Consider the following 281,429-nt stretch of genomic DNA (forward strand, 5'->3'; position numbering starts at 1 on the left):
TGCAGTCCATGGGTTAGCAAAGAGTCAGACACAACTGAGCGACTGAACAACAGCCTTCTATTCAGTGACAGGTCCTGGGCTAAGTACTTTTCTTTTTTGCTGCCCTGGGTCTTAACTTCGGCCCATGGGATCTTCATTGCCATGTGTGGGATTTTAATCATTGTGTGTGGAATCTAGTTCCCTGACCAGGGGTTGAACCTGGGCCCCCTGCTTTGTGAGTGCAGAGCCTTAACCACCTGGGAAGTCCCTGGGCTAAGTACTTTACACAATTGTTTTATGTAATCCTTGTGCTAGCTCTGTGAGCAGAGAATTATGCCCATTTTAAAGACATGGAAACAAAGGCCCAGAGAAGCTGATCATCTGGCCCACAGCCACACAGCTAGTAAGATGGGAATCCAGGATTCAAACCCCATCTAATCATACCAAAACCTGGGCTCTGAACCACTGCCATCATCTGTCACATTTAATTGCCATCATGTCCATTTTTAAGTTAAACTCAAATCAGCCATTGTATTAGCTATCTTTTGCTGGCAACAAACTAACCTAAGATGAGGTGGCTTGAAGCAGTGAGCATTTGCTGTCTCACGGTTTCTGTGAACCAGGAGTCAGAGCACGGCTTGGATGGGTCCTCTGCTCAGTGTCCCTCACAGGCTGCAGTCCATGTGCCAGTGGGCTGGGGACCGCATCTCAAGCTCCCCTGGGTAGGATCTCCCTTCATGTTCAAGAGCTTGTTGGCAGCATTCAGTTCCTGCTGGCTCTTGAACTTGAGGGTCTCAGCTCCTCACTAACTGTGGACCCGAAGCCCCCATAAAGGCCCCTCCTCTGTGGCAGCTTGTCTCCAGGGTGGGTAACAGAGTCCAAGAAGACAGAAGTCGTAGGCTTTGTAGCCTACTCACACACAAGTAACATCCCTTCACTCTCACAATATTCTATTCACTGGGAGGAAGTCATCAGGTACAGCCCATGTTCAGAGGTAGGGGGGTCACACAGAGGCATGAATCCTAAGATAATGGAATTGCTGAGGGCAGGCTTTGAAAGCTGTCTATGACAGCCCTCTGATTACTATGAAATTATGGTTTCAGTTTTTCCTCTGAAAGCTAAATAGACTTGGTCTTTTATCCATCCATCCACTAAGCCATCCACCCACCCACCCATCCATCTAATCACTCATCCATCCATCCATTAACCCACCTATAGACCCACTTATCAATTCACCCACCCACCTACCCACCCATCCATCCATCCACACACCCTTTCATTCATTCAACAAACATTTGAGCAGGACACTATAAACCAAATCCCATATTAGGCTCGGCAGATATCAGAATGAATGAAATTATTCCTTCTGCCCCTCACTGTCCTCAATGACCAAAGGTTCCCAGTGGAGCTTTCACATGTGTGGGGTCTGGGGGATTGTCTGTTGTTCAGGAGGATCCGTTTTCTTTCCTTCATCCGCCACCCTCCTGAGAGTCCTCATCCTCCAGCTCTCTCTCCATCACTGTCTCATGCATTCAGAAAACCTATTTTAAGCTCCTCCTAAGTACACAGTGTTATGATGGCAGGCGCACGCATGTTCGTGAGTGAGAGTGTACCTGGAGACCTGATTTTCTTGGCTGTCTTCTTCCCCTCTTTCTCATTGTTCTGTTTTCCTGTCTCCCCTAGGTCCTAAGGGAGGCCAGGCCCTCCGTGTTTTGGAGACACTTCTTCCTTGCCACACAAACACAGAACCCAGCTCAGAGGTGCCTGCAGTCCTGCTGGTGGGGGGCCTGGTGGGGCAAGGGCGGTGGGGCAGGAATTAGCGCCACACTCCCAGGAGGGCAGGGCCAGAGGGCACAAGAGAAATGTGGGCCCTGGCTTCACCTGCCCATGGACCCTGTCTCCTGCCCCTGCCTCCCAGGGTCCAGGGTTGGGTGAGCAAACTCCGAGAAGAGGGCCTATGGGATGCTGTCTGGAGTTGCCAAGCAGATGCCTAGAGGGGGATGGAGTTCTGAGTCTTCTATACAGGAGAGCATTCATTTCACACATTGATGAGCACCTAGGGGGTGCAGGTACTTGCCCTAGGCACTGGGGCTATTGCTGGAAGCCCCTCAAAAATGGATCCAGGTTCTTTTTTCCTCCTCCACCGCATCTCCCTGCTTCAGAATAGACCCCATCAACTCTCACCTGTACCACTGCCACATCCTTTAAACAGATCTCCTGGCTTCAGTCTCTCCCAGTTCCTCCCAGTCCTCTCCACCGCATCTGCTCAGCATGCCATGTGAGTCTGCAGATACAGTCCTGAACCTGTCACTTCCCTGCTCCAAAACATTTTATATAACCTCACAGTCTCCTGCAGAATCCTTCTAGAAATGTTCTCTTGACATGCCATTTCCGTCTCTTTCATACACACACGCACACACGCCTATATCCTTTGTTTTACTTAGGCGGGACCACAGGATGTACATATTGCTCTGTATCTATTTCTTGGTAGTTTTCCAAGTCAACACACTTTAAATTCTTCATTCTTTTTTTAATTGTCCACTGCTCTACTGTGGAAGTATTTGGGATAAAACTGAAGTGTCATAGATTGAATGTGTCCCCGCTCCCAGCTTGAATTTGTATGTTGAAAACAATTCCTCGATGTGATGATATAGAAGATGGGGTCTGTGGGAGGTGCTGAGGTTCTGAGGGTTCTACCAATGAGGAACACAAGTGTCCTTAAAAAGGGATCCCAGACAGCTTACTTGCCACTTCCTCTATGTGAGATCCAGAGAGACGTGCATCTATGAACCAGGAGGAGGGCTCTAGTGCATGTAAGTCACTTCAATCATGTCTGACTCTTTGCAACCTTATGGACTGTAGCCCGCCAGGCTCTTCTGTCCATTGGGATTCTCCAGGCAAGAATACTGGAATGGGCTGCCATGCCCTCCTCCAGGAGATCTTCCTGACCCAGAGTAAAAACCTGCATCTCTTCGTCTCCTGCAACAGCAGGCGGGCTCTTTACCACTAGTGCCACTTGGGAAGCCCAAGAGAGTTCTCACTAGACATCAAACCTACCAGTATCTTGATCTTGAACATCCCAGCCTCCAGAACAGCGAGAAATAAATTTCTGTTTCTTATAAGCACCTCAGTCTATGCTGTACAGAAAGCCTGAATGGACTAAGACATTGAGAAATCCCTTTCAAACTGGGATGCCCTTGACTAGAGCTTTTGTGGTATTTTCTGGGCAATCAGTGCAGTTCAGTCGTTCAGTCGTGTCCGACTCTTTGGGACCCCATGGACTGCAGCATGCCAGGCCTCCCTGTCCATCACCAACACCTGGAGCTTGGTCAAACTCCATGTCCATCGAGTTGGTGATGCCATCCAACCATCTCATCCTCTGTCATCACTTTCTCTTCCTGCCTTCAATCTTTCCCAGCATCAGGGTCTTTTCCCATAAGTCAGTTCTTTGAATCAGGTGGCCAAAGTTTTGGAGTCTCAGCTTCAGCATCAGTCCTTCCAATGAATATTCAGGACTGATTTCCTTTAGGATGGACTGGTTGGATTTTCTCACAGTTCAAGGGACTCTCAAGAGTCCTCTCCAACACCACAGTTCAAAAGCATCAATTCTTCGGCACTCAGCTTTCTTTATAGTTCAACTCTTACATCTATACATGACTACTGGAAACACCATAGATTTTACTAGATGGACTTTTGTTGGTAAAGGAATGTCTCTGCTTTTTAATATGCTGTCTAGGTTGGTCATAGCTTTTCTTCCAAGGAGCAAGCGTCTTTTAATTTCATGGCTGCAGTCAGCATCTGCACTGATTTTGAAGCGCCCCCAAAATAAAGTCTCCCACTATTTCCATTGTTTCCCCATCTATTTGCCATGAAGTGATGGGACTGGATGTCATTTTAGTTTTCTGAATGTTGAGTTTTAAGTCAACTTTTCCACTCTCCTCTTTCATTTTCATCAAGCAGCTCTTTAGTTCTTCTTCATTTTCTGCCATAAAGGTGGGGTCTTCTGCATATTTGAGGTTATTGATATTTCTCCAGACAATCTTGATTCCAGCTTGTGCTTCATCCAGCCCGGCATTTCACATGATGTACTCTGCATATAAGTTAAATTATCAGGGTGACAATATACAGCCTTGAAGTACTCCTTTCCTAATTTGGAACCAGTCTGTTGTTCTATGTCCGGTTCTAACTGTTGCTTCTTGACCTGCATATAGATTTCTTAGGAGGCAGGTCAGGTGGTCTGGTATTCCCATCTCTTGAAGAATTTCCCACAGATTGTTGTGATTCACACACTCAAAGGCTTTGGCATAGTCAATAAAGCAGAAGTAGATGTTTTTCTGGAACTCTCTTGTTTTTTCGATGATCCACTGGGTGCTGGCAATTTGATCTCTGGTTCCTCTGCCTTCTCTAAATCCAGCTTCAACATCTGGAAGTTCTTGGTTCATGTACCTTTGAAGCCTGGGTTGGAGAATTTTGAGCAATACTTTCCTAGCAGATGAGATTAGTGCAATTGTGCAGTAGCATGAACATTCTTTGGCATTGCCTTTCTTTCAGATTGGAATGAAAACTGACCTTTTCCAGTCCTGTGGCCACTGCTGAGTTTTCCGAATTTGCTGGCATATTGAGTGCAACACTTTCATAGCATCATCTTTTAGGATTTGAAATAGCTCACCTGGAATTCCATCACCTCCACTAGCTTTGTTCATAGTGATGCTTCCTAAGGCCCATTTGACTTTGCATTCCAGGATGTCTGGCTCCAGGTGGGCGATCACACCATTGTGGTTATCTGGGTCATGAAGATTTTTTTGTATAGTTCTTCTGTGTATTCTTGCCACCTCTCGTTGATATCTTCTGCTTCTGTTCAGATCAGATCAGATCAGTCGCTCTTTGCCACCCCATGAATCGCAGCACGCCAGGCCTCCCTGTCCATCACCAAATCCCGGAGTTCACTGAGACTCACGTCCATCGAGTCAGTGATCTATCCAGCCATCTCATCCTCTGTCGTCCCCTTCTCCTCCTGCCCCCAGTCCCTCCCAGCATCAGAGTCTTTTCCAATGAGTCAACTCTTCTCATGAGGTGGCCAAAGTACTGGAGCTTCAGCTTCGAATTTCTGCTCATCTTTGCATGATTTCTGGGCAACAATTTTTGGTAAATCATTCATGGATTTAATAATCATAAACCAATTATTTTAAAGTAGTTGTTATAATTGTTCACTAGCAGAAGTTGAATATTCAAGTGTAGTAAGTTTAATTCATTGTAAGAGGATTTCTTTTAAGATTAATAAGTTACTGTATTGAGTTTGCTGTTGGAGGTGGGTAAGGAGAGGCAGTTAAAAGGTTGAGGTTAAAAAAAAATGTTGTGGTTATTTTAAAAAATATTTGAAGTATATAGAGGTGAGCAGCCAGTTCTGGTCAAGAAAAAGAAATTAGCTGAAGCAGGAATTATTATTATAATATTTATTGACTGCATCCAGGCCAGGTTTTGTTCTAAGCACCTTACATGAATTATCTTGTTTGGTCATCATTAAAATCCTATGATGAGAAGGCCAGACATGTAGACATTAAATATTAGTAGCTTTTCCGAGGAGAAGGCAATGGCACCCACTCCAGTACTCTTGCCTGGAAAATCCCATGGATGGAGGAGTCTGGTAGGCTGTGGTCCATGGGGTCATAAGAGTTGGACATGACTGAGCGACTTCACTTTCACTTTTCACTTTCATGCATTAGAGAAGGAAATGGCAACCCATTCCAGTGTTCTTGCCTGGAGAATCCAAGGGGTGGGGGAGCCTGGTGGGCTGACGTCTGTGGGGTCTCACAGAGTCAAACACGACTGAATTGACTTAGCAGCAGCAGCTTGTCCAAGATCCCATGAAATTTCCTAGACACACAGAAATGCTGAAAAAAATATAAAATCATATATATGTGATATAAATATATATTTGGTCCCAAGAGCAAGAAACATAAATAATCTTTCATCTCCAGTGCCTTAAATAAATTATTCTTAAGTCATTCTATATCTACCTCAGATATATAATTTTTTAGTGACTATTACTTCCATGGCCAGAGATATGTTTGTCTTTTAATTTAACAGCTATGAGGGGATAAGAGTCAAAGCCTTTGGACCTGAACACAGCAAGAAGTTTAGAGAGAAATTATGGCTCAGAAATTTTTTAAAAATGTACAGGCCATGAATAGAAATAAAATCCTCTAGAAACTGAGGATAATTTGGTTTTGCACAGGTAGCCCAAACTTTCAGCACTCACAGAGAACAGAAAGTGTAAGATAGAAACTGAGAAAGACCGTTGAGAAACAGTGAGCCCTTGAGACTTACACAGGGACACCTAGGGAAGGCACTCACAATCTGGGGCACTAGTGGGAACAGCTCCACCACCACACCCAAAAGACCATTCCCACTGAGGGTGAGCTCACACGCAAAAACTATAAAATATTTGGGGAAGTCCAATATGAAGGAAAGTATCCCACAACAATAAGGGAGTTGACCCACGAGGAAATGGAAGTACTAGAATAGAAAACACTTAAAAAATAAGTATCCTTAGGTGCTTAAAGAGATAATGGAATAAAATCTATAAAACAAGAACAAGAAATCATGTTTTTAAAGTTAAGATGTTACTTTTCAGATCAGTTTTAGGTTCACAGCAAGATCCAGGGGAAAGTACAGAAAGTTCCCATATGCCTTTTGGCCCCCACACATGCACAGCCTCCCCATTATCAACATTCCCACCCCTGCCCCCAGAGCACGACCTCTGTTATCATTGATGAACCTGCACTCACATGTCATAATCACACCCAAGTGCATAGTTTACATTATAGTTCACCTTTGGTTTGGTATAGGCTTAGACAAATGGATAATGACATATGTCCATCATATGATATCATGCAGAGTATTTTCACTGCCCTAAAAATCATCCATGCCTCTCCCATTCATTACCTACCCCTGTTCCCGTGAGATCTGGCAACCACTGGACTTTTTACTGTCTCCCTAATCTGCCTTTTCCCAAATGTCACATAGTTGGAATTATACAGTACATAGCCTTTTCAGACTGGCTGCTTTCACTTAGTAATATATATTTAAGGTCCCTCCATGTCTTTTCAAAGGCTTGTTGGTTCATTTCTTTTTAGTGCTGAGGAAATTAATTTTTTTTAAAAGTGAATTCAAAGAACTAAGTAGAAATCACAGAAATAAAAAACATTGCATTTAAAAAAATCTTAGCTAGACACGATTTTAGATTTAGTAATTTGGAAGGTATATCTGAGAAAATCACACAGAATAAAGCACCAGGAGGCAAAGAGATGAAAAATGTGAAAAATAAGTCAAAAGACATTTGGTGACTAAATCAAGAAAACTCAATTTGCATTTAATAGGCTGTTCTGAAGGAGAGAAGAGAGGGTGGGGAAAAAGGCAACACTCAAAGCATGAATGACTGAGAGATTTTTCAGAACTGAAGAAAGACACACGTTCGGAGTTTGAAAAAGTGTGCTGAGTCCTAGACGAGGTAAATAAATTCACAGCTGGACAAGCCATACTGGGACCGCAGAACATTATATATAGAGGAGAATCATGAAAGCCAGCAGAGAGAAAACAGACTACATTCAAAGCCCTGATGGCCCTGCCAAGCCAGGTGCCACCCCCACTCCCTGTCTCCATACAAGCCCATCTCCGGGCACCCTCTCCCACCTTCTCCAAGGGAGGAACCCCCTGGGTGCTCTGTGCTCGCCTGCTGAGATGTTCCAGCTCCACCTTGTACATTTCACTCCTCCTGGCCCAGGCCAGGCCCAGGAAGTCTCCAAGCCTCCTCCTGTCCTCGCCTCTCCCCTCCCCTTCATCACTGCCACCATCGCAGTCTGCCTGACACCACCACTGGCCTCTGTTCCCTGTGGGCTCAGCTTGTTTCCCCACATAAATAATAAGCCCTCGGAGCTCTGGGAGCATCTCTGTGGTCTTCCTCTCCATCTCCTGTCCAAGTAAGCGTGGTGTTGGCCACACAAGATGTGTTGAACAAATACTTTTGAACACGTCATCAGTTGGTCCTTTGGAGCCAAATGTAAGCTGAATTTGCATGCTGAGTCAAGTCCATTTTTACAGGTTCTTTAGGCCCTTTTGAAAGCTTATTTCCCTACTTGATGATCTGGCCAGAATGAAGTTAATAAGCATTATCCAGCAACATTTAAAGCCTTTCACTTTATTATTTACCATTATTTTTAACCTAATAATAAAATTCATGTGTGCCTGAAAGAGTACAAAGAAGTAAATAAACATCATTTGTCATCCTCCTGGTCAACATTAAATACTGAAAATATTTATTTATTCATTCTACATTCAACAGACATTTACTAAATATCTATTTTATTCCAAGTACCATGCTAAGCTTTGGCAGTGTAGCAATACATATTTTTCATAGGGTTTTTGTTTATTTTTAATGTTAATTTGAGTAGACGATATACACATTTACAAAAGTGGGATCCTACCTTATCTACTGTCATGTATCCTATTTTCTATACTTTACACCATCCCAGCATTTTCTCACACATTGTCTAGTCTTCAAAGCATGATTTTAATTAATTGGTGCCTTGGGCTTCCCTGGTGGCTCAGTGGTAAAGAATCTACCTGCCCGTGCAAGAGACGAAGGTTTAATCCCTGGGTCGACAAGATCTCCTGGAGAAGGAAATGGCAACTCCGGAATTCTTGCCTGGAGAATCCCATGGACAGAAGGGCCTGGTGGGCTACAGTCATGAGGTAGCAAGAGTCATATGTGACCGAGTGACTAAACGGCAATGTCCCATTTTATTGATACGTCCCAGTTTCTGCAGTGAATCATTACTCCTGCACTTAACCCACTTTAAAAGCACCCTTTCTGCAGCCCAGTGAATTAGCAGGAGGAAAACAAGACGGTAAAGGCATCCAGTTAAAGGGGATTCATGGACGTCTGGTGGAGAGTGAGTCAGAGCTGCAGGTGGGAGTTCACTGGGCCTTCACGTGGGCTGGATTTTAGGTGGGGCTTTCAAAGATAAACTTTGAAGCCAGGTGACTGTGTCTTTGAGAACTAATGAGAGGCTAGACCAGAGCAGGGACAAGAGGGCCCAGAACCATCATCCAGGGGGAGCTGACCTCCCGGGAGAGAGGTGACAAGGCATGTCTGCACTTGACTCTGAGCTACAGATGCTGAGAAAGGACTGTGTCCAGAGGAGGAAGGGGGAACACGTTATGGAGACTGCCCTCACCCTGGGTCTAGACTGAGGCAAGAAATGCACTTTGAACCGAATGGGGCTGCCTTTTGACATTTCTAATTGCTGCAGCCTCCCCCACATGGTTATGAACTGGGGTGATAAGGGTTATATCTTTTGGCTGTGGGCCAGCAAATGACTCATCGTCGCGGCCCATGGAGCCTTAGGCTTGGTTGTGGTGGGCACACAAGGAAAGGGCTCCTTGTCTGGCACTGGCGTCTAGTGGGTCCCTGCCATATGCAGATGCTGGGCTGAGAGATGTGGATGACTCTTCACATGTAATCTTCACATCGTTGGCTCTGCCTGGGAAGGTGGCACCAGCCATTCACTCGACTGATGGAAAGCACTGATGGCTCATCAGTGATGCATCAGAAATGCTCTTTGTCTAAAGATTCTTTTTCACTGGAGTCTGGTTTGTTTACAGTGTTGTGTCAGTTTCAGGTGTGGAGCGAAGTGACTCGGTTACATATTTACATATATCCATCATTTTCAGATACTTTTCCCATATAGGTTATTACAGAGGACTCAGTAGGGTTCCCTGTGCTATGCAGGAGGTCCTTATTACTTATCTATTTTCTAAATTATATGCAGAGATGATGCTGTGAAAGTGCTGCACTCAATATGCCAGCAAATTTGGAAAACTCAGCAGTGGCTACAGGACTGGAAAAGGTCAGTTTTCATTCCATCCCAAGGAAAGACAGTGCCAAAGAATGTTCAGACTACCACACAATTGCACTCATCTCACACGCTAACAAAGTAATGCTTAAAATTCTCCAAGCCAGGCTTCAAAAGTACATGAACCAAGAACTTCCAGATGTTGAAGCTGGATTTAGAGAAGGCAGAGGAACCAGAGATCAAATTGCCAACATCCATTGGATCATGGAAAAAGCAAGAGAGTTCCAGAAAAACATCTACTTCTGCTTTATTGACTATGCCAAAGCCTTTGAGTGTGTGGATCACAATAAACTGTGGAAAATTCTGAAAGAGATGGGAATACCAGACCACCTGACCTGCCTCTTGAGAAGTTTGTATGCAGGTCAGAAAGCAACAGTTAGAACTGGACATGGAACAACAAACTGGTTCCAAATAGGAAAAGGAGTACGTCAAGGCTGTATATTGTCACCCTGCTTATTTAACTTATATGCAGAGTACATCATGAGAAATGCTGGGCTGAAGGAAGCACAGCTGGAATCAAGATTGCCGGGAGAAATATCAATAACCTCAGATATGCAGATGACACCACCCTTATGGCAGAAAGCGAAGAAGAACTAAAGAGCCTCTTGATGAAAGTGAAAGAGGAGAGTGAAAAAGTTGGCTTAAAACTCAACATTCAGAAAACTGAGATCATGGCATCCGGTCCCATCACTTCATGGGAAATTCATGGGGAAACAATGGAAACAATGACAGACTTTACTGTGTTGGGCTCCAAAATCATGGCAGATGGTGACTGCATCCATGAAATAAAAAGACGCTTGCTCCTTGGAAGAAAAGCTATGACCAACCTAGACAGCACATTAAAAAGCAGAGACATTACTTTGTCAGCAAAGGTGCATCCAGTAAAAGCTATGGTTTTTCCAGTGGTTGTGTATGGATGTGAGAGTTGGACTGTGAAGAAGGCTGAGGACCAAAGAACTGATGCTTTTGAGCTGTGGTGTTGGAGAAGACTCTTGAGAGTCCCTTGGACTGCAAGGAGATCCAACCAGTCCATCCTAAAGGAAATCAGTCCTGAATATTCATTGGGAGGACTGATGCTGAAGCTGAAACTCCAATACTTTGGTCACCTGATGCGAAGAACTGACTCACTGGAAAAGACCCTGATGCTGGGAAAGATTGAAGGCAGGAGGAGAAGGGGATGACAGAGGATGACATAGTTGGATGGCATCCCTGACTCTATGGACATGAGTTTGAGTAAGCTCTGAGAGTTGGTGAACGACAGGGAAACCTGGTGTGCTGCAGTCCACGGGGTCAAAAAGAGTTGGACATGACTGAACAACTGAACTGAACTGATTAATATATATTTGTATTTTTATATATTTTATATGAAGTTTATATATTATATCTATATATATCTATTTTTAAGTGGCCTCCTAGGCGCTAATGGTAAAGAACCCACCTGCCAATTCAGGAGGCAGGAGCTGTGAAAGTTGCTCAGTCGTGTCTGACTCTTTGCCACCCCATGGGCTGTTCAGTCCTTGGAATTCTCCAGGCCAGAATACTGGAGTGGGTAGCCATTATCTTCTCCAGGGAATCTTCCCAACCCAGGGATCGAACCCAGGTCTCCCACATTGTAGGCAGATTCTTTACTGTCTGAGTCAGCCAGGAAGCCCAAGAATACTGGAGTGGGTAGCCTATCCCTTCTCCAGCAGATCTTCCCAACCCAGGAATCAAATGGGTCTCCTGCATTCTTTACCAATTGTAGATTCTTTATCAACTGAGCTACCAAGGGACAAGAGACATGGGTTCAATTGCTGGGTCTGGAAGTTCCCCATGGACAGAGGAGCCTGGCAGGCTACAGTCCATGGAGTCAGACACAAGTGAAGTGACTTAATACATACATAGTTTATATACTTTATATTTTATATATAGTAGCATGTATATCGGAGAAGGCAATGGCACCCCACTCCAGTACTCTCGCCTGGAAAATCCCATGGATGGAGGAGCCTGGTGGGCTGCAGTCCATGGGGTCGCTAAGTCAGACACGGCTAAGCGACTTCACTTTCACTTTTCATTTTCATGCATTGGAGAAGGAAATGGCAACCCACTCCAGTGTTCTTGCCTGGAGAATCCCAGGGATGGGGGAGCCTGGTGGGCTGCTGTCTATGGGGTCGCACAGAGTTGGACACGACTGAAGCGACTTAGCAGCAGCAGCAGCAGCAGCATGTATATGTCAATCCCAATCTCCCAATTTATCCCTCTCTGCTCCCTCACACCCTGGAAACCATAAGCTTGTGCTCTACGTTTGTAACTCTATTTTGTATTTGTTTTGTGGATAAGATCATTTGTACCCTTTTTAAAAATATTTTACTTATAAGCGATATCATAGGATACTTGTCTTTCTCTGTCTGACTTCACGTGGTCTGATAATCTCTAGGTACATCCAGAAACACTTTGGATTCTGGGTGGTAGTAGCCCACGAGGTGTCTGGTCTGCACTCATGCGGCTTGGAGCCCCCTGTGTTATTTTTGCTTTAATTTTTCAGAGGAGGAAACTGAGGTCCCAAGAGGTCAAGAAGTCCCACTCACCCACCTGCAGAGCCCGCAGGGGAGCTGTGTCCTCCCAAGCTCCAGCCCCTCCGTTTCCCTGTTGCTGCCCTTCCAGACCCTCCCAGGCCCTGGTTTCATTCAAGGGGCGAGCTTGGCTCAGGCTTCCTGTGGCTCATTCTGATTCAGCAAGACTGTGGAGCGAACTAGGCAGATTGCTTCCTGATGCATGAGAGGCAGCATCCTAATTAGGTCAAGGCTGGGCCTGCACACCAGGAGCAGGTGAGTGGGCGGAGAGGTCCCGGCCTCCTGTAGGTGTTTATAGGCATGAGCTCGATAGAGGCAGCCTTGAGGCTCCAGGTGAGGCTGGAGGATACGAGAGCTGCCCTGTTCTAGAAGCTGGGTCCCCACGGCCTCTGCTCACACCCCTGACCTCCCACCCAGATCCTTGGGATCCAAATTGGAACACGCTCCTCAAGGCACGACTTTCTCAACGAGTTGATCCACCTGTTTCTTTGTTGGCATAAGTCAGAGCTCTTCTGTACCAGGTAATCATGGAGTGAGGGTGGGATTCTTGGGGATGCTGAAGGCCATGGTGATTTTAAAGATCTGGCCAGCTCATGGCCCCTCAACCCCTAGATAACGGCATCCGCTCTGTTCTCAGCATGTCCAGAGGACATATCAGACGGGAAACGTGGGGAGAAGGCTCATCTCAGGAGAGCCCCTAATTCTGCCCATGATTTATCGATGGTCTGAACTTGCAGATCGATGCTCAGTGGCAGGGGTGTGGAGAGATGTCCTCTCATTTGGGGATGGGAATCCTGGCAAGCTGGACCTGAGCAGAGGTGTTGGGTCCTCTGGAAGTGGGGTCTTTTTAGGGAGAGGCTGCCCAAGCTTCAGGCTCCTGCCCCACTGCCTGGCTCTGCCACTGTTGTTGGCAGACAAGGCGCCCACAGCTGCCTGCTTTGGAGAGAGGCATTATTTCAATGTGGTAGCCAGGGGCAAATGTTCCACCCCAACCTGCCCCAAGGTCAAGGCTCTTCCTCCGGGAAGGCTGCAGGGTCCTCTCTCCTGCTCCCCAGATTTACTGGCTCTCATTGTTCTGGGCTCCTGGAGGGCAGGGACTAGGACCTATCCGTTCACCTGTTTCTTGGCACACAGAAGGGGCACAGTGTGGATTTATAAACTGTGAAAGCATCTTCTGAAAGTGGGCAGGTGAATGCTGGGGACGGGGCCCCTGGATCTGGATGGTGCCTGTGAGGTTGTGTTCCCAGCGGGAGAGGAAGAGAGGCAGGCAGGGATCCTCCACTGCTGGCCTTTTTCTGAGCAAGGCTTTCAGGCCTCAGAATCCTGACTGTATGTCTTTTGCTGGGCAGTCCCAGTGGTTAGGGCTGCAGGTTCTGGAATCCAGCAGACCCAAATCCACCCGCTGCCTCCCTGATCTACTTCTCAGCATCCCCGCTTCTGAGATGCCATGTGGAGACAAGTGAGTGTCAGTTATAAGATGTTTTTCTCTGGGCTCAACGCCCACAAGGCCACAAACTGCAGCAGCTGCTGTAGCCTCAGGTGGGACTTTCTGAATCGCTGCTCTGCCTCTATTTTTGACCTCTGAAATGGCAGCTTCTTGAAGTTCAACCGTCGAACACTGTCATCTCTCTGATTGTCTGATGCCACGGGTCAGACTGGCTTGTACTGAGGACCTTCCCCTCCCCCAGGAGTCAGGTCCTTGTTCAGCCCCCTCCCTGGAGACGGCAGGACCATGAGATACCCCTACAGCTCCCTTCTTGCCAGGTGGGGAGACTACCCAGGGAGGTGGATTTTTACCCAAAGATGCACATAGCTCAGTTGGTAAAGAATCTACCTGAAATGCAGGAGACCCTGGTTCGATTCTTGGGTTGCGGAGATCTGCTGGAGAAGGGTTAGGCTGCCCATCCCAGTATTGCTGGTAAAGAATTCGCCTGCAATGAGGGAGACCTGGGTTCGAACCCTGGTTTGGGAAGATCCCTTGGGAAGGGAAAGGCTACCCACTTCAGTACTCTGGCCTGGAACATTCCATGGACAGTATAGTCCACGGGGTCTCAGAGTAAGATATGACTGAGCAACTTTCATTTTCACTTTTTTTCACACACCTCTTAGGAGTGGACCTACCACCAGATTCTGAATTTTTGACTGCTGATTCAGTTCTTTTCCCACTAGGCCAACTGGTGTTCGCTGCTAGTTTGGAGCCAGAAGGGGGTCCAGTGGGCCAGCTAACTACATGAGGCATCACTGGAAATGTCATGAAATGCAGGGAGATGGCGTTTTCCAGAATTCCTCTTGGAGGCAGTATTGCACGGGGTTAGAAGTGTTTTTAGCTCCAGCTCAGACACTGGAGGGTTGAGTGAACTTGGTTTCCCCATCTGTACAATGGGATGATAATAGTGTCTATGTCATGGGGATGTCGTGGGGATTAAATGAATGGATAGCTGTAATTTGTATTGTAAGCAACAGAGTCTGTAGATACAATTTACAAAACATTTAAAAATTATTGTAGGGTACTTAAAGAGTGTCTAGCACTTTGGAAGAGCCACTGAAGTATCTGCTGTTATTATTATGAAGACGTTTGGGAACTGGTGTTGCTGGTGGGTGTGAGTGTTTGGGCCCACACTGAGTGCCTGAGGATAGAGGAGAATTCTTAAGCAGACACTGGGGTCCCCTTTTTCCTCCCCACTCCCCTGTCCTGTGCCAGGGCACATACATGCTCAGTCTGACTCTTTGCAAGACTGTAGCAGACTGTAGCCCTCCAGGTTCCTCTGTTCATGGAGTTTTCCAGGCAAGAATACTGGAGTGAGTTGCCACTGCCTACTCCAGGGAATCTTCCTAGCCCAGGGATCAAACCCATCTCTTGCATTGACAGGTGGATTCTTTACCACTAGTGCCACCTGGGAAGCCCCGTCCTGTGCCAGCTTTTGTTCTGAGTACACACATGACAAATACTTACACCGGCAGCCCATAGGGGCTGGAGTTAGCATGTATCCACAGGCTTTCCACTGCACGTCAACATCTCTCACACAGGGGCGTCATTGTCAGCCGCACAAGTCCTACAGTACAAGGCATTTGGGGGCATTTGTGAGGTCACACAAGGCTGTCCTTGTCAGGCCCTTGGACAGGTTTCAGCCCTAGTGATGACTATTTGGTTTGGGGCAATAATAATAACCCACTCATCCCTGCTAGAACACAAACGTCATAAGGCTGGGATCTCTGTTTCATCCACGAAGCATCCCAAGTTTCTGGAACAATGCAGGCACAAGGTAGAAACACAATACAGTTTTGCAATATGGATGAATCGATTTGTCCCCGCCCTACAGGAGATTGGGGTCTGAAAGAGGAACCTGGCAAACAGTCACAGAGGCTATGGAAATCAGTTCAGACCACTTTAAACGGGGACACGCTCAACTCCTCCCCAGTTTGCTCTCCCAATCCTATTCATTCTACTGCTTGCCCTCTCTTACCTGGAAAATAACAGACTCACTTTCTGTCCCTTTCCCCCTGAAGCTCAGAGGGATTTCCTAAAAAGTAAATCAGGTAAGATCCTCCTTCATCTAAAGCAGTTTGAAATCTTACCATTGCCTCCAGCCTGAAGTCCAGCTCCAATGACCAATAAGCACATGCAGAAGTGCTCAACATCATTAGCCATCATTGTATCAAATGCCAATCAAAACCACAGTTGGGAACCACTTCACACCCTCTGGCATGGCTGTTATTTAAAAAAACACAATAGCCAGTGTTGATGAGGACGTGGAGGCATTAGAATCTTAATGCATTGCTTGTAGGAATGTAAAGTGGTGCAGCTGATGTGGGAACAGTCTGGCAGCTCCTCAAAAAGTTAAACACAGAATTACCATCCAACCCAGCAATTCCTCTCCTAGGTAAACACCTAAGAGCTTAAACAAACCCTTGATCGATTTTCTAGAGGACACTGTTGAACTGCATCTTTCTACCCTATTTTCATTTCTATTTTTAATTCTATTTCTTTCCCATCTAGGTTTCTTAATAAAATTTCAACTTAGCAACACCATTATGTATTACAAGCCCCGTTCTCTTGGACTGCCCTTTGCAGGTCTAGATTTTATGATGAAGACTGTTCTTCCACCCGTGTTTAGGCAATCACATATTCTTAGGCAATCACATATCCAAGCAATAATATTCATAATGGATTGAGTAAAATAATGATAGATTATATTTCTTTCTCAAAAACGTTGAATTAAGTTTTAAATAGATGATACATGTACATGGTAGAGAAAATGCAAGCAATCGTAAAGCACAGACAGAATGAAAACTGCAATCCAGAAAACTAACCAACCTGATCACATGGACCACAGCTTTGTCTAACTCAGTGAAACTAAGCCATGCCATGTAGGGCCACCCAAGATGGACGGGTCATGGTGGGGAGTTCTGACAAAACATGGTCCACTGGAGAAGGGCATGGCAAACCACTTCTGTCTTTTTACCTTGAGAACCCCATGAATAGTATGAAAAGGCAAAAGGATATGACACTGAAAGATGAACTCCCCAGGTCGGCAGGCACCCAATATGCTACTGGAGAAGAGTGGAGAAATAACTACAGAAAAATGAAGAGACGGAACCAAAGCAAAAACAACACCCAGTTGTGGATGTGACTTGTGATGGATCTGAAGTCCAAGGCTGTAAAGAACGATATTGCATAAAAACCTGGAATGTTAAGTCCATGAATCAAGGTAAATTGGAAGTGATCAAACAGGAGATGGCAAGAGTGAACGTCAACATTCTAGGAATCAGCGAACTGAAATGGACTGGAACGGGTGGATTTAACTCAGATGATCGTTGCATCTACTACTGTGGGCAAGAATCCCTTAGAAGAAATGGAGTGTCCGTCATAGTCAACAAAAGAGTCCGAAATGCAATACATGGGTACAATCTCAAAAGCAACAGCATTATCTCTGTTCATTTCCAAGGCAAACCATTTAATACCACAGTAATCCAAGTCTATGCCCACCAACCGCTAACGCCAAAGAAGCTGAACGGTTCTATGATGACTGACAAGACCTTCTAGAATTAACACCAAAAAACAGATGTCCTTTTTATCATAGAAGACTGGAATGCAAAAGTAGGAAGTCAGGAAATACCTGGAGTAACAGGCAAATTTGGCCTTAGAGAAACAAAATGAAGCAGGGAAAAGGCTAACAGAGTTTTGCCAACAGAACACACTGGTCATAGCAAACACCCTCTTCCAACAACACAAAAGATGACACTACATGGACATCACCAGATGGTCAACACTGAAATCAGATTCATTATATTCTTTGCAACAGAAGCTCTATACAGTCAGCAAAAACAAGACTGGGAGCTGACTGTGGCTCAGATCATGAACTCCTTATTGCAAAATTCAGACTAAAATTGAAGAAAGTAGGGAAAACCACTAGACCATTCAGATATGACCTAAATCAAATCTCTCACAATTTATACAGTGGAAATGACAAATAGATTCAAGGGATTAGATCTGATAGACAGATCTACGCCTGAAGAACTGCGGATGGAGGTTTCTAGCATTGTGCAGGAGGTGTGATCAAAACCATTCCCAAGAAAAAGAAATGCAAAAAGGCAAAATGGTTGTCTGAAGAGGCCTTACAAATAGCTGAGAAAAGAATAGAAGCAAAAGGCAAAGGAGAAAAGGAAAGATACATCCATCTGAATGCAGAGTTCCAAAGAATAGCAAGGAGAGATAACGAAAACCTTCCTAATTGATCAATGAGAAGAAACAGAGGAAAACAGTAGAATGGGAAAGACTAGAGGTCTCTTCAAGAAAAGTAGAGATACCAAGGGAACATTTCATGTAAAGATGGGCTCAATAAAGGACAGAAATTGTAGGGACCTAAGAGAAGAAGAAGATGTTAAGAAGAGGTGACAAGAATACACAGAAGAACTATACAAAAAAGATCTGAATGACCCAGATAACCACAATGGTGTGTTCACCCATCTAGAGCCAGACATCCTGGAGTGTGAAGTCAAGCAGGCCTTAGGAAACATCACTAATAACAAAACTAGTGGAGGTGATGTAATTCCAGCTGAGCTATTTCAGATCCTAAAAGATGACGCTGTGAAGGTGCTGCACTCATTATACCAGCAAATTTGGAAAACTCACCAGTGGCCACAGGACTGGAAAAGGTCTGTTTTCATTTCAATCCCAAAGAAAGGCAATGCCAACGAATGCTCATACTACCGCAAAATGTACTCATCTCACACGCTAGTAAAGTAAGGCTCAAAATTTTCCAAGCCAGGCTTCAACTGTACATGTACCAAGAACTTCCAGATGTTCAAGCTAGACTTAGAGAAGGCAGAGGAACCAAAGATCAAATTGCCAACATCCGTTGGATCACAGAAAAGCAAGCAAGAGAATTCCATAAAAACTTCTGCTTCATTGACTAGGCTAAAGCCTTTGACTGTGTAGATCACAACAGACTGCAGAAAATTCTTAAAGAGATGGGAATACCAGACCGCTTTTACTTGCCTCCTGAGAAATCTGTATGCAGGTCAAGAAGTAACAGTTAGAACTGGACATGGAATGACATACTGGTTCAAAATTGGAAAAGGAGTACATCAAGGCTGTATATCGTTCAGTTCAGTTAGTTCAGGTGCTCAGCCGTGTCCGACTCTTTGCGACCCCATGAATCACAGCATGCCAGGCCTCCCTGTCCATCATGAACCCCCAGAGTTCACTCAGACTCACGTCCATCGAGTCAGTGATGCCATCCAGCCATCTCATTCTCTGTCGTTCCCTTCTCCTCCTGCCCCCAATTCCTCCCAGCATCAGAGCCTTTTCCAATGAGTCAACTCTTCTCATGAGATGGCCAAAGTACTGGAGTTTCAGCTTTAGCATCATTCCTTCCAAAGAAATCCCAGGGCTGATTTCCTTCAGAATGGACTGGTTGGATCTCCTTGCAGTCCAAGGGACTCTCAAGAGTCTTCTCCAACACCACAGTTCAAAAGCATCCATTCTTCAGTGCTCAGCTTTCTTCACAGTCCAACTCTCACATCCATACATGACCACTGGAAAAACCACAGCCTTGACTAGACGGACCTTTGTTGGCAAAGTAATCTCTCTGGTTTTCAATATGCTATCTAGGTTGGTCATACCTTTCCTTCCAAGGAGTAAGCGTCTTTTAATTTCATGGCTGCAGTCACCATCTGCAGTGATTTTGGAGCCCCCCAAAATAAAGTCTGACAGTGTTTCCACTGTTTCCCCATCTATTTCCCATGAAGTGATGGGACCAGATGCCATGAACCTCATTTTCTGAATGTTGAGCTTTAAGCCAACTTTTTCACTCTCCTCTTTCACTTTCATCAAGAGGCTTTTGAGTTCCTCTTCACTTTCTGCCATAAGGGTGGTGTCATCTGCATATCTGAGGTTACTGATATTTCTCCCAGCGATCTGGATTCCAGCTTGTGCTTCTTCCAGCCCAGCGTTTCTCATGATGTACTCTGCATAGAAGTTAAATAAACAGGGTGACAATATACGTACTCCTTTTCCTATTTGGAACCAGTCTGTTGTTCCATGTCCAATTCTAGCTGTTGCTTCCTGACTTGCATATAGGTTTCTCAAGAGGCAGGTCAGGTGGTCTGGTATTCCCATCTCTTTCAGAATTTCCCACAGTTTATTGTGATCCACACAGTCAAAGGCTTTGGCATAGTCAATAAAGCAGAAATAGATGTTTTTCTGGAACTTTCTTGCTTTTTCCATTACCCTGCTTATTTAACTTATATGCAGAACACATCATGTAAAATGCTGGGCTGGATGAAGCACTAGCTGGAATCAAGATTTCTGGGAGAAATATCAATAACCTCACATATGCAGATGATATCAGCCTTATGGCAGAAAGCAAAGAGGAACTAAAGAGCTTCTTGATGAAAGAAGGCATGTGGGGTCTCAGCTCCCTGACCAGAAATTGAAACTGCACTGTCTGTATTGGAAGGCAAAGTAGCAACCACGGGACCACCAGGAAACTTCCTAATATGTTTATTTGTTGACTTTTTATTTCTGCCTTCATGGCATGTGGGATCTTAGTTCCCTGACCAGGGATCGAACCTGTGCCCCGCATAGTGGAATCATGGAATCTTAGCCACTAGACCACCAGGGAAGACCCCTGAAATGCTTGTTTTTAAGTTTCATTTTCTTGTCACTGTGGAGGATCCCTTGAGCCTGAATGAGCTGTCAGGGGCCTCTCTGTTCCATTCCCAATGCCCTGCCCCATCCCCAGGGTCGGAGTCCACATGGAGGGGCAACTGGGCCTCAGCCTCAGCAACCTGGAGAGGAGAACCTTAAGAATCAAGGCTTCCCCCCACCCCCTTGGGCTTCCCTGGTGGCTCAGATGGTCAAGAATCTGCTTGCAATGCAGGAGAACTGGATTCTATCCCTGGGTCAGGGAGATCCCCTGAAGAAGGGACTGGCTACCCACCCCAGTATTCTTGCCTGGAGAATTCCATGCACAGAGGAGCCTGCTGGGCTACAGTCCACAGTGTTGCAAAGAGCTGGACACGACTAAGCCACTAACACTTTCACTTTCCACACCCTCTCCCGCCCCTCCTTTTTTTCAAAGACAACTTTCTGGGGCTCTGGATTTATCTAAAGCTCACATATGTCAGTTTTTGGCGGCTGGACAGTTGCAGAATGCCACTCAGCCCTCCTCCCATCCCACCAGAGGTTCAGCGTTTGATTAAGAATATGCTGGATCTGGCAAAAGTAGTTGCAGGTTATCACAAATCTGTCATAAGGAGGTAAAAATACAGCACAAAATACACTTTTCCAAACAGTCGTTCCTAACATCTCATGGACAGAGGTGCTGCCATACTCCATGGGAGGAGATGAGAGTGAGGGAACGGGTACTTGGTGAGTAATAATGGGGGATAAACCCTGTATGGGAGGGGGACAGGCCCCCAGCATGGTTGGCTGGCCCGAGGGGTAAGCTGCACCTGCCTGGGAGGGCAGCTCTGGCGCATCTCAGGACCGGACTGCCAGGGACTCATCTTCACTTCCTGTGTGCCCTTCCAGCGCCATGGCATCCTGCCCCGTCCTGCAGAAGGAGAGGGTATTCCAGTCGGGAGCCCACGTCTACAGGATCCCGGCTCTGCTCTACCTGCCTCAGCAGAAGACCCTGCTGGCCTTTGCGGAAGAGCGGACGAGCAAGAAGGACGAGCACGCCAAGCTCATAGTCCTGCGCAGGGGAAGCTACAGCGTGTCCACCCGCCAGGTCCAGGTAAGGCCGGACAGGGGTACCGCCGCTCTACTGGGCATACAGGGACCAGCCCACCCTTAGATGGCTGAGGTCTGGGGGCCAGAGGGCTCGAGGACCCATCAGGGATGGACAGAGAAAGTATCCCCCAGTGATCGCCCGGATCTCACACAGGTTCATTCAGAACAAGTTCGGCTGGCCTGGCAGCATCTGCTTTGGTACAAGTCAGTCAGGGAAACTGGTTTTGGAAAGATTCCCCTACATCCTTGAGCTGCTGAGGGAAGACCAGCTCAGCATCACCTGCCTGGGGGACAGTTCATCCTCTGAGTAAAATTAACCTGGGGTGGGTGGTTGGGGCGATTGCTTGGGTCCTGAAGTTCCAGCATGTAGATAAGTAATTCTGATGAAGATCCCCAAGGCTGGCTTATCACATATGAAGGATTTAATATTGTTAGTATCTTAACTGTGTGGTCATTGTTCCCTTGTAGTTGCTTAGAGCATGGGTTTGAAGCAGAGGGACCTGGGTTCATGTCCCAGTTCCATGGCTAACCAGAAGTACGGCCTTGGGAGGCTCATCTACCTTACCTTAAACTTCTCAGTCTGCAGATGGAGGGTGGAGGTAGTACTACCTGTGCCCCAGGAGTGAGAGGTTAGGGTTAGATAAGACCATGGGTGTTAGAGCCTTGGCACATGTCTGCCCTTAGACTCACTCACTGGGGGATGGTTATTAAGTAATAGGAGCTTCCATGCTAGTGGTAAAGAACCTGCCTGCCAGTGCAGGAGACATAAGGGATGCCAGTTTGATCCCTGGGTTAGGAAGATCCCCTGGAGGAGGGCATGGCTACCCACTCCAGTGTTCTTGCTTTAATGAACAGGGATAGACAGCAAAGCAGCAGCATCTATGACAGAGACTCGGGGACTATGGAAGCTCACTGAGTCCTAGGGTCATGGTGCTACCCCCAGCAGACTGCATTAATAGAGTATGATGTATAAAAGATGGGAGGTGATTGTCACGCTCAGTCTCACCCTGGCAGACCGTTGGTTATTCCTAAGGCTTTGATTTTCAAGAAGGGGAAGCTGGATGGAGCTGTTAAGTTGAAGGATCCAGGATGGAGCTGGGCAGGGCTGGTGCCCGAAGCATCTTTGTCTTGAGGTCTAGCACGTCATGGGTGCCCTGGATGGGTGCTGGAGGGATTGGGTGGGGTTGGGCCATCTTGCAGGGAGTGAGGCGGAGCCCTGGCTCCCACTCTGGGAAGTGTTGTGAGGGTGAGTGAACGCTAGACCAAGAGTTCTCCTCCATTACCCCTCATGCTAACTTGCCCGCCCCCAGAGTGCCCCCCTTGCCACGGTCACTGGCCCTCTCCGGGCTGTGCTTCTCCTCTCCTCTCCCGCAGTGGCACTCACAGGAGGCAGTTTCCCAAGCCCAGCTGGAGGGCCACCGGTCCATGAACCCAAGCCCCCTGTATGACGAGGCCACGGGCACCGTTTTCCTCTTCTTCATCGCCATCCCTGGGCAGGTGTCAGAGCATCACCAGCTTCAGACCAGGGTCAACGTGACCCGGCTGTGCCAGGTCACCAGCCCAGACCACGGCAAGTCCTGGAGCCCTCCCACCGACCTCACCGACTCCGTCATTGCCTCAGCCCACAAGGACTGGGCCACGTTCGCGGTGGGCCCCGGGCACTGCCTGCAGCTGAGCAATCTGACGCGGACCCTGGTGGTGCCAGCTTACGCTTACTGTAGCCACTGCTCCCTGAAGGCACCTTCCCCCTCTGCCTTCTGCTTGGTCAGCCACGACCATGGGCGCTCGTGGGCGAGAGGGAGCTTCGTGGCCCAGGGCACGCTGGAGTGCCAGGTGGCCGAAGTCAGGGATGGGCAACAGAGGGTGGTGTATCTGAATTCGAGGAGCCCCCTCCGAGCCAGGGTCCAGGCCCAGAGCGCCAACAACGGCCTGGATTTCAAGGAGACTCAGCAGGTGAAGAAGCTGGTGGAGCCCCCCCACGGCTGCCAAGGGAGCATCGTCAGCTTCCCCAGCCCCCACGCAGGCTCCGAACCCCTGGACTGGTGGCTGCTCTACACCCACCCGACTGACCCGCAGCAGAGATCCAACCTGGGCGTGTACCTCAACCGGTGGCCCCCCGTGCCCACAACCTGGTCAGAGCCCACCCTACTGGCCCCTGGCAGCTGCGCTTACTCAGACCTGCAGAGCATGGGCACCGGCCCTGACGGGTCACCCCAGTTTGGGTGTCTGTATGAATCGGATGATTACAAGGAGATTGTCTTTGTCATGTTCACCCTGCAGCAAGCCTTCCCAGCTGCGTTTTTGCTGCAGTGAGCAGCGAGCCCGCTGGGTGCTGCCCACGAGGGCTTTGCCCACCAAGGGGCTTGTGGTTCTCTTCTGCCCAGGCCCTTCTGGCCTGGGGAGGCCGCCTCTTGCTTCCCTCTGTTGGACGTGTGATCAAAAGGGTGCCTAGTGTGTGTCTGCCGCTGGGCTCCTTTCCTCCTCTGTTGTCTCAGCCTCCCCAGAGGATTCTATTTTCAGCCCAGCAACTGAAGGAACCTGACTTCTTGGGGGCCCTGGGGACAGCCTGCAGGTTTGCTGCAGGTCTTCATGAATTATCTAGTCCAGCCCATTTCTCCTTAGCTCCTCACGTTCCTGGGCACAGGCTGGGACAGAGATGCAAATTAGCAGAGACGTGTGTGCACATTTGCGTGTCTGCGTGTGTCTCTCTGTGTGTTCTCAATGCTTTAGAGCAGGGACCGTGAGCACAGCTTTGCAAGGAGGTTAGGCAGGGTCTAGGAAAAGTAAGCTGGCTTATATTTTTGTGTAAGTTTCCCAGGGCTGCTATAAAAAAGTACCACCAACTTAGTGGCTTAAAACAACAGAAAATCACTCTCTCACAGTTTCCGAGGCTAAAAGCCACAAATCAAGGTGTCCACAGGGCTGTGCTTCCCCCAAGGGAGGATGGGGCACATCCTTCCCTGTCTCATCCAGAAGCCCAGGCCTCCCTTGGCTCGTGGGTGCATCACTTTCGGGTCTGCCTCCATCTTCCCATAGCCCTCTCCTCCTTCCTCTCTGCTTTCTCTTCTGTATCTTTTAAGGACACTTAGGGCCCACCTGGACAATCCAGGATGACCCTTCACTTAACTATATCTGCAAAGACTCTTTTCCAAATAATGTCACATTTACAGCTATGTTTTTCCAGTAGTCATGTACGGATGTGAGAGCTGGACCATAAAGAAGGCTGAGCACTGAAAAACTGATGCTTTCAAATTGTGGTGTTGGAGAAGACTCTTGAGAGTCCCTGGGACTGCAAGGAGATCAAACCAGTCAGTCCTAAAGGAAATCAACCCTGAATATTCATTGGAAGGACTTATGCTGAAGCTTTAATACTTTGGCCACCTGATGGGAAGAGCCAACTCATTGGAAAAGACCCTGATACTGCAAAAGATTTAGGGCAGGAGGAGAAGGGGGTGGCAGAGGATGAGATGGTTGGATGGCATCATCGACTCAATGTACATGAGTTTGAGCAACTCTGGGAGATAGTGGAGGACAGAGAAGCCTGGCATGCTGCAGTCCATGAGATCACAAAGAGTCGGATACAACTTAGCGACTAAAACCCCAACAACAAAAACCCCAATACAAAAAGTTTAAGAAAAAATCGCTCTCTTAAACGCTCTCCTTTCACAGAGGTCATGCAGTTGCATGCTAAGTGCTTTACTCGGGTCTGACACGAGTCTGAGCAAACTCCAGGAGATGGTGAAGGACAGGGGAGGCCTGGCGTGCTGCAGTTCATGGGGCTGCAAAGAGACATGACTCTGCGACTGATTGACAGCACAACAGTTAAGAATGAACAGCTACACACAATAGCGTGGGTGATTTTCAGACACTGTGTTGAGTGAAAGAAGACCTGGCTCAAAAGAGTACACACTTTGTGATTTTATTTATATGAAATTCAAGAACAGACTAAACCAATCTTCCAAATAAATCAGGAGTGGCCAGCTCTGTGAAGGAGAGCTGTTCACTAAAAATGGGCTAGAAGGAGACTTCTGGGTGCTGGAGGCCTTTTCTTGCTTGATCTAGTGCTGGTGAGGTGAGTGGTTCCATGTGTTAAAAAGAATTAGCTGTGAGCACAAGGCAAGGTTTGTGTACCTCACTCCATATATGTTATACCTCAATAATAAAATAAACACTGAACTGAATAGTAGATTTTTTAGTTAAACCTCTGCATCGATATATTGCGTTGGGTTGTAAAACTTTGGAAGTGAATATTTTTAATTAAAAATTTGGGGGGGGACTGAATATTATTAATGAACTTTTGGGGGAAATAATTTTAGATTTACAGAAAAGTTACAAAGATAGTACAGAGTGTTCCAGAACACCCCACACCCAGTCTCCCCTAATATTATCATCTTATGTAACTGTGGTACATTTGTCAAAACGAAGAGGCTTCGCTGGTACATTACTATTAACTAAACTCTGGACTTCATTCAGATTTCTCTAGTTTTTCCACCAATGTCCTTTTTCTGTTCTGGGATCCAATCCAGGATACATTCAGTGAAACTGAATTTTTCCTGTAATTTGTGTCCTTAGACACACACACACACGTGAATGTGTGCCTGCTAAGTCACTTCAGTCGTGTCCAACTCTTTGCGACTTTATGGACCGTAGCCAGCCAGGCTCCTTTGTCCATGGGATTCTCCAGGCAAGAATACTGGAGTGAATTGCCATGCCTTCCTCCAGGGGATCTTCCTGACCCAGGGATCAAACCCACATCTCTTATGTCTCCTGCATTGGCCGGCAAGTTCTTTTCCACTAGCACTTCCTGAGAAGCCCACACACACACACACACTCCTTCCAGCAGGCCCCTCCCCTCCTCCTGACTTCCTCTAAAAAATGAAAGTCGCTTAGACTCTTTGCGACCCCATGGATGGCATAGTCCATGGAATTCTCCAGGCCAGAATACTGGAGTGGGTAGCCTTCCCCTTCTCCAGCAGATCTTCTCAACCCAGGAATTGAACTGGGGTCTCCTGTATCACAGGCAGATGCTTTACCAAGTGAGCTATCAGGGAAGCCCACTTGACAAACAAATGAACAAACTAATCAACTGGGGTGGATATGTTAGAAGCAGTTCAGACTCTGAAGCCTGGGGAAGGGGGCCCTTAATTCAATTACACAGCACCCCACCTCAGGCTGTGCCACATGGGGGGCGGGGACCTTGGCCAGTTGTGAGCCCACTGCCGCTGCCTGGGAGACCTGGGGGCTGGTGCAGCATGTGTGTGTGTTTGCACTCTTGTGCATGTCCATTGTACACCCGCTGCCTGGCCTGAGCTGCTGGGGCAGCCCTGTTCAGTGTTCCACTGGGTGACCCCATAAGCATGGCCCAGACACAGCAGGGAACAGGGGAGCCTGGCCTCTCCCATACCCACCTCAGCACGGGCAGGGAGACCTGGGGCTCCAGGCTCAGAAGCCCCCTTGGCCCTGGGTCAACTCAGAGCTGCTACCATGCACCTCAGCTCCATCTGTCCACATGCCCCTTTTAGCTGTCTGGTCGGACGGACTTCCCTGGTGGCTCAGCTGGTAAAGAATCCACCTGCAATGTGGGAGACCTGGGTTCCATCCCTGGGTTGGCAAGATCCCCTAGAGAAGGGAAAGGCTACCCACTCCAGTATTCTGGCCTGGAGAATTCCATGGACTATATAGTCCATGGGGTCGCAAAGAGTCAGACATGACTGAGCGACTTACACTTTCACTTTCACTTTCTGGTGTGGCCTTTCCACCTGTGATGGTCATGGGAGCCTTTCCACATCTATGTCCTGGCTTCCAGCAACAGCAACTGAGGCCTGGGCTCCTGGGGCCTGGGGACCAGCTCTGGGACTACTGAGAAAGGGATTCTGGGGCTGGGGAGTGGATGTGGCTGCTGGCATACCTGCCCTTGTGACAAGGCTAGTATCATAGGCTGAATAATGACCTCTAAAAATGTCTGCCACCTGGTCGCTAGAACCTGTGACTGTGGCTTTACGTGGCTACAGGGACTTTGCAGATGGGGTTAAGTTGGGGATCTTGAGACAGGAAGGTCATCCTAGGTGAGCCGGGGGTTGGAGAATGTAGACGTGATGACATGGGTCTATAGCACAGGGAGGCAGGGGGAGGGCTGACTACAGACAGAGAGGATGTGATGCTGAAAGTCCACGTTGTACTGCTGGCTTTGAAGCTGCGAGAAGCCGCAAGCCACGGGGGGCAAGCAGTGTAGCTCTGGGGGCTGTAGAAGCAAGGAAGGACCCTGGAGGGGGCCTGGCCATGCCCCTACCTTGACGTTAGCCAGCAAAACTGTTCTAGGCTTGTGCCCTTCAGAACTAGAGGAGAACAGCTTGTGTGCATGCTCAGTCGTGTCCGACTCTTTGTGACCCCATGGACTATAGCCCACCAGGCTCCTCTGTCCATGGGATTCTCCAGGCAAGAATACTGGAGTGGGCTGCCATTTCCTTTCCTGGGGGATCTTCCTGACCCAGGGATCGAACCCACATCACCCAAATCTCCTGCACTGGCAGGCAGATTCTTTACCACTGAGCCACCTGGGAATCCCAGAGGGGAATAAGCGTGTATAGTTTTAAGCCACCAAGTGGGTGGGGGTTTGTTACAGTGACAATAAGAAGCCAACACGACCCTGCTCTTCTTGCCTCAGCAGCTGAGAAGGGGGACCAGGAGTGGTGAGGGGACGGGTTGCTTCTGCACTCAGCTCTGAGCGTGACAAGTGCATCCCGGGACACCTCAAGGTCACAGCGCCCCCCAAACATACAGAAAGTGAGAAGCTAGGAAAGGGACAATTTCTGTTGTGTTTGCTGTTGTTGTTCAGTCCCTAAGTCACTCCTTGCAACCCCGTGGACTGCAGCACGCCAGGCTTCCCTGTCCTTCATCATCTCCCGCAGTTTGCTCAAACTCATGTCCATTGAGTCGGTGAAGCCATCCGACCATCTTGTCCTCTGCCACATTTCTGTCTTGTCCTCATGTAATTCCTCTCTTTGGCCCATCCTGACATGTGACGACTCAAGAGAGGAGAAAGGGGAGTGTTGACGTCTAGCTTCCCTGTTGTCACAACCTTTCCTGCGACAAGAGAATCCCCCCATCTATCCCAGGGAACCCAGGCCTTCCTGATCTGAAAGGACTCCATCTTCCAAACCCTCAGGAGAGGGCAGATAGACTATGCTACCATGGCAAACTTCTAGTCCCACCAGTCGGCCTAAGGGACCTGGGCCATGTCCTAAGAGTTAGTGTCTGTGGGCAAGGAGTTACTGCCCAGGACCCTTCCTGACCTATTAAATGTGGAATTGGCTGTAGCCTTCCAGGCTCCTTTTCCCCTGGGATTCTCCAGGCAAGAATACTGGAGTGAGTTGCCATTTCCTTCTCCAGGGGAATCTTCCCGACCCAGGGATCGAACGCGCATCTCTTACGTCTCCTGCACTGGCAGGCAGGTTCTTTACCACTGGCACCATGTGGGAAGCCTATGTTGAATGTACCCGTATCCTGAGAATCCTTAGCCCCACCCGGGTCCTTCTATTCTTGGTCAAATAGGATCGATGGAGCCCCTCTACACCCTGCACCATCTCTACAGCCCCGCCTCTCTGATGGGAGTAGCCTCCCTGAGGGGGCAGAGCCCACCAGATACCTATTGTCCAGAGACCAGAGCTCAGAAAGACAATCAGAGCCTAGGAGTCAGCACTCTTGTCCCTATTAGAACCCCTGGGACAGGGTCATCGTTTCCAAAATGTCCCCGTTTATTCCCCCTCTTTGTTCTGGAAGTTCTGGGGTTTCTTTGGTGGCTTAGTCAATAAAGAATCTGCCTGCAATGCAGGAGACCTGGGTTCAATTCCTGGGTTGGGAAAATCTCCTGGAGAAGGGAATGGCTACCCACTCCGGTATTCTTACCTGGAGAATTCCACGGACAGAGGAGCCTGGTGGGCTACAGTCCATGAGGTCTGCAAGAGTCGGACATGACTGAATGATTGAACTGTCTTTGTTCTGCCCAAACAGCTGCTAGCTCACGGGAACTGATTGAAGAGCTGAGAACTACAAGCCGTGGTCTCTCCTGTGACCACACGCAGTGCGGACACTTTGCAGAATGGGTCCCCTAAGGACCCAGGAGTGGATCATGGTCAGTGACATGGCCACGGCCCCCTTTCCCACACCACCCACTCCAGGTGCCAAGAGTTGGTTTGCTTCCCTGGGATGGCTAAGGCCGCTGTTACACAGCGGAGTGTTTTTTAGTGTCAGCCATGGAGTAGATGGTGTTCTGGGAGCTGGGGATTCCCTGTGACAAGACAGAGCCCCTGTCCTCAAGAAACCTGAACCTTGTGGGAGGAAGTGGATGATAAACACGTAAGCAACTTAGAGCGAATTGCAACTCTGTCCAGGTTCGCGATAAAGAGAATGTAAATGTGGTCAGAGCTTCCCTGATGGCTCAGTGGTAAAGAGCTCACCAGCCAATGCAGGAGACATGGGTTCAATCCCTGGGTCAGGAAGAGCAGCTGGAGATGGAAATGGCAACCCACTCCAGTGTTCTTGCCTGAGACATCCCATGAACAGAGGAGCTTGGTGGGCTACTATCCATGGGGTCATCAAAAAGTCAGACATGACTTAGCAACTAAATAACAAGAAGATAAGAGGAGGTGACAGTTGAATGGAGGCCCTGGAGAAACAACAACACGCTTTGTTCCCCTCAAGGAGGTATAGCCGTGGACCCAGCACCTCACCAGCGTCCAACTGGCAGCTGGCCCCCAGGACCTCAGTCTCTCTGGCCTTTCCCTGGTGTTGCCTTTGGGGTCCACATCATGGGTTTCCATCTGCCATGTATATAGAGCAGAGGTTCCCATGATGTGGTCCCCAGAGAAAAAGCATCACCTGTAAAGCCGAGAGAAATGCAAACCCTTAGGTCCTGCTGAATCTGATAGACCTTCTGAATCTGAAACTCTGGGGGCGGCCGGGAGGGCTGAGCAAGCTGGCTTTTAACAAGCCCTCCAGATGATTCAGACATGTGCGGAAGTTTGACAACTTGAAGAAACCCTGGAATAAAACCCAACCTGCTCAGTACTTTGTTCAAGATGCAGGAAGATCCTCTCGGTTCTGCAACCTCCCTTGCCACCCTGGTGGTCTTCCTGATACAAACAGCCCTGGTGGGATTTAAGTCCTGGCCCCCAGATGAGGGTGGTTGATGATGGGAAAGAAAGGTTGGCAAAGCTCCTCCTTACTCTGGCTTCCACTCTGCCTTCAGAGGAGTAGGTATGGCCGGGCACACCTGTCTAACTTGGTCACAATGATCAGAAAAGGATATTCTCTGGGCCTGGAAGGAAGGTCCATGGGGTCTCCATGAACCTTCCTCAGGGTCAGCAGGTGTGCAGCCCACTCATGTGCTGCTGGCCTCTTAAACTGTGCCCTCCCCTGTCAGCTGTGGCCCACCCCACCCTGGCTCAACCAACGCCCTTCCTCTGTCGCAAATCCTGAGCTACACCTCTGGGCACTTGGCAGGTAAGTCTGGTCCCTCCTTGGCCATTCTATAGCTTAAGAATACATTCCTAGTTAGCATAACCTAACAGAAAGGTTGACAGTGAATTTTTGCTAGATTCTAAAGCTATGAAGCTACTTATAAAGCTTCTGGAGCCTCTGTGTGCATAGGCTGTCCATCTGGGCAGCCCTCCTGCCCTTGACCAGTCTACCACCGGCCTCTGTTCCTTTAACACACATGCGTGCCAGGTGTACAAGATCATGGCACACGAGTGCAGCGAAGTCGGCCACTGGACAGCCTGTCCATGACAGTGGACGCTGTCTAAAATTTGTGAAGACCAAAAACGAAATTGCTGTGAGAGTCATCTTTTAGTGCAGTCCACCATGGCCACGGCAGAATCTGCCTCCTCCCTAAAAGTTTTAATCATGCCAAAGCCACACACACAGGCACACACAGCTGTGCACACACACATACACCCATGCACACACAATGCACCCATACACACATACCCATGCACCCATGTATGCACACCCATGTGTGCACACACACAATCCGTGCACACACAATGCACCCAGGCACACATGCACACACATGCACCTGTGCACACACACTTGTACACACACACATGCACCTGTGCACAGACACACCCATGCATGCACACATCCACGCACACCTGTGCACACACACATGCACTCATGCACAGTCACACACATGCACCCATGCACAGATGCACAAGCACACACGCACGCACCCATGCATGGTCACACACATGCACCCGTGTGTGCGTGCACACATACACACACACGAACATATACCTGTACACACACATGCACCTGTGCACACACATCCGTGCACACACATGTACCCATGCACATGCACCCATACACGCACACCCCTACACACATGTACACACACACACATGCACCTGTGCACAGACACACCCATGCATGCACACATCCACGCACACCCGTGCACACATACATGCACCCATGCACGGTCACACACATGCACCCGTGTGCGTGCACACACATACACACACACATGAACATATACCTGTACACACACATGCACCTGTGCACACATATCCATGCACACACATGTACCCGTGCACATGCACCCATACACGCACACCCCTACACACATGTACACGCACATGTACCCATGCACACACACACACGTGTACATACTCATGCACCCATATGCAGACACTCATACAGTTTCCTCTCCTCTCCTCCCCCAGGGACCATGGTGACTTCCTCAAGACCACACAGCCAGCCACTTGGAGACAGGGTCAGTGCAGCAACTGGGTTTTCTGAGCCCAAACCAACATTCGCACATCTGTTCTGAGTTGTCTCCTTCATCTCTTCCTGAACATCCAAGAAGTTCAAAGAGATTCATGCATGTGGGTTCTGGGATGTGGAGTTCTGCTTGGTCCATCTCCAGAGTCTGTATCCTTAACTCTGGGCACCGTGATGCCTTCCCGGGCATTCCCTCCTAACCTCACCAGAGTGGGTGGAGAGGGAGCTGGATGTCAGCCCCGGTGTTCGGACTTGCCAGCCTGGTGTGCCTGAGAAGGTGGCGATTCATGAAGAGCCAGGAGGAGCCAGAGAGCTCACGGCTCAAGGCTCCTGTGCTGCGTCATGAGAGTTCAGGCCACACTGCCACCCACATCTCATCCCCACCCGCATCTCATCCCCACCATGTGCAGACAAAAGGAAAGACTCCAACACTGAAATGTGATGCTTAAATCATGCTGCTCCAAGTAGAAGTGAGAAAGCTGACTGTACTTTTGGCAAGGTGTTGCTTTTTCAAATTCCATTTCTGTACTCTTTCTAGGGGAGGGTTTCAGAGTAATAGGTGCCAAATATTTCGAAGTACAAAGAAGCAAAAAAAAGAAAGAAAACACCCATAATCCCACTAACCAGAGGCACATTTTCTTCTGGATTTTCATCTGTGAACTTTTCTTTCTTCCTCAAAATTGAGAATATGCTGCACAATGAATCATGCTTTTTACCCCCACTTGAGGTTATATCATAAGCATTTCCTCCACACCATTTTCTTGCAAAAGATAAGACATCAAGAGATGCACCTCAAATTATTTAACTATCCCTTGAATATAAGAAATTGAAGTTACTTACATTTTTTTTCTGTTATAAATACACTGAGATGAAAACCTTTGTGAGTACCTTTTAGTCCTTATCTGTGGTTATTTCTGTAAATTGAATCCCCTGAAAAGAATTACTGAGTCAAAGATGAGCAGTTGAATTTTCTTGAAATGTGTAGTTCGTAAATGGAAGGCCCACTTCCCCATTATGGTTTAAAATGCCCTGAAATAGCTTTCTGCTTTTATACTTTAACACAGCTAAACTCCAAGAAAAGATGATTGTCATACATTTGTCCTTTAATTCATAAATCATTGTCCCTGCTTTCTCTCTGATGTGGTTTATAACCTGGTTAAAGACCAGAGGTAGACACTGGTGGCACAGCGGTTAAAAAAAAAAAAAAAGGTCTGTGTGCAATACAGAAGACGCAGGAGACCTGGGTTTGATCCCTGGATGGGGAAGATCCCCTGGAGTAGGAAATGGCAACCCAGTCAGTATTCTTGCCTGGAAAATTCCATGGACAGAGGAGCACGGCAGGCTACAGTCCATGGGGTCACAAAGAGTCGGACATCAAGGCTATGGTTTTTCCAGTGGTCATGTATGAATGTGAGAGTTGGACTGTGAAGAAAGCTGAGCACTGAAGAATTGATGCTTTTGAACTGTGGTGTTGGAGAAGACTCTTGAGAGTCCCTTGGCTTCAAGGAGATCCAACCAGTCCATCCTAAAGGAGATCAGTCCTGGGTGTTCATTGGAAGGACTGATGTTGAAGCTGAAACTCCAATACTTTGGCCACCTGATGTGAAGAGCTGACTCATTTGAAAAGACCCTGATGCTGGGAAAGATTGAAGGTGGGAGGAGAAGGGGACAACAGAGGATGAGATGGTAGGATGGCATCACGGACTCAATGGACAGGGGTTTGGGTAGACTCCGGGAGTTGGTGATGGACAGGGAGGCCTGGCGTGCTGCGATTCATGGGGTCTCAAAGAGTTGGACATGACAGAGCGACTGAACTGAACTGGAGTGACTGAGCACATAATACATCTGGAATCGTTGTGGCTCAGCTGGTAAAGAATCCACCTGCAATACGGGAGACCTGGGTTTGATCCCTGGGTTGGGAAGATCCCCTGGAGAAAGGAAAGGCTACCCATTCCAGTATTCCAGCCTGAAAAATTCCATGGACTGTATAGTCCATGGGGTTGCAAAGAGTTATACACAACTGAGTGACTTTCATTTTTCTAGAATCAAAAAGGTCAAAAGGGCCCTGAATATTACCTGTTCGAACTTTGTTCACAATTAGAACAGAGATGGGGAGATGAGTGACTGCTCAGAGTCGCACAGTCCAGGCCTGGACTATATCAGGCCCCTGCAGGTACCCTACCCTCACTCCTGCCCTGGACCAGAAGTTCAAGCATCCCAGCAAAAAAAACGTGGCCTCCTGACCACAGTCACCTCCTTTCCTTTTCCTCCATTCCATCAGACCCTCTCTTCCACCCAAGGAGGCTCTGGGTCAGAGGGCGTTCAGCTAAGCCTTGTCATCCGACTCACATTCCATCCATGTGTGGAGCATTTTCCCTCTTTCTAGACCTTTCAGGGTGACATTCTGAGTGTGGTTTTATAACTTCAGGGCCACCGATGTTCAGTGAGAACCTAACTTTCAGTGTGCTAAATGCTTTGCTTTTTTCTTTAATCCATCAAGATACTCATTGTGCATGCTCATTGTGTGTTAGGCACTGAGCTGAGGGTATAAGAAAAAAGTGAACATCTATGGGGGATTTCCCTGGTGGCCCAGTCATTAAGACTTTGTCTTCCAATGCAGGGGATGTGGCTTCAAATCCTGGTCAGGGAGCTCAGAGCCCACATGACTTGAGGCCGAAAAACCAAAACACAAAACAGAAGTGATTCTGTAACAAATTCAATAAAAGGCTTTAAATCGGTACACATCAAAAAATCTTTACAAAAATGAATGCCTATTGAGGCCTGACTATGCAGCAGGCATCATCCCAGACCCTTTGCAGGCATTTACTAGTTCAGTCCTTCCAACCACACTATGGGGCAGGTCACTATTATCACCCCCATTTTACAGAGGAAGAAACTGAGGCAGAGCAGAACTAAGCGTCTTAACTATGATTTTATTACAAGGTGGGAAGTGGCTGAGCCAGGAGGTGAGATCTCTTAGTCTGCCCTTTTCCTCCCTGACTGGGGAGGAGTGAGGTGGTGGGCATGTCACAGCACAGTATAGGGTGGGAACTTCAGGGCGGCAGAGGCCTTGTACCCTAGGATCTGGGGCAGCATCTAGGCACAGGGTGGGCTCTCAGTCAATGTCTGTTAAGTGAAGGATGAAGGGATGAATGGACATATGTGAGGATCTGATGTGGTCACAGCAGAGCTGGAGTGAGCATGGGAGAGGGTCAAAAAGACCAGTAAAGGTAGGTGAGGTGTGGACCTTGAAGGGCTTGGTATAAGCTGCCAGGGAGCTTGAGTTCCATCCAGCGTTAGAGGATCAGTGTAGGTCATGTTCGTAGTAAAGAACTCGCCTGCCAATGCAGGAGACATAAGAGATGTGGGTTTGATCTCTGGGTCTGAAAGATCCCCTGGAGGAGGGCATGGCAGCCCACTCCAGTAAGATCCTCCACTCTTGCCTGGAGGATCCCATGGACAGAGAAGCCTGGCGGACTGCAGTCCCTAGGGTCGCACAGAGTTGAACACGACTAAAGCGACTTAGCACGCACGATTGGGGAATTTCACCTGGAGGAAGCGCAGGCTCAGATTTGCATTTTAGAGAGCCCTGGTAGAAATGTGGAGGACAGAGCGAGAGGTGTGGATGGGCTGGTCAGGAGCCTGAAGGAAGATGGGCTGGAGAAGGTCCTCCTGAAAATTCAGGGGGCAAACCACACAAGAGTGGAGTGAAACCAGCTGCATCGAAGGGAGTGGATCCCAGAGGGCTCCATCAGTGATCTAGCAGATGTGGGTGGGGATGAAGATGCCATTCAGACTCTGGCTTGGGAGACTGGGTAATCCAGATAGGCGATGCATGTGGAAGAGCAGGTTTATGATGTACAGATGGAAAACTCAGATGAGGTGGGGCTCACGTGTCCATTGGATATGCACAAAGGCAGCCGGAAGCGTGGGTGGGAGCCCAGGAAGGAGGTCAGGGTGGGAAGTGCAGTTTTGGAAGCTGTTAAGTGGGGTAACACCCTGAGCACATGGGACAGACAGAGAGAAGTTCAAAAACACAAGCTGGAGAAATGCCAGGGTTTTAGAGGGTAGAGACGAGATGGGATGGTCAGAGAGGAAGATGGGAAACTGGACAAGAAGCCCAAAGCACTGCAAGGAGGCAGGAGAGGCCTCCAGGGTCACATGCTGTGACAAGGACTCAAGAACAGAAAGTCCATAGAGATCCGGATGAGAAGCTTTCAACAGGAAGTGATGAAATGTGACAATGAGTGAGGACAAATCATTCCCCAAAGTCATCAGTCAGTCAGTCAGTTCAGTCACTCAGTCACTGGGACCCCACAGACTGCAGCACGCCAGGCTTCCCTCTCCATCGCCCACTCCCGGAGCCTATTCAAACGTGTCCATCGCATCGGTGATGCCATCCAACCATCTCATCCTCTGTCGTCCCCTTCTCTTCCTGCCCTCAATCTTTTCCAGCATGAGGGTTTTTTCAAATGAGTCGGTTCTTTGCATCAGGCCGGTGGCCAAAGATATCAGGTAATGGGAAAAAGATAAAGCAGGCAAGGAGGAGGCAAGTGGGTGCCTGGTTCTCGGTCGTGGCTGCCCATGGGCCAAGCCAGAGGATGTGTGTACCCCAGCAGAGACATGTCTATTTAATTGGCCTGGGGTGGAGCCTTTCAAATGTGGTTTTTTAAAGATGGAAAAACACTGAACTAGCTTATGGGGGAGGGGGAGGAGTAAGATTCGGAGAGAGGAGAATATCCAGGAGGGTCAGGGTGGTTTGGGAGCTGTCCCAGAAGGTGACAAGGGAACCCTGAAGAAATACGAGAGGACCATGGGCTAGAGGGTAACATGGATGCATTCATGAGTGGTCTGGGAGACCCAGACAGAAAAATGAGGGTTGTTTTTTTGTTTTTTTTTTTTTTGTAATGAGCTGCTCTGAAGAGTGTGGAGAGGTGAAATAGGTAAGCAAGAAGAACCATAAAAATACAGGTTTTGGTAGGCCAACCAATAAGGAAAACAGAACTGATGTCTGGAAAACCCTGGCCACCATGCTGGTTGGAGCTGTGGGTTTGTTCGGTGCTAAGCTGCCTGGAATGGGTGAATTTAACTCAGATGACCATTATATCTACTACTGCAGGCAGGAATCCCTTAGAAGAAATGGAGTAGCCATCATGGTCAACAAAAGAGTCCAAAATGCAGTACTTGGATGCAATCTCAAAAATGACAGAATGATCTCTGTTCATTTCCAAGGCAAACCATTCAATATCACAGTAATCCAAGTCTATGCCCCAACCAGCAATGCTGAAGAAGCTGAAGTTGAATGGTTCTATGAAGACCTACAAGACCTTTTAGAACTAACACCCAAAAAAGATGTCCTTTTCATCATAGGGGACTGGAATGCAAAAGTAGGAAGTCAAGAAACACCTGGGGTAACAGGCAAATTTGGCCTTGGAATACAGAATGAAGCAGGGCAAAAACTAACAGAGTTTTGCCAAGAAAATGCACTGGTCATAACAAACACCCTCTTCCAACAACACAAGAGAAGACTCTACACATGGACATCACCAGATGGTCAACACCGAAATCAGATTGATTATATTCTTTGCAGCCAAAGATGGAGAAGCGCTATAGTCAGCAAAAACAAGACCAGGAGCTGACTGTGGCTCAGATCATGAACTCCTTATTGCCAAATTCAGACTGAAATTGAAGAAAGTAGGGAAAACCACTAGACCATTCAGGTATGACCTAAATCAAATCCCTTATGATTATACAGTGGAAGTGAGAAATAGATTTAAGGGCCTAGATCTGATAGATAGAGTGCCTGATGAACTATGGACTGAAGTCCGTGACATTGTACAGGAGACAGGGATCAAGACCATCCCCATGGAAAAGAAATGCAAAAAAGCAAAATGGCTGTCTGGGGAGGCCTTACAAATAGCTGTGAAAAGAAGAGAAGCAAAAAGCAAAGGAGAAAAGGAAAGATATAAACATCTGAATGCAGAGTTCCAAAGAATAGCAAGAAGAGATAAGAAAGCCTTCTTCAGCGATCAATGCAAAGAAATAGAGGAAAACAACAGAATGGGAAAGACTAGGGATCTCTTCAAGAAAATCAGAGATACCAAAGGAACATTTCATGCAAAGATGGGCTCGATAAAGGACAGAAATGGTATGGACCTAACAGAAGCAGAAGATATTAAGAAGAGATGGCAAGAATACACACAAGAACTGTACAAAAAAGATCTTCACGACCCAGATAATCACAATGGTGTGATCACTGACCTAGAGCCAGACATCCTGGAATGTGAAGTCAAATGGGCCTTAGAAAGCATCACTATGAACAAAGCTAGTGGAGGTGATGGAATTCCAGTTGAGCTATTTCAAATCCTGAAAGAGGATGCTGTGAAAGTGCTGCACTCAATATGCCAGCAAATTTGGAAAACTCAGCGGTGGCCACAGGACTGGAAAAGGTCAGTTTCATTCCAATCCCTAAGAAAGGCAATGCCAAAGAATGCTCAAACTACTGCACAATTGCACTCATCTCACACGCTAGTAAAGTAATGCTCAAAATTCTCCAAGCCAGGCTTCAGCAATACGTGAACCGTGAACTTCCAGATGTTCAGGCTGGTTTTAGAAAAGGCAGAGGAACCAGAGATCAAATTGCCAACATCTGCTGGATCATCAAAAAAGCAAGAGAGTTCCAGAAAAACATCTATTTCTGCTTTATTGACTATGCCAAAGCCTTTGACTATGTGGATCACAATAAACTGTGGAAAATTCTGAAGGAGATAGGAATACCAGACCACCTGACCTGCCTCTTGAGAAGTTTGTATGCAGGTCAGAAAGCAACAGTTAGAAATGGACATAGAACAACAGACTGGTTCCAAATAGGAAAAGGAGTACGTCAAAGCTGTATATTGTCACCCTGCTTATTTAACTTATATGCAGAGTACATCATGAGAAACACTGGGCTGGAGGAAGCACAAGCTGGAATCAAGATTGCTGGGAGAAATATCAATAACCTCAGATATGCAGATGACACAACCCTTATGGCAGAAAGTGAAGAGGAACTAAAAAGCCTCTTGATGAAAGTGAAAGATGAGAGTGAAAAAGTTGGCTTAAAGCTCAACATTCAGAAAATGAAGATCATGGCATCTGGTCCCATCACTTCATGGGAAATAGATGGGTAAACAGTGGAAACAGTGGCTGACTTTATTTTGGGGGGCTCCAAAATACTGCAGATGGTGACTGCAGCCATGAAATTAAAAGACGCTTACTCCTTGGAAAAAAGTTATGTCCAATCTAGATAGCATATTGAAAAGCAGAGACATTACTTTGCCAACAAAGGTTCGTCTAGTCAAGGCTATGGTTTTTCCAGTGGTCATGTATGGATGTGAGAGTTGGACTATAAAGAAAGCTGAGTGCCGAAGAATTGATGCTTTTGAACTGTGGTGTTGGAGAAGACTCTTGAGAGTCCCTTGGACTGCAAGGAGATCCAACCAATCCATTCTGAAGGAGATCAGCCCTGGGATTTCTTTGGAAGGAATGATGCTAAAGCTGAAACTCCAATACTTTGGCCACCTCATGCGAAGAGTTGACTCATTGGAAAAGACTCTGATGCTGGGAGGGATTGAGGGCTGGAGGAGAAGGGGATGACAGAGGACGAGATGGCTGGATGGTATCACTGACTCGATGGACGTGAGTCTCAGTGAACTCCAGGAGTTGGTGATGGACAGGGAGGCCCGGCATACTGTGATTCATGGGGTCGCAAAGAGTCAGACACGACTGAGCGACTGAACTGAACTGCACTGAAGCTGCCTGGTAGGGGGACTTCTCTGATGAGGGTCAGTAACCCCAATAGGAGGTAGTCTGGCTGGAGGTTTTCAGGGAGGTATGGAAGGAGGAGAGGGGTGATGAGGTGACTGAAAGCCCCAAGGAGAGGAGTCTAGTGTGTGGATGCTGTGTGTGATAGGGCATGAGTGTGTGGACGTGGGGATGGGAAAAGGCAGGGTTGGGGCAAAGATTGGGGCTTATGAGAGATGGAAGGGAAGGAGAACTGGGTCTGAGAGGTGGAGCTAGGTTTAGAGGTCAAGTTTTGGGTTGCAAACATTTCAGAGGTGGCAGCTACAATGGGCAGTTCAGTCAGTTCAGTTCCTCAGTCGTGTCCAACTCTGCGACCCCATGAATCGCAGCACGCCAGGGCTCCCTGTCCATCACCAACTCCCAGAGTCTACCCAAACCCATGTCCATTGAGTCAGTGATGCCATCCCACCATCTCATCCTCTGTCGTCCCCTTCTCCTCCTGCCCTCAATCTTTCCCAGCATCAGGGTCTTTTCAAATGAGTCAGCTCTTCGCATCAGGTGGCCAAAGTACTGGAGTTTCAGCTTCAATATCAGTCCTTCCAATGAACACCCTGGACCAATTTCCCTTAGGATGGACTGGTTAGATCTCCTTGCAGTCCAAGGGACTCTTAAGAGTCTTCTCCAGCACCACAGTTCAAAAGCATCAGTTCTTCGGTGCTCAGCTTTATAGTCCAACTCTCATATCCATACATGACTACTGGAAAAACCATAGCCTTGACTAGACGGACCTTTGTTGACAAAATAATGTCTCTGCTTTTCAATATGCTATCTAGGTTGGACATAACTTTCCTTCCAAGGAGTAAGTGTCTTTTTTTAATTTCATGGCTGCAATCACCTTCTGCAGTGATCTTGGAGCCCAGAAAAATAAAGTCAGCCACTGTTTCCACTGTTTACCCATTTATTTGCCATGAGACCAGATGCCATGATCTTCATTTTCTGAATGTTGAGCTTTAAGCCAACTTTTTCACTCTCCTCTTTCACTTTCATCAAGAGGCTCTTTAGTTCTTCTTCACTTTCTGCCATAAGGATGATGTCATCTGCATATCTGAGGTTATTGATATTTCTCCTGGCAATCTCGATTCCAGCTTGTGCTTCCTCCAGCCCAGCGTTTCTCATGATGTACTCTGCTGTGGCTGCTGCTGCTAAGTCGCTTCAGTTGCGTCTGACTTTGTGTGACCCCACAGATGGCTGCCCACCAGGCTCCTCTGTCCCTGGGATTCTCCAGGCCAGAATATTGGAGTGGGTTGCCATTTCCTTCTCCAATGCATTCATGCATGCTAAGTCGCTTCAGTCGATGTACTCTGCATATAAGTTAAATAAGCAGGGTGACAATATACAGCCTTGACGTACTCCTTTCCTGATTTGGAACCAGTCTGTTGTTCCATGTCCAGTTCTAACTGTTGCTTCCTGACCTGCATATAGGTTTCTCAAGAGGCAGGTCAGGTGGTCTGCTATTCCCATCTCCTTCAGAATTTTCCACAGTTTATTGTGATCCACATAGTCAAAGGCTTTGGCATAGTCAATAAGGCAGAAATAGATGTTTTTCTGGAACTCTCTTGCTTTTTCGATGATTCAGCAGATGTTGGCAATTTGATCTCTGGTTTCTCTGCCTTTTCTAAAACCAGCCTGAACATCTGGAAGTTCACGGTTCACGTATTGCTGAAGCCTGGCTTGGAGAATTTTGAGCATTACTTTACTAGCGTGTGAGATGAGTGCAATTGTGCAGTAGTTTGAGCATTCTTTGGCATTGCCTTTCTTAGGGATTGGAATGAAACCGACCTTTTCCAGTCCTGTGGCCACCGCTGAGTTTTCCAAATTTGCTGGCATATTGAGTGCAGCACTTTCACAGCATCCTCTTTCAGGATTTGAAATAGCTCAACTGGAATTCCATCACCTCCACTAGCTTTGTTCATAGTGATGCTTCCTAAGGCCCACTTGACTTCACATTCCATGATGTCTGGTTATACATCAGCTATACCTCAATTTAAATTTTTTTTTAAATTAAAAAAAAGATTGAATGAGTCCATAACAATGGGGTCCTAATCCTATTGGGTTGGTGACCCTATAAGAGGAAGACAGATACCTCTGTGTGTGTGTGTCTGTCTATCTGTCTGTCTGTCTCTGTCTCTCTATATATATGCAGGTACTGAAGGGAAGCCAAGTGAGGACGCAGTGAGAAGCAGCCATCTGTATCATGATCTCAGGCTTCCAGCCTCCAGAACTGTGAGAAAATATTGACAAATGTCTGGTGTTGAAGGCCTCTGGTCTGTGATGTTTTGTTATGGCAGCTTGTGCTACGACACCTTCTACCTGGCACTCTGGGCTGGATGCTACAGCCCTGAGGGATGAATAAGACAAACGTGGACTCTTGAGGAGGTGATAATTAAGGAGGGGATTCCCTGGGTCAGGAAGATTCCCCTGGAGAAGGAAATGGAGGCCCACTCTAGTATCCTCGCCTGGAGAACTCCATGGACAGAGGAGCCTGGCGGGCTATGGCCCATAGCATCGCAGAGAGTTGGACACAACTGAAGCGACTCAGCACAGCACACAAGAGAGGTGCACACGAAACGATGCAAGTGTGAGTCGTGATAAGAAACGCTCTGGGGAAGAGCAAGCAAAGTTGTGAAGGCTTTGTTCTCGGGCTCCAAGAGAAGCGATGGTACTTAGCACAAGTGTCAGAAAAAAGCCCGTGCTTCCGGCAGCCCGGGAGTCTGGAGCATCAGGGAAAAAAAGATGCCATGGGGGGGATGGTGGAAGAGGGGGCAGAGGGGCAATCCAGAGAGGACTTCCAGGCAGTTCTGGGAGCCAATTGATGGGCAAGGATGTAGTCAGGACACTCAGGGTTTCCTGAGACCCTGGGCAACCACACAGGAGGAGGAAGTGCATCTGAGGACACTGGGCAGAAGATTCTGATGGGAATAAAGCTGGAACCCACTGGGTGTTTGGGTTTTGGCGCATCAGCTAAGAGAACTGTTGGCTGCCAGGGCCGAGAGGCAGAGGAACAGAACAGGAAGCTGGAAAGGGGCTGGCACGTAATCCCCACAGCCGTGGGCAGAAGACGCATTTAAGGGACACGGCAACAGGCTCTGCCAAGGGATAGTGATCACGACTCTGGCTTGGGAAGTGCCCGGTGCCAGGACAGAGGGTGCGGTGGCAAAGGGACCCGGGGCGGCACGGCTGCCCCAGGACAGGTCAGTGGCAGTCGGATGGCCAGGTGGGCCAGGCAGGTGTACCCAAGTCTGAGGGTTAGAGTTACTGTCTCCAGAGTTTGGCAAATCTGACCCTAGGAGTCAGGGAGCCTGTGGAGGGCAGCGGTCGTTCTGGCAATTCAGTTACCTTGGGCACTGACCGCCTGGCTTCCCACACTTGGTGTGGGCTTCGTACAAGGAAGGTGCCTGTAAAGCAAAGTAAAGATGGAGTCGGTATCGCTAAGAGAGCTGTCTAAAACGGAGCCAGGACGATCTCCTGGTGGCCTAGTGCTGAGGATGGCTTTCACTGCTGTGGCTGGGGAACTTTGTAATCATTTGATCTTGTTCCTCTCTTACCTTTTTCTTCACTTGACTCAAGTAATTCTGAGCTACTGAAACAGAAACTTGATTGGTCTCTCCTTCCAGTATTTTCCCTGTCAACTATTCTATACATATTATATCCTGGACATCTAGAAAACTGATAGCAGAAAGGATTTTTAAAAAAATAAGAGGGTAAAAGTCACATAAAAATCCTACTGCAGGGAACTCCCTGGCAGTCCAGCGGTTAGGGCTCAGCGCTGTCACAGCTGTGGTCCAGATTCAACTCCTGGTCAGGGAATTGAGATCCTGCAAGCTGCACGGCACAGTTAATAAAATAAAATGGAATGAAAGAGGTGCCAGGGGGCCAACAGTCCAGTCGCTCAGTTGTGACCCCATGGACTGCAGCATGACAGGCTTCCCTGTCCATCACCAACTCCCGGAGTTCACTCAAACTCATGTCCATCAAGTTGGTGATGCCATCCAACCATCTCATCCTCTGTTGTCCCCTTCTCCTCCTGCCCTCAATCTTTCCCAGCATCAGGGTCTTTTCCAATGAGTTGGCTCTTCGCATCAGGTGGCCAAAGTATTGGCGCTTCAGCTTCAGCATCCATCCTTCCAATGAATATTCAGGGTTTATTTCCTTTAGGATGACTGGTTGGATCTCCTTGCGGTCCAAGGGAGTCTCAAGAGCCTTCTCCAACACCACCATTCAAAAGCATCAATTCTTTGGTGCTCAGCCTTCTTTATAGTCCAACTCTCACATCCATACATGACTACTGGAAAAACCATAGCTTTGACTAGATGGACCTTTGTTGGCAACGTAATGCCTCTGCTTTTTAATATGCTGTCTAGGTTGGTCATAGCTTTGCAAGTGTCTTTTAATTTCATGGCTGCAGTCACCATCTGCTGTGATTTTGAACCCCTCCGCCAAAAAGTCTCTCACTGTTTCCATTGTTTCCCCATCTATTTGTCATGAAGTGATAGGACTGGATGCCATGATCTTAGTTTTCTGAATACTGAGTTTTAAGTCAACTTTTTCACTCTCTTCTTTCACTTTTATCAAGACGCTCTTTAGTTCTTTGCTTTCTGCCATAAGGGTGGTGTCATCTACATATCTGAGGTTATTGATATTTCTCCTGGCAATCTTGATTCCAGCTTGTGCTTCATCCAGCCAAGCATTTCACATGATGTACTCTACATATAAGTTAAATAAGAAGGGTAACAATATACAGACTTGATGTAGTCCTTTCTCTATTTGGAACCAGTCCATTGTTCCATGTCCAGTTCTAACTATTGCTTCTTGACTTGCAAAGTCAGGTCAGGTGGTCTGGTATTCCATCTCTTTAAGAATTTCCCATACTTTGTTGTGATCCACACTGTCAAAGACTTTGGCATAGTCAATAAAGCAGAAGTAGATGTTTTTCTGGAGCTCTCTTGCTTCTTTTGTGATCCAGCGGATGTTGGCAATTTGATCTCTGGTTCCTCTGCCTTTTCTAAATCCAGCTTCAACATCTGGCAGTTTACGGTTCATGTACTGTTGGATCCTGGCTTGGAGAATTTTGAGCATTACTTTGCTAGCGTGTGAGATGAGTGCAATTACATCTCAGTCTGGATGGAATCTGATCTTTTGACCTGATGAAATCATTCAGAACACCTGCAGAAACTCAAGCTACTTACTGGTGTGTGTGTGTGTGTGAATCCATGGACTATAGCCCACCAGGCTCTTCTGTCCATGGGATTCTCTAGGCAAGAATACTGGAGTGGGTTGCCAATTCCTCCTGCAAGGGATCTTCCCAACCCAGGAATCAGACCCGCAGCTCCTACATCGACAGGCAGCTTCTTTACCACTGAGCCACTGGGTAATACTTACTGGCCCCTTACCCTAAGGTTAGTCCTAAGATTAGGGTATGTATCTTGTGGATATCTGACTGCACAGAGCCCAGAGATGAATGGCCAGTGTACAGGTTGTCATGTCGTTTATGACAGCAAATGTTGTTAACAGTCTAAGTACCTGTCAACAGGCGACTGGTCCAATGCACTGTGCTAGGCTATAGGAATAGTATTCTGGCTTTAAAAAGAACAGCATGGTAGATACAAAGAAAAGGCTCCATGAAATGTTCCGCAACATCGCTACGTGAAAAAAGCAAGGTGTACAATAGGGTAAAAAGAAAAGACCTACAAAAATATGCTTGCATATGCACAGAAAGTTTTGCGAGAATACATAATATGCTGGCCCTGGGCCAATGGGGGGACTTCCCTGGTGACTTAGATACTAAAGAATCCGCCTGCAATGCAGGAGACCACTTGCAGTGCAGGTAGACGCAGGTTCGATCCCTGGGTCAGCAAGATCCCCTGGAGAAGGGAACGGCAACCCACTCCAGTACTCTTGCCTGGAGAATGGACAGAGGAGACTAGTGGACTACAGTTCATGGGGTCACAAAGAGTCGGACACGACTGAGCGACTTATACTATACGCACTGTGACAGTGGGTGGGGTATGTGGGCGGGTCTGCCACGGCAGGAAAACTTATTTTGCATTGTGCTGGCTGACTTTTTACTCTATGAATGTGTTGCTTTTCAGTTAAAGAAGAAAGTCCGTCTCTTCCTCACGAATCCCAAGGGAGGAGAGCTGGGCGAGGTGTCACCTGGAATGCCACCAGCCATCTACATAAAGCCAAGCTGCCCTGCGGGACTTCACACACACCCTCAGAACCAGCGCTGTCTTTTTAATTTACTTAATCTTTATTCTCATAAAAGTAGTATGTGGTCATAAAGGATAAAGTAGAAGGAAGATTTGCCGCCCTACTCTGCGGTCTTCGTATTTGGTGATTTCTCAAGCTAAAGCTTTTTCCATAGCTGGAATCAGCATCTTCAGTTTCCTGAGTTTTGTTTGTTTTTCTCTTGCTCTCTTTTTACTTAACACTGTATTATGAATATTTTCCGGTGTCCTTAACAATCTTACCGAAGGACCCTCATTGTTTTCGTGGCTGTGAGTGTCCGTCACCCAATTCTCCCCAAAGCTGAGCTTCATTCTTCCCGATGGCAGTTCAAGTCCATTTGATTTTATGGTCCGTTTCATCTCCAGCAGAAGGGGAGAGCGGCTCACTGCCAGGCCTGTGGAACTCCCAGGACGTCCTGCAGCAGAGTTCATGGACTCTGTGAGGCCTTGGACCCCTGGGGAAATTGCGTCCCTCCCTGCTGACCTCGTTAGTACAGGAATCTGTGAACAGAGACTCTTGGAAAGTGACAAGCTGGGCAGCAGGTCACACACGACTCCCGGGCGGAGGGTGGAGTTCGAGGCTCCCCCTGGTGGCGGGGAATGACAAGGCTCGGAATCTGACCCCTTCAGGTTATTTCCAGAAATGACCAGAGTCCTGCCCTCTTTCAAACCAAGGTTGATAAACCAACAGCGAGTGTCGCTGACGCTATCTGCCGACTGGAGCCCCCACTGCTCTGGCTCTCCCGGCAAGACGGTCCCCTCTGAGACCCTGGCCAGGTTGACAGCACCCACCTCGTCAGGCAGCTTACCTAACTCCACAGACCCCAGACGTTTATGCCCGAGTGAGGTTTGTGCCCTGGCCTCCTCCTCTGTGTGTAGCTCAGGGCCTGGTTTGTGAGGGGATGGGGGGTGGGGGGGTGAAGGTGGGGGGCTGGGCGGAGCTGTGAGCCAGGTGTCATCTTCCTGCCCTTCAGGAGGCCTGAGGCTTAGGGGCCTGGGAGAGGCCCAGCCAAGCGTTCTGAGGACAGCTGGACCCAAAGGGAAGCCAGTCAGTGTCTTCAGGGGCCTGGGGAGAGGATGTGGAAAGGTCCCTTCAAAGATGCCAACCGCAGAAGTGGAGGAGTCAGCAGACGGGGGAGCCGGGGGTCCGACAGACCCCCAGAGCAAGCGGGGAGGGGAGCTGGGAGAGAGAGGGCTGAGCGGAGAGGAAGACTTCCTTCCCAGCAGAGGGTCGAGGGTATGATCCCTCCTAACAGTCATCTCTGGCCTTCGATTTGAGAGGGGCCCATGGCGGGAGGCTGGAGAAGGAAATGGAAACCCGCTCCGGTATTTTTGCCTGAAAAATATCCCCTGAACAGAAGAGCCTGGAATGCTGCAGTCCCCGGGGTCGCCAAGAGTTGGACACGACTGAGTGACGAAAACAGCAAACAAGCATGAGGGGAAGTGAGTTAATCAGGACAGAGGAGGGCGTCACTCCTTCCCAGGGGGCGCTGACCCCCTTGACCTGGACCCTTGGCACCGAGAGGGATGGTGCCTGATCACCGAAGGCTCGGGCCTCCTGGTCCTACCTGGTTCTCTGGGAGTGGCCACTCCACCCCCTCCTACAACCCCAAGATGCCTTTGTATCATGTCTGCTGCTACTGCTGCTGCTGCTAAGTCGCTTCAGTCGTGTCCGACTCTGTGTGACCCCATGGACGGCAGGTCTGGGGTGAGGGAAATTCACTCCTGATTACACCGGCTGAGTGAGCAGCTTTCAAACTTCAAAGTCAATACTTCAAAGTATTTCCTTCTGTGTTTCCAGAGAAACAATGCCAGTGCGATGCAGGTACACAGAGAGATTTATTTTCAGGAATTGGCTCACATGATTGCAGAGGCTGGCAAGCCCCAGATCTGCAGAGTGGGGCTGCAGGCTGGGGACTCAGGGAGGAGCTGAGGCTGTGGTTTGAGTCTGAAGGCGGTTTACTCACTGAATTCCCTCTTCTTTGGGGAACCTCCGTCTTTTTCTATTAGGGTCTTCCACTGATTGAATGAGGCCCACCCGTGCTATGGAGAGCAATCGACTCAGAGTCTACTGATTCAAAGGCTAATCACTTCTATGAATATCTTCATAGGGATATCTAGAATGTTTGACCAAATATCTGGGTACTCTGGCCCAGACACATTGACACATAAAACCATCTCAGCTCCCTTTGTTCTTGGTGACTCAGTAACCACTTTCACTCCCCCACTTCCTTCCCATAAGACTGTATGGTTGACACCAATTCTGCCAAGGCTGGTGGGGACTGAGGAGCCCTGGGGTACCGTAAAGAGCTTCAGTGAACAGAGGAGGGAAAGGGAAACACGGTGATTAATACTTAGAAATATTGTCCACCATGTGTGAAGTGACCTACATCTCTACCTCCTCCTCCCCACCCCTCATCCTGACACTTGGGACTCCGTAATCCCTCTCCTCGTCTAACCCCTTCTCAGGCCTCGAAACCCACTCTGCTTCCTGTCCATGGTGGAAAGACCCCTGGACAAGTAGCTTCACGGTCCCACGGGATCATCGCACCTCTCTCTTGGCTCCTGTCTCTGTCACTTGCCACCTCTGGAAATTTCAGAAGCAGAGTCCCTCCGATGCCTTGGCACCTGCCATGGAAGTTCGTTTCTTCAACACTGAAGTTTTGTCTGTTTTTTCCAGAACTTCTAGAGATGCTCTATTCAGACGCTCTGTCCACCTTTAATTGAGTCGTTTGGCTTTTGGACATTGAGTTGTATGAGTGCTTTGCGTATTTTGGACGTTAACTCCTTGTAGGATTTATCATTTGCAAATATCTTCTCTCATTCAGTAGGTGGCCTCTTCGTGTTGTTGACAGCTTCCTTCACTGTGCAAACGCTTCTTAGTTTGATGTAGTCTCATTAGTTTATTTTTGGTTTTGTTTCCCTTGCCTGAGGATATAGTGCCAAGAAATAGTCCTGGTACTGATGTTAGATGGCATCGTGCCTACATGTTCTTCCAGAAGTTTCATGGTTTCAGGTCTTACATTTAAGTCTGTAACCCAGCAAACGATTTTTGTTGTTGTGCATGATGTGAGAGAATAGTCCAGTTTGATTCTTTTGCACGTAGCTATCCAGCTTTCCCCAAACCATTCACTGAAGAGGCTGTCTTCCATCACTTTGAATACTTCTTGCCGCTTGCTTCTGGCCTACACAGTTTCTGCTGAAAAGTCTGCTGATTGTCTAACGGGAGTTCCCTTGTATCTAAATAGTTGCTTTTTTCTTGCTGCTTTTAAGATCATCTCCTTACCTTTCATCTTTTCCATTTAATTATGATGCACCTTAGCATGGATTTCTTCAGGTCCATCTTATTAGGGACTCTGTGTGCTTCCTGAACCTGTTTCCTTTCCCAGGTTAGGGCTGTTTTCAGCTGTTATTTTTTCAAATATGTCCTCTGACCCTTTCTCTCTTCTTCTTCTGAGGCTCTTATAGTGTAGCTGTTATTATGCTTGATATTGTCCCAGAGGTCTCTTAAACTATCCTCATTTTTTTTAATTCTTTTTTTTAAATTTATTTGATGAATGTATTTGGCTGTACCGCTCTTAGTTGTGGCATATGGGATCTTAGTTCCATGACCAGGGATCAAATCCAATGCCCCCTTCATTGGGAGTGTGGGGCCTTAACCGCTGGACCACCAGGGAAGTCCCAAACTATCTTCATTTTAAAAATCTATTTTCTGTCTTCTGTTCAGCTTGGGTGATTTCCACTACTTTTTCTTTCAGATCACTGATCTGTTCCTCTGTATCATTTAATATACTGCTGATTCTTCTTAGTGTGTTTTTGTTTCAGTTATGTGTTCTTTAGTTCTTTTTGATTATTTTTTATGTCTTCTAACTCTATTGAAATTATGTGTTCATCCACTCCTCTCACATCTTTATGACTGTTACCTTCTATGATCTTTACCTTGAACCTGTTATGGGATAGACTGCTTATATCCCCCTCGTTTAGTTCTTTTTCTAAGGTTATATCCTGTTCCTTCATTTGGCACTTATTCCTCTGTCTCCTTATTTTCCCCAATTTTCTGTGTTTATTTCTGTGTGTTGGGTAGGTTGGTTACCTTTCCCAAACTTGGAGAAGTGGCCTTACACAGGAGATGTCCTGTGGGGCCCAACAGAGAACTCCCTTCTGGTCACCAGAGCTTTATGCTCTAGGAGTGGCCCCGAATGGCTGCGTGTGCCCTTCTGTGGTAAGGCCAGGTACTGAGGCCACGCTGGTAGATGAGGCTGGACCCCAGCCCAGGAGACTGAAAGTGCCTGGGCGACACCATGCCTTATGCAGTGATGTGGGCCCACTGGAGGACAGGGTAGGCTCATTCCATGGCTGGCTGTGCAGCCCGGAGGGGACTGGGGCTGCTGCTGGCCCTCTCACGAGTGGGGGTTGGGTCCCTGCATGGTGTCTGTGTGGCCCAGGGTAGGGTTAGCTGGGCCTGGTGCCAGCTCACTGGTGGGTGGGCGTGAGTCCCCAACACTGATGCGCTAGAGGGAAGACTCCAAACAGCTCCTGCCAGCGCCAGTGTTATTGGGGTAGAACAAGCTCCCTAAAATGGACTCTGCCTGTGTCCCTGTCCCCAGGGGGAGCCCCAGTTGCCTGCACCCTCTCTGGGAGCCTCTCCAAGGTCAGCAAATATGTCTGATCTAGCAGGGTCCTTTCAAACTACCGCCTCTGCACTGTGTCTCAGAATATGTAAGATGTTGTTACATCATCTTGTGTGTGTCTCTTAAGAGCAGAGTCTAGAGCCCTCTGGCTGTCCTGAACATAAGCCATGCTTGGCTTTCAAAACTGGACATGCTGGGGGCTTGTCATCCCAGTGCAGGACCCTTGTGCTGGGGAGACTGATGTAAGGGTCAGACCCCTCGCTCCCTGGGGAGGGTCCCTGTGGTTGTGACAGTCATCCCATTTGAGGGTTGCCGACCCGGGGGGTGTGGATCTCAACTCTGCTGCATCTCTACCCTTCCTGCTCATCTCATCGTGGTCCCTTCTTTACATCTTCAGCTGTGGGAAATCTGTCCTGCTACTCTTTAGATAGTTGCTCTGTAAGAAGGTGTAATTTTGGTGTGACCACGGGTGGAGGTGGGCTCAGGGTTCATGGGTGGAGGTGGGGAGGGATGGGGTGGGATGAAGGAAGGGAAGGGGAGAGACATGATGAGGAAGGGAAGGAGAAAGAGAGACAGGGACACACAGAGAGTGAGAGAGAGACAGAGGCAGAGGCTTCCTACTCTGCCATCTTGCCTCCTTTCTTGTTAGCATTTTTTGGCATGCTCTAGGTAAGATCTGTGGGTACCAAGCAAGCAAAGGAACAACCTCAGAGGGGATCCCTGGAAGCCACTATTCACAGGCGGCACAATGGATGAAGCAGTGCCACGGGTAATGACATAAAGGAACAAGGTTAGAAAATGCAGAGGCAGGAGACTGACGTCTCAAAATGAACAGGTTCTGAATGCCACCGGACTCTGAATAATAGCAGCCCCGCTCCCCTCCTCTTGCTGGATGGGATATAAAATCACCCAGATGCACTTGACAATAAAAAACAGCACCTGAGCAGGAAGAGAAAGACATCACAAAGACTCTTCTAGGATGCCTATTGGACACAGAGCATACATAATTATCTCCTCTCTGTCCATTATTCTAAACTGTCATTGAGAAATCCCTACCTTACATGGCTCCCTGAATTTTAAAAGACAAGTTCTAATGAAATTGCTTCCATGTAGACAGAGGCCCTGCAGAAGGAAATATTTACTGAGGCCCCATTCACCATAAGAGCATTTCTGATCTAGAAGCTGGGGTTTTCTGAACATTAGGGGCAGAAGGGCAGGGGGACAAGGAAGCTGACAGTGTCAGATGGTTTAGGTAATTGGGTTGGGAAGGAAGTGAAGACGGGATGCGTGGAGTCCTGCCCCAAGGCCACAGAAGCGGAACCCAGAACCAAGATCCCCTCCAAAAATTGACTGAGTCCCTTTGTAAACCTTCCCAAAAGTCCCCCACCACCCCCGATCATCACCAGCAGGCTTCCTGACTCCAAATTAGGCAAAAACACCCACCTCAGTGATCACCATATAATGCCCTAACCAATCACCTAATGCCAACCTTCCAGCAGGAATTTTCTTTGTCTCGAGGCTATAAAAATGGGCTACTAACCCACAAAAATTGTCAGCTCTCCCTGGTCTGTCAGGAGGTTGGCCTGCTGTGCTTGCAGCGCCCACATTGTCTCTGCTCTCTGTTCATAATAAACTCACTCCCTTCTGAAATGCTCTGTGTCTGGAAATTCTTTTCCAACCTGCCTTCAGACTATCATGACAGGATCAGTTCAGTTCAGTTCAGTCACTCAGTCATATTCAACTCTTTGTGACCCCATGGACTGCAGCATGACAGGCTTCCCTGTCCATTACCAACTCCTGGAGCTTACTCAAACTCATGTCCATCAAGTCGGTGATGCCATTCAACCATCTCATCCTCTGTCTTCCCCTTCTCCCGCCTTCCATCTTTCCCAGCATTAGGGTTTTTTCCAATGGGTTGGTTCTTTGCATTGGGTGGCCAAAGACTGGAGCTTCAGCTTCAGCATCAGTCCTTCCAGTGAATATTCAAGACTGATTTCCTTTAGGATGGACTGGTTGGATCTCCTTGCAGTCCAAGGGACTCTCAAGAGTCTTCTCCAACACCACCGTTCAAAAGCATCAATTCTTTGGTGCTCAGCCTTCTTTATAGTCCAACTCTCACATCCATACATGACCACTGGAAAAACCACAGCTTTGCTAGACACACTTTTGTTGGCAAAGTAATGTCTCCGCTTTGTAATATGCTGTCTAGGTTGGTCAGAGCTTTTCTTCCAAGGAGCAAGCGTCTTTTAATTTCATGGCTACAATTACCATCTGCAGTGATTTTGAACCCCTCTGCCAAAAAGTCTCTCACTGTTTCCATTGTTTCCCCATCTATTTGCCATGAAGTGATGGGACCAGATGCCATGATTTTAGTTTTCTGAATGTTGAGCTTTAAGCCAACTTTTTCACTCTCCTCTTTACTTTCATCAAGAGGCTCTTTAGTTCTTCTTCACTTTCTGCCATAAGGGTGGTGTCATCTGCATATCTGAGGTTATTGATATTTCTCCCAGCAATCTTTATTCCAGCTTGTGCTTCTTCCAGCCCAGTGTTTCTCATGATGTACTCTGCATATAAGTTAAATAAGCAGGGTCATAATATTCAGCCTTGACGTACTCCTTTTCCTATTTGGAACCAGTCTGTTGTTCCATGTCCAGTTCTAACTGTTGCTTCTTGACCTGCATACAGGTTTCTCAGGAGGACATGACAGGATGGACCTTAAAAATTCGGGGAACATGGATGACATGTGTGTGTCTTGTATGTTTTGTGTGTGTCAAAGGGAAACCACACTGGACCAAATGGCAGGGACAGTCCCGTGGCCACCCCGACCCTGCTGAACTATGGGACTCAGTGGGAACAGGGGTGAGGAAGGGCCGGTGGGAAGGAGTGTTGGGGGAGATCGATGTAAGTGGAAGGGTCTTGGATGTGCTAGAGGGTCTCTGTGGATAAGCTGGTCGATGTGCTATAGGGCCAGCACTGTGGGCAGGTCCTCCTGAAGGACCCTGGAGGAACCTGGGGGCTTCGAGGGAGGAAGCTGGCGGAGCTCAGCAGGGGAATGGGGAGAAGGCTGGGAAGTGTATGGTGGGAGCATCCCAGGAGCAGGTCTCTTAGCCCCACCTCGGTGGCCCCACATCTAGCTCAGCCTTGATACAGGCTTTCTGAAGGCTTGGGAGTTTCTTCCTTGGGTTCAGACAGAGGAGCAAGGGAGGGGGCATTGGTGGGGGGAAGAAGCGGGCAGTGGTAGGGAAGGGGAAGCTCAGAGCAGCTGGGGGAGGAACTGGCTTTGAGGTGAATGTGGGGACCAGGGAGTTCGCTGGGCTAGGTTTCCAAAAGGAACTGCCCTTAGAAGCCAAGAAGGCCTGCCGGAGGACGGCCACGCCTTGACCATGCCCATGCAGGACAGGACCCCAGAGATGACCCCACAGGGGTAGCAGCCCACCTTCTGGGGCCCCTTTAATGGGTCCAATTTCCCCCGCCTCAGGCCTGAGTTGACCATCTCCTCCCCACTCCCCGCCCTCCTCCCCTCTTCCCTCAGGCAGAGGTGAGCCGAGTCCAGGATTTAGGAATCAGAGTGCTTAGCTTTGCTTTTCAGAATCAACTGTTGTGGGTGGCAGGCACTGGGGGCTCCTGGCACACGTGAGTTCCTCTGGGGCTGCTCTCCTTCAGGTGGAGAACAGGAAACCGAGACCGAGAGGGAGAAGGAACGAACCAGCTCCTGCAGCTTGGATGCAGAGGACCCAATTAGAGTGGAGGCTTGCCTGGCCCTGGTGCCTGGATGCGGCTTCTTCTGTCATGTCGCAGGGTGGCTGAGGGCTGAGACAGGATCGGGGGTCTTGTGCAATAGGTCTGCACCTGCCCCTTCACCCTGGGGCACTGACACGAGCACTGAGGGCTCCCCGTCTGGGGTCCAAGCAGGGTGCCCACTTCAGAGCCCTCAGACCTGCTGATCCTGGATGGTGGTCCCCACCTCCCCAAAGGCAGCCCCCGCTTTGAGCTGTGGACCAAGGCAACCATGCCCGGCCACCTCTACCTCCAACTCCAACTCTACGTAAGATGTGGGACTCGGGAAGGAATGCCATCCTTGCCAGGTGGCCAACTTGCCCAGGGATAGGGGGACATGCATGAATGTCCCAAGTGTCCCAGAAAGATCCAGAGGTGTCACCCTGCAAAAGGTCCATGTCCCGAGAGCCCTCCCAGCTCCCTCTGGATGTCCCTAAGCTGGGCCACAGGGGTCAGGATGTGCTGCCCTAGAGAAGGGTTGCCACGGGCTCCCGTATACCTGCCAGCCCCCGCGATGGGTATAAAGTGTCGCAGAGCTGTCCCAGGGGAGCCCATGGGTGGTGTCGCTCAAGGTCTTCCCAGCTTCTGGGGCTGAAAGGTGCCCAGGTGGCTGTGTGTGTCTCATTATGAGTAGGGGGGCTCGGCTGGTACCCCCTCAGTGGGGGTTGGGGAGCAGGCCTCAGCCCCAGTTGAGAAGCCCGGCCCTGTGAGCCTCTGACCTGTGGGCATGTCGGAGGGAGTGGACGGGGAGGTGGAAAGCTTGGGGGTAGGGCAGAGGGCTGGGGTGGACGTCCTTGGCGTGGCCACCCCACGTGGGGCATCGGGTCATGGGCCCCGGAATGGCTAACGCTTGGGCCTCACTCCTTCAGAGGCTGGCCCTGAGCCTCCTGATGCCAGAGGAGCTGATAGATTCCCGCAGGAGGGCTTAAGCTGATATTTGCTATGCCAGGGACTGAGACGCATTAAAGGAGGGAGCCGGGGATGGGGGGCACGGCGGGGTGGGCGGGGGGGGGGTGGTGAGAGGGAGTGGCAGCAGGCCGTGAGGGGGGAGGTGGAGGACTGTCTTGCTTGGGCTCTGCAATGAGGAAGTTCTCTGCAGCTCAGCTTCCTTTCCCTTGCCGAGTGCCTGAAACAGGAAGTCGGTCAGCGAGCGGGTGGCAGGAGCAGCAGCAGCTGGGGCGACTGAGAGGGAACCCACGGAGGGTCGCAGCACAGGAGGGCCCAGCTCCCCCGTCGGCGCAGCGTCCGGTCCAGGGGGGAGGCCACCCGGCCCGGCCCCAGGGAGCCCCGCGCCCGCCATGGTCCCCTGCTGGAACCATGGCAACATCACCCGCTCCAAGGCAGAGGAGCTGCTGTCCAGAACGGGCAAGGATGGGAGCTTCCTCGTGCGCGCCAGCGAGTCCATCTCCCGGGCCTACGCGCTCTGTGTGCTGTGAGTACCCAACCTGCCCACGCCGGCCTGGCCTGCAATGGTGTTGGAGGTGCCGCTTGCGCACAGGGCAAGCTGGGTCGGGGCACGCTGGGCCCCTGCCCTGGGATGGGGTTGTTTCTGTGTCCAGCGACCTTGCGCTTCCCAGGTTTGTTGGTGGGTCCAGCTGAGGCCTGTCGGGGGACCTGCTCGGCCTCGGAGTTGGGGTTTTGGGAGCAGGAGCCCTCCAGGGCTAGCCTGGGGTCTGGGCCGCACACCCCAGCAACCATCAAGCAGCAGGACCAGGGGCTTCCTTGAGGTTCCAGGGACCAAGGCAGGAGGGGGGTGTCCACGGCCTGTGAGCCGGGCGGAAACTCAGGGCTCCGTGGTGGTGGGAGTGTTAGAAAGCAGCTGGGTCAGTTCAGGTGTTGGTCAAAGATGCACAGCTGGGAAACAGTCCTGGAAGAACGGAAGTGGCAAGAGAGAACCCTTCCTGTGCCAGAGTGTGGGACTTTGGAGGAAGCTGTTGTCTGGGGAGCCGTGAACACGGGGAGTCGCTCAAGAAAGGATCAGAGGCTGTATCTGGGGCCCTGGGAGCAGAGGAAGTCATGTTACCAACAGCAGGAGCCACTTCTCACCCGTCCAAGGCCCTCAGCCGTGTCCCCACCTTTTGAGGCCTCTCGGCCACCATCGACTGCCCCCCCACCCCCAGTTCTGGGATGTTGCTGAATGCGCCAGTTGTCCTAAAACTGGGGAACCGGCCACTTGCTGACAGTTCCTTTTTGTAACACCCTTCTCCACCAATGTCTGAGGGAGGCCCTTGGCCCTGCCACTCTGCCACCCTGTGGTCTAACCATGCCCTCTGGGGCCTTGGGCGTGATGGGGGAAGGGCACGTTCACCTGCACCTCTCAGGTAGCACCCCTGGGCTTGCAGAAGGGTCCCTCCGAGCAGGCAGACGCTACCGCCATCCATGCAGGAGGGGAAATGGGTCACGGGTCACAGACCTTATTTGGAGCTTGTTGAGTTTGAGTATTTGTCTATGCGTCAACCTATTTCAACTTCGCGACAATCTGAAGTGCAGGTCCTTTTCTTGGCTGCTCTTGCAGATGAGGAAATTGAGGCTCAGATGGGTTAACCAAGGGATGACAAAGTCAACACTGTCCGTCCCCAGAGGCTGCACCCAGACAGACAGACGGCTGCTGCCACCCCAGTCCTGTACCTGTCAAGTCGGTGTGAGCCTGGGTTCCAGTGGCAGCGAGAGAAGACAGGGTGTTTACCAGGGTGAACTGGGACTGTTTAGAAATTAACCCAAGCTTTTAGCTGGCCACCTGGCCCGAGGTCTGACTGCATCAGAGCCTCGCCCTCCCAAGGCCAGTTTCCTGAGTCCCCAGTTCTCACACCCGGGGTAGGGGGAAAGGGAAGCAGACCTAGTCTTCCCCACAGGCACAGCCCCTGTGGGGACCCATCGACCCGGGCGTAGAGACAGTGGGGACATCCTGATCTGTCTCCCCTCAGCCCACGTGCAGCTCTCCCCTCCCCTCAGAGACCTCGGGAGCTTCCAGGCTCCAGCTCACTAACCTTCACAGCAGCCCTTTGACCAGGGAGCTGTGGTCAGGCTCAGGCTACAGATTGCAACAAGGGTCTCTGACTCTAAACTGGGAGCCTTGTGACAGCCAGAGCCAGAGCTAGGAGAAGCCATGAAACCTCTAGTCCCACCGCCCCTGACTTTGCAGGTGGGCAGACCTCAGAGAGCTTGAGGCTTTAGTCCACACCGCCCTGCTGTGTGTGTGTGTGTGTGTGTATTAGTTGCTCAGTGGTGTCCGACTCTGCGACCTCGTGGACTGTATAGCCTGTCGGGTTCCTCTGGGATTTCCCGGGCAAGAATACTGGAGTGGGTTGCCATTCCCTTCCCCAGGGGATCTTTCTGACCCAGAGATCGAACCTGGGTCTCCTGCTTTGCAGGCGTATTCTTAACCGTCGGAGCTACCGGGGCAGCCCCTATGCTGCTGGGCCGGCTGGTGGCAAACTGGGATCCCAGAGGGTGTGCGGTATTCGTTCCTCTCTTGCGTCTCCTTCCCTCCCCTCCCTGGTGCTGAGTTACTCTTGGAGCCTTGGCAACTGTGCAGGGTCTGCCTCTTCGGGAGGGTACCCGTGGCCCACACCCCACCCCATACCCACCATCCTCCGAGTCCAGGGCTGGGCTTCTTGTTAGTCTCCCAGCCCCAAGGCCCCTTTAGCTCCAGACAGCAGGGCTTGGAGCCCTCCCCAGGGAGCCAAGCCGTGAGGCCAGGCGCTAACTCCAGGCCCGGGGCTCCCCTATCCCCTTGGCTCTGTGGGGGAAGTCATGATTCCCACAGGGGCAGGAGCCCCTGTAGGATGTGGGATACCACGAACCACCGAACTCTCCAAAACCCTGGGAGACCTCCTTTTGCCACCACCTTTAATGTTGCCAATTAAGGAGATTTAAAAACGAAAACCTAGCTCTAAGTGATATCTAACTGCCACCTCTTAGCCGTTCATTTCATGAAAGTATCCTTTAACGGCACCGAAAAGGCAAGAAGAACGTGCTCTTGAAAAACAAACAGAAAAAGTCAAAAGGCCAGTCCTTTAAATCATGGAGGTTTGACTTCCTGAAAAACAGCCCCCCACCCTCCCATCCCATCCTTAGCTTTCTCTGTTCCTGGGACTGGTGAAAACCTTGTCCTCCTGGTCCTCCGCCAGCAAGGGGCACCCCAGTGGGGTTCCACAAGCATGAGTCTCCCAGGCATCAGGCTCTACGCTCTGCTTCTCTCCGGGAGATGCTGAGACAGCAGGGCCCCAGGTAAGCCAGCTATGGTGTCAAGGCCTTTTAATGACCCTGCTCCAAAGTGAGCAAGAAAGCCTCTAAGACTGGCCCTCCTACGCTGGAAAAATCTATATGGGAAAAGACCTCAGGCACCCTGCTCGGACCCCAGTGGCTTGAGCATATTCCCGGCTCCTCCAGTTGAGAGAGGAGGGCAGCAGGAGGCTTCCAACGCCTGGTTTAGACTGCGATGCTTGGAGCTCCAGGAACCGAGGGCAGCTTCCTCGGGAGTGGCCTGCATGCTGGAGAAAGAGGACAGGATTTGCCTATTTAAATGGAACTAAGGAGGGGGTGAGGGAAACGCCAAAAGACAAGGCTGCGATTGATAGCGGCCCACGTGACTGATGTGTGCACGTCGCCCCCGGGCCTAGCAAAGCTGCACTTCCTCTCGGGAGGTCAGCCCTACACCTGCCTCGGAGCAAGAAGACACAGGTCCCTCCTCCACAACTCAGAAAACCTCAGAAAAACCGAGGCCCATCTCAGGGTGCAGAGAGCTGGAGGGGAGGACCCCAGGCAGCTGACTCCATAGACGGAGTCCCGCTCTGCCTTCTTGCAGCAAGGGGCTTGAGATCGCGAGGGGCAATGGGTCTTCTGGGTGGGGCCTATGTCACGCTCCCCTGGCTCCACGCGAACCCGCCAGCAGACTAGGGAGGTCAGGGGGGCTCCTTGATGGGGCTGTCTGGCCCCTTTTGTACAGAGGATACTAAGAGACTGTCAAGCTTGTGTCTTCCTCTCCTGCCAGGACTGCGCTTCCACGTGAGGCCAGCATACCTGCCATGTGCTTTCTGCTGCAGGGAAGAGGTACACCTTTGGGGATTCAGGTCCATCAGCATGCGGGGTCATGGGTCAGTTGGGGCCAGGCTTTCCTTGCCCTGGCTGGACAGGTTGAACCAGAGCAATGGCCCAGAGGAGTCAGCGATATACTGCCGTCTCTGTAAGAGCAGCCCAGCCCCCAAGAGTGAGCCTATATATTCTGGGTCCATCAGCCACCATGCAGGATGGAGTTGCCTGGTCCAGTGGTGTTTCCACTAAACCACACAGGAGAGAGTTGGCTTCCCTCCCAGGGGCAGAGGCAGGCAAGTGCTAGAAACCCATGCCTGGCCTGACCAGCTGTGACGAGGACATGATCTTGGTTTCCCTCAGCACCTGGCTGACCACAAGCTTTGCCCAGGCAAAGCTACAGCCACCTTCCCAGGGACAGTACACGGCAGCCTGGACTTGGCAGCCTTGTGAGCACGGCCAGAAAGACAAAGAGGCCCCAGAAGGACATTTTGTCACCAAAAGTGCCCTTTGAGAAGGCATTCTATTTGTTAGTAAGAAAGTTATGGCCCCTTGAGGTAGGGCAGGCCATACCATTGCAGCCTTGCTCTGCAAACCGAAGGTGGATACTGATGCATTCTGCCTAAAAATAACAGCAGAAGACAACCTGCATGTCAGATTCTGTTCTAAGCTCTTCGCACACACTGACTCACTCACTGTCCACACTGGCCTTCGGAGGAAGTGTGGTTATTATCCGCACTTTACAGGTGCGGAAAACTGAGACCCAGAGAGGTTAGGTAACATGCTGTATGTTCACAGTACTAATGACGGCAGGACCAGGACTTGAATTTACTGTTTCTGGGAGAGAGGAAGAGAGAGACGCCAGCAAGTCTGGGTGTGTGTAGAGTCAGAGGAGGCCTGGAGGGGAGACCCCTCGTGATGGAGCACAGAGAAGGGACTTGTCAGGGGAGTGGGCAGAAATGTCCTGGAGAGGTGTAAAGCCATTTACTAAGGTGTGAATGGGTCTGATGTAATCCTCCTTCCTCCAACCCCCTTTCAAACTTTAGGAAAGTTTATACTGATCCCAGATGCTGGGAAAGATTGAGGGCAGGAGGAGAAGTGGGCAGCAGTGGGTGAGATGGTTGGATGGCATCACCAACTCCATGGACATGAGTTTGAGCAGACTCCGGGAGATGGTGAAGGACAGGGAAGTCTGGTATACTGCAGTTCACGGGGTCACAAAGAGTTGGACGCAACTTAGCAACTAAACAACAAGAACGACAAATATTGCTCATGAATTACTTTTGTGCAAGTGCAAAGGAAAAGACTGTTTTTCCCATCTGGTATTGACAAAGGGTGAGAGATGCTGGCACAGACAGTAGTCAGAGCCAGAGGACCACAGCTCCTAAAAGCTGGTTTGTGTAAGAGATTGTTCGGTTCGCTCTCTAGTTGTCCAGGGACCACTATTCTGAGCAGTCCTTCTGCGTTCAGGACCAAGAAGGGAGTGATGTGCCTGGGGAGGCCTCTCCGTCTAACAGGTTCCTGGTACTTTCTTTGTGCAGCGACTCGTAAAACCCATAGTTGAGCGTCCCCAGGTTCTCTGTGCCCTAGCCTAGCGTCCTGGAGAAATTTTTCCAGAACCAGGGAAGCTTGGCTTTGGTTTGTCTTTCCCTAGTGGGTCAGCAGTAAAGAATCAGCCTGTAGTGCAGGCGACCCAAGTTCAGTCCCTGGGTCTGGAAGATCCCCTGCGGGAGGGCATGGCAACCCACTCCAGTATACTTGCATGGAGAATCCCATAGACAGAGCCTGGTAGGCTACATTTTGTAGGGTCTCAAACAGTCGGACACAACCAAAGAGACTGAGCACCTGTCTACCTGACAGGTGAGAGTCACCTGTGCACAGACTTCGGAGCTTCTCCGATGAGTGGTCCCATCTCCTGGACCGTGAACCCCAGCATGACCATGAGAGGTGGTGCTCTAGGCCTTCCTCCCTGCCCCAGCGATGGAGGGGCTTCCCTCGCTAATTCAGGTCATGTGATGAAGTACTTAGGGGCAAGCCCTCTGCGGTTGGCTGGGCCTCACGTGAGTTCTAGCCTCTGTGAGATGCTAACCGCCCTGTACCCACCCAGGGTCCTCAGTGGGGAAATGCCCGCTCATTGGGTTAATTTTTCATTGCAGTAAAACTCACATCCTGTAGAATCAGTGTACCATTCAGTGGTATGTAGTGCATTCATAACGTAAAACCATCAGTTCAGTTCAGTTCAGTTGCTCAGTCCTGTCCAACTCTTTGCGACCCCATGGACTGCAGCACGCCAGGCTTCCCTGTCCCTCATCAACTCCTGGAGCTTGCTCAAACTCACGTCCATCGAGTTGGTGATGCCATCCAACCATCTAACACCAGAACATTTCATCACCCCTCCCCTTCCTAAAAAACCTGAACCTCTTAGGAGTCACTTCCCATTTCCCAAAAAGCCTGAACCTCTTAGGAGTCACTTCCCATTTCTGTCCCTCCCAAGCTGTGGCAACTACTGACTGACTTACTTTCTGTCTCTGACAATTTGCCTGTTCTGGGTAATTTCATAGGAATAGAATCATATAATATGTGGCCTTTCGTATCTGACTTCTTACCTGGCATAATGCTTCCAAGGTTTATCCATGTTGTAGTATGAGTCATCCCTTTTCATGGATGAATAGTAGCCCATTTTATCAAGAGGTCACGTTTTATTTAGCTGTTCATCAGTTGACAGGCATTTGGGTTGCTCCTCCTTTTGTGCTATTATGAATGGTGTTGCTGCTGCTAAGTCGCTTCAGTCGTGTCCAACTCTGTGCGACCCCATAGATGGCAGCCCACCAGGCTCCCCGTCCCTGGGATTCTCCAGGCAAGAACACTGGAGTGGGTTGCCATTTCCTTCTCCAATGCGTGAAGGTGAAAAGTGAAAGGGAAGTCGCTCAGTCGTGTCCGACCCTCAGCGACCCCGTGGACTGCGGCCTTCCAGCCTCCTCCATCCATGGGATTTTCCCAGGCAGGGGTACTGGAGTGGGGTGCCATTGCCTTCTCCGATGAATGATGCTGCTGTGGTCATTTAAGTTCAAGTTTTTTTATGCACATGTGTTTTCAACTGTCGTGAGTGGAACTGCTGGGTCATGTGGTAATTCTGTGTTTTACATTTTGTGGAACTGTCCATCTTTTCTACAGCAGTGGTGCTGTTTCATTCCCATCAGCAGGGTCTGAGGGTTCTAATGTTTCCACACCCTCACCCACACTTGTTACTATCGTTTTGGTAATGGCCATCCTAGTGGGTGTGAAGTAGCCTCTTACTGTGACTTGGGCTGGCATCGCTCTAATGATGGATGTCGTTGAGCCTCTTCTCCTCTGCTCCTTGGCCATTTGTATACCTTCTTTGAAGAAATGTCTGTTCGTATCTTTGGCCTGTGTAAAAAATGGAGTGATTTGTCTTTCCGTTGATGTCATTGGATTATTGAGAGGATAAAACGGGACAATGTGGAGATAAGCATACATAGTCAGCACCCGCTGAACCCTGGCTGTTCCTTTTTTTTTTTAATTGGAGGATAATTGCTGTGCAACACGGTTGTGGTCTCTGCCTTAGGGCAACGCGAATGAGTCATAATTCGACACATATATCCCCTTCCTCTGGACCGCCTCCCCTCCCCACCCCTCTAGGTCATCACGGAGTGCCAGGTGGGCCTCCCTGTGCTGTGCAGCAGCGTCCTGCCGGTTATCTGTTTCACACACGATGGTGTATGGGTGTCAATGCTCCTTTCTCAGTCTGTCCTTCCCTCTCCTCCCCACGCCCTGGCCTCCAGCCCGGTCTCCACACCTGCGTCTCCATTTCCTCTCTGTCAATAAGTTCATCCGTCCTGGTTTTCTAGATGCCAGCCATACGCCATTAACATACTGTATCTGACCTAGCTTCGCGCTGTATGACAGGCTCTTGGCCATGACTTTTTACGAGCTGCCAAGTGAGGAGCGACATCTCAGAGGCAGAGGAGGGAAGGCCGGTGTGCGAGGAGCGCTCCGCAGGAGGGGAGAGGAGGGCGGTGGCTGAGCGTCACTCCTGGGGCTTCCTGGAGCCGCGGGAGCCTCCGGGAGACACTGAGCTGTCATGTGGGGCCCCTCAGAGGAAGTGCTCGGAGAGACGAGGCAGGAAGAGGACGCGGATGACGCACGCGTGGCCGCGGCTGTGGGCGGGGGGCCCGGTGAGCGCCCGGAGGTCAGAGAGAGAGAGGGGCCTGGGGCTCAGGGGCCAGGAAGAAGCGCTGAATGAAGCTGGGAGAAGGAAGAGAAAGGCGAGACGCGGAGGCCATCTTAACAGTGATTAACCACCAACACAGGAGGGAGAGACTGAGGGATCTGGAGTCAGAAGGCTCCAAGGAAGCCCAGCGGCAGATGAGGTGGCCTCAGTGTCCACAGCCCTGCAGGCCAGGCCCCGGGCAGCTCTGTGAACCGGCTCCCTCCTCTCTCTCCTGCTGACTTCACAGTCCCTGTGTCCCATTATTGAGAAAAGTGTTTCCAAGTACCAGGACCCAGACTTTTTGGGTTCGATTACTTACTGTAAATGACACCAAAGGGTCAGCTGGCCCAGCCCCTCCCTTGCCAACCAGAAACCTGCCCTGCAGAGGGGACAGTCTTGCTAGGCATCCCGTGTGTCAGGGGCAGTGTAGACATAGACCCTCTGATAAACAGGGCGGTGTTTTGTTCAGTTCAGTTCAGTTCAGTCGCTCAGTCGTGTTCGCCTCTTTGAGACCCCCGTGGACCCCTGGCAGCACGCCAGGCCTCCCTGTCCCTCACCATCTCCCAGAGCTTGCTCAAACTCATATCCATTGAGTTGGTGATGCCATCCAACCATCTCATCCTCCATCGTCCCCTTCTCGCACGTTTTTTCAAGTAACCTTAAAAAATACAGTATTAAGTAAAACATATAGAGTTGAAGGTGTTAAGGAGGAAAATAATTACCCAACCACTGAGGTGAGAGACTAACACAAATAATATTAATTTGTTGCTGTATTTTCTCATTTATATTCTCTCTATGTATTTATATAGATAGATACATGTCTATACATAGGTAGATACATACATACCTCTATAAGTTTCATAAGCTCCATATTATATTAATATATGCCTAATACCATGTAATTTTAGTCTGCATTTTCTAGCAACATTAGCATTTTCTCATTTAGTTAACATTTCTTCCTAAATATCATATTTAATAGATGCACAAATTCTATTACACGATGCACCATAATTTATGGACTACTCTTCTACTGTCAGACATTCAACTTACTAACAGTGTTTCGTTATTTTAAATATGACAGTGATGAAGGTCTTTGTGCAAATATGTGACATTTCTGATGATAGATTTCTAGGGGAGGAATTACTGGATCAAAGGATAATGTTTTTAAGGCTCTTGATGGAAAACGACAGATTGCTTTCCAAAAATCTTGTTATAATTTATGTTCTGGTAAGCAGTGCCAAAGAGCACCCACCTCATTCCAGCCTCCATTTACTGAATATTTTCATTTTTAAAATATATTGAATTACAAGGTGAAAGGTAGCTTATTTCCGTTCATTTTGATTTGCATTGCTTGATTGCAGTCGTGGTAAACTTGTTTGGATTATTGACTTTCATCATTTCTCTCTTGTGAATGGTCTGCTTCATTCTCTCTTTGCCTTTTTTCATTTGAAACTGTAGTTTTTCTGTTATCACCTCTTTGCATGAATTCCTTATATCACATTTGTTGCAAATATTTTCGCTGTGGTTGCCTTTAAACTTTATGACTTTCCCCGCCCCCCACATTCAGAGATTGTAAATTTTTGTAAAGTCTATCAATCATGCTCTTTTGTGACGTTTTCCCCTTTACTTTCCAATGTAGAGTCCTTCTGCACCCAGGAATTTTGTTTCTTTTGCTTCCTGTCGGGAGCAGGGCCTTTAGAGCTAATGGGCTCAGGCTAAGAGGCCACTCTGCCTTTCCAAGCGCTGGTAGATTGTCTAACGCTATGGGGCCTCGGTTTCCTCATCTGAAAACCAGGGATAAGAATACCCATGTACTGTTGTTGGATGGACTGAATGAAAAGTGTATATCACATGCTTAGCAGAGTATTTGGCAAAAGCAGATGGAGAAAATGTTGGTTTTTCTGTTTTGCTGTTACTGTTCTACACTGAACATTTTAATCTCTCTGGAATTAATGGATGGTGTAAGACAAAGATTTATGGGCATTTTTCTCAAGTACCCATCTTTCTTGAAACCCCCCACTGAATAGCTTATTCCTTGCTCTTTGTGGCCTCTTTCTTACCATGTATTAAGTCTCCCGTATCTCTTTCTCGCCTGTTTAGCCCAGTCCACTTCTGTCTGCTTCTCTCACACCAAGTTCACACTGAATGCCTTACCACCATTTTATAAACTATTTTACTTTAGGATTTGCATATCTATTCTTTTAAAGTATTCTTCCAGATAAGCCAGATGATAATTTTGACAAGTTGGAAAAAATACTAGTGGGACTTTAAGAAAATTTATTTTTGGCTGCTCAGAGGGCTTTAGTTGCTGCACGCGGGCTGCCGCGCGTGGGGTACTCTCTGGTTGCGGTGTGCAGACTTCTCACTGCTCCCTCTTGTTGAGGACCGTGGGTTCTAGGGCATGTGAGCTCGGTAGTTGGGGCTTAGTTGCCCCACGGCATGCGGAATCTTCCCAACCCAGGGATCGAACTCATGTGCCCTGCATTGGCAGACGGATTCTTAACCACTTCCCTGGTCCACCACGGAAGTCCACTATTCGCACTTTGATTGTAAGTGCATGAAATCCATAATACAACTTGTACAAATGGACATTTCAGTATTTTTCAGTCTTAATAATAAATACAGCTATCGCTATTATTTTTAACTTGGTAATTTTCTTCACAGGTCCTACATATTTGTTCAATTGCTCAGTCGTGTCCGACTCTTTGTGACCCCATGAATTGCAGCACACCAGGCCTCCCTGTCCATCACCAACTCCCGGAGTTCACTCAGACTCATGTCCATCAAGTCGGTGATGCCATCCAGCCATCTCATCCTTTGTCATCCCCTTCTCCTCCTGCCCCCAATCCCTCCCAGGATCAGGGTCTTTTCCAATGAGTCAACTTTTCGAATGAGGTGGCCAAAGTACTGGAGTTTCAGCTTCAGCATCACTCCTTCCAATGAACACCCAGGATTGATCTCCCTTAGAATGGACTGGTTGCATCTCCTTGCAGTCCAAGGGACTCGCAAGAGTCTTCTCCAACACCACAATTCAAAAGCATCAATTCTTCAGCACTCAGCTTTCTTCACAGTCCAACTCTCACATCCATACATGACCCCTGGAAAAACCATAGCCTTGACTAGATGGACCTTTGTTGGCAAAGTAATGTCTCTGCTTTTGAATATGCTATCTAGGTTGGTCATAACTTTCCTTCCAAGGAGTAAGCGTCTTTTAATTTCATGGCTGCAGTCACCATCTGCAGTAATTTTGGAGCCCAAAAAGATAAAGTCTGACACTGTTTCCAGTGTTTCCCCATCTATTTCCCATGAAGTGATGGGGCCAGATGCCATGATCTTAGTTTTCTGAATGTTGAGCTTTAAGCCAACTTTTTCACTCCCCTCTTTCACTTTCATCAAGAGGCTTTTTAGTTCCTCTTCACTTTCTGCCATAAGGGTGGTGTCATCTGCATATCTGAGGTTATTGATATTTCTCCCGGCAATCTTGATTCCAGCTTGTGCTTCTTCCAGCCCAGTGTTTCTCATGATGTACCCTGCTGCTGCTGCTAAGCTAAGTCACTGCAGTCATGTCCGACTCTGTGCGACCCCATAGACAGCAGCCCACCAGGCTCCCCCGTCCCTGGGATTCTCCAGGCAAGAACACTGGAGTGGGTTGCCATTTCCTTCTCCAATGCATGAAAGTGAAAAGCAAAAGTGAAGTTGCTGAGTCTTGTCCGACTCTTAGCAGCCCCATGGACTGTGGCCCACCAGGCTCCTCCATCCATGGGATTTTCCAGGCAAGAATTGCTGGAGTGGGGTGCCATTGCCTTCCCCAGATGTACTCTGCATATAAGTTAAATAAGCAGGGTGACAATATACAGCCTTGACCTACTCCTTTTCCTATTTGGAACCAGTCTGTTGTTCCATGTCCAGTTCTAACTGTTGCTTCCTGACCTGCATACAGGTTTCTCAAGAGGCAGGTCAGGTGGTCTGGTATTCCCATCTCTTTCAGAATTTTCCACAGTTTATTGTGATCCACACAATCAAAGGCTTTGGCATAGTCAATAAAGCAGAAAGAGATGTTTTTCTGGAAGTCTCTTGCTTTTTTGATGATCCAGCTAGAAAGCTAAAAAAAAAATTAAAAAAAGAAAGCTAGCTGTGAGTTCAGGAACTCCTACTGTATTTATGTTGCAGGACAGAGCTGTGTCCTGTGTATTTCTCATCTTCCCTTTCCTCCTGTACTGACTGACTTTCTCAGATTTATCTTCTTCCTTGTTAAAGTTCTCCAGAACACAAAGCTGCTGTTCACTGCCTCTCTCATAGTGTTTAATGCTGACTGTAGAACTCTAGGTTTTTCACTTCTGACCAGTTTTTTGTTTTATCTCCTGTTCCTCAGTTTTTACAATGCATTTCTCCAGTTTCAGAGAAGCAGTTGTCTCTTAAATCTTACTGAGCTCACAAGTCAGACTTCTCCAGAGTGTATTTTCTTTTTCACTTTTTCTTTTTGCAGTGCTTCTATGTAACATGGAGACATCATCTTTGAGCTCTCAGAAAAATGGTACCCCCCTTCTTTTGAGTGGCGCTGTTTTTAATAGATCTGGTGATTTTTCTTTTCCAGCAAAGAACTGTCAGGAAAAAACTGGATCTGATTATTTTTTTAGACACTGGGTTGGGTTTCTGCCCAACTCTTCTTCCCAATGGTAAAGCATCAGCAGGGATGGGAGAGGGAGCCCCCTGATCTGAGATCCACCTGATTGGGTTGAGTAACGCAGGGGTGGTGTGGTACGCGGATAGGTGGGCTTCCTCCCTTGGGTCTCAGGCAAGGCCCCTCCCCAGGATGCTGGGGCAGGACGCACTGCAGGCCCGCAACTACGCTCACCCCACCTCTCACTTGGCCACCTGGGCCGCCTCCTCCTGCTTCCTCTCTTCTGAACCCATGGCCTCTTTTCCTCATTCTCTTTGACTGGGATTCTCTGAGGTTTGGGCGGGGACAGTGAGCACCCTTGGTTCGTAGGGTGCACATACATTGTCTCTAATTTCTACCTTGCACTCAAGTGGCTCTTTTGAATGTAGAGCTTCCAATCCTTGTTCTCCCATCCTCTCTTCATCCAGATGTCTGCAACACTCAAGCAAAGAAAAAAAGAGAAAACACATACAATTAGAAATTAGAACTGAAGGATCAGATCAGATCAGTCACTCAGTCATGTTTGACTCTTTGCGACCCCATGAATCACAGCACGCCAGGCCTCCCTGTCCATCACCAACTCCCGGAGTTCACTCAGACTCACATCCATCGAGTCAATGATGCCATCCAGCCATCTCATCCTCTGTCATCCCTTTCTCCTCCTGCCCCCAATCCCTCCCAGCATCAGAGTCTTTTCCAATGAGTCAACTCTTTGCATGAGGTGGCCAAAGTACTGGAGTTTCAACTTCAGCATCACTCCTTCCAATGAACACCCAGGATTGATCTCCCTTAGAATGGACTGGTTGCATCTCCTTGCAGTCCAAGGGACTCGAAAGAGTCTTCTCCAACACCACAGTTCAAAAGCATCAATTCTTCAGCGCTCAGCTTTCTTCACAGTCCAACTCTCACATCCATACATGACCCCTGGAAAAATCATAGCCTTGACTAGATGGACCTTTGTTGGCAAAGTAATGTCTCTGCTTTTGAATGTGCTATCTAGGTTGGTCATAACTTTCCTTCCAAGGAGTAAGCATCTTTTAATTTAATGGCTGCAGTCACCATCTGCTGTGATTGACACTGTTTCCAGTGTTTCCCCATCTATTTCCCATGAAGTGATGGGACCAGATGCCATGATCTTCGTTTTCTGAAGGTTGAGCTTTAAGCCAACTTTTTCACTCTCCTCTTTCACTTTTATCAAGAGGCTTTTTAGTTCCTCTTCACTTTCTGCCATAAGGGTGGTGTCATCTGCATATCTGAGGTTATTGATATTTCTCCTAGCAATCTTGATTCCAGCTTGTGTTTCTTCCAGCCCAGCATTTTTCATGATGTACTCTGCATATAAGTTAAATAAACAGGGTGACAATATACAGCCTTGATGTACTCCTTTTCCTATTTGGAACCAGTCTGTTGTTCCATGTCCAGTTCTAACTGTTGCTTCCTGACCTGCGTACAAATTTCTCAAGAGGCAGATCAGGTGGTCTGGTATTCCCATCTCTTTCAGAATTTTCCACAGTTTATTGTGATCCACACGGTCAAAGGCTTTGGCATAGTCAATAAAGCAGAAAGAGATGTTTTTCTGGAACTCTCTTGCTTTTTCCATGATCCAGCGGATGTTGGCAATTTGATCTCTGGTTCCTCTGCCTTTTCTAAAACCAGCTTGAACAGCTGGAAGTTCACGGTTCACATATTGCTGAACTGAAGGATAATGAGTTACAAAGGAGTTTTTTAAACAACTGGGGAACATGCTAAGCTGATCGGCTGAGTGAGACGGGCACTCATGAGGTTCTCGAATTTCAGAATTTGATTTCTCTCTCTCTCACCATAAGAAAAGATGCTTCTGGGCATGTTCTCAGTGGTTATTTGGCTAGGAATAGTCACACAGAAATAGTAACATTAATCTGAAAGAATAAATAAAATGCCACGAAGTAGTTTCTCCCTATTTCCATTTGCTTATCCTCTTACATTCGAGTTAAACTTCCCAAACCCGGGATCTGAAAGTGCCTTCGCTGGGGAAGCATCTCCTGCTGAGAACAGTGTAGGCACCTATAGTCACCCAACGGCTGGCTGTCGGGAGTCGGGAGTCGCATGGAAGATTCGTTGTGAGAGCCACTGCCTCTGAGAATAGAGTGATCCCATATGCGGGAGGCTGGGCCAGCCCAGCGTCATCCCAGCCTGGGTCTCCAATGGGAATATTCCTAACACACTTGCTCTGAAATGTGGCCCAGACCCTGTAAGGAGTAGCAACTGAAGAGCAGGGTTAGTGCCCTAAATTGTAACTACATCAATCCCGGTACCCCTCATGTGCAAAGTGAGTGCTCTACCATTTGAGCTAACTCCCCCTTCCCTCAAATTGTTACTAAATCATTATCAAGAGGTGAGAAAGGGCTAAATAGGATCCATGATCCCCAGTGAGCACACTGTCTGGGCTATGTTCCAGGGCAGTGGTTGTCTAAGGTGATTTACTTGTGGAGTCTTCACTGTAAACACTCTATATGTAAGATTCTGCGGATGTATATATGTTTGTGTGGGCTTTCCTGGTGACTCAGCAGTAAAGAATCCGCCTGCTACAGGAGACTTGGGTTCAGTCCCTGGGTCGGGAAGATCCCCTGGAGGAGGGCATGGCAACCCACTCCAGTATTCTTGCCTGGAGAATCCCGTGGACAGAGGAGCCTGACAGGATCAGTCCATAGGATCGCAAAGAGTCGGACACGACTGAAGCAACTTAGCACACACACACGCATGTGTGTGTGTACCCACCTGAAAGAAGAGCTGACTCATTGGCAAAGACCTTGGTGCTGGAAAAGATTGAAGGCAAAAGGAGAAAGAGGCAGCAGAGGATAAGATGGTTAGAATAGCATTAATGGACATAAATTTGAGCAAACTCCCAGAGATAGTGAAGGACAGGAAAGCGTGGCGTGCTACAGTCCATAGGGTCATGAAGAGTCAGAGACAACTTAGCCACTGAACAACAACATCCATTTATTAATATGTTATGCATCTGTCTATGCGTGTGCACATGTATGTATATGTACATGTCAAGTGTATGGGACCAGGGCGAAGTGCAGCTGCTGGTGAGTGTGGGAAGCTGAGGAGTGGCCCCCTCCACCTCTCTGCAGAGCCCCCAGTGGCAGCCAGTTTGAACCAACCGCTCTCCAGGGGGTGTGCTTGGCAGGGGGTGGCGGTGGTGATGCTCACACTTTTCCTTGAAGACCACTGATTCGGCCCAGGGATGACATGTGCTCCACCCCCCACCCCCATGCATAGGAGATGCTGAATGTTAACGATCTAAGGGGAAAGTATCTTCTGCTGTACTAGCTTTTGATTCTGATCCATCTGAGTAACACAGAGCCATATCAGTGTTTCTAGAACACCTTTGAAAAAGCCACCGAGGCTTGTCTGCCACACTTAATTCACTGAGGGGCCTTCCTGTTCTGCGCGCTTTATGTGTACCCCTCCTGGTGACTCTGTGTTCTTTCTTTCTGTTTACAAGCTGATGTTTGGGGGCCTGTTCCACCTCTTCCATAAATTAGCTGCCCTCAGCCAAATAAGAGACAGTTCTCCGCCCTGGCTTTATTTGCATATCTACAGGAGGAAGTGTCATGAGAACACGCTGTGAAAGATAAGAGCAGAACAGGCTTCCAACTGTCTGGGGCGTGTGCCTGGCTGGCTCTACAAATGGAGTTGAGGCTGCAATGGGTGGGCATGGTGGGGAGTGAGGTGGGGGTCTGGGACGGTTCCCCGTTTACCCAGGGACATCTCTGGGAGGTGAGGTGATGCTGAATTAGAGCTTCATCCTGGCCATCTCTGAAATAAGCCAATTGGGGTGTCAGTTCAGGCTTTGGAGACAGGATAGGAATGGGAAAGATGGGAATTAAAGGGGTCAGAGGAAGAGAGGAAATTTTCCTGTGAAATGAAGAGACACATGGAACTGAAATCACCCAAAACATTCTCCAAAACTTTGTTTTAACATTCATTGTTTTAAAAGGCATTAAAAATTGTAAGATGGACCACATAAAATTATAAAACCTCTATACAGCTAAGAAGAAAATCATCAATATACAGTGTTAAAAAATAAATAACTCCAAAATATATTGTAGCATATATCAAAATCTTATGAATAAATAACCAAAAGATGATTTTTTTAAAAAAAAAAGTGAGCCAAAGACATGAAAAGGAATTCACAGAAAAAGAAATACAAATAGCTAAACTTATAAGAACACATTCAACCTTGCTCATAAAGAAAGGCAAATTAAAGCCAGCCATCATCTCTCAAATTTGCAAAAGATTAAAATGTCTGATAACAGCCAGTTGGCAGGGTATGGGGAAATATACACCTTCATATCCAGTTAGTAAGAGACAGGTTAGTAGGAGACACAGTGTGACGACTTCACTGGAAGGCAATGTTCAGTTCAGTTCAGTTCAGTCGCTCAGTCGTGTCCAACTCTTTGAGACCCCATGAATCGAAGCACGCCAGGCCTCCCTGTCCATCACCAACTCCCGGAGTTCACTCAGACTCACGTCGATAGAGTCAATGATGCCATCCAGCCATCTCATCCTCTGTCATCCCCTTCTCCTCCTGCCCCCAATCCCTCCCAGCATCAGAGTCTTTTCCAGTGAGTCAACTCTTTGCATGAAGTGGCCAAAGTACTGGAGTTTCAGCTTTAGCATCATTCCTTCCAAAGAAATCCCAGGGCTGATCTCCTTCAGAATGGACTGGTTGGATCTCCTTGCAGTCCAAGGGACTCGAAAGAGTCTTCTCCAACACCACAGTTCAAAAACATCAATTCTTCGGTGCTCAGCCTTCTTCACAGTCCAACTCTCACATCCATACATGACCCCTGGAAAAACCATAGCCTTGACTAGACGAACCTTTGTTGGCAAAGTAATGTCTCTGCTTTTGAATACGCTATCTAGGTTGGTCATAACTTTCCTTCCAAGGAGTAAGCGTCTTTTAATTTCATGGCTGCAGTCACCATCTGCAGTGATTTTGGAGCCCAAAAAGATTAAGTCTGACACTGTTTCCACTGTTTCCCCATCTATTTCCCATGAAGTGGTGGGACCAGATGCCATGATCTTCGTTTTCTGAATGTTGAGCTTTAAGCCAACTTTTTCACTCTCCTCTTTCATTTTCATCAAGAGGCTTTTTAGTTCCTCTTCACTTTCTGCCATAAGGGTGGTGTCATCTGCATATCTGAGGTTATTGATATTTCTCCCGGCAATCTTGATTCCAGCTTGTGTTTCTTCCAGTCCAGCGTTTTTCATGATGTACTCTGCATATAAGTTAAATAAGCAGTGTGACAATATACAGCCTTGATGTACTCCTTTTCCTATTTGGAACCAGTCTGTTGTTCCATGTCCAGTTCTAACTGTTGCTTCCTGACCTGCATACAGATTTCTCAAGAGGCAGGTCAGGTTAGTCTCTATCAAAACATGAAGTGCCTGCGACCTTTCACCCAGCCATTCTCCTTCAGGAGACGTATCCACAACCATGCACAAGTGGCAGCACTTGCAGTGTTTGGTGTGTTTTGAGCACTAGTCTAAATGCTCAATTTACACAAAAAGTTGATGCTGTGTTATTATTCTCCCCTTTTCACTGAGGGGAAACTAAAGGATTTTACTGAGGATTCACCAATGTACACAAGAGGTCAGAACAGAGGTGTTCACTGCAGCATTTAAATACTAATACTATAAATTAGTAGTGGAAAGCCCCCAGTAACTACCTGTCCAGGCTTCCTTGGTGGCTTAGATGGTGAAGAATCTGCCTGCAATGTGGGAGCCCCAGTTTTGATCTCTGGGAAGGGGAAAATCCCCTAGAGAAGGGGATGGCTCTCCACTCCAATATTCTTGCCTGGAGAATTCCATGGACAGAGGAGCCTGGTGGGCTACAGTCCATAGGGTCACAAGAATTGGACACAAGTGAGTGACTCACACTATACACACACACCCAACTAGCTGTTCATCATCTTGGTCTAGTCAAATAAATGATGAGCTGGTCATGTGTTGGAACATGACTTGGACAGATTGCTAATAATTTTTTTTTCGGTGAAAAGCAGAAAATTCTAGAACAATACATGTAATATGATGTTATTTGCATTTAAAAGATATGCATCAATTTATGTGTATGTTTAAACGTTCTGGAATGATTTACAAAAAGGAGTAGGAACTCCAAAGAATTCACAGGACTGGGGAAGGATACTTTTTTTTTTTTCATTTTGTATCTCTCTGAGTGATCTTAAATTTTGTTAACTAGTGTATAACTTCAAAATCTAGTTAAACGGTAACACATGTGTTGAGTGCTGGGCATGTAGGAGGGGTTAAATGAATGACCGCTTTGTACTGAAGCATCACTTTGATCGTCGAAACAACATGAGCCTCTGTGAGCCGGAGTGTCTAGAGGGGTGGGCAAGTTCTCAGGGTCTGTGAGAATCCCATGTGGGCGAAGTGGGGATGGGAGATTATGGGTAAGAAGGTAAAACAGCCATTTCAACTGATAGTGTAAGGCCCAAGTGGTGTCCCCCAAATTCCTTACGCCTGTGGCCTCCGCAGCCAAGCCAGGGGAACTCCACGGCTGCCCACTGCCACCAGGCTGTCCTGGATCACCCATCCATGGGCCCCTCCCCCACATGCTCAGCCCTGACAGCCCCCCTTCCTCTCAAGGCTTTTAGGAAAGGAAAAAGTGGCTCTCGTTCCTTCCCACGTCAGAGTCCTCTGGACCAGAGGAAGGCTGAGCCTCTAGAAAGAGAATCCGGGATTCCTTGCCCTTCTGTGTTAGAAGCTACCCTGAGGCTCACCCTAAGGCTTCTGGGAAAATCCAGGTTTCTGAAGGAATCGTGGCCAGCCTTCAGAAGAACGAACCCATGGGGCAAAGTCTCCCGGGGAGGCAGCCACAGAGGGTGGGGGACTTCCACCCAAAGCTACGTGAGCCTCCCCCTGGCCAGCGCGGCCCCCCTGTGGCTGTGCCCACCTCCCACTTGGCATGCTCCCACTGTGCTCAACTCCTCTAGGGTCTCGTTCCTTCTTCAAACACCCACTCTGGCTCCATTTTGTTTGGCCAACAGGACAGCCCAGAGGTTGAGGAAGCCCTTCCAGGTGAAGGACCCCTTTAGATCAACCCACACAACTGTCAAGCACCAAAGTAAACCATGTCCCAGGGACTCCACCACCTTCCCCTGAGGCTCCTTGAGTGCTGGGGGCCAGGGGTGGGGGGTGAGGTGGGAGGGGGCAAGCAGTGCCTCTGTCCCAGGCCCCTCGATGTCCAGAAAAAGTATAGGTTCTAACTCAGCCCTTGGTCTGTTCCAGGTACCGGAATTGTGTTTACACTTACAGGATTCTGCCCAATGAAGACGATAAATTCACTGTTCAGGTGAGTCTTTTAGAAACCTCGAAACGTGACCTTGACTGCAACCTATACTGGCAGCAAAAGAGGAAGGAGGGAAGAAACCGGGTGTCCCGGGCAGCCTAGACGTGGGGCTTGTCTGAGCCTGTCTTTCTCCTAGAGGACCCTGGCTGGGGTTGCTCAGCGGGCAGACCATGGTCCTGCAAAGGGACCTGCTCCAGGGCATGATGGAGCAGGCGCCACAGACACTGTCTGTGTTCATGGGTGTGAAGGGGAAATAAAGGGAAGAAGGATGCTCAGATGCAAAGGAAAAGTGACTATGGTCGTTGATTCTTTTCTTCGATGTGTTCAAATGCATGAGAGTAAGTGGACCGTGAAGGAGAGAAGAGAGGGAGCTTGCAGGACAGCAGACCGTAGGTTTTGAGGGGCTAGAAGATCACCCTAAGGATGAGCAGGAAATAATACCTTTGAATTCATAGAGACCTGTTCTGTCAAAGGCATCATGACATCTGATTTCCCCATGGAAAGTCCGAACACGTAAAACCCTGATTATAAAGGTTAAAGAGGGAGTTCCCTGGCGGTCCAGTGGTTGGGACTTGGCCCTTTCATTGCTGCGAACCCGGGTTCCATACTTGGTCAAGGAACTAAAGATCCTGAAAGCACAAGCTGTGCAACTTGGCCAAAAAAAAAAAAAACAGAGAGAGAGAGAAGGAAGAAAAAGGTTACAGAAGGACATACCAAGTGTGCCAAGCCCAGGAAAACCACCCTCCATGTGGTTTGTGTGCCAAGCCCCACGGGTGTTGCGTCATCACAATGCATGACAACAGAGATGCAGAGGCCGGGGGAGCTCTTTTTACCTGGCTGCCCCGAGACAGCAGTGGGCTGAATAAAGAAGACCGTGCTCTCGCCGGTGGGGGCAGAGGAGAGACACTCAGCTCTCCAGCCCCTGGGGAGGGGCACCACCAGGTGGGGTGCCCCACCCGTATGCCGAGCAGAGTGGCCAGGATACACGAGGGTCGGGACACTACATCATGAAGGAGCCATGACAGGACCAGGGGGGTTAGTTGAAAAGAAAGTAAAAGTGGAAGGGGTGAGGTGGCGTGCAATCATTGATTCCGGAGATAAATGGAATGATGCATTTTGTACAGAACTAGGATGCAACAGGCTTCCCTGGTGGCTCAGACGGTAAAGAATCTGCCTGCAATGCAGGAAATCTGAGTTCAATCCCTGGGTCGGGAAGATCCCCTGGAGAAGGGCATGGCAACCCGCTCCAGTATTCTTGTCTGGAGAATCCCCATGGACAGAAGAGCCTGGTGGGCTACAGTCCATGGGATTGCACAGAGTTGGACACGGCTGAAGCAACTCAACACACACTCAGGAGGCAGTGGGACAGACAACTGGACAATAGGCAGGTCCCTGGGGTACATGGGGCTGCAAAGAATCGGACACAACTGAGTGCACTCTCATGGACACACACGCAGGTCAGGCTGAGTGTAGCTTCTGGCTTCTTGGTCCTTTCCCACAAGTGCATCTGCAGTGGTATCTAAAGAACGCCCATTTGAATGTTTTTGGATGGTCTGGGACACCCCCATGTCTCAGCCTTGCCACTAGGAATACATGTTGGTACCCCAATACTAGACGATCTTTTCAAGACTTGGCAGCCACCCACCACTGGGATGGTGGTCTTCTTGTGGGCTCCTCACCTGTCAGGGACAAGACTGCCCAAGGGGAGGCCTGCCTGGGGAGCCAGTGGGGCTCAATGGCCTTGAATTTTCCCCAAGTCTAGGACTGTGTGAACTTTCCCACAGAGGTTGGTGTCCTTGATTGGTGGTTTGCTGAAAGGAGTTTAAACTCTCAAGTTAAAAGTTAGTCGGGGCTTTTGATCTTTTTTCCCCTTGTGGTTTCTTTTATTCCTTCAAAGGGAAGAAGACTTTAAGTATGACTAGGTCGTAAGCTGGAAAAGGCCAGACTGCGGCTTCTTGTACAGAGTTTGCACTCACGGCTTGTAACCGTCTTAAGCTGCACCCAGGTCTGGACCCTCTCGCCGTCACTCCTTGCTGCCGTGACATCACGTTTTCCAGGGAACGGCTGCCAGTCCTGCAGCAGCTTCCGAACCTGGGGCCTCACCAGGCTTTGGGGGTCGAAAAGAACAGAGAATCAGTTTGGCTAACGTGTGCAAGGAGTGTGGGCAGCCCTGGGGGAGATGCACAGCGCAAGGAGGGAGAAGGCTGGGCCTGGACCAGAAGGGCTTGGGGCCCTGCAGTCCAGGCGCTACCTGCCACAACTCAGCCCCTCTTGGGGGGTCTGCCCTGCTCCCACCAACAGGCTCACTACTGAGTTGCCAGTCCTAAGAGGGAAACTGATTGGCTTGGCCATCAACGGCTTTCTCTGCAAGGGGCCCCTTTCTTAGCCCCTCTTGGTGAGTCTGCCCTGCTCCCACCAACAGTCTCATTACTGAGTTGCCAGTTCTGAGAGGGAACCTGGTTGGCTCGGCCATCAACAGCTTTCTCTGCAATCCTCTGTCTTAGAGCAGGGGCTCACCCATGGCTCGGACAACGGGTAGAGTTGTGGGGATGAGGCATCATTACCTGAGGCCTACACTCAGCCAGGCAGATCTCAGAAAAACCAGGCCCTCTGGACGCATCTTTCCCCAACCCGGGCACTGGGCCTGGGACCTCCTTGGTGACCAGTAACCAGGGTACGGGGAGCTGGGGGTGCCGAGGCAGCCTGGGCCATTTGCACTCCTAAGGATAGGCCTTCCTGCAAAAACAGAACAGCGTTCAAGACGATCCGAGCAGCTGTGCACGAGGAGCTGGTTAAACCACGCGCACCGTCAGGCCGAGTCCTGGGGTTGTCGGAGCTTCAGTACTTACTGATCAGGGCTTATTTTAACTCCAGTTCCTCTTTTCATGTTGAGGCAAAAACCTCATATTCTTTTCTGAGCTTAGCCACAGTTTCTAAATAACTCATTCCTTACACCTGAGTCTGTTGGGTGCCCCCAGAATAGAAGCCTCCCCAAATAAGATCTGGCCTGAAACATTGCCAAGTGAAGCAGCAAAGACTTTCATCTTATTCTAATCGCCTTAGCTCTTCTCACCCGGGGCTTCCCGCTTCTTGTCAAAACCAAAGGAGCCACTCTGTCTCTGTTGCTTGCCAACCTCGTGAAGTCAGTTGAGTGATGGTCCCCAGATGGCTCAGGTGGAGGAGCGAGCCTGACCCTTGGGGACTCTACTCTCACTCCACCGTCCCCAGATTTACGAAACATCAGAGATGGGTGGGAAGCGTGTAAGCCGTAACTTCATTCAACCCCCGTGCTTTAAAGCATGGATGTCGCTGAGCCCCGCAGAAGTGGGGCATCATGCCCAGGCTCCAGACCTGCCTGGCTAAGCCTTCTATTTTTCGATCCCAGAAAGTGTGTCCAAACCCAGCTGGGCGTTGAACGCCTTAGAGAAGGACGGATTCTGTCCCAGGAAGGAGGACAGGGAGGCAGGGAGATGGAACCTCTCAGAGGGAGATGCTACTTTTCCTTCCATGGTTGTAGATAATAAATGATCAGAGATGACATTTGGCCTTTGCAGTAAGTCAGTTGAGGCACCTGGAAGGCAAGCCAACCACCCAGTTCTCAGCTGGGTCAAGTCAAGCTTGTGCCAGCTGTGTGGTCTCGGGCGTGGGTGTGACTCTGTTGTAAAGTGGGGCTCAAAATCAGGCCTCCCAGACTGCAGGTAAAATATGCAACCAGGGGCAGTGGTCAGTGGCAGGGTTAGCAGGGAGGTGTGCAGGAGGGGGAGCCGCCGGCCTGGCTTTATTTATTTGTCTCTTTATTTATTTATTTGGTTATTGATTCTCTCTTTTTTTTTTTGGCGGATTCATGTCACTGTATGGCAGAACCAATACAATATCATAAAGTGGAAAAAAAAAAAAAACAAAACCCGTCATGCCTTTAAAGTCTTGATTTGCTTTGAGAGAAACAGACCTCGAACAAGATGAGGACACCTGTGAACCAGGCTAAGTCAGTTCTACCTCGAGCTAGGATGAAGGAGGAGGGAAGAAGGGCAGGAAATGGGATGGAGAGAGAAGGAGAAAGGAAGAGAGACAAAGAAGGAACAGTGAAGGAGGAGAGAGGGAAACAGAGAAAGAAAGAGAAGAGGGAGGAAGGTATGTCCCTGCTGGTGCAGTGGTTAGGACTCTGCTTCCAGTGGAGGGGTCGTGGGTTCGATCCCTGGCTAGGGACAAGGGTCCCAGATGCTTGCCCAAAAAGGAAAAGAAAACAAAAAATAAATAAGGAGGAAGAAAAAGTGAAAGAAGAAAGAGGGAGGGGTTGAAATGAGTGGTGGGGGCAGTTCTGATAGAAAAAAAAAAGAGGGAAACAGGGAGGCACAGAGACACCGTAGAGGGGGAGGGGAAGGGAGAGGAAGGGAGTTCTAGAAGGTTCTAGGCGGTGCTCAGGGGTGGTGGGAAGGAGGCCAGTTTGTGCCGATCAGGCACCCTCAGCTCGGCTCCTCGGGCTGAGGGTTTCCACAGTGTCCCCAGCAGCTCAGATATTTAAGCTGTCATTCAACAGCTGCCCTTGAGGCTGAGAACCTTCCAGACTGGAGGTGGAGCTGCTGGTGCTGGGGGTGGGCAGGACTCTGAGGGCCGGCCCCTCAGCCCCGTTTCCCACACTGATAGTGGATTTCTCGTAAGGCCCTGACTCCCGCCCCGACATGGAAAGGGAAGTGGCCCTCGGAGGAGGAGCGCTGACTCCAGAGTGAGGCCTGGGGTTCCTGAGGCCTTTTGCAATGACCCTCCTCCCGGGGACGTCAAGGCAGGGCGAGCAGTCCTGATGGGTCCGCTGGAACGGCCCTGAGGGGAGGCCCCAGGGCTGGCATGTAAACAGCCCACTGCCACAGTCCAAGTGCTTGGGGCCTACAGCTCCATCCTGCGACCCTCCCACCCTCGCTGCTTTTCTGACATCCTTCCTACCCAGAAGAATAAAGGAGAAAATAAAAGCCTCCGCTGGTCCACCGTCAAGGTGACGTTTGCTGCAAACTTCCTGTCTTTTCTTGTGGTTGAGATTCTGCCCTGGCTGGTGAGTGTCGAAGTCAAGACAGGAACATAGACTCAGATTTTAAGGCAACTTTGGGTGAAGAGGGAATTTGAAACCATCTGCCTCATAGTCTCCAGGTCTTCTTTCCCCATTTAGAAGAAAACCCCGGTGGTTTGAGCCGTTCGGGCGACAGACTCATGACTCAGTTCCTGGTCCCTGACAGTGGCCGTCACGTTGCTCTGGTCAATGTGGCTTTTGAAGAGAGAGAAAAAAACAAAAACAACTTTCTAAAAGCTGTTCCGTCACAAGTGTCCGGGAGGGTTGACGGTTGAGCCATTGTTGTTTAGCTCAGGAAGAGGGTGGCAGCTGTTATTGTTCTGAGTGGTCACCAAGTGAAGTAAAAGATTCCGTCTGAGCCGCTGGGCGAAGGATGTGGCTCGAACACAGACTTCCTGACGTTGCACAAGAGGAGCAGAAGATGCATGGGCGACAGAAGCCACGCCTGCGGGGCCGCCTTGCAGGACTCGGCGGCCGTGTGGTCCACAGCGGGGCCCCCGGTAGGCTCCACGGCAACCAGGCAGTCCCTCTAGGCTGTGACAGCCACATTCTAGAAGCCTGCATTTTCATGTAATTTTATTTCATTTTAGTGTAATCTGCTGTAGAACAAGGACAGGTCTGTTTCCCAAGCTTCTGGGTATCTCAAAACATTTTCCAGTTGCCATCAGATCCAAAAGGAAATCTGATGAAGATGAAATTCTTGGGGACCAAATTTCCCCTCAAAATTCTACAGAGGCGGTGTTCTACTGTCTTCAGAAACTTAGTATACCTGACTTCCCTGGTAGTGGTTAAGACTCCATATTTCCAAGGCAGGGTGCGCAGTTTTGATCCCCAGTCAGGGAACTAAGATCCCACATGCAGCATGGTGTGGCCAAAAATTAAAAGAAAAAAAAGTTTTAAAGACACTTAGTATACACAGTGAATTAAAATACAATAATCCAAGGCCAAGCTGGTACCAGTCCCACTACAGGGAACCAGTATTTTTCGTTTTCTGCTTTGAAGCTGGTGGGAATTCTTTACCACCCTTGTCATTTTCCTCGCATCAATAGTTCCTGGAAGGTATTCAGCCTGTTCACTTTGCAAAGCCTGGGTCTTTCTTTGTCTCAGAAGACTTTTCTTCTGTTTGATCTTTAGTAAGTGTTGACTCCAGCTCTTCTGGTTTCTGTCTGCCCTCTCTACCTCCAAATGACTGTCTCTACCCTTTCCCCCTCCCCGCTCTGGCCATCTTGTCACTGCTTCTCATGCTTTAAGCCTCCAGGTCCACCTTGCCTCGGGTGGACCATTTCTTCTTTGTTGCCCAAAGCAGAGCCCACACGGGGGCCGACACCAGCTGTGGTTGGTGGGTCTAAGCGCAGGAATATTGTTGTTGTTGTTCAGTCGCTCATCATGTCCAACTCTTTGCGACCCCATGGACTGCGGCACTCCAGGCTTCCCTGTCCTCCACCATCTCCTGGAGCTTGCTCAAACTCATGTCCATTGAGTAGTTGATGTCATTCAACCATCTCGTCCTCTGTCATCCGCGTCTGCTTCTGCCTTCAACCTTTCTTTTCCTAGGGTCTTTTCTAATGAGTCAGTTCTTTGCATCAGGTGGCCAAAGTATTGGAGCTTCAGCTTCTGCATCAGTGCTTCCAATGAGTATTCAGGACTATTGTAATGTAATGTAATTGCTAGGAATATGATGCAATAGTAATCAATGAGATGTGATGGGAAATGTTCCACAAGGCCTCTGGTAAAGGTTCATTTGTCTTAGAAGAAGACACAGGATGAAAAGATCTGTTTTCTAAGTTTGGATGCTGTTGTAGGATGTGATTGCTGGAGTTGCTGCTGCCATCTTGAAACCAAGAGGGGCAGTCACTGGAAAGTGAGGCCAGGATGCAGAGGACAGACAGAAAGATGAAATGAACCTGGGTCCTCAGTGATGCCATTGAATTAACTGAGCAGGATTAAGCAGCCTGGTTATTGCCTGGCCTCTGGACTTCCTGTTTGTGAGATAGTTAATTCCTTTTCGTTCAACTACAGCAGTTAAATTGGGTTTTCTGTTATGTGCAGCTAAAAGTACCTCAATATGCAAACATTTGGACTATTCTGGGGGAATTTCAAAGGAGAAAAAGAGACCTTTCAGTTCAGCATCAGGTTCCACTGCACCAGAAGCTCACAAACCATGGTCTGACATGTGTATCCCCGCTGACGTGTGTCTCCTGTTTTCAGTGAGGCCTGTGCCATGTTGCTAGGACCACTCCCGCCCACCCAGATACTCATGCTGCTTGTCTCCATGCCCCACATCCTGGGGGGGGGGTTGACATCCCTTTCTCCAACTCTAACCAGAAGAAGCACAGAAACCAATCCAATCAGTACTTCAGCAATTACTTGCTTCTTGCAGAGTGGTTTAGTGTCTTCTGTAACTTCACTGTCAAGATCAGATTCTGGGTCTAACCTTAGTACATGTAAGAGGCTCCTTAGAGCTATCCAACAGAAAAGAGTCTTTCCTCTAATAAAATAGCTGCTGATTACTCCATTGAAAGATCCACCTGCCTTCTGCCCCCCACCTATGGCTCTCAAACCCCTTACCCTGCTTTATCTTCTTCATGGCACTTGTGAATACCTAACTTTATATACTTATTGCTTGATTTATTCATTATTTCTCTTAGAGCTGTTCCTGGCATATAGTGGGCATTCAATAGATATTTGTAGTTGCTAAGTCATGTCTGACTCTTTTGCAACCCCATGGACCAGGCTCGTCTGTCCATGGGATTTCCCAGGCAAGAATACCATTTGACATTTTCTCCAGGTAACCTTCTTGACCCAGGGATTGAACCCGCATCTTCTGCATTGCTGGCAGATTCTTCATCACTGAGCCACTGGGGGAGACCCCAGTAGATATTTACTGAATGAATTAATTCTGCTGCCACCCTTAAACATATAGAAAGCCTATGTGTGCCTATGTGTTTCATTTAAAATTAGGGCTTGCTTTGCCCTCGCTGCTCTTGTCATTCTTAACTGGGTCCACACTGTCCACTTTATCTACTGACTTTGCACTGATTTTTCATGCCTTGGTCGATTGCCTCTGCATCCTGGACAGGTTCTCTGTTCCAGTGGGGCCCCCTGGCTGGAAGGTGAGCGCCAGATTAAATCTCAAGCTGCCGCCATGTCTACTGGCTTTTGCTTTCCCAACCACAGAAAGTTGGCCCCAGCTATGGAACCAGCTGTGAGTTGTGTAGCATTTGAGCCATTAACCTTCTTGAATGAGGTTCAAGATGACCCTGTTCTTAAGCTCAGTGGTCATGTTCCAGAATGACTTAGCTGAGACTCCACACAGCCATTCATTCATCCACTCATTCATTCAACACATATTAGTTGAGCACAAGAAGGCCAACAGTCAGCCTCACAGAGTCAGTCTCTGCCTGCACAGAACATTCAGTCTAGAGACCCAGGACTTAGCAAGATGACACCCTGAACCCCAGGTGTGTAGAGCTTAAAGTAGAGGTGTTTTGGGAACCTTCTACAGCAAAAGGAGCTCCCCTTAAATTGGAGGAAGCAAATGGCCCAGCCAATCCTTCCCACAAATCACCTCCCTCTGTTCTATGTTCCCCTGGCACTTGCCGTCTTCCCACTACCATGCCCTTGCCATGTGGGGTGGTACTCAGCCCTGTGGCAGTCTCCCACAGGGGACAATGGGTGCCTCGGGAACAGAGAGGGTCTCGTTCATCTCTGTGTCTGTCGTGGAGCCCGGCCCAGGGCAGTCTTCCTGACCACTGGCCAAACGAAAGGCCCAGCTGCACCTGGCTTGAAAGACAGTGCCCCAATTTCCCTCTCGGTGCTCAAGAAAACTTTTGAGGTTAACCTTAACTCCCTCGCCTGGTTCTTAGCAGAGATGTGCCGCATTTTGAGCAACCCCAAGAAATCAAAATTTCTCACTCCCCTCAATATTAATTAGTAGGTTATCACGTAGTCATTTTCTACAAAGGGATTTACCAGAAGAGGTTAAGTAGGAAGTTTCCAAAGTCCCTTCATTTCTTCTGCTCCTGACTGTCCAAGTAAAGAAATTCCAGGAGGCTGATGGTGATCAGAGTGTCCCCCTGCCTTTCGATAATATTTGTGTTGCCTCATGATTTGGGGGGAAAGTTCTAAAGTCTTGGAGACATGAGTTTCCCCAAATCCAATGACTGGCAAATGAGGCCTTAGCACCTCATATTGGGATAAGGAAAAGACACAATACCAGTCCTTAAAGAGGGAGCCCAGGCATTTAAACGAACAGATCTAAAGGTTACTCAGAAGTCTGCAAGAAAGGCCAGTGGCTGCTCTGGAAAGCAGACAATAAAATGACTGTCTCTCCTGGAAAGGCATTGAGAGGATAGCCAATCCTATCAAAGCTCTTCCCTGCCCCAGGATCTTCGTACTTATCCTGGCTTCTGCCTCAGACTCTGTCCCCTGACGTCACCACATAGCCAACTGCCCCCATGTCACTCCCAGGTCTCCTCATCTAAAGGCATGCCCTCATTATTTTGTTCTTCTTTATAACCCCTATCATTGTCTGCAACGAGATTAGTTCCTATTGTCGCTGTAACAAATTACCATAAATGTAGTGGTTTAAAAACATTACAGATGATGATCTTACAGTTCTGAGGGTTGGAAGTCTGAAATGAGTCTCACTGGGCTACAGTCAAGGAGTAGGCAGGGCTGTGATCCTTGGCTCATGGCCCATTTCTCCATTGTCAAAGCCAGGGATGGCCAATCACGCTTTGTCTGGGTCTGACTCTCCAACCTCCCTGTTTACCTTATGAAGACCCTTGGGATTGGATTGGGCCACCTAAATAATTCAAGATAACCTTGCATCTTAATTCCCCAACACCATGTAATAAAACACTATCAGCGGTTCCAGGCAGCACTGAGACGTGGGCATCTTTGAGGCGCTGTGGCTCTAGCTCCCTCAGTGACAGTCTTTGTGATTTATTGACCCACTCGCCTCTCATCTGTCTCCACTGTAAGGATGGAAGACTCAGGGGAGATAAGACCTTGTCTGTCTGGCTCACACCGGTATCTATAACCTCTAGGAGAGTGCCTGGCACAGATTAGGGCTCAGTAGTGTTAGTCACTCAGTGGTGTCTGGCTCTTTACGACCTCATGGGCTGCAGCCCGCCAGGCTCCTCTGTCCATGGAATTCTCCAGGCCATAATACTGGAGTGGGTAGCCATTCCCTTCTCCAGAGGATCTGCCCAGCCCAGGGATGGAACCTGGGTCTCCTGCATTGCAGGCAGATTCTTTACCATCTGAGCCTCCTAAGTATTTGCTAAAAGCTTGAACAAGGCATAAATATATAAGTGAGAGAGGAATGTCTTCCATTTCTTCACCTGTAAAAGGAAGGGCGTGGACTAGAGACCTCCAAATGCCTGCAAGCTCAGAGTTCTACAATTTCTCCTATAACAAGAACATCCACAGAGAGGAGCGGGGAGTGACGGGGGCCGCTGTTTCATAATCTGCTCTGCCTACATGCAGAGGTGCAGTGGGCACACCAGGACGGGTCTGGAAAGAACTAAAGGCAGCGGGGGAGTTTGGGGGCGGGCTGCAGAGTTAATCAGGAGCTGCCCCAGGCTTCATCTGCCCCGAGGCAGCTCCTCTGCAAGCTGACTCCCAGGCTAAGGACGCAGAGCTTGTCTGCCAGCTGTCATTTCTGTCTCCCTCAGAGTACCTCGAGAGTTTCACACAAAGAAAAGCAAGCTGGAAAGGAGAGCAACTCGGGGATATGTAATTAAGGTTAAAAATATCCCTCTGAAGCTCCTGGCAATGGGGAAACGGGTGATGCGCCTGTACCCAGGACCACTGGGACCATGACGGCTTTTGAAAGATAATGATTAGTCCATGTTCTTCGTGTATCGATGAGCTTGTACAGCTATAATTACAGCTGTATCCAAGCAGTGCCAAGAGATGAATGGCTCAGTTCTTGGAGGAGGGGAGTTTAAACCGGGCAGTCTCTTAAATACAAGACCTTTGCTGAGGGTGAGAGAAAAGGGGAAATGGAAACAGTGAAGAAGATGAGTTTCCTGCACTGTGTGTGTCAGAGGGAAATGGCTATTTTGAAGGTGAACTTTGCATACTGGAGGAGGGCTCAGACACCCATGGTGCCCCTTCTTTCCCCATCGCCCACCCCCTCCCCCATCTTGAGATGGACTGAGCCAATCACAGAGCCCCAGGCCTGGGACAGTCTCTGGCCCCCAGATGGCCCAGGACACATCCCCACTGCAGACCCAGCTCTCTGCACCCTTGAGCCCCACCCCATGCTTTGCACCTCAAAGTGTTTATTCCTGCTGGTATGGGTGAACAGATATGGACCCCATGATGAAAATGTTTACACAGCAAGAAGCAGAAAAATAAATAAAGTGGCATGTCCTGAAAGAAATGGAGATACACGTAGATTTCCAATGTGAATGCAGCTTGAAGTCTGGGTGGTTTTCGCCCAGCCAGGCAGGAACCACAAAATTACTCTCTGGACTAAGTCTTCTTTTTTCTGTATTAAGGATTCCTGCAGATCAACATTTGTTGCCTCTGCTTTTTCTTAGGAAAGTCACAAGAAGGGTAAGGAAGTTCAAACTGAAATATGAAACAGAAATAAAATCCCCTGACGTTGAAACATGGCCTTGCTTCTTCTGGGAAACTGTCACTGTAAATGAATTTCTCTGAAATTTAACTTTAGAAACTGTAATATATTTGGTATCTCAAAAATAGTCGTAAGGACCTTATGTGAAGTGCTTTGAGCACTCACTGAGGCAAGCTTTAAATGTCAACGGTCCTATGATATTTGGGGGAGAAAAAATTTGCAAAAATTTGGCAATAAGAGTATCATGGTCAGCTAGAGTGAATGGTACACAATTTTAAGTGTGCTGTGAGTCTTAAAATGAAGGTAATCAAAAGATACAAACCTCCAGTTATAAGACAAATAAGGGGACTTCCCTAGTGGCCCAGTGGTTAAGAATCTGCCTTCCAGTGCAGGGGATGACAGTTCAGTCCCTGGTTGGGGTCTAAGATCCCACATGCTGTGGGGAAGCAAAGACCTGAGCCACAACACAGGGCCAGTGCAGTCAAAAAAAAGATACGTAAGTCCTGTGGATGCAGTGTACACCATGGCGACTACAGTTAATAACTGTGTATTTGAAAGTCACTGAGAGAGTGTATCTTAAAATAATGAATTGTATGTTTGAAAGTCACTAAGAGAGTGTATCTTAAAAGTTTATACGGTAAGAAAAGAAAATGTAACTTATGTGCAGCAATAGACGTTACCCTGACATATCGTGACAATCATTTTCCAATATATACAATTGTGTACACCTGAAGGCGATGGCACCCCACTCCAGTACTCTAGCCTGGAAAACCCCATGGACAGAGGAGCCTGGCGGGCTACAGTCCATGGGGTTGCGAAGAGTCGGACACCACTGAGCAACTTCACTTTCACTTTCCACTTTCATGCATTGGAGAAGGAAATGGCAACCCACTCCAGTATTCTTGCCTAGAGAATCCCAGGGACGGGGAGCCTGGTGGGCTGCCGTCTATGGGGTCGCACAGAGTCAGACACGACTGAAGCGACTTAGCAGTAGCAGCAGCAGAAGCTAATATAATATTATGTGGCAATCATGTCTCAATTTTTTTTAGGTAAAGAAAGTTATTGGGAGTGTTGCCTAGGAAGAGAGAGTAATAATAACAGTAATAATAGCCACATTGCTTAGAGTCCTCATGCCATCCAGAGCTGCCTCCTACTGCGCCCTCCTCTCAGGGCGATTTCGGGCCACACATCCTTTGGCTGCTGAATCTGTTTTCACTCGTGCCTCCTGATGCCCTTCTTTTGCCTCCCACCCTATTAGCTCTGAGCCGCTCCCTGTGGTCTGAGAACCAGACATTGTTCCTCAGCCCCGTAGAGCCCAGGAGATTCTCTAGAACTGGGTAATATGGCAGCCACTTGCCTCATGTGGCCAATGAGCACGTGAAATGTGGCTGGTCCAAATTCAGACGGACAAAATGTAAAGTATACACCAGATTTCAAAGACTTAAAAAAAAATATGTAATACATCTCATAGTAATTTTGCCCATCAACATCCTAATATTTGGGATGTAGTGGATTAAATAAAATCTAATCATCAAATTAGTTTCACCTGATCTTTTAAAATTATTTTTAATAAGGCCACAAGAAAATTTGAAATCACATATAAGGCTCACTTTTTTTTTTTTAATTAGCTAGCAATTGCTCTAGAACCTTTCTACTCAAAGTGTGGTCCTCAGACTAGCAACAACTGTTGATCATCCTAGAGCATGTCAGAAATGCAGAGAATCAGGCCCAGACACACTGGTTCAGAATCAGCATTTAAGCAAGATCCTCAAGTGATTTGTGAAGATCAGTGTTAAAGTCTGAACACCATGTTCAGGTGGGGGAGATGGCAGTAAGTGTCTCATGGGAAGAGAAAGAACCCACACCAGGGCTAATGCCTTGGAGGGCAAGTTGTCAACATCCATGAACATCTGTGGCACCTGGTCCACATAAGGAATGACCCTTTCCCCATAGGAATGTGTCCAACAGGTCACCTGGGCAAAGATACACGTACAAGGACATTCACTGCAGCATCACATCAAAACGGGGACCAAGAGGAACCAGCAAACCGCATAACTGTGATGGGCAGGGAACCGTTACAAGAAGTGAAGTCTGACCAATTGCTCAAAAAGTTAAGGCAGACCTGCGTGTAATAGGTTGGAAAAATCCCCAAAATTTAAAAGAAGAAGGTGCAAGATTATCGTTTGAGAATTTGGGGTTTTGTTTGCTAAGGGGTAGAATATACACACAGAACTGCACAAACATCAGAGCTGGCAGAAGAGGTATCTGAAAAATGTTAACGAGAATAGGGGTTACCATTTGGGGTTACCAATGAGAAGAGGGCTTCTACTTTGCAATTCATAACTTTCATACTATTTTGATTCTTTTTAACCATGGCCAAGACGTAACTTTTATAGTAATACTTTTTAAAACTTTTCACTTCTTGTCTTTATTTTTTTTTTAATTTATTACGGGAAACAAGATTGTCCCAGAAATCTTGGGGTATAGGGTTGCTGTCATGTTGGGTCCCAAATCGGACTCCCAATAGAGAAAACTGGGGGTGAAAAGGTTGAGATCAGGTTGATATGAAGGGTTTGAGCACTCGGCTGGGAGTTTAGAGTCAGTTCTGTAGATAACAGGGTGCCACGGGGGTAGGGAGGTGGTGGTTGCTTGTTTTTGTGGGTTTTTGTACAGATTGAGATGAAATTCACATAACACAAAATTAATCATTTTAACATGAACAATTCCGCAGCACTTAGTACTTTCACAATGTTTTGATTAAAAAAAAAAAAAAAACCTTTAAAAAAATTACCTTTTATTCCTCCAACCCCTCTAGGAAAAACATGTGTTGAATTTAAACCACTCAACGCATAAACTGGGTGGTGGGTTAATTTCTTGAAAAATGTGTCGCCATTGTTTTGTAAAACTCTACTAGAGATGACCAGGGACTGAGCCCCCAAGGCAGAGCCCCCAAAGCCCCCCGCTTGTTCTCAGGTAGAGCTCTTCCAGGTCAGGGGCAGGTGGAGAGACCCCGGCATCAAGACCCTTGTCTGAGGATGGCAGGTCTATTCACAACAGTTGCTGCTGTTTTCTTTCTCTCTTTCTTTCTATATATATACTTTTTTTGCTTTCTTTTTCAACTTAAGAGAAACATGAATATATTCTTTTACAAGCGTTCAAACAAAACAGAAGCACAGAGTAGAAAGTGAAAGTCTGCCCCTCCCCTCCCCTCCCCTGCCTCCCCCCCCCCCCCCCCCGCCCCGCCTCTGCAAAGGGAACCACTGCCAGCAATTCAGCATTTGCCACTTTGGGTGCATTTACATAGAAACTTGAGCCTGTACAAATGTATACGGTTTGTTTTTTTTTTTTTTCTAAATGGGATCATGATGTTCATATTATACTGCAATTTGCTTTCTTCCCATAGCAATCTGTCTTTGAGATCCAGCCTAGTTTGTTCATATACCTTTGTGCTTTTCAATTGTCATACAATATACTTCGTCCTCCTCCTCTTAGACAATTTCCTTTTTTTTTTTTTTTTTTTTTGGTTATTACTACAAAAAAAACCCCAATACTGCAATAAGCAGTAGGTTTTTCTGTGCTGTGCACGTGTGGAGGTTCCCTTTGGGATGAACTATTCCGAGGCTGAAGGAATGCAATCTACAATCTGTGTATTGTAGAGACAGCCAAAACAACCTGCCCAAACCTCTTCCGAGGAGTCATCTCACACCTGATACCACTCTGCACCCACCATGTCCCCTGTCTTCTCAGTATTGGACATTATCTCAATACTGGACACTATCAGCGTCTGTTACTTTCATCAAACAGTGGGGAAAAATGCAATCTCAATATTTTATTTTGCATTTTCCTCATTAGAAATGGGGATCAGCAGGGACTTCCCTGATGGTCCAGTGGCTAAGACTGCACTCCCAGTGCCGGGAGCCTGGGGTTCAATCCCTTGTCAGGGAACTAGATTCCACAGGCTTCAGCTAAGGCTTCGAATCTGCAAAGATCCTGCATGCTACAACGTGGATCCAGTGCAGCCAAATAAATAAGTATAAATATAAAGAAATGAGGATAAGTGTATCTTCACATATGCACTGGCTATGTGTATTTTCTTTCCTGTGAATTGGCTATTTATATTCTTTGTCAGTTTTTTTCCTTTTAAAAAATCTTTCCGACCATAAAAAGCTCTTCATATGTTTTGCATATTAATTTTTTGTTAGTTCCAATGTAAATATTTTCTCCCAGCCTGTCATTTTTTTAAAAACTTTTTTTATGGTTCGTTTGTCATGTGGAAGTTTATAACTTTTTTGTAATCAAATGTTTTCATTTGTGGATTCTGGGTTTGTGAATCACTCATCTCAATATTATTTATCCAGGGAAAATATTGTTTTCTCCTACACTTTTATAATAATCTTTTATGTTCAGCTCTTTATTTTTGCCTTTGGTAAAAAAGTAGAGTCTATCGCCATCTTCTAGGGAAAGCCACACCATAGATTAAATAACACATCCTTTTCCCATTGATTCACTACATCACTTATCACGTGCTAAATTCACATGGTCCTAATCTAGGGAATCTTACTTCTCTTTCACTGACTGATGAATCTAGTCTTGCTTCAGTTCCGTAATGTTTCTGTGGCTGTGACTTTATTGTGTGTATCCCAGAGACCGAGCTGTATTTATTGTTTTCTTTATTCTTTGGTGGTTTCCATGCATTTTCATTTCCAGATGAATTTTACAATCAGCTTTAAAGGGCCCTAAAAAAAAACACCCAGTTTGAATTTTTATATAATTGCATTGAATTTATAGATTAATTAGAAGATAGCTCATATCCTTATACTGTCAAGTCCTGTCAGAGAATGGAGCATCTCTTCCATTTATTCAGATTTTCTTTTCTGTCTCTCTTGTACTGTCTTTTTTATTTTCTTACATCTTCACAGTTACTGGATGTGATGCTGTTTTAGCTACCTTGGCAAACAGAATCTGTCTTTTCCATGGCATTTTCTGATTAGGTTTTGTTGGCGTCTGTGTTATGACCTTTGTAGGATGGGCTTGCATAATCTTTCCGAGTTACTGAATTCAGTAATTCAGCAATTCTGAATTAATGATTATGAGTTTTACTCATTTTTTGGATGTTTTCTTTTGACATCCCTGGGTACCTGATTTTGCTGTCTGCAAATACTGATAGATTTGTCTCTTCTTCTCAATATGAGCCATTTGCAGGGAGGGAGGTTGTTCTGGCTTGTTTCATGCTGCCTGGGACCTGCGGTGAAGTGATGGACACTGGTGGCAATGCCATCCCCTGTTTGTCTTGCTCCTGATTTTGGAGGATGCTTCTGCTCTGGAAGGAGGATGCATAACAAAGACAAGGAAATAAAACATTCATTAAAGGGAAAAAAGGCCAAAAATGGTAGTGCCAAGAAGGGACCTACCAAACAATGCCCAAACTGGAATGGCAGAGTGGATGGGATACTGGCAAGCACTGCCACGGGGTCGGTGCCCAGGAGGGTCTTCTCTGTGACCCAGCCCCTTGCTCTAGATCACTGAGCTCTGCTTTGACCTGGTTCTGTCTGTCATCCAGCATATTTGAGATGCCTCCTAGCTTGGTGGTAGCCTCACAGTTATAAGTCCACTTCCTGGATCCTAATTGGAATCGCTGATGTAAATGAGAGGAAGACCCCAGTAGCAGCAGAAACCTACGTCCAGACTGACACTGGTGTCTTGTCTGCCTAGCCAATATTCCTCCACGTGGTTCTTAACAAAAGACCACCAATGAAGATCACAAAATGCTTTATTGAAATCTATATAGATTATACCAGAGAGCACAGCCTGGCAGCCCCTGCACTGGAGTTGGTACTCTCTGTGCCTGACATTTTTTTTTTAATTATGAACCAATTAAAGGTTTTTTTTTTTTAATTCAGAGATTTTGGAAATTCCCTGGTGGTCCGGAGGTTAGGATTTAGCGCTTTCACTGCCAAGGCCTGGGTTCAATCCCTGGTTGGGGAACTAAGATCCCGAGAGTCACACAGCATGGGTAAAAAAATTAAAAACAATGAAAATCATTTTAAAATATGGAAATTCAGAGATGTTACATAATACTGAATTTTTAGCTTCCCTAGAAAATTTGGAAGCTGACAACCTGAGACCCATAGGACCCTGTGTGATGTCCCTGGAGCCGAGTGGAAGCTCCCACGTTTCACGGAGGCATTTCACTCTGATGTGTCTCAGTCCCCACCTCTCCCTAATGTCTCACTCCCAGCCAACTCCTCTTGTTTATATCACCTGCCCTGCCTCTGTAGGCAATTGAGCCATGATCTCTGTCAGATGCAAGAAATGATGTAGTTCATCAGGCTAGCAAACATAAATTGACCTTCTACTGTGTTAACAGTAGCCAGCTTGGTCTCTTCTCAGGGACCTCCTGCTGGCTCCAAGGGTCGCCACTCGCTTTAGCATCTTACAAACCATGCTGTCAGTAAGCTGATCTAGCATCTCACCTGGGGTGGACACAAAGCTCGCTCAACTGCAAACCGCAAAAGAATCCATCCTGCCCATTGTGAGCATCACAGTTTCTGGTCCTTGCCTCTTTGTCCTTCTCCACTGCCGAGCTCTCTCAGTGGACTTCTCTTCCTTCCCCGGGATGAGGCTTGGATTCTGTAGAAGCAGGTATCGTTGCATTCCCCCTTTCTGCCTGGGGCTTCAGTCTCACGGTGGAAGGGTGCCTTTGTCACTTCCTCAGAGCAGCAGGAGCCTGCAAACGGTGACTTTCGGTTCCTCTGCAGGGCAGATGTTTACCCCAAGCTGCCCATCCACTCCTGTCTGCCTGCCCTGAGCCTCTGTCCCCCAGAGGTTGAGGGTGAGCCCCGCTGGGGGCCTGGACGGCCCACACGTGTCACCGTGCCCTGCCAACCACAATGCTTTGCTCTTCTTCCTTTTCAGCGTCTCGTAGCTTCAGGCGATCCCACCTCCCCAGCAAGGCAGGCTGAAAGCTTCCTGTTTTGATCTGTGCCTTTGCCATCTTCATTACAAAGTGTTTTTTTCCTCACTGAACAGTAATCCCCTCTGCTTTCCCACCATGAGACGTTAACCATCTGGTGTCGATGGTATTTCTTCCTGATCCAGCGTCGCTTCCAGAGATCAGGGCAACGCAGAGGGTGAGGCACACACGTGTGCACAGGAAGCCAGGCCTCTAAGAACTGAGAGAATGATTTTGCTAGTGATAAATGGCGCGGGGGCCCCCTGCATCGGCAGATGTTTGACAGCCGGCTCTCCAGGGAAGAAAGCAAAGCCCTGGTCTGCAGTGTTGGCCAGTTTCCGTGGCGTGAATGCTCTCACCAGCGCCTCCACCATAGTGGAATCATTTAACAACAAGCTCTTGGGATTCTGGAAAAAAATTGGCTTTTGAGCCAGAACAAATAGGCACAGGTGGGCCTCAGCACATCCCTGGTCCGTGATAAACTCATGCTGGCTATTGCCCAGTCATGTCTGCTGCCTCTGGGACCACAGAAGTCTTTTTTTTTTTTTCCTTCCTTTCTTCTTCTTCTTCTTCTTTTTTTTTTTAACTACACCAAGTCTTAGTTGCAACATGCAGGATCTTTAGTTGGGGCATCAGGATTTTCAGCTGTGGCGTGCAGGATCTAGTTCCCTGACCAAGGCTAGAACTCGGGCCCCCTGCATGGGGAGAACAGTCTTAACCACTGGACCACAAGGGAAGTCCCTGCGACCAAGCGGCATGCTCAGTCTCTTAATTGTGTCTGACTCTTTGTGACCATTTGGACTGTAGCCCATCAGGCTCCTCTGTCCATGGGATTCTCCAGGCAAGAATATTGGAGTGGGTTGCCATTTCCTCCTCCAGGGGATCTTCCCGACCCAGGGATCAAACCCACCTTTCCTGTGTCTTCTGCCTTGCAGGCGAATTCTTCACCCACAGAGCCATTGGGGAAGTTCCCCTGGAACCATAGATGTCTTAATTAGAGACTCCTATAACTTGTTAGGGCTCAGACAGATTAATAATCACTTCCACTTTACGTAGAGCCCTTGAATCCCCAGACCCTCATTTATACATTATTTCAATTCAGTTTTACCCATTCCTTTTCATCACATTTGGAGAAGATATTTTTTTCTACCTGACTCTTGTTAATTTTTCATTCCTCTGAGATTCAGCTTACTCATCCAAAAAGCAGGATTTGATACTGTATTAATTAGCATATTCAACACAGAGCAGATACTCCCTTGATGATAGTGGAGCCATGTTCTGGACTTATTATACAAGCCCATTTTAATACCTGGCTGAGTAGATCTGAGAATCCTCATTCATGAACCAGAAAACTGGCTCAGCCCTAGATAGCTGAATGCCATTCTCCAGGCCTTACAGCTACTGAATGTTGGAGCTAAGGTCTGAATTTGCGACTATTGTGGTCTGTTTTTAAAAGATTAGCTGCAAGAATTAAAAATACGAGATTTCTAAGAATCTCTATTTTTATCTTTCCTTGAATGTTTTGAAATTTTGGCAACTCTTGGGAACATAACTGGAGCTCAGCAGAAGCTGGTCCCTTTCAGCGGACATTTCCTCAGTGTGCCGTGGTCCCCGCCTCACCCTAGTGCCTCACACCCTGCCTGCTTCACGCACACGTTGGGCTTCAGATTTTGTGCCTTTTCTTTGGGGCCACACTGCTTTCTAACTGAATATTACTTCCCCTTGCCCACTTTTCCCTTCCCATTTGGCCAAGGAGGAAACTGAGACCCAGAAGATTTGGGTAATTAGTTCAGGTCAAATCAGAAAGGCCACAACAAAGCACCCAACTTTTGCAATCAGATTACGTGATCAAAGCCGCAGCGCCGTCTCACTATAAAGCCGAATCTTCACAGACTGTTTTAATCCCTGCTAGCCCCACCGTGCGCTTGCATAACCCTCCCTTTAACAGGCAACCGCTGAGTGGGTGTCTTTGTATCTGAATAGGTTCTTACAAAACACTGCTGTTTGGCATGCGTGCATTTTCAACGTGCTGAGTGATGCCCACAGCCTCATTCTCTTTTCTACTTTCTCCACCAAAGGACCCTTGCATGTTGCTGCATACACATCCAGTCTGCTTCTAGGTGCTGCATAACACCCACCTTGTACACCTTGGCCACACTCTACCCATCCTCTCTCCCCATGATGGGCACTCAGTTCCCCCAAGGTCTCTCCACCACAAAGAAACCTGTGATGACCATCCATATAGGTGGCCCGAGGTAAGCCCTGGAGAATAGGCCCAAGGGTCATGGGATATTCACGTATTTAATTTGTTGAAGTTGTATCTGATTGCTGTCCAGAATGGCTGCACTGGTCTACGCTCCTGGAATTCTTTATACAACGCAAGATGTTGAGGGAGGAAGGAAGGGAGAGAGGCTTTTAATTATGTAATATCCATTAGTAAATAAGGTCCTTTGGGTGGAGTTCAAAGTAGGCTTCCTCATACCAAAGGTTTCAGAACACTGCAGGCTGAGACACTGGAGGACAACAGCCTTTCAGAGTCCAGGGGCACCGAGCTGAGAGTAAGGGCCCTGAGACCTGCGTTGGGGTCCTGGTGATGCTACTTACAAGTCATCTGGCCTTTCTGAGCCTCAGTTTCTTCATCTGTAAAATGGTAAGACTGACAGAAACTTAAGGAAGTTTGATTGGCTTCTCAAAACAATATTTATCTCTTTGTTCATTTATTCTCAATGTGGAAATAAATACATGATTCGTTTTGTCACCTCAGTGCCGAGTTTCTGAGCATATCCAGTCTCACTTGACACCCTATATTCCCTCTTGGCAACTTAGGGACTCACAGGATCAGAGGCCCCATCACAGAGTTAGGTTTTCAACTGGTCTGTGCAGAGTGAAGTAGGATATGAGCTGAGAGTCTGCTGAGCCCAGCAGGAAGAGAAGTAGTGAGCAGAGGGTGGTGGTCTTCATGGGCAGTCACATTTGGGGGAGGAAGAGGAAGCTAAGGACTTTAAGTCTGATCAAGTCTTCCATCAAGTGAGGGCCCAAATTCTTTGCTGTTGGTGAGGGGCTTGGGTTGAGGGTAAATCCTTGGATCAAGCTGTTGATGGAGGTTTTAAGACAGACAAGTCAAAGGACTGATTTGGGGAGTTGACCGTCAAAAGTCAAGTTCTTTCAGAATCAGACCCCTATCAGTGAAGATTAAAGAGAGGGTCCCAGGAGGATCCAGTGAGGGAATGGGGGACACAGGATGGGTGAAGAAGAGAAGCCAAGCAAAGGTACAATTTCAGGTGAAGTCTCAGAGCCAGCCTGACCCTACAGGGAGCTCTGGAGTCAGAATTACACCTCCGGGTTTGTTCTGCATCAAGGTGAAGAGCTGGGCTGCATCCAGGCATGAGTTAGCTGGTTCGGGCACAGAGAATCAGACTGTCCAGCTTCTCCAGGATCTCCCATGAATGAGGTGGCTTCAGTGTGCAAGCAGAATCATCTAAGGTTGCAGGTTCAAGCCTTGAGCAGCAAAGCACAGAGCGCCCAGGAGAGATGGGGCTGGGGGCATAGATGGTAAAGGGATCTGGGGATTGGGTAAGACACCTACCACATTCCATATAAGGACCTGAGTGTGACGAGAAACCACACATTTATATCGACCCCAGCACTGTGCACGTGCTGCTCAGGAACTCTACCTGCCGTGATGCCTCCTTCCTCCTTCCCTTCAGACTTGCACTTGTCAGCATTCCCTCTCCTGGTCTCGTGACCTGGGCAATCACTGTGCAGCCTCTGCGCTTCAGCGTGAGTGTTGTCTCTCTAAAGACACCAGGCTTAGTCCACTTGCAGTACCTTCCCAAGGCGCGACTTCTTTCAGCCTCTGCAGCTTGTCATTGTTCACTGTTTATTGTCTCACATCTTGCTTCTCTGCCAGGCTGTGGGCAGGGCCTGGGTCTGTGTCGATCCCTGTCGAATGCCCCTGGCCTAGCCCTGGGTGGGGCATATGGTAAGAGGTTAGCACAGGTGGGTGGTCTGCCTGCTGGCCTGACGAGCCACCAGCTCTGGTCTACTCCAGCCCTGCCCAGGTGCAGAAGGTGGGCTGACAAGCTGATCCCAGAGAGTGGCTTTGAGAGGCAGGGCCTACAGATGTGTAGGGAGTGGGGACAGGATCTCTGGTGCCACAGTGGGGCTCAGACTCATCAGAAAGGTGACAGGGCCCCGAGAGGCCTGGAGGTCTACAGGAAGGATGAGATAGCAGGACAGTGGCCTCTGGAGAGCAGGTGTGCAGAGAATGTGGGTGTGTTCCTTGTGGCAGGTCCTGGGGATCATACAAGCTGTGTGACATTGAACATGTTACCTAACCTCTTAGAGCTTCAGCTTTCTCATGGGTAAATGGAGAAATTATGTCATGAATGTTCAATCAGAGGAGGTAGCATTTCAGGAAAAATTCATTCTCCTCTTCGAACTTGTATTTGTCAGCATTTGCTGTGTAACAAACACTCAAAAAAAATCTCAGTAGTTTACAGCAACAAACATTTACTTTCCTCTCTTGGGGTTGTTGGTTGAGCTAGGCTGGGTTCTCCTGAACTCAGCTGGACTCCAGGTTTCCAGTTAGATCTGGGCCTGCTCCTGCTCTTCACATCTTTATTCTCGGCCCATGCTGCGGGGCTGGAGGCTTACTGGGGTACCTCATCCCATCAGATCACAGAGGCCCAGGAGTGGCAAGCAGAGACCCACGATGTCCATTAAGCTCTGAGCTGGGAACAGACACTTTGGCCTACAATGCATTGATCAAAGCAAGCGGCACGGCCAAGCCCGACATCGATGGGGCAAGGATGTAAGTTCTTCGTGCTCTAGTGCAGTGACAGCACCCTAGGTACCATGGTGGAGGCTGTGGCTGAAAAATTCTACAGCAGGGCACTCCTTCTTCATCCTCCCGGCACCTGTTCATATGAATGCTTAGAGAAAGCAGAGAGACCTTTTCCATGGTTAGCTGACAACCTCTCTGTGATGCTGGGTGTGATTCGATTTCTAAGCTGTCAGCTGTGCCTCTCCTGACAAAGGATCCATCCTCTCCCAGGGTCTTCACTGAGGGCCCCCAGGTAAGGGTTCCACTGCTGAAGTACACAGACTGCGTGGTAGCAGGTAGCGCTGTCGTCCTCTGCCCTCTTACTCCGACTATGATGACACCAACCTCAGACGAAGCATCTGAGAGCTGTCATTTCAGTACCCGCCAGAGATGTAAGCGTCCCAGTCCCCCTGCCTGCAGCTCCTTTGATGTGAGCAGTTCAAAGCACTTTATCAGCCACTCAGTCTACAAGGAGAGTGCACGACTTACTCCCAGGGCTCAAATATCAGAAAGTGAAAGGCAGAGATTTAGGGCTTTATTATGATCACAACATTCCAGTGGGATCTCACTCACGGACAAAAAACTGAACGAGCCTACAGGACACCCACGACTAGGAGCTGACCTGGCACCTGGGGCTCCCGCCAGTGGGAGGCTGCAGGAGGCAGGCCTGCCAGTCACTGGCTCTGTTGGGTATGTGGCTGGTCAGGAGCAGCCTGGGGAGGAATGGCTGCAGGAAGGAAGTGGTGGGGGGCTGCAGGCCCAAGGAGGGGGTGTGGGTTGAGAAATGTGGGTGTCAGCCCTGAACTCAGGCAAGGATGTAGATGTAGAAGTGAGCGTGGAGACTGGCAGGCGAGAGGAGCCCATGCCAAGCGTTTCTGGGAAGTCTGCCCAAAAACGAGGCAATAGCAAAGCTGAAGAATCCAGCCTCAGGCAACGGGGGCTGGCTGGAACAAGGTAGATGGGAGACCCCAGCCTGCTGGCTGGGCACGAGACGCAGCCCACCCCCACCAGTGCCAGGACCTCTGGATCTGGGCAGAAAGGGGCCCTGGGGGCTCCCCGTGTGAACTTGGAGCTGTGATGTCCCTCTGGTTGCCGCTGGTGGGTGGGGCTGGACTGACCTGACACCCAGTTTCTCCGTTTCTTCCTTTAAGCTTCATGCCTCCTCCCAGAGTTGCCACATCCCTCCCTTCTGACCGGAGAAGGCTCAGAACAAGACTGGTGTTGGTTCTTACCCTCTTCAAACCCCCAGACAAGTGGCTTTAGGACCCTACCCAAGGGGCAGGTAGTGGAGATGGGACTGTGCCCACAGATAGCGAGTGTCAGCCACTGCCCTCCTGATACCACCTGCCACCGTGTGGAAGGGGCCTGCTGCCATCCTGGATAAGAGCTTCGCCCACATGCCAGCTTTCTCACCACCAGCCGCCCGCTGAGCTGCTGGAGGCTGGAGCCTGCGGGAGGATCTCCAGCCACCTGGTTGCACCCCGAGCTGGCGAGGCCCCATGTCTGGCCCCCGCCCTCATGTCTAGCTAGAAGGTCCCCCCACCCACCACCTCCCATCCCCTTCCTCATCTCGAAATGTCCCCTCAGCACTGACTGCTCTTCTGACCATGTCTCTGACCACCAGGCAAGCGGCTCCACCTCTCCAAGACTCAGTTTTCTCATCTGTAGGATGGGGCAGTGGCTTCCACATGCGATACTAGAGAGGCTGGGGATTAGATAACACAGCTAATGTGCCTTGGCCTGTTACAGCTTCTTCCTTTTGGGAAGTGGGACCCTCACCTGCGAAGGGCCAGAGAGGCTCCAGGAGACCCCTGAGAGGGCTCCCTCCCCTGCCCCTGACGCAGGACATACAGCAGGGAACTGTGTCCTTGTCACTGCAACCATCTTTTTCCTGAGGGATTGATACCCAGGATTGTCCAGTTTCAAAACAAGACCCACGGAAAGGAGGATCCCCCTCCCTGGGACCCGGACCCAGACCTGGAGAACTCCCCTTCTCCGCTCACCTCCTCCATCCTCCAGGTACCACTCACAGCGTTCAGGCACAAGAACCCACACCACCGGGCCTTTTCTGAGACAAGCTGCCAGAAGGTGGCCTCTTCAAGTTGTCCCATGACTAGTGCTGCCACGTTCTGACTGTCCAGTGGCGGCTCCACACAGAGCATCCTTCCTGTCGCCTGCTCGTGCGGGGCTGTGGCAGGCTAGACATGCGAAGAAGTTTCATGCTGCCCTGTGCAACTGAAGAACACCAGTGTCCTTGTCCCTCCCTGCGTGGGGCTCTGTGCTAAGTGCCAAGGTCCATCTTCCAGTCTGTCAGGTTCTGCTCCCCTAAAACCTGACTTCAGTCTCCACCTTGCTCTTATTTTTCCTAGAAGCTAAACCAAGCCCGTGGGGACTAGGAGAGAAAGAAGCTATGTCAATACCTACCCCAGCCCCCTGCCTGCCTGTCCCACCAGGCTCCCTGCACCCCACCCCCCATCCCCGACTCCTGGTCACAAATCAAAACCTGTCCTGCTCATCAATGGATTTCAGCTCCAGCCTGAAGAGTGTATGTGACTGAGTGCCGCACCCCTTCCCGGGTCAATTGAAAGTGTGCACACCTATTGCGCATGCGTGCTGAGTCACTTCAGTCACGTCTGACTCTTTGCAACCCCATGGACTGCGCGCCAGGTTCCTCTGTCCATGGGATTCTTCAGGCAAGAATCCTGGAGCGGATTGCCATTTCCTACTCCAGGGGGTCTTCCCCGACCCAGGGATCAACCCCCCACATCTCTTCGTCTACCTGCATTAGCAGGCGGGTTACCATTACCACTAGGGCCAGCTGCTATCTCACCTCCATCCACTTATGCTAAGCGGTTCAGTGACTGTCTTTCATTCTTCACATACCAGGATTATTACGATGATCTGAGCATCCAAGACATTTCCAGGATATAGTTTTTGTACAGAGACTTCCAGAATTATATAGACAGGAAAAGCTTTCTTGCAATTAAAATAAATAGACATTTTTAGACAAGATACATTTTTAACAAAATGAAGTATAGTTGATTTACCATACTGTGCTAATTTCAGGACTCGAGCAGAGTGATTCAGTGTTTTTGCACAGTATGTATCATTATAGGGTATAATTCCCTGTGCTATATAGTACATCCTTGTTGCTTATCTATTTTATATGTAGTAGTTCGTATCTCTCAATCTCATGCTACTGATTTGTCCTTCACCTCTTGCTTCTCCCGTTTGATACCAAGTATGATAACTGTGAGTCTGTTTTGTGTATTCGTTCATTTGTATTATTTTTTAGGTTTCACTGAAAAGTGATATCATATAGTATTCATCTTTCTCTGACTTATTTCACTAAGCATAATATTCTCGAGGTCTATCCATGTGCTTGAGATGGCATCATTTCATTCTTTTTTATGACTGATACTCCATTCTATGGGGATAGATCTTTTTAATCCAGTCATCTGTTGATGGGCATTTGGGTGGCTTCCATGTCTCGGCTATTGTAAATCGTGCTGATATGAACATAGGGGGTGCAGGTATCATTTCCAATTAGTGTTTTCATTTTTTCTAGGTATAAACCCAGGAGTGAAATTGCTGGATCATAGTCTGGTTATATTTTTAGCTTTTAAACGAACCTCCATATTGCTTTCCATAAGTGGCCACATCAATTTATATTCCCACCAACAATGTACAAGGATTCTTTGCTCTTGCAAAGCAAGATTCTTTGCTCTTGCTCTTGCACAACCTCATCAACACTTGTTATTTGTAGACTTTTTGAGGATAGGCATTCTGAGAGCTGTGAGGTGATTCCTCACTGTGATTTTCATTTATATTTCTCTAATAGTGATGTTGAGCATCTTTTCATGTGCTTGTTAGCCATCTGTATGTCTTCTTTGGAAAAATGTCTATTCAAATCTTCTGCCTATTTTTTATTGTATTTTTTGTTGAACTGTATGGGCTATTTGTACATTAAATATTAACCTGTTTTTGGTCGCATAATTTGCAAATATTTTCTTCCATTCTATAGGTTTTATTGATCCACATTGCTGATGGATTCCTTTTTTGTGTGCAAAGATTTTAAGTTTAATTAGGTTCCATTTGTTTATTTTTGTTTATATTTCTTTTGCCTTAGGAGACTGATCCAAGAACATATTGATACAATTTATGTCAAAGACCTATGCTCTGTTTAGTTTTATGGTTTTATGTCTTACATTTAGGTCTTGAAACCCTTTTGAGTTTATCTTTGTATAAAGCGTGAGGGAGTGTTCTAGTCCAAGACTGTCTGTCCAGGTTTCCCACCGCTACTTGTCGAAGGGTTTCCCCGGTGGCGCCAGTGGCAAAGAAACCACCTGCCAGAGGAGGTGATGTAAGACACTGTGGGCTTGAGCCTTCAGTCGGGACGATTCCCTGGAGAAGGGAATGGCAACCCACTCCAGGATTCTTGCCTGGAGAGTCCTGTGGACAGAGGAGCCTGAGTTGCAGAGTTGGACGTGACTGCAGTGGCTTACCATGCACACACTTATTGAAGAGACTCTTTCCTCTATGTATATTCTTGCCCTTTTGTAACAGACCAATTGACAATACACACGTGGGTTTACTCCTGGGTCCCTGTGTGTGGGCTACTGTTCTGCTCTGTTGATCTGTGTCTGTTTTGTGCCAGTACCACTCTGTTTTGATCACTGTAGCTTTGCAGTATAGTCTGAAGTCTGGGATGGTTACACCTCTAGTTTTGTTCTTTTTCCTCAGGATTGCTTCAGCAATTCTGGCTCTTCTGCAGTTCTGTATACAGTTTGGAATTATCTATTCTAATTTTGTGAAAAATCTCCTGGTTATTCTGACAGGAGTTGGACAAAATCTTTTAAACCCCTCCCCCTCTGGGTGTGTGTCTGTTCTTGTGTGAACGTTAATTAAATGAGTTAGGTTCACACTCTAATTTTTTAAAAACGTTTTATTATAATGTATAGTTCAAAAGAGTGTTTCTATAGAACCACTATCCTGATTAGGATATGGATCTTTTCCACCCTGATTACCTTCTTCACTTTTTATTTTGAAAATAACATCAGATTTATAGAAATTTCAAGAATAGTGCAAAAATTTCTTGTATGCCCTTCATTCACTTTCCCCAGTCAACATTTTAGCATAATAATTTCTCATTCTCTTGCTCTCATGCTATTATTATCTTTTTAATTATTGGAGAGTCAGTTGCTGACAATGACCCATCACTCTTAAATATTTCAATGTGTTTTTCCTAAATATGTACTCTCTCTTACATAACCATTGTTCAACCATCAGAATCAGGAAATTGACATAGACTCTTCAGATCCCATTCAAATTTCTCCAGTTGTCTTAATAATGTCCTTTACAGCAATATATAGATATTACTTAATATTTATATTAAAAATAAATATTTGTTTATATGTTTTACATATACATATTTAAGGGCTTCCCTAGTAGCTCAGCTGGGAAAGAATTCACCTGCAACAGAGGAGACCCTGGTTTGATTCCTGGATCGGGAAGATCCATGGGAAAAGGGATAGGCTATCCACTCCAGTATTCTTGGCTTCTCTAGTGGCTCAGCTGGTAAAGAATCTGCCTGCAATACAGGCGACCACAGTTTGATTCCTGAGTTGGGAAGACCCTCTGGAGAAGGGAACAGCTACCCACTCTAGTATTCTGGTCTAAAGAATTCTATGGACTGTATACCTATACAGTCCATGTATAGGTATACAGACCATGGAATCACAAAGAGTCTGACACAACAAAGTGACTTTCACTTTACATATTTATAAAATATAAGATATATATACTCACATATAAACAAATATTTATATATGTAAACAAATATGTGTTTATTTATTTATACCTGCCCCTCTGGCCCAAAGTTTAATCCAGGATCCTTTGTTGCTTGTAAATATAGCATCCCTTGTCGTTAGGGGCTTCCCTGGTGACTCAGACGGTCAAGAATCTGCCTGCAATGCAGGAGACCCTGATTCCATCCCTGGGTTGGGAAGATCCCCTGGAGAACGGAATGGCAACCCACTCCAGTACCCTTGCCCAGAGAATTCTATGGACGGAGGAGCCTGGCAGGCAAGCTACAGTCCATGGAGTCACAAAGAGTTGGACATGACTGAGTGACTAACACTTTCACTTTCTTATTTAGTTGCTCAGTCATGTCTGACTCTTTGTGACCCCATGAACTGCAGCATGCCAGGCTTCCCTGTCCTTCACCATCTCCCAGAGTTTCCTCAAACTCATGTCCATTGAGTCGATGATGCCATCCAACCATCTCATCTTCTGCCGCCCCGTTCTCCTTTTGCCCTCAATCTTTCCCAGCATCAGGGTCTTTGCCAGTGAATTGGCTCTTCGCATCAGGTGCCAAAGTATTGGAGCTTCAGCTTCATCATCAGTTCAGGGTCGATTTCCTTTAGGATTGACTAGTTTGATGAAACTTGGCATTTTTGTACAGAATGGGCTGGTAATTCTGTAGCCTACCCCTCAGTGTGGGGTTTTTAGGTGTCTCCATGCAACTGGGTCCAGGGGCTGCATTTTGGTAGGTACCACAGAAGCACTGCTGTGTCCTTCGTGTACTGGCCCAGGAGAGCACCGTGTCACTTTGTCCCATGACTGGGGAAGTTAACTGCCGCTTGGTTAACGTGGGGTTAGCCAAGTTTCCTCTTTGAAAAGGTGCTATCTTCCCCTTTTAAAGGATGCACTCTTTTGTGAGAAGACACGTTGGGACAATCTAGAGAGCCCACTCCTCCTCAAAGTCTCACCCACTAGGCTTGGCATCTCTGGCATCTGTTGATTCTTTCCCGAATCCATTATTACTATGATGGTTGCCAAACGGTGACTGTTCCCATCATCCCCGTGACAGTTACTAGTTGGCATTCTACTGTGAAAAGAGCTTTCCTGGCTCATTTGTTTACATCTGTATAGACTCATGAACTCCTATTTTATTCAATAAATGATCACTATTTTTAGTATGCATTTTGATGCTCAGATTGTGCCAGATGGTCCTTTCAACCATCCTATCTGTCGTCTCCTGACTCCTGAATCCTTTTGACAAATCTGCATCATTTTTTGAACATTTACTTTCTGGGATAAAAGATGTTCCAGGCTCACCTTATACCTTTCCTGTTCCGACCCTAAGTCCAGCCATCCAAGGAGCTGGTTTCTCTTAGTGGAGGGTAGTACAGTAAGTCCCCTACATACAGACCTTCAAGTTGTGAGCTTTCAAGGAGGCGAACGTGCATTCCATCAGCCTCAGGCATGAGCGACATTGCAGCTTGCCCTCCATCTCCTATCGCCGGTAATCCTTCAGCTGTACCTGCTCTCCCTCCTCCAGTGAGTGACTCTTCTTGCCTGTTTGCTTGATGCCAGCCCCTGTACACCAGCTGCTGTACTGTACTACTGTGCTTTTCAAGGTGTCGTACTGTAAGATTAAAACTATTTTCTTGTTTGTTTGTTATATATTATTTGTGTGGAAAGAAGTATAAACTTATTACAGTACAGTACTATATGGCCAATTGTGTCAGTCGGGTACCTAGGCTAACTTTATTGGACTTACAGACAAATTGGATTTATGAACCTGTTCTCAGAATGCAACTCATTCATATGCAGGGGACTTACAGTGCTTACACCTGGGCTTCCCAGGCGGCGCTAGTGGTAAAGAACCTGCAGGTTCCATCGCTGGGTTGGGAACATCCTCTGGAGAAGGAGATGGCAACCCGCTCCAGTATTCTTGCCCTGAAAATCCCATGGACGAGGAGCCTGGTGGACTATAATCCATGGGGTCCCAAAGAGTCGGACACGACTGAAGCGACTTAGCACTAGACTTAGCACTGCAGTATTTAGGTAGGCTTGTTGCAACTGGGAAGTTATTGTTTTGGATCCTCGTGGAAGACAGAGCTAGGAAATGTGTGTGGACGAGCATACACACTCACACACCTGCATCAGTATTTACTTGCATTCATAAAAATTATTAACCTGCGCTCACACTGATGCTTCCCCTTCCAGCCCGATACTGCAGAGTTCAGCCTATCCCCACTCCCTTCTCCAGCAGCAAGGAGCCCAGCTCCCATCTCTCCTTATCTTTCATCGTTTGCCAGTCTCCTGCTCGGCTGCCCCAGGCCCCAGCCAGGCCCTGACCTTCCCTGCTCCACCTACATCCCCTGCCGCTGACCACCTCCTTGGCCCTAGCCCCAAAGCCCCAGGGGCTCTGGCCACTTCAAAGGAAGAGCAAGGAAAGGAAGCAGACAGATCACACATGTCTTCAAAAAAGGAGGGGACATGCAGAGAAAGAGGAAGGGCTTCTAAGGAGACACCTCGGGGGTCCATTCCGGGTCAGATACCATCCCCTCCCAGGTGTGTTAACAAGGCTGCTCCAGGTCCATCTCCACCCTGGCGCCCTCCCCCTCCACGGCCCCTCCCCAGTTCAGAGTGGGGATGTTGGGGTGGGGAGGGGCAGGAGTAGGGCAGTGCCTACTTACTCTGCTCTTACAACAAAACCCAAACTCTGCAGGCCCCAACAGAACCACGAGATCCGTGACCTGGTCCCTCTGCCTCTCCCTCCTTTCCCCAAGTTGGAGATTTGGGGGAAGAGGAGGCGATTAAAGATTCAGACCAGTCCTGAGGGCAGAAGGAAGACCAAGGAAAGCCTTTGAGGGGCTGGCAGAGGGCAGGGCAGAGACAGGGCTGGGGGAGATGGCTTCCAGACTGTGAGAGGTGGGCAGGACAGGGCGGGGCGGGAGTCCAGCCCCAGCAGGGCTGATTGTTGAGTGGAGGGAGAGATGCTGGGGATGGAAGTGGGAGGGGGGTGCTGGGCCCAGACAGCCAGATTCCACACTTTCCCTCATTCCACTCCATCAGGGCAGTTGCCTCTCTGGACAGGTGGGAGCCCCAAGTCTGGCAGCCCCGAGGTCTGGGCTGAATCCAGCTCTCCCCTGCTACCGCCTCTGAGGCCTCCATCACCCTTCCAGCCTCCTCGGGCCGAGGGTATCCTCACCAGGAAAACAAATGGTCATGACACCGGCCACCCACACCCCTCCCTCCCATTCTCCTCACAGCAGACAAATGGGGCTGTTTCCCCACTTAAGATCTTTCTAGAGACTCTCCTGGGCTTCCCAGGTGGCACTAGTGGTAAAGAACCTGCCTGCCTAATGCCAGAGACTTAGGAGACACAAGTTCGATCGCTGGCTCAGGAAGATCGCCTGCAGGAAGGCACGGCAACCCACTCCAGGATTCTTGCCCGGAGATTCCCATGGACAGGGCAGCCTGGTGGGATACAGTCCGTAGAGTTGCAAAGAGCTGGACATGACAGTACAGCAGAGCACAGAGACTTTCCTTTGGACTTTAAAGAAACACTTTGCTGCAGTGAGGTAATGAGCAAATCCCCTCCCCCACCCCACTTCTTAACACTTTCCCATTATTTGTAAAATTTCCACAATGCTTGTATAGCCTTTTCATTTTAAAATGAAGGTGCCAGCCTCTTCCAGACCCCCTGGTTGGCTTCCTCCTGAGGTGGGGCAGGGGTTGGTGGGGCTCGCCTCCTTTCAGTTCCCCACTTAGAGGCAGCAGACAGTGTGAGGTTAAAATTATCTTCTGGGAAAGTTCAGCCTGCCCAGCGCTCCAGCCTCCCTGCCCTGCTCCCCCTCCATCTGGACCACGCCTGAAAGTCAGCGCAAGAATTGTTTCCGGGGACAAAGCCTTTCTCAGAGGCCGAAGCCACGAGCCACCCACAGTCTGGACATCCGCTGTCCTTTGTTTTAAAGACCCTGGTGGCCTGGGTGGTGGAGGGGATACCCCATGCTCTGCACCTCCCCAGAAGTATTGTACGTGGGTACGCACATGTGCCAAGCCGTAGGGTGAAGGGACCTCTCCTGGCCAGGCCCAGCTCAGTAAGCCACATTTCTGTGTCTCCAGCTAGAGCTTTTCAACTGTGAGGCTGGTTTTAGGCAAGGCACACATCTCCCCGAACAGGGCTAGGGCCTGTCATTACCCTTGCAAGGCACTTGGGCGACCACGTAAGACTGAACCAAGCAGAGTCCCTCTCTTCCAAAAACTCATCAGCTTGTAGAGGGAGCAGGCCAGGCTGGGCTTGGTGAGTCACTCTCCACTGATCCTGAAACGATCTTGCTGGAAATCACCTGGAAATTTCCATAGACCTGGAAAGGGGAGGTGAGAAATCACTCAGGTGCTTTGTCCCAGGATCTGAACTAACCGTGTGTGTGTTTTTTTTCCCTTCTGTATCACTTCTGGTGATGAACATAAAGTCATGTCCATTCAGTCGATCCCTGAGGGCTGCCTGTTCTTTGCCCCACACGTCGTGAATGAAAAGCCAACTTACCGTAGGAATTGCTGCTCTGGGCTTTTTCAGATCATGCTGTCTGCTCTGTGTGCTAGGAGTCTGCTCCAGAGAGAAGGCATTTGTATTTGTTTGTGGAGCAAGGGCTGTCATAGAGCAGAAATCCCCCATCTCTAACTGCACAGGGCAGCATCTGCAGTGCTCTGCTAGCTAGAGCTTCAGGGTTTCCTTCTCTGTTTCAAAATGACTTGGGGGATCTCTACAGGAAGGCAGCGGCTGCGGAATGAGGAAGGCAGTCTGGCGGCTGTTAGGGACCCAGGGAGGCCCCTGCCCCAGAAGCCTGGCTGGTCCCCCTTCCCGCTGTGGGGTTTGCCATTGCCCGCAGGACTCGGGAGCCCTGCCTTCCCGCCGCTTCCCGGGCGTCTTGTCACCCGGGCTCTGCGTGCGGCTGCTGGCTGCTTTCGAGCCCAGACGCCCTCCGAGTCTCCTGGTTTCCTGTTGGGTTGGGCAAATGCCATGCACAGCTGGGTGGTGGAGGGTGGGGGACCTTCCGCCCCCGTTCCCTCCCTGTAGGGCCTGGGGGTTGGCTTCACAGAGGCTTCAGCTCCTGTGCCGGCAGCGTCTGTGGGTCCCGAGTCCACCCTCCCCCGTGGTCGGTCCAGGGTGAACACTGATGCCCCACTTCACTGGTGGTGGAGGGCCGCACCCCCTCTTACTGGTATTCTACACCCCGTCCACTAAATTCTTCCCAAGCCCCCCAGCTGAATGTGGCATCCGTTTCCTGCCTGGCTCTGACGATATACTCAACAACCTCGCAGACAGACGTTTTGCATTAAATTGTTGAAAAGGCATCACTTTGGGGGGATCAGTTTGGGGGAGCAGTGTAAAGGGAGGAAGTGCTCTCCTGCTACCTCCACTCCCCCAGCCATTTCTCCATACCTCCTCCCAGGCCCACTGAGGGCTGTCTATGCCCCTTTCTCCCCCCAAGTGTCCATCCTGACCCCGGTACTGCAAGTCCGTCCAAGCAGTAATCGCCAAGCATCCCTGCCCTGACAGTCCGGCCCTGCAGCTCCATCTGGGGACATGACAGCAAGCAGACCCTGTCCCCAACAATGGGCTGCACCACAGGCAGGCACATATGGACTTGACCAGGCGCCAATTCCCCACGGTCAAGGCACTGTCCACTTGGAAGCCCCAACTCCCAATGTCGGCTTTGATTGGCCGTCATCCTGCCTCGATGGAGGGCCTTTCTCAGCCCAGCGCAGGCGTGAGAAGGCCGTGGCTGGGCTGCTCCTTCCTGGGCACACGGAGCCTCCGACCCCCATGTCTGGACCCCCCTGAATGAGCCTGGTCAGCTCAGGAGCCGCCACAACCCTGGGCACCCTGACCTTTCTCTCCTCCGGCTCCTCTTGAATGTGCTTGGAACCTCAGCTCTCAAGGAGTGTCTGCAAAGCGCTTCAAGTCTCAGTGCCAATGACGGAGACTTATGAGGACATTTTCTCAGGGACATCTCCCCCAGGGAGCCCTGTGGCCCCGCTGGCGTCCTGCCTTCACCATTTCTTCTGCGTCCCTGTGTCTGTGTCCACCTGCTCAGACAGCCTGCTCCCTCCCCACTGACCCACGCGTGCACAGCAAGTCTGTGCTTTGGGGTCGTCTGCTGCCTGCAGACCCGTCCCTTAGGTGCCTGAGGCTTGCCCTTGCTGCTCTCCTCCCGGGAGCTGCAATACAACACATGCAGGAAGGAGACCCTCCACAAGCTCCGCCTTCCTGGAGATTGGACTCTTTCTCTACCTTCCTGGGAACCTGGACCACCTGGGCGGCCAGCAGCCCACGTTCACCAGGCCCTGACTCCCTGGCCTCTGTGTTCAGTCCTAGCACAAGCAGGGCCCCAGTGTCTCTCTCTCACCAACAGCACTCCCCACTCACTGGATCCATAGTGTTCAGGTGAATTTTAGAGTCTTCTGTTCTTCTGCAGGCTCCCCTGGTGGCCGAAGCAGTAAAGAATCTGTTTGCAATGTGGGACACTGGGGTTCGATCTCTGGTTGGGAAGATCCCCTGGAGAAGGAAATGGCTACCCACTACAGTATACTTGCCTGGAAAATCGCATGGACAGAGGAGCCTAGCAGGGTATAGTCCATGGGGTCGCAAAGAGTCAGACAAAACTGAGCAACTAACACACACACACACACACACACACAACTGTTCTTCTGCACGCTTAGTATCCAGCGTATTTCATCATTTCTAAAGTGCTTGTCACGTAAACATCTCTGAAGTCAGCTGTGCCCACAGAATGATGGTGTATCTTGTTTTGCGCTTTAGCTGTTAGCAGTACATAAAATAATATGTGTCTTAGCATCGGGGCATCTAATTCCCACAGTTCATGTGCTGTCTCAGACACACATTCCCCAGACATCCTCCCGCTAAGAACCCTTTTCCAGACTCACACATGAGTCATTTCACCTTGACTTTCTTTGATATTTCACATCCTCTTTCCATATGCCTAATGGCTTGTCATCCATTAGCTGTAAAGTCTTTAACAGGATGACACCTGTCAGGACTGCTCTAACTGAATCGAGTTCATTGACCCTGTGTCGTGTCAAATTATTTTTGTTATGCCTCTCATTTTGGGTTTTGAACCTATTTAGGTTACTTTTTAGGTAGCCTGGCTGCTGCTGCTGAGATCTCTCTGGTTCGATGATGCTCAAAAGAAATTGCTTTATTGTGGGGCTTTCTGAAAGCAAGGGAATTTATTGAAAATAATCAAAACACCCTTTTGTTAAACTCTTTACTAATTTACTCAATAGCTTAAGCCACATACTCAAACACACAGATGTGCCCTCACATATAGATTTATACATGTATGCATTGTACTACACACACAAATACATGTGGAGAGAGACAGAGAGGCCAATGTGGAGCCTGAGGAAAGGGGAGAGACAGAAGTGGAATCTGTTCTGTCTCTCCCCTTTCCTCAGGGGAGACAGAGTGCAAATTCCTTGGGATGGAACACCAAGGGGAAGTGGATCAGGGAACTGGACAGGGAGGATGGGCAGGACGCTGGGGCATGCTGGGTTAGGAGCCGTAGGGTACAGAATCCAGGAGACCCTAAATATCCTGCTTGCAGTTCTTCATTCTGCCCTGCTACCTGATCACCTGGGGAGGGTGGTCACCGAGTTGGCACCTTCGTGTGGGCGGGGCCTCGGCAGGGGCGGGGCTCCGCGGGGGCGGGGCTCCGCAGAGGCGGGGCCTAGGTGGGAGACCCCGGCTGCAGTCGAACTTGAGTTTCCAGCTGGAGCCATTGAGCAAGAGATAAGGAGACCTGGCTGCAGGGCATTTGAACAACCCAGAATTACCCTCCCTTGGCCCTGTCATTAGCAACAGAGATACAAATCAGGGAAGATTTTTGTGCTGCCTTGACCATTTTCTGAGTTTTGGTAAAACAGAATCATGTCAAAAATGAAAAACATAAAAATAAAACAATTGCTAGAATAGACTTTCCCCGTATTTAAAAATTAATGCTCTTGGGGAAGGAGGGTTAATAACTCCCCCTACCAAACACACACACACACACACAAATACACAATAGTTTAGAAAAACTATTCTAAACTATTGAAAATGTGTCTCTTGGGGTTGTGGGACTACAGATGATTTATTTAATTATATATTTAAGATTTTTTCCATAAACAAAATGCATTATTTCTGCAACGTAATACTTTCTAGAAGAAAAGTGTTTTTTTAAACCGAAAGAAAAAAAAAATTTTTTTAACCATTCTATTTGTGCCTTTTGCAGACTGGCTGTTAGGGGCTGCTGGTTACAGCTGTGAGGGTGTGGGCATGGTGGCCAGGCCCTGTGCGGGAGCCCAGGACTTTTTCTGGATTGTGGTCACTCCCTCGGTCTTGTCGGTCTCCGCTGCAGGCGGCCTTTGTGGTTGGCTGGTGTTCCAGTCAGTTCAACGTGCTTGTTTGGGATTTGTCCTCAGGCGTCCGAAGGCGTCCCCATGAGATTCTTCACCAAGTTGGACCAGCTCATCGAGTTTTACAAGAAGGAAAACATGGGTTTGGTGACCCACCTGCAGTATCCTGTGCCCCTGGAGGAGGAGGACACGGGAGATGAGCCAGAAGAGGAGACAGGTAGGAAAGGACGGAGGGAAAGTGCCTTGGGTCCCTGCCATCTGAGTCCCGTGTTTAAGTTCTGGGGTATTTCTCCCACTTCAAGTGCCTGTAGATTAGGTGGGTCTGGTTATCAGAGGGAGTGACACAGTGGTTAAAGACCTGTTAGGAACAAAGGCTCTGGGGTCAGACAGACCTAGGTCAAACTTCCTGCTCCCCATCTTCTTAGCTGTGTGACCTCGATGAATTACTTAACCTCTCCAAACCACAGACCTCTCTTAAAGAGACACTAAAAATCTTGTCTACCTCTCGGTGTCATCGAATGAGTCAATGTAGATCCCAGAGCCTAGTACACAGTAAACAGTCAATGTTGTTAAAATCATTGTCAAAATAATTAGCTGAATTTTGCTGGAAAGAGGAGGGAGGAAGAGATCATTGCACCAAACTGGAAGGATGAGAAAGATGTTTCATGAGAGTGTCATTAAAACAAAACAAAACAAAGGTACAGCCCCTGAAAGGTATATGAGAGTCAGTCCTGCTGCTTTAGCAGTGGAAGGACAGACACACAGGCAAGAGTCGGACAGAGAGAGGCAGTGCAGCCAGGGAGCTACCCTTCTCTTCCCTCAAATGTTCAGGTCCTAAAAGAAACCCCTGAGATACATAACTGAGACTCTTAACCGGCCAGGGCTCCCCCTAAGTCCCAGGTCCCAGGGCCTGGAACCAACAAGACCCCTAGGGGTCTCCCCACAAGGACAGACGAGACCAGAGGTGCCGAGGTCCCCGGCCTGGCTCCTCCTATGTCTGGCTGCTCCCAGCCGTCCATGGGGCGTCCTTTCCCCCACCTCTGCGGGCCTGCTTTCCATTACCTCCCTGGAGACCCACCTCGAGCAATTGCACAACGCCTCGGCGGCCTCACCATAGGGCCAACTCTGAATAGCCCCTGCTCCTGGAGGTGAGGCCCAGCCAGAGTGTGTTCAAAGGTGCTCAGGTCTGCAGGAGCTGAGGGGGACAGCTCACAGGCTGAGGCAGCTGTGTCCCTTCTCACCTCCCCCGGCCCAGAAAGAGGTGCCCTCGGCTGTGACATAGCCAGAGATGACACATCCACCGTGAGTCTGGGGCCAGGGCTATGCCCGGGACTGCGTGGTGTCACCCAGCGGTACCCAGGAGTCCAGGCTGGGCCTTGACACTGAGATGCCATCCTGCTGAAATGCCCTCTGCATTTCCTCTCACACACCACCCCATTTCTTCCCCTCTGGGCATGGTGGTCTAGAAAAAGACCCCAACACTAGAAAAAGGCCTCCCCGAAAGAACTGGAAAGAGAAGCACAATCTCACTATGGCCGGCTTCCCTTCCCCAAGCAAGGCCCTGTTGGCTTGAAGTGGAGCCTCCCCACCCCCACCCCACTTTCCCTCCCCCACCCCAGCCCTCCCCCACCCCCGCCAGTCCAGTCCAAGGTGTCAGTCCCCGGGGGAGGTCTGTGGCCAGGCCCGTGGGGGTAGCCATTCTGTGTGGGGAGAGCCTGGGACAAGGTGTCACGGGCCCCAGGAGCTCAGGACTCACCCCTGCCCCCAATCTCTGCTACGTGCAGGAAGGAAGTTTTCCCCAGTGAGTGGGCAGGAGCCCCATCTCCCAAGCCAAGTCTGGTCACTTGGGTGGAGGGAGCCCCTCCCTGTCTTCCATTGTCTCTGAGCGTCTGGAGGGATAGAGAAGGAAGGATGGAGACTGGAAAGTCCAGAGCAAAGGGGGCCTGGGTGGGAGTGTGGCTGGGGCCTGCCTGCTCCCCGCCCCACTCCTCCTGTGATGGGCACCCAGCGTCAGCTGGTCCAGGGCCCCTGCTCTGCCCCACAGCCGGCTGTCCTGCTGAGCCGCTGAGGTGGCTGATTCCACCCATCCCAGGCCTGCAGCCCATCCCGGCACGGCCACCTTATCCCAGCGGGTGTTTGCAGAGCATCTCAATGGGACTCACTCTGTGCTGGGCCCCGGGTCAGAGACCACCAAGACCTGTCCTTGGTCGGCTCCCCCAGAGTCAGCTGGCAAGAGAGCAAGGACGGAAAGGGACAGAGTAGGCATAGGCAGGTCTGTGGCTGGGCGCCTGGCCTGGACCCCACGTGACGGGAGGGCGGGGAGATCACCAACAGAGGGCGTGCGGGGGTGGAGATGCTGAGGGAGGGTGCACTCGGCCCAGACGGCTCTCCTGTTCTTGTCTTGGGTAGAAGGGGCCGTGTCTCCACCCGAGTTGCCACCCAGAAACATCATCCCTTTACCTGCGGGGACATGCGAGGCTAAGGAGGCCCCTGCTTCCACGGAGAACCCTCGAGCCGCCGAGGTTGGCCGGCCGAGCCTCTCGGAGACGTTGTTCCAGAGACTACAGACCATGGACACCAGTGGGTGAGTCTCCACCTGGTGGGCCCCACGACACCCAGGCAGCTCACCCTGTGCTTCCCTCCTGGGGGTGCCCCTTCCACCCCAGGACAGGGTGTCATGGAGCCCACTGGCCTCCCAATGGTGGGTCTCTAGTTCTCAGGGTGGCTCTGACCGAATGGGCACTGAATGGCTTTGCCCAGATGCTCCATGTCCGCCAGGCCCCAGGGCAGGAGCTGATTCTGGAATGATGGACGATTCTCTGCCGCAAATGGCATGGGCCTGCTCCAGACTCAGGGGCCTAGGCTGTGATTCCCTGGCCGGGGCCTCCCATGAACTCACATGACATCTATTCCCATCCCAAACACCTCTCCCTGATTCAGATGGTTCCAGCAGAGGAGATGCCTGCACTGCAGCCTGGACCTGCTCTGGGCCTCGTGCAAAGGTGGCCACCATCCTTGTCACCAGGAAACAGGCCAGAGCAACTGTCCATTGGTGGTGTGAACTGTGAGGTCTGCACAGCGTACTGCTCCTGTCTTTGCGGTGGAAAGTGTTATGGAAAGTGGAAAGTGTTCAGTCATGTCAGACTCTTTGTGACCCCATGGACTGTAGCCCGCCAGGCTCCTCTGTCCATGGGATTCTCCAGGCAAGGGTACTGGAGTGGGTTGCCATGCCCTCCTCCAGGGGATCTTCCTGACCCAGGGATCAAATCCAGGCCTCCTGCATTGCAGGCAGATTCTTTACCATCTGAGCCACCAGGGAAGCCTGTGTGGTGGAAGGTGTGAGATGCAGTCCTTTTACCAGCTTGTTTCACTTGCCCTGATCCAGGGTTCTCAGGATCTGGCCCCATGGGTGGCACCAGACTGGTCCATGTCAGTGAGGTCCCGCAGCTCCTTTGCCCCCTTGGCAGGCTCAGGCTGGATGATGCAAGGTGGCTGTATTGCCTGGGAAGGGTGTTGGTTATTTTGCCAATCAGAGGCCCTGACTTTAGCACAGGCCAAAGGATGGCTTCCACAGGGCACTCTCTCTGAGGGGAACTGTGTCCCCAACACCCAGTACATCACCTGCTTCGAGTCAGAGCTCCTAGATCTGTGTTCAGTGAGTGAATTAGCACACAGTCATTTCCACGTGTTAATCATTTCAAAACATTTATTTTGTTTCCTTATGAGAAAAAGTCCCCCCAAATAATATCCTATTGGCAGGGCTCATGCAACATCTCCAACTTGAAAGCTTCATTTATGACACCCAGGGCTGCTCCCCTGCCATCTGATTTGGCAAAATACAAAGGGAAGGCCTGAAGGAACGCACAAGCCGCTGGTTGCTAAGATACCTGGTTGCTATTTCCACCTTGACACATCCTCTAGTTCTTCTCCAGGCCTACCAGGCTATAGTCTCTGCACCCTCCTGGAATTCCTCGCTCTATTTACCAAGAAGCTAAATATGCTCTAAATATGTTGATTCATTATCACGATCATCCTGATATATGTGTCTGCTTAACAAATACTTATTAAAAGAGTCCATGCAGAGCCCATTGTTTTAGTTTCCTTGAGGCTCTATTTCCTGGAGGTTTTAGGTGCCAAATGCAGTGCAGTCCCTGAGGAAATAGGCAAAGATGCTCAATGGTGTCCCTGCTGCCCATCTCCTCCTGACTCTTCGTGTGTTCTCCTAGCTGTATCTCCTTATCGGTCCCTCCTCTCTAGGGACATGTCTTCTTAAGGGACTCAGGGCCCTGTAGGGCAGGACGAAGTGTTCAGCCAAGCCTCCACGCGGCTCCTGAGATGGGGCGGAGGGGCCAGCTGAGGGCCAGTGAGCCTAGGAGGTGGCCCTCTTCGATGTGTTGTTGTTAGTTGCTAAGTCCTGTTCGACTCTTTTGTGACCCTTTTGTGACGGTCCACGTGGGCTGTAGACCGTCAGGCTCCTCTGTCCTTGGGATTTCCCAGGCCAAAATACTGAAGTGGGTTGCCATTTCCTTCTCCAGGGGATCCTCCCAGCCCAGGAATCAATCTAATGTCTCCTGCATTGCAGGCAGATTCTTTACCACTGAACCAGCTAGGAAGCCCTCTTTGGTGTAACTTCTCAGTTAACAGACAGCCTTGGAACTTCCCTAAAACTTCTGCTTAGAGATGGGTGTGTGCAGGTGGAACACACAGGAGGGACCATGGGGCCTGCCCTCAGTTCTCTTCTGGGCACGAAAAACTAAGATTCTGCCTTGTGGTTGCAAGTTAATCTATGTTGCTTGTGAAATAAATACTTTTGTACACAGAGGACTGCCTTTAGATTATTCTTAATTATAAGACAAACTACACAGTCTTTTGTGCAAGCTAATTCGATCTAATCAGTTAGATCATAGTTAATACAAGGTTTGGTTTGTGGTTTAGTCACTAAGTCGTGTCCGACTCTTGTGACCCCATGGACTGTAGCCTGCCAGGCTCCTCTGTCCATGGGATTCTCCAGGCAAGAATACTGGAGTGGGTTGCCATTTCCTTCTCCAGGGGATCTTCCTGACCCAGGAATCTAACTCAGGTCTCCTGCACTGCAGGCAGATTCTTTACCAACTGGGCTATGAGGGAAGCCCGACTACTGAGTAAAATCAACTTTCTCTGATAAACAGAGTCTACATCTTTATGTCAACACTTTTTGACAAGAGTTTTAACAGACATAACTTCCTAAAGCAAATTCTGAGGATCTCAAAGTTACAAGTCAACAGGCATGAAAACTGTTAAAGTCTTAATGCTGTAGGAGAGATTTGTCCTTTTTAGTAAACCAGACTGAGGCAGAAACTGGATCAAGACTCAGAATGAGTATAGGTTAAACTTAAATATTATGAAGACTGGTATGTGAATAGTTACTAACTTAAATAAGTCAAAATGGCTAATCCACATCTTTTCAATCTTAAGAGCAACAACCTTTCATTCTTTTCAGGATCCTACAGAAAAAAAAAAAAAACCTATAACCTCTAGTCTCACCTTGATTGCATGTCAAGGCTGGAGCACAGCTATTTAAGGCTTGTATGAATTTTTTCATACATGTAAATCGACGTCCTTAAGCCCCTCCCCCACCCCACTCCATTTCCTTGGTTGTGGAATAGGAATAATAGTAATATCTGCCTCATAACATTGATTTGAGGATTAAAGGAGAAAATGAGGGCCTTCCCTGGTGCTCCAGTGGCTAAGACTATGTGCTACCAATGCAGAGGGCCCGGGTTCGATCCCTGGTCAGGGAACTAGATCCCACATACTGCACCTAAGAACCCACATGCCAAAAGTAAAGATCCCGAGTGCTGCAACTAAGACCTGGCATAGTCAGATAAATATATAAATTTTTTTTTAAAAAGGAAAATGAACATAACATGGTAAACAGAGTGACTAGTATGGTATGTTCAGGGCATACTTGCTGTGATTACAATGTTCATTATTATAGGAACAAAAATTCAATTTTTAAAAATTATCCAGAAAAAAAACCAGTACTGGGAGATGGAATGTAGAGGTGTGATGAGCCTCGGGGGTGGCCCTGGTGCAATGAGGCCTGGGCTCTGCCTCTGCTGGGCTGTCCTGTGCAAGGATGGGTCCTGACTCAGGCCCATGTGCTTCATCCAGAAGCTGAAAGGGACTGGAGCAGACTGGGAGCAGGGGTTGGAGCTGTGAAGGCCCAGCACCTAGGCTGTCACACTACCATACCCCCAGCCCCATCACTCATCACAGAGACTCCCCTCAGAGCCTCAGATGACCGGGAACCTCCTTGACACAGAGCTCCAAGTGGCCTTTGGCCATGAACTTGGGAGTTGGTCTGTGAGCTGGAGCTATTTGCCTTCTCTAGACTAGAGCATCCCTCAGCCCTTAGATTCTGTCTTTAGGAATAGGTGAAGCAGGAAAGCAAGTCCTCTGTACATTTTCAGAGCTCTTCTGTCTCCTTGTCAAAGGATAAAGATTCCTATCCCCAGCCAGTAGAGTATGGCTCCCTTCCACGTACCAGAAAAGCCTTTATGGGTGGGTTAAGAGGGAGCCTGCATATGGGCCCTTTATGCTTGTCTGACCTGTTCTCCATCCCTTCACTGAGACCCAGGGAGCCTGTCCAGGTGCAGGAAACGGTTCTCCTGTTGGTGTGTCTCAGCTGCAGGCTCTGAGAATACAGAGTTCTTCTTCTACCTGTTACTGTTGGTGTCTATGGCTAAAGGAACAGAAAAAACATGTTGTCATTTCTACTTTTTTCCCCTCAGGATTCCAGAAGAGCATCTGAAAGCCATCCAAGATTATTTAAGCACTCAGCTCTCCCTGGACTCTGATTTTGTCAAGTCGGGCTCCAGCAGTCTCCCTCACTTGAAGAAACTGACCGCGCTCCTCTGCAAAGAGCTCTATGGGTAATGGCTGTCCAGTGGGGGTGGGAGGGGGGCGGACAGCAGACCAGGAACCAGCTCATTAGGGTGATCCCCGAACTTGGCTCAGCTGTCACTTGGGATAATTGAGCAGTCGGTAGGACTTAGAAATCTGTGGTTGCTGGAGGTTTTGTTTTCATGGTATTTGAACTTGGTGGTGGCTGCGTTTAAAAAAAAAGAAAGAAAGTTAATTTGAGGCCAGTTGCCATGGGAAGGGTGGGCGGAAGTACACTGCCAGCCCTTCCACACTTGCTCAGGATGCGGGGGTTAAGGCTTTTGCTGCTTCTTGTCCTTCTTGCTGCAGCCAGCACATTTGATAAGCACATAAGGTCACCAAGGGGAGATAAATTAAAGTCAGCCCTTTAGTGTGTGGGTGGCGATGGCCCAAGATTGCAGTGGTGGCAGGTTTTTAAAGTGAGCCGATTGGCCAAAATGCCAGTGTTCTGCAAGTGAATTCACTGAAGGATCGATTGGTAAAAATTCCAATTCCTTTCCGTGTTTTAATTTCATTACCATTAAAATTAACAGGGGAGGACAGGGAAGCCTGGCATGCTGCCATCCATGGGGGTCAAAGAGTCAGACACAAATTAGCAACTGAAAAAACAAAAATTTCTTAATTATTGGGAACAAAATTAAGGCTGATATGCTATCTGAAGAACTGACCAAAAAATTACTTTAAATACTTGAAAAAATGGACAATAACATTTTAAAGCATCTGAAAGAAATTACAAAGACCCAAAACAATCCCATGGCAAATGAAAGGTCAGCATTTTGGTTGGAAAAATAGCATTTCATGGGGGTGAGGTTTTATCAGCCTCTACTTTGTGTTTTATTACATAAACATCAGTTTCAAAATTCTTTTGTCAATTTCTCTGGTGCCCTATCTATCTTCACTTAGTTAATATGCAAAAAAGAATCTTTCATCATCAGTAATCAAATTGGACCTTCCTTTTAAAAGGCTTTTAAAAGCACAGTCAGTACATTTGGTAAATTCAGCAAATAATTTCTTTGACAAATTGAGCACTCATCAAATTGCCCAGTCAGGTTTCAGTTCAATGAATTGGCTTTCAACTAATGCAGTTTCAGCCTTTGGACCCAGAGCCATCATTTTTGTAGATTTCCACGGAAAGCTATTTCTCCATATGATGCTGTTGTTATAAATTGTTTATTACTAGGAAACACACACACACACATGGCACTTCCTTTTTAAGAAGCACGATTTCATGATGGCTGGTAGCAAGCTTGTATTTCTGCTCCAGTGGAGATCCTGTCCTTTGCTGCTTCCTTGTCCAGGAGGAGCTGTACCTTTCAGTGTCTCCATAAGCTTCATGTAGCCATTCAGCACCTTTGCCCAACACTGCTGTGCTCCCTGGGCTTTCCTAGAATCTAGGTCACCTCACCTTTGTGGTGCCAGCAGCTTCCTGAACTCGGCTAGCTCTCTAGGTTTCCACTCCTTTATTTACTGGAGAGTTAACTTTGAGTTAGAAGCAGAGACACTGTGATGTTCTAAATCCTGTACCTCCATTTGTTTGTCTTCGCTTCATGAGCAAAGTGATAGTCAGGCTTGGAGATGCAATTAGGGATGGAATTTTAGAAAATCTGAGGAACCAGGTGGCACTATGGTGAGAATCCATCTGCCAATGCAGGAGACACAAGAGATGCAGGTTCAATCCCTGATTGGAGAATATCCCCTGGAGGAAGAAATAGCAACCCATTCCAGTATTCTTGCCTGGGAAATCCCATGGACAGAGGAGTCTGGAGGGCTTCCGTCCATGCGGTCGCAAAGAGTCAGACACGACTGAGCGACTAAACAACAACCCGTGTGCTATCTGGCAACACTGGCAGGAACCACATCACCAGGCCTCCCAAGGCCAGGTGGAGATTTTCAGCATGGTGCTGTAATCTGAGTCAGGGCTTTGGAGACTGGATCTTAGTAGGCAGACCGAAAGCAGCAGACAGCTGGGAGCTGCTGTGATGTAAGGCTGGCCCACAAGAAAGGAAGTCAGAGGAGGCAGGGATTTGCTTTGCATTCTGCCGAGTCCTGGGTTTGGACAGTGCCTGGCATACAGGAACAGCTGATAGATATTAGTTAAATGACCTAATGGTTGGGAAAATGTGGGCGCTGAGAGCTGGTGTGCTCTGGGCGGGAGTGGATTGGTGGAGCTGGCAGATGGATGTAGGGTCAGGGGAAGGCCAATCAAGGGTCATCCCTAGATTTTTGGTGCAAGAAGCTGAGTGGTGGGTGATGCGGTTACTCAGATGGGGAAAGTCAAGGAGGAAAGGGTTGAGGAGGATCATCTTTGTCTGAACTGCCATTGGCTTGAGGCGCTGTTAGACATCAATCAATCAAGGACTTAGTTCTAGAAGTTAGATCCCAGGAGACCTCAGGGGTAAGGGTATATACATCTGGGAGTCATCGGCATGCAGTGGGCACTTGAAGCTGGGAAACACCTGGGGTAGGTCCTCACAGCGGGGAGTGCACGCGGAGGGGAAGAGGGCAGGGGCAGATACTGAGGTGGGTGGAGGAGAAGGACCTGGAACCAGGGGTTGAGGATGGAGCCTCAGGTAGCAGGTCTGTCTGCTCAGACCACCCGGCCCAACACAGACACCGGGGTGAGGATGGGAAGGTCACAGAGAACTAAGGAGCGAGAAACAGTGCAAGAGCCTCCCCCACAAAAATGTCATTGCGATGCCATTGCCTGCAACTGAAAGAGCCTCCGCAACACAAAGGCCCTAGGGAGATTCGTAACTCTAAGTTAGATCATCTGGAACCAGACAGAAACTTCTGCAGAGAAAGAGAGCAAAAAGTTAAGTCTCCAGAGTCTGGAAATGCTTGATAACTCCTGAAATGGAGAAACAAGAAGAATCATAAGTAGGATTTTAAAATAACAGGTCAAAGTGTGGGAGAGGGTGTTTTATCAGTTAAGTAAGGATTTTAATAAAGAAACCAACCAACCAGACAAAAATACCTCATCATCATTATAACTGCTTCTTTGGAGGCCATAAAATAAATCCACAGTTCTCAAAGCAAATTTATAAAACAAATCACAAAACAGAGCAGTGTCAGGGAAGCATATACAGACACACACACACACACACACACACACACACACACACACATATATAACAAGGGAGGACTAGATAAGCCCCTGCAAAGAATGTGTGGTTAAAAAAACAATAGTCTTTGGAAAGAGGGCATAGGGATTCAACTTATAGCTGGTAGGGCAGGCTCTCTAAGAAGCAGGGAAAAAATGATGCTTATCTGATAACTAAATATATTTTTAAAAAAAAGTTTTCAGGCTTATAAAGGAGCTAAATCCAGGTATTGAGAAGCCTTATAATGATCCAGTCACAGAACAACCAAACAGGAGTACTGTAACCTCTTTTTACAATCTTCTAAGCCACTAGCAATGGCACCCCACTCCAGTACTCTTGCCTGGAAAATCCCATGGACGGAGGAGCCTGGTGGGCTGCAGTCCATGGGGTCTCGAAGAGTCGGACATGGCTGAGTGACTTCACTTTCACTTTTCACTTTCATGCACTGGAGGAGGAAATGGCAACCCACTCCAGTGTTCTTGCCTGGAGAATCCCAGGGACCGGGGAGCCTGGTGGGCTGCCGTCTATGGGATCGAACAGAGTCGGACACGACTGAAGCGACTTAGCAGCAGCAGCAGCAGCAAGCCACTAGCAAAGATGAATTCAGAAAGTAATTACGAATAGCACCATTACTTTTCAAAATTACGATACTTAATATTTTTCAAACTCTTTGATGACATGATAAAAATGCTGAAGCAGCATCTCCAAGAAGACTACTGATTTCTCCTTGGGATTAACTCAACATAGATATCCTTCAAAAGCCTAAGGAGTCTTCGCCGATTTAAAAAAATTGGTAAAAATGTACTAATCACATGCCTTCCCTTCAAAAAGTTTCCAAGAATTTTTTTTCCAGAAATGTTAGTGTGCTGGTGATCCTAAAAATAAGAACCCAGCAGCCTACTGAGCAGCTGGATATGAATACACCCAAAACAGAAGTGTCCATTCTGTGTTCCCAGAACACAGAATGATGATGAAAATAGAGATAACAAAACTAGCCACAACCATCTGGGTGCTTTTAGACCATCTCCTAAATCACAGTTGAATTAAGGAAGGCACTTCATGCAATGATAGCCTGCCTGGCAGAGGTTTGGGAACCCAGAGGAATCAAGCCTCTGTATATCAGAAAGTTCTGATATACAGAGAAGCTCTGTATATCAGAAAGTTCTGATATACAGAGAAGCTCTGTATATCAGAAAGTTCTGATGTACAGAGTGTTTGCAGCCAAAACACTACTTGGAGGAAAAGCCAAAGATTTAAATGCTCTGTTACAGAAACGGGGTGGGGGTAGAATGATAAGTGAAACACACAAACTTAATCCAGGCTCTAGTCTCCTGAAGGCATCATGGGCCACATCCTGATTGCATAGATACTGCCACAGTCAAGCAAAGTACTGGAAACAGTAATCTGTTCAATATTTGTCAGTAAAGATTGAATGTGTGCCAACTATGAGCCAGGGCTTCCCAGGCGGCGCTAGTGGTAAAGAACTCACCTGCCAATGCAGGAGACATAGAGACTTGGATTCGATTCCTGGGTTGGTAAGATCCCCTGGAGGAGAGCATGGCAACCTACTCCAGTGTTCATGCTTGGAGAATCCCATGGACAGAGGAGCCTGGCGGGCTACGGTCGATAGGGTCGCAAAGAGTCAGATCCCACCGAATTGACACACGCTACCAAGAGCCAGATACTGTTCCAAGGGCTAGAGATACAGTAGTGAACCAAACGAGGTCTTTAAGAAATCTCTGTTAAGTGAATGAATAGTAACAACAAGTGGAAAGTAAAAGAACAAGGAGGAAATAATTTAAAAAAATAATAAATTAAGAAAAAAGTCAAGGACATTTTTAAAATTAGAAATGTAGGAGATTTAATAATTTGCATTAAAGATTTACAAGTCATAAAGAATACAATAACATAGCTGCAAATCTTCAAATTATAATTAAATGTAATAAATATTTAATGTGAAATATGAAACATAAAAATTACTGTGCATGCTCTACTTTGAACTTTAAACAAGGAATAATAACCATAATTTATAAATTATTCGGGAATGACAAAAATCACCTAATTCAATATTCAAGAAAAGTAGAATTCCAAACCAGAAACCTAATCAAGATAATAGCCTAAAATAATAAACTATATCCAGTTTCACTTATTAATGTAAGTATATAACATGTCAGTAATATTCTAGCAAATATAATTTAGTGGTATGAAAAATGTAGGCTTTATCTAAGAAATCATTCCAAAAGCGAATCAAAATAAAACATTGTAATTTAGCAGTAGGTTCAGTTCAGTTCAGTCGCTCAGTCGTGTCCAACTCTTTGCGACCCCATGAATCGCAGCACCCCAGGCCTCCCTGTCCATCACCAACTTCCGGAGTTCACCCAAACTCATGTGCATCGAGTCAGTGATGCCATCCAGCCATCTCATCCTCTGTCGTCCCCTTCTCCTCCTGCCCCCAATCCCTCCCAGCATCAGGGTCTTTTCCAATGAGTCAACTCTTCGCATGAGGTGGCCAAAGTATTGGAGTTTCAGCCTCAGCATCAGTCCTTCCAATGCAGTAGGTTAAAAATAAAGAAATCATTTGCATAGGTGTCCTAATAGACCTGATAAAAGTAATTTCTAATTTTTAAAAATCACTTTTTAAAAAGGAATAGAGGGATACTTCCTTAACAATGCAATATGTGTCAAATATAAAACCAATTACACTTGACAGGCAAACATTAAAAAGGTTCCATTAAACATTTTAACAAAAGAAAAAGAAACTGCATGAGAAATTTTTGCTAAAGCAAAAAGAAGCAAAAAATTGGAGAAGAAAAAATTAAGAAAACAACGAAGGATCAGAACACTCTTTCTGAGTCTGCAGATCTGGACTGAGAGAACGTTGGATGTTCTAGCTGGAAACTGAATGGGAATCTTGGGGAAACTGACCATCTCTCTGAGACCAAGGGGGCTTCCCTGGTAGCTCAGCTGGTAAAGAATCCGCCTGCAATGCAGGAGACCTGGGTTTGATCCCTGGGTTGGGAAGATCCCCTGGAGAAGGGAAAGGCTGCCCACTCCAGTATTCTGGCCTGGAGGATTCCATGGACTGTATAGTCCTTGGGGTCGCAAAGAATCAGACACGACTGAGTGACTTTCACTTTCAGAGACCAAGGTGGGCCCAATCTTTACTCCTCATCTTCCCTTGAGCTGGTGACCTGAAACTGAGTCTCAGAGACCCTGCTGATGGTAACTTCCTTGGACAAATCCTTTCTGTATTGTAATGTCAGTGCTCAAGTCTTTCAACTCAAGTCCTTCTGTGTCATTGGTCATTCTGACCCTAACCAACATCTCCAGACACATCTGAAAGCCAGATTTCTCAAAATTTTACCCAATACAGAGAAATACAGAGAGTATTTGGAAATACAGAGAATAACAGCATTATTCTCAGAAAATTCTAAAGATTCAGTTTGTGTATATGTACTTGCGTGTTTTTAAAATGCCATTTTTAAAAAGGAGAACAGTGAGGGAGATCTGTTTGATGTTAAAACACGTTCCGAATTAGTGCTTTAGAATTTTTTTTTGGCCTAGAATTCTTTAATGAAGTGATAGTTTAAAGGGAATACCATCATGTGAACTGAGCAGCTCTGGTGGAGGTGGGATAGAAACCAAGAACCCTGTCTGCCCAGCTCTTCCCCCTTTTTCCCTGGGCCAGTTACCTGCCCCCACCCCGTCCTTGGCTCCCAGAGGAGTCCCCAGGATGACCGATCAAAGTCAGTAGACTGCAACACCATCCTTGCAACAGAGAGATGTGTCAGCGTGTGAACATGGCATTGTCTAGTACATGAGGAGCTCCAGAGTTTTTGTTGAATGAGTGGTACAGATTCTGGCAAGAAATTCTATCATATTTGAGATGAGCTTGTGCAAGGAACTAGTTCAAAAGAACTGTGGAAAAAAAAGAGCAAGTGCAGTTGAGTGACAATGAATAGCAATACGGAAAAAGGTGAACTTATTTCCACCACGTATTTTTTTAAAAATTTCATATGAAGTAAGGAATTAAAGAGATATGACAACAACCCTCCAAAACCTTGTTTATAACATAGCTTTTAAAAGAGTGAGAAACTGATTTAAATGAGCAACTAATTACTCACAAGTAAATACCAATGACAAATTTTTAACTAAGGTAAGCCAAAAAATTTCCAAAGAAAAGATGAAAAATAGAGCAATAAAAAGCTATAAAGCATTTTATAATAAAATCTAGCCTACCTAGGATGAAAACAACAGAATGGGGGGGGGGAAACCCACAACACATAGATTAAATAAAAATCAAGGCAATAAGTAGTTTATGCCAATGTATAAAAATAGCAACAAAATTCCAAAAATAGCAACAAAATTCCCACCAGAAGACCGACAATGGACATGAAATTTCTAGGGAGAGAAATACAGTAAAAACCAACCACACAGAAAAACACTTAGACATTAGAAGTTGAAGATATGCAAATCAATCCATCAGTATTGAAATGCACTGTTATGTCCACTGAAAGAGAGAGAGTAGAGAACTACAGAATTCAGATAGCACAGATGATGAGCAGGCTGGAATAGTGCCCAAAGCCACCATCACTCAAGGGCTTAGCAATATTGATCAAGAGCCATCATCTCTGGTTGCCTTGAAACTGTAATTGAAAATAAGTAAAGAAGAAAGAGCTAGGACATGGAAGCACCCTGGGTGTTCATCGACAGATGAAGGGATAAAGAAGTTTTGGTACATATACACAGTGGACTATTACTCAGCCACAAAAAGGAACCCCTTTGACTCAGGTCTAATAAGGTGGATAAACCCAGAGCCTATTGTACAGAGTGAAGTAAGTCAGAAAGAGAAAGACAAACATGAACACATGTGTATGGAATCTGGAAAGCTGGTACTGACGAACCTATCTGCGGGGCAGCAGTGGAGATGCAGACATGAGGAAGAGACTTGTGGGCACAGTGAGGGAAGGAGGCGGGGGGCGGAAGGAGAGAGCAGCAGGGAAACATACGTCACTGCATGTAAAATTAGATAGCCCGTGGAAATTCGCTGTGTGACACAGGGAGCTCAAATCCAGGGCTCTGTGACAACCTAGAGGGGTGGGATGGGGTGGGAGGTGGGAGGGAGGTTCAGGAGGGAGGGGACACACACATACTGATGCCTAGTCCATGTTGATATGTAGCAGAAACCAACACAATATTGTAAAGCAATTATCCTCCAATTAAAAAGAATTTTTTAAGTTGAAAAATAAAGCGATATGAACAAAGCTGTTCACAGCAGCCTTTACTTATAGTTACCAAAATCTCAAAATAACCCAAATATCTAGCAATTGATTTTGGCACATTTACTTGATAGAATATTTGGAAGCCACTAAGAATGTTAAATGTATAAAAAACATGAACAGTTTTTGATGAAATAACAGATGAAAAATAGAACTCAAAATTGTCTGCTCACCCCGTCCAAAGCAATGGGAAAATAGAAGATGAGATGGGAACAGAGAATCAATCAAGTCTTGGTATTGTCAGCGAGTCAGACAATGACAGACCTCCCTGGGGCGTCCACCTCAGCTGCTAGGAGGGGATTTGAACCAGAAAGCACAGACTGCCCCCACCAGAAGCCCCTGGGGCACAAAATTAAAATGCAGATTCCAGACCAAATCAGGTTGGGGCCCAGACATTTGTATTTTTAACACTCAGAGAGGGTGTGATTCTTATAAACACTCAAGTTGGGGACCATGGATTACTGAATTATTTCTAAGTCGTTTTGGGTTGCTCGATTCAGAGTTTCTACAGGCTTACGCAGCTGAGTGTGTCTAAACAGAGGTGAATCAGATTTCTGCATCACGGCTCCAGTGCGGGACTGGTGGGGGACAGGCAGGAGTGGGGGGGCTCTGGCAGGCCTGGATCTTTGCCTGGGCTTGCCCTTCTGCGAAGGATCTCTGCCTCTGCCAGAGTGGGTGTGGGCACCCCGCGTGTCCAGCTGGAGCCCGTGCGCGATGCTGGGCTGGTCCTCACTAACGCTTGCCCTTCACCCTGTCCCCCGCCCCCAGCGAAGTCATCCGGGCCCTCCCTACCCTGGAATCTCTGCAGAGGCTGTTTGACCAGCAGCTCTCCCCCGGCCTGCGTCCACGGCCTCAGGTAAAGACGTTGGGAGCTGATGAAACAGGTGTGGGAGGGGCCTGGGGGGGTAGTTGGGGGGAGGTGGGGAGAATAGGAAATCCATGTCCCAGGGACTTTGCTGGAACCCCACCTCTAGGGCGAAGGAACTTCAGGATCCTGCCCCTCAGTCAGGTTTATGCCTCCCGCCCCCGCTGAATTTTGATTTGAGGAACTGCCAGCAAAACTCCTTATTAGTGTTGAATAAAGGAGACAAGGCAGCTCCTTTTCTCATCAGAAACTGACAAAAACTGGAGGTGCCTAATGGTTTGGTCCCGCCTCTTACCCCAGGAAGAGCAGGTGAAGGTGGGCCCCCTGAGACACACAGACATACACACACACACACACACTGGGAGCCAAGACCTGCCAAGTTGCCTGTGTCACAGAAAGTGTCCCCAGCAAAGCTAAAAACAGAATTAACATGTTTAAAAGGCAAACCCTACCACCCATGATTAAGTAAAAGCAACCAAAATTTTTAAATGGGGAGAGGATTTTAAAAGGCTGTTTTACTGAAGAGGGACTGGGAATTGCCAGGATACCCTTGAAGAGATGTTAGTAACACCTCATTAGTAGCCAAAAATGAGCTGCAAAGCTCTGCTTGCCTCTCCGATGGGCAAATTTGATTGGTGAAGTCAGGACTTGGCTCCAACACAGAGGTCAGGACTCATGGGTTCATCGCTCACAGTTGTGAGTGCAGATGGGTTTTTGAAATGCAGTTTAGCCATTTGCATGAAAATGTTAAATGCTCAGCATCTTGCAAGCAAGCCAGTTACCTGTAGGCAGCTGCCTTAGGGTCTACACATTTGCACAGTTGGCAAAGGTGTTTATTGTAGCTTTGTCTCTAAAAGCAAGAAGTAGGATGCAGAATTCTGAACTAAGGTGGATGCATGGATGTAGAAAGATCTTCAAGGTATACTGTCGGGTGGAAAAAGCAAACTAGGGTGTAAGTCTACACATGGAAACTGTACCAGGCGTGTTTATCCCCAAAAAGCTCCTCTGGTCACCACAAGGAGGGAATGGAATGGAGTCGAAGCGACCTGGGTCACGTTTGCCCAGATGGTTTTTTGGAGTTTTTTTTTTTACTGAGAAAATGTTTTTGTATTCTGTTTGTACAACTTAAAAATTCATCAGGGGAAAAAAAAGGCAAGCAAAATGTACCTCAAGTGAAGGATGTGCTCGTTTCCGGGAAAGTAAAAGCGAATCTTGACAAAACAGGAGCCCTACCAGACACTAAAATTTAAATAGTTTGACTATAACAACACACACCCAAACCTTTGAAGTCAATTAGAAGAGGGAGAAGCTTCCAGATAATCTGAGAGCAGTCATGCCCCAGCGTGCTGCCCTGCGTGTCACGGCCACCGCGTTTGCATTCGGTGGCAGGTTGGAGTGGCGACAGGATGGGGGTGACGTCAGGATGTAGAGAAAGGGTTCTGGTTGCCACCCTCCTGTCTGAGACCCTGACTTGAAAAACCAGAGACTGTGTTGATGCCTTCAGAAATTTCACAAATGGAAAAGGGAGTTCGGAGGCCGCCCGGGGTATAGGAAAGAACCCTGAGCTGTACATCAGAAACATCCAAGTTCAATAGATGACTATGCCCCCACCTTCGCTTTCCTCATCTGTGAAATGGGCATAGTTCTATCTGCCACTGCAGGGTTATGTGAGGGAGTAAGTGAAACTGCCTGGGTGGCACATCTGGAGGTGGCAGCCTCTTACCAGCACAAGGCCCTTTCCCTTAGGTCGGCGAGACAGGATGGGGACCCCTGCATGGAGGGTATCTGAGAAACTGCTGGGAGGTGCAAAGTGCAGCATTAGCAAAATGTGAGGTTTGGGGAGAGCCCTGGGTCTGCCCTACGTGAGAATGGAGAGTTGCTAACCTTGGAGCCCACATCTTCTGAAGTTCAGCTGAAAAGCACAGTGAAATAATGGGTCAGCTTCTGTAAAGCCACAGGTGGCACTCAGATCAGTTTGCCCACATTGAGGCTGAGTTGTGAATTTTGACCTCAGCCTCAACGCTAGTGACATTTGGAGCTGGAGCATTTTCTGTCATGGGGGACTGTTCTGTACAGTGTAGCATGTTAACACTTCCTGGCCTCTGCCCACTAGATATCCTTAGCATCCCCCAGTTTTGACAACCCCAAAATGTTCCAGGCCTTATCAGATGTCCCCAGAGGTCAAGAGCTCCACCAGTTGAGACCCAGTGACCCAAATCTCAGGTCAACACCAACAGTGTGACTTTGGACAACTGACTCACCACTCTGACTCAGTGTCCCCATCTGAAAACCAAGGACTGGAAGAGTCAATAGATGAGAAGTGTAGATGAGCGCATATATCTTAAACATGCCAGGCAGAGCATGCCCACCATCTCACGGTCATGTGCATTCAGTTCAGTTCAGTCACTCAGTTGTGTCCAGCTCTTTGCGACCTCATGAACCGCAGCACACCAAGCTTCCCTGTCCATCACCAACTCCTGGAGCTTGCTCAAACTCATGTCCATCGAGTCAGTGATGCTATTCAACCATCTCATCCTGTCGTCCCCTTCTCCTCCTGCCTTCAATCTTTCCCAGCATCAGGGTCTTTTCCAATGAGTCGGCTCTTTGCATCAGGTGTCCAAAGTATTGGAGTTTCAGCTTCAATATCAGTCCCTCCAATGAATATTCAGGACTGATTTCCTTTAGGATGGGCTGGTTGGATCTCCTTGCAGATCAAGGGACTCTCAAGAGTTTCCTCCAACACCACAGTTCAAAAGCATCAATTCTGTGGCGCTCAGCTTTCTTTATAGTCCAACTCTCACATCCATACATGACTACTGGAAAAACCATAGCTTTGACTAGACAGACCTTTGTTGGCAAAGTAATGTCTCTGCTTGTTAATATGTTGTCTAGGATGGTCATAGCTTTTCTTCCAAGGAGCAAGCGTCTTTTAATTTCATGGCTGCAGTCACCATCTGCAGTGATTTTGGAGCCCCCCAAAATAGGGTCTATCACTGTTTCCATTGTTTCCCCATCTATTTGCCATGAAGTGATGGGACCGGATGTCATGATCTTAGTTTTCTGAATGTAGAGCCTTAAGCCAACTTTTTCACTGTCCTCTTTTACTTTCATCAAGAGGCTCTTTAGTTCTATTTCTGCCATAAGGGTGGTGTCATCTGCATATCTGAGATTATTGATATTTCTCCCGGCAATCTTGATTCCAGCTTGTGCTTCATCTAGCCCAGCACTTCACATGATGCACTCTGCATGTAAGTTAAATAAGCAGGGTGACAATATACACCCTTGATGTACTCCTTTCCCGATTTGGAACCAGTCAGTTGTTCCATGTCAAGTTCTAACTGTTGCTTCTTGACCTGCATACAGATTTCTCAAGAGGCAGGTCAGGTGGTCAGGTATTCCCATCTCTTGAAGAATTTTTCAGTTTGTTGTGATCCACACAGTCAAAGGCTTTGGCATAGTCAATAAAGCAGAAGTAGATGTTTTTCTGGAATGCTCTTGCTTTTTCAATGATCCAGTGGATGTTGGCAATTTGATCTCTGGTTCCCCTGCCTTTTCTAAATCCAGCTTGAACATCTGGAAGTTCACAGTTCACATACTGTTGTGCATTCTTCTACCTAACAAGGTTGTACAGGCAAAACTCCAGCTTTCTTTAATACCTTTTGTTCCAAGAACTGACTCCACTTTATTGGTAGCTTTATTTTCACTTTGTACATCTTTGCCCCAAAAGACACAGATTGCAAGAGATAATGGGAAAGATACCATCTTACCACCAGGTGACGACAAGGGTGAAGATCCAGAGTGTCTGGCGGAGGAGGAGGGGGCTTGAATCTGCTTATCTTCTTGATTCTTTTTGAGAAAAACAAGAGATCTCCCTAAAACAAGGGATCCTGTACTGTCCCACCTACTCTCCTGCTCCATCCTTACCTGCATCTCAGCTCCACTCCAGCAAGCCCTTCCCTTGATCAATAATCACTGTAGACTGATGGGGAGCTTTATCAAGGAGCAAGGGCCAAACCAAAAAGAATTACAGAAAGTTTTGACAAATATTGACTGCCGTGATGATGGTGGTGATGGTTGTGGTGGGGGGTGGCTATAGTGGCCGCGCTGCTGATGGTTAGAAATGATGGCGATCAGTGATGGCAGAAGGAATGCACTGAAGTCGCTGGTGGGGGACTTCCCTGGTAGTCAGTGGCTAAGACTCTGCAGTGCTATTCCCAATGTCAATCCCTGGTCAGGGAACTAGGTCCCGCCTGCCGCAACTAAGCGTTCTCATGCTGCCACTAAAATATCCCGCGGGCTGCAACTAAAGATCCCACGTACCGCAAATAATACCTGGTGCAGCCAAATAAATAAATAACAATAGTTTTTAAAGATACAGTGGTCAATGGAAAAAAGTGAAAGTGTTAGTTGCTCAGTCGTGTCTGATTCTTTGTGACCCTAGGGACTATAACCCTCCAGGCTCCTCTGTCCATGGGATTCTCTGGGCAAGAATATGGGAGTGGGTAGCCATTCCCCTCTCCAGGGGAAATTGAGGTCAGAGTCTGTGTGACCTGGCTGACTTGTTGGGGGGTGGGTGGTGGTAGTGGGGCAGCACCTAGTTGGTGATCACCCTCATTCTACCCTGCTTAGTGTTTGGAATAGTCCAGTCTGGTTTTCTCATCCTTCTGGAGGGTGGGGATGGTGTCCTTTCAGCTCTATACCTCCAGCACCTTGGCACCCTGTCTGGCACAGAATCGAGGCTTTGTAAAGATTTCTTCTGTGAATAAATGCTCGAGACTGTGGACTTGGTGCCAGGAAGACATGGTTTCACGTCCTGCTGTGCCTTTACTAGCTGTGTGACTTCGGACATGTAACGTCAGCTCTCTGAGCCTCACACACGCATTGAACAACTTCACTGAGCATCTTCTCTGGCCAAGCCCCCAGGTCGCAGCGCTGGACACACTTCTCCTGGCCCCAGTCCTCACGGAGGTTACGTGCTAGCAGGAGAAACAGACCACAGACAGATAATCAATATGATGGAGATCTAGCAGAGACGTCTGGCGCGGGTGGTCAGGGAAGACCTCTTTGTGACTCTGAGACCTGAATGGCAAGGAAGTGGCCTCCCCTGGTGACATTTATGTTTCTAGGATTCCTCAGGAAGTGTGGTTCCGGGCCATGGGCAGATCAGAAGGTTGGAGGGGTGTGGCTGGGGCTCAGGAGGTGGTCACACCAAGTCCTGAAGTGTTTAGACCATTGTTTTCTCCTGGTGGCGGGTGAGGGGGTTTGGAGCAGGGCCTGGCTGTGTTTTGGAAGCCCAGCAGAGGTGCCAGTAGATGCAGTACACGTAGGAGGGTGGAAATGCTGTGATCCAGGACAGACCTTGAGTTTTGTTTCTGTAACCGAGTAGAGGCGGTGAGAAGCCCTGGGAGAGCAGCAGATTTCGAGGGAACAGAAAAGGAAGGCATGCTTTTAGGTCATGATAATTCTGAGATGACTGTACATATCATATCCCTGATTTCCTTACCTGCAAAGAGGGACGGTAATCCTGCTTGTGGGGTTGTTGGTGGGGAAATCAGGATGAAGCCTAAAATTGGAACCTAAAAATAATTTCAGGGTAATCCTGTTTTTGTTTCCTGGTTCAACTCATTTTGGTGAAAGGTACCAAATGATTGCTGCCTCTTTAACAAAAACACGCAGGCTCATCTGACAGTACCTGCTTCAGCAAGGATGTACAATCCAGCCATTTGGGAACACGTTTGGCATGACCTCGTAACCTCTGACCCCAGAATTTCCTCCCCTAGCCTGTCCCTCAGCCCAGAGATGCTCTGGAAGTGTGTTTTTAGGCTCAGCCTGACGCCTCTCACAGCTGGCCCTGAGCAGCCCATCCTTACCTGCTCTTTTTCTCGCATCCCAGGTACCTGGTGAGGCCAGTCCCATCAACATGGTGGCCAAGCTCAGCCAACTGACAAGTCTCCTGTCCTCTATTGAAGATAAGGTGTGTGTTGGGGGGAGTCCTGCCGCTTCCCTGGGCTTCTCTGTGGTCCCCTCTTCCCTCGGAGAATGCCCAGGTGTCCCTGTGACCCTGTCCCAGCCCGAGCTGACTTCTCATCGCCTCCCAACCTGAAGCCTCGTGCGTTTCCGCCCACAGGTCAAGGCCTTGCTGCATGAGGGTCCGGAGTCTCCCCACCGGCGATCACTCATCCCACCAGTCACCTTTGAGGTTCGTGTCCATGGACTTGTGCTCCACGGGGTTTGTCCGGCCTTCTGGTCCCAGTGGAAGGAGGGCTCTGGGCTCAGCAGGAAGCCCGATGGCTGACTGAGATTGGAAGTCAGGAGAACCGACTCCCTGGAAAGATGAAGAAATGTTAGGATGGGTGTCTCGGTGACTCTGTGGAGCGTTCTTCATGGGGAGGATCCCATGGGAAGAGCTTCTCATTGACCCAAGACACCAAAACTTCATCCTTCTCCAAGTGGGGGCAGTGAGTGTCATCAAACAGGCGGCCCCCTGAATAGGCTGCAAAATAGTGCCTCGAGGTGGGGGTTAGCGGGAGAGAGGGGATTCCTATGATTTCTTTGGAAGGGACCGAGTTAGAATCTCCAGGCTCAAAAATGTGCTTTTCTTGTATTCCCCTGACACTGTGGAGCGTCTTGGCCTGCACTGGTTCCACATTCCAAACAGGATGGGGTGCCCACCCCCATGTCCTTCTGAGCCCTGATGAAAATTTTGTATTAAGATGTATTGCTGGGACTTCCCCGGTGGTCCAGTGGTTAAGATTCTGTGCTTATACTACAGGGGTGAGGCTTCCACCTCTGGTTGGGGAGCTAAGATTCCACATGTGTGTGTACGCATGTCTGCTTAGTGCTGTCAGACTCTTTGGGACCCCATGGACTGGAAGCCCTCCAGGGTCCTCCATCCATGGGATTCTCCAGGCAAGAATACTGAAGTGGGTTGCCATTCCCTTCTCCAGAGGATCTTCCTGACCCAAGGATTGAACCCAGGTCTCCTGCATTGCAGGCAGATTCTTTACTGTCTGAGCTACTAGGGAAGCCCAGATCCACATACCTCATGGCAAAAATAATAATAATAAAATAAAAACAAAATGTACAGAGCCAAGAGATACTGCTTATAGTTGAAAGGGAAAAAAGAAGATACATGTCCATATTCTGAGTGCCTAGACAATTGTCTTCTTCCTAATTGTTATCAGTAAATTTCATATATTGGTTGTAAGAGGGCCTGGGAGCTTCAGTCTATTACTAAAATCCTCTGGAAGGAGGTGACTCATCAGATTTCTGAGTGTTGTCAGATTAATCAGCGAATAAAGCATCTTCTAGTAGCTCATCCGTCTCCTCCACCAAACCCTTTGGCAGAACAGCTGATGTGCACACAGCAGAGAAGCTGGGCTCCTTCCACATTTTAGCGATTCTCAGGAGCTGCCAGCAAAAACTCCCCCTGGGGCAAAGGAGGCTCAGAAATAGAAGCCAGAGATCCCACACGGGAGGGACACATGGCCAAGGGCCGCCCAGTCACATGGACAAGGGGCTCGTGGGTGGTGCTGAGAAAGCACCGAGAAGGGATGACCAGCACCTCTTCTTCCCCTTCCCTCCTCTTCCTTCTTTCCACAGGTGAAGGCAGAATCTCTGGGGATTCCTCAGAAACTGCAGCTCAAGGTCGATGTCGAGTCTGGGAAACTGATCATTAAGAAGTCCAAGGACAGTTCTGAGGACAAGTTCTACACCCACAAGAAAAGTAAGGCCCTTGCGTCCATAAAATCCTCGTTCTGCAGATATCCTTCCTGTGGCCGCCGGCTATGCGGAGCAGGCTGTCGGGAAAGCCAGTCTTACCAGGAGCCTTCCACCCTCTACTGGGGTACCTCCCAGCCTCCGCCCTGCCTGTGGTGCCTCTCCAGTTCTCAGGCTCCCCTCCTGTGCCCCCTACACCTTGAGGCCTGGCCAAGATGCTCCACCTGCTTCCTCCCACTCTGGGGAAACAAGCTTACGCTTGGCCCTGGGTGGTGGTTCCGTATACGTACGTGCTCTTCCTACTAGGAGGCGGGCTGATGTGCGTGGTCATGCTTGTGCTTGGTTCAGGCCTTGCTGATCAAATCAGGGTAGCACATCCCTAGGGTAGCACAGACACGATTCAGCCTGGCGTTAATGTCACGGGCTCTAAATTCAGACTGGACATTCCCAGCTCCGCCGCTTAGCACCTGTGTAACCTTGCACATGACCCTTAACCTTCCTGGGCCTCAGTTTCCTCATCTGTAAAATGGGGATGATAAGGTCCCCGTGAATTAATCCACATGGAAGGCTCCTTAGGAAAGCCTAGCACATAGGAGTCAACTCTGGGCAACTGAGGCTTTGCATTTCAAATAGTCTCATCAGTAAAATGGAAAATATTCCACACCAAAGGCTAATGGAGAAGCTGCTATGGGCCAAGCACTGGGGATCCTGGGCAAGCAGAACAATCAAAGACTCTGCCCATGTGGAATTTACATCCCATTGCACTGAGTGGCCAGTAAGTATGTCAGTAGGATGATTTCAGCTATTACTGAGTGCTGGAAGCCACAGGTGATGGATGGAGAATAACTGGGGCTAGGAGGCAATTTGGGGGGCAGAGTCTGGAGTTGGCAGCCTTGTCAGTGCGGATGGAAAGTGAGAGCCAGCAGTGTGGCAAGCTCAGGGAAAGAGAAAGGCTAGAGAGAGGCTCTTGGGGGCGGGACCCCTGAAGGGAAACTGAATTTTGGGGGGCAACAGAGCAGAGTGGTGGAAAATGCTGATATGGCCCTGACATCATTGCCTGGGCTCAGAGCCCCGCCTGCCAGGGAGAGGGCAGCTCCAAGCCTCAGTTTCTCCATCTGTACAGTGGGGGGGAGCCCATGTATCATCACAGCATGATACTTTCTGAGCCCCATTTCCTCACTTGATATTGGTTTATCCTCACAAGGCTGACAGATTCCCCGAGACAGTACTAAGCACCACAGACTCATCCCTTAAATAAATTTCCACCCTAACACAACATTTTGTGTTCCAGTTCAGGTTTTCAAACCCCTGAAGACAAAGTCCCTCTGGTCCATAAGCAGTGTTTTTTTTATCCTTCAGGGATTCAAACTCTGTTTAGTAGCATATAACTAGGGATGCCAGATTTAGCAAATAAAAATACAGGATACCCAGTTAAACTTGAATTTCAGATAAACAATGAAAAATTTTAGTATAAATATGTCCCATGCAATACTTGGAACATATTTATAAAGGTATGTTTTTTTTCTGAAAAGGAATCCCAGGCAATCCCAGGCATGATCAGAATCTTTTGTTGTTAATAAAGTGGTATGAGAAGAGAAAGAACAGAGAAGAAAGCAGAAAACATCACAGGAGTTTCTGTAAACAGAAAACATTACAGTGCTTAGTTTCTCAGTCATGTCTGACTCTTTAAGACCCCATGGGCTGTACCCCACCAGGCTCATCTGCCCATGAGGTTTCTCCAGGCAAAAATACTGGAGTGGGTAGCCGTTTCCTTCTCCAGGGGATCTTCCCAACCCAGGGATTGAACCCAGGTCTCCCACATTGCAGGCGGATTCTTTACCGTCTGAGCCACCAGGGAAGCCCTTGCAAAGAGTAAAGGTAAATATTTTTTCATTAAACTTGTGTTGTAGTTATGCACATATGCACATACATATAGTCATTGTATACATGTGGTTACATGAAAACCCTTTTCTTGCTATCTGGAAGTGGGGAATTCTCATCTGGTTCTGCTAGAGGCCTGGCTTGTGGGATAGATAGAATATTCTGGAGACAGTTGGAGACCATGACTGATGGCCAGAGTTGAGAAACTGGGGAAATCCAGACTCACTAGCCTTGCGAAGCAGGTGCCTGTTGGGAGCGTGGGCTCCACACTGTCTGACCTCTGCTATTTAGCCCTGAGCTGAAGTGATCTTGAGAGATTGTCCTGGGTCAGCACCACCTGCCCTGAAGCTCTTGCCAGCAGAGGTGGCAGACGGGAGCAGGTCACGGCATGTCCCACACAGGTCTCTAGGGGACACAAGCCACAGCTTCGCCCCTCTGAGAACATTGGCCTGAGCTGAGTATTCAGAGGGCAGATATTTGGCCTGACAGCCAAGCCCTGCAGATTCCTCCCATTGCCCCCAAGAAACCCTAGAGTTGGACCTCCATGGGAAATTGTTTGTTCAGCAAAAACTTGATGCCAGATGCTCTGCTGGGAACAGCAGGACAGAGGATAAGAACTTGCATAGGCTCCGAGGCTAGACTGCCCAGGTTCAGATCTAGGCTCCACTACTTCCTTGCTGTATCATGTTGGCCTAGTGGCTTAACCACTCTGTGCCTCCATTTTCTCATCTGTGAAATGGGAATAATAGTAATGTCTCATAGGCTTGTCATGAGTAGACGAGCTAATGTGTGTGAGAGTACCTCCCTGTGCCTAATAGCAGCACTGGCCCCACAGCAAAGCGTCCAGGCAGAGGCCAGGGGACGGGGGTTGCCCCATATGCGTCTGCCCTGTCCTGAAACCTGCTCCTGAGTCCCACCTGGGCTGAGGCACCAAAGTCCAAGGGATGCTCTCAGGGCGGCAAGCGGATGGAAGTCTGGGGACCAGCCCTGTGCAGGAGGTGGGATACAGCCTGGAGAAGCAGGTAGATGGAGTAGGGAGGTGTCAGAAGCCCAGCCTGAAGTCTCAGGTCAGCTGCTTGTGAGCTTGATCTAGAGCCCTCTCTAGCAAGGAATGTGCAAGTTATCTAGGACCAACCAGATTGGAACTATGAATAATGGGCTACTGCACAAACGGAGTGTGGAGGGCCCACCCCAAATCCTGGTGGAGAGATAGCTGATTGAAATCGCCAAGAACTACAGTGTGTCCATGACTCTGTGGTCATGGTAGAAGCCCCTCCTGGAGTAGAGACAGAGCAGTGTCCTCAGTTTACTATTCTGTCAAATGGGTACAGTAGCATCCTGTAGGGTGGCCGTGAGTCTTAAGTAAACATCAAAGCACACAGTGCCGAGCATCTAGCAGATGCTCAATAAAATTGACTGTTACCACCATCCCCTGGAGGAGAACATGGCAGTCCACTCCGGTATTCTTGCCTGGAGAATCCCATGGACACAGGAGCCTGGAAGGTTACAGTCCATGGGGTTGAAAAGAGTCAGATATGACTGAAGCAGCTGAGCATGAGCACCATCATCATGGTATAATTATCCCTCCAAGGCAGCTCTGAGGGAGGCAGGGAGCAGTGAGGAGGACAGCGCAGGAAAGGAAGCCCCTAAACACTGGAGTGTGGCGGCTGTCATACTCACAGAGTTGGGGTCACAGGGCAGGGGCAGGACTGATCCATCCACTGCCAACCTGGGCAGGAGAACCAGTGACTTACTGAAGGTGTGAGCATGGAGGACTCATGAGAGATCAGCTTAGAACTCTAAGTTCCTCTTCACTGTCATGGAGACTGACTTAGAACTGAAAGGGGTGGACCCAACTTTGATAAGAGGAAACAGAAGCCTCAGATGAGTAAGGAGATTGTCAGAGAGTGCCCGCTTGCTTGAGGTTTCTGAATTGAAAGAAACGCCTGTCAGGATTCTGAGAAGCACTGGGAATTCTTGTCAGTTAATTCAATGGACGTTTTTCTTTTGAACATCTCCTGTGGGCCAGCCCTGAGTTTGGCCCTCCCTCCAAGAATCTGTGGTTTAGGAGGGAAAGCTGACGTGAGCATGTATTACAGCGTGTGTCAGATGTGAGCTTAGCCCTGGAGGAGGACTGATTAGCTCTGTTGGTAAGGTGGTGCAAAGATGCCTCCCACCACAGAGGTGGCTCTGTCTGGGGCTTTGAAGGCTGAATAGGAATTCAAGTATGTGGTAGGGGAGGGGAGGGCACTTGGACTCAGAGAATGGCATGTGCAAGGAATGCCTCAGGATGTTAGGGAAATCAAATGTCACTTGCTGTGGCCCTGGAGGGAAGAGCAGTGGGGCATGGGGTCCCAGATGTGGGCAGGGCCTTGAATGCAGAGTAAGAGTTGGAGATGTTCTCCTGGGGGCTGGGGAGCACGGACGGGTTTACTGTCTGCGGGGTGAGTGTACACTTTTGTGGCTTGTGAACACTGGGGAGGTGCCATGAGATCCTGGAGCGGGGATAGAGCTGAGCTGGAGACCAGTGGCCCTGAGAAAACCCAGCTGGAGTCCAGAATGAACTACTGTGGTGTGGGTCTGTGAGCCCTTAAAAGAGAAGCACAGATGCCCTGGGCTTGCCAGCCAGCTGTCTGCGGCCTCACCAGCCTGGCTCCTGTCTTCCCTCAGTGTCGATGGGGCTTGGCTCATCCTCTGTCATGGCACCTGTCATATCAGATCACAATTACTGTTCACAAGTCCCCTCCCTCAAAGAGTGGGGTCTTCCCCTCACTCATCCTGGAATCCACAAGTTCTCGCACAGGACCTGGTTTCCGGTCGGTGCGTGCTCAGTGATTGCCAATTGAGCACTGGTAATGTCACTTATAAATTCCTGACCCCTCCACCATCAATGTGGGCTCCACAGGGCCCAGGAGGGTGGGGTGGGCGGTCTTTGTCCACTGTTAAATTCCCAAAATCTAGAACAGTGCTTGGCACAGAATACGTGATCAATAAACACATACTGAGTGCACGAATGAATGAATGACTGTGAGGCCAGTGAAAGAACACAGTTCATGTGGCTGTGTGTTTCGGTGGCTTCTTTGTAGCGGGTACTAGCGAGGCAGCGTGCCTCAGGGACAAGGGGCTCTGGGTAAACCACATTCACGTCTGCGGCCAGTAATGGTGTGACGCTGAGCGAGTTGACTGAACTACTCCAAGCCTCCATGTTCACGTCTGTAAAGTGGATTCCTATAGGGCTGCTGTGAGGGCTGGTGGGATGAGACGTGTCCTTAGCAGTCCTGACGCAGTCAGATTCCAATCGTGGTGATTATTGTAAAGTGCTGCCCTCTTGGAGGAACTCTCTGACTGCAGGTGTTGGAGCTTCCTTGCCTTGTTCTGGTCACCACGTTCCTTAGTAGCTCTGGCATCAAGGTCTCCCACACGTAAGAAAGGCCAGCTGCCACGTAAGGAAATCATAATGTTCTCACTCACTGAGCAGCTACAACCTGCGGAGTGCTGGAGGTGTGAAGCTGAGCTAACCGGGTGTGCTCTTAGCCCCGAGGGAGGTTACATCCAAGGAAGGGTCAGGGAGAGAAAGAAACGAGTACACAAACCAGGAAGGCATCAGGGAGTGGTAAACTCTTCATCTGGGAACTTAAATAGGAGGACACGCCAGTCATGGAGGAAATGACAAAATGCCATTGGAGTTGACAGTTGAGCATCAAGAAGATACTGGCTATGCAAAAACCAGGGGCAGAGGCCCTTGGGCAGAGGTTTCAAGGAGTCAGCAAGTTCCAAGTGTGAGGAGGTGGGGAGGCTGGAGCACAGGTGGTGCAGAGATTGGGCACTTGGTGCCCACCATGGGGCCTGGGTGACCCAGGATGCTCTCTAAGTGCAATGAGCCACCAGTGAGTGCTTAGTCGCTCAGTCATGTCCAACTCTTTGCAACCCCATGGAGTGCAGCCCGCCAGGCTCCTCTGTCCACGAGGATTCTCGAGGCAAGAATACTGGAGTGGGTTGCCATGTCCTACTCCAGGGGATCTTTCTGACCCAGGGATCAAACACAAGTCTCCCACATTGCAGGCATTAAAGAAGTTTTAAGCAGGAGCATGGTGTGATCTGCCTTTAAAATGAACTCTAGCTGCTGTGCTGAGAATAAGTGATGGCAGGAGGCAGGCAGACATGCAGAGACCAATTAAAGGGCTGTGACAGCGAGGCAAGAGGTGGTGGTGGCTTGAGATGGGGAAAAATGGACAGACTGGGAATGTTCTGGAGGTGTGCTCAGTCACTCAGTTATGTCCACCCCGTGGACTGTGGCCTGCATCTGTCCATGGGATTCTCCAGGCAAGAATACTGAAGTTGGTAGTCATTCCTTCTCCAGAGGATCTTCCCAATCCAGGAATAGAACCCGGGCCTTCTGCATTGCAGGCAGATTCTTTACCATCTGAGCCAACCAGGGAAACCCAAAAGTGAAAATGTTAGTTGCTCAGTCCTACCTAACTCTTTGTGACCCCATAAACTATAGCCCACCACGCTCCTCTGTCCATGGAGTTCTCCAGGCAAGAATACTGGAGTGGGTAACCATTCCTTCTCCAGGGGATCTTCCCAACCCAGGGACTGAACCTGGGTCTCCTACATTGTAGGCCCATTCTTTACTGTCTGAGCTACCAGGGGAGCCTGTGATCTACAGGTTCTGGGGGTAGACCTGCCCATACCTAATAATAGATGAGATGGAGAGGGACAAGGCGTGGGAACAAGCGGGTCACTTACTGAACCTGCTAACACTCATATTAATAACACTAATCGGGACTTCCCTGATACCTCAGTTGGTAAAGAATCTGCCTGCAATGCAGGAGACCCTGGTTCGATTCCTGGGTCAGGAAGATCCGCTAGAGAAGGGATGGGCTACCCACTCCAGTATTCTTAGGCTTCCCTTGTGGTTTAGCTGGTAAAGAATCCACCTGCAATGCGGGAGACCTGGGTTCAGTCCCTGGGTTGGGAAGATTCCCTGGAGAAGGGAAAGGCTACCCACTCCAGTATTCTGGCCTGGAGAATTCCACGGACTGTATAGTCCATGGGGTCACAAAGAGTCAGACACGACTGAGCAGCTTTCACTTTAATACTAATTCTGAGCCAGCAAGACCTCACATCCCAGGGAAGCCACACGGTCCTACAAGTAGATGTGAAGGAAATCCATACGTTTAGAGGTAAGGAGACACAGCCTAACAGCAGCAGATTTGGAAGAGTTCGGGCATTCCAGTAGTGGGTAAGACTCATGCCGTGGCACATTTACCACTGCTGATAAGGCCGATGGGCTTTCTGAGAGCAGGGAACCCCCACGATTTCCCTTGAGTGAAACTTCAGCTCAAGAGGGTAGCTGAACACACACAGGATTGTCTTTTCCCTTCGTAAAGGCAAAACTCAGAGGGACAAAGAAAACAGGAAAGAAAATGAGGGCAACACAATTCTGAAAAGCGATGGATCATGATAACCATGCCATAGGAACCAAAACAGCTAAATTTTAAATGTATCATAGGAAAAGCTGAGATGCCTGACTCACACCACAGAACCACAAAGGGCTGAGGAATTGATAGCATCAGGGTGCCTGGAGTGAGGGTGAAGCTGGGGTTATAAACAGCAGGATTGGATACAAATCTTTTTAAAGACTTGGACCCACCAGCTCCCCGTCCATTCCACACAGCCAGTGGCTTCCCCTCACACGTTAGGCAGAAGACCTAAAGTTTGAGGAGGTTAGGGACTGGGAGACCCCGGGCATGGTGAGGGCGGAGGAATCTACCAAATACAGAGGACTCGATAACAGGTATTTCTGAATGCTGAGATGCCAGCCTGTATCCTTACCCAGCTTGGGATGCTGCCATCCAGGCCCACTACCTGCAGGCAGGAAGATGACCAACCCAGGAACAAAAATCCAAAGACACTGCCATGAAGAGGTTCCCCATGAATCAGCCCATGAGATCACCCTGTGGAGAAACCTTGCTGGACAGTCCCCACTGTCACGGTTGGGACCCAAGGACCCCCAGTCATTGGAGGGAAGCCTGCAATAGGAGAAGACTCAAGGCAGAAATAAGCAAAAAGACAAACTTGGAGGAAATAAATTATGATGGTTTAAAAGAAACTGGGCCGTGAAACCAGAACAGAATGCTATTCAAGGAACATTCAGAGAACAAAATAAAAGTGAAGAAAAAGGAGGAGGAGGAAGGGAGTGGAAGGAGATTGGTAAGAAGAAATAAAACATTATAGCAGAATTTTTTTCAGAAAATTTTAAAATAAAAACTCAAAGGAAGGGTGGAAAGATAAAATTGAGGAAAACTCCCAGAAAGTAGAACAAAAGGATAAAAGGAAGGAAAATAGGAGAGAAAAGGTTTTTAACAATTAGAAGACCAGTCCAGGAGATCCAGTACCAACATAATCAGTCAGTCAGAGAAAACACGGAAATGGTGAGAAATTTCATTAAAGAAATAATTCAAGAAAGGTCCTCAGGACTGAACACCACCAGTTTCCAGACTAAAAACGGCCCACCATATTCCAACATAGCCTGAGGCATAGCAGTGTTGAAAAGTCTCACAATACTGGATTCTAAGAAAAGATCCCCAAAACTTCAAAGCAAAAGATAGATTACAGACTGTGTCACGGGTCCCCAGTGCTTCCCGGGTGGCTCAGTGGTAAAGAATCCACCTGCCAATGCAGGAGACATTAAAGGGCTTGGGTTTGATCCCTGGGTCAGGAAGATCCCCTGGAGAAGGAAATGGCAACCCACTCCAGTATTCTTGCCTGGGAAATCCCATGGGCAGAGGAACCTGGTGGGCTACAGTCCATGGGGTCACAAAGGAATTGGACATGGCTTAGTGACTAAAGAACAACAACATGGGTCCCCAAGATCATATGTAGGTTAACTGAGTCTCTGGGAAAATTCCCAGGACTCAGCATGGAGTCATATCGCTGTGATTCACTGCGGTTGAAAGGACACAGAGTATAGTCAGCAAAAGGAAAGGATGCCTGGGGTGAAGTCCAGGAGAGACCAGGCAGCAGCTTCCAGAAGCCCCTCCCCTCGGAGGCACATAGCACGAGCTGAATTCATCCCTTGCTGAGTTGTGACAACACGTGTGAAATGCCATCTACCAGGGGTGCTTGTTAGGGACTCAGCATCCCAGGATTTCACTGGAGGCTGGTCACAGGGGAATAAATAGATGGGGAAACAGTGGCAGACTTTATTTTGGGGGGCTCCAGAATCACTGCAGATGGTGACTGCAGTGAAATGAAAAGATGCGTACTCCTTGGAAGGAAAGTTACGACCAACCTAGACAGCATATTAACAAGCAGAGACATTATTACTCTGCCAACAGAGGCCCATCCAGTCGAGGATGTGGTTTTTCCAGTAGTCATGTAAGGATGTGAGAGTTGGACTGTGAAGAAAGTTGAGCACCGAAAAATTGATGCTTTTGAACTGTGGTGTTGGAGAAGACTCTTGAGAGTCCCTTGGACTTCAAGGAGATCCAACCAGTCCATCCTAAAGGAGATCAGTCCTGAATATTCGTTGGAAGGACTGATGTTGAAGCTGAAACTCCAATACTGTGGCCACTTGATGTGAAGGGCTGACTCACTTGAAAAGACCCTGATGTTGGGAAAGATTGAAGGTGGGAGGAGAAGGGGACAACAGAGGATGAGACGGTTGGATGGCATCACTGACTCAATGGACGTGAGTTTGAGTAAACTCCGGGAGTCAGTGATGGACAGGGAGGCCTGGCGTGCTGCAGTCCGTGGGGTCGCAAAGAGTCGGACACGACTGAGCGACTGAACTGAACTGAGCTGGTCGCCTAGTCACCTTCAGCCTGGTACACACCCAGAGTCCAGACTCTCAGGGGAAGCCCAGTTAGTGTTGGTTGCTCAGTTGTGTCTGACTCTTTGTGACCCCATGACTGTAGCCCAGGAGGAAAACTAGTATTCAGCATAAACCACACTGTTCGTACAGGTAGCACAGGCATAGTGAGTTGCTCTTAGTTCCTGGCATGCTGGGGACCCTTCTCAAATCCAAAGTCCTGGATGCCAACCAAGGCCACCTTCAAGCAAACTCTCCCAGGACAGCAGTCAGGCCTGCCTGGGAACTCTTCTGCATGTAGGCGGATCGGAATGACATTTTATGTCTCAGTAGTAATGCTGCGAACCAGAAATGACGGAGCAGGGTCTCGAGAGCCCTGAGGAAAATTATTCCCAACTTAGAGCTGTGTCAGGGAAGTGCGAGTATAGCGTTTTCAGGCATTCGAAGCCTCCAAAAGTGTCTCGCCCCATCCCCTTTCTTGGAAAGCTGCTAGAGATGTTGCTCTACCAAAATGAAGGTGTAAGCTGAGGAAGAGGAAGACATGGGGATCCAATACAAGTGAGACAGGGGTGAATGGATTTCCTGGATGATGGAGAGGGCGGGCCCTAAGTCATGGCTCTGCATCAGACCTTGAGGTCACCGGTCTGGAGAGAAGACCCAGAGGCCCTGGGAGAGAAACCGGCAGGGCATTGAAACTGATGAAAGCTCTTGGCCTCATGGCAGAGAGAATTACAGAGGGAGAGTGAGGACCAATGGAAAAATATGGCAATTAACTCCAGGAAAAAAACAGAAAGTTGTGTAGGAAAAAGAAAGCAGTCGAGGCTTGTCTGTCAAGAGCATTCCCATAATAACAAACACGGAATGTTTATCCAGCCAAAATGATGATGTAATTATTAGAGGGATGGTGGAGACACTGAAATTGTACACGGACAGGGGGAGGGGAATGGTGAGGTGGGGAAAGAGGCTGTAAATGTGAAAGAGAGCTAAATCTTCATCCTCTGTGGTGGGAAGTCCATATGTAATAGGAAGTACGTAAGACTGAAACACCAGGAAGTAGCAATATAAGCATCTTTTTGAAAGACACGAAGTATTAATAACATTCACAACAAAAAAATCCATTCAGGGAATTGAAAGTGAGTGCCTCTAGGGAGCAGGACACTGGAGCGAGGTGAAGTTGGGAAGTACTATTGTTCATAATGATTTGAGCCTCTTTTAATCATTGACAGAAGCACAAATATTTAATTTTTCATTTAGATATAAATTGCAAACAAGCACAAGAAGGAAGGGAGGAAGAGAAGGAAGGGAGAGAGGGAGGGAGCTGCAAAGATGGACAGGCACGCTGTCTCTGCCCTGATCAGGCCACCTCCTCCCATTCCAGGCTCCACCCTTCCCAACCCTGAGCTCCTCCCTGGAAGAGCAGCAAGGAGCAAGAATCTGGGAGACCAGGCACAGACTTGGTGCTCAGCCTGGGCCCGGAAAAGTCAGACTGCTGAGGTCAGGTGCCAGAGTGCCCTGGAGACTCCTCACGTGTTGGAGGATAACGAGAAAAGTAACTTTCCATCCCTCTTAAGTCCTGCAGCTCATCAAGTCTCAGAAGTTTCTGAACAAGTTGGTGATCCTGGTGGAAACAGAGAAGGAGAAGACCCTGCGGAAGGAGTACGTTTTTGCTGACTCCAAAGTAAGTGACCACAAAGCCCTAGGACGAGCCAGGAGGGGAGTGAGGGAGGCATGGTTTCTGAGGCTTGCTGGGTGCCTGGAAGTGGGTACCAGGTACCGTCAGCTCGCTCAACTCTCACACCCACTTCCCACCTGAAGCCAAGCCCAGGAAGGTGGAGGGAATGCAGGCCAGCTAGTAGCCCCATCTGCAACCTCTGCCACCACGCCAGCCTGTGGAAGAGTGCCTCCTTTATCATCCATGTCTTACCAGCGCTGAGCCCCCTTGGGAGGCTTTGAGCTTCCCTGGGATGCACCCGGAGGCCCTCGGAGACACCCCAGATTTAAATCTGAGTCTCAACCAGCACCCCTTCCATTTCTACACTTGCACAGCCCCCAAGCAGAAGTGAGATTCCCTACCAGGTCTGGCTGCTGGAATAAGAGGTGGGTGGGCTGATGGAGAAACTTGGGATCTGGGCGTTGTGGGGGCCTCTGTACAGACAGAGTCTCTGACCTGAGCCCTCACCTCACACGTGCCAACCAGGTGCAGAAACCCAGCATTGCGGCCCTGCTGTTTATCCTGCAAGCATGTGGCTCCGCTGAGCCAGGCACGGGGCTCCCAGCACGTCAAGGGTGGCTGACTGTGTCGGCCCCGCGGTGGAGGGACAGGGCTCCTGGCACGGGCCCACGGGGACTGCCCCATTGAGTGCTGGAACCTGGCTGTGTCTACCTGTGTGGCAGGGGAGAGCTGATAGGAGGCCAGTGGGGACTCTGTGGGCCCCAGAATTAGCTGAGAGGGTGAAAAGGACTGAGAGGAATGATCGAGAAGGAACTGGGGAGAAACAAGGAAGTGAGTTCCAGACAGGTAGGGGACGCATCGTGCTGGGCACATGGGCAGAGGTCCAAAACCCACTTCTGCTCATGGTCACATGCTCAGAAGATGAGGTACAAGGGTAAACCGAGGCACGTAGTTCTGAGCTGCCCCTAGACACAGATTTCCCATACAGACAGCCACCGTAATTCTCAGTGAGCTGCTTTCTTCAGCTGCAACTTAGATTTGCAATTAAATTAGACTGAATGATAGGAGATTGCCATCTACAGAGGTCTGAGACCGTCAAACATGGCTAATTTCACATGGTGTAGCCGAAAACTCTGGGCCACACTTGGTCCGCCCGCCTCTGCTATTGAACGGTAAGCTACTAGACGGCCACGTCCACTCTGTGCCCTGCTGTGTACAGGACAACAGAGTGAAGCCTACAGGGAAGGACAGCCTTCGTGGGGTCTTTTCTTTCTCGTTAGTTTCTTTCATTTAAATTTTCTTTCATTACATGAGTAATCTAATTCTTATTGGTAAAAAATAACTGATACAAATAAAAAGTTTAAAATAGAAAACACTCATATACACTAGTAATCCTTGGATTCTGTCTTTCAGGATGGTTTTTGTGTGTGTTTTGAAAAATACAAATGCAATGGTGCTGTTCATAGCTTTTTGTTAATTGGCTTTTCATGTCAAACAATGTATCTTGACCATCCACCCTTGTTGATGAAGTGTTTTTGCACCCAAATTTTTAAAATCTGTGGTCTTCTGGCCTATGGATGACCCATAAAACATTTAGCAATTCCCCTCCTAGGGCTGGACACGAAGGCCTCTAGGATTTTCTGTGTTGAAACACATGCTTCTGTCCCCATGATGTGGTCGGGTCTTCGCAGGGTCCCTGGTTCTTTCCTTAGTCGGGTCCTTGCAGAGGAAGGTCGGGGTTAGAGAAAAGCCTCTCTCTTAAGACCTCAGGCACGTATTTCCAGATGGCTCTGCTGGAAGTCAGCACTGATCCGCTCTCCCCCCAGTTTTCTCAAAGCTGACCAGTCCTTTGAAAGTGTCATGTGCAGGGAGGCGGAGGCCTTTCTGAGTCTGTCTGCCCTTCAATCCCTAGAAGAGAGAAGGTTTCTGCCAGCTCCTCCAGCAGATGAAGAACAAGCACTCGGAGCAGCCGGAGCCTGACATGATCACCATCTTTATCGGCACCTGGAACATGGGTGGGTCCGCCTGCCGCCCTGCCTCCCGGTCCCGCTCAAGGGCTCTGCTTTGCTGCCTCGGGCACCCTCGCCCCACCCCCAGCCCCTAGATGCAGGTACCCATCCTGAGACCAGAGGCAAAAGAAAGGAGCGCTGGGATTCTCAGCCGCCAAGTGCAGCTGAAAGGGGTTACGTACGTAGTTGCCAGAAATGGAAAGTTTTAGGTAAAGAGTTTGAATATATAGGTGAACGGGCCCTTGGGCACCTTCCGGCCTTGGGCAACTCGCCGAGGGGCTTCAGGCCTGGAAGAAGGAACTTCCTCTTTGATTTGGGCTGCCAGATTTATTGAGCGACAAAGAGGAAAAAAAGATGATGCCCAGCTGAATTTGAATTTCATGTAAACAACAAATTATTTTTTAGTATAAGAATTTAGCTAGAAATACATAACTGTGTGTGCTCAATTGTTCAGTCGTGTTTGACTCTTTTGCTGTCCCATGGACTGTAGCCGACCAGGCTCCTCTGTCCATGGAATTTTCCAGGCAAGACGAGTATGGAGTGGGTTGCCATTGCCTTCTCCAGCGGATCTTCTCGGCCTAGGGATTGAACCCGTGTCTCCTGCATTGGCAGGTGGATTCTACCACTGAGCCCCCTGGGAAGCAGAAATACATACTAAATATATATTAAGCTAAATATATATGCTATGTATATTTACATACTAATATATACCAAGTATAATATCTTAAATAAATTAATGTACTATAGTATACTGAATATAATTACACTAAATAATTATTTAGTATAACAGTTCAGTTAGAAGTGCAAATATACACCAAATATCCATTGTGCTAAACATGCATAGTGTATACTCAGATGCTAATACACATTTTTATACTAATCTGAGTTATACTAAGTAATTACTTAGTTTAAATATTCAGTTAGAAATTTTAAAAAATTAAGTAGATACAGAAGTTCCAGTCAATTTGAATTTTAGATAGTTATTCCAAAAAGTATCCATTGTTTATCTGAAATTTGAATTTAACTGGGCATGTCTCCCCCACTTTGGTCTGGAGCAGAATCAGGGCCACCACCCTCCCGACGCAGTAGACTAGTCACCTGGGAGGAAGTGGCTGAGCAGAGGGAGTGGGAATCTGAATGAAAAAGCTACATGGGACCCCTGGCCTGTCGCTGGGTGGAAGATGGGCTGGACTCAGGGAACTCAGGAGAGTTGCCCCCGTCCTGGTTGCACTAGCCTCAGCCTCCCCAGGTCTTCATGCCCAGAAACCCGAAGAGTCACAGCCACGCTGAAGTATTGGGTTGATAAAAAAATCTCATTTGGGTTTTACTGGAACAAACTTTTTGGTCAATCCAACAGAATGCGGGCCTAGTTCCTGTGTCCCTCAGTCTCTGCCACTGTTTCTCATTGGCCGCCTGAGTCCCTCAGCTCTCACACCCAGGGTTTCATGCACACAGGTGCCTGGCCCTTTCCCCTCTTTCCTTCTGCAAGCATGGAAATCTTTGATTTGGCTGTGCACCATCCAGGTGAACAGCTGCAGACATGCCCTTCACATGCCATGGAAGGAGCTGACTGGGGCAGTGTGGGAGGGTCTCCCGAGCAGAGACCACCAGGCCCCAGGGCTTATGTTCCCACGCTGAATCACAGTGGGAGTAGAGGTCAGGTCACTCCAGTTCTTGGCTTCTTGGCAGTCGTGAGCCAGGACAGTTTTCTCTCTGGGGGTAAAAAAAAGTTGACTCAACCTCCAAGATTTGGGGGGAAATAAATCTTTATCATTGTTTCTTTATTGAGCTGTTTAGGCTCAGGTTTTCCAATGGCAGTGGAGGTGGGCTGGGAGTAGGGGCTCCAGGCTCTTCGGTTCCTCTGGCTGACTCCTGCACGGCCTCTCTCAGTGTTCGGCTGAGATCTCTCTTGTGCAATGAGAGCATTGCTGTCTCCTAACTGTGGGTTAGAAGGCTCCATCCTAAACCTGTCAGCTGATAGCACTGTCTCAGTGGAGACAATGGAGAGTAATCTCCTCAAGGCCTATGTCCCAGTTACACTATAGCCCCAAAGACTAGGACAGTGGCTGACATCTGTGCTATGAATTCAAGTTGCTATGTGGAATCTTCAAGTGTTTCTGGCCTTTGAAACTTAATGCTGTCTTTACAAAGCAATGTAACATCCTGGGACACGATAGTGCCTCGCTCTGTACCTAAGGTACTTCGTTGGGAGGCCTGACTGGTTTTCAGGGACTATGTGACCCCCTGCCCCACCCCCATGTTTCCCCTGCGTCTGTTCTGACTGCTCCTGATGTACCTTTGACTCACTTGGTGTTGGGTTTTGCTGTTGAAGGTAACGCCCCCCCTCCCAAGAAGATCACGTCCTGGTTTCTCTCCAAGGGGCAGGGAAAGACGCGGGATGACTCAGCTGATTACATCCCCCATGACATCTACGTGATCGGGACCCAGGAGGACCCCCTGGGAGAGAAGGAGTGGCTGGAGATACTCAAACACTCCCTGCAAGAGGTCACCAGCATGACCTTTAAAACAGTGAGTGGTGGCCGTGGCCCCAGGTGGGACACCTGGGCAGTGGACCTGGCAAGTTGGGAGCATCTCGGGGGCAAGAGTGTGCTCAGTGGTCCCCCTGCCGTTCAGGGCCAGAGAGGCTCACCTGCATCCAATGATTAATGGTGTCCCTGGGCGTTGCTGATCACTGGGGTGGTCCCTCTCCCTTGCCCGAGCTTGTAGGTAACCTTTACTTCCTCGAAATCTAGTCAGTGCTGGCCCTATCTTTAAGACAACTTTGCGTCATCTGTGAAGCATCCTTAGGGGTCCCCTAAAGTATAGGGATGACCGGCAGGCCGCCCCACACCTGAGAGCGAGGGCTGGGTGTGAAACTCTTGCTCTGGGGTCAAGCACTGTGTCCTGGCCCAGGGTCACAGCACTGTCCCCCCCACCAGATCGCCATCCACACCCTCTGGAACATCCGCATCGTGGTGCTGGCCAAGCCGGAGCACGAGAACCGGATCAGCCACATCTGCACCGACAACGTGAAGACAGGCATCGCCAACACGCTGGGTGAGCCGGGGTGGGGGGTGTGTTCTGCGTAAGCTCATTTCTGCCCACACTCGCGTGTCTATCCCTTCTGGGATGGGTGGTCCTCCCAGCCTCCACGTGCTCCGGATGGTCCTCCCAGACTACATGCACCCGGGGTCTACCCCAGTGCTTCTGAGGATCTGCCAGAATGCTGTTGTGACTCAACACCTCTCAGGAGGAGCCCAACATTCTTGTGTTTCCGACGAACTCCCAGTGGTGTCAGGGCCGCTGGCTGACAGACCCCACCTTGAGTATCAGGGATCAAGGACAGGGGTCAACAGCCGTGCTGTGAAGGGTCAGGAAGTAAATATGTTAGGCTTTTCAGTCCATGCGCAATTTCTCAGCCCTGCTGCCGTCACACGAGAGCAGCTGCAGACAACAGCAACTTGGAAGAGCACGGCCGTGTTCTAGAGAACTGTTATCTACCAACAGGTGGAGGCTTGATTCGGCCCCTGGTCTAGACCTAGACAGACTCAGGTGGAGGTGGAAACGCTGCTATCAGCCGTGAGCCAGTGGGACCAGTCAGGCCGCTTCAGAGAACTGACACAGATGCGGAGGGCTGCATATGTATGTGTGTGAGTCTGTGTGTGTCTGAGTCTGTGTGTATTTGTGAGTGTGTGTGTGTGTAATAGAGTATGTGAGTCTGAATGTGAATGTGTATGTGAGTTTTTTGTGTCTTTTCAGTCTGTCTGTGTGTATTTGTGAATTTGTCAGTCTGTGAGTGTGTGTGTGAGTCTGTGTCAATGTGTCTGTGAGTGTGAGTCTGTCTGTGTGTCTATCAGTCTGTGTATGTGTCTGTCAGTCTATATGTATGAATGTGACTCTGTCAGTCTGTATGTGTAAGTGCGAGTCTGTCATTCTGTATGTGACTCTGTTTGTGAGTGTTAGTCACCTGTGTATGTGTGTCTGTCAGTCTGTGTGTGTCTGTGAGTGAGTCTGTCAGTCTGCGTGTGTGAGTGTGAGCCTGTCAGTCTGTGTGTGGCTGTGAGTCTGTCAGTCTGTGAGTGTAAGTCTGTCAATCTGTGTGTGTGGCTGTAAGTGAGTCTCTCAGTCTGTGAGTGTGAGTCTGTCAGTCTGTGAGTGTGAGTCTGTCAGCCTGTGTGTGTGTCTGTGAGTGAGTCTGTCAGTCTGTGTGTGTATGACTGTGAATGTGAGTGTGTCAGTCTGTGAGTATAAGTCTGTCAGTCTGTGTATGTGAGTGGGAGTCTGTCATTCTGTATGTGAGTCTGTTTGTGAGTGTGTTAGTCAGCCTGTGTATGTGTGTCTGTCAGGCTGTGTGAATATGACTCTCAGTCTGTATATGAATGTGTCTGTCAGTCTGTGAGTGTAAGTCTGTCAGTCTGAGTCTGTCAGTCTGTGTGTGTCTCTGAGTGAGTCTGTCAGTCTGTGTGCGTGTCTGTGAGTGAGTCTGTCAGTCTGTGTGTGTGTGACTGTGAATGTGAGTGTGTCAGTCTGTGAGTATAAGTCTGTCAGTCTGTGTATGTGAGTGTGACTGTCAGTCTGTATGTGTGAGTGCGAGTCTGTCATTCTGTATGTGAGTCTGTTTGTGAGTGTGTTAGTCAGCCTGTGTATGTGTGTCTGTCAGGCTGTGTGAATGTGACTCTCAGTCTATATATGAATGTGTCTGTCAGTCTGTGAGTGTAAGTCTGTCAGTCTGTGGACGTGAGTCTGTCAGTCTGTGTGTGTGTCTGTGAACGTGAGTCTGTCAGTCTGTGAGTGTGAATCTGTCAGTCTATGTGTGTGAGTGTGAGTCTGTCAGTCTGTGTGTGAGTGGCGGGGAGTGCATAGGGGCAGGTGCACCCACATGGGGGCCGTGGGTGGCACTGAGGGTGAGGCCAACGATTTCTGGTGCTTGGCGTCAGGGACAGGACAGAGCCCCAGAGGCGACAGGAAATAGAACTGCCGCCACCGAACGTGAAAAGCTCCCTCAGCCTTTCTGCTCACAAACCGCAAGCTGCCCGCGTCCACACCCACTTGTCCGCCTTCCTTCCTGTGGCAGCAGCTGCCCTGCTCCGACGCCCACGCCCTCTGCTGCCCAGGAACCCGCTTCTAGCCCTCGAGCCCCTCTGCGGGGCTGCCCGCCCCCTCCACCAGCCGCCAGCCACAGTCTGCTCAGACCTCCCGTTACAAGATAGGACCACCCTCAGCGGGACGGAGCTGACTGTACCCCCCGCCCCACTCAGCACGCTGCTGGGCCCCCAGGGTGTCTGTCCACCACACACAGGGCTGCTCCCACAGCTGGACACACAGACTGACAGCAGGATGGTGGGGAGTGAGCATGCCGGCAAAGAGTGTGTGGCAGGGGGTGGGCTGCTCCAGGGGCTACTTGAGATGGGGGGGGTCTAGGGGCCTCTCCGAGAAGTCAGAGGGCTGAGGAAATGGGAGGAGCGTTCCACGCAGCAGGAGCAGCGAAGCAAAGGCCTTGTGCTCGCTGGGCTCAGCCTTACAGGTGATGGGACAAGGCCAGAGAGGGAGGCAGCAGGCCCAGGCAGTCTGAGTTTCATGGCTCTAGGAGGGCAGCTTGGATGCAGGGGATTTCCCATGCACCATTTCCCAGTCCCTGCTTCCCTCCCCTCCTCTTCTCCTCTGGGGCCAATCTCCCCCCATTTCCCTCCCCTGAAATGGCTCCCAGCCATGGTTAGCACAGGGCAGGAGTTCACTGGGTGCTGACTGGCTGGTGGAAGAGCTGAGACCTCCGAGAGGGTGGACCCAGTGCCAGGCCGTGTGTGCTAAGTGCTTGCTGTGTTCATTTAATACAAACACCCTGTCGGGGCAGGGACTATTGTGAGCCCCCCTCACAGACATGACTCTGGAGGCTACAGTGATGTTCCCAAACCTGCCCAAGGCCCTGTGGCAAGGACGTGGTGGGCAGGGACTTAAGCCTAGGCCCCAGGCGGGGGAGAAGGCTGACAGGAGGGGCCTCATGGGGACAGGGGAGTCAACTCCAGGGCAGAGGGGAGAGAGCCTTGGGTCAGGAGGCCCGGCCTGGCTCGTCCCCGGGGCCGTCTCGTTGTCCAACCCAGACAGAACGTTAGCCAGCTGGGTGGTTTTACATTTTGAGTACCAAATTAAAGGAAAAGGAAACAAGGAAAGTCAATCTTCACAATGTATCTTATCAAACCTCCTGAAAGTGTTAGTCACTCAGTCGTGTCTGACTCTTCGCACCCCATGGACTGTAGCTCGACAGGCTCCTCTGGCCATAGAATTCTCCAGGCAAGAGTACTGGAGTGGGTTGCTCTGCCCTTCTCCAGGGGATCTTCCCGACCCAGGAATTGAACATGGGTCTCCTGCATTGCAGGCAGATTCTCTACCGGCTGAGCCACCAGGGCTCATTACCATTTCAATGGGTATTCAATTTAAAGGTTTATTAGCTATCTTACAGTCCATTCTTCTTCTAGGCTTACAATTCTGTTGTGTCTCTTATACTCACAGCCCGTCTCATTCAAGACCAGCACATCTCACAGCTGCCATGATGGGCAGAGAAAGTTCCCAGGCATGTGTCAGAACCACCTAGAGCAGGGCTGGCAGACTTGTTCTCTAAAAGGCTAGATAGTAAATATTTAAGACTCTGCAGGTCATGCTGTCTGTGTCATAACTACTGGACTCTATCTAAGGGCATAGCTGTGTTCCAATAAAATGTTGTTTATAGACTCTGAATTTCATATCATTTTAATTTTATATCAGATATTTAATCAAAATATTCTTCTTTTGATTTTCCCCCAACTATTTGAAAATGTAAAAACTGCCCTATAGCTGGTGGTGGGACAGTGTTGGCTGAACTCCTGACCCAGAAGACTTGTTAGACAGAGATTACTGACTCCCACTCTCAAAGTGAGTGGACATGAGGTCTGAGAAAACTCTGGGAGATGGTGATGGACAGGGAAGCCTGCAATGCTGTAGTCCATGGGGTCGCAAAGAGTTGGATATAACTTGGTGACTAAACAACAACAAACGTAATATATTTAGGGCTTCCCTGGTGGCTCAGTGGTAAAGAATCCACCTGCCAATGCAAGACATGTGGGTTTGATCCCTGAGTCGGGAAGTTTCCCTGGAGAAGGAAATGGCAATCCATTCTGATATTCTTGCCTGGGAAATCCCATGGACAGAGGAGCCTGAAGGGCTACAGCCCAGCCCATGGGGTTGCAAGAGTCAGACATGACTTTGTGACTGAACAACAGCAACTCCCAAAGCTCTGATTCAGCAGGTCCCGGGCGGGGCCTGTGATGTGCGCTTGCACCAAGTTCCCGGTGGTGCTGATGCTGCTGGTCTGGGGAACGCACTCTGAGAACCACGGGTCTCAGTGCGGGTTTTGTTCTCTCCAGGAAGCTGGGGTTTGCTGGTGCGAGGTCAGCCCCACCCCAGCCGCCGGCTCCTCCTTCTACCTCCTCTTCTCAAGGTTTCTGAGTATTTCTGATGGCCCTGCTTGGACCTGTGGGAAACACACACACACACACACACCTGCTGAGAGGGCGATGCCAGGATGACTTAACACCGGCAGCTTCCTCCCTCAGACCTGCCGAGAACCCCAAGGCTGCCGGCTGTTCACCCCGTTTTCTTATTCTAGAGGAACCTCACCCCCCACCCCAGTCCCTGTCCCCTGCCATCTCTCACCCTAGATGAAGCTGCTCTTTTTCTTCCTTGGCCTCCACTTTTCCCCACACCTGTTCTCTCCTGACGAGTGGCTTGGCTTCACCCTGATTTCCCACCACTTGGCAACTTTGCCTGTCGGGTGTTCTGACTTTTCCCTTCTCCCCCTCCCTTTAGGGAACAAGGGAGCCGTGGGGGTGTCGTTCATGTTCAACGGAACCTCCTTGGGATTTGTTAACAGCCACCTGACTTCAGGAAGTGAAAAGAAACTCAGGTAATGGCGCTCACTCCCCAAGAGCAACTTTTGGGGTTATTTGCCCAGACAGACCTCAACACCTGAACCCTGTAAGCCCTTGGCCACGACCCTGCCCTGTTGGCCTCTAAGGACTTTTCCTGTGGTCTCATCAAAGCTAACTGTGGCACAGGGGTGTGGGTGAATCTTGCCTAGGGGACAGAACAGACACTTCCTTGTGTCACCCCAGAGGCACCTAAACACCACTCCGCTTCTCAAGGGGAAAGCCTCCTTGGGGCACCGTCACAAGTGAGAGCCCTATTTGCCTATGGTGGCGCAGTCATGCAGAGTCATCGGGAAGGCTGATGACTGAGTCCCTGCAGAGCAGATGCTCCCAGGGCCCTGCCCTGCATTCCCAGTTCAGCCCAGGGACCACATCAGATGGGTGGTTGCTGCAGACTTAAGTCTCACTTCCCCACATGTCCCCCTCTGACTTCCTGGCCCATGGAGTAGGGAACCCACGGTCCCGTGCTAAGCTGGCCGCTTTTTCGTTTCATTAGGCGAAACCAAAACTATATGAATATTCTCCGGTTTCTGGCCCTGGGAGACAAGAAGCTGAGTTCCTTTAACATCACTCACCGCTTCACCCACCTCTTCTGGCTCGGGGATCTCAACTACCGCGTGGAGCTGCCTACCTGGGTGAGGGGCTCTCTGCCCAGGGCCGGGGATTGCACAGGACAGAGGCTCCTTTGAGCTGACTCAGGGTGGAGGTCGTGGAGACCCACAGACCGAGCTGGTCCAGAGGGGCCACTCCTCTGGGACTCGATACTGTTGCAACTATGGAGCCACTGCCTTTCTTTACCATTCGCCTCTGCTCAGCCTGGGCTTCCCTGGTAGCTCAGCTGGTAAAGAAACCGTCTGCAATGCAGGGGACCCCAGTTCAATTCCTGGGCCGGGAAGATCTGTTGAAGAAGGGATAGGCTACCCACTCCAGTATTCTTGGGCTTCCTTGGTGGCTCAGCTAGTAATGAATCTGCCTGCCATGTGGGAGACCTGGGCTTGATCCCTGGGTTGGGAAAATCCCCTGGAGAAGGGAACGGCTACCCACACCAGTATTCTGGCCTGGAGAATTCCGTGGACTGTATAGTCCATGGGGTCACAAAGAGTCGGACACGACTGAGCAGCTTTCACTTTCACTTTCTGCTCACACCTACTTCCCACACACCTGTTCTGGCCACCCCTCCCTACCACCTCTCTGCCCCTCCGGTGCCCTAGCTGACCAGCAGCAGCCTCTCAACTCACCAGTCCCAGATCCCGAGGAAAGGCTGAAGTCTGTGGGGACCAGCTCAATTTTCTCCCCAAATCATGGGTCACCAGGTAGCCTAAGGAAGACACTCCTGAATTTGGACACCCATCCAATGAGCAGCAGTCGGAGGGGGCCCCCGGCACAGATGGCCTTGCTCCCTTGGGGAAGGTAAAGGATTCCGTGGGAAGGGGGTGAACTGGCATGGCCCCTAGACGTGGTAAGAACGAAATGCGGTCACATTTGTGCTCCTAAAAGAGGGGGCAGGGGCCAGGCCTGGGAGCAGAACCACGCCTGTCTGCTCCCTGTGTAACAGGAGTCCTTTGCACTGGTGTCTGTGCCGGGGGAGGGGACGGTGGAGACACCTGATTTTACAGTTTTGAGCACAAGAAGCCTGAGAAGATGGCCTTGGGTCGCCGCAGATCTCTGACAGTGGGATTGGACCTGGGCCTTGGGGCTCTGCTCCCAGATGCTTTCCCAGGCATCCCACATCCCGCACTCCTGGGCCTCCCGCTACCACAGCGGCTCTTGGCCCATCTGCGCCCTCCTCACCTCTCCAACCCCTCCCTCCCTCACAAGATGCTTCTCGAGAATTCCTCCTCTCCCTCCTGACTGAGCAGGCAGAGGGGATGGGGTAGACAGGGGCCCCACAGATCCTGACCCTTCCCAATTAGGGGCCATCCCAGCCATTCACTCCCTAGAGGGTCTGCCCAGTGCATCTGCCAGAGTGGATGTAACATAAGTCCTGGGAGAGAGGACAGCTGGATCCCGAGGCTGGCACAGCCCACCAACGTCATGGTGACTCGGAGTCTGAGCCCAGATCACAGAGGCCTGGTGCCCACAGATTCAGGGGCTAGGGTCTCAGATCCTTTCATAGCCTTATGAACAAGCTGTCTCACAGAGACCATGAGAGAGCAAGGGAGACATACCTACCAAGGAAGTCTTATAAAAAGGATGCCAGAAGTCCATGTGCAAAAATAGTGCCCCTCTGCAAATTTAGGACAGCCAGAAGCTTCTGTTATTGAGTTGATACTTCACTACACTTGCAGGGTTCTCCTTATTAAATGATTGAGTGTAAATAAGCACCAACTTGACATCTCTAGAACCAGGGTCTGGGGCAGCTTCGGGGGCTCGGAGTCCTGGTATGGCAGGGAGGCAGGATGTGGATGATGTGGCCCTTGTCATGTGGTGAAGGGGTTGTCTCACCAGTGGCCCGGCCGTGTCTTTGCTCCAGGAGGCAGAAACCATCATTCAGAAGATCAGGCAGCAGCAGTACGCAGACCTCCTGTCCCACGACCAGCTGCTCATGGAGAGGAAGGAGCAGAAGGTTTTCCTGCACTTTGGTGAGAACCACCATCCTTTTCTCATGGGCCCCCTCCCTCCATGGTTCTGTCTCCCGTTTTCCCAAACATCCTCACCAGGCAGGGAAGAGTGATGCCTGGAAAAGAGAAAAACTTGCCCAGATGTGAAACACGGGAAGTCAAAACTGAAACCACCGTTTTGTTTGATTTCAGAGGAAGAAGAAATCACATTTGCACCCACCTATCGCTTTGAAAGAATGACTCGGGACAAATACGCCTACACTAAGCAGAAAGCCACGGGGGTGAGTCCTTTCCTGTCCTCCACCTCCATCCGCCTTGCACATCTCACCCCTCCTTTGTCCACTCCATAAAGGCGAACAGGAGGTGAAGAGAACCCTCATCCACCAGGTGACAAAAAAGAAATAGCACTAGAAATCCTATGTTGATCGTGTCACAGAGAAAAACCCTCCCCTAAGGAGAGGCTGGGCAAGCAGACATGGGCACTGCAGGGAGCTGGCTCACGATACTGCTGTTCACGCGTGTGTGTGTATGTGTGCACGCGTGTGTGTGTGTGCACCACGTCTTCTTTATCCGTCCATCTGTTGATCGGCATTTAGGTTGTCCTCACGTCTTGGCTGCTGTAAGTTGTGCTGCAATGAACATTGAAAGGCATGTAACTTTTTGAATTAGAGTTTTCTCCAGATACATGCCCAGGAGTGGGACTGCAGGATAATATGGCAGCTCTATTTTTAGTTTTTTAAGGAAACTCCCTACTGTTCTCCATAGTGGTTGCACCGATTTACATTCCCACCAAGAGTGTAGGAGGATTCCTTTTTCTCCACAGTCTTTCCAGCATTTATTTGTAGATTTTAAAAAATAAAGATGCCCATTCTGACCAGTGTGAGGTGATACCTCGTTGTAGTTTTGATTTGTGTTTCTCTAATAATTAGTGATATTGAGTATCTTTTCATGTATCTGTTGGGCATCTATATGTCTTCTTTGGTATCTATTTAGGTCTTCTGCTCATTTTTTGATTGGGTTATTTGGGTTTTTTTATATTGAGCTGTTTGCATATTTTATGTCTCTTTAAGTCCTATTAATATATTTGCTAATCTGCCAAGTGAATCATCATTATACTAGCTTCTTTGCTTCAGGACTTATCAGTGCCTTTACAGGTTTATGAGCACTTGGTTCTCTATGGGAAATTTCATGTGCCAAACTCAACTGGTCATGAAATATCAGTTAGTATCTTACGAGACCACTTGTGTTCCATGGCACAGTGAGGAAACTGTTACAAAGCATTCATTCATTCTTGTTCAACAGGTATTTACTGATGACCTGTGATGGGTTAGGCACTGTCCTAGGTGGTGGGAGATCAAAGATGAGTTAGATGTCTGCCCTCAAAGAGTTGATAGTAGGAAAGATAAGACAAAGACACAACTCATCAGAAAGTGAAAGTGTTAGTCACTCAGTCGTGTCAGACTCCTTATGATCCCTTGGACTGTAGCCCACCACACTCCTCTGTCCATGGGATTTTCCAGTCAATACTGGAGTGGGTAGCCATTCCCTTTTCCAGGGTATCTTCCTTCCTGCACTGCAGGCAGGTTCTTTACCATCTGAGCCACCAGAGAAGCCCTAACGAGAGGGAGAATATAATGTGATGCCCAATTCTGTAACGAGTACACACAGAGGGAAATAACCACCAGGGCAGGGAAGAATCCTGGAGGCTTCTTGAAGAGGGGCTTTGTGGTGCCTGAAGGACACTTGGGTTTCAACAGGCAGGACAAGGGCTGAGGGAGGCTGATCCACTTCAGGCTGAAAGGATTGCCAGAGCAGATGCCGAGGCAGGGAATTCTGGCACCCATCACCTTCCGGGAGCCAATCCAGGGGGACCAGCCCTGTGCTGGGTCCTGGGGCCTACAGTGGGGAGCTTCCCTGGCTGCTAGAGGACTGGGGAAATGGAGACAATTCTGGGCAACACCTGGGCTCAGGGGCAGGTAGAAGACTGGATGGCAGTGGAAGAGAAAGGCCAAGAGTTGGGGAGATGCCTGAACAATGCAGGAGTTAGAGAAGGGGAAAAACGCAGAGAGGAGGAAAGCAGATCCAGGACTGCTTCCACGAGGAGGCTGAGACTCGGGGCAGGCAGGACACCTCGTGAGGTGCTCACTGGCTGCTGTGTGGCTGGACTCATCTGGCTTAAAGGCGCCATCGGGGCAGGCCCACGGCAGGTACATTTGGAGGTGGTGAGGGGATGGTCTAGTTGGACTTGAGTATGAGGAGAAAGAGACCGGGGCCTGAGATGGCAGAGAGGAAGGTCCTTGATGCCAGGCAAAGCAATCTCACCTGTTAGATGAGCACCTGCTTCAGGAAGCCACTACAAGATCCCCTGAAGGGCTGGTAGCATCACGGTGATACACAGAGAAGACTGGTCTGCATCAGTGTAAAGGATGAGGGTGACTCAGGGGACCAATGAGGAGGCTCCTGCTGAGAAATAACTGGGCCTGGAGTGGGAGCGGAAGCGGTGAAAATGAAAGAAGAAAAGCAGGATATATCGATCCATCTGACTGACGTTCATACAAACTGTGAGATCAGAAGGCAGAGCTGGCGCCGAGGGGGGAAACAGAGCTTGTTTTCAGACTCACTGTGTAATGTGAGTGGAAAATCCCAAAGATCCAGAGGGCAGTTAAGAATACTAGACTGATGCTAAAGCAAGATGCCAGGGCTGGGTTGTAGATCTGGGAGCTGTCTGCACAGAGAAGATGGTCAGATCCATGGGAATAGGTGAGGTCGCCAAAGAGTGCGTAGATGATGACCGTAGAAGAGCTATGGACAGATTTGGGGTCATCTGCATTCAGAGAGGGGAGGGAGAAGCAGAGATGACAAAGGAGACAGAAAGAGAGTGGATGTAGGTGGTTAGAGGACCAAGCAGACAGCTCGAAGCATCACAGAAGCCAGGCCGAGAGACTTGCCAGGGTTGGTGGTCCACAGAGTGGATTGTGTGAGCCAAGGAGGACAGGTACATTCACAGGAGCCCTGAGCAAGCAGCCGGACTTGGGTTCAGGGGTTTGCTGCTGCTGCTAAGTCGCTTCAGTCATGTCCGACTCTGTGCGACCCCATAGACGGCAGCCCACCAGGATCCCCCGTCCTTGGGATTCTCCAGGCAAGAACACTGGAGTGGGTTGCCATTTCCTTCTCCAATGCATGAAAGTGAAAAGTGAAAGTGAAGTCGCTCAGTCGTGTGCGACTCTTAGCGACTCCGTGGACTGCAGCCCACCAGGGTCCTCCATCCATGGGATTTTCAGGGGTTTGGGTGGACATTAAAAGAACAGTTGCCATAGAGGTTGTTTTGTTTTTTTTGGCTGCACTGGGACTTCGTTGCTGCTGGTGGACATTCTCTAACTGGGGCACGTGGGGGCTCCTCTCTACTTGTGGTGTGCGGGCTTCTCACTGTGGTGGCTTCTCTTGCTGTGAATCACGAGCTCTAGAGAATAGGCTCCAGAGTTGTGGCACCCTGCCTTAGTTGCTGTGAGGTATGTGGAATCTTCTCACACCAGGGATAGAACTCATGTCCCCTGCATTAGCAGGAGGATTCTTAACCACGGGACCCCCAGGGAAGTCCCTTGACTTAGAGTCTTGGGGGTGAGATCCAGACTGCAAGGGGATCAGAGTGGCTCTTCACCCAGAATGTGCAGGTGAATCACTAGTGAGTCTTCTTAGAAATACAGATGTCTCCGCCTCCTCGCCAGAGGTTCTGATGCAACAGATCAGGGGTGGGACCCCGCTGTCTGGGTCTTTGTAAAGCTCCACCGCTAATCCTGCAGAGCAGCCAGTGCTGAGAACTGCCGTGTTAAGGAGCAGTTTGGCAGCATCTCTGAAATCTGAACGTGCACCTACCCTACTCAGCAGTTCTGCTTTGGTGTACCCCCGAGAGAAAGTAGTGCTTTTGTTCACCCAAAGACAGATACAAGGACGTTTACAGCACCTTTGCTTATAATGTCCAAAAACTGGGTGCAATTCTACTTCCAGTGAGAGTAGAGTAGATGAATGTGATTTATACATACAATGGGACACAACTGCAGCAATAAAATGAAAACAAATTTATACAAGAAATAGGATGAGGAAGGCTGAAAGAAGCCAAACACAAAACAATATGTACTGAATGAGTCCGCTGATAGGTTCAAGAGTGGGCAGAATTAACCAACGGAGAAACCTTGGCCACTAGTCATGTTTACCTCCCAGAGGCGGTAGTATTGACAAGGAAGGGACACAAATGGATCTTTTGGGATGATAGACATTTTCTACAGCTTGATCTGGGTAGTGGTTAAGTGGGCATATACAAATGTAAACAAAATCCTCAAGTTGTACAGCATAGATTACCGCACTTTACTATTTAAAAAAAAAAAAAAAAAGGCAAAAAACTAAAGTCGCTCAGTCGTGTCCGACTCTTTGAGACCCCATGGACTGTAGCCTACCAGGGTCTTCCGTCCATGGGATTTTCCAGGCAAGAAAACTGAAGTGGGTTGCCATTTCCTCCTCTAGGGGAATCTTCCCGACTCAGGGACTTACTCAGGGATCAAACAAGTCCCTTGCGTCTACTGCATTCGAAAGGAGATTCTTTATGGACTGAGCCACCTGGGAAGATCAGGTTGTATATACCTCAAGTTAGGAAAGAGTAATGGGGAATCCAGAAATAGAGGCAGTGAAAAGAGAACATTCTTGAAAGAAAAATGGCAAAAAAGACAAAAGTAATTGAAGGAGGTGTCAGGGATAGGCTCTTTTAGGATGAGAAATATTATGTTTGCAGGCATGGCGCTAGTAGTAAAGAACCAGCCTGCCAACGCAGGAGATGTAAGAGATGTGGGTTTGATCCCTCAGTCGAGAAAATCCCCTGGAGAAGGAAATGACAGCCCACTCCAGTATTCTTGCCTGGAGAATCCCATGGACAGAGAAGCCTGGCGGGCTATGGTACATAGGGTTGCAAAAAGTCAGACACAACTGAGTGACTTAGCACGCAGAGGAGAAAGAGCTAGAACTTGAAAGGGGATATTCATTAAGGAGGGTTGTTACTGCCAGTTTGCATTATCAGTCACAACCAAGAGACATCCTGCTCATGGTGTATCTTGGAGAGTGCTTGTCATAGTACATATTGTTTGAATGATTATGTAGGTGGATGGCTCGATGGATGGATGGATGGGTAAGTAGGTGAGGGACGGATGTGTAAGTGGATGGGTAGGTAAGGGGATGGATGGACGTGTGAATGAGTGCCTGGATAGATGGTGAATGAATGAGTGCAGGGGGACAGATAGCTAGAGTGTGTTATTAAAGTAAATTGTTGGAGAAAATAAGCAGAGATTGGATTGAAAATCAGAAAGAGGGCTTCATTTGAGTCCAAAAAAAGTAAAAGAATATAAAGCAACAAGACAGCCTGAAATAGTGAGGAGGATAGGTAAGGGAGCACAGCCAGGCGAACCTCATTAAAGAAGGGGTGTAGGTGTCTGAAACTGTGGGTTGTGACCGTGGAGCCAGGACTTAAGGCAGGTGGAAATAGTTGAAAACCGCTTCTGGGGAAATTCTATAAAGAACCAGCAGCAGATGAACCCAAGGATTACAGATGCCATGAGTTAATCTCTTCTTTTATGATTTCTTTTAAAAGTAGCATGCATATTTTTTATAATAGTAACTTGGACAAGGAGCTTTAGGGGACATTACTATTTAATGAAATATTCAAATATTAATAGTCCATGGGTCACATTCTGGATTATAGCAGAGTCAACAAGATTCCTATTATTCAAAAAGTTTCTAAATCACTTAATGGAAGCCAACTTGCAAGTAAATATAAATGTAATCAAATGTTTGAGGTGCTGTGATAGCAGCGGGTGTGGAATAACGTTGGGGGCATAAAATAGAGACGGAAAATGGTTATGTCACTCATGATTCTAGAGGTGTTGCTATCTGCTCTTTCTTCTGAACCTTTGCTTTTGGCCTGGTAATGCTCACTAAAAATAGGAATAGCAGACATTCATGATTCATTCTTAATCTCAGAGTAAAAGCCTTAAATATTGTAAGGGGTAGTTTAGGTTTTGCTTTGTTTTGCAAATACTATATCAGATTGAAGCAATTCCCTTCTATTCTTTAATATATATACTTAATCTTTAATGGATATGAAATTTTGTCAGATTCTTTTTCTTTATTTATGGATGCAATATGATTTTCTTCCTTTACTCTGTTAATGTAGTGAATTACAGTGAATGATTTTTCATATTAAAATATCTTTGCAATTCTAGAATAAATCCAATTTGGTAATGGTATATTATCTTTTAAAATATATTGCTAGATTTGATTTGCTAATACTGTAAGTATTTTGTATTTATGTTCATGAAAGAGATTGGCCTGAATTTTTATATCTTATAATATAATGGTCTTGTCAATTTTTTTACCTCCCGGCTCTGCTAGCATTAAATCAATCATCTATCTATATCTGTATGTAGCTAGCTAGCTAACTAGCTATCTATTACATGGCATCTCACACAGCCTTGACTTTGACTTGCAGATGAAGTACAATTTGCCCTCCTGGTGTGACCGAGTCCTCTGGAAGTCTTACCCCCTGGTACACGTGGTATGTCAGTCCTACGGTGAGTAGCAAGTTAAGAGGTCACACTTTCCTAAGTTAAAGGGCTGCAGTCCATCCATCTGCCTAAACTTGGCATTCAAAGCAAGCCTATCATGGAGGTCTTTAGAAAGAAGGAGGGAGACTGGTCTGGAATTGGCATAGATGAGCTGAAAAGACACAGCTGCCTCCCCCGTCCCGCCCAGGGTCTGGGCCATGTCGGGAACGGGAGGAAAGCCAGGCCTCACCTAGGAGCTGCACGGTCTTCCAGGAAGGGCCAAATTTGAACGTGAAGGTGAAGAGGTCGGGCGTTTTGCTGACGATATTTCATGGCATGCTGAAGAGGGTTTAGTGAGTAGTAAGTGGGCAGGAAATTGGGAAAATAAAGGGGGTGAATGTCCCGACTCAGGAAGTGGGGGTAAACTTTGAGCTTGGGTCTCCCGATGGTAACGTCAATAGTATGTATCAGTTATCTCTGGCTGCGTAACATCTATCTGAAAATCCACTCCCAGCCTGCAGGCTGGTTCAGGCTGCTGCTGCCTGGGTCCGGAGATTCCTGGCAGCCAGTCCCAGCTGTGGAAGCGCTTGCTTAACATTCACTAATGTCCTCTTGGCCCAAGGAAGTCACGTGGCCAAGCCCAGAATGACCGCGGCAGGCAGAACCCACAGGGCACACAGTCACAGGGAGGCCACCTCCCAGGTTTCACGCAGTTGCCCTAGTGCTAATGCTGTCATGCTCAGCACACATCTAAACTATGTTTTAATATTTATTTATTTGTGCTGGGTCTTAGTTGCAACACACGGGCTCTCTGATGTGGTTGCTGTGTGCCGGACTTTTAGTTTCAGCCTGTGGGATCTAGTTCCCTGACCTAGGATCTAACCTGGGCCCCCAGAATTGCAAGCTCAGAGTCTCAGGCACTGAATCACCAGGGAAGTCCCCCTTATCTAAAATATTTTAAAGAACAATTAAAAAACCTGCTTGTCCACCCTTTAGCTGCTCTTCTGTTTCCACTACAAATCTGTGGCCCCACACTTGGCCTGACTGCCCCCCTTCCCTCATCTCCTGCTTCACACAACACGGGACCCTCACTGACTTCTTCCTGCCAATGGCCAAGCGTGTTTAGATGGGGTCCCACCTCCCTCTTCCATTCTGTCTCAGTATAACGGGGTGCCCTCCCCCTGGCCTAGCTAAGCTTCTCACTCGAGCCCTTTGTTGCATGCCCTCCTTCTCCCCTAGTCCCAGTCTCCCCACCGTCTTGCTTCTTCTTGCTTCTCTTTCTCCATCCATCTCCTTGTTGTTTCAAGTTGTCTTTTTGGGAAAGAAAAATGATTTCTCTATGTATTTATTTTTTTAATTTCTATTTGGCTGTCCTGGGTCCTGGTTGCCCTGCACGGGCTTTCTCTGGTTGCTGTGTGAAGAAGCTCGTCTTTGTTGCCATCCTTGGGCGTCTCATTCCAGTGGCTTCTCTTGCCATGGCACACTGGCTCTCGGCGCACAGGCTTCAGGAGTTGTGGCACAGGGGCCCGGTAGTTGCGGCTCTTGGCCTTTAGTTGCCTGAGGCATGTGGCATCTTCCCGGACCAGGGATCGAACCCGTGTACCCTGCATTGGCAGGTAGATGCCTATCCACCGTACCTCCAGGGAAGTTCTCAAAAGTTGTCTTTCTGATGGTTGTTTGCCAGTGAGCTTTTTTTCCCTTGTTTATTGGACAATCTATTATATTTCTCTTGAATTTTCTGCCCATTCCCTTTGATTGTTGGAGGGGTGGTATATTAATCTCTTTTTCTTTTTCTGCTGATTTGTAAATGCTTTACTGAGAAGGGTATATCTCGGCTCATTGTTTTCTCCTGTGCTGCGTGTCCTTTTGCCCGGTAATGCTGGCCTTGCCCCATCACTGGCCTGTCATCCTCATCTCTTCTCAGCCTTCATGTCTTCCCTCTGAAGCTCAGACATCCTTGTGGCTTCTGCTACCACCTAACATCGTGACTCCAGAGCAGAAGATAAAATCTCCAGCCCTGAGTATTCAGCCAAACATCTCCATGTAACTCTATCACATGCACTTGGAACTCTAGACTTCTAGACCCTCTGCTCTTTCTGTTATCCCCTCTAAACGTACTCCGCTGCCTTCCCTTCTCATCTGAGTGCCAGGCTCCTTAAAAGAATCCTCTGTACTGTTTCTACACTTCCATCACCTCCGTGCTCTCCAGAGGCATTGTGGGTTGGGGGACAGTGATGAGATTCCCATCCCACTCTGTGCCGTGAGCTCCTCATCAAGGCAGCAAAAGGCTTAGACCAGAAAAAACCCCACAGTTCACACACAACAATCTATATATTTTAAAACTCACAAGTCTTTAGGGAAAAAAAAAAAAAACTATTACGGGTATATTTAGCCACGGAGGAGAGGGTCACAGGCTTTCACGGAGACTTTCAGGCATGGTTGTGGAAGGTAATGGAGCAGCCATATGAAACTATCAAACTTGTGGTGGCTTCCATACGCATCAGTTGATTTCTGCTATGCGTTGGCCATCCTTGGCTCAACCAGAAGGATCCCTCTTCCCCTGCTCAGAAATTCCTTCCCTCCCCTGCAGGTAGCACCAGTGACATCATGACCAGTGACCACAGCCCTGTTTTTGCCACATTTGAGGCAGGAGTCACCTCCCAGTTTGTCTCCAAGAACGGTAAGTAGTGGTAGGGGTGGTGGTGCTGTCTGTCCGTCTCTTCTCTGTGCAGACAGGAGGACTGGGTGCTTGTCTTCTGATTGCAGCAATCAATTGTCTGCATTAGATAAATGTTCATCCTTCCGGGTAAGCCCGCAGTCCGCACATCGGCTCCCTTCATGTCCAAACCACACCATGATTTCAGTCCAGAGCATGTTCTTTCTCTCTTTGGCAAGCGTGCCAGCTTCTTAAAGCCTCAGTTTTAATACAGTCTTTAAAATTGGGAAAAATAAGTGATTCCCAAGGTGCAGCATAGGTGTCATCAAAGATGATTCTGGGTGGAACATGGATGAACACTTATTAGTAATGCATTTATTTTAATATGCTTTAAATGTGATGTTTCTGTGTAAGGCAAGCAACACTGGTTTTCCATTTAGTCTTGTGATGCACTCTTATATGTAAATACATTTATTTAAGGCTTTAAAGTGAGTCTATTTAAAGGAAATGTTAAGTCAATATTAGGACAGGTGCGTGGTAGGCAGTAAAAATTGTGAAGATAGGATGCAGATGATAGCGTTTGAGGAAATACTGGAGTAAATAATACTCTATAATCTGCGGGTAATTTTGCAAATAATCCAGCTTAGCCGTGGTTGCCAGCCTCATCCAAGCAGAGGCCTGGGTGTTGTCTGCAGCGTGTCCCGCCCTGGGCCTGGGTGACCAGAGAGCCATGCTGTCACCTGCTCCGCCCACTCCCCACTTCCATGATCAGCAGACAGGGAGGGCTCATTTAGGAGGGCCGACTGCAAGGCCTAACACAGGTTGGAAAAGCCTGGTTTGCTCCTCGTCCTTCATGTCAATGGGGCTGGAACCCTGTCTTCCTGAGACACTCTTGCCCAAGGGCTGTTGATCTGACATCCATGGCCCCAGCAATGTGACCTCCGCTCTCCACGCAAGCCTTGACCCACCATCCTGTCTCCGTCCTAGCTCTGGCCTCTGTGCCTTTCCAGAATCTTCCACCTCCTGCTGGCTCCCACCCCTCTCTCTGTTCTCTGAGTTCCTGCAGCATTGATAAAGCAGCCCATACATCACACGCCCGGTGAGGACCCTCTTCCCATCCCCAGAGTCAGCCTTGCCCTCCATCCACTGCAACTCAGCACACAGTAGATGTTCACAAACACCGATGGCCGGGATTAACATCTACCTAAGCGGAGCATGGCCTTGGTGCTGGGTGTTTAAAAAAAAAAGAGGAAAGCTAAGTGAAATAAGACAGAGAAACGAGTCGAAGATATACATATGGTATCAATTACATGTGGGGTCTTTATTAAAAAATACCAGTTTCATATAGAGTACAGTGGTGGTTGCCAGGAGCTAGTGAAGTTGATTGAGAGGGGAGGAGAGGTGAGTCAAAGGTTACAGATTTCCGGTTATAAGATGAAGTTCCAGGGCTCTAATATTCCACATGATGACTATAGATAATAATACAGCATTGTATACTTAAAATCTGCCGAGAGTAGGTCCTAAGTGTTCTTACCAAAACACACAAACAAACAATTAATGATGTGAGATGATGGATGTTATTATCTTAATCTTGGAAATCATTTCACAGTGTTTGCGTGTATCAGCTCAACCTGTTGTTCACTTTAAGTATACACAATTATATTTGCCACTTGGTCTTCAATCAAGGGGAGAAGGAAAGAAAAGCAGGAAGGAGGGGAAGGATAGAGGGATGGGGGGTGTCCTTGCTCTCAGGAGGCTCAGAGTTTGTACAGAAGGGCGGGACACTGTTCACAGTTGGCCTCAGGACGCTTGCAGAAGCATCATCTAAAGGAAGACCACACCTGCAGATTACCTGGGTGCCAGTGAGGAAGGAATGGGAGGAGCCGTGCCTGGAAGGAAGAGCAGGCCTGCCTCCCCATGTGAACTTAGGAACAAGATAGGTTTGGGCATCCACCAGCCCTCTTTGCCGGAACCCCTGGAGAGGCCACGGCGTTAAGGGCGTCACCTGGGGCCCACACAGCTTTGGTGGCAAAGCTGAGCGTAGAACTCTTCCCTCTGCCCTGCACCAGCTTGGACTCATCAGAGAGGCTGTTACTGGCGTGGGTGGTGGGATTTCAGGGGACACACTCCCTCCACTTAGACCTTGGACGCAAGGAGGGAGCTCGGTGTTACAGGGGAGGAGGGGGGCTGGATCGAAGCGCTCTGTCTCCAGACACACTGTGGAACCGAACCTCTGCTCTCCTCTATTCCAGGCCCCGGGACCACTGACAGCCAAGGGCAGATCGAGTTTCTCGGGTGCTACGCCACACTGAAGACCAAGTCCCAGACCAAATTCTACCTGGAGTTCCACTCCAGCTGCTTGGAGAGTACGTGCTCGCTCAACTAACTGCCTTTTGGGGGGGCACAGGCAGGGCCCCTTCACCAATGCCTGGTCCCTGGTGACGCTTCTCTTCTGTCTCTGGGAAGGCTTTCCTGATGGGCCTTGGTGGGGACAGGGTCAGAGAGTGGGGCTGCGGGTGGACAGTATAAGAGGAGACCCGGTTACTGCGGGGCCCCCAGTGACCTGCGATGCTGCTGCTCCAGGGTCGGGGTGGTCCCTGGGGCACAGACGTACCAGGTGGGCAGCGGGGCAACTGGATCCTCTGCCTGCCCCTCTGGGCGGAGTTTGGCCCACTCCTGGGTCCCCCAGGCCGGGGCTCTGGAATGACCAGAGAGTCCTGGGCAAAGGTCCAGAGCTCATGGAGGCCAGCGCCAGGATGGAGCAGCTGCTGGTCATCACCTGTTCTTCCCCAGGGTCGCCTCCTCTTTCTTGCATCACAGACAATCTTTCTCAGCTGGTCTGAGCATCTGAAAGCGAGCTAGAGATGGACAGCCTCCCGTCAGCCAGGAGCGGTTCGCACACAGCTGGGTTTAGGAGATAGTCTTTCTAGGGGGCGTTTCTAGGCATACTGTCTAAAGCCGTGCCACGGTGAGGCAGTCTGTGCGGTTTCTAGCTCTTCTTGCAGAGATGGCCCGGAGTGGGAAGTGGGGAGTCAGCCCCACAACAGCAGGCCCTGTGTCACGGGGTGACAGATGCTTCCAGAAACTGGGAACAAGACATGGGCCACCTGCTGCAGTGCCGTCCCACCTCCCTTCCTCCGCAGACTCCGCCTGGGCTCCCCTCCTGGTGACAGATCCGCCTTCTCCCTGAAGTCTCCCCGGGTCCCAGTTCACCGAGCAAGGGCATAGCACTTCCAAAAATGACTAGGATTTTTGTGCGGGTGTTTTTAATAAACTATCGAGACATTTGCATACATTTCTATGGAAACAGAATGTTAGGAAGCTTAAATTAGCATTTCAAAAGGCTGTTATCTTGAGTGGCGTGGGACGAGCCAGAGCCGTCCTGTTTCCTAATCTCCTCCTTGCCTATGATGTGATGAGTCCTCCATTGCCTGGTTTGTGGCAAAGAGGAGCCGAGAGGGAGGGGAATCTCTGAGTGTCTTAAAAATAATTAGACCATGTTGGCAAATGACCATCCCCTGAACCAAAACAGAATCTCCAGCAAGCTCTGCTCCTCAACGATGCTGTGGCCCCAACAGATAAAGAGGAGGATGGGTGTCCTCCCTGGTCCTGCTGGAGCGACCCCAGCAGTCTTCTCTGTCTCGTTCTTGTGCTGTTCTTCTGAAAACCTGCCTTCTTGTCCCCCCGACAGGTTTTGTCAAGAGTCAGGAAGGAGAAAATGAAGAAGGAAGCGAAGGGGAGTTGGTGGTGAAGTTTGGCGAGACCCTCCCAAAGGTAACTCAAGAACAGAGACGATTTTGTATTCACCGGCCAGAGGTGCTGGCCAGTGGCAGAGCTCCGGCCGGGCAGAAGCAGCTGCCTCTCTTTCACGGTGGTTTATGACGCTCCTCCCAGCAGTGGTTAAACGTGGGCCTGCACCTCTTGTTGTTGTTCAGTTGCTCAGTCGTGTCTGACTCTTTGCAACCCCATGAACTGCAGCACGCCAGGCCTCCCTGTCCTTCACTATCTCCTGGAGTTTGCTCAAACTCATGTCCATTCAGTTGGTGATGCCATCCAACCATCTTGTCCTCCGTCATCCCCTTCTCCTCCTGCCTTCAATCTTTCCCAGCATCAGAGTCTTTTCTAATGAGTCAGCTCCCTGTATCAGGTAGCCAAAGTATTGGAGCTTCAGCTTCAGCATCAGTCCTTCCAGTGAATATTCAGGACTGATTTCCTTTAGGATGACTGGTTGGGTCTCTTTGCAGTCCAAGGGACTCTCAAGAGTCTTCTCCAACACCACAGTTCAAAAGCATCAATTCTGCGGTGCTCAGCCTCCTTTATGGCCCAACTCTCACCACACCTAGTGGGCCCAGTATTCCTAGATGGATTTCAGTTCCCCTGATAGATCATGGAAGGGGTCTAGAGGCTGTGTCGTCTGACCACGTGATTTTACAGAGAGAGGAAAGGAGGCAGGTCCCGGAGAGGCTTGTTCATGGTCACACGGCTGCAATGACAGACCCAGGACCCACAAGCCAAGGCCCCAGTTCCCCTGCGGTGTCCTTCTGTTCAGCCCTGGATTGGAAGATCACACGAAGGAGTAGACAGAGGTGTGTTGGCTCTGGATGTGCAGAGAACCTGACCTGTCCTTGGCCCCCAACAAGCAGAGGGTGGAATTGCAGGCAACCTTAGTAGGAACACGTTTGTCTTTATTACAGAAAACTGGCACTCAGCACTGCTTTTGTGATGTTACGTTGATGATGGACATGTTTGGTGTTCACTCTGGAGACACGTGGAATAGGACCCTGCTTCTTTATCAATTAACAAGGGAAGGGACATAGAGGAAGTGTCCAGGGCCGGGCAGGTTTTTCACACAGGGCAGGGGTCTCAGGCCCCGCTGGAAGATTCCCTGGAATGTGATGCCCTAAGTGAGTTTTAAAGGACGGCCTCAGCTAGTGTGGGCAAGCAGGTCTCAGGGGCCTGGGCTCCCCGCACTGGCCTTAACTGTTGATCGGAACCGACCTGTGGACCACACATGAAAAGACCTATGTCTGAGTCCCGAAGTCTTCTAGTCTGGGTAGACTTCAGATTGGGGTCCTCCAAAAGGCTGGGGCTTCCCAGGTGGCCCTAGTGGTAAAGAATCCACCTGCCAACGCAGGGGACACAGGAGACCTGGGTTTGATCCCTGGGTCCGGAAGATTCCCTGCAGGAGGAAATGGCAACCCACTCCAGTATTCTTGCCTGGAGAATCCCATGGACAGAGGAGCCTGGCGGGCTACAGTCCACGGGGTCACAGAGTCAGACACCACCGAGCACGCATGCTCGCTGAGTGCAAGCGGCTGGGGCGGGGCTGACAGAAATCCCCGTCTGGCGCTGTTTTCAGGACCCAAGACCCGGTGGCCCTGGGCTCCAAGGCAGTGTCCCAGCTCAGCCCCTCACTGCCCCACCTGACCCTCTCCCGCTGCCCCTGGGAAGCACCTGGACAGCGCGTTTCTTACTTCCGTGAAGTCGGGAACGATGCCAGCATCCCAATCCCCACGTCCCCGCAGCGGCCCACTCCTGGCCCTCCCCGCCCCACTGCTGCCTCTCGGGGGGCTCCATCCCTCCCTACTGGCCGAGGGGTCTTTCTGGAGTGCCCCCCCTTTCTGGAAGCTCCTGGCCCCACTTCCTGCATCCAGTGGGGTCCCTGATGTCAACTCCTCAGCCTGGTTCCTGGCCCTCTCCTCGCTCTCGGTCTCTTCTGCTCCCCCAGCATCTCAGGGGCTCCCCTCTGTCACCCCCCATCTCCTCACCCTCTGCAACCCCGCCGAGGCACCTGACGAGGCTCCTCGCCCCCCACGAGGTGCCATGTCCCTCGCAGACCTTCTGTGTTCAGATTCCACCTCCCGTCCCCCTTCTGCCCAGTGATGGTGGTGGCAGAGGGGCTCCTCTTCCTGCCTCAGCAGCACCCCAGCCCCATGGCTGACTTGGAGCCAGTGGTCTCTGCACATCGGTGAACCGAGTTCTGGGGACAGCACTGGAGCCTCAAGAATGGCCCAGAGCTCCCACTGCCATGTCCAGTCACCTGTTCTGGAGCTTTCTGAATAGAGTCCATCCTGTCAGTTGGCATGGACCCAGAGGCCCACACTAGGGGATCTCTCGGTGTCTGTGGAGGGGAGGGAAGGGGGCAGCCTGTGAGGGTTTTATTAGGGCTTCTGTGTTGGGGTCCACACGAGGAACAGCCCTCAGCTGGGAGGAAGTCACAAGCGGTAGCCGGCAGGAGCAGGCGGCCTTGCAAAGCCCCTCCCTGTGCCTGTGGACCGGCCCTGCCCCATGCTCCCGGCACTGCTGCATGCCCCCACCCACACCAGCAGGGACTCAGGGACAGGCTGGAACTTGGGGTCTGTGCCTGCCACTTGCTGAGTCGCCCTCCAGCAACTCACAGGACCCTGCAGGCCCATCGGGAGGCTCTCCTGCAGGTGGACACAGGTTCCTCCTTCCCAGATGGAAGGCAGATCCTGCGGCGCCTCCTTCAATGCAGCCTCCATCCCAGGACAGGGGGCCAAGGGGAGGGCTGAGCTCTTGCTGGGAGTGGGGTGCGTTCAGACGTCTGAATATCAGCCTGGCCCCGTCCCTCCCTCCACCCCTTGATTGTGGGATGTGCGGGTGGGGGAAGGGAAGGGAGGTGGTGCAGGTGAAGGCATGTTTGGGGTCAGGCTCTCTCGCCAGGGCCCCGGGTGCAGTGTGACGGGGGTGGGGGGTCAGAAAGGAAGTTAACCCCACCATGTTGGGCAGGGTGGACATATGGGTTCCTCCCTGCTCTCTTGGATAGGAAAAGCAGATATTTGAATTTAAAAAGAACATCTCCCCATACATTCCCCTCTCTCTGGGCTGGCTCCCCCAAGCCTGTCCCCTACCTGTCCGAGCTAACCCATGCTGTTCTCTCTGCAGCTAAAGCCCATCATCTCTGACCCTGAGTACCTGTTGGACCAGCATATCCTGATCAGCATCAAGTCCTCCGACAGCGACGAATCCTACGGTAAGGAGGTGCTATAGGTACCATACCTGTGATCGAGGCCACCCATGTCAGGGAGAGGAGCTATCTCCTTCACAAAAAAACCCACCTGCTGCCCATCCTGGTCCTGCCAGAGGAACAGTTACCAGGAAGTCATCCTGCCGACCCATCGGGCTCCCGAGAGGGACACAGCCCCTCTCATCCATGGAGCCTCTCCCGTGTCAGATTCCATGCCAGGTGCTTGAAATATCACGACTGATGTTGACACGACCCTGTGAAGCGGGCACTATCCTCTCCATTAGTCAATGAGCGAACTGAGGCTCAGAGAGGTAAAGTGAGTCACATGGGTGGTAACTGGCTGAGCCCTCATCTGAACCCGGGTCCACCTGGCACTGCTCAATGCCCAGCACAGACTAGTTTGAGAAGGCCTGTGGCCCCAATAACTGTCCTCCTAGAGAGACATCATCTTCTATTAAGATCTTCAGCCTGCCCCTGGCTCCAGCATGGTGTTAGCTTTGCCCTTGAACTTCGTATGTATAGTGCAGCTAGAGCATGGAATGAGGGGGCAGGTAGTCAGAGAGAGGCTGGAGGCAAGGAGCCAGATTGGCAGCTCCACACAAGCCAGGTTAGGGGTAAATACCACATCCTGGGGATAGCAGGAAGCCACTAAAGAGTCAAGCAAGATGATAACATGGTCAGCTTTGCAACTTAGAGTTTGCAGTGATCAACTTGATGGATGTCAATCCTAAAGGAAATCAACCCTGAATATTCATTGGAAGGACTGATGCAGAAGCTGAAACTCCAATACTTTGGCCACCTGATGTGAAGAGCCAACTCATTGGAAAAGACCCTGATGCTGGGAAAGATTGAGGACAGGAGAAGGGGGTGACAGAGGATGAGATGATTGGATGGCATCACTGATTCAATGGACATGGGTTTGAGTAAGATCCGGGAGATGGTGAAGGACAGGGAAGCCTAGTGAGCTGCAGTCCACGGGGTCCCAGAGAGTCGGTCACAACTGAGCGACTGAACAACAACAACAACACGTGGTGGATGAGGCAGCCAGAATGAAAGTGGTGACGGCAAAAAAAAGAGAGTTTAAAACTGAGAGGTACTGAGAAGGGCCACTGTTTGACCACGGGAATCCGGGGAAGAGGCTGGAGGATGGCCCTGCACTCGTGGTGTCAGTAGCTGAGCAGATGTTTCCATTTCCTGAACTGGGTCAGCTATGGGGAGGAGCAGGTGAAGCAGACTCAGCCAGGGAAGTGGGAGGAAAATGGAAGACTGGGGTCATGGACGCCGTCAGAGCTGCTCAAGAGGAGCGGGTGGTTATGACAGCAAATGTGGCCGAGAGATCCGGCCAAGTAAAGACTTGCGTCCTGCAGACCAAGAGCCCCGGGGATCATCTCTGGACTTGGGAGAACCGTGTGCAGTGAGGGAGTGAGTGGGGTGAGGAAGCGGAGGGCGTGAGGCCCACCAGCATGTGCAGTGGGGTCCAGGGCGGGCGTCTGCTTCCAATGGAAGGAATCTGCAGGTGGTCAATGCTGATCGGGGGAAGCCAGGAAGCAGAAAGAGGCTGCAGACAGGAAGGGTGCCCACATGTGTCTGTTGCCCACTCTGCAGGCTCTACCCAGAGCCCTGGGATTTAGGTGCCATCACCACCCCCACTGCAGAGGTGAGGAAATGAAGTGACGTGTCCAAGGTCACCCAGCCACTGCTGCGTGACCTTGGACTTGAACCCAGATAGCGCAGCTCCAGAATCTTGCCCTCCACTCCCTCCCACCACAGCACTGGAAAAGAGGTCCCTGAGCCAGGGCAGGGGCGGGTAGAGCCTGAGGAGTCTGATGGAGCAAAGAAAAAGGATCCACATGGTGCCCGAGCGTCAGGAGGTTTGCCGGCAGGAAACGGGCATGCGGGTCTGAGGCTCCATCTTCCTGCCAAACACTGAGGTCCTCGTTTGTTTCTTTCTCTTGGTGTTCATGCTGACAAATAGCACATCATACTGATGTGCTCAGACGCTCAGTCACGTCCGACTCTTTGCGACTCCGTGGACTGTAGCCCATCAGGCTCCTCTGTCCAAGGGATTCTCCAGGCAAGAATACTGGAGTGGGTTGCCATTTCCCCCTCCAGGGGATTATCCCCACCCAGGGTTCGAACCCGTGTCTCTTATGTCTCCTGCATTGGCAGGTGGATTCTTTTTTTTTTTTAAACTTTACATAATTGTATTAGTTTTGCCAAATATCAAAATGAATCCGCCACAGGTATATATGTGTTCCCCATCCTGAACCCTCCTCCCTCCTCCCTCCCAATACCATCCCTCTGAGTCGCCCCAGTGCACTAGCCCCAAGCATCCAGTATTGTGCATGGAACCTGGACTGGCATCTCGTTTCATACATGATATTTTACATGTTTCAATGCCATTCTCCCAAATCTTCCCACCCTCTCCCTCTCCCATAGAGTCCATAAGACTGTTCTATACATCAGTGTCTCTTTTGCTGTCTCGTACACAGGGTTATTGTTACCATCTTTCTAAATTCCATATATATCCGTTATTATACTGTATTGGTGTTTTTCCTTCTGGCTTACTTCACTCTGTATAATAGGCTCCAGTTTCATCCACCTCATTAGAACTGATTCAAATGTTTTCTTTTTAATGGCTGAGTAATACTCCATTGTGTATATGTACCACAGCTTTCTTATCCATTCATCTGCTGATGGACATCTAGGTTGCTTCCATGTCCTGGCTATTATAAACAGTGCTGCGATGAACATTGGGGTACACGTGTCTCTTTCCCTTCTGGTTTCCTCAGTGTGTATGCCCAGCAGTGGGATTGCTGGATCATAAGGCAGTTCTATTTCCAGTTTTTTAAGGAATCTCCACACTGTTCTCCATAGTGGCTGTACAAGTTTGCATTCCCACCAACAGTGTAAGAGGGTTCCCTTTTCTCCACACCCTCTCCAGCATTTATTGCTTGTTGACTTTTGGATCGCAGCCATTCTGACTGGCGTGAAATGGTACCTCATAGTGGTTTTGATTTGCATTTCTCTGATAATGAGTGATGTTGAGCATCTTTTCATGTGTTTGTTAGCCCTCTGTATGTCTTCTTTGGAGAAATGTCTATTTAGTTCTTTGGCCCATTTTTTGATTGGGTCATTTATTTTTCTGGAGTTGAGCTGCAAGAGTTGCTTGTATATTTTTGAGATTAGTTGTTTGTCAGTTGCTTCATTTGGTATTATTTTCTCCCATTCTGAAGGCTGTCTTTTCACCTTGCTAATAGTTTCCTTTGATGTGCAGGCAGGTGGATTCTTAACCTCCTGGAAGACCCATCATACTAATAACTAGGAAAAAATCATTCAGCAGTCTCGTATTTATTTGCTTTCACACTCCAGCGTTCATCCACAGGCACATAGATTTCTACATGAATAATTACCACAGAGACACCCGTTATCGTCTGCTTTCCTCACCTAGTGTCAGATAAGACACATTTTCCATGATCCTCCAACCCAGCCTTCATGACGGTTGCCTCTAATGGTTTCATAATATTCCATGAACTTACTATATCTTCATTTTTTGGTCATCTTTCAATCTTTTTATATCCTCATTGTTAAAACTGTTCCTTACTACCACTGTTGAGGCTCAGCTGATTATTTTTGTTAGTGTTATCAATAATGCTCAAATGGAGCTCTTTGTGGACGTTTTTATTTTTTATTAAACTACAGTTGGTTTACAATGTGTTAGTTTCTGGTGTACAGCAAGTTGATGCAGATATGTATTATATATCGTGTCATGTTGTTTTCCATTATGATTTATTATAGGAGATTGAATGTATCTCCCTGTGTTATACAGTAGGACTCTACTATTTATTTTATATGTAGTGGTCTTATCTGCTGATCCCAAACCCCTAGTTTATCCCCCCCATGCTTCCTTTCCACTTGGGTAAGCAGGAGTTTGTTTTCTATGTCTGCAAGTCTGCTTCTGTTCTGTAAATATGCTGAACAACACTTTAGATTCCATATGTAAGTGATATCGTATGATATTTGTCTCTGACTTACTTCACTCAGTATGAGAAGCTCTAGGCCCATCCCTGCTGCCTCAAATGGCATTATTTCTTTTTCTCGCAGCTAATATGCCATTGTGTATGTACACCACATTCACCTGTTAGTGGACATTTACGTTGCTTCTATGTCGTGGCTACTGTAAATAGTGCTACTATGAACACAGAGGTGAATGTATCTTTTTGAATTAGAGTTTTCTCCTTTTCTCCAGATATATGAGCAGGAATGGGATTGCTTCTATTTTTAGTTTGTTTGTTTTTTTTTTTTGTAAGGAAATGCCATACTGTTTTCTACAGCGGCCGCACCTATTCACATTCCCACCAAGAGTGGACGAGGGTTGCCTTTTCTTCTTTGTGGACATTTTTCAATCTCCTTTGGCTACATGGATCCTTTTGGATCATCTCTTTAGGACAAGCTCCCATGTTTCCTGGCTAAAGCAATGTGTACATGTGTTTCTGACTCTTGGCCCTTGTCATCAAACTGATGGCTGTAAAGGCTCCTTCTTGCCTTGTTGACCTTCTCATGTCCAGGTGTACGGGTCTTCCCAGATCCTTACTGGCACTGTTCTTTGCTTCCTTCTTTTGCTAGTTTCATGTCTGTGAGAGAGTCCCTTAAGTGTTGCCTTAATTTGCATTTTTGATGACTCAGAAGACTGAACTGGTTTCCATTTAGAGTAATGAAATTAACCAGCTACATTTCTCTTTTTGTAGAAAATGTCTGTGGGGTACTCTGCCCATTACTCTGCTGGAGATTTGATTTTTGAAGCGTTCAGATAAAATATCCTCTCTGAAGCTGGCTGCAGCGAATGGCCTCAGTCAGTCCTCTTCCCATTTTTTAAAAATTCTTCTATGCAGAAGTTTTAAACTCTTATATCCTCTTATCTGTCAGCCTTGTTTTGTCATTTCTTACACTGCTTCAAACCTTGGGAGGTTATCCTTCTCTCCAGCAATCAAATTCGTATTTAATTCTGGTTTTCTGCTGGATTTTCTATGATTTAATTTCTTGCATCCACTAATCTGCATAGAGTTCACTGAAGGTTTGAGCTGTTTTCCCCAAATTGCTGAGCAGTTGTTCTGAAAGGTTAGTCCCATAATCCCTGCCTTGGCCACTGCAGCTCTGGGAGGGGGACTAAATCTCCAGGACAAATGCATGGTGTTTCTCCAGTGAAATGAGGGGGTCTTGACCTGACTACTGTCCCCCGCACCTCCTCAGGCGAGGGCTGCATCGCTCTACGGTTAGAAGCCACGGAAACTCAGCTCCCCATCTACACACCTCTCACCCACCACGGAGAGATGACCGGTCACTTCCGGGGGAACATTAAGCTGCAGACTTCCCAGGGCAAGATGAGGGAGAAGCTCTACGGTAAGTGGACATGCCCCCTCCTCTGCTCCCTCCTCGGCACCGCTGGGCGGGGAACAGGCATGGAATATTCTGTCTGCTGAGGCCTCAAGATGAAAATCCAGCCTTGGAGGGGGCCTCAGAGACGATCTGGCCCAACCCTCCATAGGTTCAAGAATTTCCCTACAGAACCGCAACTGTCCACAGCCTCAGATCACCCTTCCCCGACCCCAGTCAACTCACATCTCTAAAGAGGTGAAGCGTGTGGCTTTCCCAGGTCCTCTGCTCTCCTGTGAGCCTTCCGGGGCTTGTAACTCAACACCTCCACTGGGAGGACCAGCGTTGCGCACAGACCTGCTGATTACTCACAGTCTCTTTCCTGGCTGAGGGGCGAGGGAGATTGAAACCACGGCTGCAGTTGAGATTCGAATTTCCCACGTGGTTCCTGTTCTTCCTTGTGGCCACGTGGTGCGCACTCATATATACACACACGCCCGCGTATGTGTCTACAGCTTGCCCTCCTGGTACCCACCCTGGGCATCTTGGTATCACCTACCCTTGGTATCACCTTCATGCACCGTGTGCACCTGGAAGCCCCACTCTCATCCTGAGCACATTTCTTTGGCCCTTCCTGATCCTAGTCCCAGCCACACTCCGTGGCCTTCTCTTGCCAGGCAGAGTCCCCTAGCACTTCTTTGAACTTGAACTCAATCTTATTCTCCCCCTAATTTGCCACTTGCTTACTTTGGCTGGCCATCTGCTGCTGCTGCTGCTAAGTCGCTTCAGTCGTGTCCGACTCTGTGCGACCCCATAGACAGCAGCCCACCAGGCTCCTGCACAGTAAGTGTGTACCTGATTCATCTCGAAACCACCACCCGCCCCCCACTCCAGTCTGTAGAAAAACTATCTTCCACGAAACCGGTCCCTAGTGCCAAAAAGGCTGGGGGCTGCTGTATTAGGCAAGTTCAGACGTCGCATCTCGGAGATGAGAACTGTCACAGCTTCACTGTGAGACTACTGAAATGTGGTCAAGAGACCTAGTAACATAAAGAGAACACAAGGAAGATGCGAATTTGTAATTTTCTCTGAACCCTGCATACATTTTTTGAAACCTGGAAATTAATATGTGTCCTTCTCAATAGTAACCATCCCATTAAAACCTCCCTGCTTGAAATAATAAATGATTTGAGAGGCACAGAGCTGCTCAAACTATGTTAATCAAGTCTGTCTTCCTTCTCAGACAATAGATCTTTCCCTTTTCCTCTTCGCTTTAATTCTTCCTCAAAAGTGCTCAAATAACAGTGTCTAAAATGAGTCAGGCTTTCATTTTATACTTGATGCATGAAACGATTATCTATTAAATGCCACCTCATTTCTCTGTCACAATACCTCCAAGAGCAAGGTCTTGTCCTTGGTTGATAGATAGGGAAACTAAGGCACAGAGAGGTTAAGTGTTTGGCTGAAGGTCACAAGCTGAGCCAAGTGGCTGGTCCAGGGTGAAAGTGCAGGTTCAGCCCCTGCTAAGCATCCGTAAGTTTGTAAACGTGATGGGGTCCTGCCGCTCACATGAACAGCGAGACAGCAGGACTCGTGCATGTGAACAGTCTGGCAGCCCCTGGTCGTGGAAGGCTCTGGGCATCGAGGGTGCAGCCTCCTGTGCGTGTGCCTCCTGGCTCTGCCTTTGGGAGCTGCTTTCTCTTGCAGGATCTGGACCTGAGGGGGACCTGGTACCCCTGCAGCCACAACCAGAGTCGGTTATGAAGATGGGGTCCCAGTTCCCCATTAAGCTTGTGAACAGGCTGGCTCTGGGCACTGAGTGCTCTTGCAGCACTACCTTGTTGTATTTCTTTTATTCAGATTTGCCAAAAAATAGCTGCCTGCATTGTCCCTCGCTGACACCACCGAGCTGGAGATGTTGCAGGAAATGACAACTCTGGGTCATACATGCCCACTCTCCCAGCCCTGGAGCTGTGCAGGCATAACTGATCGACCACCAAACACACATGAGGTCTCAGAATCTGCCCTCAGGCAGCCAGTATTCACTCTCCAGCTTCAGCACGCCAGTGGACACCTCTGAGCCATCCTGGCCCAAACCCTGGGGGCTGCCCCTCACAAGGTCTTTCCCGGCCCCTTTCTTGCAGACTTTGTGAAGACGGAGCGGGATGAATCCAGTGGACCCAAGTCCCTGAAAAGCCTTACCAGCCATGACCCCATGAAGCAGTGGGAACCTGCCAACAGGTAGATTGGGGGCCTAGAGAGTGGGTAAGAGCCAGGACTTCACTGCAAACTAGCCTGGCTTTACAGACCCAGGACGGGGAGTGGGGAAGTGGAAGAGAGAGAAAGCAAGGACTCACAGGGAAAGAAAGTGCCAGCCACAAGAGGCCTGTCCTGCTTCCAGCTCCGAGGCTTCTGACCGCAAACCCCAGGCTCAGGGGAGGTTGGTGTGAATGCGACAAGGCCAGGGAGATTCTTCTGCATTGCAAAGTTCAGTTCCGCCAACACTGAGTACCTCCACGTGTCAGGTTCTAGAGAAACCAAGGCACGTTAAGTGCAGTCCCTGCCTTGGGAAGGCATAGCCTACTAGAAAGACGCCCACTCCAGGAGGAAGCAGCTACAGAGATGATCGCACGGGACGGGTGTCGTATTTCCTGAGGACCAAGGACATTAGCAGATGTGGCTCCAGAGCTAAAAGCCCCAGCCTGTTCTAAGGGGGAAAGTCACCGGGGTTGGGGAGAGCCTGAGGAGCCCCGACGGACACCAAAAGACACTGTCCTCAGACCAGTGCTGCCCCCGAGGAGCTGTGAGGTGTAACTGTGTCCCCCCTTCCCCCCGCAGGGTCCCTCCATGCAGTAGCTCCAGTATCACAGAAATCATCAACCCCAGCTACATGGGGGTGGGGAACTTTGGGCACTTGAAGCAGACCCTGTCCCCTGACCAGCAGCCCACCGCCTGGAGCTACGACCCACCACTCAAGGACTCCACCCTGGGGCCTGGAAGGGGAGAGAGCCCCCCGACGCCACCCTCCCAACCACCCGTATCGCCCAAGAAGTTTACATCGTCAACAGCAACCCGGGGCCCCTGCCTCAGGACACAGGAGTCAAGGTGAGTGTCCTCTCACCATGACCTCACCCTTCCCTGGCTTTTCACAGCCAGGAAGCCTGGGCCTCGAATAGAAGGGTGGGGCTGTGTGTCCCACTTTGGTCACTGACTCACCCTCAGGGCCTAGAACACAGGAGTTTCTTGAGAAATGCAGGTGGAATCTCCAGTTGCTACCCTATTGGTGTTTTTTTTAATATTCATTTATTTGGCTGTGCCAGGTCTTAGCTGCGGCACACTGGATCTTTGGTTGTGGCATGCAAACTTAGTGGGATCTAGTCCCCTGACCTGGACTCGAACCTCGGCTCCCTATACTGGGAGTGTGGAGTCTTGGCCACTGGACTACCAGGGAAGTCCCTGGAAAGTTTTTTTAAAACATGGAGAAAAAAATTTAAACATACTGCCAAAGAAAAACACAGTCCTGTAAAAACCTTCATTGAAAAATACGGTTCTATAAGCAGTAAATGCCTGTCAACCTCCCACTCCCGGGAGGGCCCTGCAGAACAGAGACGGGAATCTCCATGTAGGAGTCCCTCCCCAGCTCCCAGTTCCTCAGTCTCCTCTCAACCACGGTGTTTCCTGGTCTCAGGTGCAACTGTCCCTTCTGTCCTGTTGAGACCAATTCAAACAAGCAGCAGCTGGGACTGGGAATTCCCAAGAGGAGGAGAGCAGTCAGGCCACAGAGCGAGAAGGGGGTTTGGCCGTGAAACTTCGGGAAAAACCCAGTGGTTAGAGAAGGCTAGCCTGCATCTAGAATTGGTCCAGGCAGCACGTGCCCGGAGGCTGGGAGCCTGGGAGGAGCCCACACAGCCGCTGCCTTGAGCAACCAAACCCACACGTTTGCCAGGCTCCAGAGCCCTCCAGGTTTCCCGTAACCACAGGGTGTCGGAAATTAAAAGTGCAGACCTTAACTATGACTGAAGATGTGCAAAGTATCGTCAGCATAGGCTTCCTTTGGGGGCTGCCGGTACCGTTTATGATGTCTTCGGGGGGGCCACTCTGGGTCTGTCTTCCCCTCTCTTAAGGTCCCACGTTCCTCCTGGCATTTTCTGTCGTGAATTCAGAGTCAGGGAAGAGCGTGCTATAGAACATGTCTCCTCTCATCTCCTGCCACTCCCAACACTCTCACCGGGCCTGGCTGGAGTTTCCTCTGGCTTGAAGGGCAGTTTATAACTCTCTTAAGTTTTGTTCTCTTAAAAAAAAGAAACTGGGCAGAAGAATGGAAGGATGGAAGGGACAGAAGGAAGGAGGATGGGACCGGACAGGGCAGGCTCAGCTTTGTCTCTGTACCTCTAGTTTTCAGACTTTGTTGATAACATCATGGACTCTAGTCTTTCCGTAAGAAACCCAGAAGGAGAAGCAGCCGAGGTTCCTCTCCGGGAAAAATGAGAACAAAAGCCATGGTATGGCGGGTCCTGAGGCGCCTCTTTGGCAAAGGTCCTCTCTTTGGCAACCCCGGGAAACAGAGTTAGGAACAACCACAGTGAACAGGGGGATTGTTCAAGTGAAATGTTGTTAAGTTCCCAAAGCAAATGTCTCTTTGTGCTAACTTAAACACAGCACAAGTTCAAGTTCAAGCACACATCTGGGCACACGGTGGCCAGCAGTTCCCTCCTGTTTTATAGGTGACAGCTTCAGAAAGGGGACATTGTAGATACAGGGTGGGGTGGGTGCTTCTCAGCAATTGGTACTTCTCAGCAAGGAGGTGATTGGAGGCAAGACGCTGGGGGCTCCCATGCCTGCCTGCAGTCCTCTTGCTGCTCCTGAGCCCCAACTCGGCCTGAGAGATGGTTATGGGAAAGGGGGTGTCCCAGTCCTCCCAACACTGCACAGCAACCAAGCAGAATGACCAGCTGTCCCAGTCTGCCCAGCACTGTCCCCTTCTTTTGCACCAGGAATCCCACATCCCAAGAAACATCTCAAGTCCTGGGCAAACCCGGACAACTGGTCACCCTGGACCGAAGTCATGTTGTTAGAAAGGGGGCTTTCCTTGAGAGTCACAGACTTAGAAAATGAACTTATGGTTGCCAGAGGGAAGGGACAGTTAGAGAATTTGGGGTGGACACGAACACACTGCTACATTCAAAATGGATAACCAACAAGGACCTACAGTATGGCACAGGGAACTCTGCTCAATGTTATGTGGCAGCCTGGTTGGGAAAGGAGTTTCAGGGAGAATGGATACATATGTATGTATAGCTAAGTCCCTTTGCTGTCCACCTGAAACTTTCACAGCATTGTTAATCAGCTATATCCCAATACAAAATAAAAAGTTTAAACAGAAAAAAAGAGAGAAAGAAGGCTCTTCTCAGACCTTGCTTGGTGCTTTGCTCCTTTAGAAAAGAACAGACTCCGGATTTGAGGAGTGAAGTCATTTGGCCCCAAGAACCCACTCTGTACCCTGGGGATGGGCTGGCTGATTCCACAGCTGTGGCTACTATGGGAGCTGCTTCCTTGTGACTTCCCATCAAGGAAATAAGACTTTTTAAAAGCAGTCTTCCCCAGTCTCCCTGCCCCCAGCAAGCAGAAGCCCCCTCCTTGAGGGAAGCTTGCCTTGCCTGCCCATCTTTGCAATCAGCAAAATGCTTGCATCCACACCCTAACTCTCTGCAAGCAGGAGCCTTCCTATCTCATCACTAGAGCAAGCTTCAGGCAGCAGGCCATGCACCTTTCTTTTCTCCTTCTGGCCTCTTCATCCGAAACTTCAGGTGAAGTTTCACCCAATGCTGCTTTCCCTTTCTGCCCCTTCCTCCCCAGGCTAACTCAGAGCAGAGGTCTTTGGGGGTCCAGAGCAGGTGCCGAGGATGGCCCAGAGGGGAGGAGCGGCCTTCTGCTTAGGCAACTGCTTCCAGGTCTTTCCAAAAAGTAATGAGCGACAGCCCAATTCTCCGTGTCCCCAAACCCCACCTTGTCTCACTGGCCCCAGTGAGAGGATGGCATCTCGCCTCTGTCCTTTGCCCACTCCTCCTCCCTAAAGAGTCCATTAGCTGAGGCTGTTCAGAAACCTCTGAGCAGCGTTGCAGCACATGCTCCATCAGTATGAGGCATCACGGCGTGACCGGTTCAGTGCGTTTTCCAAGGGGACCCACATTTTGTTCTCAATAGCTTCCTCATTTTTGAAGAACCCAGAACACACCCCTGGGAGATCACGCCACTGGCCAGAAAGCAAAACGTGTCCCCATTCCTGGTTCTCCAAGTTCGCTCAGCAGGAAACCACCTCCAGCAAGAGTAGAAGTAAATCAGGAAACACAAAGGAAGCTCTCACCTGCCCTGGGGACAGCGTGGACCTCCTTCTCGGTCCAGAAATCAGACAGGCCTCTGTTCTTGCTACTGGCTTGTTTCCTGGCGCATCTCTAGGTGGCTTCTAATTTTCAGCACGAACACCACTGTTTCCTTCTCACTCTGAATGAGGCACAAAGGAAGCCCCGCTCACCAGGAGCCCTCGGGGAGAGGGCTTTATGCAGAGGAAAGAACACCGTGTTAATAGGAGCTGTGGGTCCCGTGAGCACCGATGTTGTCTGGTTCCCGTCCATCGCCTGCGCGAGGGGCAGCGTCTCACACTTGGGGGCCTTCCATGCTTCTGTTAAACCGAGCTTCTGAACTTGGGACCCTCCAGTAGCACAGGCTTCTGTTCCTCTGTGGCTCAGAGCAGAATTCGCTCGTCCCCCTTGCTTAGTGATGCTCTGGTGTGGACAGTTTCTATGGTGGAAAATGTCCAAGGAAAGGTGGAGGTTACCTCTGAGACCATCAACGTAAGAGGAAGAGGAAGAGTTCCTTCTCTTGTCTCTAATCACAGTGGAATTCACATAACATAAAATGAAGCCTAACATTTTTCCAGGAGAAGGCAATGGCACCCCACTCCAGTACTCTTGCCTGGAAAATCCCATGGACAGAGGAGCCTGGCGGGCTGCAGTCCATGGGGTCGCTAAGAGTCGGACACGACTGAGCGACTTCACTTTCACTTTTCACTTTCATGCGTTGGAGAAGGAAATGGCAACCCACTCCGGTGTTCTTGCCTGGAGAATCCCAGGGACGGGGGAGCCTGGTGGGCTGCCATCTATGGGGTCGCACAGAGTTGGACACGACTGAAGCGACTTAGCAGCAGCAGCAGCAACATTTTTCCAGTGAACAACTAGGTGGCATTGAGTGCCTTCACTGTGTTAAGGCAACCACCACCTCGATCTAGTTCAAAAGGTCTTTATCACCCCCCAAAGGAAACTCCGCAGGCATTCAGCAGTCATTCCCCATCTGTGTTTCTTCCCTGTGTGTCTTCTTTCTCACGCTCCAGGCCCAGCGATGTGGTGAAGAGTGTGGCGGAACCTTCGCCTCCCGAGGAGCTGCAGCTGACTAAGCCTGAGATGTTTGAGAACCCCCTGTACGGGTCTGTGAGCGCATTCCCGAAGCCGGCTCCCAGGAAAGAGCAGGAGTCCCCAAAGATGCTGAGGAAGGAGCCCCCGCCCTGCCCGGACCCGGGCATCATGTCACCCAGCATCCTTCTCTCCAAAGCCCAGGAAGCAGAGGGCAGCAAGGGGACCGGCAAGCCGGTGCCCCCGCCAGCCCCCTTCCTCAGCCCCACGCCCCGGGTCCGCTCCTTCACCTGCTCCACCTCCGAGGGCCGCCCGCCGGGTGGGGACAAGAGCCAAGGGAAGCCCAAGACCCCGGCCGGCTCGCAGGTCCCGGTCCCCGTGCCGGTCCCGGTGCCGGTCAAGAGGCCCATCAAGCCTTCCAGATCGGAACTCAGCCAGCAGCCCCTGCCCGCCCAGGGGCAGCGGCCGCCCCTCCCGGTCAAGAGCCCGGCCGTCCTGCACCTGCAGCACTCCAAGAGCCGCGACTACCGCGACAACGCCGAGCTGCCTCACCACGCCAAGCACCGGCCGGAGGACGCGCCGCTCAGCCGGACCGCCATGCAGGTGCGCTCTGGGAGCGGGCAGGCGGGTGTGCGTGCGTGGGTGTGCCCTACAGGTGCACGTGGGTGCATGGGAGTGCTACCCAGCCATGTCGGGAGTATGCTCGGTGCACCTGTGTGGGCGGTGCCTGCGTGGTCGGAGGGTGCCTGTGTGTGCATGCGTCTGCTAGAACCCACCAGGCTAGGAACCGTGCTCTGGTGCATGTGGGCCCTCATCCATGGCCATGTATGCGATAGACCAACCCTACCCAGGAGTGGGTTCCGAGAAACCCTGCCCTGGGAACTGCAAAGGAGAAAGGAGGTGAAGACAGGATTCGAACCCAGCCTATACCCCAAAATCCCTGCTCCTACAGTTGAAAGGTTAAAGGAGGGGCTGTGGGTAAACTGAGTCCTCTATGTCAGGCCCAGAAGAATCAATTCAGTCACTCAGTCCTGTCTGACTCTTTGCCACCCCTTGGACTGCAGCATGCCAGGCTTCCCTGTGCATCACCAATTCCTGGAGCTTGCTCAAATTCATGTCCATTGAGTTGGTGATGCCATCCAACCATCTCATCCTCTGTCATCCCCTTCTCCTCCTGCCCTCAATCTTTCCCAGCATCAAGGTCTTTTCTAGTAAGTCAGTTCTTTGCATCAGGTGGCCAAAGTATTGGAGTTTCAGCTTCAGCATCAGTCCTTCCAATGAATATTCGGGACTGATTTCCATTAGGATGGACTGGTTGGATCTCCTTGCAGTCCAAGGGACTCTAAAGAGTCTTCTCCAACACCACAGAAGAATAAGGCTTCATAAATATAAAAGAGCCCAGATCATTTCTATTTCATCATCATCATTAGTGTTAGTTCTTTAAAATTTCCTAGCGCTCTAGAGACTTCATACTCAATGTCCTCTTCCTTCCTAGAAACAGATTTCTTTTTCAGCAAAACAAATAATGGTTAAGAGCAGATTCTGGTGCTGTCCTGGGCTTGAATCCCAGCTCTCTCCCCTACCCCAGTCTCTGATGCTGGGCCTTGGGCCTCAGTTTGTGCATCAGTCAGTGGATGAGCAATCAGTGGAACCTGCCTCATAGGTTTATAGGGAGGACTAAATTTGGTTATATATCATTGTTGTATGTTACAATTTACATGTAAAGTATGTATTATCTATTACATATTATTTCATATATATTACATATTACTGTGTATGCATATAACATATATACATATGTAATAGATTATGTGTAAGTTCTGAGAACAGTGTGCTGGCCCTCTTCAACACTATGTCAGGGGAAGCCTGCTCTAGCTTGGGGCATGAAAAGACATGGGGACCTTGAGTTAGTTGTGGCCTGGCAATGACGCAGTGCTGAATCTTCTGTTCTTGTCCTGCAGTGAAGCCCCTGGTGAGCCGCCAGTGAGATAGGAGCCCAGAGGAGCAACACGAAGCCACTAGGACCCTCTCCCAGGACCCCTGTTCACTCCTCCTACCCAGCTTCCTGCACAGGGCTTTGTGTTTTTCTGGAGAGGGCCTTGCTTCTGTGTGGTCAGCAAGGCGCACTGGCTGTGAAACCTGATCGTCAGTGCTGAAGCTGGAAGAAGCAGCACACCGGATGGGCACCCAACAACCCGCACACCTGGGCCCCCAGCTTGATCTTGGTACTTGGGACCCAAGAGCCTTGTTCCGGCTAGCATTTTGAAGAAAGGAACTAGAGTGCTAATTCCTGGGTGGAGATACTAGTAATAATAATATTAATAATAATAATGGCTACATGTGTGGAGCACTCAGCACCTGCCAGGTACTGTGCTAAGTGCTTTATGAACATTACAAGTTGAGTCTTCAGTCAACTAAAACCACATTCCCAGACTGCCCCATCCCCTTCCAGTTCAAAACAGTATGTCCTGAGTGGTTTGGACAAAGCATTAAAATTAAGGCCGGTGCCCTCCTGGAGTGAGGAAGAGCTTGGCCTTTAGGAAGCTCTGAGTGTGTGGTTAGTTTGGGGTACAGTGAACCTCGCCTTGTCTAGCTTCAGTGACGCAAACTGCTATAGCTAAAGCCACTGGGATCCAGCTCAGCCTGTGTGAACAGGGATCTCTCTGGGTCACCCGAGTTCTTCAGTCAGAAGTAGAAGGAAAATCAATTCCTGCTCTCCAGTAAAGAGATTCAGCTTCAGCCCAGACTGGCGATGCCAGGCTTGTACCAAGTCCCCCGTGCCCTCCTCCAGGTGGGCAGGCACCGCTAGGCCATGGAATGAGCCACGCCCTGAGCCTTATCTCATCGAGGTGACGGAAAAGTCTTTGCTGTTCCTTAGTCGCTGCAGAAAACCAGCTTTCCCACTTGGCTGCTGGGGAGGGCGGGCCTCTTGGTTCCTAGCCCTCAAAGCAGTCTTTTCTTTCTGAATTCTATGGCTTTTGGCCCTGCTTCCTTGGTTACTAGGAGAATGGACTGGTGACGTTTTTGTGTGTCTGTTGCTTTTTGACGTAATGAAATTAATGTAGGAAACCAAATCCAGAAGTGAGTGTGAGTTCAGGACGGGTACGCATCTCACATCCCCACATGTGTCAGTCTGCATGACCAATAAATTGTGCTTTTCTCAGCTCCCATCTGTGTGGCATTTTTTCCTGACGTTCAGCCACAGACGGGCTTCTAGGCTGTCGGAGCTGCTGAGCAGCCGCCCAGGGAGGGGTGGTTATGGAAGTTTGCAGTGGAGATGGGCCAGCATTGTCCTGACAGAGGGGACTCTGTAGAAAGGGTTTGAAGTTGGCCATGGACCAGGAGGCTTCCCTGGTGGCTCAGTGGTAAAAAAAAAAACAATCTGCCTGCCAATGCAGGAGATGCAGGTTTAATCCCTGGGTTGGGAAGATCCCCTGGAGGAGGGCACAGCAACCCACTCCAGTATTCTTGCCTGGAGAATCCCAGGGACAGAGGAGCCTGGCCAGCTACAGTCCTGCCAAGTCACTTCAGTCGTGTCCAACTCTGTGAGACCCCATAGACGGCAGCCCACCATGCTCCCCCGTCCCTGGGATTCTCCAGGCGAGAACACTACAATGGGTTGCCATTTCCTTCTCCAATGCATGAAAGTGAAAGGTGAAACCGAAGTCCCATGGACCGCAGCCCACCAGGCTCCTCCATCCATGGGATTCTCCAGGCAAGAGTACTGGAGTAGGGTGCCATCACCACGAGGTCGCAAAGAGTTGGACATGACTGAGCAACTGAACAACAAGAAGGACCAGGATTCGCTGGAGATGGCACATGTCTTTGCCGGACTCCAGGGATGCCCTGCAGCCCCCAGTTCCTCCTGGCTTTTGTGAGTGTTCATTGCTGAGCTCCAGAGACAGTAAACAAATGAAAACAATCTGCCAGGTCACAGGCTCCCACCTGCAGGAGCAGTTTGCGCCGTTCGTGGGTCAGGGAGCAGTGCCCAGCTCAGAGGGCCAGCGTGGGTGCTGCCTGGACCCACCCCTACCTGGAATGGACATCCACCTCACCATTTCTGCGGGCTCCCAGAAGTGACTCTAGGAGCAGCTGTGGTCTGAGTTCTGGCACCCTGAGCAGGCTCAGTGTTTCCCCCACCACTGCCCCAAGCTCCAATACCAGTTGCCTCTGCACCAAACAGGACTTTGACTGCAAGCTGACGGACAGTGGGGCCCTCTCTAATGCCTAAAACTGGAAACTGTAAAATTAAAGGCTTTCGCTCCTGTCCTTTCAGCTGCTCAGCCCTGCACCCACCCTTCAGGGTCCCTGTCCACCTTTCTCCCCAGGCTTGGGTCCACCACCATCTCTTGGGGCCAGATTTCTCCCCCATGTCTGCTTGCTTCCCACCCTGGGCCTCCCAGAGTCCCTGTTCAATAAATAGCAGGATGAGAGGGAAACCCAGAGATTCCCACCTCTTTATCACCTAAAGTGATTTACCTCTGGGTGGTTTTAGCCGTTCTTCACCAAGCTCCCTAATCAAGGAGGTGGATTAAACAAGCTTTCCTCACAAAGGCGTTCCCTGCCCCTACGGTGAATTCTGTGTTCCCTGGGGTTACAGAAGCGGCTGCAGTCACTTTTTTTTTTTAGAAGCATTTTTTGCTTCATTGCGTGACAGGAAAGCTGGTTGGAAGCAGCGGATCTGATGGCCACAAGAGGTGTTGAGATCGCGAAGGCCTCTCTCAGCAGCGTGCGCCCGGCGTCTCCACCCGCAATATGGCGGCCGTGGCGCCCAGTGTCCGGGTCGGCTGTGCCGCTCCTCCTCCCTGGGCTGCCGTTCTTTTTCCATGCCATTTTTTTCTCTCCCCACCCCATAGGAGGGAAATGAGTGAGTCATTCAGAAAAGCTCTCCCCCACAGCTAGCTTCTCTATCCCAGCCTACAGGGTCTCTCATCGCATGTCCTTAAAATAGCTTCTTTCTCTGGCGGACTAATTTCCATGGAGATCCAGCGATCTGGAGGCCTAGAAGCATTCTGCAGGGCAGTGAGCTGGGCTCAAGCCTTCACTTCAGCAGGAGACCCTTTGTGATGCAAATCTGTTGTCTCATCCACCCCCCCACCTCAGACAACACCCCCACCCCCACCCTGCCAGCTTTCTTTCTGGGAAACCTACACCGCGTGGGGGAACAGCCTCGGCAGGTAGAGTCCAGGCGCGGTCTCCTTTCCCCGCAGCTCCCAGCGTTCCACAATCACTGGGCTGGGCTGGAAGTGGTTCTACACCAGGTGTGAAGGCTCGCGGTCTTCCCTCAACCACACGTTAAGGGCATGTGCTGGGCCTTAGGCTCAGCGCGCTGATCAAGGGGGACCACCTCAAGGAGGGCTGGTATGTACTGTGGGCCGTGGAGTCGGAAGGAATGAGGTTTAAATATCTTTGTCTTTCGTTTCCTAAATATGTGATCTTGGACCAAACAGCATTTCTGAGCCTCAGTCTCCTCATCTGTAGAATGGGCAGAAGGAGCCTTGGGCGTAGTGTGGCTGTGCGGATTCAGTGAGCAGGCGTCTGCACCTGGCACGTCATAGGTGTCCGGTGAGGTGAGCCTGTTAGTCCCTCTTCCTAGGGGACAAAATGGTGTGGGAGGCCTCTCGAGGGTTCTCCATGCAGAGCAGGAGGAAGAGGTTCAGGCAGTGATAAGGGAGGCCGCTGAGCTGGGGACTGCAGGGGCGTCCCCAAAGGAGGTGGGTAGAGGCCTACCCTGCGTGGGCAAGGATGTCACTAACAAAGAAGGCAGGGAATCAAGGGGCAGGGTGAGCCTGGGCCAGCCTAGAAGATAAGCAGCCTTGAGGCCAGATGGGCTAGCTGAGGCCAGGGGACTGGATGAGGCAGATGGACAAGTTGAGGCCAAGGGGACCGGCTGGGTCATTTTACCTACCAGACGGAGCAGACCTGGGGATATATGGGAGCCCCTGAGCTGGCGCCCGGCCGGACACCACAGCAGTGCGGGTCGGTGCTCCTGGCCATCATCTCGGTCATCCCTCAGCAGCTCTGCGACCTGCGCAGTCCTGGGCCGCTCTGTCCCCTTTGAGACTTGACTCTGACATGTCTGCTCCTCCCTCTATCAGCTTCTTCCTGCTTCCCTCGCCTCCGAGGAAATGACTCACAGCCAAAGCTTCACCCTGCAGGGGCTCGAGCAATGACAGGCAGCTGCTCACGTGGGTAGGAAGGTCAAGGGTGAGGAGGTGCCAGCCTGAGAGGTCAGAGGGGGTCCCCCTCAGGGGCTCCCCTGAGCCTGCTCCACCTGAATCTCAGCACCCCACCGGGGACCTCAGCATCTCACATGCCTCACCTCCACCTGGTGTGCAGAGCAGGGGGGCTCCAGGAGGAGTGACCGGGGGACATGCTGGCGGGGCCCCTGAGAAGGAGGGGGGCAAGGCCAAGGCCAAGGCCATCCTCTGCACTGTGTGGAATCAGGCCTTAGTGCACGGGATGCAAGTTGAATTTTCATACTTCATGTTGTGCACATCCCCAGAAGTGGTTCATCTCGCTTCAGTTATTTTAAAAGAGCATTCAGTGTATGTGGTGGCTGAGAGCAGACTCTGGGGCTGGACTGCCTAAATGTGCTGAAGCATGTCAGGCTCCACACGGGCCTGGAGGACTCGAGAGGAATAAGACAATAGCCTCAGCTTCCAGAAGAGGCAGATGCACAAGCCAGAGCGTACATTGCCACGTGTGTGGACAAAAGGCCATGCGATGATTTCCTCCAGGGGTTGCCGGGAGAACGATTTAGGATTAAGTATTTAGAATGATCGCCCCTGTGGTATGATCTTGGATCTTGATCTTGGAGTCTGGGGCACCCCCAGGCCCACTGCCCACCCACCGTACGACCTTGTCTAAGTACTTAACCTGGCCTCCCTTCTCCATCTGAACAAACAAGAGAATAGTAACAACCTCATGGGGTCCTTGTGAAGATGAAAAGACCCACTTGAGATAAATCATTCTGGCTATAGGGACTTCCCTGGTGGTCCAGTGGTTAAGACTCTGAGCTTACACTGCCGAGGACATCAGTTCAATCCCTAGTCATGGGACTAAAATTCCAGATCTTACATGTCCAGTGCAGTGGAGCCAAAAAGATTTTTTACAAAAGGGGACTTCCCTGGAGGTTTTCCCAATGCAAGGGTCACCGGTTCAGTTCCTGGTCAGGGAACTAAGATCCCATGTGTTCCATGCCATAGCCAAAACAATTAAAGAGATGTCATCTTAAAAATAAAATTCACTCTGAAGATTAAATAAAATTTGTAACAAAAAAAGTCAATGACCCTGAAGGTAAAGAAGAGAATCCTTAAATGCATTCTTTTAAAAAATTCTTATTAAAAAGATAAATAAATAACCCTGGCTGCACATCTACCCTGAGAAAATGTCAGTTGTAATCAATTTGATGATCTGACAAAACCACGTAATTCTTCATGTTTCTGTCTTAGTCTCGGATGCTTCAAAGGTCACTGATGTAGAAGCTGCCCTGAGCATCTCAGAACCCCTCCTCCTGGTGATTCCTTCACTCCTGGCTTTTAGGGCCAGGTCCTGTTTCCATATCTGACAGATCACTTCCTTGGGTCACACTCATGACCCTTGGGACAGAAGAGCCCAAGCCTTGGACCTGGCAGTTGTGGTCAGCCTCGGCCCCAACGTCCGGTGTCAGCAGGGCTCCATCAACCGCAGGGCTGGGTCTTCTCCGATTTCCTCCGGTCCTGCTGTGTTTTTTCCAGTTTGTCACCAGGAATCCATCCTGTCCAGCTGAGGCCATTGGGTGTCGTTTCTGGGGGCTCCAAAGAGCTCTAATACAAACAGTTCTTTATGTCTCAGTGCAGAAAAGAATTAAGAGGGGCAAAGTGATAGACAAGTGATTTATTAGAACAAGATGCATGTGAGGTTTACAAGCAGGCAGGCGAGAAGTTCTGTGCCCCAAGAACTTATTGGGCTCCAATTTTATAAACAAAGGAAGTGGGGAGGGGGAGAAGACCGTCTCTGTCTTTCTTGAGTAGATGGCATGCTTTCATCATCAGCTCCTCCTAATGCAAAGGAGTTTTCTTGTTTCTACATGGTAAATCTAGGCACACAAATTTTCATTTTTCTTGTGTGCAGAGAGCATGTCCTAGGGATCACTAACTTACTGAGCTCACTGGGCAAGATGTGGGTCTCATGGCACCACCGTTTTACTGTGGGGGGGGGGGGGGGCGGGCATACCTTGTGCTTCTGCTGCATGGTTTTGTTGCTAAGCAAGCCTGCTTGGTTTTGTAGTGAAGCAAACCTATTTTCTGGAATAATCATCAACTTACAGGGGCGCCCATATTTTCTCTACTTACAATCACCTAGTGGGATTAACTACTTAATCACCTGCTTTCTCCTTTTACTCTGTCCCTGTCACAGCTGCAGATGGACTAGAGCAAAGCAACAGCAGGCCTGGCACATACAAGCCTTCATTTGCAGGAGTTAACCTGAGGAATTAACTCTTCTGGAGCTAAAAATAGAGATAAGGGCTGCTCACCATGGGGTCAGGTTCTTGACCTTGGCACTGTAGAGTCAGGGGCCAAATCACTCTTCGTGGGGGGCTGTCTGTGCACTGTAGGGTATCCAACAGCACCCCTGGCCTCTGCCCACCAGATGCCAGCACACTCCCCACCAGACATCGCCAAATGTCCCCAACGGAGGGGAGGGGCACGTCACCCAGAAGTGAGTAACTTCCACACCACTTCCCCTGAGACTTATTTTTTGGAGATAAAGACACTCAACATTCAGAAAACTAAGATCATGGCATCTGGTCCCATCACTTCAGGGCAAATAGATGGAGAAACAATGGAAACAGTGACAGACTTTCTTTTGGGGGGCTCCAAAATCATTGCAGATGGTGACTACAGCCATGAAATTAAAACATACTTGCTCCTTGGAAGAAAAGCTATGACAACCTAGACAGCATATTAAAAAGCAGAGACATTACTTTGCCAACAAAGGTCCACCTTTGTTGATTTTTCCTGTAGTCGTGTATGGATGTGAGAGTTGGACTATAAAGAAAGCTGAGCTCTGAAGAATTGATGCTTTTGAACTGTGGTGTTGGAGAAGACTCTTTAGAGTCCCTTGGACTGCAAGGAGATCCAACCAGTCCATCCTAAAGGAAATCAGTCCTGAATATTCATTGGAAGGATTGAGGCTGAAGCTGAAATTCCAATACTTTGGCCACCTGATGCTAAGAACCGACTCATTAGAAAAGACCCTGATGCTGGGAAAGAGTGAATGAAGTTTGGAGGAGAAGTGGATGACAGAGGATGAGATGGTTGGATGGCCTCACCAACGCGATGGACATGAGTTTGAGTAAACTCTGGGAGTTGGTGATGGACAGGGAGGCCTGGTGTGCTGCAGTCCATGGGGTCACAGAGTCGGACACAACTGGGTGACTGAACTGAACTGAAAGGCACTCATTCTGACATCTAACCACTACTACTAAAAGCTGGAGACTAGGAGAAAGGAGGCACTTCCCATAAATTCACAGACATATTGCCAGGCAGTTAGACTCCTTCCATCTCAAGAGACAGACCTGTGGAGGTCACCGCAGGGGCTGGGGTCTGTCACCAGGGCATGTGGGAGGGGAGGAAGCTGCACAGTCTTGCCTCAGGGGATTGGGACAATAGCAGCCCCTGAGTGGGCAGGGTACAGAAGACTCTTCGAGCCCAGGGTCAGCCCTGGGCCCCTCTCTGATGGGTGTTCATCGCTCTGCTGCTTCTTGCCTCTGCTAGGTCCACAGCCCTCACTTGGTATCTTTTGTTGTTTGTTTAGTCACTTAGTCGTGTTTGACTATTTGCGACCCCATGGACTATAGCCCGCCAGGCTCTTCTGTCCATGGGATTTCCCAGGCAAGAATACTGGAGTGGGTTGCCGTTTCTTTCTCCAGGGGATCGTCCCCTGACCTTGAAATCAAACCCTTGTCTCCTACTATGCAGGCAGATTCTTTACCACTGAGCCACCTGGGAAGCCTTGTATATCCAACATATAAAAGTTTCAGGGAGGCCAATTTGGGGTCAGCTAATCTCCATTAGCTGTCTTATGAGTTTGGATTTCCCAGAAACAGACCCTGAGACAAAACTTCCAAGTGCAAGGGAAATATTTGGGAGTAACTCAGGAAGCACTAGAAAGGGAGTAAGGGATTGAGACCAGGAAGGGAAGGAAGCCAGGAAAGAATGCTCTTGAAGCTGGTAGCCACTGTGGCCAAATGGGACTTAATGTGCGTGGAACACGCCTGTGTCATGAGAGAGCTGGGTGCTTGCACCCCCGCTCTCAGGAGCCACGGTTAAGGGCTGCCCCTGGGGTTGTTAATTCCTCAGCCAATTGTTGATGTCTTTTCACTGGAAGAGACCTTGATGTTGGGGAATATTGAAGGCAAAAGGAGAAGGGAACGGCAGAGGATGAGATGGTTAGATATAGCATCACTGACTCAATAGACATGAATCTGGGCAAAATCCGGGACACAGTGAAGGACAGGGAAGCCTGGCATGCTGCAGTCCATGGGGTCACAGAGGCAACTCAGCGACTGAACAACAAAATGGGGAGGGTGTTAATTCTCAGCCGATAACACAAGCCTCTACAGCAAAGCCAACTCTGATGGCCAGAGAGCACCCTCAGGCCTGAAGAGTCACACGTGGGTGGTGGGACTTGACAGGTGTTATGTGGGTGGGGTCCCAACGTGTCTGCTCTGCCACCGGACAGAATCAGTGCTACCAGAGTTCTAGAACCACGTCAGCCCCCCAGCACTGGCCTCTCCTGTTTCTATTCTGTGCTGAGATTCCCAAGTGCTCAGAGAAACTTCTCTGAAGAGATATTTAGTGACATTATGTCCCAAATAGTACAACGAGAGACTGAATATACACACAGACAGTGGCCAGAGCATCTATAAAAATAGACCTCTGACCCCCACCTAAAGAAACCTGCCCAGGAAACCAAGCCCTCATCTCCAGTAACTGGCCCAGAAAGGCAGCATGCTCTAAGTCAGACTTGGAGGAAATGAGACCACTGTCTCTGCTGACAGTCTAGAAAATCAAACAGCAGCTCCTGGCCCCAAATGGCCACAATTTGATTAATAACAGACAGCTTCTCAAATGTTTGTCCCTATTTCCAACTTAGGAATGACCAGAGAAAGCCAAGTACGGACCCCAAACCAGCCATGTAGGACACCTCACCTCATTTGTTGGTGGTCACCTCCAGCTCCCCCAGGCCCATGGTCCCCTGTCAGTTCAGTTCAGTTCAGTCACTCAGTCGTGTCTGACTCTTTGCAACCCCATGGACTGCAGCATGCCAGGCTTCCCTGTCCATCACCAACTCCCAGAGCTTGCTCAAACTCAAGTCCATCAAGTCAGTAAGGCCATCCAACCATCTCATCCTCTGTTTTCGCCTTCTCCTCTTGCCTTCAATCTTTCCCAGCATCAGGGTCTTTTCTAATGAGTCAGTTCTTCGCATCAGGTGACTAAAGTATTGGAGCTTCAGCTTCAGCCTCAGTCCTTCCAATGAATATTCAGGACTGATTTCCTTTAGGATTGATTGATTTGATATCCTTGCTGTCTAAGAGACTCTCAAGAGTCTTCTCCAACACCACAGTTCAAAAGCATCAGTTCTTCAGCACTCAGCTTTTTTATGGTCCAACTCTCACATCCATACGTGACTACTGGTAAAACCATAGCTTTGACTAGGCCTTTGTTGGTAAAGGAATGTCTCTGCTTTTTAATACGCTCTCTTGGTTTGTCATAGCTTTTCTTCCAAGGAGCAAGTGTCTTTTCATTTCATGGCTGCAGTCACCATCTGTAGTGATTTTGGAGCCCAAGAAAAGAAAGTCTGTCACTGTTTCCATTGTTTCTCCATCTATTTGCCATGAAGTGATGGGACCAAATGCCCGCTCCCCATCGGTCCTCCCTTTTTCTACCAAAAAGCTTTCCTGGGCCTCTGCCTGCCTGTGAGTGGCTCCTGAAACACAAGTGAAGATGGCTGACCCCTTTGCAGCTCATAGATAGCCATGACTTTTCTTATTTGGTTGGTCTTTATTAATTTCTATAATAAGTATGTCTCAAATATTTTACACTAAAAAGGTATAGGGTTTTATCTGACATTAAAATCTAACTGAGTGTCCTGAGTTTTATCTGGCATCCCTAACACTGCTTCATTTATTGGCTATGAGGATCCAGGTCAAGGCTCTATTACCTGAAGCCAAAGGACCACTGTGTCTCTGCAGCTGAAAGGAAGCACTTCAGATCTATACGGCAGGGGTCCCCAACCCCAGGCCATGGACTGGTACCTATCAGTGGCCTGTTAGGAACTAGGTCACACAGCAGGAGGTGAGCAGCAGGGGAGTCAGGAAGTTTTATCTGTATTTATGGCTGCTACTCATCACTCACGGGCTTCCCAGGTGGCACAGTGCTAAAGAATCCATCTGCCAATGCAAGGGATGTGGATGGGTTCAATCCCTGGGTCAGGAAGATCCCCCAGAGTAGGAAATGGCAGCCTGTTCCAGTATTTCCTGCCTGGAAAATGCCCTGGACAGCAGAGCCTGGCGGGCTACAGCCATGAGTCGCAAAGAGTCAGAAATGACTGAGCGACTGAGCACTACTCATGGCTCACATTACCTCCTGAGCAACCCCTCCTGTTGATCAGTGGCTGCCTTAGATTTTCATAGGAGCTCAAACCCTACAGTCAGCTGTGCGTGCAAGGGGTCTAGGTTGTACATTCCTTATGAGAATCTAATGTCTGATGATCCAATGTGGAGCTGAGGCGGTGGTGCTAACGCTGGGGAGCGGCTACGAATACAGATTATCATTAGCAGAGAGGTTTGGCTGCACAGAGACCATGATGAATCAGTTGCTTGCAGATGCATATGAAAACTCTCAGTGAGAGGCAAATGATGGTGAGTTGTATAATTATTTCACTCTATCACAATGTAATAATAATAGAAATAAAGTGCACAATAAATGTAATACACTTACACTTGTAATCATCACTTTAGGGATGATTATCCCTAAACCATTCCCCACCCCTGATCCGTGGAAAAACTGTCTTCTACAAAATCCTGTCCCTGGTGCCAAAAAGGGTTGGGGACTGCTGCTGTAAGGTACATGCCTGGAGAAAACAAAGAGCGAGGGGAGTAAATTCCACCAACTGCAGAGTTCCCATCAAAGAGAACCAAGTGGAAGCCAAGGGAGTGTGTGTTTAGGGCTGCATTTTAAAACACAAATGAAAACTGAGAGAAGTAAATATTCCTTGTCAAGTCAGTTCAGTTCAGTCGCTCAGTCGTGTCTGACTCTTTGTGACCCCATGGACTGCAGCATGCCAGGCTTCCTTTATGTCCCTGGCTTCCTTGTCAAAGATGCATTTAACTCATAAGTTAGTTAATGTTTATTGTGTATTAGCTGCCTGACTTAGGACAAGCTACTTAACATCTCAGGAGAGACAGGTTTTGCAATTTTGAGTGCAGCCACACGAACTACCTTTAAAAAATAAAATCAGTCAACATTCTTCAGAGGAACATAACAGAATTCTGAGGATCTGCAATTTATCATTCACGGTATCCAGGATACAATATCATTCACCATATCCAGGATATAATCCAAAATTGTTTTATATAGAAAGAATCTGTAAAACGTGACCCATCTTAGAGTTAAGATAAGCAACAGAGATCAACCCCATTCCAGACATTGAAATTAGCAGACAAAGATGTTATAGCAGTTATTATGATTACAACCAGGGACATAAAGGAAAATATTCCTGGAGCAAAAGATAGAAAATCTCAGCAGAGAAAGACATTTTTAAAGATCTACCCAGAATTCTAGTCAGAGTAAAAATATCCTTCAAGAATAAACATGAAATCAAGACATTTTCAGATCAAAGAAAACAGAAAATTCATTGCTAACAGATCAACTACCAAAAAAAAAAAAGCTAAAGGAATTTTTTTTAGGCTGGTGGTATATGACAATAGATAGAAACACGGTTCTTCAGGAAAGATTGATAAGCATTGAAAATGGTAAAATATGTGGATAAATAGAAAAGACTTTTTAATTTTAATTTCTTAAAAATATGATTGTATAAAACAATAATTATAACACTTTAATTATAGATTTTGTAGAGTATGTAAATGAAATACTTATGATAATTGTAACATAAAAGATAGAGGAGGGTGGGAAGTGAAGTTACATGATTGTCAGGCTTAAACATTTCACTTGAGATGGTGTGTGCATGCTAAGTCGCCTCAGTCATGTCTGATTCTTTGTAACCCCATGGACTATAGCCTGCCAGGCTCCTCTGTCCATGGAATTCTCAGGCAGGAATACTGGAGTGGGTTGCCATTCCCTTCTCCAGGGGATCTTCCTGACCCAGAGATTGAACCCATGTCTCCTGCCTTGCAGGCAGATTCTTTACTGACTGAGCCACCCGGGAAGACCTGGGAAGCATGAAGTGGTACAATATTAATTCTAAATAAGCTGTGATGTGTTGAAGATATGTATTTTAATTTCCAGAGCAAACATCAAAGAAGGGGATTCCTAAGGAGCTATGTGTCTTCCAGTGGTCTCCAGCTCCACTTCCATATTTCTTCCATATTTCTGGGTTTTGACCTTTTTCTGCCCCATTCTGGTCTGTGAGTGAAAGCTCAAGTGGAAGACAGACTTCACTGAAATTTGGGGTCAAGATTTGGTTGCCTCATCACAAAATATCACAGCCAACAATTCACAAATAACTAGTAGATGTCTTTGTTCTGAAAATTCTAACGTCACCTGGCCAGCAGAAATTTCTCTCTGAGCTACTTTGGGATGTCCTGCCCCCTGTGATGGCCCTCCCTCTGGTTGGATCTCTCCACAGCCTTCTCACTTTCTGCTATGGGACAACATGGTTCTCCATTGCATTCAAAGCCCATCCTTGCCGTGTCTGGGGGTCGTCACTTTACTATAGCCATTACCCTCCAAGACGGTCTGCTGCAAGAAGATTGTATTCTCTCTGAAAAATTCCTACTAACTTTCCTAAAAAACTACTAACTTTTAGACACATGTTTTCTTATGGCAGAAAGTGAAGAACTAAAGAGCTTCTTGATTAAAGTGGAAGAGGAGAGCTTAAAACTCAACATTCAGAAAACGAAGATCATGGCATCTGGTCCCATCACTTCAGGGCAAATAGATGGGGAAACAACAGAAATAGTGACAGACTTTATTTTTGGGCTCCAAAATCACTGCAGATGGTGACTGCAGCCATGAAATTAAAAGATGCTTGCTCCTTGGAAGAAAAGCTATGACAAACCTAGACAGCATATTAAAAAGCAGAGACATTACTTTGCTAACAAAGATCCATCTAGTCAAGGCTATGGTTTTTCCAGTAGTCATGTATGGATGTGAGAGTTGGACTATAAAGAAAGCTGAATGCTGAAGAATTGATGCTTTTGAACTGTGGTGTTGGAAAAGACTCTTGAGAGTCCCTTGGACTGCAAGGAGATCCAACCAGTCCATCCTAAAGGAAATCAGTCCTGAATATTCATTGGCAGGACTGATGCTGAAGCTGAAGCTATACTTTGGCCACTTGATGTGAAGAGCTGACTCATTGGAAAAGGCCCTGATGCTGGGAACAATTGAAAGAGAGAGGAGAAGGGGTCGACAGAGGATAAGATGGTTGGATGGCCTCACTGATGGATGTGACTTGATGGATATGAGTTTTAGCAAACTCTGAGAATGGGCAGAGGAGCCCGGTAGGCTGCAGTCCATGGGGTCGAGAAGAGTCGAACACGACTGAGCGACTACATTTTTACTTTTCACTTTCATGCATTGGAGAAGGAAATGGCAACCCACTCCAGTGTTCTTGCCTGGAGAATCCCAGGGACGGGGGAGCCTGGTGGGCTGCTGTCTATGGGGTCGCACAGAGTCAAACACGACTGAAGCGACTTAGCAGCAGCAGCAGCAGGGACGCCTGGCATGCTGCAGTCCATGGGCCACAGAGTCGGACATGACTGAGTGACTGAACTGAACTGAACTTTCCCTTCTTTTTACATATAGATGCCTCCTTTCGCTGTCTCCTGGCTCCCGTATCTCTTATTTTTTAATATTTTTAGAAATGTATTTATTTGGCCGTACTGGGTCTTAGTGGTGTGCGAGATCTTTAGTTGCAGCATGCTAACTCTTAGCTTTACCTCTCGAGATCTTAGTTGTAGCATGTGGGACCTAGTTTTCTGACCAGAGATTGAACCTGGGCCCCCTGCATCAGGAGTGCAGGGTTTTAGCCACTGGACCTCTCTTCTCTATTAACTAGAACAAATGAGCTCCAACCCAAACTTGCGTCATCCACTTAGCCAGGTTCTGAGTCAAAGAAACCCACCCTCAGTAGCTATTGTACTGAAGCAACCTTCCAAGGGTCCCACTCCCCACCCCACATGACTTACTTGCTCATCTAATATGTAAATGTATTAAGTACCTCCCACATACTAGACTTAAAGAGCTTGTTTTAATATTAGGTATTTAACTCTCCCTAAGAAGGGTTTTTCAGGAGAAGGCAATGGCACCCCACTCCAGTACTCTTGCCTGGAAAATCCCATGGACGGAGGAGCCTGGTAGGCTGCAGTCCATGGGGTCGCTAAGAGTCATACACGACTGAGCGCCTTCACTTTAACTTTTCACTTTCATGCTTTGGAGAAGGATATGGCAACCCACCCCAGTATTCTTGCCTGGAGAATCCCAGGGTCGGGGGAGCCTGGTGAGCTGCCGTCTATGGGGTCACACAGAGTTGGACACGACTGAAGCGACTTAGTAGCAGCAACAGCAAGAAGGGTTTTTCAGGAGGCTGGTAAGAGTATTCTTCAAGAGATGGAAATACCAGACCACCTTACCTGCCTCTTGAGAAACCTATATGCAGGTCAGGAAGCAACAGTTAGAACTGGACATGGAACAACAGACTGGTTCCAAATAGGAAAAGGAGTACGTCGAGGCTGTACATTGTCACCCTGCTTATTTAACTTATATGCAGAGTACATCATGAGAAACTCTGGGCTGGAAGAAGCACAAGCTGGAATCAAGATTGCCGGGAGAAATATCAATAACCTCAGATATACAGATGACACCACCCTTATGGCAGAAAGTGAAGAGGAACTAAAAAGCCTGTTGATGAAAGTGAAAGTGGAGAGTGAAAAAGTTGGCTTAAAGCTCAACATTCAGAAAACAAAGATCATGGCATCTGGTCCCATCACTTCATAGGCAATAGATGGGGAAACAGTGGAAACAATGTCAGACTTTATTTTGGGGGGCTCCAAAATCACTGCAGATAGTGATTGCAGCCATGAAATTAAAAGACGCTTACTCCTTGGAAGGAAAGTTATGACCAACCTAGATAGCATATTCAAAAGCAGAGACATTACTTTGCCAACAAAGGTTCGTCTAGTCAAGGCTATGGTTTTTCCTGTGGTCATGTATAGATGCGAGACTATATATGGACTGTGAAGAAAGCTGAGTGCCGAAGAATTGATGCTTTTGAACTGTGGTGTTGGAGAAGACTCTTGAGAGTCCCTTGGACTGCAAGGAGATCCAACCAGTCCATTCTAAAGGACATCAGCCCTGTGTGTTCTTTGGAAGGACTGATGCTAAAGCTGAAACTCCAGTACTTTGGCCACCTCATGCGAAGAGTTGACTCATTGGAAAAGACTCTGATGCTGGGAGGGACTGTGAGCAGGAGGAGAAGGGGACAACAGAGGAAGAGATGGCTGGATGGCATCACCGCCTCGATGAATGTGGGTTTGAGTGAACTCCAGGAGTTGGTGATGGACAGGGAGGCCTGGTGTGCTGCTATTCATGGGGTCTCAAAGAGTCAGACACGACTGAGCAACTGAACTGAGCTGAACTGAAGAAGGGTTTTTCAGGAGGCTGGTAAGAGTATAAAAAACCTCCTTTCCTTATCATCTTCTTGTTTCTGACAAACACTAGTCCACCTTTAGGCCAACTGAAGAAACCCAAGTCTAACCATCCCAGTCATCCACTGTCATGTAACTAACCACTCCACGTGTTTTGGTTCACACTTATTTGGCTCACAAATCTGCAATTCAGACAGAGTTTTTCGGGGACAGCCTGTCCCAGCTCCATTCACTGTCAGACAGTGGGCTCGAAGGCTGGGAGCTGGAACCATATGAACATTCGCTCGATGGCAGGTCTGGCCGTCAGCTGGGACCTCAGTTGCAGCTGGAACACTGCTGGCCTAGCGTCTGCCTTCACGCAGAACCACTCTAGTCAAAGTAAATCCCTGTTCCAGGGCATGAGAAATAGATTCCACCTCTTCATGGGAGAAATGTCCAAGAACTCGTATGTTTCAAAACCCCCTCAGCCAAATATATAAATACCAAGGGGCAAAGGGGAAGGGTGGGAGGAATTGGGAGATTGGGATTGACAGAGATACATTATTGATACCATTCCCTGGTGGCTCAGATGGTAAAGAATCTGCCTGCCAATGCAGGAGATGCAGGAGAACTTACGTTCGATCCCTGGGTGGGGAAGAAGCTCTGGAGAAGGGAATGGCAACCCACTCCAGTATTCTTGGCTGGAGAATTTCATGGACAGAAGAGCCTGGCTGGCTGCAGTCCACGGGGTCACAAAGAGTCAGACCTGACTTAGTGACTGAACGAAACAATAGCTGATTCACTTTGCTACAACAGAAACTAACACAACATTGTAAAGCAATATACTTCAATCAGAATTAATTAAAAAAAAAAACAAAACAGCCTTGTAGAGAAATGTGCATCGTAACTGAAAGTTTTCTTGCTGGGCAGCAAGGAGTCTACTGTGTAATCCACAGAAAGCTGCTTTAAAATCCTCAAACCCATTCTTCACCATTCTCTCCACCTCCTGGCAGCCCACTCTCCTCTCTCTTCCTTCCTTCCTTCCCCTTCCACCACCCACCTCTACACCCGTTCTTCTTCAGTCTCCTCTCTCTGTCCTAGCTCATGCAATCCCTTTTTTATCAAGCTAAATTTAGACTCTCACATCTTTTCATTCCCCAGGGTCCGTGTCTGTATTTCCTCAATGAACCAACACTCTTTCCTCCTTAGGAAGGTGGGAGGGTATAGGTTATCACTCTTTATTTGAAAATAAACCCAATAATTTTAACTCAGTAATTATATTTGCAAATTAATTCAGGAATTTGGGTAGACTAGACATCTTTGTATGCACATAACCCAAGATTGTAAATAGATCCACCTGAATGTATAAGATTAATGAGGAGACTACTTTGGGGATACAGGCATCTAAGGATGGTGCACCAGCAGAAAACCATTACTACCCAGAGATGTGAAGTGGTGTGATATTACCCCAGGCAGTGAGAGCTGAAGACAGGAAGAGGGCCCCCACCCCCACGAGAAGCTATAGCCATTAAGAAATAATAATAACAGTAGTTAAGTGCATGGGGTTAGGACACTTTGACTTCCCTCTTCTCCTGCCTTTTTATTTCCTGCTCGTCCTTCCTATTGGCCAAACTCAAGCAGAGACCAGAGGGCAAGGGAGCGTACATGGTGATACTTATTGTCTGACTGTCCACTGGGGCCAGACTCCAGACAAGGAACACACTGAGGTCAGAGAGAGGGTGAAGTGAGGGGTGGGCAGAGGGACAGTGGGCACAAACCAGTACAACTTGTTGAAAAAATGAGTAAGATCATCTTTGGCTTTTTTTTTTTTTTTTAAGATTATCTTTCGATGGCAACTCTTTCAAACTAGGCATACACTGGGAATAGAAGTTGGGGGAGGAGGGGGCACATGTCCAAGCAATTAAGAAAAACAGACATTGACAGCAATTGGCATGAGAGTCATTCTTAATTACATGAGCGAACTAAGTGGGATTCCTGGCATGACTTACTCCAAAGTCATTTATATTTGGCTTGGAAAGCAGAATGGTTTTTATAACAGATTTTTCTAATTATGTTTTGCTTATGTTAATACGAGGCTTCGATTCCTCAAGTAAATACCACCTGATCACAAAGCAAGATGACTCAAAAGCACACACTGAGCGCCAGGTGGAAACCAGGCTGGGATTTTGCAGTTTGCTGCAGACGATGCAAAAGCAAATGGAAGTTTTTGCTTTGGTTTCATGGCAGGCTGCTGTCTCCGACTGGCCTGTCTGGATGCCTCAAAGATAATGGTACTCAAAGCTCATTATGCATAAGAGTCACGAGAGGAACTTGTAAGGGTGCAGATTACTGGGACCACCAGAAAGAAGGATTCCCCTGGTCTCCATGGTGCCCAGGAATCTGAATTTGAATACCCATTCCAGAGCATTCTGATGCTGGTGCCAGGTCAGGGCAACACATTTTGAGAAACACTGTTCCAAAGGCTGAACACATGATTCATATGCCAAGGAGACAAAGAGGTGTAATAGAAGAGGGGGAAGAATTTGAACCCAGAGCTGGGTTCAGATCCCTACTTCACCCTTGACTAGTTGAGGCTAGTTACCTTCTCTGTCATTTGCAAGAAGACTAAAAACTGAGTATGCACATAAGAGACACAGGTTCGATCCCTGGGTTGGGAAAATCCCCTGGAGGAGGGCTTGGCAACCCACTCCAGTATTCTTGCCTGGAGAATCCCATGGACAGTGGAGCCTGGTGGGCTACACTCCATAGAGTTGCAAAGGATCAGACACAAATGAAGCGACTTGGCACATGTGCACACTTGAAGGTAATAAATGAAAAGTGAAAATCATAGTGAATACCCAGGGGCACTCACTGTAACCAGAAACTCCTCAAGTAAGGCTTCCTCAAGATGATCAGGTTCTGCGGGGGGTCCACCTCCAAAGACCCATGAGGACAGCACCTCTGACACCCAGCACTGTGTCCTTGAGCCTACTGAGTGGCATCCTGAGACATGGTAATTGATACAGTCCATAGAATTTTGAGGCTCACTCTTTCTTTGTTTCCACTCACGCAATTATTATTCATGCTGCAACATATGGACAACAGGGTTTTTTTTACCCATTCTCTCCCGTTGTTGGCATATAACACCATTCAACAATGTGGTGTTAACAAAAAATATTAAAACTAGCGTCTTAAATTTTTGGTTCTGGTTCATAGTGTAGCAAAATGAAAAGGAAAATCTTTTGCACAGTCCCAGTGGTGCGGAAACATTTAGAAATGTTTCTAAGTATAGACTTCCAGATGACAGAGGGGTTGTTTCATGTCATTCTGTTAATTTCTTTTTCACAGTGTGTTCTATGCACGGGAATAAAGATTTTTAATGAAGTCAGAATGCTAAATTTAAGTGAACCTTTGCTCTCTGTTCATTGCAAATGCATTTTGTTGCCATTTAATTGGCTGTGCATCTTGGCATCAGACCCTCAAGCAGCAAGGCAAAACTCAGATCTCATGAGGCAATGGTCTTGATGATGCCCAGGTTCGAAGACCACTGCGTGTGCCTGCATGCCATGTCTCTGCGCAGTCCTATGGACTGTAGCCCGCCAGGCTCCTCTTTCCATGGGATTCTCCAGGCAAGAATACTGGAGTGGGTAGCCATGCCCTCCTCCAGGGGATCTTCCCCACCCAGGAATCAAACCCGGGTCTCTTATGTCTCCTGCCTTGGCAGGTGGGTTCTTTACCACTAGTGCCACCTGGGAAGCCCCAAGGACCACTATTTCCTCGTCTTTGACTTACCTGACTTTCAGTGACATGTGCAAAAGGGTTTCCGTTGTTCCTATTAAATCGTTATAATTGCCTGGAGAATCCTACGGACAGAGGAGCCTGGTGGGCTACAGTCCACAGAGTTGCAAAGAGTTGGACACGACTGAAGCGACTTCGCATGTACATGTGATAATACATGGCTTGAGGAATATTTTACATAGTATCATTACTAATCCTAGATGACATATAATAAGCTCCAAATTTTGTGGTCAGTAAATAGCCTATGAATACTGCTTGTTATGGGGAATAAATTTAAGCTGCAAACTGCTCTAAGCAAGCCATTCAAAACATTTATTTGTCACTTAGGTGCAGAATCTACAGTAACCTGTTAATGACTGTAAAATCTGATGTGGCTCTACTGGGCCTTCAAACTCAGGTGTGCATAAGAATCATCTGAGGTGCTGTTTAAAAATACAGATTCTGTTATGGTTGCAGGGGCTGGAGGGGAGGATGGATAGAAAAGATAGTTAGGGAGTTTGGGATGGACATGTGCATACTGCTATATTTAAAATGGATAACCAACAAGGACCTACTGTATAGCACAGGGAACTCTGCTCAACCTTATGTGGCAGCCTGGATGGGAGCGGGGTTTGGGGGAGAATAGATACATGGATATGTATGGCTGAGTCCCTTTGCTGTCCACCTGGAACTATCACAACATTATTAATTGGCCCAACACAAAATAAAAAGTTTTTTAAAAAATAAAAATACAGGTTCTGGGGCCACCCACAGAGAAATTGACTCAGTAGCTCTGAGGACAGGGGAGAGGTAAACCCAGGAATGTGCATTTAAAACATCTCCTCCCCAGGTAAGGCTGGTGTAGCTAGTTGGGAACTAACTAGTCCATTTTTCCCAAAGACCCTCCTCCCTCCTCTGTTCCTGCCCAGGGCCACTCCCAGCCCAGGTATCCTTTTCAGCACTGGCCTGGAGGCAGGTGTACATCTAGGATCATGGAATGTTCTTCCAGATCTCCAACTCTTGGCTTGTGCACATGCCAATCTAATCACAAGCAAGGTAAATTCACACAGATCCAGGAGGTTACCCATGGAGAATGCTCAGAGAAGTTCTAATACTGGATGTCTTCTGGCCAAAGAAAAAAAACGCAGTGTCACATGCGTTCATTTTTTGATCCTCATTACTCTGCAGGGTGGGTCTTATTTGTACTTTACAGAGGAAGAAACTGAGGTTCAGAGAGGTTCAGGGTACTTGGCAAAGCTCACACAAGAAAAGTGGAGAATCATGAGCCATGCGGCAGGCTCCAAATTGGTGCTTACCTTGTCAAGAGCTTGGTTATGTTGCCAGGATATGTGGAGGTGGGTTAAGCACTTTACATCAAAAAATAAACCAATTACCTATCAGAATTAATTTTCTGTACAAGAGGAGATTACCGTGTATTCACAGAACAGCAGCTACACAGGAAATGATTAAAATTCTAAGAAATGTCTCCCTCAGTCTCTAGCTTCAGACCTTTTACAATGCTTCCATCTTATGGTTAGGTGTGAAAATAGAAAATTATGTCCTGGTTTGCCTCCCGTTTGTAAACCCTCCGTCAGTCGCCCAAGGACATCCTGGCTTGGGTGAGGGGCATTGCAGGAACTGTCTCCCAACAGGATCACAAAAGTGATCTTCACAAACATGAGGCTGGAGTTTTCAAAGCTGATGTTTGTGGTGCTGATGGTTTTGCAGTTTTGATGGTCTGCTCAGACTCCATAACAAAATATCATATCATTTAGTTGCTGGTGAGAGACTCCTTCCTGGTTCACAGATGGCTATTTTCTCCGAGTCTTCACAGCAGAGAGAGAGAAAGAGAATTCTCTGTCCCTTCTTCTAATAAAGCCATTGATCTTATTGGATTAGAGCCCCACCCTTATGACCTCATCTAGCTTTATCTCCTGAAAGCTCTTTGTTCACCTTGAGTTTAGGGATTCAAAATACGAATTTTGCGGGGGATATGGTTCAGTTCATAGTAGATGGATTCTGTAATCTTCTAGGAAAGCAACTTCGGAAAGATGCAAATAGGTAGCTTCTCCTAATTGAAGACAGAAAATTCTTTCTGAGAAGGTACCCTTCCAAAACTTAGGTGAAGGAATGGATGGTATACAGGGGCTTCTCCCATGGCTCAGCAGGTGAAGAAGCTGTCTGTGAGGCAGGAGACACAGGTTCGATCCCTGGGTTGGAAAGATCCCCTGGAGGAGGAAATGGCTACCCACTCCAGTGTTCTTGCCTGGGAAATCCCATGGACAGAGGAGCCTGGAGGGCTACAGTCTGAAGGATCGCAAAGGGTCGAACATGGCTGAGTGACTAAGCGTGCATGCACAGATTGTGTATCAGGAAGTCACCTTGTGGGGCTACCAGCCCTCAGGCAGGAGCCCTGGAAGATGCCTTGGCTGCTGAATCCAGTTCCATAGTGTCCGAGGCACAATTATAGGCAAGTGTGTTTGAATGTGTACATTCCTCCGGGAGGTGTGCTCTAGCCCCAGTGGCTTCCTTGCTGGTTTTTGGACATTTGAGACAAGCTCTGGTCTTGGGGTTGTCTTAGGTCAGACTCCCTAGAAGCAGAGCCTGAGACTGGGCTTCTTGTGCCTGGCAATTTATCGACAAAATACTCTCACTCCAGGCAGCAGGGCAGGCATAGAGGGAAGCAGGATAGATCAGGGGAAGAAGCTAGGCAGAACTTGGAGAAGTCTATCTTCAGTCTGTCCTTGGGGCGCTCCAGAACACACGCTGCATCTCAGAGGCAAGGACACCGGGCACCTGTGCCCCCTCCCATCGGCCAGTCACTGACCACCGCTCAGGCATCTCATGGAGGGGAGATGGCTCTGGTCAGCCAAGGGCAGCCCTCCAGGGACGGGGACTGTCTTCAGCTTAATGCTCACTTCAACACAGGCCGGATGCACTGGCTGCGGAGGACCAGGTAGGCTCCTGATGCACCTGCTGCCGAGCCTGCACTAGCTGAGCCCTCTGCCTGGCTGCTCTTCCCCCAGATAACCTCTTAACTGATTCCCTCCCCTCCTTCGGGTCTTTACTAAAACTTCACCTTCTCAATGACATCCACCACGCTGGCCATCCTGGCCACGCTACTGATAGACAAACTACGCCCCCACCCCACCCCCCCATTGCCTGCACTCTGCTCCACCCTCTCTTTTTGTCCACAGCTCTCATCACACTCAGACATACATAACTTACTCCATTATATGTTTAGTTTTCACATCTCCCGTTAGAATGGAAGCTCTTTAAGGGCAGAAATTACTGCTCTAACCTTAGTCCCGAGAGTAGTGTTTCACGTACACAAGGAACTTGGTAAATGTTTGTTGAGTTTATTATTTAAGTCACAAAGGGACCCAGATCCAAAGAAGAAAAGAGGTCAAGACTCTAAAGAAAAGATAGTCTAAAAAGCACACCAGCCAATCCAGTAGGTCCTACAGGAGAGGCACCACCACCTCCATCTTCGGGTCCAAATGAATGCAAAGCAGCCATCACCGTGTTCTCTGTGGACTGCTCAGAGCTGTCTGCCCAACACGGCTGCCACTGTGGAGGACTTACTAGACTACCGCATGTCCTTCTTAAATAGATTTGTCTAATTCTCCCTCAGAAGACCACCCTGATAATAATACCTTAGCAGAAATTTTCATCCAAAGATCCAGAAATGCTGTGCTGTGCTTAGTCGCTCAGTCTTGTCTGACTCTTTGCAACCTCCTCTGTCCATGGAATTCTCCAGGCAAGAATACTGGAGTGGGCTACCATGCCCTCCTCCAGGAGATCTTCCCAACCCAGTGATCAAACCCAGTCTTTTGCATCGCAGGAAGATTCTTTACCATCTGAGCCACCAGGGAAGCCCAAGAATACTGGAGTGGGTAGCCTATCCCTCTCCAAGGGATCTTCCCGACTCAGGAATAGAACTGGGGTCTTCTGCATTGCAGGCGGATTCTTTACCAGCTTAGCTACCAGGGAAGCCCACAGAAATGCTAAGCTATGGAAACACTCAGATATGACAACACTTCAAAAAAATAAAATTCCAAGTGAGGAACTTTCACAACTTCCTTAGAAGATGTTTGCTAATGTGCACACTCTCATTGGTTCAGCAACCAGTTTGACCACATCCTATCTGCCTTATAAAGAAAGGATCTGGACAAATTGTGAAAAAAAAATGTTTCTTTGATCAGCTCTTCCTGGCTTTCCCCCCAAGCAATTCACAGGAAATTGTCTATTTCTTGACTAGACAAAATGAGCAAAAGATTTAGATAGAGATCACCCCAAAGAGAATGAATCATGAATAAACAAGTAGATGGGAAAATGTTCAATTTTACCAAATTAAAGCAATTGTCAGGTACAATTGTCATCTGTCAAATAGCAAAGTTTTTTTTGTTAATTGTACTACCAAAACTGGCAAAGAAGTGATTCTACACATGGATGGAAGTTTAAAATTGTAAAAACGTATGGAAAGTTACATGGCCAGATGTATTTAGACTTCTCCGTTTTTATAACCGACTAGAGTCAGAACCTTTGTGGAACCCAGTGCTACCAAAATGATCAGATATTCAGGGGGAGAAGAGCCTTTTTAAAACCAGCCTTAGAGGGACTTCCCTGGTAGTCCAATGGTTAAGACTTTGCCTTCCAATGCAGGGGGTGTGGGTTTGACCCCTGGTCAGTGAGTTAAAATCCCACATACATCGAGGCCAAAAAAACACAAAACATAAAGCAGAAGCATATTGCAACAAATTCAACAAAGACTTTAAAAATGGTTCACATCAAAAATAAATAAATAAATAAACGAAACCAGCTGTAAGTGTTTTCATCAGGACTAAAATACCAGCAAGAGAGAAGGCGAGAAGTAGACTACTTGGGTAAAGTGCTGCTGCTGCTAAGTCGCTTCAGGCGTGTCCGACTCTGTGCCACCCCGTAGACGACAGCCCACCAGGCTCCCCCGTCCCTGGGATTCTCCAGGCAAGAACACTGGAGTGGGTTGCCATTTCCTTCTCCAATGCAGGAAAGTGAAAAGTCAAAGTGAAGTCACTCAGTCGTGGCCGACTCTTAGCGACCCCATGGACTGCAGCCCACCAGGCTCCTCCATCCATGGGATTTTCCAAGCAAGAGTACCGGAGTGGGGTGCCATTGCCTTCTCCGAAAGTGCTGATGGATTCCTTCAAAGTTTCTCTTGGTTTAACTTTCCATCGCTAGGACACATTTTTCAAAAACCAAATCTGTCAATAAAAAGTGCTTCTGATCACAAGTGTGTTTTCAGGTTCCTAAGACATTTTATAAATCTCCAGATAATTGTGTGATGAAAGGTCATTTGCTCTGTCAAAAACGAATCCTATTAACTCAGGCTGAAATGTCACTTGTTTGCATTCTCCACATTTAACTTGACTCCGCCCATGAGTTGGATAATGGATCTGAAGCCAGCATCAGAATACGCACATCACTCCACCTGGGATACAGATGTCAAATACGCAGAGACAGACTCCAGAAAACATCTTGTGTGTGTGCGTGTGTATGTGTGCTCAAGGACAGCTTTCATCACATCTACCCTGTGACCCAGCAAGCACGCCGCTGATATTTAGTTTCAGGGTTGGATTTGCAGCTCTTACGTGCTCTTGACAGTTGCACCACATTTCCAGCAGTCCCCAAAACCTCCCCTGCAAGTGACTCTTATTAACCTGGAGCCATGTTGATAGCTTTTTTCAAAATTCAAGAATTCAGAATTCAAAACAGCCACTTAAAAAATTATGAATTTTCTTGATATTTTCTCTTTAAACCTCACTCACTAAATATCAGCAGAAATTATAGAGGTTTTTTTTTTTTTTTAATCTCAGCCAGAATAGACTCAACAACAATAGATATTTTATCTTTCAGTAAAGGCACTCTTTTTTTGTTTTTGTTTTTTAAAGTAGCATCAGCCCATAAAACAAGTGCTTACCCACAATGGGATTTAAGTTTTTGTTTCTTAATTTTTAGCAGAAAAGCTGCTTGAAAGGTTGCTAACAGGTCCTGGTTTCTGGAGGTGGAACCTCCATAGCAGAGGCGTTCCCTGATTTTTTTTCCTTTAAAAGATCTGCCCAGACTGCATTTACTTTGGAAGAACTCAGAGAAATGGGCTATTTAGTTATCCAAAGGTAAAGCAAATTCACACTCATGGATCTTAGAGATGCTGTGATGACAGACCAGAAGCGCAGGATTGCTGGGGAGGAGTGGAGAAGACCCCATTCGCCCCCTCCTTGCCCTGCAGGAGACCTGCCTTCTTAGCCCTCATATGAGAAGTCACCCTGGGACCTGGCAGGCAGGGTGCCAGGACCCCCCACAAGTGGTAGCATGAGGAGCTGTCACCTCCCCAGTTATGAACCCGGACCTGGGAAAGGACTCCGTGAGGCCATCCTCCCCTGCTAGGAGCCCCTACTCCAGACCCAGAAGCTGAAGCCGCACTTGGTTCATTTCCTCTGATCCTGGCAAAGGAAGGCAGGACAAGGAGGGAACTCCCTGCTTTGAGTCTCTGCCATAAAGCTATGTTTAAGGGGCTTTCCAGCTGTGAGGTTCTAGATTTCCATTTTAGTCAAGGCTCTCTGCTTACAAGGAAGAGAAACGAGCTACAGGTGGAGACGTGGCAGTGCGAGGCGAGGAAGTGCTGATGACTCGCAGGCTCCAGCACGCAGCATGGAGAGCAGGGCTCCTCCCTGACCCCCATCTTCCCTGGACTTTACCTCTGCCCGTGTTCCTTGCTCCTGTTCACAGTCAGCTCCCCTCTCACTCCTGGTCTCTCTGGCTTTGCCCTGGCTCCGCCTAGCTACTCCAACCCTACAGTCCAGCTCCCCATGCCTGGATCTCTGGAGGAGGAATCTGGCCCATCTTGGGTCGAGTGTCCATGGGCGCTCCCAAGAGCAATGGGTCAGAAAGGTCTAGCCCTGCCTGTGATGGAAACAAGGCCCCTAGACCCATGATGTTGTTAGAGGGAAAGAGGATGCACTTGGGGGCAGGACCCCCAAAGTGTCTATAGCAGGGCTGGCAGCTCCTTCCTCTCCCATCCTCCTGGTACTTGGGTTTCATCACCATCTCCTCTGCTTTCCTGAGAAGCACATGTCAAGGCAGGATTAGATGCAACAGATTTACACAGGGAGATGCCTGGGAGGAAAGCAGGAAGACGGGGGTCACTGGATGAGGCCGGGGGAGCTGTCAGACCACAGGCCGGCCAGACCCCAGGAGGGAGAGAAGGAAGAATGGAAATTACAAAGGAAGGCTGTCAGCCTGCAACAAGTTCTAGTGATGCTTCATTTAGATGAACATCATGTGAACATCTAGCACTAAACACGACTGGGCATCTGTCTTCATCAGCTCTGGCTGCTTTAGGAGGACACCACAGCCCGAGGGGTTAAATAAAGATATTTCTTTTTCACAGTCTGGAGGTCAGGAAGTCCAAGATCTAGGTGCCAGAAGTTTTCATATCCAATGAACGCTCTCTTCCAGGTTTGCAAACAGCTCCAAAGAGAGAAGTCATCTGTCAGACGGTCTTTTCCTATGGGGGCACTAATCCCATGCAGGGCACTAATCCCATTCAGTGGGGCTCCACCCTCCTAACCTAATCACCTCCCAAAGGCCCCACCTCCTTGGTTTCCTAGCATGCTCTGTCATGGTTGAGCTTCCATCAGAAGCATATGTATGTATGTTAGTTGCTCAGTCATGACCGATTCTTTGCAACCCCATGGACTATAACCTGCCAGGCTCCTCTGCCCATGGAATTCTGTAGGCAAGAATACTGGAGTGGGTTGCCATTTCCTTCTCCAGGGGATCTTCCTGACCTAGAGATCAAACCCTGTCTCCTGTATTGCAGGCAGATTCTTTACCATCTGAGCCACCAGGGAAGCCCAAGGGAGGGAAGCCCAGGGAAGGCTTATTGTCCATGGTGGAGTCAGAGAGAAGCATCAAGGGCTGTCAGTCAATTTGACTGCCCAGTAGGAGATCTGAGGGACATAAGCTCAAGGCCAACTCAGGCCCTTCTTTATTTAAAAAATGCAAAAACTCTCCTTAGTCTGAAGACCACACAAAAGCAAATGGACTGGATTTGAGCTACTGGCTATATTTTGCTAACCCCTGGTTTAAATTACAAGTTAAAGATTTCTGTTTGCAGCTGAAATCCTCCTAACTTCCACAAGGGCTGAGTACTGCTGACATTGGGAATGCTGACTTCAGTCTGCTTGCCATTCTAATTCCCCTAGTAAATTAGTCTACCCACACTCAGACTTACCACGTCTTACTTAAGTTCTTGCTTGAGTGAGATGATGAGTGGTTTTTCTTTTTCTCCTGTCCACTCCTCACACCCCTTGAAGCAGGAAACATTCAAAGTTTCGGTAATGGGTGTGGGGTAGGTGCAGGGTTTCCGTAAACAGAAGTCAAGACCTGAGAAGAGAAAGATGATCTTAAGCATTTTTTTTTTCCATTTTGGCTATGATGCCTGACACATGGGATCTTAGTTCTCTGACCAGGGATCAAACCCGTGCCCCCTGCAGGGGTCCTAACCACTGGATTCCTAACCACTGGACCTCCAGGGAAGTCCCAATAAGCTTACAGTTTAATAAGGCGCCAGAGAGCCACTAGCAGGAATTCAAGATCTGACTGTCTTCTAGATACATCCCTACCACCCCTCTTCCCAACCAGAGCAGAAAGGTCATTCACCCTTGCCTCCCGGGCTGGCCAGCTCCACTTCCCTTTCTCCTCATCTTCTCTGCCGGTTTTTAAAAATAGCTACGCACTAACATTCTGGAAATGAGAGGAACATATTTTTTTTAACATTTGGTAGCTAAAGTAGGCTATCGGTTCTATATTGTTAGTATTTCTTGAGGCATGTATTTAATTTTCTTAAACCCCCTTTAAGCTTAATTTTATGTTTTATTTCAGGTTACAAACATTGATATCTGCAGCAGCAAGTTCTCGGTTTTGCCACTTGTTTTACTGCCATGGAATCAACTAACATTGTCTATGGGCTCCAATGTGAGGTATGCATTTTACTTTATGTGTGTTTAATCATGAAATTTAATTTTGCAAGACCGTGATGCTGGGAGGGATTGGGGGCAGGAGGAGAAGGGGATGACAGAGGATGAGATGGCTGGATGGCATCACCGACTAGATGGACGTGAGTCTGAGTGAACTCCGGGAGTTGGTGATGGACAGGGAGGCCTGGCGTGCTGCGATTCATGGGGTCACAAAGAGTCGGACATGACTGAGCGACTGAACTGAACTGAATCATGAAATTTAATTTTGCACACTTATTTGTAATTTTTTTAAACAAAAGGGACTAATTTTGTTGGAAACACACACACACACACACACCCCCCTAACTGGGGTGCGTCAGCGAATAACAGACAAACACAGGACTCCCCGGGTGGCGCTAGTGGTAAAGAGCACACCCGCCCATGCAGCAGACGCAAAAGATGCTGCAAAAGATCCCCGGGCGAGGAAGATGCCCTGGAGGAAGGCATGGCAGCCCACCCCAGCATTCCTGCCTGGAGAATCCCATGCAGAAGTGCCTGGCGGGCTACAAAATAGGGTTGCAGAGAGTCAGACATGACTGAAGCGACTGAGCACACTCATGCATGCTCCGGAAGGTGAAGTGTCCGGGCATCCGGATCTGTAGAGAGTTCAACACATTGCTGCCTCAGTTGTTGGCCTTTTAAAAGACAAAATGTCAACTTGTTATCTTGACAAAGAACCCCATCTCCTGATAGGCAGTATTTATTTCAGTTCAGTTCAGTTCAGTTCAGTCCAGTCGCTCAGTCGTGTCCAACTCTTTGCAACCCCATGAATCACAGCACGCCAGGCCTCCCTGTCCATCACCAACTCCCGGAGTTCACTCAGACTCACGTCCATCGAGTCAGTGATGCCATACTTTGTTGTTTAATCAAACACCTATTCCGAGGCTGGGTGCTTTCTATGCGCTTCTACCGTGTGAGGACGCAGTGGTGCCTAGACACTCTGCAGAACTATGAATATTCTGAGTCTTGGAAATGGTGTGCCTTCACTTTCCATTGAGAGGGAAGTGGCAACACAGTTCTAACACATGGCAATAGTGTTTGCTAATATCTCCAGGCTGACTAGGAATCACTTTGAGGTTATTGAAATTTTCTCTCACCAGCAGACACTATTATTCAGAACAGAGTTTCACTTGGAAGTTCATGAGACCTCAGATCCAGAAACTTTTCCCAAGAAATTTGGAAATGGGTTGATGGTAAATACAAAACATGCATGGTGAGAAGAGTGGGTTGACCTTCCTGCTTTTGTCAAGATTTTAAAGTGGAAAACCCACCTGTGGGGGCACTACTGTTCTGTTTTCCCAGTCCTAGTGTTTTCCTTGAGGCTTCCCTGGTAGCTCAGCATGGCAGGCGGATTCTTTACCAGTTGAGCTACCAGGGGTATTGATTCCTGCCCTTAGGAATGGTGGAAACTGGGACTCTAATGCCGTCAGGTTCTTGGTTTCTTGTCTCCTCTTCCCTCCATGTGCTTGCTCCATTTTTTTCAGGCTAACCTTTCCATGAGATCTGGGAGGGGACATGGCCACTAGCAGGTCCCCAAGCATAGCCTCACATCCTAACCAAAGGAGAAAAAGGATCTCTCTCCCAGATCCAGTTTAAAACTTCCTGTGGAGGACAGTGACAGGCAAGGATTCCTGTGCTTACCCCTGGGCCCAGTTTGTTGCATGAAAGGTCAGAGGGAAAACAGGACTATAGCCAGGAGCGTGCATGCATGCTTGGTCATGTCTGACTCTTTGTGGCCCCATGGACTGTAGCCCGCTAGGCTTCTCCATCCACGGGATTTTCCAGGTGTCGAGGGAGTATGTAATTTCGTCGGTTCTGTCTTGTCACAACAAAAATTTGAAGCGACAGACCAACGTTAAAGCCCTTGGACAGATGTGTCACAGCTCTGGGACAGATCAGTGTTATAGCTCCGTGTTACAGCTCAGTTTTATTTAGAAAATAAAGGAAAATACACTCTCAAAGCATGAGGGCATGCCGACCCAAAGGATGTGAAGAGAAGAGAGAGAGAGAGCAAAAGAGAGAGAGCAAGGGCGAGCCCCGGCCCTTTGGCTCCTCTTTTTATATGTTTTTTCTCCCCCTGGGCCTGCCCTGTGGAAATTGGTCTAGCCAGGAGTGCTGTTTGTTCTACCTGAGGTCTTCACTCTGGTCCTCAGACCTTCCCTTGTTCTATTTTCACGGGCTTTTCCCTTCTTTGTCTTTTAGCCACGGCCATTCTGGACTCCTTTTTCCTATTCTAATTACCTAACACAGGCAAGAACACTGGAGTGGGTTGCCATTTCTTCCTTCAGGGGATCTTCCCGACCCAGGCATTGAAACTGCATCTCCTGCATTGGCAGATGGATTCTTTCAGCACTGAGCCCCCTGGGATGCCCACAGCCAGGAGGGTGGATTGTTAATAAAAGAATGGGGGTGTGGAGCTGGGCAGCCTGAACAGTTGTGTCCTATACTTCCCTTCTCCTGGGAAATGTCCCTTCCCCGCCATCGGAGGGAAGACTGACCCTGCCTCTTTGCCACACGGATCGGTGGACACAGGCAAGTCCAGCAGCCTCTCCTCCCAGGAATTTAGACCTGGGACTCGGAGATGCCAACTTGTTCTACGGCTTGCTTGTACTGTGGAGATGCTGGAGGAGCCATTACCCCACCACCAGGGAAACAAAAAGAGCTGGACCACAAGACGAAGGATGCAGCAAGTGACAGGGAGACAGAGGCAAAGAGGCAGAATCTGCATCCGGGTTCCAGTCCAGCCACATCCTCCTGCCAGCCTGATGCTACACCCATACTTTCCCTTAAGGGAGTGCGAATTGCATGTCTGTTGCCTGTGATCTTAAGCATTCTCACTGATTCTCTCTCTCATCCTGAAAAACCCCAGCCGGAACCCGGACTCCCTGACACACAGCACAGACATGGATGGTTAAATGGCTGGGTTCTGGCAGAGAGCTTCCTCCACTGAATCCAAGCTCTGCCTCTTACGATGTGACATCAGACAAGCTACTTGAGCTCTGCGTGTCAATTCCCTCACCTGTAAGAGGAAATACTGACAGTACCTACATGGTAGTGTTGTGAGCATCCAATAAGCTAATCCACGTACAACAAAGGGCCTGGCATGAAATATCATCAATTAGGTATTATTTACCTAATTTTGCAAACAATACTCAAGTTGGTATTATTTATATTGGGCTTCCCAGGTGGCTCAGATGGTACAGAATCTGTTTGCAACCCCGGAGACCCAGGTTCAATCCAGTGGGAGAGGGCAGTAGTGTCTGGGAGACATTTTATCATGTCTTCAAAGAGTAAAGAGGCAAATCAAGGGGGAAAATTCCCAGAGACACACATCCTCTCTAGCCGTTGTCCCAGCTGGTTAGATGTGCCATCTTGAATCCTCCAGCCACCATTCCAGACACTTGGCTGTTAATTTATAGAAGGAATAGAAGGACTTTCTCTTAAAAAGTTAAACTTAACTCTAACGCTTGCATTGGGGTATAACAATACCCCATGTCAGATAACACCCATGTCAGACAGTCATTTTTAAGATATGAAATCTACATGTCAATATATATATGGAGTGGATGAGGAGAACGGCATGGGGTTTAGTCCATGGGCACAGAGAGTCTTTATAATGAAAATGTTCTGTAGTACTTACTTGTATGTATGCAAACACAATAACACTAAGAAAAGGGAAACGAGGAAAAGCCAAGGGGTAAAAATGTTGAGCGACACATGCCTGAAAGGGAACATCATTATCATCCAAAAAGTGACATTTGGATGAATCATCAGCATGTCTGAAAACCCATGTCAGCTGGATTCTTGGCTATCCTTGGTGCACTCTAGCAATCACTAGGTTTACTAGGCTACAATAAACAGTTAACACAGGAACATGGTTAACTTATCTTGTGTGCGAGCGTGCTAAGTTGCTTCAGCCGTGTCTGACTCTTTGCGATCCCATGGACAGTAGCCTGCCAGGCTCCTCTGTCCATGGGATTCTCCAGGCAGGAATCCTGGAGTGGGGTGCCATTTCCTTCTCCATTACTTGGCTTACTTTCACTTTAAGTGATCTTTTGAGAAGGAGTGGAAATAGAGAATAAAGATCAAGAGCCATATTTTTTTAAACCAGGAAACTATATTTTTAAAAAAGAATAAAATAGAAAAAAAGAACAGAAGAGAATCAAAACCCCTGGGCACTGCCTTCCAGCTGGCTCTTTTTTACTTTGTAAGTCCTTATATTTATAAATAATCACATTCAGATTCTCCTTCTTGCATAGTGAGCTCCTTGAGGTCAGGATCCAAGCCTGGACCGTCTTTGTTTCCAGGCAGAACTAACTGTAAGCCTGACCCATATTAGGACCTGACTGTTTGACCACTTGCTGATTGAAAGTTAAAGGAAAGCAAGAGGACCCAAAGGGAAAAGACTGGAGTCAATAGGCCCATCCTCGGAAGGTTGGATTGAGTTCCTCAGAACCAGAGCATAATTTCACGTTTATCATACATCCATTCCAGACTGTCAGAATCCATTTCATAGATGCTGCTGCTGCTGCTGCTAAGTCGCTTCAGTCGTGTCTGACTCTGTGTGACCCCATAGACGGCAGTCCACCAGGCTCCCCCGTCCCTGGGATTCTCCAGGCAAGAACACTGGAGTGGGTTGCCATTTCCTTCTCCAATGCATGAAAGTGAAAAGTGAAAGTGAAGTTGCTCAGTTGTGTCCGACTCTTAGCGACCCCATGGACTGCAGCAACCAGGCTCCTCCGTCCATGGGATTTTCCAGGCAAGAGTACTGGAGTGGGGTGCCATTGCTGCTCCCAAAAAAAGCATGCTGAATCCTTAAGACACTCACTATTTACCAGAAAAACAACAACACAAACCACTCTTAAGATCCATAATTTGTTTCTGGAATATTCAGACAAGCCACTTCCCCCAGCCTTCCTATTACTCATCCCCCTCCAGCCATTCCCCTCAGGGCCCTGGGAACACACCTGCTCCCTGCCAGGATACCCTCTCTTTTGGGCCCTGGTTTCAAATCATTTCAATTATTCTTGGTTTTAAGTATTCTAGAGCCAAACTGCAATGTCAGCTGACTCAGAGATTGCACAGTGGAGTGCAGTAGTTCGGGCACAGAGGCTAAGGTCAAACTGCCTGCATTTGAACTCAGGTGTGCCCAGATCAGTGACTCAACTCCTGCATGTCTCAGATTCTTCATATGTAAATGAGGCTAAAGATGCTAACAGTAGTCAATAACAACCTACTGAGCATGATTGTTGAGAGGGTTAAAAGAATTACAATACATGAAATTTTCAGAAGAGTGCAAGGCCCTTAATATTGTAGAAGTGTTTCTGCTTATTAGTTATCTCCCACAGAGCTGAAGAAATGATTTTATCAATAAATCTATGTTCATTTCTGATGCTAGGAAAGACTCTGATGCTGGGAAAGATTGAGGGTGACAGGGGAAGGGGGTGACAGAAGATGAGATAGTTGGATGGCATCACCGACTCAATGAACATGAGCTTGAGCCAACTCCGGGAGATAGTGAAGGACAGGGAAGCCTGGCATGCTGCAGTCCATGGGGCTGCAAAGAGTTGGACATGACTTGGTGACTGAACAACCCCAATTTTGTTCCTATAACTTTTTCTTGCGTATTTAGTACATGTATGTTGTTCAGTCAATAAGTCATGTCCAACTCTTTGCAACCCCATGCAAAGGACAGGCTTCCCTGTCCTTCACTATCTCCCGGAGTTTGCTCAAGCTCATGTCCATTGAGTCAGTGATGCCATCCAACCATCTCATCCTCTGCCGCCCCTATGTACACGTATAATGCACAACAATTAGGAAATGCATATAAAATATAGAAAATACATACAATAATATAACACCAGCAATGCTACTGCCCAAATATTTTTTTTATATTTCACTCATTGTTTAAACAACATTTACTGAGCACTTAATATATGAAAGGCTTCAAGGGAATTCCCTGGCAGTCCAACTGTTAGGACTCTGTGTTTTCACTGCCAAGGGTCCCAGTTTGATCCTTGGTGGGGGAGTTAAGATGCCACAAGCCATGCCACAAGGCCAAGGTGGGAAAAAAAGAGAAAGGCTTCATACTCTTACTGGAGATAAAGTGATGAACAAAGACAGATGCCGCTCTTGCCATGGAGGTTACAGTCTGGTGGGGGTGGGGAGACACGCCTTAACCAAGTAATGAATGATAAAATACATGTAAAGCTGCAATTGTGTTAAGTGCAAGAATGGAGAGGCACACGTGTCATGGGGAGATCTGACCTGGATGTGAAGGTCAGTTATTTGAAGGTTGTGAGGAAGAGACTACTGAGCTGAGAATTAACTCAATAGGAATCAACTCAGAGAAGCCAGAAGGGAAGAGTTTGCCCAACAGAAGCACAGTAAACCCAACGGTGGTGCAGCGAGAGGGAGCAGAAGAGAGGAGGCGCCACCATTGAGGCTGCAGTGGGCACTAGACACAGCTGGCTGGTTAGGGAGAGGGCAGACCTGCAGAGCTTTATAACCTTAACTTAATCATTATATTCTCTATTCATTCAACAAACGTTGCCTATGAGGATCCAGGGACATTTACATCAATTCGATTTACATCACATACCGTTAAGTTGCCTATGTACAAACAAGTTCCATTCCAAGAGTGGGTTCGTGAGTCCAAATTTGGTCGTAAGTCCAACAAAGTTATAATAACACTATCAGCTATGTAGTACTGTACCGTAATAGCCTTATAATACGTTTCACCCAAATAGTGCTTAACAAACACAAAAATAAAGAAAATATTTTAAACCTTACAGTAACATAAAAAGTACGGTATTACAGTACAACAGCTGGCATCGAGTGACCAGGCAAGAAGAGTTACTGACTGGAGGAGGGAAGATGGTAGAACTGAAGGATCACCAGCAACAGGAGATGGAGGGCAAGCTGCAACATCACTCATGCCTGACGTTGATGGAACATACATTCCCATCTTTGAAAGTTCAAAACGTGACGATTTGTATGTAGGGAACTTATTAATGCTTTTATTATAAACTGTTTTTGAACAATAAATATACAGTAATTTTATTCTAATTGGTGGAAATTAGGACTTCCCTGGTGGCTCAGGTGGTAAGGCGTCAGCCTACAATTCGGGAGACCAGGGTTTGATCCCTGGGTTGGGAAGATTCCCTGGAGAAGGAAATGGCAACCCACTCCAGTACTTCTGCCTGGAAAATCCCATGGATGGAGGAGCGTGGTAGGCTACAGTCCATAGGGTTAGGACTTTCTTTCTTTCTGGTGGAAATACAGGTTTCCACCCCCGCCCCCGCAACTTTCCATTCTTATTAACAATGCTGATGGCTTCCTCTTTGTGGTCATTTGTCCAAGTATCTGTTGGATACATTCCTGTAAGGGGAACTGCTGTTCCTGAAAATTCATTAACGTGTTTTAATCACAGTCTTGTGTGTTGGGGGGGCGGTGGGGGGCGGGGGTGGAAATCAGCATACTCAGCTGTCAAGAGCTGAGGCTAGGCTCTTCTGAGATTGGTACCACTATTACACGTAGAGGCATTTTTGTTGACTTTCAGAACCTGCTTCTTCATTTGCTTCAGTGTCAGGAAGTCCCTGCTATTTCTGATCCCCATGGGTTTTTCCTACTCAGTACTGGCTGCCAACGAAATATCTTTGTGGCTCTAGAAGCTTAACCACCCTACTCCTGAGCTCCACAGGAGATCAAAGGCTTTCTTATCTGCTTGTGAAGGATCGTCCTCTGAACTTTAGACAGAGAAAGAGAAGGCAGTTTCTGACATTCCTTTTCTCTCCTCTGCCTCCTACTTCATCCAGTTCCAGGCAATAAATTCACTGACTTGTTAAAGACAGATGGAGCTCAAGTGATTCTACTACAGACTAGGTTTTCCATTCTACTTAGTTGACACATACCATATTCTCCTGAGACTTCCATCTCCCATTTTTCTCTACCAGCAAACTGTCTTTTTTTTTTTTTCTTTCTTTCTTTCAAAATCCTGTTTGTATCCCCACCCTTAAAATACCTTCTAACGACCCATTTACTTTTAGGTCGTAGACAATTTCTAGGCTTCTAACGATTACATTTTCTTTACCTGTTCTTTGCAATCCATTTCTTCATTGAAAAAAAAAAAGTCTTTTCCAAGACTAATGCGGTGCTCTTGCTAAAGCAACCAAACTTAAGATTAAGACTTAGAAAAGGAATATCTAGGTAAAGTTAAGCTTACCATGCACAGGCACAGTGTGAATTGCATTATATAGGTACTACTTTTAACCCTCACGGCAATCCTGTGCGGTAGGTATCATTCCTTCCCCATTTAGGGGCCGTCCCCATTTCACCTAGGCTTCCCACGTGGCGCTAGTGGTAAAGAACCCGCCTGCCAATGCAGCAGATATAAGAGATGCAGGTTTGATCCCTGGGTTGAGAAGATGCCTTGGAGGAGGAAATGGCAACCCACTCCAGTATTCTTGCCTGGAGAATCCCATGGACAGAGGAGCCTGGCGGGCCAAAGTCCATAGGGTCGCAGAGACTGTAACACAACTGAAGCGATTTAGAGCGCGAGCAATTTTACAGACTAGGAAGCTGAGGCTTAGGAAGGTTGTCACTTATCCTTGATCACACAGTTACCATGTGGGGAGTTTACTTCTGCTCAGTAAACTGAAGAAAACAGAGGTAGGCTAGGAAAGAAAGTATAAAACGCGGAAAAGCAAGCAAAGGGGACAGCAAGTGGGCGGAAGCCGTCCTTGGTTTCCTTCCCCAACCCGCGGACCAAGCCTCCAACGTGGCCCCCACGCCTCCCAGCGGCCACATCTCTGCCACAGGCACTTCCGGTATAGGGATGATGTCATCAGCCAGCGTCGCAAGTCGTCGCCGGACGCCGGCGTGCGCGTGGCGCGAGACGTCTGATGAGAAGGCGGGCTTTCCGGCTCGGTTCAAAGCCATTTCCGTCAGGAGCCGGAAGTCCGTCCTGGATGGCTTCGGGGGCGGCCTCTGCGTGGAGCTGATTGCAGGGGTCGCTGGCCTTCCCGCGCCCGCTGGTTACCTCATGGTGCGGGCCGCGGCCGCCAGTCTGCGCTCGGATCAGCGGCGCTGAGGCGCCGGGGCAGCAGGCGACATGTCGTCGGGCCTCCGCGCTGCCGTCTTCCCGCGTTGGAAGCGCCACATCTCGGAGGAGCTGAGGCGCCGGGACCGGCTGCAGAGGCAGGCGTTCGAGGAGATCATCCTGCAGTGTGAGCGGCGGGCGGGCCCGGAGGGCGGGCGGGCCTCGGGGGCGGGCGGGCGGACCCCGCCGAGGCACGCGGGGCCGCCAGCAGGAACCCCAGGCCGAGCCCCGGCGCCTCTCGCGCGCCTCGATGCCGCCCCGGGTTCCCAACGCCTGGCACGGCCCCATGCCTTTTTGTATCTTTTCCCCTTTTCCGTTTATCCTTGGGTGTTACTGTGGAGGGTTTCCCTGTAAGCCTTGGATTTTCTTCATGGGCAGGCGCCGTTCACGTTTGTATGTGTGAATCCCAGGTGCTCCGCACACAGTACTTGTGTAATTAAATAGGCAGCTTCCAGAAACTGGCTATTTCGGGCATCGTGTTACTGAAGCGGGCACTGACTTGAAGCATTAGCATAGTGCTCTGAATATCACGAAATGTTTGCCTTTCATTTCTCAAGACCTGTCCTTACGCTCCGCCTTGGTGTTCTTTGTGACACATCTTGAGTCTTAATTCACTTTTTAGTCGGGACATAGTAGGCTTTACTGTTACTGAAGACTTGGATATGAAAAAGGTGGCCCACACCCACCGCCGCCGCAGCAATTTGAGTACAAAAAAGTTTGTGCCCTTCAGTTCAGTTCAGTCACTCAGTCACGTCGGACTCTTTGTGATCCCATGGACTGCAGCAGGCCAGGCTTCCGTGTCCATCAGCATCTCCTGGAGCTTGCTCAAACTTACGTCCATTGAGTCAGCGATGCCATCCAACCATCTCATCCTCTGTCTTCTCCTCCTGCCTTCAGTCTTTCCCAGCATCAGGGTCTTTTCCAGTGAGTCAGTTCTAAGCTTCGGGTGGCCAAAGTGTTGGAGTTTCAGCTTCAGCATCCGATGAATATTCAGGACTGATTTTCTTTAGGATGGACTGGTTGTGCCCTTAGACGTCTTCTAATGAGCATTTCCTTACCTTGCCCCCCATTTTACCCTAACTGATGACACATTTGGGGGAAGAAACGGGCACTCTTGGAACCTCTGGTTCCAGATCTACCCCTTGAAGTGTGCCTTTAGGTCTCAAATTCTGTTGATGATGAGGTTCAGTGTAATAGTAGTTAATGTCCTTCATTGAATTCTGATCATGCTAAATTTGTGGTTCCTACACATACCTGCAGGTTAGAATTAGATGGGGATCTTTTATTTTTTTATTTTTTATTTTTTACAGCAATAATAAAAATTCTAGCTATCCTAGTGAAAGGGGATCTTTTAAAAAATTAGAAAGTCCTGGCCATACCCCAGACCAACTAAACCACAGGAATGGGCTGGGGCACAGGGGTCAGTATTTCTTGCTGCTCCCCAAGTAATTCTGATGTATAGACAAGCTTGAGTGCTGCAGTATTTGGCACATATTGTTTCACTTTCTTTCTGAAAATTCCCTGAAACAGGTCCTGTTGCCCTTTATACAAATGAGGAATCTGAGACCGAGAGAGGTTAGGTAATTTTTCTGGGCTCCGGGTAGCACGGCAGAGTAGATAGGGTCTGGATTAGGACCCAGACTTGATGGCTCCTAACTTTTTTGCATTTTTTGCTTTTCTCACATGTTTCCCCAAGAAATGGTTCTAGCTGAGCTCATCCTCTTAACTAAAATGGAGGAAAAGGGAGATGATGGGTGTGCCGCTGTTGCGCTAATTCCTTACACTCTTAAGAGACTGGCAGCCCAGTTCAGAAAGCCAGAAGCACAGGAAACTCCTTATTCAAATGTGACTCCTCACGGGTTACATAGATTCTAGTCACCAGGTATTTCATCACATGCTTATTCTTTAAAAGCTGATAACACACTAAAAGTCAAATCGGATTGGCGGTCTGACCACAATCCCCTTACCAGCCTCCCTTACCTGCATCTATAAAATCGGGGTAAAGCTTGCCTTGCCTGCTTCATAAATGTAGTGCTGGGCATACAAGTGCTTTGAAAGCCATCTACTTAATTGCCTATAAATGGAAGGTGCTTGCTTGTCATCGCATTGACACAATTGAATGTTTTTCTGCACTTTGAAAATGGACATCTTGAAGGAGGGTGGAGGATGTTGAAGGCTAGTCAGAAAGACAGGTCAGTCCTGTTTTAAGAGGGACCATGTCTTAAAACAGCCTAGTGAGGAGTACAAGCCTGGGCGGGGGAGCGGTTGGAGAGGAGACCAGGGTGAGGAGCAGTAGGACACGGCTGCCCTGGCCTGTGCAGATCTCTGGGTTAGGCAGGGGTTGACTGCAAAACGGTCCCACTCTTCATTGCCCCGCTTCTCAAAGAGGGGGGCAGAGTTTGCTGTCAGTCCTGCGTCTGGGCCTGAAGAGGAAGATGAGAAGAGGCCGTGGGGACTGCAGGAGGCCTCCCCTCCCTCTCCATCCTGCTCTTGAGTGAGAGGAGCTTTTAGGAAGGATCCCTTTTGAATACCTCCTGTCCTTTGAAAGACCCGATATCACCAGGCATCCCTCTGTAATATTTTCGAAGATCTTTATCAGGGCTCTTTGACACAGGGGAACATTCAAGGTTGGAATCCCTTCCCTCTTCTGAGGTAGTTTATTAAATTAATATCAATGAAGACAATGTTTCTGTTTCTACCCAGGCTTTCCGTCTTCAGAGATCAAAAAAGTGGGGCTCAACTCTTTAAGAGGAAAGACAAGCTCTTCTTGACCAGGAATGGTCCCTGGCATGAATCCTATGGCATTTTTGTCATGAAGGCGCTGTCATCTCAGACGTGTGGGGTTAGTGAAAGCCCACATCAAGTGTGGGTTTTCTGTAAGTTTCCCAGCGTCACTTTCTTGTTCTGCTTAGTGCACCCCCTTCCACTTCTGATCTCACTGGCCCCCTGCGTCCACGTCATTTCTAGCCCTGACTTGACTTTTGGCTTCCTTTATTGTGCTCCCTGTCACATATATTATGGTTCGAGAACTCCCTTTTTTGAACTCTCTGCTCCTGTATTCTTCAGCGTGTTAGGATCTTGCGCCTAGTTGGTCAAGCAGGGAACCTCAGGATAACCTTTGACTTCTTACTGATTACTATCTGTTAATGTCACTTGTTGAGTTGCTAAGTCATGTCCGACTCTTTGCCACCCACGGACTATAGCACACCAGATTTCCCTGTCCTTCACTATCTCCTGGAGTTTGCTCAAGTTCAGGTCCGTTGAGTCGGTGATGCTATCCAACCATCTCATCCTCTGCTGCTCCCTTCCCCTTTTGCCGTCAATTTTTGCCAGCATCAGGGTCTTTTCCAATGAGTTGGCTCTTCGCATCAGGTGGCCAAAAGATTGGAGCTTCAGCATCAGTCCTTCCAGTTACTACTTGCTTTTAAACTCTGTTGTTTCACCGTTGCCAGTAAGAAGAGGTCTGAATTTTCTCATCCTGCCCTCTCATGTGTTGGAGTGACTTTATTTCTGGCCACCTGCTAGGCAGCTCTAGACCTTCTGCCTGGACTGTCTGTCTGCTCCACCTGTGAAACCATCTGAGAAAAGGAGTAAAAACTCACTTTTGCTCTTCCTTTTTATTCTTGACCTGCACCCTCCCCACCCGTGTGTATTTCAGCTCCTGTGGTCAGGGACTCTGTTTTTGTCTGTGTCCCTAGCACCCTGCCCTGACTTAAGGTAGAGTTTTCCTCTTGCACTCAGTGGTACACAGCGCTTCATTTTCCCGTTGTGTTCTGGTGTGTTGTTTGTTTCTTCTTCCCCAGGTAGGAAGCTGTGGGGGTAGAAAGAGTGGAGGGGGAATGTTTTGGGGGGAGTTTTCAGATTCCTTTGTCTGGCTGCCTGTGCTTAGGCCAGGAAGCATCTAAGGAGTGTATGTTCTGGAGTTTGGACGACTGCTACAGTTGGTGACAAAGTGCAGTATACCTAGGATTGTGATACCTCTTAAAAGTGAAACCAGCCCTGTCATCTTCTGATTATTTTTTTTTTGGTCCAGATCTCTATAAGAGATTGAGTAGTAATTAAGTGTACATAGGTTATATTAACTTTTTTTTCTTTGATAGATAACAAGTTGCTGGAAAAGTCAGATCTTCATTCAGTGCTGGCCCATAAGCTACAAGCCGAAAAGCATGACGTACCAAACAGGCATGAGATAAGGTATTTGGAAACTGTCCTCTGTTATTTATGTCCCCCTTTTAATTGAAACTTGTCTCAGTTCAGTTGACAGTTCTCTAATTTCGAAGCAAACCGAGTACTGTGTTTGTGTTCCAGTTTTGTTGGGGCCTCCCTTGTCACTCAGCTGGTAGAAAATCCGCCTGCAGTGCGGGGACCTGGGTTCCATCCCTGGGTTGGAAAGATTTCCCTGGAGAAGGGAAAGGCTACCCACTCCAGTACCCTGGCCTGGAGAATTCCATGGACTGTATAGTCCATGCGCTCGCAGAGTCAGACACAACTGAGCAACTTTCAGTTTACAGTTTTTAGTTTTTGTCAGTTCCTTTCAAATCGAAGCTTCTGAAGCCACATAGCTGAAATCTTTCTTTTTTTTTTGAAGGCATGTAGGTACTTCCCCACCTAGAAGGCTCATCATCAGTACGCTGTGAGCTTGAGAAACTGCTTCAGACGAGCGGCCAGGCCAGCTTCTCCTCTAGCCTACGAAGCCTCACTTTTTCTAAATAATAAGGTTTAAGTACTCTTGAACAGATTCAAATAGATCTTGCTGGTACAGGATTGAAAGGCCTGTAAACATAAGCGGTACAGGTCTGTTTAATCTTTTTTAGTTCAGTGTGTTGCAGCATATTTTAGTATGCGGTCACACTAGTGAGTTTCAGAAAGCTTTGTTTTTTGTTTTTTTAAAGAAAGACTAGGGGGAAATCTGCATTTTAATAGGAAGGGTAAGTATTGCTTCATTAAATGTGTGAGTGTATGTTCATGTTAGGGAGTTTGGTGTGTTTACTTGGGTCATTCACTCTCTGAGGCTCCTAAGTAGCTTAAATGGAATCATTCTAGAGTCTTACTGTCCTCCTTTTCCATTTGTTCATCATGTTTCTTCAATAGCTCAGTGGGTGAAGAATCCAACTGCAGTGTAGGAGATGCAGGTTCAATCCCTGGGTTGGGAAGATCTCCTGGAGGAAGAAATGACACCCACTTCTTGCCTAAACAATGCCGTGCACAGAGTAGCTTGGCAGGCTACAGTCCAAAGGGTTGCACGGGGTCAGATATGACTATGCATGCATACAACTTACATGGTAGCCATACCCATTCTTGCTCTAAAATCTACATGTTTTTTGGTATGTCAGTTACATTTTACCCATTGTAAAAGCAAAGTTGATGGAAACTTGGGGTTTTAGAAGAAAAACAGAAATGCTTGGGGTAGCTTATTTCATTTATTCCGGTCGCCATATCTGCTCATTACCTGCCATCCATGTTTCCTCATCTGGCGAGATGGTCTCCAGAAGGACTGGAGTGGAGAGAGGGACAGATGGCCCAGGCTCAGCTCCATTTCTGCCTAAGAACAATTCAGGAGATCGTGCCTAAGCTGTGGCCCTGGGAGGCCTTCTCAGTATTTAAAATAGTAGTTGCTGTGTTCTGGTCAATTTAGGTGTAGAGAAGCCACGTGACCTTTTTTCATCTAAATTCAGTCAACTGAAATCCTGAAACATTTTATTTCTATTTAGACTCTTGGTGGCCAAGGTAATGGCGCTTCAGCATCAGTCCTTCAAATGAATATTCAGGCCCCAATACTTGATGCAAAGAGCCAACTCATTGGAAAAGACCCTGATGCTGGGGAAAATTGAAGGCAGGAGGAAAAGGGGGTGGCAGAGGATGAGATGGTTGGGTGGCATCACTGACTCAATGAACATGAGTTTGAACAAGCTCCAGGAGATAGTGAACAGTAGGGAATCCTGGTGTGCTGCAGTCCTTGGGATCGAAAAGAGTCGGACACGACTGAGCGGCTGAACAACAAGACTCTTGGTGACTATAGTCCTGCATCTTTTATCTATCAGCTAAATTCATTTGCTTGGAAAACTACTATAAATAAATATACAACATTCTTTTAACTGAGTATCACTGGGGTGGTTGGGCTTCCCGGATAGCTCAGCTGATAAGGAATCTGCCTGCAGTGCAGGAGACCCCGGTTTGATTCCTGGGTTGGGATGTTCCCCTGGAGAAGAGATAGGCTACCCACTCCAGTATTCTTGTCTGGGAAATCCCATGGACAGAAGAGCCTGGCGGGCTACAGTCCATGGGGTTGCAAAAGAGTCAGACACGACTGAGCGATTAAGCACAGCACTGGGGTGGTAATGTAAATGGAGGTCCTTGCCTTCCTGCAAACTTGTGTTCCTAACCAGGCCTCCTCCTGACTGCCTCATTCCTGTGCTTATTTTCCACAAGTCAGCTATGGCTTCTTTGCCTCAGTGTCGCGACACTCCCCCTCTGCGGTCACCGGGCCGGTTGATTCCTTGCCCACAGCATCCTCTGCGTCTGTCCCTTGGTTTGCACTTGAGTGCCGCCCCCTTCCTTGCTTACCTGTGCTTCCGTTCCGGGACTGTGGCGGGGTCTTGTTCACTGAGACAGGTTGTGACTGCAGTGTGGGCCAGGCGCTGGGATATGAAGATGAACAAGCCAGAGTCCTTGTTCTCAAGGACCTGAGCCGCTTGGGGAAACCAACTCAAAGAGGTGTGTGCTGGCGGGTGTTCCAGAGACGGGGTCTGATGGGTTGCGTTCTGTGTTTTCCCAGCTGTCCTTAAGTGCTGCCCTGCCCATCCCATTCTAGTTAATTCTAAAACACACTGTGCTTAAAATGCTTTCTGTCATCAATTATCTGGCTCCCCTCTTCAGTGTTTTAATCCCTTTGCTAACAGAAGAGATTAAAGTGAAACTCTTGGCCTGGGATGTAGTTGACTCCAACCGTTTTCTAAGTACGCTACCTGGACTGCAGCCTCAGAAATTTGTTAGAAATGTGGAATGTTGGGCCTCACCCCAGACCTCCTGTTTCAGAAGCTCTCGGGGTGGGGCCCAATAGTCTTGTTTCAGGAAACCTTTTAGGTGATTCTGATGGCCTCTAACATTTAGGAACGACTGTCTCAGTGGCTGCTCAGTCCTTGTGAGCCACCAGAAGGTCCAAGAGCGTGTTGGAGACACAGACCATCAGAGCAGGTTATCAGCCCTCTTCTTGGACCTGGTGAGTCCATCTGGGATGAGGCCCAAGAGTCTCTTAAAACCTGCTGTCTGGATGATTTCTTTTTCTCTGCCTAGTGGAGCACTCGGCTTTTATGAGAAGTTTGACTTTTTTGGTGAGTAAAATTGGAAGCAGTGAAAAGGCTTTGAGCAGAGGAATGAGCACCCTGGGTCCTTGCCTTTGTCTCAGGAATCTTTTCTCTACAATGCCAGCTTCTTGGAAGAAGGGACTAGTTTGATGTTTTGCTTTGCTTTGCATTACAATGAGAATTTGATAGCAGTTATTTCTTATCTTCCTAATTCTCACACAGAGTCAGTTACCCAGGCCTGTTGCTTTTATTGCCTCATTTAGGGTGGTTTCTGATAAGGCATGTGCCACTTTCTAGTCTCCAGACTTTGACCTCTTGGGCCAAGATTAAGGAAGCACTGTTGCTCAGAGAACGCAGCATTAGGGTATCTTAGCACCTGTGATAAAAACACTTCTAGAGACGGAGGGAGCATCACTCTGCTCCCCTTTCCCTCTTTATCTCTTATTAGTCACTGGGAGGAGATGCTCCCCCCATTCACCCTTCAGATGGTAGTACCCTAGGTTGCCAGCCATCTTTCCTCTGGGTGGTGGTTTCAGCTGCTCACTACAGTCTGATGATCTTCATCTGTAGCTCCAGCCGAGACCCATTTCCTGAATCACCCACCCACAGTCTGATCACCTACTTCTGGTTCTGAGGTAGTCTGCACACACCTGCAGACTCTCCCGAACTCCGTCGGCTCTCAAGGTGGCCTGAACTCAGTCCATGGCTTCAGATCCATTTGTTTGCTGACAGCGTCTCTGTGTCAGCTTCCAGCTTGGACCTCTTTACTTAAAGTCAGGCTCTAATAAATGTGCCGTTTCCACTCGGCGTGCCCTCATGGATGTCCAAGGTGACCTCATTCTTCAGCCGCCGCTGCCCCCCCACCTCCTCCCACAGCCCTTCCTCCTGAGGTGGTGACATCTGCCTTTGATCAGCCTCTCAGGCCAAAAGACTTGAAGTCATCCCCGACTCCTGTCTTTCTGTTGTTCCCCACGTCCAGTTCAGAGGCACGTCCTGCAGTCTCTCTCCGCAGTGGATCTAGCTCGGATCTGACCTCATCTCACCATGTCCCCTGCCGCTGCCCTGTCCTGATCTGCACTTCCTCGAGTCCAGACTGTAAAATAACTTGCTAACTGATCTCCCTGTTTCTGCCGTTGCCCCCCTGCAGTCTGCTCTGCACCCAGCCGCTATAGCGATCCTTTGAAACGTAAGTCATTCCTCTGCTCAACACCCTCACTGGCTTCCGGTCATGCAGAGGAAAAGCCACAGCCCTCAGGGTTCTGGGAGACTCTGCGTGGCCTCCCTGCTCCTCTCTGACCCCCTGCACCCCTGCCCTGGAGGTGCAGGCACACTTACCCTGAGAAGCCCGCCTCCAGCCTCTGCGACCCTTGCTGTTCCCTCGCTCACACGGCCCCGTCCCCAGGCCTGCACGGCTAGTTCTGCACTGCTGTCACGTCTCCAGTCTGGCGTCATCTCTCGGGCTGCCTTGGTCACTCCACGTGGAGCAGGAGCCCTGTCGTCCTGTCCCTCTTTATTTACGCTGCTAACGTTTTTCTTCACAGCGCATCTGACCACCAGCCTTTGTGCACCCTCTCGCTTGTGGTCTGTGTTCTTGGCCGATCGCAGCGTCACTCGGGCACAGCTTCGTGTCCCTCCCTTCTGCCCACTCCCAGAACAGGCCCGGCTCAGAGCTGGCTCTCAGACACTTGTTGACTGAGGGAACTGCGTTGTCTCCTCCCTGTTCACCTGAACGTCATTCCAGAAGCCATGTTTTATTCCTGACACGGCTGGTGGTTTGGGTTGTGACTGGTTGGTTTTACCTGTGTCTCACGGGTCCCGCTTTCTACTTCAGGTTGGTAGTGACTTAGGACTCCACTGGCCTGGAGAACTGAACTGCTTTATTGGCTGTGTTGTCATGTACAGGCTTCAAATTCCAAAGTTACTATTCCATTGTCTGACGGAAGGGGAATAAGGTCTTATTTTTTTCTTTTTTTTTTCCCCCTCTTTCTTGCATGTTCTCCTCATCTGCCTGGTTGGGGCATTTAGTCCCGGACATGATGGTTCATGGAATGATAGTCAGCTGCAAGAAATGGCCCAGCTGAGAATTAAACACCAAGAAGAGCTGACTGAACTGCACAAGAAACGTGGGGAGGTAAAGAAAGATAGCCCTTCTCATCTCTCCCTGCGGGTGGGGGCAGCGGGGGACAGGCACTTCCACGGGCATTTGCAGCCATCCAGGTTGCATACAGCATCGCCAGCTCTATCTGTGGGAATGAAACAACAGGAAAGGTGAGGACCCCCCCCCGCCCCCGCCAATATCAGCAACCCTCGAGGTAACTCCCAGGTGGCATGAAAGGGACAAGCGGAGAAAACGTGGAAAGAACCCTACTCCTCGATCGACTGAACATTTTACTGATAACCATCATGAACTGTGAACCCTGCAGTTTCAGGAAAATTCATTAGGATGAAGCACTTTCTGGGCTCTGTTTGCCCTGGATGGTGGTCTAATGGCAAGTTATAAAGATCTTCAGCTGCGTTGATGGTTTCATCAGCTAAAGAATCCGGAAAGGTAGCTGGGGTGGAGAGGTAGACAGGCGCTCTCAGCAGGAGCCCGGCAGGCAACCTGGAGCATCACGGGTCTGTCCCAGGCTGCCTGCAGTGGGAGGCACACGCTGAGCTTGTGAGCCTTCCCGTCTGCCCTTCTCTCTTCCACCAGCTTGTTTCTTCTTCCTGCCTTGGCCCAACCCCACAGGCACAGGCACCTGGTTTTTGTTTTGTTTTGTTTCCTTTAAAATAAGTCACTGTTACTAATTTCCAAGTGAAGTCCTAAACTGTCTTGTTAATGATGAACATGTTCTTTACCCCCCCCCAGTTAGCCCAGTTGGTGATTGACCTGAATAACCAAATGCAGCAGAAGGACAAGGAGATGCAGATGAACGAAGCCAAGTGAGTAGAGACCAGGCCTCCTTCAGGACCGGGCGTGGGGTCACACTTGCTGTTCTGCCGCCCTCTTGCGCGTGGGACCCACAGCCCCCACACTGGACGCAGCACCAGCTTCATTTCTGTGCACTTGTAGCACGGGGTCCTTTTCTACCCTCTGGGATGCGAAAGGCAAGCACAGTGCCCCCAGGCCGCCGGGATCCCTGCACCCACACACCCGCCTGAGGTGTAGGCTTGGCTCTGGGAAGCGAACGCGAGGCAGTCCCAGCTCTCCCCACGGCCACTGCCACCTGTGGGAGCGGCGTCTCCTGTGGTGGGCGTGGGACCGAGAAAAGGCTCAGGAACGGGGGTGCGCTTATGAGCAGGTTATCCCTCATCTGGGAGAAGCCTGCCAGACGAGATAAACAGAGCCTCCAGACCTGGGACCTTCGAGCTGGAGGGGAGCCTGGGTTTCCTCTGGGCCTGTTCTCCAAGTCTGCTGCGAGGGCTCTCCGGAGGCTTAGAGAGAAAGGTGGGGAGCTTGCTCAGCCTCAGTGAGGGCGAGATCAGTCGGAATGCATGGATCCCTGGCCTCCTGCTGAGCTCCCATCACCACTGTTATTCAGCATCAGAAGCTCCCTCTTCCTTCCCACCCTGTTTCTCTGAACGGTGCCTTAGCTTGTCATTCAGAGTCTGGTGAATTTTGCCCGAGGTGTTGCCTTTGCTAATGGAATTGTCCCTAAACCACAGGGGCTGGGCTCGGCCAGGTGAGGTGCCCGTGCTGGTGGCTGAGGTCACTGCAGGGCCCAGGCTCACGCAGCTCTATGGTTTCACTCCTCTCATGCTTTCAGAATTGCAGAATACCTGCAGACTATCTCTGACCTGGAGACCGAGTGCCAGGAGCTACGCACTAAGCTTCAGGACCTTGAAAGAGCCAACCAGACCCTGAAGGATGAATATGACGCCCTGCAGATCACTTTCACCGCCCTCGAGGAGAAGCTGCGGAAAACTTCCGAGGAGAACCAGGAGCTGGTCACCCGGTGGATGGCCGAGAAAGCCCAGGAGGCCAACCGCCTAAACGCGGAGAATGAAAAGGACTCAAGGTGGGAGAATGAACCCGCAGTCTGAGTCTCAGCGTTGGTACAGTAGAACCTAGCAAAGCAAGGCACACCTGGCAGCTCTAACCACAGGGAGGGGGCGTCAGGGAACACCGACAGAAGGAGAAGGGACAGTTGTGGGTATAAAAGAGACTTGCGTTTATGAGAACACTTTTATAACTGAGCCAAGGATTACCTCCCTGAAGGGCTTTGGCACATTACTGTATTTGCCAGTGAATTCTTTCCATGTTTCAAGAAGAAAAGCTAATTCTTGAACATTATAAATTAAACCAGAATTAGAAAAAGATTAAAATCCTCCCCCCTCATTTTATAAAATTGATCCAACCAAAAATTCTGATCTTGCCAGTGTACAGAATGACTGTGGGCCAACGTCACTAGTAATGAGCCTAAAAGATTTAGAGCATTTGATTTTAAATCCCCACGTCAGTAGTTTAGAATTTGAAAAGATTATCGTAGTTAAAATCTAAAAGCACAAATACATGGAATAGGAAAGAACCTTAATAACAATGAGCCTTAGTCCTACCAAATACTGTGTGCAGAAAGATTTTGAAATCTGTGTGAAAACAGAAAGCAAAAGGTAGAAGGAAGAAATGTTACTCTCTGTTGTTTTGTGAAAAGTTCCTAAATAGGAGTATTGGAAGGCTTTATAAACATGAAAGGTAATGGTAATAAAAAATAAACCGTATGAAAACCGTAGGTTTCTTAACATTGAAGGACACTGTAAAACAACCAACGAGGGTGTGCAGCTGTAAAATGCATGTCCTTAGTATAGTCTATTAAGAAACAGGTGAGCATTCAGACAGATGGATGTAAAGCATAGATCGTAAAAGAAGTGGATGGGCTCCGTGAATTTGGTTAAAAGGGTTGTTGGGAGGAAGGTAGGTGGGACATTTCTGATGGGGGGCGGGCTGATTTTCCAACCCTCTGGAGGGCTCTGGTGATGGCGGGTGCCTGCAAAGCGTTCCTCTTGCTGGAATTCATCCTAAGTGAGTCATTCATCCTAAGTGGCTCACAAATACGATTCCGTAATCATCTGTTATTCACAGAAGTGAAAAGTCAGAAGCAGTGTCTGCCTTGGGAGGAAAAGAAACTGATATTTTTGTACAGTGGGGTTTTATGAAGTCATTTTAAAACAGACATACTTAAGTTAATATTAAGAAAAAGTGAGCTATCCTTTTCATATTCTTTCTGTCTCACGTTTAAGTTAAATTGTGTAGCTTATAAGGGCGTCCCTGGTAGCTCAGCTGGGAAAGAATCCCCCTGCAATGCAGGAGACCCCGGTGTGATTCCTGGGTCGGGAAGATCCGCTGGAGAAGGAAACAGCTACCCACTCCAGTGTTCTTGGGCTTCCCCGTGTGGCTTATATGTGGAGCTCTTAGGCAGCTGGGGAGCGGTGAGGACACGGGGGTTTCCCTGGACGTTGATAGGCTGCAGGTGAGAACCTGCCTGACGGAGAAGCCGACCTGCGGCTACGCGGAGGGAGCGTGCTGGAACGTCTTGCAGACAAGAACAGCCCGGGCTTTCTGGTGACAGCGGGGCGTGAGGCGGGTGGCACACCGGCCCCAGGTGTGTCCCAGGAAATGTTCTCCTGGGAATGTGCCCTTGTGCGAATCACCCTCTGGCTGCGCCTGTGGGGCCTGGGCGTTCTTTTCACCACCTGACGCAGCTAGTTCCTCCTTCTCGGAAGCCTCTCCCCTACCCCTCTTCCTACCAGTTTCCCAGATTAGGTATCCTTCCCCTTCTAGCAGCTTCTGTTTACCTGGGTTGCAGTGGAACGCTCTTTTGAAATAGCTGCTCGTCTGGGTGTGTCCCTGCAGGCACAGTGGCCGCTGTGTGGGACGCTCCTGGGGAAGCTGTCAGCTCTCAGAGAAGGTTTCCTGTCGGCCTTTCTGATGAAAGCGGGCTGCGGCCGTTTTCTTCTCCCCGTGCCTTGAGCTGTGTGCTGTACCCGCCCCTGCCGGGTGGCTGCCTCTCCTGTAGAGGAGCGTTACACACCCCACGCTGAGACTCTGCTTTCCCCTCAGAGATGGTTTAGAGGTCACCTCTTAATTCCACCTACGAAAAATCTGTTAATTTTTGTGTTTTTTGTCACTTACCCTGTAAACTAAAACTGACTTTTCATCTTCCAGGTCAGGCATGGGATTGAGAGTGTAAAGCATTTTGTTAAGCTACAGCTTTGTTCTGTCCCAAATTCTGCTGTGTCACGTGCAGGACCTTGCCCTATTTGAAAGTTCCCACTATGGTAGAAGCATTTTAGAAAAAAAATTTCCAGCAGAATTCTTGACCTGAGCTCAGGAGCAGGGCTGGAGTTGTAGGTTGGGGGGGTCCCCCCACCTTAAAGGCAAAACCACAGATACAAGTGAAATCACCGTGGAAAAGCAAGGGAGACCAAGGCTCACAGGCTAAGAAGCTCCTGAATTTAGGACTTGGGAAGGAAGGCCAAAAATGGTTCTGAGAGGTGGGAGAGAGTGAAGCAACTGCGGACCCCGTGAAACTTCTGCCACAGCCGAGACTTGGGTGTCAGCCTTAGTAAATTGAAGGTGCATACATTTTTGACAGCTGAAGAATCTCACTCTACCTCAGCTTCCGCATCTGTAAAATGAGAATTGTAGTATTCACCTTCAAAGCTTGTTATAAGTGTTAAATAAGTTAAAACCTGTAAAATAATAAAACTGTGCCAGGAATACGTACATTTTTATTTATCCGTGCTCTTGATATGTTAGTGTGAGACTGTTTACTGCAGAAAACTAAGTCTCCGTCATGACTAACCCTGGATGAACCTGGTGCACGCTTCTGTCCTGAGAGGCCCTGGGTCCCGATGGACAGGCTTCTCTGCTGGTTCATTGCTTTCTCTAATAACTTAATCCCTCCTAGGGCTTTGTTCTGAAATCCATTATAATGGGGTCCTTTCTGATGCAAAAGTGTGGGTTTGGGCCTCTGGGTATGGTTGCGGAGGGCAGTAGTTACTTGAATATTCAGTGCATCTAAAATATATTATTAGAGCTAGTAGTCTTTTGAGAGCCAAACCCCTTGTTGGCTTTAAGTAGACCTAAATAGTGGACTTTTTTTTTTTTAATAGGAGGCGGCAAGCCCGGCTGCAGAAGGAGCTCGCAGAAGCAGCGAAGGAGCCTCTGCCAGTTGAGCAGTGAGTAGAGAAGTGCATATTAAAACTGTGCTCTTAGTCATTTGGTTTGCTCTTCTGAAATAGCTTTATAATGTTTTGTTTCTGTGAAACCATTTTATAGATTGTAGAAAGAAAAGTAAAAGACTTAGAGAAAATGAAAAACACTCATTACTTTCCAGGAAGTTGTTGGCTTCCAGGAAGAGTGAGTTCTGACTTCCTTCACCCTTAACCAGCGACAGCCTCGAGGTCTTCCTGTTGACATCCTGACCCACTTTCTACCTCTAGTTGGAGCCGTTGCAGTGTGATGCTGGGCTCAGGTTGTGTCTCCTGCTCTCTGCTTGGTTTGTGACTTTATGTGGAGTTTGGGCAAACTTTTGAAGCCTGAGTAAAAACTGGGATCTCCTGGAACACAAGGAATTGAATCAAGATAGAGTTTTTCCTAATCTGGAGTCAGGTGGAGGGTCTTCCCTGAGATTTGAGGATTTGTTTTGAGAGTGGTGGGTATTTTAGTGACTAAATTCCCTTTGCTCTGGTTCAGGATTTGTTTCCCACCCTGCCCTCCCCCCCCCCCGCCCCCGACACTGAAATAATATCGTGAAATACAGTATTATGGTTATGATCCTTTTAAAATGTTGGTTGCTTCCTTATAAAGGGAGGGGAATGGTTTCATTTCATCTAGGGGTCATCGGCCAAAGGTCTTGACTTATAGCAGATCTCACACCAAGCCTTTGCTTTTAGATGTAGCGTGTGTGTCTATCTTCTGCTTTCCCACATGGGGAAAGTGAATGTCAGGTATTTTTGCCCAGAGCTGCAAAGTAGATAAATAGTTGATCTAGAAGTCAGATTTGGTTCTCCTTAAAAGTAACAGCTGATGAAAGCATTGTTTGTCTTGCCTGCTGTTGGCCAGTGTGAACAGGTGAGTAGGTGTAGAAAGGTCACGTGTCCTGCCCCAGACACAGAGCAAGTGGTGGGGCAGGCTGGAGACCTCAGGGTGTCTGTAAAGTCCTGCTCTTACTCTCCCGTGCTTCCCTAATTGTAGGGCTTCTTCCATCTTTGAAGGGTGTTGATAAGTTACCAGATGCTGGTGTTTTCTCATGGTTCTCGGTCTTTGCGCAGTTTCAAGTACCTGCAACTATTCAGCTCTGTCTTAAACCATTTACGTGGGCTCAGCTCATGTTTATCACTCTTGCCGACTCTGCTCTTCTGTTGTTACCCTTGTATGAACACAGATGGCTCTCCCAAACCACCAGTGAGAGGAGAAGAAAGCCCAGCCTGTTCTCTGTCTCCAGGCCCGCCTTTGTTCTCTCAGCCCTGGCCAAGATGGGGGTCACTTACACGGGATCCTGGAATCAGTAGCCAAGGAAAATAAATTTACTTGAACTTGGTTTGACTTGCTTGGTAACAGGTTCTGAAGTATAGATTATATTTACATAATCCAGATAATTAATCATGGGAGAAGCTCTTCCAAGTTCCTATGAATCCAAACATTTGGTAATAAAGTCTCGGGTTATTAGTTTTTATCAGTTTACTTCTCCATGAAGATTGCAACTTGGTAGGAGGTCGTTAAGACCAAACTAATTACTTGCCTTTCCTCCAACCAGGAAAATGGGGAGGAAGGGGAATTCCAGAGGGGCTTTGCGTCTGGTGGGATAAACAGCAGAGGATCACATTCATTTTTTTAGTATTTATTTGGCCATGTCAAGTTGCGGCACGCAAGATCTTTGTCCTTTGTTGTGGCCTGTGGGATCTTTAGCTGAGGCATGTAAACTCTTAATTGTGGCACATGAGATCAAGTTCCCTGACCAGGGATCGAACCCAGGCCCCCTACGTTGGGAGCACAGAGTTTTAGCCACTGGCCCACCAGGCGAGACCCCAGGAGCACATTATTGTGACTTATTTTGCATGTAATGTGATGAACTTACCAAATGTCAGAAACACCAAGTACTTAAGCATCAAACAGCCAGAGTCAAAGATAAACTGCGTTTAGACTCCGCTGTCCTGTCTTCCGTTCTTAAGTGGTACTTAGCGCCGGTTGTTTACGCGCCTATTGGTCTCCCTGCCCTTCAGCAGTCCATGTGCTTCCTGCCCTGGACGCTCCCCTCATCCTGGCGTTCTCCTGCGCACCGCAGCTGCCCCTCGCTGTCCTCCATGTGTTGCTGAGCCCGCCTCCTGGGAACTGTTTCTTGCTGAGTGCCGCAGGCCGGTGGTTGGCGTGCAAGAGACTTCTGAAAAGGAAAATCTTCCTTGCTCCTGGTTATGTGGTTAGGGACTTAATAAGCCATTATTTCAGTGCTTTTCAAGTGGGAGCTGTCTTTAGACCTGAAGAGATCCAAAGCTCCCTTCTCAGGTTATTTTCAGCTGGAGTTCTGGATCCGACTTAGATTGTTTCTTTTCATGTTGCTCTGATGGAAGTTCCTTTTTCTTCAGAGAAGCTGAAACCTGCTCTGTCCCAGCCAAGACTCCTGGGCTGTGTGTGATTAGGAAGTGGTGTTGCCTGTTGGCCTTAGCAGAGCAGGCCCATCACAGAGCTTCTGTTCAGCAGAAGCAAAGGCTCGGCCTCTCGCCCTTCTTTCCAGGGATGATGATATTGAAGTCCTCGTGGATGAAACCTCTGAGCACCCTGAGGAGACCTCTCCCGTGCGAGCCATCAGCAGAGCGGCCACGTAAGTAGACAGGTTGTGCCAGGAATGGGGGGCACCCTGGCAGCCGCCGTGGGCAGGACCAGAGAGCAGTGCGGGGCCCCTGGCTGAGCGTGCAGCCCCCCTCACTCGACCATGGAGGGTATGGGCTCCAGAGCGTCCCCATCTTTCTCCAGTCGCCCCTCCTTAAGTAGGAGGGAACCATCCCTCAGTGGTGCCTCCAGCCGTGAAGAGAAGCAGAAAGAAGTGGTAGCAACTTCCTGAAAGAGGGACCTTGTTAGGCTGGGTGATTGTTTAGAGCATACTGTTTAATTCTTACCAGGGCTCCAGGATTTTTTTTTAATTTGCCAAAGCAGGACCAAAAGGATGGGGTTTGTCCTTAACCATACTAGAAGTTGTTAGGTCAGTTAGTTTATTGTCCAAAGCATCATTTCCGGGGAAGTTAATTTAAGGCTAGGGAATCTTACTCTTTTTGAGATTTCGAGGCTGAGTGTTCCCTTTTATCTTCCCTCTGTTTTCTGGTGGTTCAGTCCCTGGAGGGTTTTCTCTGCTGGAGTTTGGGCACTCGGTGGGAAACATACCCCCAGGAACGAACTTTTGTGGACTGTTTTTGATTGATTGTTTGGGCAGAATGTTTCTGAGGTTTAAACCTATCCTCCCCTCCTCTTTAGTAAGCGACTCTCGCAGCCTGCTGGAGGCCTTCTGGATTCTATCACTAATATCTTTGGGTAGGTTAGAAAACCTTCACCTTTCCTTGTGTGTATATATATATGTGTGTATAAATATACCTAAGTACATGTATATGATTTGTTAGTGTTTTTTAAACGTGCACCAGAATCTCAGTGCAGAGTATATGCAGATGCCTTAATTTCAGCTTTTCATTTAGCTTCTTCCTTTTTTCCCTCAACTTCCTCTCTTAATCCCGCTGCGTGCTGACCTCTGGCCTTACCCTTTAGTCTGTCCGAGTCTCCCCTTTTGGGACATCACTCTTCTGATGCTGCCAGGTGAAAACATTATCCTGTCCTAGCCCAGCATGCGAGTGTGGGTCGCTGATAACCACGTTCATCACCGCTTCACTGCCCAGCCATCACGCGTCCGTGTGCCAATAACCAGGACGCTTTGCATGCGCCTAGACACCCCGTCCGCCCTCTGAGCGGGGCAGATAGGTTGAGCTCTTTGTACAGTTAACTCAAGCTCTGGCCGCTCTTCCTTTTGGCATGTGTTCAGCTCCACCCTGACCACAGCGTACCCCGAGGATGATGGTAACCAGGCATAGGAATCATGCTGAACTAGTTTTGTGAAAATACCCACGAGCCCCCTTGGAGCTCGTGGTCACTTTAAGCTGAGGACATGTCTAGCGGTTTATTTGATGGGGGCAGCGGTTGTTCAGGCTTGCTTTTCAGTGTTGTGTTTTGGAGTCCGTGAGTTAGCGAGAAGGAGAGCGAAGGTAAGTGCTGTCTTTCCAGTTGTCACTGCGTCAGGGGGCTTCCGACTCGGGGGGCTCGTTCTGTGGTTTGGAGGGTCTTGAAGGGAAAAGAAGCTACTGATAAAAGGCGTCTTTGAGTCCCTGCTGAGAGGTGGGCGGACAGTGAGCCCACACAGTCCTAATATTGTCCTTTATGTTACTTCTTAGGAGGCGCTCTGTCTCTTCCTTTCCAGTTCCCCAGGATAACGTGGATCCTCATCCCGGTGCTGGTAAAGAAGTGCGAGTGCCGACGACTGCAATGTCTGTCTTTGTAAGTGTGGTTTATCATCCCCAAGCCTCATCCAGCTTCTCGTGGAAACAGAGCCTGACCATTGAAGGATCTTTTCTCCTGCTGCAGCTAAGCTTTCTGTTCCTATTTCATTTACATGGAACTTTTACACCCGTTGGCTCTCTGATGGAAGCGATTGATAATCGCTTGATTGATAAGCGATTGATAAGCAAAGCAAGATTGCTTTGTTAAAATAAGCAAAATACATTAATTTTCCTCATCTTTAGAGAACAGAATTGATTTCCAGCCACCCTCTGTGATATATGGGACTGGCTGAGAGAAAGGATGCAAGGGATGGGACAGGGGAGCACTAATTTCGGATAGTGAAACTTGAGAGAATAACTCTGTCATTTCTTGTCACTGGTTGGCTCCAGTGCAGAGTTTTTAGTCAGCTATCTGTTCTGGAAGGTCGGTTGGGCAGCTCTTGGCTTAATTATGCGCACGTCCGTGTGACTTCTGACCATCAGGAGCACCTGGTTGGAAGCAGGACACAGGCCTGGGCGAAGCTGCTGTGATGCCACAGCCGACACTGGTGTCAGAAGCTGGGTCCTAGAACTAAAGGCTGATCCAGGTCCCAGCTGGTGTGATTGAGCAGGCATGAGACCTTCCCAGGGAAACAATCCCTGGCTCAGGGCTAGCCAGGGGGGTCGGGGGGTCAGGGGGTCGGGGGGTCAGTGGGGACAGCAGAGCCCAGTTAGTTGGGCTGATGCTCGGATTGCACTGGGAGAGCCAGCTTTTGGAGAGAGAAAGACTTGCTGTTAAAATGGGATGGAGTTTACATGGCGGGAGCTTTCAGTTTCGGGCATGAAGGGGAACTTTTAATAGTTACTTCTGTCCAGTGAACTGGCTGACTAAGTGGCCACCTTGGTCATTGTAAAGAGAGTCCTGCTGTGGAGGAGGAGGTAGATGGGGAACTATTACAGCCCCTTCCCAGTGCTCCTGTGCTTCTCTTAACGGGCCGGGCCCCTCGGAGGTCAGTGATGATTGGTAAAAGGTCTGATTGCACGTGAGGTCACAGTCCCTGCCCTGCCCTCAGCTCCCAGCAGCCCATTTTTCCCTCCCATCACATTTAAGTCATGTGTATGGGGTAATGGAGCAGCTGACAACATGGGATTCTGTCAGTGTGCGTTTCTGAAGAGTCGGCAGTGCACAGCAGACCAGTATCCAACAAAACCAGCTACACGGGCTTGATGAGCGGCAGCCTCGGGTGTGATGGTGCATGATCTCAAGTTTTCAATCTGAGACCTCCCAGTGAAAGGGAGCACTGGAAAGAACGGAGTCATGTGGAGGTGGAAAGCTGGACCGCCTGTCAGATGGCTTTCCAGCACTGGGACTCAAGAGGATGGTGAGAAGGCAGAGCAATCATAAGTGCTGTTTATATTCCAGTCAGCTTTACGAGTCACTTTCTCAGCAGTTGAGGTACCTTTTTCAGTCCCAAGCAAAGGCGAAGATGAGATTTTGTGTTCCTAAAGTGACCTTTTTAGGCAAGTGATTGACCTGTTTAATGATTTAATATTTATAATCCATGTGTTGAAGTCTTCCCCTTCCCCTGCCTTGTTATTATGAAAATTTTCAAATATAAGCAGAGATAGGGATTAAAAACTGCTGTTGGGCAGCTTCATTTAGTCATATTAGCCAATCTTATGACCACACACATACACAAACTTTGGCTGGAGCAATTTAAAGCCGATCTCATAGTGTTTTTTACTCATGGATATTTTGAAATCCATAGTCTTTTCAGACAGGAGATGATAGTGACGTCCACTATTCTCTCACCCCATTCTAGGCTGGGGAGCTTCCTGTCTGGTTTCCCCTCTCAGCTTAAACACAGATGCCATCTTTTCAGACGTGTCCAGTGTGGATGCCAGTCTCAAGACATTTCTCTGAAAATTATTAAGTTCTCCCAAAATAACACCTGTTACTTTTATTGAAGGCCTGGTCGTGGTCAGATGTGGTCTGAGCTTACAGGAGCTGCGGAAGTCTTTATTGTATAGATGAGCAAACTAAGGCTTCAGGAAGTTAAGAAACTTGGCAGAGGCCCCCTGCTGCCGACAGTGCACATGGGTGCCGTTGTCCCCAGCGGGAGCTCCGGAGCCCCTCTGATACTGACTGTGGCAGGACCGGCGCCTGCTCTTGTCAGGACTCTCCCTGTTAGGGCGCACTCTCACTGGGACAACCAAAAGGAAAGACTTTTTTAAAAAGAAAAGGATTGTTTTCACTAATTTGATACAGTTTCATGTGTGTTATTAATGCAGTCTGGACCAGAAGAGAGGCAGTTAATCACAGACTTACTTTTAAGCTGTGAGGATCATAGTATAGATTAACATTACTTTATTCTTAGAAGAAATAAAATTAACTCAAAGACAAACTTTAGGCAGTTAGTCTCTATAGGTTTTGAATGCTTTTTAAGAAGTTTGCACAGTATTTAAATAAATGGAAAAAGAACTGTAGGAGTTTAATGATAATAGAATCTTTGGAGACTCTGGGCTGGGAACCCAGGAGTGTGACTTAATGACCAGTGTTTACCGTGTGGTAAGCGTCCCCGTCTGTATTAGCCCGTTCTTGGGGGTGACAGTTAACCCAATTTGAAAGTGGGCGTTTGTTGTCTTGCAGGACGCGCATGACGGGGAGGTCAACGCTGTGCAGTTCAGCCCAGGTTCCCGGCTCCTGGCCACGGGAGGCATGGATCGGAGGGTGAAGCTCTGGGAAGTGTTTGGAGGTGAGGTCCCGCCAGAGTGAGAAACAGAAAGAAGCATGTTGGGGATGTCTGGTTGGCAGTCTGAACTGTTCATCTTCTTGAAACGTGCAGTATTTTGTGTCAGGAATCGTCTGACCAAAGCATTGTTGCTCTCTGTTACCCTTTACAGCTGACACAGTCGAGTCTGTGTGTGTTCTGGGTTTCCAAGTAGTGACCAGAGAATGCTCTAAATTCCAGATACTTTAGCGTTTGTGTTTTCTCAAGTGTATAGCAATGAGAGCGTCTTCTAAGATAGGGCAGGTTTTAGATTTGAAATAAAAAAGTCTTAGTCATGGACTAGTAAAATCGTACATAAAAATTAGTAATAAAATTACATATCAAGTTGTGTATTTAATAATGCCAATGGCCATCGCCTAGGAAAAAAAATGACATTGTATCTAAGCTTGAGACTAAAGAGACGAGTATGGGACTTCCCTGGTTGTCCAGTGGTTAAAGGTCTGGCCAGTGCAGGGGACTTAGGTTCGATCCTTGGTCCAGGAAGATCCCACAGGCTGAGGAGCAACAAAGCCTGTGCACTGCAGCTACTGAAGCCTGCTCACCCTCGAGCCCGTGCTCGACAACTAGAGAAAGCCTGAGCACTGCAACGAAGACCCAGCACAACCATTAATTAATTTAAAAGGAGGGTGTATCGTCTTGCTGCTGTTGTTCAGTGGCTAAGTCATGTCTGACTCATTGCGACCCCATGGATTGCAGCACACCAGGCTCCTCTGTCCTTCACTGTCTCCCAGATTTTGCTCAAATTCACGTCTGCTGGAGTTGGTGATGCCATCCAACCATCTCCTCCTCTGCCGCCCTTTCTCCTTTTGCCTCCATCGTTGGTGGTGGTTTAGTCACTAAGTCATGTCCAGCTCTTTGCGACCCCATGAACTGTAGTCTGCCAGGCTCCTCTGTCGATGGGATTCTCCAGACATGAAAACTGGAGTGGATTGCCATTTCCTTCTCCAGCCTTCATCAGGGACTTTTCCAAATGAGTAGGCTCTTTGCATCAAGTGGCCAAAGTATTAAAGCTTCAGCATCAGTCCTCCCAGTGAGTATTCAGGGTAAATTTCCTTTAGGATGGACTGGTTTGGTTTCCTTGCTGTCCCAGGGACTCTCAGGAGTCTTTTCCAGCACCATAATTCAAAAGCATCAATTCTTCAGTGTTCAGCCTTCTTTCTGATCCAGCTCTCAAATCCATACGTGACTACTGGAAAAACCATAGTTTAGAGCAGACAGACCTTTGTCAGCAAAGTGATGTCTCTGCTTTTTAATGTGCTCTCTAGGTTTGTCATAGTTTTCCTTCCAAGGAGCAAGTGTCTTTTAGTTTCATGACTGCAGTCGCCATTCACAGTGATTTTGGAACCCAAGAAAATAAAATCTGTCACTGTTTCCACTTTTCCCCCCTTCTGTTGGCAGAACAGAACAGTCCCATGAAGTGATGGGACTGGATGCCATGATCTTAGTTTTCTGAATGTTGATTTTTAAGCCAGGTTTTCACTCTCCTCTTTCACCCTCATCAAGAGGCTCTTGTTCCTCTTCACCTTCTGCCATTAGAGTGGTATCATCTGCATATCTGCGGTTGTTTATATTTCTCCTGGCAATCTTGATTTCAGCTTGTGATTCATCCAGCCCAGCATTTTGCATGATGTACTTACTCTGCATAGAAGTTAAGTAAGCAAAGTGACAATATACAGCCTTGTATTACTCCTTTCCCAGTTTTGAACCAGTCAGTTGTTCCATGTCTGGTTCTAACTATTGCTTCTTGGCCTGCATAAAGATTTCTCAGGAGGCACATAAGTATTCCCATCTCTTTAGAGGTCTTTAGTGGTCTGGTATTCACCTCTCTTTAGAATTTTCCACAGTTTTTTTGTGATCCACACAAAGGCTTTCACATAGTCAATGAAGCAGAAGTAGATGTTTTCTGGAATTCCTTTGCTTTCTCTAGGATCCAGTGAATGTTGTCAATTTGATCTCTGGTTCCTCTGCCTTTTCTAAATCCAGCTTGTACATCTGGAAATTCTCGGTTCACATACGGCTAAAACCTAGTTTGAAGGATTTTGAGCATTACCTCGCTAACATGTGAGATGAGTGCAAATGTCTGTTAGTTTAAACAGTCTTTGGCATTGTCCTTCTTTGGGATTGGAATGAAAACTGACCTTTTCCAATCCTGTGGCCACTGCTGAGTTTTCCACATTTCCTGACACATTGAGTGCAGCACTTTAGTAGCATCATCTTTTAGGATTTGAAATAGCTCAGCTGGAATTCCATCACCTCCACTAGTTTTGTTTGTAGTGATGCTTCCTAAGGCCCACTTGACTTCACACTCCACGCTGTCTGGCTCTAGGTAAGTGACCACACCATCATGGGTTTGGTCATTAAGAACCTTTTTTGTATTCTTGCCACCTCTTCTTAATCTCTTCTGCTTCTGTTAGGTCGTTACTGTTTCTGTCCTTTATTGTGCCCATCCTCGCACAAAATGTTCTCTTTATGTCTCCAGTTTTCTTGAAGAGATCTCTCTTTCTCATTCTGTGGTTTTCCTTTATTTCTTTGCAATGTTTACTTAAGAAGGCCTTAGGTCTCCTTGCTATTCTCTGGAACTTTGGATTCATTTGGATATATCTTTCCTTTTCTCCCTTGCCTTTTGCTTCTCTTTTCTCAGCTATTTGTAAGGCCTCCTCAGACAATCACTGTGCCTTCTTGCGTTTCTTTTTGAGATGATTTTGGTCACTGCCTCCTGCAGAGTGTTACAAACCTCCGTCCATAGTTCTTCAGGCACTCTGTCTACCAGATCTAATCCCTTGAATCTGTTCATCACCTCCACTGTAAATTCATAAGGAATTTGATTTAGGTCATATCTGAACGACCTAGTGGTTTTCCCTACTTTCTTCAGTTTAAGCCTGAGTTTTGCAACGAGGAGTTCATGATCTGAGCCACAGTCAGCTCCCGGTCTTGTTTTTGCTGACTGTATAGAGATTGTCTATCTTTGGCTGCAAAGAATATAATCATTCTGATTTTGGTATTGACCATCTGGTGATGTCCACGTGTAGAGTCTTCTCTTGTGTTGTTGGAAGAGGGTGTTTGCTATGACCAGTGCGTTCTCTTGGCAAAGGTCTGTTAGCTTTTGTCCTGCTTCATTTTATACTCCAAGGTCATCTTGCCTGTTACTCCAGGTATCCTCTTGACTTCTTTTGCATCCTAGTCCCCTATGATGAAAAGAACATCTCTTTTTGGTGTTAGTTCTAGAAGGTCTTGGAGGTCTTTGTTGAACCGTTCAACTTCAGGTTCTTTGGCATTACAGTTGGGAGATAGACTTGGATTACTGTGATACTGAATGGTTTGCCTTGGAAATGAACTGAGTTCATTCTGTCGTTTTTGAGATTGCACCCAAGTACTGCATTTCGGACTCCTGTTGACTATCGGGCTATTGCATTTCTTCTAACAGATTCTTGCCCACAGTAGTAGATATAATGGTCATCTGAATTAAATTCACCCAATCCCATCCATTTTAGTTCACTGATTCATAAGAATGTTGATGTTCACTCTGCCGTCTCCTGCTTGACCACTTCCAATTCACCTTGATTCATTGATGTGACATTCCAGGTTCCAATGCAATAATGTTCTTTAGAACGTCGGACTTTACTTTCACCACCAGACCCATCCAGAACTGAGCATCATTTCCACTTTGGCCCAGCCACTTCATTCTTTCTGGAGCTATGGTAATTGCCCTCTACTCTTCCGCAGTACATATTGGACACCTTCCTACCTGGGAGACTAATCCTTCTAAGATCAAAACTGAGTCTCTTTGATTACGTTTATTTTAGGAATGACCTTATAGTACTCAAAATGGGATGGCATTGAAACAGGAGAGAGGAGTTAGTGAACCCTCTCGCAGATGTCTGAACTGAGGCATAGCCCACTCGCCACATTTTGATACTCAGTTCAATATACATGTACTTTTGACAAGACGCGGTCAGAGAACAGGCTGCAGGGCTCTGTAGGGAGCATGTTGCCGGGCTTCCTTAGTGGGGCGCACGTGTGCTCGCGGTCCAGCGGAGGCAGCACGGTCCCGCCTGGGTCTGCTTCGTTTCCTCTGAGCCGCGCCATAGCCCTGTGCTGTTAGGCAGCTGGGCGTCACCCCTGTGTGAGAGGTGGAAACTCAAAGACGCTTCTTGATTTGTGTGGGTGATTTACGTGGACAGAGTGGTGAACTAGGACCTGAGCTTGGGTGAATTGCTGAAACTTAACAATAAAATGATAAGAACTGAGATTTGGTGATTAAAAAAAAGTATCTACACAGATAGTCTGTTTCAATTATACCTTGCAAATAAATACAAATAGCTCTAGAAATACTTTTATTTTACTCCTTGGTCAGTAAAAATACCTATAAGAAAATCAGAGATACCAGCCATTAGTAGAAGTATTACCTTTTTGCTGTCGAAGAGGAAGTGAACACTAATCAGAATTAATACTGACATAATTTGTGCCGGAGCATAAACTGTGTTAGTAAAATGAGAGTTTCTACTAAATCTACAGAAATAACATAGAGCATCTGGCAGCATTTTTTTTATAGTTTTCAGGAACAAATATCAGTCATGTTCTAACTAATTATAGGACCTTTCCTCCACAGATGGCTTACTTGGTGTATAATTTTCTCCCTCTTTGCTAATATTTACTGAATCTTGGAAGAGACCAAGTCCAAAAGGCCTTTCATGAAATAAGACGATCTTTGGTCTTTTGAGCTCTGTCTCTTGGTAGACTGGCACTTAGTGATCATTTCTGAGGTTTTGGCACTTTGTCACCTGCCAGACAGAGCAATGTTTTAGGCATGAGCCACGGAGATATTTTTTAGAATTTGCAGTAGTATTTTTGTCTGTAAAGATCTAATCTAAATAAAGTCTTTAATTAGTAGGTGTTGACCTTTTTTAGACTCATGAAAATCTAATGAAAGCTAGGATCCAGGAAAAGGCATTAAATGTGCTGTATTTTGCAAATTAATTCAGGGATTTACTCACCAGCTTAATAGTGCTGGCCGTAAATGTATTTGACAGCTCCAAATCCACATTTATGTCATTTTTATTAGCATTCAGAAGTCCTGAAAGAAAAGGCTGTCCATTGAAATGTATACTATTCTGTGCTCCTATCTTATGAATTTGATTTGAATGGTTCCCTATTTCCCTAGCTTCTCTATCTAGGTTATCCTTAAGATAACTTTTAAAGAAGGAATTTAATCACAGCATCATTGGGATTTACCCTTTGATCTGTAAAGTTGCCCTCAGGGTGGCCAGAGTCTGAAAGCAGAGTCCAGGGATGAGTGGCTGGGCCTGGGGGTGAGATGGGCTTCAGGAGAGCACTGGCAGGCGATTGGTTCGCTGGAACCTTGCTTCACATAGGTAGAGTGGACAGATAAATTCCAGAAACTCCAAACTAGTTTTACTGGAAATCTAATGACTAGCCAGTTTATATAACTACAAGTAAAACTGTTTTTCGTACTTGGGTTCTGAAATTTTAATGGTCAGTTTCCATTAAAGTGATAGTTAAATTGACAGAGATGTGTTTATGTAAATTAAATAGCTAAATAAACTCTAGGTCAGTTGACATGTATTTAAATCCCTGCACTTTTATGAAGGGAATTGATGACACTAAATTTCTTAAAAAGAGCAGTGTAAGAGCCAACCGGAAAATGCTGGGTTCCGCACCCTCTTGTGCATTCGTTGCTTTGGGGACTGGTCAGCCGAACATTCCCGTCTCATTGTGCTGTTTGTCCTGCTACTTGATTCTGTAAAGATGCGGGGAAGTTGCTTTTGACCATGTAATTAGCTTCCCTTGTGTTTCAAGTGCCTCGTTTTAATTGGTATGTTGGCATCTTTGTTTTTATGCAGACAAATGTGAGTTCAAGGGCTCCCTGTCTGGCAGTAATGCAGGAATTACAAGCATTGAATTTGATAGTGCTGTAAGTACCTAATATCCATGGAAATGGGTGAGTTGAGAGGTGTTTAGAAACCATTTTTGACATCTGATTCTTGAAATTTAAAAATAACCTACCTGGTTTCTCTGCTGTTTTCTATCTTAATGTTAGAGAAGGATGCCAATAGGTTAAAAATTCAGTGCGGATCAGGAGTAGGTTGAAGATGGGTAGGGGAGACAGGTCTTGGTAATCCGGTTGGTCAGCATCTCTCCAGACTCGATAAGGCTCTGGTTTGGGCCGAGTCGGTGCAGGTGGAAAGGAGAGGGTCTACAGCTGGGGGACAGTGGGGAGGTGAGGCTGGGGAGTCGGTGCCTCTGGGCGGGTGCCTCTGGGCGGGTGTAGAGAATTAGTACTTGATCTTACCGAAGTGGGGTGGAAGTGAGCACAGGGGGATGAGTTCCATTTTGAGCTGGAGGTGTAATATCTACAGCCATCAGGCGAGGTTGAGCAGGCTCAGGAAAGAGGCCTGAAGTTAACGGGATTGATTAGTTAACAGAATTCTGGTTATGACGGTATTCAGATCAGGTATGTAGTTTTAGTCATCTAAACAGTCTTGAGTTTGGTATGAGGAAATTTGTATCATGTGAACTAAAGTTCTCTGTTTTTCCTTCTCCCCTTCTTTCCTGTAGGGATCTTACCTCTTAGCAGCTTCAAATGATTTTGCAAGCCGCATCTGGACCGTGGATGACTACCGGTTACGGGTAAGACCCAGTTAAGAAAGAAACTACAGCCTCCAGGCTTCCTGTGGGTGCGTATCAGTCACAAAATGTAGGAAATGGCAGGGTGATGCATTAGGAGAATTCGTGTTGTCTGACCATCAGACTTGATTCCCCTTGCCCTTTCCTCGTTAGGGAAATTGATGTTTCCACTTCACGTTCTTTGTCCAATAGTCAGCTTTGAAATATTCGTGATAGGAAGCCATCACATTTCCATGAAAGACTTTGGATGCTCCTGTTCATAAGAGCTAAGGTTTTTAGGTAGGTGTCAGTGTTAGCTTAACTTCAGCTATTTTAGCACCAGCGTGTGAAAGGTTGTTGTTGAATCATGCGAATACACCAGGATTCTTGGCCCCCGGAGGAGAAGAATTCAATCCGGGGCCAGAGACGAGGCTTGATCGCTCAGAGCTTTTGTGTAATAAAGTTTTATTAAAGTATAAAGGAGATAGAGAAAGCTTCTGACATAGGCATCAGAAGGGGGCAGAAAGAGTACCCCCCTGCTAGTCTTTAGCTGGATGTTATATAGTCACTAGCAGTCTGTTAATGAAAGAAAGGAATGTCTTAAAATTCAGAATGGCACCAGGCCCCTCACCCATAAGATGCATTTTGGGATAATCTTGGCACCAAATGGTTTATCCTGGGCCATAAAATGATTAACTTGAATATTGAAGAAAGGCAGACCACCATACAAATAGTTTCATTTACATAGATTAGGGGAACAATATCCATACTGGTTTGTCAAGTAGGTTCTGGGCCAAGAGGCGGAACAGACTTGGAGACAGAGTTTGGGGTAAAGGCATAGTACATTAGCATAGCTTAAGACAAACATTTCCATAAGAAAAAGGCATTGGTTATCTCTAGGCTCGAGAATAGCTAACTTCAGGCGAAACCTGGTGTCATTATAGCAACACAGTATTTTAAGAGAAACCTCCCTTTAAATTTGTATAGAGAAGGAAAAAATATTGCTAGTTTGTTTCCTCCTGCCGCTTAAGAGAGATAAAAATGTCTGACACTTGCAGGCTATTTCCTCCATTTGGAGACCCCTGGCCTTTCTGCCTGTTACCCTCTCACGTGTAAGCTGTGTTTCTTAAGGACCCCAAGACTTAATCACCTCACAAATCACCTCACCTCCAGTAGAGCTGGAAAGTAGGCTATGGAGAAGTTTTTTGGGTGCAGTTATGATAGAGTTAAAACACCTCACATGAAGCCAGGAGGACGATGTACAGGAAATCAAGAACTGTGGGTTCAGATGTTGAAGAAATCTGCAGTCTGAACCCACACTCGCCAAGAAGTCTCTTAGATTCTAAAACAAAGACAGAAATTTAATGGTTATATCCCTTTTGTTCTAGTTGCTGCTAAGTCACTTCGGTCCTGTCCGACTCTGTGCGACCCCAGAGACGGCAGCCCACCAGGCTCCCCTGTCCCTGGGATTCTCCAGGCAAGAACACTGGAGTGGGTTGCCATTTCCTTCTCCAGTGCATGAAAGTGAAAAGTGAAAGTGAAGTCGCTCAGTCGTGTCCGACTCCAAGCGACCCCATGGGCTGCAGCCTACCAGGCTCCTCCGTCCATGGGATTTTCCAGGCAAGAGTACTGGAGTGGGGTGCCATTGCCTTCTCCATTGTTCTAGTTAGAAGACATACATTAATTTAAAGACAGGTTTTTCTCCTTAAGCTTGAAGCAACCTTCGCATGAGCTTATTAAATAAAGGCTACAGAAAGATGAGGTGGAGGATTTGCTTGACACTGATAAGCATTTTACCCCTCCAGAAAAACTTGACACAAACCTGTGCATCAACTCACATGAAAAGCAAAAGCATGATGTGAAGATGAACTTTCTAGAGATAATCTACAGGGAGGTGGGGAGCTGCAATACAGTGGTCTGTGATGTGTTTCCAATGGCCTGAGGCTGGTGCAGGGACGGAGCCAGAAGAATGGCTAGAAATCCACTGCTCAGTCACCCCTGGTCTTTCCATTTCCTTCAGGGAACTGTATGGAAAATAGCCAGTGTTAGGTGCTAGCTAGGAAGATCCCCTGGAGGAGGGCACGGCAACCCACTCTGGTATTCCTGCCTGGACAATCCCCGTGGGCAGAGCTTGGTGGGCTATAGTCCACGGGGTCGCAAAGAGTCGGACATGACCGAGCAACTAAAGCATGGTGCTAGCTCACACATACAGGGTTGTAATTCCTGATTCTTAGTTGAGAGACGATCCGCGTGCAAAGCACGAGGTGTGAGGATGACAGAGACGGCTGTCTAATGGCAGCTAAAGGGCCTGTTCCTGGAGAAACGGGGGTGGGTGGACTGCTGGACGCCTGTGGGCAGGGCTGGGCGCCAGGGGAGGGACTGCTGGATGCCTGTGGGCGGGGCTGGGCGCCAGTAGGGGGACTGATGGACGCCTGTGGGCGGGGCTGGGCGCCAGCAGGGGGACTGATGGACGCCTGTGAGCGGGGCTGGACACCTATGGGTGGGGCTGGACACCAGTGGGGGGATTGCTGGACGCCTGTGGGTGGAGCTGGACGCCGGGGGTTGGGGCGGGGGGCGCTGCTGCACGCCTGTGGGCAGGGCTGGGCGTCAGGGGGTGCTGCTGGGCACCTGTGGGTGGGGCTAGGCACCTCTGAGGTCCCAGTGCACGTCTGTTCAAAGGCTCAGATGCGTTTCCAGTTGAGGCCCGACGGTCCTGCATCCTCAGCCGGGAAGGCTGGTCTGGCCTGCTCTGGTAGTGTCACGGTCAGTCCTGGGGCATGCCTTCTCTAGGTAACCACCAGTTACTCGGTGGAAATTTATGGTGGGGTTGGTTACTTCTGCAGGCATTAATCTGCCTAAAGGAGAGGGCATTTACGTGGGTACCTTCTGTGTGTTAGACCCAGTAGTCAAATGTGTTATGTGCATTGTTGCTATTGTTCCGTCACCCAGTCGTGTCCGACTCTTTGCAACCCCATGGGCTGCAGCACGCCAGGCCTCCCTGTCCCTCACCACCTCCCAGGGTTTGTTCATTTGATCAGTGATGCTATCCAGCCGTCTCATCCTCTGATGCCCTCTTCTCCTTCTGCCCTCAGTCTTTCCCAGCATCGGGGACTTTTCCAGCGAGTCACCTGTACGCATCAGATGACCAAAATACCGGAGCTTCAGCTTCAGCATCAGTCCTTCCAGTGAATATTCAGGGTTGATCTCCCTTAAGATTGACTGGTTTGATCTCCTTGCTGTCCAAGGGACTCTCAGGAGTCTCCTCCAGCACCACAGTTTGAAGGCATCAATTCTCTGGTGTTCTGCCTTCTTTACGGTCAGCTCTCACAACCGTACGTGACCACTGGGAAGACCATAGCCTTGATTATATAGACCTTTATCGACAGATTAGTCTCTGCTTTTCAGCACACTGTCTAGGTTTGTCATCGCTTTCCTGCCAAGAGGCAGTCTTCTAATTTCATGGCTGCAGTCACAGTCCTTAGTGATTTTGGAGCCTAAGAAGAGGAAATCTGTCACTACCTTTTCCCCTTCTATTTGTCATGCAGTAATGGCACTGGATGCGATGATCTTAATTTTTGTTAATATTTAGTCTTAAACCAGCTCCTTCACCCCGATCAAGAGGCTCTTTAGTTCCTCTTTGCTCTCTGCCATTAGAGTGCTATCATCTGCATATCTGAGGTTGCTGTTTTTCCCGCCTGTCTTGATTCCGCCTTATAACTCACCCAGCCCGGCATGTCTCATGATGTGCTCAGCGTATAGGTTAAACAAACAGGTGACAGCAGACAGCCCAGTTGTACTCGTTTCTCGATCTTGAACCAGTCGGTTGTTCCATACAGGGTTCTAACAGTTGCTTCTTGACCTCCTTACGGGTTTCTCAGGAGACAGGTAAGATAGTCTGGTATTCCCTTTTCTCTGAGAGCTTTCTATAGTTTGTCATGATCTTCACAAAGGCTTTCGCGTAGTCAATGAAACAGATAGATATTTTTCTGAAATTTCCTTCCTTTCTGTATAATCCAGTGAATGTTGGCAATTTGACCTCTAGTTCCTGTTCCTTTTCTGAACCCAGCTTGGACGTCTGGCTGAAGCCTAGCATGCAAGATTTTACTTACTAGCATGACCTTAATAGCATGGGAGGTGAGTGCGGTTGTACAATGGTTAGCACATTCTTTGGTACTACCCTTCTTGGGAATTGGGTTGAGGATTGACCTTCTCTAGTCCTGTGGCCACTGCTGGGTCTTCGAGATTTGCTAACATAATGAGTGCAAAAACTTGATGGCATCATCCTTTAGGAATTTGAATAATTCTGCTGGAATTTGATTGCATCCACTGGCTGTATTATGTTATGTACGTTACTGCTTTTAATTCTCAGGAATCCAGGGGAGGTAGGTAGATGGGAAAACCAAGGGTCAGGTAAGCCCACAGAATTGCCTGGGGTCACGCAGTGAACAGAGGAAAAGATGAGACTTGGGAATGAGGCCTGTGCTATTTCCTGTGTTCCATTGGCCTGAATCATTTTCAACTGAGATACAGCAAAACTGTCTAAAGAGTGCAAAGGGACACACAGCCTTCCTTAGAGTTTAGGCCCTTCGATGAGTGAAGCAAGGAGTTGGGTGCAGGATGGTATTTGTAGCTGGTAGAAGAGTTCTGAACAGGTAGGTGTAAGTTTTTGGGTCTGAAATTAGGAGGAGACCTGGAGGTGGAGTGAGCTGGTTTGCAGAGGTGGGCAGGTCTCGCTGGAGGAGCTGCTGGAGCCCCGAGCTGGGTGCTGACGAGCTGGGGGATGGTGCCAGGCCTTGTAGCCGCCTGTGCTGGACCAGGGCTCACAGCCATGCCCGCTCACTTGGTAAATGTATGACGGAGGTCAGGAGGCCTTTTTAGCAGGTTCCTATGCCCGCAGAAACCACATGAAACCCTTACCAGGGCCCAGGAAGTAAGTAGGCTCCCTGTCCAGGAGGCTCTGGCTTCTTCAGTTTGCAGAGGATGTTAGCGGGCTTGAATGGGCATCCGTGTTCTGAAACACAAGATCCAAGCCCTGGTCGGCGTCTCCTCAGCCCGTATGCTGAGGGGTGGTGTTGGGCGAGACCAGAAGGCCGGGGAGGCTGGGCAAGTGCTTGCTTTAAATCCCATCAGGAAAGGTGGCCTAGAAACAGCCTGGCACAAAGGGGTCCCTTGCAGAGGACGCCTTTCACGGCAGGGTGTTTGCAACTGCCGAAAAAATCTTAAAGTGAAGTTGCTCAGTCGTGTCCAACTCTGTGACCCCATGGACTGTAGCCCACCAGGCTCCTCCGTCCACGGGGATTCTCCAGGCAAGAATACTGGACAGGGTTGCCATTTCCTACTCCAGGGGATCTTCCCAACCCAGGGATCGAACCTGGGTCTCCCGCATTGCAGGCAAACGCTTTACCATCTGAACCTCCAGGAAAGCCAGAAAAAAAAACTCAAAAGATTAGTGTAAAACTGAGGAACTGGGTTGAAGAAGCTGCCCTGTCGACTTCTCTAACGCTGATGTGGATAAAGGGCCTCATTGTAGACTGACTCTCAGATGATGGTTTTTATTTCAGAAACCTCCTCATCAAGGTCTGCGTTTCTCTGAGGTCACTTGTCTTGGTTGCCGTTGATGGTTACTGCCTGCGTCGTGGGCGGCCCTGCAGCACGGGGCAGGCCGTGCAGAGCCCGAGGACAGAGAGCGCTCCGCTGGGAGACTCGGGCTGCTCTGACTTCAGAGCCCGTGTCGGCTCTCAAAGAGGAAGATAAAACCTTGAAGTAGTGTTAGAAGTTAAATGTTAAACTTTTTTTTTGTGGCTGTTCTGGGTCTTTGCTCGAGCTTTCTCCAGTTGCAGCGAGCAAAGACAGCACTTCCTTGTGTGTGGGCTTCTCTTCGTGGTGGATTCTCTTGTTGCGGAGCACAGGCTCTAGGGTGTGGGGGCTCAGTAGTTGGGGCGCACAGGCTTAGTTGCTCTGCAGCATGTGGAATCTTCCCAGACCAAGGCTCGAACCCACGTCCCCTGCATTGGCAGGTGGATTTTTATCCACTGTGCTACCAGGGAAGTTCCAGAAATTAAATGTTAGGTACTAATAAGTGTCAAAAATACTGAGTGGGTAAAAGAATTGGAAATAAATCTGATCCACTTAAATTAACTTAAAAATCAATTTTTAAGTGAATCACTTCAGTGCAGTTCCATCACTCAGTTGTGTCCGACTCTTTGTGACCCCATGGACTTTAGCACGCCAGGCCTCCCTGTTCATCACCAACTCCTGGAGTTTACTCAGACTCATGTCCATTGAGTCGGTGATGCCATCCAACCGTCTCGTCCTCTGTCGTCCCCTTCTCCTCCCGCTTTCAATCTTTCCCAGCATCAAGGTCTTTTCAAATGAGTCAGCTCTTCGCATCAGGTGGCCAAAGTATTGGAGTTTCAGTTTCAACATCAGTCCTTCCAATGAATTTCAGGACTGATTTCCTTTAGAATGGACTGGTTGGATCTCCTTGCAGGAGCTACATTCCATACCATTGAGAGCATGGAGATGGAACTAGCTAGCTTCATTGAGGTTTTTCTGACTGGACAAGAACAAGATAAACAGAAATCCAGAGTTTTTAGAAGTAACACATGTGAAAAGCTAGGAAATAAGTCACAAGGAAGCCTTATAATCATAGATGTTCATTGTAGTATCATTTCTGATTGTGAAACTTTTAAAGGGATCTAGGTGTCTGCTGGCCAAGGAAGTTTCAATTAGATTATAATCTCATTACTTGAAGACCTTTTACCTATTATAGACTGTTTGCCTATATTAATTACATTACAAAAACTCTAGAGGGTCAACTGTGTGTGTGTGCACGGGTCACCCTTCTAAGCAGCATGAGGAAGAGATTAGTGTTTTATAGACTTAGAGACCCAGGGTATTCTGGCCAAACAGCGGGACCCCCAGACCGTGTATTTTCAGCTGTCACATGGAAAATTGCTTGTGCTGTGAAGTTAAAAGTGGATTCCCAGGCTATGCGGTTTTGAATGCAGTGGGTTACAAAACTAAAACAACATTGTAAAGCAGTTATACTCCAATGGAGGGAAAAAAGTATACAGAAACAAGCAAAAATGTAGTGGATAAATATGTAGGGATATTTCCATATTAACATGCAGTTAGGGTCAGCACACGGAGAAGGCAATGGCACCCCACTCCAGTACTCTTGCCTGGAAAATCCCATGGACGGAGGAGCCTGGAAGGCTGCAGTCCATGGGATCGCTGAGGGTCGGACACGACTGAGTGACTTCACTTTCACTTTTCACTTTCATGCATTGGAGAAGGAAATGGCAACCCACTCCAGTGTTCTTGCCTGGAGAATCCCAGGGACGGGGGAGCCTGGTGGGCTGCTGTTTATGGGGTCACACAGTCGGACACGACTGAAGCGACTTAGCAGGGTCAGCACAATGAGTGCATTGGCATTGCCCACTTAATGAGCAGTGTCTTTTCCTCCCTGTGTGTGTGAAAAGTGATTTTAAATTTTTGGTGAAATAGTTTTTTACTAACAGCTTACATAGCATGAGAAGTACCTGCATGAGTTTTTGGTCTCTCCCCAGGGTCTGTGCAGATTAGATGACATCTACTGAGCATTGCTCAGTAGAGCAGGTTAAATGTACTGTATTTAACATAAGCTTTGTTGCTAGAGCTTTCTTGATCTTTTCAGAAGGATCAGTAGGGAGTTGTCACACAGCCTCAGTATGGCTGCCACCTGGCTGGCCGCGACTGTAGGATGCTGTTCCAGCTTCAGAGGTTTAAACGTGAGAGGAAGGAGTCGTGGAGTCCGGGCAGACTTCCCTTTCTAAAAGGGGAAGCACATGCCGCCCTGAGTTTTCTGCTCCTGTGATAGTGTGCAGTTGTTCTACCGGGCAGAGAGGGAAGGTTGGTTTCTAAAATGTTAACTCTCAACTTTGAGATCTCAGCTCAGGGATTTGGAGTGAAACCCAGGAAGGTAGCAGTTACAGTAAGTATATTAGGGTCTTTCAGAAGCTGCTTTTTGGGGTGGTGAGGATGGTATTCCCTGGCGAACCAGTCACTGCCAAGGGCCCAGGTTCAGTTCCTGGTTGGGGAACTAAAATCCTTCATCAAAAAAAAAAGCCCCTTTAAAAAAAAAAATTATAAAAAAACACTGGTGAATACCTGAATGCCTTCTGAGCCTCTGAGATTTCCACACGTAAATATGTTGATCCATGTTGAGAAATAGGAAAGGGGCTGACTCCCCAAATCTTTTCCTGGCATCCCTGCCACCCCCAGCCGGCTCTCCCCTTGGGCTCCAGTAGTGCAGGGATGGGTCGAGGGCAGCGATCCTCAGTTACGACTCAGTGCTGCGTTCCTTGGCCACTCAGGGGAGATGCCATGGCTGGCACCCCACAGCTGGTCACAAAAAGATGGGATTGTTGGGAATACTGGACTCTGTGGCTGTGGTCTGACGTTTCAGGCTGAGACCTCTGATTGAAAAACTCCTGGAAGTCTAAATTGTTTATTTAAAGAGTCCTATGTTTCCTTTTATAAATTATACCTCCAGTGATCCTGCCTGGTCTGACTTTAAATAGGAAACTGACTTTTTATAATTCAGACTTCCAGAAAATGGCAAGAATAGTACAGACAAGTATCTGTAACAGAGCTTATTTCAAGAAGGTGCTTATCCCCTCCCCCCTTTTTGAAGTTGTGTAATTAGCCTCTATAGAGGATGCAGATTCAGGAAGTTTCTACATGTATTTTTTTTTTAACGCTTAGGAGAAGACAAACGTTATTTTTCTGTAATACACAAGATGAAAGAGGCAGCATAAATCTAATAATATTAAATAGATACCATTTGTGTATACATCGTTCTTTTCCATTTCGTTGGCTGATAAGACTAAATGCAGGTATCCTGTTTTTATTTGCGTTCTGTGTGCTGTCTTTAGTAGAGCCTTTACTGAGTACTTCATTATACTTCTTTTATGCGTCCTTTTTTTTTTCAAATTGACCTACCACACTGTTAGTCCCAGATGCACAAAATTGCAGTTCATTATTCCTATACATTGCCAAACGATCATCACCATACATCCAGCTATCATCTGTCAGCGGAGTCATTGCAGTATTATTAACTGTACTCCCGGGCTGCAGATCCCATCCCTGTGAATCCTTTTGTAACTGGGAGTTTGTACTTCTTAATCTCGCTCATCTTTTTTCTCATACCCCCCACTCCCCCCACAACCATCAGTATGTTCTCTGTATCTGAGTCTGTTTCTGTTTTGTATGGTGTTAAATTTGGTTTTTAGATCCCTCATATAAGTAAAATTGTAAGGTATTCGTGTCTGTCTGACTCATTTCACTTAGCATAATACCATCTAGGTTCCTCCATGTTTTCACAGATGGCAAAATTTCATTCTTTTTTTATGACTCGATACTCCATTGTATATATTTACCGTGTCTTTATTCATTCGTCTACCATTGGGCACTTAACTTGCTTCCGTATCTTAACTGTTGTGATTAATGCTGCAGTGAAAATAGGGGTGCATGTATCTTTTCAAATTAGTGGTTTTGTTTTCTTTGGAAAAAGTACCCAGAAATAGAATTGGTGGGTCATATGGGGTTTCAGTTTTTTTAATTTTTGGAGGGCTTTTTTGTACAGTTTTCTTAGTGGCTACACCAGCTTACATTTCTCATATATCTGTTGGCCATCTGGTGTGTGTTTTTTTGGAAAAATGTCTGTTTGGGTCCTCTGCCTGCTCTTCCCTTATTCTGAGGATGTGGTCATGTGAAGTTTGTTCTAGTGGTGTTGGATTTTTTATTTTTCTATTACCTTTTTTTTTTTTTAACTTTTATTTATGATGGGAGATTTATCTCTTCTTCTTGATACCTCATCCGTGGGAAGTACCCAGAAACAGGCTTCCTGGGTGTTTCCCTGAGCCGCTTGTCCTTCTGTCTCAGTTCTCCTGACTGAACCTCAGGGTGTTTGGAGGCACTGGCTCCCGGGCAGTTGGCCCCTGACTCCCAGTGCTGCGCCCAGAGGCTCACCCTGGCTGTTCTGTCTCCTAGCACACGCTCACGGGACACAGTGGCAAAGTGCTGTCTGCCAAGTTCCTGCTGGACAATGCGCGCATCGTTTCTGGAAGTCACGACCGGACCCTCAAACTCTGGGATCTACGCAGCAAAGTCTGTGAGGAAATTCAGTCTCTGTGTCTGTGAACGATTCAATACTAATCGCGGAGCCATTTGTTTCTGTGTTAAAGCCTGCATCTAGTGTGATACACTTTGAATTTCGAGTCTGGTCTCATGTTGGGTGGCGATGATGTAGGGACTGTTTTTCAAGTTTGAAGCTTCGTTTAAATAAATGGTTCTGATGACCTAAGTAAGGGTGAGAGGGCATCGGTGCTCGGTGTGCAGCCACGGAGGGGTCTCTGCTTGACTGCTCATGTTCGGTTTTCTTTCAGGCATAAAGACAGTATTTGCGGGATCCAGCTGCAATGACATTGTCTGCACAGAGCAGTGTGTGATGAGCGGGCATTTTGACAAGAAAATTCGTTTCTGGGACATCCGGTAAAACACCCACGAGCCTGGTGGGGAGGCAGATGAGAGGGCAGAACTGTGATGGTATCTCGTGTGTGGGTTGTGCTTCTGCCCTGGAAATGGCAGAGACGGGCTGCAGTCGACATTATCTTCCCCGTTGGATAGTCTTTACCCTGAAGTAGAACGTCACAGTCGTCACGCCCTGTGTCCTCACTAGTCACTTTGCTGGCTGCTAGGTAAACAGGTGAACAACTAGGTTGTCAGGTAGATTCAAGTGTAACTGGGGAGACCGCCATACAAGTCTTCAGGGTGTGCTGAAGCAGGGCTGGGCACCGCTGTCCAAGGACATTAAAGACTGTCTCTCAAGATGAGTCTAGAGAAGAGCCCCAGAGGGCAGCTGGCAGCGAGTCAGGCGAGGGCAGACGAGACTGACAGGGTGGGTAGGATCGGATTGCCGCAGGCTTTGGACGCCATTGATGAATGACTTGATCTTATAAGCTGTCGGATGTTTAGCCAGAGATTCCTTTGCTAGAGTCTGGTAGATTACATTGGCAGTTTTAGAGGGTGTCTGAGGAGCAGGGACGTCACTGAAGTCTTGAGGAGCTGAACTCGGCAGTAGAGGGCGATGTGGAGCTGGAGTCGGTTCCTGGGAGACTTCAGACGGAGCTCCTTACAGACTAGATGTGGAGAATAAATGACAGATTTAGGGAGAGGATGCAGTGAACATATTCAGAAAAGGGCATTAATTGGCAGCTTCTAATAGAGTATTTGGGAAAACGGAATTTTTGAGAAGTTGGATGGGAGAGAAATTGAGACATCCTCACAGGAAGACTTTGAAGACATGAGAGTGGATTTATCAGAGCTGGTGTGTGAAACGACAGAACGGCAGCGCCCAGGGAGCTGTCGGGAGGGCTGAGTGGCTGGAAATGGAAAGAAAGCTGAAGTCTCGGTGATGGGCCAGGTGTGGGGAGTAAAAGGGGAGGTGTCTAGTCAGGATGAGACTGCGTTGGTTAGAAGTGGGTAACTGGTGATTAGTTTCAGGTGTACTGGTTGGCTGACAGTTGAACTGAAGTATGGAATTATAGAGCTAAACTGGATGTTAAAAGGCTCCTGGTCCATCCCCTAATTTAACAGATGAAGGCCCCGAGTCCTAGGAGGTGGAGCAGCAGCAATAAAGTAAACTCTTACTTTGTTATGGTTTGGGATAGGAAGTCTTTTCATTGAAAGTTTACAACAGAATGACCACATAAGGGTTTGTAGCTCCCTTGGCTGTATCACCAGCAGGGCCCAGTCCAGGATTGCTGTTCACAGACCTGGCATGGACCGCGGCCCAGAGGAGAACTGGGAGAAGAAAAGGAAGAAGAAGAGGTGGCCAGGTGTCCAGGCTCCGTGTCTAGAGTTGCCAGGATGGGTTGGAAGGCCTGGGAGTTGAACTTTGTACGGCAGGATTCCTGGGAGAGTCCACACTTGTCCATAGAAGGCAGCCCAGACCCACTAAAGCAGATTTACATCTCTTTGGATAAGCTGAAATGATAAAATTGAAGTAATACAAATTAAACAGTAGCCCTGCTTATTTCATACTGATCAGAAGCTCTGATTGGCAATTACTGTATTTCAGAAATGAGCAAGGAAATTCTTACCAGTTTCAGAGTTCTGATACTCACAACTACTTAATAGAATCTGTTGATGGCAAAATTATAAAAGCCGAGGCTGAGGTTGTTTGTGTGAGGTTTGGAGCGCTTCTGCTGTCCTTGAAGAGTAGTACGTTCTTGTTGAATTGACTGCCCTTCCTGCTCTATGGCATGCCACTCTGCTTGGAATGGGGAAGTTCTGACCTTTCTGTTACATTTTCTCAGATCTTCCATCTTTTTTGTAGATCAGAGAGTATTGTCCGAGAGATGGAGCTCTTGGGAAAGATCACTGCCCTGGACTTAAATCCAGAAAGAACTGAACTCCTCAGCTGCTCTCGAGATGACCTGCTGAAAATTATAGACCTACGAATAAATGCTGTCAGACAGACATTCAGGTAACTGAAGACACTCTGGTGGGGTTTCCAGAGGCCTGCCTGTGCTCACGCCCTGAGTGGCGTGGACTCCGGGGTAATGGTGTCGTCGTCTGTTTCAGCGCGCCAGGCTTCAAGTGTGGCTCCGACTGGACTAGAGCTGTGTTCAGGTTAGTGGGGAGGCGCGCCTCCTGCCCCAGCCTGCCCACCCCAGCACCGCTCATCTCAGTTTAGAGCAGGGGCCTCCTCCCACTGGAAATGAGCTGAATCTGTACAGTGTCTCCACGCGAGCAAGTGTCCGGGAGCAAACCTGCAAGTTCAGTCCTAGACGTTGCTGTCACTCCCTCTTTCTAAAGCGTCCCTTCTGTGACTGAGAACATGTGCCATCCCGGAAGCTGCGGTGATGGACTGGTTTGTTCACCTCTGTCTACTCGTTACCGTAGGGCTCTGAGAGCTTTTCGGGAAGGGTGGGGAGTCTCCTGGAGCACAGCGGAATGGCTCCCTCCCTTTCCTGTTCTCCCGTCTGAGTGTGGCCGTTCTCACAGACACACTGCCAGGGTCAGGGCCGGTACTGTGGAGAAGGTCCTCCACAGTCCACACGTTGTTCCTTTTCTGCTTTCGCTGAACCGTGTGACCAGGCAGTCCACCAGCTGAGGGAAACCCTTCACCACTTGGGGTTGCCTTTGACCTCCCTGTGTGCTCGAGATGACTGGGGGCTTGTGCCCCCCAGAAGTACTGCGGTGGCACCATTTCTCAGTAGCTGGTGAGGCCAGATAACGGTCTAGCAGCTTCAGCCAAAATGGCTGTGAATAGCATCTTGGGGTTCCTGGGTACTCAGAAGTGGTCATGAGTTTGACTCGTAAGCGAAGAGCAAACCTTGACTTCCTGGGGAGAGGTCCGTGTGAGGACGCTGACTTGAGAGTGGGTGACGGACACCGTTTCTCTTGTGTGTCCTCCAGCCCTGACGGTAGTTACGTAGCAGCGGGCGCGGCCGAGGGCTCGCTGTACATCTGGAACGTGCTGTCTGGGAAAGTGGAGAAGGTCCTCTCAAAGCATCACAGGTGAGACAGCAGCCCCTCTGAGTCACTGAGCAGGCCAGTGGCTCCATCCCAGGGGCCAGTGCTCTCCTGGGCGTGGGCCCGGGTCGACCCTACGAGAACCATGTCCACTCGGGTGCTCTGCTGCGGGTGAGGTCAGTGCAGAGAAGCTGGGGCCGTTCTCACCGGACCGCAGACCGCTGGGTCCTGCTCATTTATGTTCCAGGACGTTCCAGTTAGGGCGGCCACTGGAAAAAGGCTTGGAGCCCGCGTTCTGCCTCTTGGATCATGTGTGCGCCCCCGCTTCCTCCCGCCCCTTCACTGCTCTCCTCCCTCTCTGCGGCCCTGTCTCCCTCCTAGTCCCTTTCCTCAGGAAGTTGACTGCTTGTGAGCACTGGTTTTCGCATACTTTCCCCCAGGCGCCTTTCTCTCTCAGCTTCGTCCTGTCCCCACAAGCTCAGCTGCTGCTGTGAAGGCAGGCCCGGGGCCACCGCTCACTGCCCGCCCAGTGCCAGGCGCCCTGAGGTGCTCCTCAGAGGCTGCGGTCGCTCTTAATTCACTCAGAGCTACTTCCTGAGGGCAAACGTGATGAGGCCTGGCTCCCTTTCTTCCTAAACTGCCTCCTGCAATCACGGTGGGCTTCCTCCTAGTTCTTCTGCTCTGTGAGCGCCTGCCTGTGCGTGGGGGGCCACACTGGCGTTAAACCGGGTGCTGGGACAGGCCTGACTGACTCCCTGCTGGCGAGAGAGCCCTGGAGGGAGCCTGGTGCTCGGCTCACTGAGGTCTCACCCGTGTCCCCACCTCTCCCTTTGAAGCTCGTCCATCAACGCGGTGGCCTGGTCCCCCGCCGGCTCCCACGTGGTCACTGTGGACAAAGGAAGTAAGGCCGTGCTGTGGTCGGAGTATTGACAGCCCCTCGTCGGGAGAGAGCGATCTGGAGCTGGAGGAGCAGGCGGGCCCCACAGCTCTGTCCTGGCAGGTGGCGTGTTGGGTGTGGCTTTGACCTCCCGAGAAGAGCTTGAGCCGGGGCCCTGAGGCCTGCCTGCAATCAGGGTTCCTGAGGGTCGCGGCTGAGGCCCCTCCCAGCCTGAAAGAGTTAACACTGCAGACACTGACACTGCGGTCCCTCAGCCAGGGGCTGGGGATCCTGCCGTGATTCGAGGGGAAAACAACACTACTGGCGCCCGTCTCGCATACCTCAGTGCGGGCCGCGCGGGCGCCCGCGCGCTCCTCCTGGGCGGCAGTGCCAAAGGCGCCCCCACGCCGGGGCGTTGGTTCTCCCCCATGCTTTCTCCCATCCTCCAGGGTCCGTCCTGGCCTGATGCATGTCCTGTCACCTTGGGTCGTTTTCCCAGGGAACCTGCTTTAATCATCGGATCAACAGAAACCCGAACAGGAACCCCCCCGCCCCCCCACCCTCAGGTAGCCCGTGGGGGCTGCCCTGGTCTCTGAGGAGACGTGGGCCTGGGGTCCTCCCTGCTGCTCTGTGTCTGTATTAGAGGCTCTTACTCTGGTCTCATCTGATCGCTGTTGGAATTCCCTAGCTCTCCCAAAGCGTTCTTGGAAAGCAACTGTCCTTCAAAACTGCCTCTCCCTAGCCCTGCCGCCAACAGTTCTACGTATTTATTTCTTGACTAAGAAATAAATCTGTTTCATTTAAAAAAAAAAACTGGGGGCAGCGGTAGCAGAGGAAGCGCAAAACACTTTTTCCAGAAGAGCGGGTGTGCTGTCAGTCATCGAAGACTGATTTCCCGAATCACCTGGAACTTGCCGGCCACCGGCCCACCACCTTCTTCCCGCCACGTGGTGAGGGTGGCTGGCGGGTGGGATCGGAGGCCTCGGGGGTATTACCCCTGAGCCAGCAGTTCCGGGTCATGCCCCTTTGCCAGGCCTACGTGCAATACCCCCTCGGTGCTTTAGTGCAGGAAGCCCATTCCAGGAAGCGTGGGAATGCCATCTTTAGATTTCAGGACATGTGACAAGGCCAGGGAAAAACTGGCCTGTGCAGTTTAAAAAAAAAAAAACAAAACCATGTATCTTTACCATCTTAGTTGTTTATAAAAATTTAGTTTCTTGAGCGGCTGAAACACCATTATTTTTTGTCACTTACTCATTTGCACTTTATTTTTTTTCCTTCCATACTTGTTCTCCAGGCAGTTGGGGGCGAGTGCTAGGGCAGGGCGAGGGCGGGTGATTCACGTGCCCCATTTCCCCTGCCCTCGCCTCCCTCATTTGCTGTACAGAGGACTTGCGTTGAGAGGAGTTGAAGTTCACAGGCCAGGGCACATCTTTTATTTATTTAATTATGTTGCCCAACAGAACTTGATTGTAAATAAAAGAAGAAATCTGTTATATACTTTTCAAAACTCCATGCCTCTTGGTGGTTATTTTATCCTTCTTCATCCTAAGGGCAAAAAGCTGTTTCTTTCGTTTATTTTCCTGGCACTCATTTGTTTGTAAATAATGGTTAATATACTTTGCTAGTGCCTTACCCCGTGGTTCATTGTTACTGTTGTCTGTATAAACATCAGTGTTCCAGTTCCATGTTACTTGCAGATCTTAACTGAATCTAGAAAAGGCTGTCTTTGGGATTTTGGTAGCTGTGTGGTGTGCTCCACACTGTGGGCATAGGAGCCCCGGTCCCCACGCTGGAGATGCTGTCCATAGGATAGATCGTGAACTGTCTGAGTCTCCCAGCCTCCAGGCCTCTTCTGTGCTGAAGGGGCATAAATTTTCTCACTGAGGAGTGATTTATTCAGAGCAGCTCAAGATATCTAGAAGCAGCCTTGTGCCATAACAAATTAGAGTCTCCCTGGAGCATCCCCCCTGCTCCCGAGGACCTCTGTCCAGCCCATCACCACTCAGTCGTCCAGCAGCTTGAGTTGGGGTTCCATCATGACCTGAAGTCTCAGGGGCAGCCAGACAGTGGAAAGAGGGGAGTCCATGGCAGTCACCTTCAAGGAGGTAAGTCATTCTTCAGAAAGGCTGAAAGCAAGCAGGCCAGTAGCCTGATGGTCCTGTTTTCCTTCACTTTGCAGGGGAGCATGTCTGCTCTCTTCAGCTCGCCCAACCGTCAAGGCTGGGGTACAGGGCGGGCTCCCACCATGGTGGAACATGCTTCCCTCGACCTCATGGTCTGTTCTCTGTCTCTCAGGTCCTCTGGGCCCCTCCCCCAGTGCTCCTGGTTCCATTGGTCAGGGCAGTAGTGGGCATGGGAGTTTTTAAAATTTCCCTGAGCAAATCCTGGCTGGTTGGAGCTGGAGTGGGCTTTGATCCAGACATTAGCCTGTCTCAGGTTGACAGTTCAAGACTTAAAATTATATTCTCAGGAATTTCCTGTCCGGTGGTTAGGACTCGGCAATTCTGCAAGGGGCATGGGTTCAATCCGTGGTTGGGGAACTAAGATCCTATATGCCACCTGACACAGGCAAAAGTTTATATTCCCTCAGTCATTCCCCAGAATCGTGTGGTGTATCAAGTTCTGTATCTGTCTTAAGGCACATACTGTGCACACATTCACCTTTATCTGACAAATCTAGTAAAGCCCTGATGTGTCCTCACATCATGGCACACAGGAAATTTCGTGTGGACCCTGGGCAACGGAGAGGCCCGCCCTGACTGCAGGAGCATGTGTGCTCGGAAAGGCCACGTTTTGCAGGTGTGTCAAGCTACCTGTGTGCCTTCACACCTATGGCATGGCCTCGGTCAACCGTGATTTTGGGGAACGAGACCATGGACTTGAAGCTCATGGCCTGGGCGGAGCCCTGAGAGGAAGGGGGCAGTGAGGAAACCTGCAAGTCGTGCCTGTTCTCACAAGGGGTCTCGGATGGTAAGACAGAAGCTGCGGCTCTCGAATTCTGTCAGAGCTGAAGGGTCTCCTGTCACAATTGGGGGAGAGCTTCTCAGCTAAGCAAAAAGATGTTCTGGAGTCCTGGCCCGCGGGTGGGCACTGGTGCCCGGGGACCTCCACTTTGCCCGCTCACAGTGTGCGGCAGCAGGAGGCGCCTCTTAGAAATCCCGTTTTCAAGCCAGTTAACCTTGGAAATCTTGTGTAAAGTGAGGCGCACCTGTATTCACATAAATTCTGTGGAGACACGTCGGATGTGTGGCGCATGCCAGTAAGAGCGGACTTGGATCCACAAGACGATTCTTGCCTCCTGGAGCTCTGGTTTCCACCTGTGCCTCTGAACTTCCCTGCATGCTCTCCAGAGGCTCCTCTATCCTCTCAATGGTCTGGTCCACGGTGGGGCCTTCAGCTGCTCCCAGCTCTCCTTCATGGATCCTGCTGGGGGCCGAGCTCCCGTCTTCCAACCCTGAGTGAAGGGCGTGATGGGAGCATCCACATCTGGAGGATCCAGAACCCACAGGAGTGGAGGAAATGCCAGTGTCGGAGCCCCCTTCCTGCCTCAGCAATTTTGACAGAGTGTTTTACAGCAAACCTCAAGTATGACATTGCTCCCATAGATCAGCATGCAACCTAATAAGGACACCATGCCATAATTACACCTCAGAATTAACAGTCCCAGTGTCATCCACCCCTGGGTCAGGAAGATCCCCTCGAGAAGGAAATGGCAACCCACTCCAGTATTGTTGCTTGGAAAGTCCCATGGACAGAGGAGCCTGGTGGGCCACAGTCCATGAGGTCACAAAAGAGGCGGACACGACTGAGCAACTAGAGAACAACAACAGTGTCATCCAGGATCCAGTCCATTTCGAATTCTGATGGTGCCAATGTTTCTTATGATTGGCTTGCTTGAGTCAAGATCCAGTTAGTTTTTGCTGCGTAACAAAGCGCCATGACACGTAATGGTTCCAAATGAGCATCGTTTGTGTGAGCGGGCGTAGCCAGCCGGGTTCAGGGAGACTGGTAGAGGGTGGCCCCCTCTGATCTGGCCATTCATTTGCCATCAGCCGGGGAAACAAGGAGGATGCAGTAAGAAGGCAGGCGTCTGTGGGGTCACTTGTAGCTCCACCTGGTCACCTTTGTTACCCACTGGCTGGAGCAGATGGCATGAGCAGCCCTGCCTGCCTCTGAGGGGCACTGCCCAGCAGCATGGGGACATGGAGGAGAACCTCCACAGCAGTTCTGGCACCTGAGGTCCCAGCTGGATTTGGTTGACTTTCCTCACGTAAATGATGTTTGTATCCCACATGCGAACATTGTGGGTTTCCCTGGTGGCTCAGTGGTAAAGAATCTGCCTACAGTGCAGGGGACCTGGGTTTGATCCCTGGGGCAGGAAGATCCCCGGAGAAGGAAATGGCAACCTTCTCCAGTATTCTTAGCTGGAAAATCTCATGGACAGAGGAGAGCCTCGTGGGCTACACAGTCCATGAATTCAAAGAGTCGGACACGACTGAGCCCCTAAACCACCACCACCACCACTAGGAACATTCGCCCTGGAGGCTGCCGTATGCCAGGCCCTGTGGATTTGCTCCCACCCTAGGACCTGGGGAAGAGAGCAGGGGAAGTCAGGCTTTGGGCTTCGTTTCTCCAGAGAAACAGACTTAAACAGTAGATAGGTATGCTTGTGAGCCAGGCTCGTAAGAAGACAGGCTGTACGCAGACCAGTTTCTAAATAACCGTACGAGGAACTTCCTAGAGGTCCAGCGGCCAAGAGTCTGAGTTCCCAATGCAAGGAGCCCAAGTTCAATCGCTGGTAGGGAACTAGATCCTGCAACTCAGTCTCATGCCACAACTAAAGATCCTGCAGACTGTAGCTAAGACCCAGCACAGCCAAATTGAAAGAAAGCCATAGGTTCTGCTACTCCCTGAAGGGGCAGCGGAGGTTCTAAGAGGGCACAAGCCAGAGATCTCAGAATCAACCATATCTTTGACTTTCAGGTCATGCTAAGCACAGAGTGGGTACTCTAAAGTTTTTATTTAATAGCATTGAATCAGCAAAAAGAAAAGACAGGCTTCCCTGGAGGTCCAGTGATTAAGAGTCTGCCTTGAAATGCAGGAGACATGGGTTCAATCCTTGGTCTGTGAAGATCCCACATGCCATGAGCAGCTAAGCATGCATGCGTAGAGCCTGTGCTCCGTAACGAGAGGCCACTGCAACGAGAAGCCCATAAACCACAACTAGAGAAAGCCCGAGTGTGGCAGTGAAGACCCAGCACAGCCGAAATAAATAATTTCCTTAATGGCAACCCACTCCAGTATTCTTGCCTGGAAGATCCCATAGACGGGAGCTTGGCGGGCTACAGTCCATAGGCTCGCAAAGAGTTGGACACCCCTGACGTGACTTAGCATGCAGACACGCACTGGGTCACAAGGTAAAAATAACTGAGTTTCTTTTTCTACTATTTTTAAATGTATTAAGTTGAAATTAACATAAAATTAGTCATTTTAAACTGAACAATGGCATTTAGTGCATTCACAGTGTTGTATGATCACCACATCGAGTTTGAAGAAGAAAGGCTATTTCTTAAGCTAGATGAGTGTCTTTTTTCTTTTTTTCTAAACTTCTGATCTCTCCGTAGGGAAGTGTGGGCCCTTGTCTTGCTCATCTTGGGCTGCAAGGCTGCAAGTTCTGCAGCCTACATGGCTTAAACAACAGAAGTGTCTCACACCTGGAGACGGGAGTCCTGGCCGAAGATGCTGGCAGGTGTCCTTCATCCTGAGGCCTCGCAGCCGCTGAGCTGTGTGCTCACGGGACTGTTCGTGCAAGGAGAACGGTGATCCTGTCAGATCAGGACCATGCTGATGACCTCTCTCGACTGCCCCACCTCTGAATATCATCACACGGAGGGGTAAACGGGCTACAAGACGGGAGTCTGGGGAGACATGCTGTAACAGACTTCTCCAGAAGGCTCTGCCTAGTTTTGCTTAGCTACAGGAGTATGCGTCTCAGTGTGTTGTTGTTGTTCAGCTGCTAAGTTGTGTCCGATTCTTGGCAACCCCATGGATTGCAGCATGCCAGGCTTCCCTGTCCTTTGCCATGTCCCAGAGTTTGCTCAAATTCATGTCCATTGAGTCAGTGATGTCATCCAACATCTCATCCTCTACCGCCCCTTCTCCTCTTGCCCTCTATCTTTTCCAGTGAGTCAGCTCTTTGCATATCAGGTGGCAAAAATGTTGGAGCTTCACCTTCAGCTCAGCTTCAGGAGGAAGCACCTCAATGGTGTCATCTCCAGGCTCGTTGGCATTGAAGCCCCCTCCAGCGTCGGGATCCATGTGGCAGGACCAGAAAGGAAGAAGCGCTAACCTTAGGGCGAAGGAAAGTGGATCAGGACCTTTTCAAGGTTTCCCCTGTATGTTTGATGCCTTTCCTTGACTCCTTCTGCAGATGGAGAAGAGAATACAGTGAGGCAGATGTAGTTTCTCAGGATTGGAGTGGACTCATCAGTGAGCCATGACCATCTAGGACTCTAGTCTGGGGCGTTTGTACAACTTGCTTCCCACACACAGAAACCTTCAGTGTTAGGCACCCTTGTCAGCGTGATGCCTCAGGAGGGATATTTGACATCTGTCTGAGGGGAGGACCCCAGTGGTGAGAGTTTCAGTGCCCATGAGGATTGAGCACCTATATTCTAACAACAACAAACAACATTCTAATCAGGAAAGACTGACATGTGGAAGAGACTGGATTAACTTAGACCCATGCAGAGAGGTAGAAGGGAGGCTGATTTCCATCCTTACAAAAAATTTCCTCACACTTCCCGTTATTTCAAATAAAAGTGGTAGTGATTTCCCCGTCCCTGGAAGCATCCAACAACTTCCTATGGGTATTGTAGAGGAGCGCAACACAAGGTCTGCCCCTGGCAGGATGGCATGTAGACTAGGTGTTTTTCAAGGATCTCTGCCCATGGGGTTCCACTTGGGATTTCAGATATTAGCCAGCCCAACCCATAACAACAGCCCTCTATTCTTACGGCCAGTTGACTAAGGGTACATGTTGGAATTAAGGTATTTCTGGTTCCCTGGCACTCTTCATAAATAACAGTAACCTCAGACTTGTCCAGTGCTCTCTGCTTCAGTAAAACTAAAGCAGTTGAGGACACAGGTTTTCATTTTGCAGTTGATAGGTTAGCAGACTGAACCAGTTTCCCTCATGCATGTGCCCTAATAACCCCCTAAGACGATCACCTAGCCCCCAAAGCCTCTAAGACGCTTAGCTGCACATCCCACCCCCCACCCCCTCTAGCTGGCACTGCGTTTGGTGTTGGGAAATGAAACGCGGGGCTTGTAGCTGCTTCTCACTGGATCTGACGCAAGAAACAAGTAATGCATAGCCAGGGAGTGGTTCCTAGACTCTGAGAATTAATAGACCAGTAAATTTCCAGAAGAACTGTAGCAAGAGTTGGAAAACTTTTCATTTTGGTCAAGTAAGGAATTTTTTTTTTTTTCCCCTGAACTGCCATCTACACTCATCTCTATTTTATAAAAGGAAGAACACTTTGTTCCCTATGCTTAGCAGCTGCATTCTGAAATATTTATGGGTAAAGTGTGTGTCTGCAGTTTACTTTCAAATGGTTCAAAAGGAGAAAAGCAAGAGAGAGATGAGCACATGCAGTGAAATGTTGAATCTCCGTGTTGACTATGGGGGTGTTTATTATTATACTATTCCAGCTTTTCGCTCTTTGTTTAAATTCATAATCAATTCTAGAAAATGCAAAACAAATGACTGGAGGCAAATCAGTGCTCACCTGGGACGGGAAGTTGACTGAAAGGTATGCCAGGGGACTTTCAGGGGCGACGGAAATGTTGGGTCTTCATCAAACTCTGTACTTGAGTAGATTTGGTTGCATGTAGAGTATGTATCTATAAAGATTGGGGAGGAAGAAGAAGGACATTTATATTTAAAAATTTAAAACTTCAAATAAGGAAGAAAAAAGAAAAATTTAGAACTTCATAACCTTAGAATAAAGAACCACCCTTTATATTGAAAACATTTGGGTCTATGAAAAAACTGACAACAATGTCCCTATTTTCCTCAATTCTTCACCAAGCGGAGAAAAGTGCATTACAGACCAGGGGCTGGGAGGGACTACCAGAGACTATGATTTCCAAAAAGAGTGAGGTCTGGCGTGCAGTGCACCCCAGATTCTCCTACCTGTCCCAGTGCTGACAGGTCAGTGACTGAGACCTTGGGGACCTGGGGCTAACACAGCTTCAGGAGAATGGGGTCCCAGGGGCACCCACGGCTCAGGGCAGCCTATCTGATGGAGACACTAGAAGGGCCCAGTCGTTTTTCTTCCTCTCTTAAAAAAAAAAAAAAAAAAA

The 281,429-nt window shown here is 48.6% G+C and overlaps 3 protein-coding genes and 2 non-coding genes across 8 annotated transcripts; all 5 read left to right on the forward strand.

Moving 5' to 3' along the window:
- The first annotated feature begins 21,486 nt into the window (after positions 1-21,486).
- NEU2 (neuraminidase 2) lies at positions 21,487-24,875 on the forward strand. Its single transcript, XM_027538373.1, has 2 exons — positions 21,487-21,687; positions 23,058-24,875. Exons 1-2 carry the CDS (start codon positions 21,487-21,489, stop codon positions 23,994-23,996), a joined length of 1,140 nt encoding a protein of 379 aa, XP_027394174.1. The 3' UTR covers positions 23,997-24,875.
- A 31,194-nt stretch (positions 24,876-56,069) lies between these two features.
- On the forward strand, positions 56,070-193,822 carry INPP5D (inositol polyphosphate-5-phosphatase D). Its single transcript, XM_027537946.1, has 27 exons — positions 56,070-56,368; positions 76,158-76,221; positions 113,927-114,077; positions 116,270-116,444; positions 120,634-120,774; positions 129,933-130,020; positions 135,923-136,003; positions 136,157-136,228; positions 137,632-137,755; positions 149,017-149,123; positions 151,030-151,132; positions 153,459-153,655; positions 154,066-154,183; positions 158,966-159,062; positions 159,581-159,719; positions 161,558-161,666; positions 161,838-161,926; positions 168,175-168,256; positions 170,820-170,909; positions 173,138-173,251; positions 174,577-174,659; positions 177,792-177,879; positions 183,124-183,273; positions 185,391-185,487; positions 186,085-186,351; positions 190,634-191,255; positions 192,614-193,822. Exons 1-27 carry the CDS (start codon positions 56,235-56,237, stop codon positions 192,614-192,616), a joined length of 3,585 nt encoding a protein of 1,194 aa, XP_027393747.1. The 5' UTR covers positions 56,070-56,234; the 3' UTR covers positions 192,617-193,822.
- A 36,453-nt stretch (positions 193,823-230,275) lies between these two features.
- On the forward strand, positions 230,276-274,570 carry ATG16L1 (autophagy related 16 like 1). Of its 4 annotated transcripts, XM_027537947.1 has the most exons (19): positions 230,292-230,569; positions 234,543-234,636; positions 239,772-239,877; positions 240,598-240,671; positions 241,496-241,747; positions 244,842-244,907; positions 247,463-247,549; positions 248,197-248,253; positions 248,482-248,529; positions 249,159-249,261; positions 251,893-251,998; positions 257,896-257,966; positions 258,611-258,682; positions 268,694-268,814; positions 269,089-269,194; positions 271,041-271,190; positions 271,289-271,336; positions 272,126-272,227; positions 273,019-274,570. In XM_027537947.1, the coding sequence occupies exons 1-19, from the start codon at positions 230,455-230,457 to the stop codon at positions 273,110-273,112; spliced, it is 1,872 nt and encodes a 623-aa protein (XP_027393748.1). In that variant the 5' UTR covers positions 230,292-230,454; the 3' UTR covers positions 273,113-274,570. The 4 variants fall into 4 exon arrangements, with proteins under 4 accessions (XP_027393749.1, XP_027393748.1, XP_027393750.1 ...); XM_027537948.1 differs by lacking the exon at positions 248,482-248,529 and having other exon boundaries at positions 230,276-230,569; XM_027537950.1 differs by lacking the exon at positions 234,543-234,636 and having other exon boundaries at positions 230,317-230,569.
- Positions 250,252-250,525, forward strand: LOC113890616. The gene has a single exon (XR_003510574.1).
- Positions 266,855-267,116, forward strand: LOC113890617. The gene has a single exon (XR_003510575.1).
- Positions 274,571-281,429: the final 6,859 nt, after the last annotated feature.

The sequence above is a fragment of the Bos indicus x Bos taurus genome, chromosome 3, assembly GCF_003369695.1.
Source record: "Bos indicus x Bos taurus breed Angus x Brahman F1 hybrid chromosome 3, Bos_hybrid_MaternalHap_v2.0, whole genome shotgun sequence".
Classification (NCBI taxonomy): domain Eukaryota; kingdom Metazoa; phylum Chordata; class Mammalia; order Artiodactyla; family Bovidae; genus Bos; species Bos indicus x Bos taurus.

What these genes read in the sequence shown, in the direction of transcription:
- NEU2 (XM_027538373.1), top strand. Translation starts at nt 21,487, where the DNA reads ATGGCATCCTGCCCCGTCCTGCAGAAGGAGAGGGTATTCCAGTCGGGA. An exon ending in TGTCCACCCGCCAGGTCCAG is followed by an intron (nt 21,688 to 23,057) that starts GTAAGGCCGGAC and finishes CCTCTCCCGCAG; the next exon opens with TGGCACTCACAGGAGGCAGT.
- INPP5D (XM_027537946.1), top strand. Translation starts at nt 56,235, where the DNA reads ATGGTCCCCTGCTGGAACCATGGCAACATCACCCGCTCCAAGGCAGAG. An exon ending in CCAGTTTGTCTCCAAGAACG is followed by an intron (nt 170,910 to 173,137) that starts GTAAGTAGTGGT and finishes CCTCTATTCCAG; the next exon opens with GCCCCGGGACCACTGACAGC. An exon ending in GATGAGGGAGAAGCTCTACG is followed by an intron (nt 183,274 to 185,390) that starts GTAAGTGGACAT and finishes CCTTTCTTGCAG; the next exon opens with ACTTTGTGAAGACGGAGCGG.
- ATG16L1 (XM_027537947.1), top strand. Translation starts at nt 230,455, where the DNA reads ATGTCGTCGGGCCTCCGCGCTGCCGTCTTCCCGCGTTGGAAGCGCCAC. An exon ending in TGCACAAGAAACGTGGGGAG is followed by an intron (nt 239,878 to 240,597) that starts GTAAAGAAAGAT and finishes ACCCCCCCCCAG; the next exon opens with TTAGCCCAGTTGGTGATTGA. An exon ending in GAGAATGAAAAGGACTCAAG is followed by an intron (nt 241,748 to 244,841) that starts GTGGGAGAATGA and finishes TTTTTTTAATAG; the next exon opens with GAGGCGGCAAGCCCGGCTGC.